This window comes from Biomphalaria glabrata, chromosome 4 (genome assembly GCF_947242115.1).
Source record: "Biomphalaria glabrata chromosome 4, xgBioGlab47.1, whole genome shotgun sequence".
In the NCBI taxonomy this organism is placed as follows: Eukaryota; Metazoa; Mollusca; class Gastropoda; family Planorbidae; genus Biomphalaria; species Biomphalaria glabrata.
This window is the reverse complement of record NC_074714.1, coordinates 54054548-54342905: the sequence shown is the minus strand read 5'-3', so window position 1 is coordinate 54342905 and position 288358 is coordinate 54054548. Positions and strand designations below refer to the sequence as shown.

Here is a 288358-nt window from a genome sequence, read left to right as displayed (position 1 = left end):
CGTCCTACGCGTCATGCATATTAACCAATGACTTAAATTCTGCCAAGTCACTGGTTTTCCTGGCTAGCTCAAGCAACCCATTCCATGCTCTAATAGCACTAGGGAAGAAGGAAAACGTAAACATAGAGTTGAAGCTAGGTGCTGAAACAAATGATACATACATATTTTAAACATAAATGAATAACAGCACCAGGGACCAAGTTTTTAAGAGAAAAAGTAGTGAATTAAAATGCTACGAAAATAAGGGCATTCGACCGAGGCTCGAACCTGTGACACTGGATTAGACACCACCGCCTAGCGATAACGCACCAAGCGAAACTAACCTCTAGACCATCGGAATGTCCAAAATTCTTCTGATCCAGAGTCGTTTCGCCCGTATGCAAATTACCACCCCAGTGGTCAAAGGTCACAAGCCCCAGATAGCCCCTCCCCCAACCTCGCAGCATCCGTTCACTAACAACTTCGATAGAGCCGACACAGACAGCCGTTAGGTATGTATTAGACAAACAATGGCTCTATCTAATTGTATATCTCTCACAAAGACAAGTGGACAACATAAACACATTACATATAGAAGCTTCAGTGGGTACGAGCAATAATGGTGTAAACGTAAACATAGAGTTGAAGCTAGGTGCTGAAACAAATGATACATACATATATTAAACATACATGAATGTGGTGGTGTCGAATCCAGTGTCACAGGTTCGAGCCTCGGTCGGCGCATGCCCTTATTTTCGTAGCATTTTAATTCACTACTTTCTCTCTTAAAAACTTGGTCCCTGGTGCTGTTATTCATTTATGTTTAATATATGTAGGGAAGAAGGAATATTTGTACAAATTTGTCCTAGCATATGGGACTAGGAATGTGCCTTTATCTTTGTTTCAGAGTATTTTATTAAATTTTGTTATTGTATTTGAAGATTATGGTTCAGTGTTTTATGTATAATTGCTACTTTACTTTTGAGTCTTCTGTCCGGAAGGCTTTCTAAATTTAGTGATTTTACTAAAGGTGTTACTCTAGTCAAATGTGAATATACGTTTGTTATGAATCTCACTGCTCTATTTTGTGTCTGTTCCAGTTTCTTAATGTTTTCTTGAGTTGAGGGGTCCCAAACGGAGGATGCATATTCTATTATTGGCCTAAGCAAGGTTAAATAACATTTTAGTTTTATGTTTTTATTTCATTTATAGAAATTTCTTTTAATAAACCCTAATGCTTTGTTTGATTTTTTTGAAAATAGTTTCATCAATATGTGGATTCCATGACAGTTTTTCATTTATTTCACCTAGGTATTTTTCGTTTTTAGTCTGTGTTACTGGTTTGCCATGAATAAGATAAGTGGAATTAATTTTATTTACCCCCCCCACCCCTCCCGAAATAAAATCCTGGATACGCCCATGAATTCTGTAGACGTATAGAATGCTATTTTGTTAGCTTTGTTTATAAATTACAGGCGGTCCTTCAGAGAGAAGGTAATTACGCGCCACCCACGCGTTTCCATGTGTTAATAAAGTCGTGCATACTAATTAGAGTCATTGGTTTTGCTGGCTGGTTTCAGGCAAACCTATTCCGTGCTGCAATAGCACTAGGGAAGCAGCAGCACTTGTACGAATTTGTCCTAGCATAGGTAACAAGAAATGTGCTTATGTATGGATACGCTTGAACATTCTAGGAAGTAACAGCAGCATCTGGAACACTCGCTCATTCAACTAAGTTGAAATTTGGAGAAGAGCTGGGAGAGTGAAAGTGTGTGTGTGTGTCTGTGTGTGTGTGTCTGTGTGTTTGAGAGAGAGAGAGAGAGAGAGAGAGAGAGAGAGTATGCCATTAGCAAGGTTTTACTTAATCCTAGAACCAAGCTCTGTCACCTGTTTCGAATGATATAAGCTCTCCAGGTAAATATCAATACATTCCAGCTTTGGAAAAGTAACAGCTGAGAAAATGAAGGAAAGGGTCAGACTAATCCACTTATGAAGTTTTCTTTTTGATTGTGACTCACCACTTCAGCATTTTGATCAATAATTTAACCTTAAAAACAAAACAACAACATATTTGTATTTGGTTCTGGATATTGCGAGCAATAATAATAATAATAATCTCTATTGTCCGTAAGGAAATTTGTCTTACAATTTGTGCTGTTAGATAGCTAGTTTAGTTAGTTGGGCTGCGCACTTTATTAGACTGACGCTGAACATACGTTTTACAGTGACGACATAGACTTTGGGTTAGAGATTAGAATTGACTTTTATTAAACAGTTTCTGCTAGACTCTTGAGGGGATAACATCGTTATTAGTGACAGACTAGACTGTGGCCCATTCTGTAATAAACGATATTGAATTTTCATCGTGGGTGAACTTGGTCATTGAGTCTGTGTTCATGTTAGTACCTTATCTATATTTGTGACAGTGTGCATGATTTCAAGAACTCGCGATTAAAATACATCATACAAGGTACGCACGCACTTAGTCTAATTAATCATCTTTAGAAATACTTCAGCTACATCTGACTACACATGCATCGGTTACAGTGCGTTACATGAAGCAAAACATTGTAACTAGAAAAAACAAACAAACCAAAGTGTACATTCACACCAGACTCACTCATAATTTACATGTGACCAAGTTTATATCAAATTGTTTCAATTTAATGATTTGATTGCCAGGGGAACAAAAGAGTTCTTTGTGTCTGTTTGTCTTTGCTACCGGTGAAGTACATTGTAGATAGAAAACACATTTTGGAGACTTTTAAGTTTTTTGTTTATTTTGCATGCATAAAATAGAAAAGATATCGTTATTGTATTCCAAATTTTTTCCTTAACGGAACACTTAGCACATTCTTGAGTATTTTGTAGCTCCAGGCAGCTAGCCCGACTAAACCGTCGTAGGCGTATTATTTTTATTAATGCTGAAATAAACTTGAACAAACTTCGTTTTAAACACACATGAAATAAAAAGTGTAAATAAACGCACATCATTCTGTCTCACTATGTCTTCAACTGTCACTGGCTTTCATCAGCCGATCAGTCTCATCCGCCATAGTCTTACTCCCTGTTGCATCAGAATCTGTTCAACCCAAATACAAACACCCACAAACATTAACACGGACTCGCGTGTAAACACATGTAAATAAACACACATCATTCTGTCTCTCAGTCTTCAACTGTCGCTGGCTTCCATCAGCCGATCACTCTCATCCGCCATAGTCTTACACCCTGTTGCATCAGAATCTGTTCAACCCAATACAAACACCCACAAACATTAACACGGACTCGCGTGTAAACATATGTAAATAAACACACATCATTCTGTCTCTCAGTCTTCAACTGTCGCTGGCTTCCATCAGCCGATCACTCTCATCCGCCATAGTCTTACACCCTGTTGCATAAGAATCTGTTCAAACCAATACAAACACCCACAAACATTAACACGGACTCGCGTGTAAACATATGTAAATAAACACACATCATTCTGTCTCTCAGTCTTCAACTGTCGCTGGCTTCCATCAGCCGATCACTCTCATCCGCCATAGTCTTACACCCTGTTGCATCAGAATCTGTTCAACCCAATACAAACACCCACAAACATTAACACGGACTCGCGTGTAAACATATGTAAATAAACACACATCATTCTGTCTCTCAGTCTTCAACTGTCGCTGGCTTTCATCAGCCGATCACTCTCATCCGCCATAGTGTTACTCCCTGTTGCATCAGAATCTGTTCAACCAACTCGGATAGGACGTAATTATCTTCTCTTTTGAAGGAACGTCTGTAATTTATAAGATAACAGAAAACCCTGAAAATATCTCAATACGCTGACAAATATATAGTCTACAACAGCGGTTCTCAACCTTTTATGTTCGGCGACCCCTTTTCTCAATCCCCCACTCTGCCGCGACCCCTCTGCCCGCACACACACATACAGCAATAGAAGACTACACAATAACAATCCATATTTTGGATCGTCTTAGGCGACCCCTGGCAAATCGTCAATCGACCCGCAAGGGGGTCGCGAACCACAGGTTGAGAACCCCTGGTCTACAACGAGCTGGGCTACAAATGAGGACGTGTCACAACTGATACAAGACCATCGATGATAACAAACATGTTATCTCTAAGTGGCTTCTAATAAACTTGTCTCTTACGATCGTTGGGGTGAACCATATGATCCAGTAAACAGGTCATAGTAGTGTTATTGTTTTACATAGACATTCAATAGGACCTTCTGATAATTAATGACACACTTGTTAAGTTTCTATTTTGTTGAATGTATCTTTGTTCCTTAAGGGTATCTTAGTTTCTTAAGTGTATCTTTGTTTCTCAAGTGTATCTTTGTTTCTCAAGTGTGTCTTTGTTTCTCAAGTGTATCTTTGTTTCTTAAGTGTATCTTTGTTTCTCAAGTGTATCTTTGTTTCTCAAGTGTATCTTTGTTTCTCAAGTGTATCTTTCTCTCTTAAATTATCTCCATTCTTATCAGCACCTCTGTTGTTCAATGTATATTTGTATTAAAAGATATTTGTTTAGATCTATGTAGAACAGCGGTTCTCAACCATTTTAGGCTAGGTGACCCCTTTTTACACCCCCCACACTCTGCCGCGACCCCCCTCCGCATACACACACAGCAATAGAAGAATGGACAAAAACAATTCATTTTTTTTCAATGGTTTTAGGCGACCCCTGGCAAATTGTCAATCGACCCCCAAAGGGGTCGCGACCCACAGGTTGAGAACCCCTGATGTAGAAGATTTGTCGTTCCTTATAGATTACAGAGCTTCATCCTAAGAAGATATTACGCCAGAGGTTCTCAACGTGTGGGTCGCCACCCCCTTGGGGATCGATTGAGGATTTGCCAGGGGTCGCCTAAGACCATCGAAATTATGGATTGTTATTGTCTACTCTTCTGTATGTGTGTTTGTGTTGGGGGGGGGGTCGCGGCAGATTGGGGGATTGTAAAAAGGGGTCGTCGAGCTCAAAAGGTTGAGAACCGCTGCCTTACAGCATAAAACACATTGCCTGAATCAGCCAGATACAAACAAAGGGCTGGCCACACGATACCCTCATTGAACGTCGGCCACAGAAGCATGATCTTGTCCTCGTCTGCCCTATAGATCGGCATGATCCGAAAGGGGAACTTTATTTTTTTTGATGTGGCTCTCAGACCAATAAAGGTTTGGGCAGGGCCGGTCCTACAGGTTGCGGGGCCCTATGCGAAACGTATTGCTCGGGGCCTAATTTGGGTTGTGATAAGGATAATAAGGGAAAATTAAGATTTTGTATTAGAAAAATTAATTCGTCTTTGCATTTTATTTATACTTTACTAAGTACAAAATCAGTGTCAAATCCTTATTGAATGACACCCCGAGATGACAATTTTGTGTTTTATGGAGATTCGCATCAGGTTTCAGAAGATTTTAATTATTTCAGGAGATTTTCATGACTTTTTCTTCTATTTTTTAATTTGAGGAGAATTCCTGGAACCTTTAAATAATACGTTAAAATGGTTTAATTTAACAATTTACACCTAGAATTCGCATCGCGCAGGGCCTATGAAAGTGCGGGGCCCACTGCGGCCGCATAGGTTGCAGTGGCCTAAGACCGGCCCTGGGTTTGGGTACCCCTGGTCTAGAGTATAAGTAACGGTAAGTGTCGGCTAACACCAGCACGGCACCTCAGACACTTTCAAGACCATTGTAGTCTGTAAGTGAACGGTACCTTACTATCGGCACCGCATCAATAGTCAATCAGCGCAAATCAATCACATTCGTTTCGTAACGTAGACATTTTTTCTTCTGTGTCTCAAAGCTTCTTACATTAGTTCCTGCTGAATGACTCCTCCATGGGTGGCTCAAGGTTAGAGACAGCGGTTCTAATGTTGTTACTTGCTGGCCATGAGTCTGTAAGCTTAATATCAGTAATTAGACATACACTAATGAACATAACGAAACAAAGATACTTTAAAAAAAAAAAAGTTTTTATCAACTCACTCTGTCTGTCTGTCTGTCTGTCTGGTACGAATAGTGAACACGTTATTTCTCCCACTTCCCATTCTCGGATCAAGTTGAAACTTTGCACAATTATTGATTGTTTATAACAAAACAGGAATAAAAACCAACAACAACAAAAAACAGCAACAACAACACACAATTAAATTGTGATAATTAATTATTTGATCTAAAAAGGAAAATAAATCTTTCAGTATTGAGACATATGGTTGTAAATATGGGGTTCTTCCCCTTTGATATATATATATATATATATATATATATATATATATATATATATATAAAGCATTTTAAATCATTTGCTGGTTAGATTGCAGAGTTTCAGAAATGTTTGGGACTTAAAAAGATAGATGCATTATTTCTAGTTCTCAGTCCTAGCCCTTTTCAAATGCTGAACTAACTTGTGGCACTATTTCTTTCTGACGTTACAAAATAGAAAGAATGGAAGATCAGTTAGAGATTTCCCTTCAAAGAAGAAGACAATCGCGTCCTCCATCTATTGTTTTTTTTTTTTTTGTTGTTTTTTTTGTAGAAATACGGTACATTAAAAACTGTGATTATTATAGTTCTTTAAAAAAAAGGCTTCGAGTAAGAGATCAAGTTGTCGCGGCTTGCCGTGTGTATGGGATACGTGTGTCTGAATCTGGATTGACTTTCGGAGTTTCCCCTTAGAATTGAAGATGATTCCATTCTTGCCCAAAACCTCCCCCAGGACGGCTGGGGATGGCGACGGATAGGGTTCGAGGACGTCAGGACGACAGTCCAGACCGCACACCTATCGTGAGGGTGGATTTCAAAGTGCTAGTGCCAATGAAAACTGTGTTTTACCATTAGGTCAACCTAAAATATACAGGAGAAGGAAAACTCCGAATCCAAACCTCCGCTGCCTTGCGGCTATACATAAACATTGGAAAGGTTTCGGGAGACAACCCTGAGGAAAAATCAGGGAGCTGGTGACCCTTAAGCAGATTGTGGCACACCGTGCTACAGCCTGGCAGAGCCTGAGGCGCTACTGATCCCAAACTGTATCGGATATTCCGTTCCTTTGGTCACATCAGCTGCGCGGAGAGGGGGGGGGACTGCTGTGTGGGCGACATCGTTCCGACCATAAACAATGCCCAGGCTTTCATCTCACTTAGCTCTGAGATGAACCATAGTCGTTCTACGACTGAAGGAGGCCAATATAAATATAGGTAAACCTAATATTGTAGGCCAGATATAAAATGAAGTGGCAACTAATGGAGAAACACGGGCCTGCTACATCGTCCACTTTTTTTCCTTTTATAATGACGTGTCTTAATATGTATTTTTACAAAGCTTATAATAATAATAATAATAATAATAATAATAATCTTTATTATCCGTATGGAAATTTGTCTTACAATTTGTGCATTACACCAAACAAAAAACATTATAACTATAAGAAACCAAAGTGTAGATTCACACCAGACTCACTCATAATTTACATGTGACAAAGTTTATATCAGATTGTTCTTATTTAATGATTTGATTGCCAGGGGAACAAAAGAGTGTTTGTGTCTGTTTGTCTTTGCTATCGGTGTCTTGTATCTCTTCTGTGATGGTAAAATCACAAAATCCTGACACAAAGGGTGATTCTTTATTTCGAGGATCTTGTTAGCTTTTTTTATAGATGTTTGTCTCAAACAACTGCCCAAATGGGGTTTGTTTTTTGCCAATGATTTTACCAGCAGCATTTAGGATTCTATAAAGTTTATTTTTATTTTATTTTTAATGCGCTACTTTCATGCTTATAGCATGATCAGAGGGCAATGGTCACATTTTATTTGTGGACCAATTTGGGGGGGGGGCATCTGAGAAAGGGTTTTCCGTGCTGCCTTTAGGCGCTCAGTAAACACAACTCTGCTCGAGTCGGGTGTTATCATCATCGAGCCCCCTTTCATAGCCAAGCCAAGCCAAGTTCAACTTTCAGTTCAAGCCTCTCGACCACATATCAACTCTTGTCTGTCTGTTACAAAATTTTGAGCACGTCTGTTCTCGGATCAAGTTGAAACTTTGCACAATAATCCATCGTTCTTTACTAAACACGAATCAATATAAAAAAAAAATTAACTAATAGTTAATTAGAGAGTGGAACTGAACGACACATACTTTTGATCATTTCGACTAGTAGTCTTTCGTCCAGTTTCAGAACCTTTGTAACGATTTTCGTTTCTCTCTCCCCCCCCCTTTCCCCCCGCAACCTAAGGTTGATTTATCCCATTAAAGAAAAGTGGCCAGATAGCAGTCAGTGTTTATTGTTAATGGTTTATAACCAACTCGGTGACTGGCAGCTCGCTGTTTAACTCTCTGCTTTTACCTTAATCATCGTCTGCACCCCGCAGGTGAGTTCTTCCTGTTTGATTTTATTTTGGTATCTTGTTAGTCCAGGCGTTCTTTGTCTTTCTTTTTGTTAGGGAAGCGGTTACAACGGTACCTATTAGTAAATTACTTGTTTTCGCACTAAGTATCTTTAGACATCGACATTGGGTCTTTATATTCTCTGGTTCACATCATTCATATATTCTCTGGTTCACACCATTCAAGCAAATAGCTTCAAATGTGCGAAATGTGGCTTTTTTTCTGTGTCTGTATTGTTATTGCTATTTAAATAACTGTAATGTATTTTGCTTTGTCTGCTAAAAGGTAACAGCTAAATTCTCTGTTAAAATGTGTGCATGTGTTTTGCCTTGTCTTTTAAATTGTGCATGTGTTTTCCTTTGTCTTTAATAGATTTGCATGTGTTTTACTTTGATTATAAAATCTTTTTTGTGGTTTGCTTTGATTTAAATGTGCATGTGTTTTGATTAAAATGTGCATGTGTTGTGATTTGTGTTTAATAAATGTGCATTTGTTTTACTTTGATTTTTAAAAAAAAAATCTGCATGTGTTTCGCTTAAAATGTGCGTGTGTTTTGCTTTGTCATGTGTGCATGTAATTTGTCAGTGGCTGCTTCATTAATGTCTTTCCTTGGTCCCAGGTTCATACCCTGCCCTTTGCCATTCCCCGTCGTCCCGTGGGAGGTTTGGACTTGGGAGTCTCGGGTACGCAATTCTGCCTCAACGTGGCACCCGGGTGGAAACGATTATTTGAGGAAGTAATTAGGCTAAATGAATAGCAAAACAAATCTCCTTTGGGAGTGTCCAAAAAAAAAATGCGAGAGCTTTCCCATTGCACGGTGCGGATTTGAAAGAGAGCTTCCACGTCCCTGTCGATAATCCATGCGCCGTTCTTCAAGGGACCGTTACACTAATGGCGAGTCCTGGTTAGCTTGGTACAACATAGGAAAATGGTGGTGGTTCCCGGTGTGCTCAGCCTTCGGCCATGCATTCTAGTCCATGCGCCCGGAGTGCCAGATATATCGGAAACAGCAATGCTTTACATAGACATTGACTTGGACCTCTTGAACGGTTTGTTCAAGCAGGCTTACACGCCTAGAATTCGAAGAGCCTTCAGCTCAGCTCTTTTGACAATCACACGGACTTGGAAGTAGATTATCCTCAGCTCTGAAGGAGGAACCGAAAAATGCACACCATTTGACAAACATTTACAAACTCTAATGGGTAGTTGTGCTGGCCACACACCACCCTGTTTAAGTGTGTGCCACAAAAAACAGATGAGCTATATATATTATCTCCACCATATATGTCAAGGTCTGACCCTTTTTTTAAACTACATAATGTAACATTCAAACCACACACACACACACACACTTTCTCTCTCTTACACACACACTAAGACTGTTTCTTCAATACCAAAAGTAACAAAATGTGGACTTTATGTCTCTTCATCTGCCTTGCCAAGCAAGTCTTTGTAACTGTAACAATATTTGCAATCGAAACCTTGGCATTAACCCTTTCAGTCCGAATTATTCTAATCGACAAAAAATTGTTTATCTTAAACTAACAACAAATCCGCAAGGTGGTTAGAGTCAGTCAAACTAACTTATTTTTTTAAATATTTTATTATATAATTAACATATCTGATTTTATTTTAAATGAAAAAAGGTCTTCACCAGCGCTAGCGAAGTTACTCCCCGAGATTAAGCCCGCACTAAAAGAGTTAAGTTTTTTGAAACTATTCCCCCCCCCCTTGCCCCTAAGAAAACATGCTTGTCTTTCCTGATGACCCAGCTCTTACGTGTGTCATGATCAGTGCGTGTGTGTGTGTGTGTGTGTGTGTGTCCACGTGCGTGTAAAGTAACCCTTTGTGTGATAACATTTCTTCGGATCTGTTATCACGAGCGCCATAAAGATAAAGTACAATAAAAGTAACATGTTGAATCAATAAAAAACCCCCCAGAAAACAGAAGACTGTACAGACACTATCGTTTACCTACTAAACTTTAGGCTGGTGTTCTAAGTTTGAACCCAACAGTGAGTCTAAACTTGTGGGGGACCCCAACAGACTTTAAACTGTGAGTCTAAACTTGTGGGGAGCCCCAACAGACGTTGTACAGTGAGTCTAAACTTGTGGGGAGCCCCAACAGACGTTGAACTGTGAGTCTAAACTTGTGGGGAACCCCAACAGACGTTGAACTATGAGTCTAAACTTGTGGGGGACCCGAATAGACGTTGAACTGTGAGTCTAAACTTGTGGGGAACCCCAACAGACGTTGTACAGTGAGTCTAAACGTGGGGATACGGAACCCTACAACTACATGTCAGAACAACAGGACTTCAAGCTGATCTGTCAGCTGGTCAACGCACCAACAAGACCATTAACTTTGAACAATTTTGGATCTTCGCTCTTTGTAATGAACATGAACAACTGATCTTGTTTTGACCACTCGCTTATGCTCCTATATCTGGAACCAGGACTTTATAACTGATGAACACCAGCGGGTATATTACAATGAACAGTGTATTTGATCATGATCTATATACAACTTCTCAATAACCTTGACTGCTCAACAGTATTGTAATAACTGAAGGGAGGCAACTCAACGAGACATAGATGTTTATTTACAGGACATCACAAATACATGTAGAACAACAAGTCTTGAGCACAGCATCTTTACATCCGCTGTCCACTTGGGCGGAAATCGTTCTCTCTCCCTAATAATGTCAACATCCTTCCTGTCTAGTCAATGATAGTGCGCACCTTCTTTCTGCACTATCTTGGATGGTGGTGCGCATGGCAGAGTTATAACAGTATTATATGGTCTGGACGTGGATGCGTGAACCGGTTTGTCTTGTGTGTTTAGTACCAAGGAGGACCCAGCCGGTGATAAAAACGTGACATGCAGGGCAAGGGCGGACTGGCTATATGGGCAAACGGGCAAATGCCCGGTGGGCCGCTACCAAATGGGCCGGTCTGGTCGCGACCAAGAAAAATTATATATATATATATATATTGCATGGGGGGGGGGTAAAAAAATCCCCTCCACCGAAAAAATCCTGGATACGCCCATGATGTGACATGCCATTTGTGGGCCGGTTTATATGGTGATGCCCGGGCCGATTTAGATACCCAGTCCGTCCCTGCATGCAGGGCCAAATTATGGAGAAAAAAAGTTTATGCTAACTTTCTAAAAAAAAAACCCAAGTAGACTATGAAAATACTTTTTAAAAAACAAATTTGTATTACGGTATAAGTCTCTCAATTATTTTGTAATAGATCTAGACTAACAATAAGAAATCTGTGCGATTGGAAACATTTTGACAAAGCTTATATCAGCTCATTCTGTCTGTGGGAGACATAACGTGTGCACAGACAGAAAGACGGCCTGAAAGATTTTATATATGCTTTTTAATCAAAATAATAGCCGATTTAGTGAAATCTTTTGGCCCCCTAAAAGTTGTAACAGACTAAGATGTTTAGTGTGACGCCAGCTTCAATTTTTAAGTAGTCTGACACCAGCTTCAATTGCTGTCTTTGAGTGTGACGCCAGCTTCAATTTTTAAGTAGTCTGACACCAGCTTCAATTGCTGTCTTTGAGTGTGACGCCAGCTTCCATTGTTGTCTCTGAGTGTGACGCCAGCTTCAATTTTTAAGTAGTCTGACACCAGCTTCCATTGCTGTCTCTGAGTGTGACGCCAGCTTCCATTGTTGTCTCTGAGTGTGACGCCAGCTTCCATTGTTGTCTCTGAGTGTGACGCCAGCTTCCATTGCTGTCTTTGAGTGTGACGCCAGCTTCCATTGTTGTCTCTGAGTGTGACGCCAGCTTCCATTGCTGTCTTTGAGTGTGACGCCAGCTTCCATTGCTGTCTCTGAGTGTGACGCCAGCTTCCATTGTTGTCTCTGAGTGTGACGCCAGCTTCCATTGTTGTCTCTGAGTGTGACGCCAGCTTCCATTGCTGTCTTTGAGTGTGACGCCAGCTTCCATTGTTGTCTCTGAGTGTGACGCCAGCTTCCATTGCTGTCTTTGAGTGTGACGCCAGCTTCCATTGTTGTCTCTGGGTGTGACGCCAGCTTCCACTGTTGTCTCTGAGTGTGACGCCAGCTTCCACTGTTGTCTCTGAGTGTGACGCCAGCTTCCATTGTTGTCTCTGAGTGTGACGCCAGCTTCCACTGTTGTCTCTGAGTGTGACGCCAGCTTCCACTGTTGTCTCTGAGTGTGACGCCAGCTTCCACTGTTGTCTCTGAGTGTGACGCCAGCTTCCATTGTTGTCTCTGAGTGTGACGACAGCTTCCATTGGTGTCTCTGAGTGTGACGCCAGCTTCCATTGTTGTCTCTGAGTGTGACGCCAGCTTCCGTCGCTGCCAGATTGCTTTCATTGTCGTTTTGTAGTTTGATGGCATCTCTATGCCAAGAGTTGACTGTGACATAGAATCGCCCAAATACCGAACGATTTCGATCCGGCCCTTTACCACCTCTACTCGTTATGTAACAATATCATTGACCACCCCCCTCTCACCGCTGCTTCAACCTTAACAATCCCATTTTGATGCCCCCCCCCCCTACACACCTCCACTTACACCCACTGGGAAGTGGATTAGGCTTGAAACTCATCTGTGCTGTGTGTTGTATGCGAGATGTGTTCTCCTCGGAATCTATGTGTAAGTAGTCATAAAGCTAAAATAGTGTATCGTAAGATAACATTAAGGGGTTGGCCGTGTCGACATTGTTTAAAGACTTCGTTGATTTAAGCCGTTAATAACACTTGACTACGACTAGGATCTAACTACACCTGTATAGATTAGTTCGTTCGCTACAGTAATTCTAGTTTGGAACATTGTAATACAAGATCCATTTTCAAACACGGCTATCAGCCGTTGTAATAACCCTCTTAAGTAGTGAAGCAATCCATAATTATCTCTCCGCACAGCTGAAGACTTTCGTATGGGCTACAATTACCAGAGTTTTACAATGTATTTGAAAGGCCCTAAATGATGGCATTAGTATTTGCTTGCGTGGGTGTCTAACGTATTGCTCCTGTCTTACAGGTGTATGATAGTGTCGGGGCTTGAATGTAGATCTGACAGCGTGGTTCTTACATTTCGGGAAAGCTGTATATAAAATGGCTGAGAGCCAGGAGCGGACGTTTAGTTGACATGACAGGCTTCTTGACTTGTTATGTATCCAGCTTCTTGACTTGTTAGGTATCCAGCTTCTTGACTTGTTAGGTATCCAGCTTCTTGACTTGTTATGTATCCAGCTTCTTGACTTGTTAGGTATCCAGCTTCTTGACTTGTTAGGTATCCAGCTTCTTGACTTGTTAGGTATCCAGCTTCTTGACTTGTTAGGTATCCAGCTTCTTGACTTGTTATGTATCCAGCTTCTTGACTTGTTATGTATCCAGCTTCTTGACTTGTTATGTATCCAGCTTCTTGACTTGTTATGTATCCAGCTTCTTGACTTGTTATATATCCAGCTTCTTGACTTGTTAGGTATCCAGCTTCTTGACTTGTTATATATCCAGCTTCTTGACTTGTTATATATCCAGCTTCTTGACTTGTTAGGTATCCAGCTTCTTGACTTGTTATGTATCCAGCTTCTTGACTTGTTAGGTATCCAGCTTCTTGACTTGTTATGTATCCAGCTTCTTGACTTGTTATATATCCAGCTTCTTGACTTGTTAGGTATCCAGCTTCTTGACTTGTTATATATCCAGCTTCTTGACTTGTTAGGTATCCAGCTTCTTGACTTGTTATGTATCCAGCTTCTTGACTTGTTAGGTATCCAGCTTCTTGACTCGTTATGTATCCAGCTTCTTGACTTGTTATGTATCCAGCTTCTTGACTTGTTAGGTATCCAGCTTCTTGACTTGTTATGTATCCAGCTTCTTGACTTGTTAGGTATCCAGCTTCTTGACTTGTTAGGTATCCAGCTTCTTGACTTGTTGGAAGAAATAACATTTTTTTTATATCGACAATAATCAGGTAGCCCAACAAGCCATTACACTTTTATAAGATACATTATTTATTTATTATTTCAACCATACAATGTTACACATTTATATTGCAGCTTGCAGGTTCTATTATGGATAGGGTTGAGGTAATCACGTGACCCTGGGTGGTGATGCAAGACCAATAATATTGACTTGAAAGCCCTTTTGTGTGTGTGTGTGTGTTGGGGGGGGGCGTGAGAGCAAGATTGTCAAAGTGGATGCTAGACTGGCACCTGATCGCTTCTAGGTGATAGGGGTCGTTTCGTGGTCCGCGGTTCGAGCCCTGTCTTCTTTTGCCTTCTTCTATTAGTAGCCTTAGTGCCGCCAAGATGACATGCAATATGTTACATGTCACTTTTATTCTTAATTTGTTTCAGTACCTAATGTGTCCTAAAGCATCAAACCTTATTCATCTCACATACACCATAGACATGTGTCGTGAATTTGTTAATTTGATTGTCGCCCCTAGTGTTTGTTTACATTAGCCAGACTGTATACTGACCTTAATTCGTGTTATAATCTCCACTATGTGTGTAGTTGTTTGTCATTCAGTGTAATACAGCTTTGAATGTAACATGAGTCTGGTGTAAATGTACACTTTGGTTTCTTATAGTTATAATGTTTTTTGTTTGATGTAATGCACAAATTGTAAGACAAATTTCCTTACGGATAATAAAGATTATTAGTATTATTATTATTATTATTATTACATGTAATCCAGTCAAACGAATAACAGATTCAAGGCAAACATTTAAATGAAAACATAATCTCTTCATCGCTATAGACTCACAGCTGACAACCATAAAAGAACAAAAAGATCATAACTTTTAGCCAAAACCTTCATTTAAGGCAATCAATAAATCCCATAGGCTAACAGTCCCCCCGCAACTCAAGTGAAATCGATGTAACTCTCTCGTGAGCACATTCGCGTTAAGTCACCCTTGGGACCCTGGCGTCCATCAATTAGTCATGCGCTAATTACGTTACGTGTGTCTGCGCTGGTCAGCTACTGGATCGAGATTGGATGACCCTCTTGACGTAATGGCCAGCTCACGCTTTGAATAGACTTGGCTGCGTAAAGGGAAAGAATTCTATTTAAAGGCCGGTTAATCTCGTAAACCACACCAATGTCTGTGGTCAATGTTGACAAGCTTACAAGGATTAGTATCACAGGATGACCATAATGTTGATTTTTTTTTCTATAGATGAGATTTTGATGAGAGTTGATTAGTCTACATCAGTGGTTCCCAACCTTTTTTGACCCACGCACCACTTTTATAGTCAAAACTTGACCACGGTCCCCTATACGAAAAATCTACATAGATGTATTGGAATTAGAGCTCTCGTTTAAATAAGATTAAAACAAAAACAAAAGAGTCGAATGAACGTGATGTGTGTATTTATATCTCTCACAACGTTTGTGAATAGCAACCGCAGGTCTCCACGAGCAATCATTTCTAGTCTGTTTCTTGTTGTTTTTTTTTATGAGGTTGATATTGGTCCCGGGTTCGAATCCTGGTGAAGACTGAGGCATGCATGTAGAACTGTAGATCTAGTTTGTACAAATAACTGACGCACATGTTGAAGGGTTCCATGGGTCGTGTCTTTTCCATACCATGTTCATCATTTTCTGTCATTATAAATGATATAGTATAATTATGCAAAATTTTACTATACAATCTTTGTAGGTTTTTATTTTATCTTATAAAATACAGACGTTACTTCAAAAAAAGAATATGATTACGTCCTTCGCGTGTCCCTAGGCCAATCTTGTCATGCATGTTAACCAATGACCTAAATTCTGCCAAGTCATTTGGGTTTTCCTGGCTGACTCAGGCAACCCGTTCCATGCTCTAATAGCACTGACAGAGATTTAGAATTTGTACGAATATGGCCTAGCACGTGGAACAAAAAATACTCATTGATATAGTCTGTACATTTTGGACTGCATGTGTGGCTGTTTCGTGCAACTGTCATTAACCAAACCTATCTGAGCCATATGTTTGGGAATTAGGAATTTGGTCGACGCTTTATTGTTGTTGACTCATGTATAAAAACGTGTAAACTACATTCTTTTTCACAAAAAAAGCACAAATAAAAAACACAAAAAAAACAAAACAAAAAAAAAAAAAAGAACACAAAAGAAAAACAAAACACAAAAGAAAAAAAAACACAAAAAAAACGTAATGCTTGCATTTTTTTCTCGTCCATTGTCTCCCCTTATTTTCCCTACCATTTGTTTTGAAGCTTTCGTGTACTAAAGAAGCGTAATGGTTATTTCCCCTGCTTAACATAACGCACCGAAAAGAAACATACAGACTCGTGCCAGACAGTTGTTGTGCGGAAATAATTGTGCAGTTACTTCCCTTACAGAAGGTTTCCACCGTGAAGGGCACTTAGAAGCGATGAAAAGACAAAAACATTTCGAGTTGAACCTTTTAACTTTACAAAAACAGACTTTTTTTTTTTTTCAGGGCCGGACTAAAGGTAGAGCAGGCGGAGCCCACTTCGACGGGTCAGAAACTTTCATTTCTTTTCTTTATATATTTTTTTCATACTTTTACCGTGAATACTTTAACTTACAGTTGGCAACATTGTCGTGGTTAACAAGTGTTATCTTGTAGCGTGCTCTACTAATCTATAAATGCAGCCACGGATTTACAACAGTGCGTTCAACCAGGGCCTCACCCTCCACAAATATATGCGATTTTTAAAAAGTAAAATATTCATATTAAATACTTTTTGAAATAAATGAAAATTTGATTAAACTTATAAGCTCCGAATTTCTCTATATTAAAAATATAACATGCTTTTAGATATAAGCATTATTATTAAAAAGTGGGTTTCTATTAAAGCTTTCAAAAAAAGTGCCCCGAGGCCTTAACCTACTTACATTCTCGTCCACTTTTTACCACTGTAAAAATCCATTTATCAGTTTTTTATTTTCTATTTGTAGCATAAAATAACTTGTATCATTTAGAGCTTTTTGCTATTTATTCTGAAATTGTCTTCCGATTTTCCTATTTTAATGTTCTCTTATTTCCTTATATCTTCCTCACATTTCTCAATAATCGTTTTCTTCTTTTTCTATAATTTTATGACTTCAAAGAATAAAAACCGGATTCTAAAAATAGAAACCAAACAAAGGGGGAGATTACTGCGTTTAAAATGTGTCGTGAAATAAAAACTAATACAATAAGTTGTAGAAGCTGAATACCACGAGGAAAACAAAATACATCAATCCCATCCATGTAGTGTACACAGGAATAGAGGGGGTCTGAACATGTAGTGTACACAGGAATAGAGGGTGTCTGAACATGTAGTGTACACAGGAATAGAGGGGGTCTGAACATGTAGTGTACACAGGAATAGAGGGGGTCTGAACATGTAGTGTACACAGGAATAGAGGGGGTCTGAACATGTAGTGTACACAGGAATAGAGGGGGTCTGAACATGTAGTGTACACAGGAATAGAGGGGGTCTGAACATGTGGTGTACACAGGAATAGAGGGGGTCTGAACATGTGTTGTTGTACACAGGAATAGAGTGGGTCTGAACATGTAGTGTACACAGGAATAGAGGGGGTCTGAACATGTAGTGTACACAGGAATAGAGGGGGTCTGAACATGTAGTGTACACAGGAATAGAGGGGGTCTGAACATGTAGTGTACACAGGAATAGAGGGGGTCTGAACATGTAGTGTACACAGGAATAGAGGGGGTCTGAACATGTAGTGTACACAGGAATAGAGGGGGTCTGAACATGTGGTGTACACAGGAATAGAGGGGGCCTGAACATGTGTTGTTGTACACAGGAATAGAGTGGGTCTGAACATGTAGTGTACACAGGAATAGAGGGGGTCTGAACATGTGTTGTTGTACACAGGAATAGAGTGGGTCTGAACATGTAGTGTACACAGGAATAGAGGGGGTCTGAACATGTAGTGTACACAGGAATAGAGGGGGTCTGAACATGTAGTGTACACAGGAATAGAGGGGTCTGAATATGTAGTGTACACAGGAATAGAGGGGGTCTGAACATGTGTTGTGTACACAGGAATAGAGGGGGTCTGAACATGTAGTGTACACAGGAATAGAGGGGGTCTGAACATGTAGTGTACACAGGAATAGAGGAGGTCTGAACATGTAGTGTACACAGGAATAGAGGGGGTCTGAACATGTGTTGTTGTACACAGGAATAGAGGGGGTCTGAACATGTAGTGTACACAGGAATAGAGGGGGTCTGAACATGTAGTGTACACAGGAATAGAGGGGTCTGAACATGTAGTGTACACAGGAGTAGAGTGGGTCTGAACATGTAGTGTACACAGGAATAGAGGGGGTCTGAACATGTGTTGTATACACAGGAATAGAGGGGGTCTGAACATGTAGTGTACACAGGAATAGAGGGGGTCTGAACATGTAGTGTACACAGGAATAGAGGGGGTCTGAACATGTAGTGTACACAGGAATAGAGGAGGTCTGAACATGTAGTGTACACAGGAATAGAGAGGGGTCTGAACATGTGTTGTTGTACACAGGAATAGAGGGGGTCTGAACATGTAGTGTACACAGAAATAGAGGGGGTCTGAACATGTAGTGTACACAGGAATAGAGGGGGTCTGAACATGTGTTGTGTACACAGGAATAGAGGGGGTCTGAACATGTAGTGTACACAGGAATAGAGGGGGTCTGAACATGTAGTGTACACAGGAATAGAGGAGGTCTGAACATGTAGTGTACACAGGAATAGAGAGGGGTCTGAACATGTGTTGTTGTACACAGGAATAGAGGGGGTCTGAACATGTAGTGTACACAGAAATAGAGGGGGTCTGAACATGTAGTGTACACAGGAATAGAGGGGTCTGAACATGTAGTGTACACAGGAGTAGAGTGGGTCTGAACATGTAGTGTACACAGGAATAGAGGGGGTCTGAACATGTGTTGTGTACACAGGAATAGAGGGGGTCTGAACATGTAGTGTACACAGGAATAGAGGGGGTCTGAACATGTAGTGTACACAGGAATAGAGGGGGTCTGAACATGTAGTGTACACAGGAATAGAGGGGGTCTGAACATGTAGTGTACACAGGAATAGAGGGGGTCTGAACATGTAGTGTACACAGGAATAGAGGGGGTCTGAACATGTAGTGTACACAGGAATAGAGGGGGTCTGAACATGTAGTGTACACAGGAATAGAGGGGGTCTGAACGTGTAGTGTACACAGGAATAGAAGGGGTCTGAACATGTGTTGTTGTACACAGGAATATATGGAGTGGGCCTGAACATGTGTTGTTGTACACAGGAATATATGGAGTGGGCCTGAACATGTGTTGTTGTACACAGGAATATATGGAGTGGGCCTGAACATGTGTTGTTGTACACAGGAATAGAGTGGGCCTGAACATGTGTTGTTGTACACAGGAATATATGGAGTGGGCCTGAACATGTGTTGTTGTACACAGGAATATATGGAGTGGGCCTGAACATGTGTTGTTGTACACAGGAATATATGGAGTGGGCCTGAACATGTGTTGTTGTACACAGGAATATATGGAGTGGGCCTGAACATGTGTTGTTGTACACAGGAATATATGGAGTGGGCCTGAACATGTGTTGTTGTACACAGGAATATATGGAGTGGGCCTGAACATGTGTTGTTGTACACAGGAATAGAGTGGGCCTGAACATGTGTTGTTGTATACAGGAATAGAATAGAGTAAATCTGAACACTCCTTGAGGGGACTGATTGTCTTGGTTGTAGGCGGAGGTTTATGTTCGGGTGTCATTAGGTACAAACACAGACCGAGGTACATGTAGATCGTGATTTGGAGGAACAGCCTCACAGTTGTGCTCAAGTAGGGTAGGAGCGAGGCCATCCGTTACAGAAGGCCTGAACACTGACCTGCAACGTCACAATCTGTGTGGGCAGTTTCGACCGATAGCTCGTTGCCACGTCAAATGGTCTGTAAATAAATGGAAGAGAGATTTGGAGTAAAAGGAAAGAGAAGATGGATAGAGAGAGAGAAGGGAGTGAGATATAGAGGAATGGTGATAGAGGAAGAGAGAGACACAGAGGTTTGGAGCGAGAGAGAGAGAGAGAGAGAGAGAGGTTGGGAGCGAGAGAGAAAGGAAGAGAGAGACAGAGGTTGGGAGCGAAAGACAGAGAGGTTGGGAGCGAGAGACAAAGAGGTTGGGAGCGAGAGAGAAAGGAAGAGAGAGACAGAGGTTGGGAGCGAAAGACAGAGAGGTTGGGAGCGAGAGACAAAGAGGTTGGGAGCGAGAGAGAAAGGAAGAGAGAGACAGAGGTTGGGAGCGAGAGAGAAAGGAAGAGAGAGACAGAGGTTGGGAGCAAGAGAGAAAGGAAGAGAGAGACAGAGGTTGGGAGCGAGAGAGAAAGGAAGAGAGAGACAGAGGTTGGGAGCGAGAGAGACAGAGGTTGGGAAAAAGAGAGAGAGGTTGGTAGAAAGAGAGAGAGAGGTTGGGAGTGAGGGAGAGACAGAAGTTGAGAGAGAGATAGAGGTTGTGAGAAAGAGAGAGAGAGGTTGGGAGTGAGAGAGAGAGAGAGACAGAGGTTGGGAGAGAGACAGAGATAGGGAGAGAGACAGAGATAGGGAGAAAGAGTGACAGAGGTTGGGAGCGAGAGAGAGAGAGAGAGACAAAGGTTGGGAGCAAGAGAGAGAGGTTTCGAGAGAGAGACAGAGGTTGGGAGCTAGAGAGAGAGAGAGAGGTTGGGAGAGAGAGAGAGACAGAAAACCTAGATGGTATATCCATTAGCACGTAACGTCAAGCAAAGAATCAGAGCTATATGAATAAAATGCATTGAGGCGGGGGTCAAGACCAGTGCCTGATAAAATGAGCGGGTGAGTTGACGCATTGTGACCACATCTACGCCTTGAGATACAGATAACGCTCCGGGCAACAACGCCGCCTGTGTCTTCTGCTCACGTCTTGTTTACGTCACCGACACACGTGACTAGCCCAGGGCCTGGGGGTTATCTCCCTGCACTCACGTCCTCCTAACTACAACCTTGCCCCGACAATGACGTGTCTTAACATGATGCAGTTTTTTTTGTTCCCAGTGATTCTCAAACAAGAGGCTCGCTAGGCACAGCCAGGAGTCCTGCTATTCACCTAGGAGAGATTCGCTTCCTCGTGGAGGACCCCTGTTCTTTGTTTACCCAAACCCTGAAATCTGGACTTCGATCTCTAAATGCCTCATTAAAAATGTAAACGATTAACTTCGCTAATTGCAAACGCTTCCCGGTAACGCTAATCCTTGCTTCCTAATGTGTATCTATAAAATTGACTCGATTTGTACTGACTGCCAGGCGGCGAGAAAGACTTGAGCGAGAAGGTGGAGGAACCATGGGCTGACGTTCAATCAAACCAATGGGCAACAGCTAACACCAACACAATTACACACACACTCTGCTCACACACGCATACTCTCATCTCCCTCTACTTAGATATTTCCACATACTCTCAATCAATTAGTCTTATAAAATTAACAAAAACTCCGACCACACAGTTTAACACACACTTTCTTTCTCTCATTTCTCTCAAACACTATCTCTCTCACACACACACTCATATACGTACACCCATTCGCAGATGAGCTCAAACTGACTAGTAACGCCTTTGCCATAGTTTTAATTAATCGAAGATTACACTAATGACGCCACGTATATTTTTTTTCCTATTTAAATCGACTATGCACATGTCAAACATCTACACCGGTACTAATTTCAAACAGAAATATATAACTACATACAATTCTGTACAACTATATACAACTATATACTTTCTAACTTTCTCTGTATGTACACAGGCGTATCTAACACGTGAAAAAGCCAAGTGAAGTTCCCCTTTCAGACCTTGCAATCTATGGGGCAGATGATTTAACGGCCATCTGTTTCTATGGCCAGCGGTTAACGAGGGTGTCATGTGGCCAGCGCAACGACCAACCGCCTATATTTTCCGCAGATAATGTCAGGTACCCATTAGAGCTGGGTGGGCTCAGAGGGGGGCCCTAAAATCCCGAGGTTCAAAATCCCAGTCTTCAACAGGATTTAAAACCGTGAGCGTCCAGTTTGGAAGCCAAGCGCTACTACTACTCAGCCACTGCGCCTCCATAGCACGCACGTAAGCCCAAACTAGTTCTATTTGTTTGCGTCTTCTGCACCCAACAATCTTCTCTACGATTTTCTATCAATTCCCATTTGATCACTGCCCTTTGCATTCGCTCTTCCATTTCTTTGATTGGAAACTTGTTGTTTTTTTTTGTAAAGCATATCTTCCTATCTCGAGTGCGTGGGTTTCAGAGGAACTCAGAATTTAACTAGACCAGTGTTTCCCAAACTGTGTTCCGCGGAACCTTAGAGTTCCGTGAGGCTTGAATAAGTGTTCCGCGAACAACTGGAATAATTAACTAGTAGGCCACCACTTCAATTAATCTCTCTAAAAAAAAAAGGTAAAGTGTTCCGCTAAATACTCAGAATGTATGAAGTGTTCCGTTAATGAAGAAGTTTGGGAACCACTGAACTAGAGTGTACAGAACTCAAATATATTGGGGATTTTCACGACAAGCTTGCCAACTAAATTAAAAAAAATTGAACTACAAAGGAACTTAGAAAATTTGATTCTGCGCATGTATATAGGTCTGTGATTCTGAAGTGCTTAAAGAGCGCACAAACTATATTTACACAAAAAAAAAAACAACCTAGCTTATCAACACGCCCCTTATTGACCGGATATACCAAAAAGCGAGTCGTTTAGAGATATTCAGCCATTTATGAAAATATCTAATAGAACTAGGTGCTACACTTGGAAACTTGCATTTGAACGTAAGGCGCCAGTGTAAATAAAGAAGGCCCCCTAGGTCCTAACCAGGAACTCCAGTCATAATAAGTGTCTTGAACTCACTTGATCTCTGGCTCTTTCCATCTCGTTCCCTTTTTATATTCTTTTTAAGCTCACTTGCTCGACGCTCTTTCTTTCTCTCTTTAACTCTTTTATCTTTCACTTTCTTAAGTTATTTTGATTGATGTCGAAATAAGGGGAACAAGTGCTACTTAGTGAGAGATGTGGATGTATATATGGATTTAATCCCCTTATTACGTTTTGACACGTTTTTTCTCCCACTTCCCATTATTGGATCAAGTAAAAATGTCGCAGAATTATTCATAGTGGATGACAATACACGAATCAATCCAAAAAATTAACCAATAAGCTAATCATTTAGTACTAATTAATTAAATTTTGTTTTATACAGCAAAAAGAGAGCTAAACTCTGCTATGTTCAGATAAATTGCAGTAATCAGCGGTTCTTTCCCTTAGATAAGCGTTGTTTTTAAAAACGTAATTTTTTTTTTTTTTAAATTGCTTGTTGGCTCTTTAACAAACTTGGTTGTGTTTCAATGTTCTCTTTTGCTCTCTTTCTCAATCTCTCTCTCTCTCTGTCCCTCTCTCTTCTTTCTTTTTCACTCTTTCTCTCTCGTCTCCTTAAGTAACAGCGACTCAGTTTACCGACCATTTCCTGGAAAGTTGATCCAGTAAGTAGACTCTAATGTCAAGTCCTATTGTAAATGACTTACTTTTTTTTTCTGTATCCAAGTATTATCTTATCTTATCTTATCTTATATAATACAGACGTTACTTCAAAAACGAAGATGATTACGTCCTACGCGTCATGCATTTAGTCATGCATATTAACCAATGACTTAAATTCTGCCAAGTCACTGGTTTTCCTAGCTAGCTTAGGCAACCCATTCCATGCTCTAATAGCACTAGGGAAGAAGGAGTATTTGTACAAATTTGTCCTAGCATATGGGACGAGGAATGTGCCTTTATCTTTGTGTCTTTCAGAGTATTTTATTACATTTTGTATTTGAAGATTATGTTTTTTTTTATATGAATAATTGCTACTTTACTTTTGAGTCTTGTGTCCTGAAGGCTTTCTAAATTTAGTGATTTTACTAAAGGTGTTACTCGAGTCAAATGTGAATATTCGTTTGTTATGAATCTCACTGCTCTATTTTGTGTCTGTTCCAGTTTATTAATGTTTTCTTGAGTTGAAGGTTCCCAAACGGAGGATGCATATTCTATTATTGGCCTAACCAATATGTTTCTTACTTTTTCTCTTTGTATTCTGTAAACCTTAAAACGTTTCTGACACTGACCTCTTGGAAATAAGCCTGACGCCATACGGTCACAGTGTCCTGGTGTCTAAATGCATGAAAGCGCAAGCGGATTCTGACATGTTGTGACATAATGGGGAGTTAACTATTTTTTTTAAGTAATTGGAAAGGCAGGAGTGATTCCCCTTCAGTAGTTCATATAAGGCCTTGCAAAGTGTGTTTAGTGGCCACTTGCTCCTGAGTTACCAGCGTGACCACTTCGGGGGCGGTGAAAAGTGGGGAAAAGGAGGGGGGGCACACAAAAAAAGCAGAACAGTAGCTTGTGTGAGACTAGATCTTTTAACTGACACCTCCACTGGTAGGTGACATTGAAGATAACAGGAAACCAGGAGTGGTCTCATTCACACACACACACGGATATAGATATATATATATATATATAAACAATCTATAGAGATAAAACAAAATTCTCTCTCTCTCTCTCTCTTTCTCTCCAAATCTCTCTCATATGCTCTCATACTTCTCCCTTCTATCTACAACTTAATTTTCATTCAATTCTTGTAACCTGATTCAAAACTATAAACTAAGCTTTAGCGAAGAGTGATTTTCCATTAATGCCTCTTTCACGCGGTGCAGACAAGACTCGAATCAATGTACACTTCAACAAGGATGATAGGTCTCTATTTCAAGAAATATCTATAGAGATATAGCAAAAGTTTGGTTCTATTTCATAAGTACACATGAGAATGTAGACTAGTTGACAGCGGATCTTTTGCATCAAATATATAGAAGACTTCTGTGTGCTGTTTCTTCTTTAGTCTTTTCTTTTTCTTCTTTCTTGTTTCTCTTTTTTTGTCTTACTTTCTAGTTGAGTTTTTTTCTTCTTTCGGCTTTTCTTTATTTTACTTTTTTTCCCCTTTACTTTCTCCCATAATTCAGTGGGTATTTGTCATTCTCGGATCGAGTTAAAATTTTGCATAAATTTTCATAGTTGATGACGATACGCGAATCAACCCAAAAAAATTAACCAATTACTTAATCATTTAGTACTAGATAATTAATTTTGCTTTATATAGTAGAAATGGAGATAAACCACGCAATTTTCAGATAAATAGCAGTAATTAGCGGTTCCTCCCCTTAGACAAGCTTTGTTTTTTAAAAAAAGTATTCTTTTTTTTTTATTGCTTTTTTTCTTTATTCCTTAAAATATTTCTATCAGTTTTTCTGTCTCTACATTCTTTCCATTCCATTTTTTAACCTTGTGTTTTGACGTATCAATTGTTCCAAATGAAATCTTTTAAGCTCGGGCGTAAGTTTCCCACTGAGTGTGAAGGAAGTCGGCGCCCCACTCCTACCTTTCTCGGCGCCCCACTTCTACCTTTCTCGGCGCCCCACTCCTACCTTTCTCGGCGCCCCACTTCTACCTTTCTCGGCGCCCCACTTCTACTTTTCTCGGCGCCCCACTCCTACCTTTCTCGGCGCCCCACTTCTACCTCTCGGCGCCCCACTTCTACCTTTATCGGCGCCCCACTTCTACCTCTCTCGGAGCCCCACTCCTACCTTTCTCGGCGCCCCACTCCTACCTTTCTCGGCGCCCCACTCCTACCTTTCTCGGCGCCCCACTTCTACCTTTCTCGGCGCCCCACTCCTACCTTTCTCGGCGCCCCACTCCTACCTTTCTCGGCGCCCCACTCCTACCTTTCTCGGCGCCCCACTCCTACCTTCCTCGGCGCCCCACTCCTACCTTTCTCGGCTCCCCACTCCTACCTTTCTCGGCGCCTCACTCCTACCTTTCTCGGCTCCCCACTCCTACCTTTCTCGACGCCCCACTCCTACCTTTCTCGGCGCCCCACTCCTACCTTTCTCGGCTCCCCACTCCTACCTTTCTCGGCACCCAACTCCCCCACCCTTCTCTCAACGCACACATCCCGTAGGGTGGAAGAAATTAATGTTGACGATAGCTAGGAGGATAACAAGAGATGAACTCCTCCTTCTGTTTGAGTCTTGCAGGAGAGAGAGAGAGAGAGAGAGAGAGAGAGGTGGAGAGGTACAGGGCCTACTGTGTGAATTACACAGAGGTCACTGTGCTGTCAGTTGCTCTGACATTTCGTAGACAAGACCTACCTACTTGATCTAGGGTTCAATTACGCCGACCTTCTCGTACTCAATAAAGCCTCATCAAAAGACTCGACTCGCGCAGCTGTGGTTTCCCGAGACCCATCATCCTTGTTTTAAGTGTAGATTGAGTCTTGCCTGCACCGCGTGAACGAGGCATTAATAACAAAAAAAAAAATTACTTTCGCTAAAGCTTAGTTTATAGTTTTTGATCAGGTTACAAGAATTGAATGAAAATTTATTTGTAGATAGAAGGGAGAAGCTAGAGAGGATATGAGAGAGATTTGGAGAGAGATTTAGAGAGAAAGATTTAGAGAGAGAGAGAGAAGGAGAGAGATTCAGAGAGAGAGAAAAATTTAGAAAGAGAGAGAAGGAGAGAGATTTAGAGAGATAGAGAAAATTTTAGAAAGAGAGAGAAAGAGAGAGAGAGAGAGAGAGAGAAAGATTTGGAGAGGGAGAACAATTTAAAAAGAGAGAGAAAGATTTAGAGAGAAAGAGAGTAAGAAAGAGAAATATTTAGAGAGAGGGAGAGAGAGTCGGAGAGAGAGAAAGATTTAGAGAGAAAGAGAAGAAGAAAGATTTAGAGAGAGAAAAATTTAGAAAGAGAGAGAGAGAGAGAGAGAGAGAGAGAGAGCTGTAGGGGAAAAGGACAAGAGTGTAGGAAAGAACGTGGAAAAGTGAAAAAAAGAGAAAGAGAAAGAGAGAGGATCCGAAATTCGATCAAAAAGAGAAATAAACTTAAAGATTCGTTGAATGTATACATATTTATCAAACACTTAGTTAGTCAGCTGATGCAATATGTTGAGGAATCAAATGTATTGTACTATCAAATTCTAAGGATTTATCAACAACCTTGAGGCTCTTAATGTCTCATCTCTGTGACAGCTTTCAAGTTTAAAACCTGAAGTCTTGTCAACTCGCAGCGTCACAGGCAGTCACAGCAGACGATGTTCTGTCCCAGTATCACAGCAGACGATGTTCTGTCTCAGTGTCACAGCAGACGATGTTCTGTCTCAGTGTCACAGCAGACGATGTTCTGTGTCAGTGTCATAGCAGACGATGTTCTGTGTCAGTGTCACAGCAGACGATGTTCTGTGTCAGTGTCACAGCAGACGATGTTCTGTGTCAGTGTCACAGCAGACGATGTTCTGTCTCAGTGTCACAACAGACGATGTTCTGTCTCAGAGTCACAGCAGACGATGTTCTGTCTCAGTGTCACAGCAGACGATGTTCTGTCTCAGTGTTACAGCAGACCATGTTCTGTCTCAGTGTTACAGCAGACCATGTTCTGTCTCAGTATCACAGCAGACGATGTTCTGTCTCAGTATCACAGCAGACGATGTTCTGTCTCAGTATCACAGCAGACGATGTTCTGTCTCAGTATCACAGCAGACGATGTTCTGTCTCAGTGTTACAGCAGACCATGTTCTGTCTCAGTATCACAGCAGACGATGTTCTGTCTCAGTGTCACAGCAGACGATGTTCTGTCTCAGTGTTACAGCAGACGATGTTCTGTCTCAGTGTCACAGCAGACGATGTTCTGTCTCAGTATCACAGCAGACGATGTTCTGTCTCAGTGTTACAGCAGACCATGTTCTGTCTCAGTATCACAGCAGACGATGTTCTGTCTCAGTATCACAGCAGACGATGTTCTGTCTCAGTGTCACAGCTGACGATGTTCTGTCTCAGTGTCACAGCAGACGATGTTCTGTCTCAGAGTCACAGCAGACGATGTTCTGTCTCAGTGTCACAGCAGACGATGTTCTGTCTCAGTGTTACAGCAGACCATGTTCTGTCTCAGTATCACAGCAGACGATGTTCTGTCTCAGTGTCACAGCAGACGATGTTCTGTCTCAGTGTTACAGCAGACGATGTTCTGTCTCAGTGTTACAGCAGACGATGTTCTGTCTCATTGTCACAGCAGACGATGTTCTGTCTCAGTATCACAGCAGACGATGTTCTGTCTCAGTGTTACAGCAGACGATGTTCTGTCTCAGTGTCACAGCAGACGATGTTCTGTCTCAGTATCACAGCAGACGATGTTCTGTCTCAGTGTTACAGCAGACCATGTTCTGTCTCAGTATCACAGCAGACGATGTTCTGTCTCAGTATCACAGCAGACGATGTTCTGTCTCAGTATCACAGCAGACGATGTTCTGTCTCAGTATCACAGCAGACGATGTTCTGTCTCAGTGTCACAGCAGACGATGTTCTGTCTCAGTCTCACAGCAGACGATGTTCTGTCTCAGTATCACAGCAGACGATGTTCTGTCTCAGTGTTACAGCAGACGATGTTCTGTCTCAGTGTCACAGCAGACGATGTTCTGTCTCAGTATCACAGCAGACGATGTTCTGTCTCAGTATTACAGCGACGATGTTCTGTCTCAGTGTCACAGCAGACGATGTTAATTTGGGTTAATTTGCTATTGGTAATTAATTATTTTTGTTTTGTATCTCGAACAAGGAAAATAAATAGTACTTGACTGAAGTGGTGGTATGAGCTGAATTAGTCCCCTTTCTAGTCGCCGCTCTAAATAGAAACAAACAAGATATAACTATATAATCTTTCTAGTCATAAGTATCTCTTTTTTTTTCCCTCACTTTTCAGCACAGTGCAATAAAAAAATTTTCTCTGGTAGTACAAAGTAATTTTTATTATTTAGTTGACATCTTCACCTTTTTTACTACATGAATATTTATTTCAAAATCTCTCTCATTAAACATCTTCTATTATCCAGAGATGGTTTCCAATGTCCATCGTTTCCGATGATGAATGTACAATAGAAAAATAATGGCCTTTAGGGTAGAGAATTATCTAGTTTGATTTTCATATACCTGTATATTGCTCATGTAGTTTTTCAGAAATAGGGTGTTGGTGGTCAGGGATATCTGATATTGTGTTGATTGTTCTGGAGTAGAGTATACTTGTATCATTTTTCTGTCTTTAGGGGGTTCATTGGTTAGGTAGTATGTCTTTGATATTAAATAATATTTCTATTACTGTTATTATATTTTTAGGTTAATCACTTTTCAATTGTTTATGATTTAATACTTGTGAATTATGATAACTTACAAATAAAAACATATTTAAAAAAAAAAAAAAAAAAAAAAAAAAAAGCCCACAAAAGAGGCAAGATGGCCCATAAAAGAGGCATATAAAGCCCAAAAAAGAGGCAAAGAAAAGATGCATAAAGCCCAAGGATTCCTATGATGATAAAGCTAAAACTGAATAGCGCAAATTCTGAGGTTTCCTTTTAGAAAAAAAAAAAAAAAAAAACAATAGATGAGCTGTGGCGGGTTTATATTACAACTAACAGTGTAAATGATAATGAATTTAAGAAAAAAAAAAAGGTAACGAACTGTCAACAATTGTCACTAAGTAACCTTGTCCCCGGTGAAGTGGAGATTATATCCATTCAGTTTGAAAGACAGCGACCTGGTAAGTCTTTATCCCTCTGTTCGTTGTCCTCAGTGTTACAATGTTAATCTAGCCAATCTTTCGGGGAAAAATTGCAGGTGGACTTTACAGTATCCGCTTTACAATATATGTCAAAAACGTTTGGCTCCGGTGAAGCACATATTGTGGAACATTTAGTTAGGACGACTGCGATCCCAGAAGTCCTCGTCACTTTGTTTGGTTGTTCTGAGTATTGTGTATAAGATATCAATGTAACTACAATAATACTGAATACATCGCCAACATCCTTCTTCATATTGCTTTCTCTTCTTATTTTCTCTCTTACTGAATTTTATTGCATAAAGAACGTATACCTTAATAATCTGCGTCTACAAAGAGTAGATTACCGTGGTTAACTTTGAAAATTCGTACAAGTTCCCCTTCTTCCGTAGTGTCATAGAGAATTGAATGGGTTGCCTGAAACAGCCAGGAAAACCAGCGACTTGGCAGAGTTTAAAACATGCATGATTAGATTGACACATTAAATGCGTAGGACGTAATTATTAAAAAGTGATTCACTTAATGAAAAAAAAAACCTGTAGCTGTCAGTATACATTGATTGCCATTAGAGAATTGAATGGGTTGCCTGAGCCAGCCAGGAAAACCAACGACTTGGCAGAATTCAAGTCATTGATTAACATGCATGACTAGATTGACACATGAAATGCGTAGGACGTAATTATCTTCTTTTTTTTTGAAGTAACGTCTGTAATATATAAGATAAGATAAACCCCCAACTAGTATGTAAAAGACAAAAGTTATTCACTAAATGAAAACAAAACTGTAGCTGTCATTATATATTAATTGCACTTTGAAAGTAAAATCTTATAATCTCGGTTCATAATGATAGTGTAACGAATCTAAGGGAGACAATTCAACTAGGGATCAAGGTGAAGATGCATGATGGTTACAACATCAGAGAAAAGATTTGATTTGATCACAATGAACATAAATGTCAGACTCTATGATCAGTCTTTCAGCCCTTGGGCCGCCTCTGTCTTCTAAGGTTCACCGGCTGTGTTGTTTTCAAATCTTCAGACCCGGCTGCCTTCACAAACCTGCAGGAATGTCTATCAGTCTTGCTGGAACGACCCTTCCACGATTCAAATGACATCCTCTTGACCAGACAGCCCATACAAGAGAACTTCCCCCCCCCCCTGCTGCTTATTCTGAACCGTCCACTGGCGATGCTCATTTCCGGGTTGATACCTTCCTGCGGGAGGTTTGGACTAGTAAGTAGATTATCTTGAGCTCTGAAGGAACACGCAATACATCTAAACATTTTACAAGTTCAATCCCAAGAGACTTAGGCGGAAAAATCCAGTCTCTCTTTTTTACCTTGTCAACATTTCGTCCACATTCAGTGATCAAACAGTGCGCTACCGCCTGTGCAATTACAATTACAACACTATTGAAAAAATAATTTTAAAATATTTTTTTAAAAAAGGGAAAGAACTCCGCTTTCTGAATAACGTAGAAGTTATTTTCCTTATTCTATATCAAAATAATTAATTCCCGGTAATCTATTGACGGTTGATTTTTTAAAAATTGCTTCATGTCAGGTACAATAAAAAATTTGTTTAAAGTTTCAACTTTGACCCTTGAATGGGTGTGGGAGAAATAACGTGCCAACCAATCGACGCGAATAATCCAATGTGCTGGACAATTTTTGAGCCGAAGCTAAAATGGAGGCGAGGAGGTGGTGGGGAATCTAAAAGTAATGTTCCTCCTTTCAGAGCTTGTTATCTATAGGGGGGGGGGGACGATGTTAAGATCATCTCTTTCTTAAATACCCACTGTTTTACGAGCAGGATGTCATGTGGCCAGCACAACGACCAACCGCCATTACTCCCCCCCCCCCAACTCAAGTCAGGTAATTTGAGTTGTGTGGACTGAGGGACGCCTGAAAAAATCCCGAAATTCAAAAATCCCAGTCTTCACCGAGATTCGAACCCAGGTTCGAAAGCCAAGCTTGACCACTCAGTCTCCGCGTCTGGGGTGGGGATAAAGCGGCATCAAAATTTCAATTTTTCATTAATCTTTTTTTTTTTTTCTAATGGGCTTAAAGGCGAAACAGCCTTTTTTTTTATTCATAGATAAAAAAAAAACTTACTGAAATAAAATTGGTTTTGAAATAAATATGTTCATTCTAGATATAGCATACAAATCAACCGAAGGGCACGCGTAATTTGGTTTGGGGTGGGAAGGCGATAAAACAAATTGGAGGGGTAGAGCTGCCACTTTCTCAAAATTTAGGCCAACATTGATTTTTTTCAAAGCTGTTTTTTTTTCCTTTCTCAAAATTATTTGAATTTGTAATTTTCTCTAGAAAGAGAAAAATTGATTTGCCACTTGTAAAAAACAAACAAACAAAAATAAATAAATAAAATAAAACTGACAAGAAGAAGATTTAAACGGAGTTTGTGTTATAGAGAAAACTTGCGGGTGTGTCAAGTGGCTTTATAAGTATGTGGCATCTAAAACAAAAAAAGTTGTGATTTTAAAATCCTCTCATGTCTTTCCTCTGTATTTACACATCTATTGTGTGTACGTCTAATCTTATATAATACAGACGTTACTTCAAAAAAGAAGATGATTACGTCCTACGCGTCATGCATTCAGCCATGCATATTAACCAATGACTTCAATTCAGCCAAGTCACTGGTTTTCCTGGCTAGCTCAGGCAACCCATTTCATGCTCTAATAGCGCTAGGGAAGAAGGAGTGTTTGTACAAATTTGTCCTAGCATATGGGACGAGGAATGTGCCTTTATCTTTGTGTCTTTCAGAGTATTTTATTAAATTTTGTTTTTGTATTTGAAGATTATGGTTCAGTGTTTTATGTATAATTGCTACTTTACTTTTGAGCCTTCTGTCCTGAAGGCTTTCTAAATTTAGTGATTTTACTAAAGGTGTTACTCTAGTCAAATGTGAATATTCGTTTGTTATGAATCTCACTGCTCTATTTTGTGTCTGTTCCAGTTTCTTAATGTTTTCTTGAGTTGAGGGGTCCCAAACAGAGGATGCATATTCTATTATTGGCCTAACCAAGGTTAAATAACATTTTAGTTTTATGTTCTTATTTGATTTATAGAAATTTCTTTTAATAAATCCTAATGCTTTGTTTGATTTTTTTGTAGTTTCCTCAATATGCCATGAATAAGATAAGTGGAATTAATTTGTTTTAGTTTTTTTGTTACTCTTAACAACTGACATTTTTCTGGGTGGAAAGACATGCTCCAATTTGATTCCCATTTCTGTAATTCATCTAATTCTCTTTGTAAAATATCTGTGTCTTGTGTTGTTTTTATTGTTCTATATATTATGCTATCGTCTGTAAATAATCTGACTTTTGTTCCTGAAGTAATGCAATTTGGTAAATCATTTATGTAAATTAAAAATAGTAGTTGACCCAAGACTGTTCCTTGAGGTACACCTGAGTTTACTGTTATCGGTGTTGATTTAGAGCCATTTATTTATATAATAGCCTCATCTAATGTATAAAGTAGAGTGTAAGGAGTATGTATGTATGTATGTTCCGCATAGAAATCAAACCCATTTGACCAATCTTGATAAAACTTGGCAAAAATTTTCTTTAGTGTGTGTTTAATGTCCCTCCCACAACCGGGCCGGGGGGGGGGCTTTTTTAAATAGTTAAATTTATATCTATTAAAGAATGTAACGTTTTTAATAAATCGGGTAAACCCGTTTTCCCGGTATTTTATATTTGAGATCAATATGTCGGCTGAACGGGTAAACCCGTTTTGACTCCCTACTTTTATTTCTCGTGACAAAATTTTAAAAAATGTGAAAGGAGCATTCTCCATGTTTGACGCATAGATCTATATCCAAGCAATATATTCGTAATACCCAAATTAAAGCCGCGGGTCGTATCTGCCTAGTTTAAAATAAAAAAGTCATTAAATACGGTTACAAAACTAATGATCATTCATCTAGTGATGTCGGTTTTAGCGAATAATCCATTCATCTTTCTTTCACCTATTTCTCATCACTCTGTCCATCTCGCTGGACAAGCTCATTTCCTGGTCGATATGTTTCAGCCATCCATTACCCTCCCTCTCCCAGTTCGTATTACTCATCCCCCTGATTTGTCCCCATCGGTTCATTCAGCAGAAGTGAATCCCATCACGTTAAAAACTGGGTCACGTCGACCACCGCTTGCATGTCCTGGAGCCGTGCCACAGGCATCGCCCTTTGGGTAACCTCCTTTCTTTCTTGCTCACCCAAGCACCGCCCCTGTCTTCCTGTTAGCCATTGCTGTCTTCATGACGACATGTCTTAAGTCTATTTAACAAGGGAGAACTCTTTCAATATATATAACATCTGCCAACATATTACTCTAATCCAGTGTTTCGCAAAGTGGGCTACGGTACCCCCAGGGGTACAGGAAGAGTTTGAAGGGGGTACGCGTTCCTCATAGTTAACTATGCTGATTTAAAAAAAAAATACTCATTCAGGTAATACATTTGAATAAAATAGCGTTAGTTTTAAATCTGTTTTGTTATTTAAGTTTTCATAAACTCAAATACGGAGCTATGCTTACATTTGAAACTAATTTCTACCAAGATTAGGAACTGGATAGGGATGTTACAACATGTTGTGATAGAGAAGTTATTATTTTGTGCGTGTAGGCCTACAAAAAAAATTGATTAATATAAAGATTAATCCTTTTTATTTGGGGGGGGGGGGGGGAGGGGCAAGGGGTACTTAGCGTTACGAAAATTCTAGTAGGGGTACATATAGGTCAAAAGTTTGGGAAACACTGCTCCGATCTATGGTCGATTCCATACATGGACGCAAATCTATAAATAGCTAGAATTTTGGATGTATCCAGGGCCGGCCTCAGGCCAATTTGACTGATTGCCGAAAATGGGCGCCGCGCCTGGCAGGGGCCCCGCAATTCTACAGTTAGCGTATCATTATCAGTCATGCCTCGTGTCACAGGCCAAGATGTGGGACTTTAAGGGTTAACATAGTTAGTGTATCGTACGATTGACATTGATATATTCTCCTAATTTACTTTTCTAACTTCTGTTAGGGAAACTTTGCGTCTAATTGATACACACTAATATTTTATACTTGCAGCGACATAGCCCGTTCTAAAAGTGTAATTGGTGTGATTCAAAGGTGTACTGAGTGCACTGATCTAAACAGCTGTGTAATGTAATATTATACCAAAAAATGTAGGTAAGTGCTTAAAACTTTTTTATCGAGCGTTTGAAATTCGTTCATCTCACTGAAAGTAACTTTCGTTTGACCAGCATTGATCAGGGACATTTGAATGGGGGGGTTGTTAAAACTTGACTTAAACCGACTTGCAAAGAATGTGACTAATAGATTGTGTATGTGTGTGTGTGCGTCAATGTGTGTAAGGGGGGTATAGTTTAATCGCTCCTACTGAGTCGATAACCAGATTTTTTTTTTGTTTACCTTTTATACTGACATGCATCATTAGCTACGGCTGAACACCTGGAGCAGGTTGCACGCGTATGTCTCGAGCCGACTTGTTCAAGGTCTTCGCAGAACTTGGTCAAAAGGCCAGGTGTAATTACTATTGTCTATTCGCAGGCACATCCACGCAACCGGACACGCCCACACAACGTACGTTCCGGAATTAAAACAATAAATCCAACATAATGAAGTGTCTAGAAAACAACAAGCAGCATAATACGCACATGCCGCCCCACACCCCCCTTTCTATGATCTACATAAGTGTTTCTCAAAGTGGGGTACGCGTACCCACAGGGGTACGGGAAGAGTTTGAAGGGAGTACGCGTTGCACATAGTTAACTATGCGGATTTCTTCTAAAAAAAAATACCTTCTGAGGTAATACATTAGAATAAAACATCATAAGTTTTAAATTCCGTTTTATTATTTATGTATTTACAAACTTAAGTACGGCGCTTTTTTTTTTTTTTTTTACATTTTAAGACAAAGTTCTACAAAGATCAGGAAATGGATAAGGAGGTTACAACTTGTGGTAATTAAGTAATTATTATTTTGTGTATGTAGACCTACAAAAAAAAATTTGATTGTTATTAAAATAAATCCTTTTTTTTGGGGGGGGGGGGCGAGGGGTACTCTGCAATACGAAAATTCTAGAAGGGGTACGCACAAGGTAAAACTTTGGGAAACACTGATCTACATTATAAAAACAACAAAATATGCACTCTGTTAACTTGAGCACACTCTGCCCCTCCCCTTCATTGCCAGCCCCCCTCCCCTTCATTGCCAGCCCCCCCCCCCCCCAATGTTTTTTTTGTTCCTGCTCTGTTCACGGACCTTAAGTTGTAGTTGTAGCTCTGTCCAGCGCCACTACCACCAGGCTTGATGATTCACACACACACTTGCCGTACTCCCCTTCCTCCCTCTTTTTTCTTTCCTCCTCCTCTTCACACACTCCCACGGAGGATATTTTCTTCTATCAATCATTCACTGTTCCTTTCATCGCACCACTGGCGAAACTTTTCTGTGTGTCTTCCTTTCATTTTCTGTGCGAGTCACACACACACACATAGAGTTATGTTTATATTTGTTAGTCTCTTTAAGTCCTATACAAATGTTCATACACTAGAGTTGACTAGAGCTGTGCTTCAGGTAAGACCATTGTTTTTTCTGTACCTCTATATATATCTTTAGTTCTGTTTACATCTAGGCGTAGGTGGGAGGAGTGGATCTCAAAACGTCGGTAGGGCCACATTCTGATTACGGACGTTCTATCAGAAATTTAGATTATGACGTCCTGGCCTAAACCTGTATGACGTCATTGGATGAAGGTTAGCCGGATCGGAACGAGGGACCAACGTGACGTCCGTTCGAACCGCGAACCACCTAGACTTATCGTTACAGAAGGCCTGAACACTGGCCTGCAACGTCACAACCTGTGGGCATTTTTAGACCAACAGCTCGTTGCCACGTCACAGGTCTGAACGACCTTTTGATATCGAATAAGGGAAATAAATGTCACATTATTGAGTGATATAGTTGTAAGTGCGGAGATATTTCCCTTAGTTGATTTTGTTAAATTCAAAAGATTTAACTTTTTTTTTTCTTTATTGATTCAAAATTAAAATATAACTATTCTAAATAGTGAAATATGCTCATGCATACACGTATTCTTCTATTTTTAGGCACTGTATGAAGCAAACAAATTCGTTGACGTGGTGAATATTTCAAGAACGAACGGCCTATTTTATTTCTCTAGGCCTATGAACAACCAGGACATTCGTTTTCTCAATTCGTACACAGGAGTGGATATAATGATGACAATACTTTCATTGGATGTGAGTCTCAACTAAATTTGACTCTGTGACCTCCGTGACCCTTGCTATTTATAGCTCTAATCGCTATATTTAGACTTGGAGACTTATGTTTTTAAGTGCATGAAAATGAGAACCTGTGGTTCGTTTGTGGTGCAGGCGATAAGTCCAGTGGTTTTCGCGTGCTGCATGGGGTAAAGCCAATGGTTCTTTTGTTGTGAGACCAGTGTTTCCGTCTGCAAACAACGCTTATGCTTCAACCTTTGCGCTTTCGGATTTCAAGGTCACTGGCCTTGTAAATTTCGTCAGGACCCGAGGAGCTCATAGCGCCTGGTCATGGGTGGCACTCTGTCCTGCACGAGTCGGAGACATAGAAGAGTTCTGGACTACACTGTGACGATAGAGCCGAGCGAGGAGTACGACAGGTCCAGCTTGGCGTCCACGGAGTACATCCAGGAGGTACCGCTGCCGGATACTGTGCCCGTGGAGACGTTCCAGCAGCCACCCGGCATCGTAGAGGATGTAACGCTGGGGAAGACCGGGGAAATCTGTCTGAGGAGAGATTCGAAGACTAGAAGTAAGTCCCTTGATGTTGTGTCTAAAGAGCTCTCTTGCTCCCTCTTTGCTATGGAAGATCTTGCGAAGTCTCATCCCCAGTACTTGTAGTCATTGTGTGTTTGTACTTTTTCTCTTCTGAATAAATCAGGTCGTTATTTAAACATAGAAAACCCAAGCTGTATGACGTCTTTTAGCACCAGTATCGTCTATCACCAAACCTCATTAATAAGTCACGTCGTGGTTAAATATAATTATTTACACCTAGAAAACCCAAGCTGTATGACGTCTTTTAGCACCAGTATCGTCTATCATCAAACCTCATTACTAAGTAAACACTTTCACAACGCAGACTGATTTGAGGCTTAGACATTGTGAACAGTCGGGCGTGCTACATTGACTTCATGTTCTTATAAATACTTGTCATCAAGGATTCCTAAGTCCTTTATCTCTTTCTCTCTGTAATTATTTACCACATTCTAGTGGAATCAACGTTGTTGTCATCGGTTAGGAGAGAAAGAGTTTAGCATTCCCAACTGTCATAGTTCAAGTTAATAATCGATTACCGTCCGAAATCATGAGGATGAGCAAAGGATTATCACCGTCATGTATCGTAGTTGATCATAGCATTAAGGAAACATTTTAGTTGTACATTCTTTGCTTTTTTTTTAAACAATCGGCTTCCAAAAACATATTACATATTTTAATTCAACCTCCTTCCGTGTTGTTACATCAAAAAACAAAGACCTCCACCTACAAATTTCTACATGAATTGGTCAACCTTGTGGTTTTCTGATTGTCTTAGGGAGTTGGGACACTCAACACTCCAATTAATGTTAACATTGTGTTCTGTAACTACACTTAACACATTAGGGAAGTGAAGCAATGACACTAAAAGTAATGACACTAAAAATAATGACACCAAAAGTAATGACACTAAAACTAATGACACTAAAAGTAATGACACTAAAACTAATGACACTAAAAATAATGACACTAAAATTATCACTAAAAATAATGACACTAAAAATAATGACACTAAAAAACAATGACTCTAAAAATAATGACACTAAAAATAATGACACTAAAAAACAATGACACTAAAAATAATGACACTAAAAATAATCACTAAAAATAATGACACTAAAAATAATCACTAAAATAATGACACTAAAAAACAATGACACTAAAAATAATGACACTAAAATAATGACACTAAAAATAATCACTAAAAATAATGACACTAAAAATGACTGTATTATACTCCCCCTTTCATTTGTTGACTATCAGAAGTTTAATACCGGTACTTGAGTTTTGCTGTGTTAACTCTTTCTCTCCTAACCGACGATACCAACGTTGATTCCACCGGAATGTGGTAAATAATTACGGAGAGAAAGAGTTAAAGAAAAATTCCGTAGTAAATAGAAGGTACCAAACTTAAACCAAGTCACTCCTTCTGTCTGTCTGGTACGAATCTTGTTCACGTTATGTCTCTTATTCCCATATTCTCGGATCAAGCTGAAACTTTGCACAATTATTCACTGTCGATGACAACTCTTGAATCAATACAAATTAACCAATTAGTTCATTAATTAGTCTTAATTATTTAATTTAGTTCTATATATGAAATGTACCGGACTAAGAGGAGGTAAGCCTTGTGTAGAGAATAAGGTCATTCGCTAATAATTGTAAATTTACTATAAAATCTATTTTTTTTATAAGCGCTTGGATAGCTCAGTAGCACACGTGTCGGCCTTTCTTAATGGAGGCTTAAAAATAGCAGCAAGGAAACCTTTCCCCCTCTCCAACTGGTCCACTGAAAGTTGCGCTAAACAAAAACAATCAAAAAACAAAGATTTACTGCTGCAGACTGTATAGAAAATACGAAAAACATGCATACATGTAACCCTGCCGGACCAAGTAAAACAAAGGACGTTTGGGCCACGAGGCCAAACGTCTTTTGTTTTACTTGGTCCGGCAGGGTTACATATAAACAAAAACAATTCATGCAATAATTTCTAATCGCACAAATTTATTCTTGTTTGTCTGGATTTATTAAAAAATTATTTATAAGATTGAGTTAAATTAATTGATGCAATTCTACTAAATATAAGCGAGGTTTTTAAAAAAAAGTATTTTTTAAAATATTTTTTGTTTGTTTACCGTGTGCCTGTAGTGACTAAATGAAGTACTACCCAGTTAGAAGTATTTGCCTTGAGGGCGTTAGTCATTGTCATCTTGATAAGTACTATCAACACAATCATACAGTGTGCCTTAATGTGACTGCCATCAGTATCTGTCAGCTATCTCTAGTACAGATGTGCAATGTATTTACTCTGGGACTGTTTGGAAAGAAATCGATAACCACCATCCCCAGGGGGGGGGGGGGGCTCCCTTAGTGTATGGCCCGTCCCTGCTGTTCTATCTAGTGTACTAACACAGGTGGGTACCACACCGTCCCTGCTGTTCTATCCTGTGTACAAACACAGGTGGGTACCATACCGTCACAGCGACAACAAAAGTGGTCCACTATCTTGACGATCAAGTTTGGTGCAGTGATGCTGCGGTAGCAATTGCTGTCTAAAGACACACACACACGCACGCACACAAACACACAGACTAAAAACGTAATGCTCCTTACAATTTATCTTTAAAAAAGTTTCATTGCAATTTATCTTTAACTCTTTCTCTCCTAAGTAACGATTCCAACGTTGATTTGATCCCATTAAATTAAATTAATTTTTGTTTTTATAAACTTTAATTTGTTTTATATAAAAAGAGCATGCATTTTGTATACCAAAAGTAACATTTTCTAGTTTCAAACAAAAATGTCATTGAAGTTTAATGATAACAAGGTAGAATATTCTAATGTGAAAAATGAACAATTCTGTTAGAACGTGGAAAATAATTACGGAGACAAAGAGTTAAAAAGCAATTAAAATGTTTTCATAATTGTACAGTTCTTGAATTATACTAGAGTTTTTGGACTTCAATAATAGCCTAAAACCAAAAACTCAGTCGTCTACTTTTAGCTAAGTTATAAATCTACTTTTAGCTAAGTTATAAATCTACTTTTAGCTAAGTTATAAATCTACTTTTAGCTAAGTTATAAATCTACTTTTAGCTAAGTTATAAATCTACTTTTAGCTAAGTTATAAATCTACTTTTAGCTAAGTTATAAATCTACTTTTCCGCGACGTGTGTCATACAGAATGGGTCATTTAATAATAATAATAATCTTTATTATCCGTAAGGAAATTTGTCTTACAATTTGTGCATTACACCAAACAAAAAACATTATAACTATAAGAAACCAAAGTGTACATTCACACCAGACTCACTCATAATTTACATGTGACAAAGTTTATATCAGATTGTTCTTATTTAATGATTTGATTGCCAGGGGAACAAAAGAGTGTTTGTGTCTGTTTGTCTTTGCTATCGGTGTCTTGTATCTCTTTTGTGATGGTAAAATTTATATATGTGTTTAAAAAAAAGGCCTTAGTGTTCGTTGCCATGGAGACGAAGCAAGGAGCACGAAACAAACGAAAGCAACCAGCAACAACAAACAACAATAAGCATCAACAAATAACAACCTACACCGTATATCTCAGTACTGTAATATTTTTTTCTCCTATTTAACGTGAAACAAAATGAACTAATTAACGCTATTTAATGAACTATTTGGTTCATCTTTTTAATTGATTTATTATTTGCTAGTAACAATGAACAGTTGTGCAAAGTTCCAACTTGATCCGAGAAACGGAAGTGGGAGCAATGACCTATACAAAACTTCCACCAGAAAGGGTGAGTTAAAGCTTTGTAAGCAAACTGTCAGCATTAGACTGCTTTAAGGCCTACACTTCCAGACTTGCCGCAATAATTCGCTATTGTATTCGCCTTTCACATTTCCCTAATGGAGTGGACATTCCGTGACTAGACACAGTCGACTGGTCAAGCTAGTTAGCAAGCATTGTGTGTCTGTAGAACAATTAATGACTGGGGGTTGCGTCAAATTGGCACTGCGGTAGTCATTGGTTGACTTACACAAGTTCTAGTCGCGTGTCAAGGAATCCATAGTGTCGTGCCCTTGACTTGACCGAGGTCGCCCCCCCCCCTTTTATTTCATACTGGTTAAAGCTTTAGTGTTTTGAGAGTGTTAAGACAATTAGAATAATTTTTTAAAAAAAATTAAAGAACGTGGGATTCCCCCATTAGTCCTCTGGTCTAATCTCTGACACGGCCTTTAGTCACGTGATAGTTTGTAGTTGCGTGTCGTCACTTCGTGTGTGTGTGTGTGTGTGTAAAGCCAGGAATGTTGCACATGCGTAGAGTGTAACAGTTGAATGTTTAATAAGCGTTCTATTCAGCCAGAAATTCCCCCCCGTTCGCTAATCCCCTGACCTTCAACCTCCTTTGACCCCCCCTCCCACCCTCAATCAGACGTGTACGTGTGTGTGTGTGTGTGCACTACTGTTTCCTCCTGGGATTCCCCAGTCATTTCTAGCCCCCCCCGCCCCCCTCCTCAAAAGTAGCATATTGTCTGCTGTTATTATTGTTGTTCTGGTTGAGGGGAGTTGCCGGACTTGGAATCACGTTTCACTGCGGGGGGGGGGGGGGGGGGGGAATCGTGGTTGAAAAAAAAAAAGAAAAAAAAAAGAGTTGAACTTATAGGCGACTCTTGTGAATCTTTTTCCTTTGCGGATAGACTTTGTATCAATGCTGTGATATTGGAAGGATTTATCTGTTGCTTTTGTGTTTGATACTTTGTGTTTTTCCATTGCGTTAGTGAGGATTAGTGCATTCATTGGATGTGTTCTTTCCATAGACATACTCTTGCATTATCAGCAGGTAAATACAATGCCCAATGCATGTTATAATTATAAAAATCTAGATGTTACTATATTCTAGATCCATTGTCTATTAGTATTAAATATAGAGAATGGAGTATTACTATTTAGAGCATTATTATTTGATATAGATCTATAGATTCCCGAGTTAGACTCTACATATAAGTCTAGATGTAAGTCTCTGTTTAGTTTACAATTATTTTTTTTATAGATCTCTTAGCTTATAAATTATAGACGTTGCTTCTTAACAGAAGCTAGATGGGTCTAGATGTGGGTCTAATTACCTCCTTATCTTATATAATACAGACGTTACTTCAAAAAAGAAGATGATTACGTCCTACGCGTCATGCATTCAGTCATGCATATTAAAAAATAACCAATGACTTAAATTCTGCCAGGTCACTGGTTTTCCTGGCTAGCTCAGGCAACCCATTCCATGCTCTAATAGCACTAGGGAAGAAGGAGTATTTGTACAAATTTGTCCTAGCATATGGGACGAGGAATGTGCCTTTATCTTTGTGTCTTTCAGAGTATTGTATTCTGAGTATTTTTTTCTGAGTATTGTATTCTGAGTATTCCTAATCCTACACATAGTGACATATCCATGTGTCAGTCTAGATATAGATCTAGATATAGTCATGTATAATAGAGTCATAGATTCTCGTGACCGAGGCAACCCATTCCTTGCCCCAATGACACTAGGGAAGTTTGTAAAAATATTTCTTGGAAAATGGAATAACATATAAGACCCATAGAACTAGTCGCTACATTACATATAACCGCCTTTGGTAATTTCCTGAAATAAATGTTAGGTATGTACGTAGTCAAAATCTAGTCCGAATAGAGGACCAGAAATCTAGATGAAAAATGCTAGTCTAAATCTAGTCCGAATAGAGGACCAGAGATCTAGATGAAAAATGCTAGTCTTAAATCTTACGTAAAATTGTTGAGTATAAAGATTTTCATCTATAACAGATAATTATAAAGTATGGTTCTAGGTACCCTTTGGAGTTGGGTGGACTCAGGGGGCGCCCTGAAAGTAATAATCTTAAAATCCCAGTGTTCAGCGAGATTCAAATCGAGACCGGAGGCCGAGCGCTTTATGAGCCAGCTAGCAGGCTCTCAGACCTAACTAGTCGCTCATTAGATAAGAAAACATGAGAACTCAATATAAGACTTACGTTCCATGAAGTTTTTAATGTATTTCTGTATTGTTTTTTACACAGCTTATATCAACTCTGTCTGTCTGGTAAAAAAAATGGAACATATTTTTCTCCGATTTCCAATTCGTGGATAAAGTTAAAACGTTGCGCAATTATTAATTGAACCTGTCAAGATATGAATCAATAAAAAAGGGGAATAAATGCTAGTTAATGAGAGATGTGGATATATGTATGAATTTAGTCCTCTTATTACGTTTTGACACGTTTTTTCTCCCACTTCCCAATGTTGTATCATGTTGAAATTTTGCATAAATATTCATAGTCGATGACAATATACGAATCAATCCAAAACTTAGCCAACCAGTTAATAATTTAGCATTAATTAATAAATTTTCTTTAATATCACTGAAAGGGAGCTAAAACCTGTCATTTTCAGATGAATGGGAGTAATTAGCGGTTATTTCCCCTTAGATAAGCTTTTGTTTTAAAAAAGTATTCTTTTTTCTATTACTTGTTTTAAAATTGTATTGTGCCTTTATATCTGGCTTTGTTTTGTAAAGCTTTCGGAAACCTTACCACGTGACCTTATCAAAGTTTTCTTGTTCAATTGAAACATATTTGCTTTCAGTAATTAGTGGGCTCTCTTTAAAAGACGTGGTCATAGAGCTCTTTCAAAAACAATAATTAAAAACAAAATGCCTTCCATGTCCGCCTGTATTTCTTCATTTTGCCTAGATAAGTTGCGCGCATAGAAACTTCTATCCTGGCCCATGTATTAAACTTAAACTTATCAATTTTGAGTCTGTCATGTATTAAAAAGAAATATATTTTATTAAAAAGTCATAAATAATTTTTTTTTCCTCTAAAAGTTTATGCAGATATAATTTTTTCCGGCGTAACAGAGAACGCGTACAGCGATTAAAATGAAATAAAAAACTCGGTTTCCCTTTTCCCCTAGAAACACGGCATTTCTTAATTCCTTATCTAATCCCTTCCAAAGTTTCTGCAACCCGCGGAGGCAAAAGAAGATTGAGTTTTTTTTTTTTGCAATTCTTATATCAACTTACTCTGTCTGTCTGTCTGTCTGTCTGTCTGTTTGGTAAAAAGTTTGTACATGTTATTTCTCCCACACGCAATCTCGGACCTAGTTGGAATTTTGCTGCACAATTATTTCTTTTAAATGGCAACACACGAATCAATACAAAAAAAAAAAAATAAATAAAAATAACCAATTAGTTAATGAAATTTTGGTGACTAATTGTTTTTTTTTTATTTGTTATCTCGAACAAGGGAAAGAAATTTTACTTGACTGAACTGGTGGTATAAACTGAGTCAGTCCCCTTTATAGGTCGTCGCTCTAAATTGTAATAAACGTTATATAACTATACAATCTTCTCTAGTCATAAGTACCTCGCTAGCTGAGTGGTTAGCATGTGTGTCCGAGGCGGCGTGAGCCACGAGTTCAAATTCAGGTCGTTCTCTTTTTTTTTAAGGCTTTTAAAAACCAATTACGGTATAATCCACCCAGATATTCATTTCTTTCTCCCTCTCCCCCCCCCCCCCCCCATTTTCCCAACAGGTCCAGATAAGTGATAGGGTCATAGCGCATTGAGAAAGCTAAAAGCATGAAATAATATATATATATTACATCTACAGCGTGTCTCGATTTCATGAAAAGTTACAACTTATTACTAAATTGCTAAAAAAAAAATACATTTTAAAATTGTTTTTGGGGTGTGGGAAAGAGGTTACTTCCGGTCTCTCTCTCGAGATTAATATCCTACCCGGTAAGCTATATAGAGATTGCAGCTAATTGGTCTTCCTTTTTTTTTTTTTAAACAGATATTTATTTGTAGTTAAAGAAAAGAAAAATTAATTAATATCATTCGCTGGAGATTCCCGGACTCTTGTAATAGTATCACGTGAGCAGAATTCAGTGCATATGTGTGACGTATACTTGCGTTTCACTTTTTATCAAGCTTGTATCAACTCTGTCTGTCTGTCTGTCTGTCTTTGTGGACTCTTGTAATAGTATCACGTGAGCAGAATTCAGTGCAAATGTGTGACGTATACTTGCGTTTCACTTTTTATCAAGCTTGTGTCAACTCTGTCTGTCTGTCTGTCTTTGTGGATTCTTATACACGTTTTTTTTTGCTCCCACTTCCCGTTCCCGGAACAAGTTGAAATTTCGCACAATTATTCATAGTCAAAGACAACACGGGAATCAGTTTTTCTGATAGTTACACCGGAAGTGCGTTTTTACACTGCGTAAAACTGAGCTTAAAGGAGATGAGTTTGACATTGATGAAACATCGCACATCATTTTACATTTACAATAATTACACAGTTTAACTCTCTCAAACATACTTTTTACAATACTATTAACTCTTTCTCTCCTAGCTGACGATACCAACGTTGGTTCCACTAGAATGTGGTAAATCATTACGGAGAGAAAGAGTTAAACTAATAGCATCAAGTTCCACTTGCAGTCCACAATGTAAAGCTTTACTGTTTCTATGACAATGCTGGATATACCTATAGGCAGCACAAAAAAAAAGTAAAGTCCCCCTTTCAGACCTTGCGATCTATAGGGCAGATGATGTTAAGATCATCTGTTTCTTTGGCCTAAGGTTCACTAGCAGGGTGTCACGTGGCAAGCATAACGACCAACCGCCTTTACTTTCCCCCAACTTAGTCAGGTACCCATTAGAATTGGGTTGACTCAGGGGCGCCCTAAAAATCCCGAGATTCGAAATCCCAGTCTTCACCGAGATTCGAACCCAGGACCCCAGGTTCGGAAGCCAAGTGCTTATCCACTCAGCCACCGCGCCCCCTATAGGCAACACAAGCTTAAGGTTAAAAAGGGGGGGGGGGGCCTCAAGAAGGTTCAGGGGATATTTTCAATAATTTTGAAGAAATAATACATGAAAAATACATGTAAACAGAAGGGGTGTATAGTCAGTGGGGGAGTTGGCTTTATGAGGGGCTCTATAGCTCAAAAGAGATATGGCTTTACTAAGTGTATGTCCGGTCCTCTTTAAGGAGAGCGGGGGGGGGGGGAGGGGGGGAGTGTGTTATGTCGGCATCACAACGACCAACCGCTAATGTCATGTCAATTGAGGTCATTGAAAATCCCACGCTGATTTGATCTCGAGATCCATCGTTTCTTACGCCAAACATTTTTTTTTTCACTCGGCCACCATGCCCATATATTTTTTTTTATATATTATAAAACCAATCGTTATTAGAAGCATATCACTGTAAACATTAACATGTGTGAACTGTGGCTCTGAATTCCTTCCGCTCCGACCATATGCCGTCACCCGTGACAGAGCCCAACGATAGGTACAAGCTAATTTAAATATTAATAATCGTTACATGAGACTTAATTTCACAGCGTGATTGCATTTTGTCGAAAATCTGGCTAGGTAGCTGTCAAGACTTGACAGTTTGGACTGTTAGTAGAGATGCCGGATTCTATACAATTTTGACATCAAAGAATTCTCGAGACTTAATAGCGGGGTGGAAAAAAAATTTGAGAACATTGCGGTCTTTGTGAAGATGTAATCCCCAAGTAACAGAGGAAGGAGTTCATCTCCTGACTAGGGGATCATGCGTTGTACAGTGTACCGGGATGTATGTGCGAGTTGTGGTAAATGTATTTCTAGAGTTCCTTGTGTAACGGATGCATGTGTAAGTCAGATGTAGCTGAAGTATTTCTAAAGATGATTATTTAGACTAAGTGCGTGCGTACCTTGTTTGATGTATTTCAATCGCGAGTTCTTGGAAAACATGCACACGTCGCAAATATAGAAAAGTACTAACAGGAACACAGACTCAATGACCAAGTTGACTCAAGGTGAACTTCAAACAAACGTTTATTACAGAATGGGCCACAGTCTAGTCTGTCACTGTAGAACGATGTTATCCCCTCAAGAGTCTAGCGGTAACTGATTTTCTACAAGTCAAACTTAATCTCTAACCCCAAAGTCTATGTCGCCATTCTAAAATATCCGTTCACTGTCAGTACATTAAAGTGCGTAACCCAACGAACTAAACTAGCTATCTAACAGTTCCTCTGTCAGTACATTAAAGTGCGCCACCCAACTAACTAAACTAGCTATCTAACAGTTCCTCTGTTAGTACATTAAAGTGCGCCACCCAACTATCTAAACTAGCTACCTAACAGTTCCTCTGTCAGTACATTAAAGTGCGCCACCCAACTAACTAAACTAGTTATCTAACAGTTCCTCTGTCAGTACATTAAAGTGCGCCACCCAACTAACTAAACTAGCTATCTAACAGTTCCTCTGTCAGTACATTAAAGTGCGCCACCCAACTAACTAAACTAGCTATCTAACAGTTCCTCTGTCAGTACATTAAAGTGCGCCACCCAACTAACTAAACTAGCTATCTAACAGTTCCTCTGTCAGTACATTAAAGTGCGCCACCCAACTAACTAAACTAGCTATCTAACAGTTCCTCTGTCAGTACATTAAAGTGCGCAACCCAACTAACTAAACTAGCTATCTAACAGTTCCTCTGTCAGTACATTAAAGTGCGCAACCCAACTAACTTAACTAGCTATCTAACAGTTCCTCTGTCAGTACATTAAAGTGCGCCACCCAACTAACTAAACTAGCTATCTAACAGTTCCTCTGTCAGTACATTAAAGTGCGCCACCCAACTAACTAAACTAGCTATCTAACAGTTCCTCTGTCAGTACATTAAAGTGCGCCACCCAACTAACTAAACTAGCTATCTAACAGTTCCTCTGTCAGTACATTAAAGTGCGCAACCCAACTAACTAAACTAGCTATCTAACAGTTCCTCTGTCAGTACATTAAAGTGCGCAACCCAACTAACTAAACTAGCTATCTAACAGTTCCTCTGTCAGTACATTAAAGTGCGCCACCCAACTAACTAAACTAGCTATCTAACAGTTCCTCTGTCAGTACATTAAAGTGCGTAACCCAACTAACTAAACTAGCTATCTAACAGTTCCTCTGTCAGTACATTAAAGTGCGCCACCCAACTAACTAAACTAGCTATCTAACAGTTCCTCTGTCAGTACATTAAAGTGCGCAACCCAACTAACTAAACTAGCTATCTAATAGTTCCTCTGTCAGTACATTAAAGTGCGCCACCCAACTAACTAAACTAGCTATCTAATAGTTCCTCTGTCAGTACATTAAAGTGCGTAACCCAACTAACTAAACTAGTTATCTAACAGTTCCTCTGTCAGTACATTAAAGTGCGCCACCCAACTAACTAAACTAGCTATCTAACAGTTCCTCTGTCAGTACATTAAAGTGCGCCACCCAACTAACTAAACTAGCTATCTAACAGTTCCTCTGTCAGTACATTAAAGTGCGTCACCCAACTAACTAAACTATCTATCTAACAGTTCCTCTGTCAGTACATTAAAGTGCGCCACCCAACTAACTAAACTAGCTATCTAACAGTTCCTCTGTCAGTACATTAAAGTGCGCCACCCAACTAACTAAACTAGCTAACTAACAGTTCCTCTGTCAGTACATTAAAGTGCGCCACCCAACTAACTAAACTAGCTATCTAACACTTGATAATAATCCTAGATGCTTGGGTATACTGTATGGTTTATAACATCCGATATATGCGAGTACGACCAAGAAACATACACCTTCACAAAAAGGATTAAATAGATAAACCAACTTTAATACAGAATGGGTCACAGTTGAGTCACTTAATATGATGTTGTCCCTTCTAGAGGCCTAGCGGTAACTGTTTCAAAAATCTATCTCGTCACCAAAAATTTCGCGTTCAACGTCTTGACTGCAGTGCGTCTCTAAACTAAACTGTCTAAACAACTGTTTGCAGTGGTAGTCCAATCGTTTTACTTTTATCCTTGCCAGTGTAAAACACAAATACTACAACGAACTGTTTACTTGGGACCACGAAAGTGTCTTATTTAATGAACACCTTAATGCTACACTTATAATTCATTAAAATTCATTTTATAGTAAAAAAAAAAAAAAAAAAAGGTTCTCCCTTTCAGACTTTGCGATCTACGGGGGAGACTTGCAACCTATGGGCCAGATGATGTAAAGGTCGTCTGTTTCTGTGGCCCACGGTTAACGAGGGTGGTCATGTGGCCAGCACAATACAGTACTTTTTCCAAAATAAAGTCAGGTACTCATTGGAGTTGTATAGACTCAGAGGCACACTACAATTCCGACATTCCCAGGATTCGAATCCGGAACCCTCGGGAAGCCGAGCGCTTTACCACGTAACAACCGCTGCTTGATATATGCTACTTCAATATATTATATTAATTATAATAATTTGTAAACAATGTGTAAATGCACTAAAAGATAAAATTATGTTTGCTTTTGTTTTATTCTTATTTCTTCCCTTAATATTACGGAATGTTGTCACCAGTTGAATTACATGAATTAATAGTATGATTAAACAGTGCAATGAAATCTGTTATTAATACAGCGAACTCACCGCATTAGAATAAATGTCTCTTACATAAGATATAATGATATATGTATGAAGTGTGTATATGTATGGTTATGCGTGTATTAATTAAGGTGGAGGTGGTCATGAATGTGTTAGTGATTGTGTGTATTTGCTTTTAATTTTGTTTAGTTATCCTTTGGTTGTTGATATCCTGGTTGTTAATCCTTGTATCATTTTTCTGTCTTAACTCTTTCTCTCCTAACTGACGATACCAACGTTCATTCTATATGTATATATATATATGCCTATATGTAAGCGAGGCAGTGGCGTGGCTAGATTGTGGTGGCGTCCAAATTCGAATTCGATTCGAATCCGGAACCCTCGGTTCGGAAGCCGAGAGCTTTACCACTTAACAACCGCTGCTTGATATATGCTACTTCAAAATTAATTCTTACCTGAGATTATCAAAGTGTAGAACTTGTAGAATCGTAGAACACGTATTAAAAAGTACTACATATACAGAACTAGAAAAACATTAAAAATACTTTTTTAAAAAAGAAAATACCTCTTTTACAAAACTCATAGAACGATTGATTTTCTCTTTAAAAAATGTAGGTTGCTTAAAAAAAATAGAACATTTTTACCCCAACCCTCTTCCCTTCCCCCGAGAGAGATCCCTTCCCCCGAAAGAGATCCCTTCCCCCGAGAGAGATCCCTTCCTCCGAGGGAGAGAATCCTGGTATAGCGAATGTATAGATCTAGTACACTTTATACTATTCCAATGTAAGACCTTTAGACCTATACTCAGATGACGATGCGCAAACATTTCCTGAACATTAATTTAGTCAACTCTTGAAGGATTACGGAAATACCCGAAGCCGTATAGTCCGTTCAGATTTAAATATTTTCTCATTCTCTAGCCAAAGTAAAATTTCTTTCTTTTTCTTGTACTTTGAAAAATTATAATGGTCAAACTAGAGTGTCCCCAAAGTGGCCAACGAGGTAGTAATTCTTTTCTTAAAGATATACATCAAATGTCAAATTTGTAGCAAAATCGCTAGAGCCGTTTTTGAGATCAGTGTCCACCTACCCACGATTTAGGTTTTAGGTTTTCGAAGTTTCCACGAAGAGTAGTAAAAAACAACAACAACAACAAAACAGCAACAAAACAACAACAACAAAACAACAACAACAAAACAACAGCAACAAAACAACAACAAAATAACAACAAAACAACAACAACAAAACAACAACAGCAACAAAACAACAACAACAAAACAACAACAACAAAACAACAACAACAAAACAACAACAGCAACAAAACAACAACAACAAAACAACAACAACAAAACAACAACAACAAAACAACAACAACAAAACAACAACAACAAAACAACAACAACAACAAAACAACAACAACAAAACAACAACAACAAAACAACAACAACAAAACAACAACAAAACAACAACAAAACAACAACAAAACAACAACAACAAAACAACAACAACAACAAAACAACAACAACAAAACAACAACAACAACAAAACAACAACAACAAAACAACAACAAAACAACAACAACAACAAAACAACAACAACAAAACAACAACAAAACAACAACAACAACAAAACAACAACAACAAAAATTCAATGTGTTACTAAATAGGATCTTGTTTCTACTTATTTGTAACAAACATTGAACGTGGAGATGTAGTCTCTTGTCAAGTCTTTGGTTACAGACAAATTATGGCGTCTTCCTTGAACTGCACCTGGTTACCTTTCACAGTAATGGCACGCGAGAACACAACGTCTAAAGGTGTACGTCTGGGAGGGTACTTGTCCAATGTAGACACGCAGTCAACTGTCAACTGTGCTACATTCGATACTATGTCCCCGGAAATGATGACATTTAGTCTCTGCGCTTGAATTAGCGTTGATAATCTCACTTTTGTTGTCAAAGTGCCGCTACCGCCTTAGCGCCACCTCTAGACTTTTGACACGTGACCGCCGAAGCGCTAAATGTCTCTGCCGTCAGTCAGAAGCGTGTTTGCCGACACCTTGTTGTGCCTTGTAGTTGTCAGTGCCGCAGTGACTCAGGAAATAGTTGACGACTGCATTGCCCCGAGGTGTCTTAAACTATTTAGTCACTCCTCCCAGGCCCTTACGACTGGTAAATAAAACGCGTGCACACGCTTCAAATCTTAAAATATAATCTTAAGTCTGTAGTTACTACCGGTGCAGATTTATAAGGGTTTCATGGTTTTTAGTTATTCACATGTGTTTTAGTAGTGTTGCGAAATAGCTAGATCTAGATCTGATTCCAGCCAATACGACTTGAGACATACTGTGGTAATCTATGATCTAGGTAATCTATGATCTAGGTAATCTGTGATCGAGGTAATCTATGATCTAGGTAATCTATGATATAGGCAATCTATGATCTAGGTAATCTATGATCTAGGTAATCTATGATCGAGGTAATCTGTGATCTAGGTAATCTGTGATCTAGGTAATCTATGATCTAGGTAATCTGTGATCGAGGTAATCTATGATCGAGGTAATCTATGATATAGGCAATCTATGATCTAGGTAATCTATGATCTAGGTAATCTATGATCTAGGTAATCTATGATCTAGGTAATCTATGATCTAGGTAATCTTGATCTAGGTAATCTATGATCGAGGTAATCTATGATCTAGGCAATCTATGATCGAGTTAATCTATGACCTAGGCAATCTATGATCGAGGTAATCTATGATCAAGGCAATCTATGATCTAGGTAATCTATGATCTAGGCAATCTATGATCAAGGCAATCTATGATCTAGGCAATCTATGATCGAGGTAATCTATGATCAAGGCAATCTATGATCAAGGCAATCTATGATCGAGGTAATCTATGATTTCGGCAATCTATGATCTCGGCAATCTATGATCTAGGCAATCTATGATCGAGGTAATCTATGATCTCGGCAATCTATGATATAGGCAATCTATGATCGAGGTAATCTATGATCTAGGTAATATATGATCTAGGCAATCTATGATCGAGGTAATCTATGATCTAGGTAATATATGATCTAGGCAATCTATGATCGAGGTAATCTATGATCTAGGCAATCTATGATCGAGGTAATCTATGATCTAGGTAATCTATGATCGAGGTAATCTATGATCTAGGTAATCTATGATCTAGGTAATCTATGATCTAGGCAATCTATGATCTAGGTAATCTATGATCTAGGCAATCTATGATCTAGGCAATCTATGATCTAGGTAATCTATGATCTAGTCACTCTATGATCTAGTCACTCTATGATCGAGGTAATCTATGATCGAGGCAATCTATGATCTAGGTAATCTATGACCTAAGTAATAATATATAATCTAGGTAATGTATGATCGAGTTAATCTCTGATCGAGCTAATCTAAGATCTAGGATATATAGTGATATGTTATTATATTTTCCATACGGACAATAAAGATATAATTATTATTATTATTATTTTAATATGTAATCAGAATACGTTGAATTGACGTGCATTATAATCATGTAAACAAAGCCAAAGTCTTAGACAACGAAATGTTAATGCGGGACATGTGGCAGAGGCCCAAACCGCTTAGCTACGGCTTGGCCACCTAACAAGGGGAATCGAGCTCGAATCCCTACTCGAGTAGAGTTGTGTTTGCTGAGCGCCTAACTGCAGCATTGAAACCCTCTCCCCACCCACAGGTCCACAAAAGAGATCGGACCACATCGCGCACTGAGCATCTATAAGCATGAAAAATCCGCTAGATTCTATGTAAAACCAATTTAAAAAAATAAAAAACGCGACTGGTTGTCGCAAATGATCAAATTTGTATGATTTTAAAACTGAAGCATACACAGTTGTGTTTGTTTTTTATTATGTAAACTAACGTGGAAAATACAAGCCTTTAATTTCAGAATACTTCAGGTACATTCAAATTTAATAAGCACATCTGGAAAGATATGGAAAAGTTGTTCTTCTTAATTGGAAAAACGCCGAAACTTGACGTAACATTTGAATATACTGTCCCGATAAAACAGAGACATGAAACTGTTTAAAAAAAAAAGAATGTTTCTGTGTGAATTTTGTTTGAAATTTGGGAAAAAAACTTTTTTCGTGAACTTTTGGTAGGGTTGTGAAAGTAAAGTTCTTCTTTCGGTCCTTCCGATCTCTGAGGCAGATAATGTAAAGGTCATCTGTTTCTCTGACCCACGGTTAACTAAGTATGCCATGTGGCCAGCACAACGACCAACTGCCTTTACCTTTTCCCCCCAACTAATGTCAGATGGAGTCAGAGGCGCCCTAAAAAATTCGGAAATTCAAATTCCTAGTTTTCACCAGGATTTTAACCCAAGACCACTTGGTTCAGAAGCCAAAGCACTTTGCCGCTCAGCCACCGCGTCCGCTTGGCAGTGTTGACATTACCTTTACAGGTCTTAAGAGACCGTTTGATTGTCAAAAGAGCTGAGCCGAGGCTCTTCGAGCTTAAGGCGTGTAAGCCTGATTGAACAACCGTTCTGTCTGGAAGAGGTCCAAGTCAATGCCTATGTAAAGCATTGCTATTTCCGATGCATCTGGTCCCCGGGCGCATGGACTAGAATACATGGCCGAAGACCGAGTGCACCGGGGAGCTCCGCCGTTTTCCTATGCTGTACCAAGCTAACCGCGGAGGATTTAGTGTAACGGTCCCTTGAAGAACGGTGCATGGATTCTCGACAGGATCGTGAGGGCTCTATTTCAACTTCGCTCCGTGCAATGGGTAAGCTCTCGCCAACCCGTGGACACCCCCCCCCCACGGGAGTTTTGTTTTTTGCTATTCATTTAGCCTAATCACTTCCTTAAATGATCGTTTCCACCCGAGTGCCACGTTGAGGCAGAATAGCGTACCCGGGGTCTTAAGAGACCTGCCGCCATTCTAGCTCTCTTACCCATATATGTCGTTCTTTATTGTGTGTGTGTGTCATTTTGTTTCAAATTGTAGTACGCCCCACGTCCGCTAGGGGGCCCCAGACTGGCTCATGTAAGGGGAAAATGTGTTGACTATAAGAAGTTTCAAAGTATAACAATATTTTGCTTAAAATCATAAATGACATGTTTGTTTTTCTAAAATTCCATTTCTGGTGTCCGAGCAAAATAAAAATTTAATCTATTAAAGGAAGGTAACTCCTAAATTGTCAGTACATCGTTTCATTTAATTCGAAAGTGTTGAGATTTTTAACAATAGTAATATTTATATTAATCATAATAATTTGTAAACAATGTGTAAGTACTCTAAAAGATAAAATTATGTTTGCTTTTGTTTCATTCTTATTTCTTCCCTTAATATTACGGAATATTGTCACCAGTTGAATTACATGAATTATTAGTATGATTAAACAGTGCAATGAATCTGACATTAATGGAAGACGTATTCCAAATTAAAATAAATATCTGCTATGTAAGATATAATTACACAAGTAAGCGAGGCAGTGGCGTGGCTAGATTGTGGTGGCGTCCAAATTCGAAAGTTTTCCCGGGGTCCCCTCTTAAAGGGAGGGGGGGGGGCAAATGAATGTCATAATATTTTTATTTATTAAATAGTACGCCACTGCCTTGTTGCCCTGCTATTCGCGTAAGTCAAAAACACTAGACAGCATTGATCTAGATCAGTGGTTCCCAAACTTTTTCCTTAACGGAACACTTCGGAACAATTTTGCTTTTTTTTTTTTAGAGAGATTACTTCAGGTGGTGGCCTACTAGTTCATTATTCCAGTAGTTCGTGGAACACCTATTCATTAGGGTTCCGCGGAACACAGTTTGGGAAACACTGATCTAGATGATGCTATAGATCAGGGGTTCTCAACCTGTGGGTCGCGATCCCTTTGGGGGTCGATTGACGATTTGCCAGGGGTCGCCTAAGACCATCGAAAATATGGATTGTATACTCTTGTATACTCTTCTATTGCTGTGTGTGTGTAAGGGGGAGGGGTCGCGGCAAAGTGAGGAATTGTAAAAAGGGGTCGCCGAGCTGAAAAGGTTGAGAACCGCTGCTATAGATGCCTTTGCTCTACAGAAAGCACAACATGGGGCGATATGAATTGAAATTTGTCACTTGTGCATTATCTCGCCAATAAACAACGGTATTTATCATTAAAAGAGTCTTAATGATTATTTTTTGTTAATCACTGTCACAGATTACATTATAGAATTGTTTGTACATTTCACTTTTAAAAGAAAATATAAGCCCTCGACATGAGCCTCGGGATTTACCCCTCAAATTTAGACACTTGACAACACGTCAGGATTTACCCAAGGGACGTGATTAGTATGTTTGAATTCTATTGGTTGATTTGAAATTAAACAAAGACATTTTTTAAAAGAGTTAGCGCCAGAGAATTGGCGGGGAGTAAGAAAGTAACGCCGGTCGATAAAATAATGTCCTTGTAGACAGTCACGTTTCTAAGAGCTCTGTTTGAAAAGCCTTTGTAATATGTTTCATGCTCATTGATTTGTAATTTGTACATAAACTGTACTTACGTTGTGTTTAAATAAAGTTCCAGAGTTTTGTCTTATCAAAGAATCGTCAATTGTGATTCTAGATCGTCATTTTTGTTAATTATTGAATTCAAGTAAAATCCCCGGCATAACAACACGTCATACCATCTGCATGTTGTTGTTACAATCACTTATATACTGTACCAATTGAAATTTAGACATATTTATGGAGTACATTATCTCTAGTCATGATGTCGAATGTCAAAATGCAGAGACCCCTAAAAAAGTCAAGCCTTCTCACTGAGCCCCAAAATTCCTTAGCTACGCCACTGATTCAAAAAGGGGGGGGGGTTGAACTTAAAGTCTACTGGCGATAGGATTATGGACAGAATCAAAACCTTTCGTAATGAAGGGAAGAGAAAACCTGACACCCCTACCCCTGATGTATACCATTTAAATACCATTGGATGATTGGTGTAATTGCACTTCATTCTCTCTGTGGCATTTTACGTCTCGAGAGACGATCTTTTCCCTTTGCAACAATCCTTGATACACAGTTTCGATCGCAGGTTGGGCATCTGTAATCACCAGGCGCCTTTGCATTTTCACCCTTCTTTCTGCTTCTGTTGTGTATGACATCTGCAATCTGTGACCCTTCCTTTGTGCTCTCTCTCCATGTGGATCTATCCAGTGCCACTTTTCCCCAGCTGCTAGTGTCGATTTTGAAGAGCTTCATGTCGCATTTGCATACATCCGTATAACGTATAAGTGGGCGACCAGCGGCTCTCCTGCCTTCTATTAGATTGCCATACAGGATGTCCTGTGGAAGTCGACCTACTGGCATTCTACGAACGTGGCCAAGCCAGCCAAGGCGTCTGCTGTTGATAACAGAGCGGATGTCACTTCATTCTACGAATTAGCGATCCATAAGCGTTATATTACACACACCTCATTGGTAATTAGGCAATGGCTAACTATTCAAAGTAATTTAACAATGTCAGTGAAAACTGATCTCCAGATCACTATCGACTTTCTAGTGAGGTTCTTATACCTGAGATAAAACAATGCGCATACAGACTATCCGAGGTCAGCGTGTGGCTCGGAATCCTTGCAAGTTACATGCTTGGCCAATGACATTGACTTTTCACATGACCCGAATTTCGAGGCCTCGTTCTCGTTGACCCCCATGAGGAACATGCGCACTTGGTGTGTCGTCTGCCGTATGTGTTGTTTTTGGGTTCGGTCATATTAAACTCACTGGAAGGGGCCTAGCGTCGTATTCCTGAACCTGGTCACCTTGCTTTGAGGATACCTCAGTTTTGCTTGCGACATCAGTTATCGAGTTGTTACATCTTTGGAATCCTTGGGGCTTTTGCCTCTATTTTTTGTCTCTTTTATGGGCTTTCTTACCTTCTTTTGGGCTTGCTGTTTTTTTTTTATTTTTAAAAAATACATTTACATAATCAATTTTAGAACATGAAGCTTATTAAACTAGACCGTTATAACATGCCAAAAATCAAAATGAAACATGCGTATCATTAATTGAATATCTATGCATATCATTAATTAAATGAACTGTGTTCTAGTAATATTAACATTATTAACGAAAATGGTAATTCTGTCTTTTGACTCTTTGTCACCCTTGGTCTTTGCAGTCATCTTTCTCTCATTAGGCAAATATTTTCTTTCTCTTTCTTTCTTTCCTTATGACCTTTGATCTTATTTTGTACGATGCTTTTTAAAAAATATTTACTATTTATACCAACATAGCTTTTTCTTTTCTTACGTGCAGACTTCTTTCTTAATGACAATTTTTATATCGTTATCTCCCTTGATTCAAAGGATATTACTGCACTGATACCAAGATGACTATTGGAGTCTTGTTCTTTTTCAAGGAGAATTTTTTGAGACGTCATTGTTACGATTTCTCTGCGACTATACTTTTTTTTTTTAATGACAGGGGTCTTGTAGAGTCGTGTCAATATAGCATACTTCCATTTTTAAAATAGTACACATTTTTTGTGATGTTTTAAAATGTTTGTGGTTTTGTTTCCTTGATATGCAGAATTATATTTTGTTTGTATTTTTATAGTTTTCTGACATTGGTTGGGTATCCCATATTACCCATTCACATAGGGTCATACGGAATACTTACCCGGTATTTTAATTTTATAACTGAAAAAGTAATGCTTCAATCCATCTGTTCGTTAGTAGAAAGTTTATTTCGTATATACTAAGCCCATTTGATAATAGCATTTGGTAAAAATGTATCAATTATGGGTTTTATTAACTCTTCTATAACTCTCATATTACCCCCCCCCCTCCTTTCCCCTATATATGCCAAATTATGAGCCTCTATTCAGATAATATATACACATTCATGCCTTTTAACTTTCTATTTTTAGCTTTAGGTATTTTATTTATAAAGATAGTTCATATTGCTGGCTTGCAATTTAGTGATTTTTGTAATACAAACAAATGATCTTTTTTTGGCAGATTTTACAAATGACTTGCTGACTGGAAGAAAATTATTTAACATATATACGCAATGCTTATAATTTTTTCACATTTATATATTAGATAATTAGATATTAAATGTGGTATCAATTTTTATGAATAGTTTTTGATGATCTTTTGAAGTAATGACGTATCAAGCGATGAGCAGGGCGTAAGCACTCACTTTATCTCTCACACAAACACACACACGCACGATAGAGAGAGAGAGAGAGAGAGAGAGATGAAGATTTAAAAAAAACCCAGATCGAGAGATTACCTTCTATCAATTAGAGATGTCGATGTTTTGTAAACTTAGGGGCTACCAGTTGGCTAAAGTAATGACCTAATCCTGGCGTGTATCTTGTCATCAGCAGACGTGGCATGTCGATTGTGTTCCTCTGGAGCAGGCCTCCTGCCGGCCTGTATAGACACAGCTGTCTTAAAACAACCCACACACTGATTTATCGGACCGTTAGTTTGAACGGTCTTAAGAGGGCTCAACATTTGCAATCAGATTGTAGCCGATGCAAAGCAATTTAAGACTTGGAATTTCTGCGTTCATTCTGCATTCGTTTTAGATGGGACTAGATCAAGGCGACATCGGTAATAATTAAAATGCGATTCTACGCTTACATTGAAACATACAAATTCATGATTGTTTCCGAACTATTTCCGAACAACTTTTTATTATCTGACCTAGTGATCGTATGAGCTAGCACATTTTCTATTTATTTCACAAAGCTTATCTATCAACTGTCTGGTTCAAGGTGGGATCACGTGATTTCTCCCACTTCCCATTCTCGGATCAAGGTGAAAGTTGTACACAATTATTCATTGACCTTAGCTAAATACGAATCAACACTAAAAATTAACCATTTGATTAATTAAATAGTGGTAATTAATAAATTTTGTTAAATATAGAAAAAGGGGGGTAATAAATCTTACAGTATTGATATATATGGCTGTAAATATGGAGGTTTTCCCCATTATATAGACTTTTTGTTTTGAATAGTGTGCACATAAGATGTGTGAAGTAGTGTGCACATAACACTTGTGAAGTAGTGTGCACATAAACTGTGTGGAATAGTGTGCACATAACATTTGTGAAGTAGTGTGCACATAACATTTGTGAAGTAGTGTGCACATAACATTTGTGAAGTAGTGTACACATATAACATTTAGAAAGTAGTGTACACATAATAAATATGAAGTAGTGTGCACATGACTAGAGTTGTGTAAACACAGCATGTGTGGAATAGTGTGCACATTGCATGCGTGGAGTAGTTTTTACACAGCACGTATCATGAGTTGAGTACAGGATAGTGTGCACATTGTATAATGTAAAAAAGAACTAAACAACACTATAAGACCGACAGTATCTTTATCTAACATTACAAAGTAGGTTGAAACATCTTCATTCTATGCATTTGCGCCAAAGTTTGTAAGAATTCCATTGAAGGGCGCAGAACCGAAGTGCCCTACTTCCATACAAACAGTCAACACAAACACTCATGCAAAACTTAGATATGAATAATTCTTTTAAAAGAAATAATACAATAAACGTACATAATGTATTTCGCGCCAAAACGACTCGCGCCAAAACGACCTTCGCGCTAAAAACGGCGGGGCCAAAACGGCGTCGCCAAAACGTCCTGCTTCGAACAGTCACAAGATCATGGAATGCCTTGGTATTGCGCCATTAGACTTAGATCTATTAACCCTCTCCGCCAAAGCTGGTAGCACTCACGCTGATGTTGTTTCGGTGACTGTTCACAGCCTTGACCAAATATTTGCTCATCTTTCTTCTCGCCCAAACAATGTCACCGATGCCGTGCCTGTCTAAAACATAGCAAAAGGGGGGGGGGGGTCATTCTCGTCTATAGTTTTAAACTTCTCCACTGCTCGCTCGAATAATAGCTGCATGTATGGGTGGCTGCCTGGTCGTGTTGTGAGCGCTTTGGACTGTCGTTTCGATTGTCTTGGGTTCTATCCCTGCCCTCTGCCCCCCCCCCCTTTTGGCATCCTACGAGGAGGAAATTGATAAAGTCTATTGTGACATTTGTAGGCATAAATTTTTTTTTATCCTTTTTTTTTCTTCTTCTTCTTCTTCCTTGTTCTCATTATAATGTTGGATGGTTCAGATGACTAGACCAGTACATGAGATGGACTGTTGGGACGTTAAGATGACTAGACCAGTACATGAGATGGACTGTTGGGACGTTAAGATGACTAGACCAGTACATGAGATGGACTGTTGGGACGTTAAGATGACTAGACCAGTACATGAGATGGACTGTTGGGACGTTAAGATGACTAGACCAGTACATGAGATGGACTGTTGGAACGTTAAGATGACTAGACCAGTATATGAGATGGACTGTTGGGACGTTAAGATGACTAGACCAATATATGAGATGGACTGTTGGGGCGTTCAGATGACTAGACCAATATATGAGATGGACAGTTGGGACGTTCAGATGACTAGACCAATATATGAGATAAACTGTTGGGGCGTTCAGATGACTAGACCAATATATGAGATGGACAGTTGGGACGTTCAGATGACTAGACCAATATATGAGATAAACTGTTGGGGCGTTCAGATGACTAGACCAATATATGAGATGGACAGTTGGGACGTTCAGATGACTAGACCAATATATGAGATGGACAGTTGGGACGTTCAGATGACTAGACCAATATATGAGATGAACTGTTGGGGTGTTCAGATGACTAGACCAATATATGAGATGGACAGTTGGGACGTTCAGATGACTAGACCAATATATGAGATAAACTGTTGGGGCGTTCAGATGACTAGACCAATATATGAGATGGACAGTTGGGACGTTCAGATGACTAGACCAATATATGAGATGAACTGTTGGGGTGTTCAGATGACTAGACCAGTACATGAGATGAACTGTTGGGGTGTTCAGATGACTAGACCAGTACATGAGATGAACTGTTGGGGTGTTCAGATGACTAGACCAGTACATGAGATGGACTGTTGGGGTGTTCAGATGACTAGACCAATACATGATATGAACTGTTGGGGTGTTCAGATGACTAGACCAGTACATGAGATGGACTGTTGGGGTGTTCAGATGACTAGACCAATACATGATATGAACTGTTGGGGTGTTCAGATGACTAGACCAGTACATGAGATGAACTGTTGGGGTGTTCAGATGACTAGACCAGTACATGAGATGAACTGTTGGGGTGTTCAGATGACTAGACCAGTACATGAGATGAACTGTTGGGGTGTTCAGATGACTAGACCAATACATGATATGAACTGCGCAGTTGTTTCCAAATCAGGGAGCTCTCCACGTAGTTTTCTTTCTATGGTTGCTTTGGGGCCAGTGTCTTGTTCGGGTCTCTTGATAAAGAGTGCTGTTTTGAAGGACATGGTCAGGATTCTCTAGGGACACTCCACATGAAACTCATGATGATCTTCTTTCTCTTACTTATACAAGTGGTAATGGAAAATACAACGAGAGTTTCCCTTTCAGAACTTGCGATCTATAGAGCGGAGGACGTGAAGTTATCAAGGGTTTCCTGTGGCCAGCACAACGACCACGCATTTGTACTTTACCCAACTAGTGTCAAGTACCCATTATCGGACGTCCTAAAATTCCGGAAATGAACATCCCTGTCATCGAGATTCGAACCCAAGACTCATCGGTTCGGAAGCCAAGCACTTAACCACTCAGCCACCACAACTGAAAATAGGCTATATCTTTATTTTGTAACTTGGATTTTTTAAAATATTGTTATTATCTTTTGTTAACTACTTGACTTACAAACAATCCAAATACTTTCCCATTCTAAAGAGAACAAAAAGTAAATAAGTTGGTACGAAGCATGTAAGAAAATAGTGACCTATTCTTACGTTAAGTCACCAACAAGTGGACATTGTCCACGAATGTTCACGTATTTTGATAGAATGACATATAGGCTACGACAGGGCAGAACTAAATAATAATAACACATTACAAATCTCACGTCCCTACTTATTGTGTTGGGGGGAATGACTTCGGCTTTTATGTTAATATGTTTCGATGTTTCTTTGATAGCCCGCGACATCAGTAACTGTAGCCAGGGCCGGTCCTACAGATTGCGGGGCCCTATGCGAAACGGCTAGCGCGGGGCCTTGTCTGGGTAGGGATAAGGATAATAAGTGAAAATTAAGAAATTCGTAATAAAATTAATTCGTCATTGCATTTGATTCATATTTTACTAAGTGTAAAATCACGGTCTACAAGAGAAGGTAGTTTTCCAACGAATAATTAATAAACATTCACATCTGCCTTGTAGATTGAGATCGGCGTTTCCCATATTTAATGACACCCTAAAATGACAATTTTGTTTATTTTTAAGGTCATTTTTTATGAGTTTTTAGGATAATGTAATAATTTCAGGAGATTTTCATGACTTTTTTTTCTCGTATACTTTGCAATTTCTTCTTCTTATATAATACAGACGTTACTTCAAAAAAGAAGATGTTTACGTCCTACGCGTCACTGGTTTTCCTGGCTAGCTCAGGCAACCCATTCCATGCTCTAATAGCACTAGGGAAGAAGGAGTATTTGTACAAATTTGTCCTAGCATATGGGATGAGGAGGCCATGGAAACACTGTTATAATTATAATGGTTTAATTTCATAATTTACAACTAGTGTTAGCGCGGGGCCTATGAAAGTGCGGGGCCCACTGCGGCCGCATAGGTTGCAGTGCCCTAAGACCGGCCCTGACTGTAGCCGTGCCATCAGTAACTGTAGCCGTGCCATCAGAAAGTGTAGCCGTACTATTAGTAACTGTAGCCGTGCCATCAGTAACTAGTCGGACCATCAGAAACTGTGATCGTCCTAAGGACATCATTAACAGACTCAAAAACATGTTAATACAAGTTTATACCAGTCTCTAACAAGCCTGTAGCATTGGGTGTGGTCTGCACTGGCCACTCTGCTCAATACTTCAAACAACCAATTAAGCCAGAGTCTTGCTTGACAGGAGGGGCGCTGGTGGGCTTTGTATTTGATTGTACACAAGAAGTTTTGTCTTGAGCAATGCAAAACTATTGTACAAGTGTATCGGTGTGTGTGTGTAATGTGCTTGTGTAGGAAGGGAAAGAGAAAAAAAAAACATGAATGAGCGAACGGTATTCTGGGACGTTTTTTTTTTTTTTTTAAGAAAAAGGGGAAGGGTTGCTTGTTGGTGGATTTGTTGAGTTTGTAAAATAACACGTTGTGTTTGTATTAATGTTTGGGATTTGTTCAGTTTGTAAAATAACACGTTGTGTTTGTATTAATGTTTGGGATTTGTTGAGTTTGTATTAATGTTTGGGATTTGTTGAGTTTGTATTAATGTTTGGGATTTGTTGAGTTTGTAAAATAACACGTTGTGTTTGTATTAATGTTTGGGATTTGTTGAGTTTGTAAAATAACACGTTGTGTTTGTATTAATGTTTGGGATTTGTTGAGTTTGTAAAATAACACGTTGTGTTTGTATTAATGTTTGGGATTTGTTGAGTTTGTATTAATGTTTGGGATTTGTTGAGTTTGTAAAATAACACGTTGTGTTTGTATTAATGTTTGGGATTTGTTGAGTTTGTAAAATAACACGTTGTGTTTGTATTAATGTTTGGGATTTGTTGAGTTTGTAAAATAACACGTTGTGTTTGTATTAATGTTTGGGATTTGTTGAGTTTGTAAAATAACACATTGTGTTTGTATTAATGTTTGGGATTTGTTCAATTTGTATTAATGTTTGGGATTTGTTGAGTTTATAAAATAACACGTTGTGTTTGTATTAATGTTTGGAATTTGTTCAGTGTGTAACATAACACGTTGTGTTTGTATTAATGTTTGGGATTTGTTGAATTTATAAAATAACACGTTGTGTTTGTATTAATGTTTGGAATTTGTTCAGTGTGTAACATAACACGTTGTGTTTGTATTAATGTTTGGGATTTGTTGAGTTTATAAAATAACACGTTGTGTTTGTATTAATGTTTGGGATTTGTTGAGTTTATAAAATAACACGTTGTGTTTGTATTAATGTTTGGGATTTGTTGAGTTTATAAAATAACACGTTGTGTTTGTATTAATGTTAGGGATTTGTTGAGTTTGTCACATATGTCTTAGGAACGTTGTCTTTGTATTAATGTTTGGGATTTGTTGAGTTTGTCACATATGTCTTAGGAACGTTGTCTTTGTATTAATGTTAGGGATTTGTTGAGTTTGTCACATATGTCTTAGGGACGTTGTGTTTGTATTAAAGTTTGGGATTTGTTGGGTTTGTAACATATGTCTTAGGGACGTTGTGTTTGTATTAATGTTTGGGATTTGTTGAGTTTGCAACATGTCTTAGGGACGTTGTGTTTGTATTAATGTTTGGGATTTGTTGAGTTTGTAACATATGTCTTAGGGACGTTGTGTTTGTATTAATGTTTGGGATTTGTTGAGTTTGTAACATGTCTTAGGGACGTTGTGTTTGTATTAATGTTTGGGATTTGTTGAGTTTGCAACATGTCTTAGGGACGTTGTGTTTGTATTAATGTTTGGGATTTGTTGAGTTTGCAACATGTCTTAGGGACGTTGTGTTTGTATTAATGTTTGGGATTTGTTGGATTAGCAATATGAATTAAGTGAAAAAAACAACAACAACAAAATAATGAAACTCTATTGACTTTATTTCTTTGATACATTAACTTACCTAGTGGCTAACTTGGACAGCTTTTGACCTTGTCAAACCTTTTATATATTATGTTTTTAATTTGTTCTTTATCCTCGCTTATAAGAATACATCCAGCCCCCAGTGAGACACAATAGATCTTAGTATGGCCAGCCAGTGATGAGCCGGATTCACAGGCCTGTGGCTCAACTGGGTCAGCTTACTACAGGCACTCCTTATCCTGACTTCCGGAACTGTTTAAAATTCAACCGCGCGATCTCACCCAAAACGAGGTTATTGAGACCGTGGAATTCGCTTTTTGCGGGTTTTCTTTCTCTTTGAGACACTCCATCCCACCTTTTCGTTCCATCAAATAACCTCCCCTCCCCCCACCCCAGCCCCATTCTTTGTGATGTTTATATAAAGTGTTGGATAACAATTTCCTTTCTTCCGTTCCCAGCATCCCTTTACTCCCTCACCTCTCTCCCACGGCCTTGACCCCTTAAAAAAAAAGAAAGAAGTAGAATATCATCACTGTTCCTGCCATTTAAAAAACAACTTTCGACCTGGTCACGTCTTCATTTCTGCGTTTGTGATCTATCATTTTAATTAGAATATCTGCCGGACATCACACACTTGATTCGTTTTGTTTTATTTCGTTCTTGTTCTGGTTCTGTTTTTTTAATTTCCCCTTTTTTTAAACTCTTTCTCTCCTAATCGACGATACCATCGTTGATTTGATCTCATTAAATTAAATGAATGTTTAATTTTAGAAATTGGACTTTGCGTTATATAAAAAGAGCATGCATTCCCCTTTAATTCTATACCCAAAATACAACATTGTCTGATAACAAACAACAAAGCTATTGAAGCTTAATTATAACAGGGGCAGTGAGATAGTAATGAACAAAATGGAGAATTCCTTCGAAACGTTGGAAAATAATTACGGAGAGAAAGAGTTAAGTCACTTGTATGTCGCTTGTGTGTGTGTGGAGGGCAGACGACTCTCAGTATGAACATTGATTATCATCTTTTGAAAAAAATAATAAAGGTGAAGATTTAATTTAAATTGATAGAAGGGAGTCAGAGTGGTCATTCAGTCTTGACCAAAACATTATTGGCCTAGGTCTTGTTTCTTTTTTTTATAAGTTGCGGACTGTCACTTGGTGTACGCGTCAATGTTGCCATGGAAATGAGAACAGGAAATTGTTACAATTTGTCTTCCAGCTTCGACGCCGAAAGGTGACTTCCGGTACCAAAACAAAAAATTAAGAGATCTTTCGATGTCTGATTTTTCATCTGTCCCTTGACTTTGGTCTTAGGGGTGTGCTGTGACGGTTCGCGTAACGAAATCCCTTCACTTTTGCCGGTCAGCGGCTGTTTTTAGCAGGATATCAAGAGAGGCGAGTGTCGCAACCCGTGGGCAGTGGAGACCAATACCTTGTTGCCATATCGTACAGACATGTGACGTGGCATCGATCTATGGGTCTAAAGTGCCCACAGGTTGTGATGTCGCAGGTCAGTGTTGAGGCCTTCTATTCCGACTGGTCTAGGTACAGCACCCAGTCGCTCTGTAAGATATTCTGTTACAACAGACGTTTGTAACGCGCTAAGCCTAAGTCTTTATGTTCACTCAAGAGGTCCGTATCATTCAGGCAACGCGTTGCAAGTCTGAGCAAAACAATTTGGCATTTTGTTGCAAAGCTTGTATTAACTCAGTCTCTATGTCTGGTACAGCATTCATTCTCCCACTTCCCATTCTCGGACCAAATTGAAAGTGCACAATTATTCGTTGTTCTTGACAAAGTATGAATTCATCAAAGCCTTAACCAGTTACTTCATTAATTAGTGATAATTTGTAGATATAGTTTGATATCTAGTATATAAAACAAATATTAACGTATTGATTTATAGCTAAAAAGTTGTTTTTTTATATTTTGCATGTTACTATTAAACAAATTTTTTTTAAAGATTCGAATAGCCCTCTTTACTGACTGACCTCTTGGGCTTAGGTGTGACCTGCTTCTTTGAAATACCTGGTACACTCCTCTTCCCCCCCCCCCCATGTTCTCCCCCTCCCCATTAACTATCTGTTAGAAGAACGTGACTACTGGACAGTTTGGACGTCCAAGATAAACACACTGGATGTCCAACTTGAAGGGGGTCGGACGTGTGCAAGGCTGGAGGGCATTTTTTTAACGAGACAACACAAAAAGTTGACAAGTTGGTCTTGGTAAAACTGGGTGAGATTTATAGCACAGAGGATGTCATGCGGCCAGCACAACGACCAACCGCGTTTACTTTCCCCAGCTAATGTTCATTTTTATCTGTCTCAATACTGCATCATTGATCAGTTTCTATGGAGCAGTGTTAATCAGTTACCTAAAAAGAACATGTTTCATCCCGAATATAGAATGATTGAGATACTACAAAATGGCACCCAGCGGGTACCAATGGTATATATATATATATATTGATGGTAGATTGATATTACCCGTGGTAGGCGCTCCTTAGTTTGGGTATCACTTATATACTGGATTGGATTTAAATGTATGTCAAACATCGATAATGTTTCCATCACTTTTTTAAAATATTTTATTTGTCACGAAAGTAAAAGTAGAGTGTGAAAATAGGTTTACCCGTTCAATCGACATATTCATATCCAACATAAAATACTGTGAAAACGGGTTTACCGGAATATTTGAAAAGTTTGGTTCTCATATAAAGGTACAATTAGCTATTTTTTAAATTTAATTTTTAGGGCTTCCGGGTTGTAGGAGGATCATTGAACATACACTACAGTCTCCGCCATGATCTAAGGAATCAGGATGGCTGCCTGGTCGTGCGGTTTGCGCGCTGGACTGTCGTTCGGATTTATCGACGGTCTATGGTTCAAACCCTGCCCGCTCCCATCCCCCGTCGTCCTGTGGGAGGTTTGGACCAGGAAGTAAACTATCTTCAACTCTGAAGGAACATCCGAAACATGTAAAACATTTTTTTTTTTACAATATTCATACCAAATTTAACAAGATTGATCAAACGGTTTGGATTCTTATACGGGACATACATACAATACATACATACTCCTTACAATTTGCTTTATATTTTACATACGTTGTGGCTGTAACAGCTTATAGTTCAAGTTCTCGTGATTATCTTCAAAATCAACATTGAACAGTATTTCAGCAGGTCAAAGTTCAACATACAAGTGGTGACCCATTAAGTTCAGAATGGAAGGGTTAAAAATAATTAAGGCATAGAAGACATGAAGCTTATAGACACATCAAACTGTGCTTATAGACCAGCGGTTCTCAACCTTTTAAGCTCGGCGACCCCTTATTACAACCCCCCCCCCCCCCACTCTGCCGCGACCCCCCCCCTCACACACATACAGCAACAGAAGAATAGACAAAAACAATCCATGTTTCCGATGGTCTTAGGCGACCCCTGGCAAATTCTCAATCGACCCCCAAGGGGGTCGCGACCCACAGGTTGAGAACCCCTGTTATAGACACCTCAAACTGTGCTTATAGACACATCAAACTGTGCTTATAGACACATCAATCTTTGATTGTAGGCACACTAGACAAAGCTTAGAAACACATCAGACGAAACCCACCGGCACACCAGACTTTGAAATGTTGTATCGCTTCAGTAATGGCCTTGAATCTTGTATTTTGAAAGATGCTTTCTCTCAGATGTCTGGCAGTCCTAGAAGAAAGAAAGGCACAAAGAAAAAACAAACATACAAACAAACGTACAGACTTGACAGACGATTTGCTATCAGACGAAATAATTATGTGTGCCTCTTTTCAGTTGGAGTTGTTCTGTACGTTTTTGAACCCATCTCCAAACATTTTACACTTGAAGTATATAGCTAACACTTGACAAAACCTGGATTATTACTACTGTCACTTAGGTGTCAATTTCTATGTTGTTTTCATTTTTATAAACTATGAATGTTTTCATTTCGTGAAACAACAGTATTTCCCCAATAGACCAAAAACAGCTCATGGAAGTTACAAATAAGCAGGAATATTTCCAATAGAAGATTCTGATTCTTTCTTGGGAAAGAGAAGAGAAGATAATAAGCAAGATCAGTCAATAAGTTTCAAGCTTCATATTAAATCAACATTTGCGAACATATTTTTGAAAATTAAGTTACACCGTGTGTTAAAATTGTGTGTCCAATCTTTTCGTGATTTCTACTTGAAGAGTTAAATTATTATTATTATTATTTAGAAAGAGGAACTCTTGTTATCTCTGCACCTAACAAAAGCTCCCCGGTATACACTGGACATTTATTGCTATTCCATTGTTCACCATGCTATTTCGTTGTCATAAGTACGAACCGAGGCTATTGCAACGCTCAAAGACAAAGTCCACATATGTTGTATGATTATGTCTATTTATTTGTTTGTAAAACTTGCCATCCGTTTCGATCCATCCATGTTAATCCAAAACAAATGTCAGTATGATTAGTTTGACTATAAGCAATGTCAAGTCTTTGATTTTTTACACCGAAACATAAAAAGAAATATGCTAGCAGTGTTTCCCAAACTTTGTTCCGCGGAACCCTAGTGTTGCGCGAGGCCTGAATATGGGTTCCGCGAACTACTGGAGTAATTAACTATTAGTCCACTAGGTGAATTAATCTCTCTCTAAAAAAAAAAAAATGTTCCGTTAAATACTCAGAATTCGCAATGAGTTCCGTTATGGAAAAACGGTTGGGAACCATTGTGCTCGTAGTCTGTCTTTAAGTCTGCTTAACGAGTGATTGCCCTTGCATAGACTAACGTTACAATGTACACTTATCTATATCAAAAGTTTGTGTTAAAAAAAAAAACAACCATCTAGGATCAGCATCTGCCCTGTGAAACAAAGCTTTGGGACCGTTCTTTTACCTAACGACTGTACCAAGACTTATTTTTTATTTATTATTATCAGGGAAATAATATTTGTAGCATAAATTATTCTAATGTGGTTAAAGTCAGGAAGGAACTAGGCAAAACAAATATATATAATAGTGACTTAATAGTCGATTCCTGTTGGGGTGTTGAGCAATCACTTATAGAACCAGTAAATTACTTCAGTTTTCTTAATTTGCTAGTAAATCTAAATTTCAAGGGAGAGGGAAAAACATAATAGATTCTTCTTCCACATGTGTAGATCTGGTAAAAAAATAAATAAAAAAGATTCTACTTATATGCGCGTGGGTCTGGTTAAAAAAAATAGATTTTATTTAAATTCATGTAAATCTGGTAAAAAAATTGAGGAGGCATACACCAGCGCAAAGCCCTCAGCCCCCCTGCATGACAAAGTGGTCATCATCGAACCACGATGGACGAACTATATAATCTGGTTTTAAAAAATAGATTCTTTTTAAATACATGTAAATCTGGTAAAATAAAAAAATGGAATCTAAAATGCTGAGAATAAAAGAATTTTAACACCTGGCATGGCAGGAATCTTCAAAACATTTGGCATTCGCTGTGTTGCCAGTCCCTGCCTTCAGGTTTGACATCCGCTACGTTACCTAACTCCAATCCTTCCCCGCGCATTGGCCAAGTCCTTCAGGATGTCATAACTTTCGAGCGCCTCTGCTGATTAGGCGGGAAGTGTTGAAGGCGAGTAAAGAGAGCAGACGTGGGGAGGCTAACTTTTGGTCTCGCTTGAACTTCCCACTCCACCGTGTCCCATTCACACCCCCCCCACCCCCATGCCCACGAATTTTTCGGCCACTTCGCCCCCTCCACTCCCCCCCCCCTTGCACAAGATGCGCAGACGTGAAGTGGTTGTAAAACTTTCCCCTTTACAACCTCTCCCAGTACGTCTGCACATCTCGACGTAGTGCAGGCGATAGTCCTTACGTCATCTTTCTATTCTTGTGATGCGCGCGCGAGTGTGTGTATTAACGGAGCGTAAAAATGTGCGAGGAAGTGCAAAGGAAACGCGGGATGACCACTAGGATCGTACTTGCGTAACAGTTGTCGTGTGAACAATATGTGCCTAATGCTGTGCTTCTGATGGAAGTCGTGAAACAAGGTAGTGCACTTGGTGGATTCTAGATCTAGATCTGTACACAGACGTTTCTTTATAGATAGGTCCAGTTATTTTTTGTGTACAAACTAAAGAAATTATGTAGATCAGTGTAGAATCTAATTTAGAGATGCCATTTTGTACAAAAAAAAAAAAAAAAAGTAAACTAACCTATTACAGAAACACAAGTGTATATTATAACTTTATACGTATGTCATATTTATAAAAATATTAATATTATATCTATATCATATGTATAACTATATTTATATCATATGTATGTCATATGTATAACTATATTTATACCATATGTATATAGATCTATAAGTAGGCACAGAATCTTATTAAATTAAAGCTTCCCAAAAAGAACGAATAATTTTAAAAAAATTTGTTACGCATCATAAATTGTGTAAGTTTAGGTGGTCGTATGTTAGACCAGTGGTTCCCAAACTTTTTCCTTAACGGAACACTTCGCACATTCTGAGTATTTAGCGGAACACCTTTGCTTATTTTTTGTTAGAGAGATTGTTTCCCAAGGTATTCCAGTAGTTCGTGGAATACCTATTCAGGCCTCGTGAAACACTGGGGCTCCGCAGAACACAGTTTGGGAAACACTGTGTTAGACAACGATTAGAAGACGAAGTGTATACAAGTTTGTCTGTCTTTCTTTCTCTCTGACCATTTCACCATTCACCATTCTCTCTCTTGAGTCTTTCTATCCCACGGACAGTATAAGCAGCATTATGCTGTAAATAGATAATTTAGTGTCAGTATGGTGCATACGTAGACAATGCCCTCACCGCTGACACCGATATAAGATGTAGAAACAATGTATCTAGAAACAATGCATAGATCTACTAGTGCAGGCTCTCTGGAACCATAGTCGTTCTTGGAACAAACGCTTTCAGGATTTCGTGACATAGATTTCTAGATTCTATCCAATGAGCTTCTCTGTATTTTATTTTTGGACTTCGGAATCTACAAAAAGAAGCATTTCTTAACACATGGGCGTGTAATGAAGTCTCTAAAGTGCAGGGTCTTATGATCGCGTTTGTCAGACACGCCCGTGGTGTTGTGTTCTACTCTAGATGTGTAGGCCTGTTTCATTTATTAGTGTTGTGTTCGTGTAACAAGGAGAAGGGTGTAATGAACTCGTCCTTAGCATGAACGACTTTATATACTGACTTCGGTACAGCACCACTATTGTTGTATACAGTGCTGTGCTATACAATGTTATAAATTTTAAAATATTTTCCTCTTCCGTTTAAGGAAAAATAAAAGGAAATTATACTAACTGTGTAGTGTAGGTATTTTTTATCTTCTCTTTAACCGAGGGTGGTGGCTGGTTGATAAAGCGCTTGGCTACCGAACCGAGGCGTTTCGAGTTTGAAGCCAGGTGAAGAGTGGGGTTTTTTAACCTCGGAATTTTATGGGGCGCCTTCGAGTCCACCCAACTCTGATGGGTACAAGACATACGCTGGGGGGAAAGTAAAGGCGGTTGGGCGTTGTGTTTGCCACATGACACCCTCGTTAACCGTGGACATAGATGACCATTGAAAGGTACGAAAAGGTGTACATTTACTAATGGACCTCATTCACCAATCGTAAACAAACAACATTTAGTCACGTGATCTTATTGATAAAGCTATGAAAAATACTGTCACGTGACAACAATCATGAATTAAACATGAGATCGTAAATTATATGGAAGAGATAGAGCACCACGTGGCTAAATGTTGTTTGTTTACGATTGGTGAATGAGGTCCATTATCCGAAACAGTGTTTTAATAGTTTTATGTGCTCTTTCTTTATTGGGGGATTAAACCGGGTGACAGTATCGTGTAGACTAGACTGGTATAAGAGCATCCTACCGCTTCATTCAAGAAGATAGTGTTTATTTTGGCGTTGAAGCTTTCATTGACGTGAAATTGTCTATTTTGGCGTTGAAGCTTTCATTGACGTGAAATTGTCTATTTTGGCGTTGAAGCTTTCATTGACGTGAAATTGTCTATTTTGGCGTTGAAGCTTTCATTGACGTGAAATTGTCTATTTTGGCGTTGAAGCTTTCATTGACGTGAAATTGTCTATTTTGGCGTTGAAGCTTTCATTGACGTGAAATTGTCTATTTTGGCGTTGAAGCTTTCATTGACGTGTAATTGTCTATTTTGGCGTTGAAGCTTTCATTGACGTGAAATTGTCTATTTTGGCGTTGAAGTTTTCATTGACGTGAAATTGTCTATTTTGGCGTTGAAGCTTTCATTGACGTGAAATTGTCTATTTTGGCGTTGAAGCTTTCATTGACGTGAAATTGTCTATTTTGGCGTTGAAGCTTTCATTGACGTGAAATTGTCTATTTTGGCGTTGAAGCTTTCATTGACGTGAAATTGTCTATTTTGGCGTTGAAGCTTTCATTGACGTGAAATTGTCTATTTTGGCGTTGAAGCTTTCATTGACGTGAAATTGTCTATTTTGGCGTTGAAGCTTTCATTGACGTGAAATTTTAAAGCAAGTTGTTCTGAAATGTAAGTTAATAAATACCAACGTTACGACCTCTTGCGTTCTGAGGCAAGTGCCAACGATTAGGGAAAAGCAATAAAGAAAAATCTATGTGTGTGTTATTCTTATGTCTCCTTTGAGTGCTCCCATAACCAGAGATCATGATACCTAAAGAAATTAACCAGATATCACAATAGCTAAAGAAATTAACCAGAAACCATAATACCTAAAGAAGTTAACCAGAAACCACAATACCTAAAGAAATTAACCAGAAACCATAATACCTAAAGAAATTAACCAGAAACCATAATACCTAAAAACATTATATTTGTCAGTTTTTTTTTAAATTGTATTTATTTATATTTCTCCCCCCAAATGGCTACGGGTTATTTAGATTATCTGGAACACATTTCGAATTAGCTCGATTTTGGGACGAAACCAAACTGTGGATTGTTGAGTTAATTCACTGCGTGGATGGAATACTGTTGCCATAGTGACGGACTTCACTTTTCTTGGATTACTACATAAAAGCACGAGGAATGGCGTCCACTTGATACGCCAGGGCAGCTGCTGGGACGTAGATCTACGCCGCAGTGAGGTCAAAGTTTTTTTTTTTGTTTTTTTTGTTAAAGACATTTCGTTGTTTCCCATCCCTCTGTGGGAGTAGGAGCAGAGATGGAGAAATACTCGAACAGGCTGTCCAGGAGTTTCTCTCTGATATCTAGGAAATCTTCACACAAAGGTAAGTCTTTAGCAACCATTTGTGTTTATAAAGGAAAAAAACTAGATGGATTTGTTTTTTAGTTCAAAGATAAGGAGTCAGAGGAGGAGGAGAGAGAGAGAGAGAAATAGGGAACGAGAGGGAGATAGCGATATGGAGAGAGAAAGAGAGGGAGGGAGTGAGAGACTGGTAGAGAGACAAGGGGATATATATATATATATATATATATATATATATATATATATATATATATATATATATATATAAAAGGAAAGAGATAGGGAGATATAGGCCTATAAGGAGAGAGAGAGAGTTAGAGAACTAGGGAGCAATAGAGTGAGAGAAATTGGGGGGGGGGGGGCAGGGGATCAATAAGGAGTAAAAGGGAGATGAAAATGGATTAAGAACTTAATAAATGACATTCTTGGTCTCCAACAAGAGACATTCTTGGTTTCAGATAAGAGACATTCTTGGTCTCCAACAAGAGACATTCTTGGTTTCAAATAAGAGACATTCTTGGTTTAAATAAGAGACATTCTTGGTTTAAATAAGAGACATTCTTGGTTTAAATAAGAGACATTCTTGGTCTCCAACAAGAGACATTCTTGGTTTCAAATAAGAGACTTTCTTGGTTTCAAATAATATACTTTCTTGGTTTCAAATAATATACTTTCTTGGTTTCAAATAATATACTTTCTTGGTTTCAAATAATATACTTTCTTGGTTTCAAATAAGAGACTTTCTTGGTCCCTCTCTTCTCTCAGCTCATTTCTCTCTCCTCACTTTAACCTGTCTTGACGTGTCTAAGTTTGCTGAAGTAGTGGATCCATTAGACCTGAATGTGATGAACTCCTCAGATGCAGAGTGGACTTTAAGATGGCCAAAGTGTTGGCAACATGTGGCGTCCTTTTGATACAGCAGTAAGGTCGCTCTACTGGGACAGTTCATTGTGTGTCTGCATCTGGAAGACAGGGCCTATAGAGTGAATGTGATCGACATGGCCTATAGAGTGAATCTGGAAGACAGGGCCTATAGAGTGAATCTGGAAGACAGGGCCAATAGAGTGAATCTGGAAGACAGGGCCTATAGAGTGAATCTGGAAGACAGGGCCTATAGAGTGAATGTGATCGACAGGGCCTATAGAGTGAATCTGGAAGACAGGGCCTATAGAGTGAATCTGGAAGACAGGGCCTATAGAGTGAATCTGGAAGACAGGTCCTATAGAGTGAATCTGGAAGACAGGGCCTATAGAGTGAATGTGGAAGACAGGGCCTATAGAGTGAATGTGGAAGACAGGGCCTATAAAGTGAATCTGGAAGACAGGTCCTATAGAGTGAATCTGGAAGACAGGGCCTATAGAGTGAATCTGGAAGACAGGGCCTATAGAGTGAATGTGGAAGACAGGTCCTATAAAGTGAATCTGGAAGACAGGGCCTATAGAGTGAATGTGGAAGACAGGGCCTATAGAGTGAATGTGGAAGACAGGGCCTATAGAGTGAATCTGGAAGACAGAGCCTATAGAGTGAATGTGATCGACAGGGCCTATAGAGTGAATCTGGAAGACAGGGTCTATAGAGTGAATCTGGAAGACATGGCCTATAGAGTGAATCTGGAAGACAGGGCCTATAGAGTGAATCTGGAAGACAGGGCCTATAGAGTGAATGTGGAATCGTGATAATGATCACAAATAAAAAAAAATTGCGTAGGCGTCGGTAACTTAGGGCAGCACTTATATATTAGGTTTAATGCAACTCATGAACTTGGGCAAGCAAGGGGCAGGTGTAAAGAGATACATTAGTCCGTTTTCTCTTTCTTCTCTCTCGTTCTCTTCTCTTTACTCTTCTCTCTTCTTTTCTCCTCTAACTCAGTCCAAAACTCTCTTTTCTTCCGGTCAACTTCACCAACTGTTGTGCTGTGATTTGCGAATTGGCGATGTGTCATACAAAGCGGAAGATAATAGAGCGCTACATTCAGTGGATGATGCCGGGCCCATGCCCTCAGTTTGAATTATTATTCTACTTTGACTTTGAAAATCGTTTTGCCAAATAGAACACAATACCCTCTCAGCTCTTGCAGGCAATGCAACTCTAGATTTGACGTCTGTCTTCAGCTACCAATCAACATCTAAACCAGTGGTTCCCAAACTTTTTTTTGTCTCGTAGACCCCTTGGAAGTTTTCGTAGACCCCCCCCCCCCCTGGGGGTCTATATAGACCACTCTGGGAATCACTGATCTAAACTGAAAGCACTTTTTTGTAGGTTAAAAGAACATTTCCTCGACAGAAAGCACACACACCCGTTTAGTAACTAGTGTTTAAACACACACACCAGTTTATTAATTAGTGTTTAAACACGCACACCAGTTCATTAATTAGTGTATAAACACACACGCACACACCAGTTTATTACGATTGCGAACATCACGAGACAGAACCATTAGGAGACAAAGGACTTCCTTAACTTGGAATTGTGGGAATTACTTCTTGGAGAAGTGAATGGCCAGTTGTTGGAGCTCCAGTTACCTGCCCCCCTGTAACCCCTTCCCTCCCCTGTCGATAAAAAAAAAAATGGCCCCTCCTTATTTTCTAGTGTTGATGTGAACGGTACACAGCCCGGGCGCCATGATGGCTTGGGGAGGGGGAGGAGTGGTGGGTAAAGGTGTCGGTTGGTGAGGCGCCTTCGACATACACGGAGGTCACGGTTGGTGAGGGCTTCCCCTCACCTTCGCCTCTTTATTTCTAATGTTTTAGTTCAGTAGTGTCGAAGGGACGTCTTGCGGACGTCTTCATATAACTGTGCTGTCCGTCAAGACGGCAGCACACTGCGTGAGTTGTGGAATGCGTGTGTTGATATGTGTGTGTGTGTGTTGGTTTGAAGTCTGTTCTAAATCTGATGAACTGGACTCGCCATAAGATTTGCTGTTTCACTTTCTCGCCCCCCCCCTCTCTCGCTCGCACACTCCTTGCGCCCCCCCTCCCCCCTCCTTGACGTACCCCCTTGCCTGATAAAGCAAAACGCCATATTTATTTATTTATTGCCCCAATGTTTACTAAACAAACAGGCCGAGGTCTACCACCAAGAAGAAGAAGAAAAAAACAACAACTAACACATCGGCCCTACAGTTTCTCCTAGAGTTTGTTGCTATCGATGTAACTCTATCCGCCTCGGCAGGGATTCTCAACTTCCTCGTTTTGCAGCTCTTAGCCTCTTGAGTTGCACGACCGTAAAGTATGAAGACCAAACTAATCTGTCCTTGACAAGACCACGCGGTCGAGTTGCTGCCGAGCGAGCAAATAATCCCCAACCTACCTCGCTTCCTGTTTAACTCTTTCTCTCCTAACCAACGATACAAACGTTGATTCTATCAATCAGAATGTGGTAAATAATTACGGAGAGAAAGAGTTAATAACCAATCAAAATATTGCCAGTCACGTGACACAATCTTTACATTCGCATTCTGTTGTACAATGAAAGAAACAAAATAAAAAAAAAATACTTAAAAAGAAAACAAAAAAACAAAGATTAACTAAGGGGAAGAACTCCATACAGTCATATTTCTCAATTCAATAAGATTTATGCCCTTTTTTGCTGTCAGACAAAATTAACTATTAAATACCACTATTTAATTAACTAATTGGTTAATTAAAAAAATGTTTCATGTTCTGTTAGGGACAATGAATAATCTTGCGAAGTTTCAATTTGATCCGAGAAAGTGGAAGAAATTACGTGTTCAAAATTTGAACCAGACAGACAGACAGACAGACCTAGTGAGTTGGTATAAGCTCTGTAATAAAAAAAATAATGCACGCATATACAACAGCTTAAAACGAGATGCAGAAAAACGTACACTTTTCTGACTTAATGCTGCGTGCAGTCGGCATCTAACATTTTGTCGCAGTCCTACGGGAAGAATGAATAAAAAAGAATCAAACATGGCGTAGCCTAATTTACGCTGCATTTTAGTAGCTTCTAGTTCTTTGCGTTTAACAAGCATGTCCTAGAGCCTTACTGGAAGTTGTGAGAAATATGCATATTTTTGTAACCAGTTTTGAGCTTAATGAAAAAGCTAAAAATATTCAAAAAAAGTGAATTACTTTGATCTAACATCCCGTTCCTGAGGTTTCCTTTAAAAACAAAAAATAAAAAATAAAAAGGCAGTATTCACTTAATTTTGCTCATACAGTATATCAATTTTGTTCTACTCTAATAGAGCATGGTGGCTCAAATCTCTGACAGATGATGTCTTGGATATTGCAATATATGTACATACTTTGCTTTCACCTATGCCGAAATGCTTAAAGTTGACAAAAAGGTTTTGTATTAGCAGTATATTTGCTGCTGTACAAGGCCTTAAAAAACATCTCGATCTACTTTATATAAACATAGAGTTGTGTTTCTAAGTCATTTTCACATCCATTTGTTTAGTCCAAAGTATATTTATATTGTTTTAAATATTATTTATTGCAAAAATAAAAATGCCTATGGTCATTCTAAAAAAAAAAAAAAAAGCAGTATGAGGGCGGCCGGGAAAAAAAATATCTAAATTAAGGCAAAAAAATTGAAAACAATGTGAGAACCACTGCCTTTAGTGTGTCGATTGCAGTGGCGAGAAATGTATCGCGTGCAATGAAGAATGCACTATTACCGTTTTTTTTTTTAACATGACCAGGTGTACAACACGAGGGCAACAGTAGGATGCATATCATTGCACAAAATGAATGACTAGGCCTAGCGTTATATGTAATGGAGTAACTGATATTGATTCATAAAGGGCTCCTTGAACGAATTTTAGAACCCTTGAAATTTGGTGCTTCCTTTAGTGGTCCGGCAGGTGCCCCCATATTTAAGATATTCTGAGTGCCCTCGTTCCCCCCCCCCCTCACAGCTTGGCGCCCATTAAAAATTTTTTTTACACCTTCCTGGGCAGTGCCATGTTGTTTTTTTTCTTCCCCCCCAGCCTTTCATTGTTCGACTCTGGAGCAGACCAAGGGCAGACAATCAACACGTTGTAAAATAACTACATTATCTTTCCCCCCGCAGACACGGGAGATAACACAGGCCAACACGTTCCTGCACAGCCCTCTCCGTGTTCCCCGGGTCAGAAAATGTTATTTTTGAGATGATTAACACCCTTGATTGTTTACCAATCAGACTTGTTTCCCCCTGAGATAAGTACCGAAAGGTGACTGAAGATGAAAGGAAATGACAGCCTACTGTTTTTTTGTGACATGTCACTGAACTGGTCATGTAGATTGGAAAGCGAGATGAGTCAGGGTCTTGGTTTAGAACTGAGACAAACTGTCGTGCTTCTGTATCCTAAGTTTATGATTTACATCCCCTCTCTCTACGCGTGTAGCTATAAAATAACAACGTCTGAAGGGGTTTATGTCCAAAAACCAGGTTCCAGCTTTAAGGCAAGGGGTGAACCACTGGCTATTAAGCTGAAACTCCGGTTCTCAAACTGAACCACTGGCTCTTAAACTGAAACTCCGGTTCTCAAACTGAACCACTGGATGTTATACGGATACTCCGGCTCTCCAACTGAACCACAATTCTCAAACTGAAATTCTGGTTCTCCAACTGAACCACTGGTTCTCAGACTGAAATTCTGGTTCTCCAACTGAACCACAATTCTCAAACTGAAATTCTGGCTCTCCAACTGAACCACTGGTTCTCAGACTGAAATTCTGGTTCTCCAACTGAACCACTGGTTCTCAGACTGAAATTCTGGTTCTCCAACTGAACCACTAATTCTCAAACTGAAATTCTGGTTCTCCGACTGAACCAATGGCTCTTTAAATGAAATTCCGATTCTCCATCGGAACAAATTGTTCTCAATCTCAACCACTGGGTCTCAAACTAAATCCAACATGGTTAAGCGTATTGAGAGATAGCATGTCGAACTGATAATAAATTTCACAACTCATAGATCTAGATATAACTTGTTATAACCGAGGCAAAACTCATGGGCAGTACTTTTGTATTTTTGATTTCTTGACTGACTTTAGAATGTAGGGAAGGGTCCTCAAACCGTTGATGTACGATCAAGAATACAGGAATGGCAACTTCCCTCTTTGATCTTCCCGCCTATGTTGTAAAACAAGTCTCAACAGATTTATTTTTTTAAGCTCCAGTCTGTGTACATTGCTCTAGGGCGTATCCTAGAGGTTTATATATTGGGTATTTATAACCTTGCTCTGGTTGTGGCCCAAGATATGTAGATCCCAGCTAAAACTTTGTGGCCACGTGATATCCTGCAAGACTTATTATTTTCTATTATAACACCCAAAGTACTTTTAGGTTGTAACAGCGTAGGACGTAATTATCTTTTTTTTTTAAATTAACGTCTGTAATAATATAAGAAGATAAGAGACAGGTGAAGACGATTTCATGGTTGGGATTAAAGAGAAGATGGCAAGTAAACAGACTAGACGACATCTAGACGACATTTTGTCCAGGTGTACATTAAAAACTTTGTTAGTTCGTAAAGGGACATTTGATTCGTGAACGGGACTCACTAGGAGTGTATAACTGAAGTTGTACCATAGCAACAGGAACAGCGGTTCACTTTGATCTCAATGCCAATGCTGTGAAACAGGTCTCAGTTGACCACTCTTGTCTTGTAAAACAACACTTCAGAAGACGGACTCTAATCCTACGGAAGGTCTCTTAGATCACGACAAATAAATCTCCTTACGACTTTTTTGGGGAAGGTTCCTACTGTTTCTGGACGTGACGGAACTTGTGCCTTTGTGTGTGTGTGTCTGCTGTGATGTGCGTGTGTGAATACATTCTTTTCTCGGGCCCGTGTGAGTGTTTGACACGGGTTATAATTGACACCAATGTCACGTCAGGTCGGTGTGAAACCAGGTCGTTGACACCAAGACTTGACGTTTGTGACCGGGTCCGTCTTGTAGCTTTAAAGATGTCATCATATTGAGTTAAGGAATCCTCCAGTTATCACGTCCTTTAAAAGTAATAGAAAACTAGTGAACATGCAAAGTACAATAAAAGGGAGGGAGTGAGATTGCCGATAACGAACTAACATTAAACTTCATCTTTGTCCTTCATCCTCACATCTTTGTTTTCCTCACATCTTTGTCCTTCATCCTCACATCTTTGTTTTCCTCACATCTTTGTCCTTCATCCTCACATCTTTGTTTTCCTCACTTCTTTGTTTTCCTCACATCTTTGTCCTTCATCCTCACATCTTTGTTTTCCTCACATCTTTGTCTTTCATCCTCACATCTTTGTTTTCCTCACATCTTTGTCCTTCATCCTCACATCTTTGTTTTCCTCACATCTTTGTCCTTCATCCTCACATCTTTGTTTTCCTCACATCTTTGTCCTTCATCCTCACATCTTTGTTTTCCTCACATCTTTGTCCTTCATCCTCACATCTTTGTTTTCCTCACTTCTTTGTTTTCCTCACATCTTTGTCCTTCATCCTCACATCTTTGTTTTCCTCACATCTTTGTCTTTCATCCTCACATCTTTGTTTTCCTCACATCTTTGTCCTTCATCCTCACATCTTTGTTTTCCTCACATCTTTGTCCTTCATCCTCACATCTTTGTTTTCCTCACATCTTTGTCCTTCATCCTCACATCTTTGTTTTCCTCACATCTTTGTCCTTCATCCTCACATCTTTGTTTTCATCAGCAGTCGTAGGGATAGACTCAACATCTCTAGTAGCTGTGTTAACTCTTTATCTCCGTAACTGTTTCCATGTTCGGACCGAATTGTTCGTTCTTCGCAGTAATACATTCTACCTTGTTCTGTTGAAACTTCAATAACATTTTGTTTTGTTTGTAATCAGAAGACGTTACTTTTGGCATAGAATTATAGGAGAATGCGTGCTCTTTTTATAGCACACAAATTAAAGTTTATAAAACCAAACATTAATTTTAATCTAGTAGTGTCAAATCAACGATGGTAGAGTTAATTAGGAAAGAGTTAATACAACGCCGATGTTTCTTTGTATTCTGTAAGAAGTTGAGCTCATAAATAGATGTAGGCCTACTATAAATGAAATATAATAAATGATAAACTGACATGGAATCCACATATTGATGAAACTAAAAAAAAAAATCAAACAAAGCATTAGGATTTATTAAAAGAAATTTCTATAAATCAAATAAGAACATAAAACTAAAATGTTATTTAACCTTGGTTAGGCCAATAATAGAATATGCATCCTCCGTTTGGGACCCCTCAACTCAAGAAAACATTAAGAAACTGGAACAGACACAAAATAGAGCGGTGAGATTCATAACAAACGAATATTCATATTTGACTAGAGTAACACCTTTAGTAAAATCACTAAATTTAGAAAGCCTTCAGGACAGAAGACTCAAATTAAAGTAGCAATCATACATAAAACACTGAACCATAATCTTGAAATACAAAAACAAAATCTAATAAAATACTCTGAAAGACACAAAGATAAAGGCACATTCCTCGTCCCATATGCTAGGACAAATTTGTACAAAAGCCCCTTCTTCCCTAGTGCTATTAGAGCATGGAATGGGTTGCCTGAGCTAGCCAGGAAAACCAGTGACTTGACAGAATTTAAGTCATTGGTTAACATGCATGACTGAATGCATGACGCGTAGGACGTAATCATCTTCTTTTTTGAAGTAACGTCTGTATTATATAAGATAAGATAAGATTTACACGCGCACCGTCTTGTATAGAAGTTCCAGTTCACAGACCTTTGTACAATCATTAGCTGGGCTGTTTAATAGAAGAATTTGATTGTGCAAAGCTCAATGGGAAGACGCCCTGTAATAACGAAGCATTGAAAGAGGTAAATACAATAATAAACATTGACTAGTATCAGCTCCATAAAGAAGGGGCTCATTTTAAAAAGAAAAACATTTTAAAATTACATTTTATAAAATGACAATACCTTATTTATACAACTTAAAAAAAAAAGTAATTAATTTCTTTTTAAGTTCAAACCAGGTATCGAACGCTTGATTCTGACATCGTCTGCTCCTTGTACGAACGATGCTACCTTTTAGGCCAGCGGGCATTGGATTATTGAGCATGTCATTTATAGATACTTTCATTGTATAGACATCTAGAGCTAGACTTCTGATTTAGAGCTCTTTAGTTCTAGTTTTATTTCTAGATCTACAATCTAGACTTTGTTTATTTTAGATTTACGTAAAAGTATAAAACAAAGCCTAGATAGTCCGTCGATAAACATTAAACAGCTTTTCGTTTAATAAATAACTCGATACACTACGGCTGAATACGCCTTTTAAAAATATTTTTCTCCAATTTGTAGCCAAATTTAAATTTATTTTAGCCAAATTTAATTTTTTTTTTTTTTTTTTTACTTGAAAAATGATAACGTTCAAACCAGAGCTCTCCCCGTGTGGCCAACGAGCTAGTAATTCTTTTCTCGGCGATATACACCCACTGTTAATTTTATAGGAAGATCGTTAGAGCCGTTTTAGAGATCAGCTGTCCAGGTTCCTCCATGAAGTTGCCAAAAAAAATGTTTTTTCTTAATCTCGATGCGTTTCATCTAACTTAACGTTTGGCCTAAACTGGTGTTGTTTTTTTCGCCTTCGTCTGTTCCTTAGTCGGTTGAACCGTTGGGGCACCACATAAGATCTGTGGACCGTCTTTCTCCATTCCCGTGTTTTGACTTGGATATAATTTTTTTTTTCAACGGCAGGCCCGTCCATTCTTTTATGTTGTCTTCCCCGCAATTTCTCTGTCTGCCTCTTCTTCTTTTTCCTGGTACTGTTCCACCTTATTAATTATAAAACATCTTACAAGTCCTACAGATTAAAAAGAAATACATATAATACCCCCCCAAGTTCATTACACTTGTAAATAATTGTTTAACAGTCTCCCCGCTTGGTGGCGTACGCCCATGACGATTCCCCGCCCACCCCAGGCTTACGCCATTGATTAGTGTGACCTAGTCGCGCGCCTCCAGTTATTACTCATACGTACCGTGTGTCACCGCTCAACCTTTGACCTCTGGCTCTTTCATTTCCTCGTCTCTCACTCCGGTTTTCAGGAACGGAACAATTTAGAACTTGAGGGGAAAACAAAAAAGATAATTGTTTGGTTTGTTTCGTTTCTTAGATAAAGTGACTCGATGTTTTTAAAAAGTGATCGTCTGTTTATTATGATAAGTAAGTGTTTTGGAAGGCAAATGGATTCCCGCTATTGATTATCGGACAAGTGAAATAGAAATCGATCACTTGTGGTATCTTGTTTGAAATGTAAAGGCATTCAGTTTGGTTTACATCTAGTCTGTGTGATCTCTAGTTCCATTGACAACAAGAACGCTTTTTTAAATTGTGTGTTACTGTTTTCTTGACATTGGGAGCATTTAGTCGCAAGCCTTGGTGATATTTCTGTTTAGGGAGTGTACTAGACATACTGTTGTATCAGGTTTACAGAACTGATTTTGCAAAGAACACTTATACTACTAAATCTTTACATGTTGATATTTGGTGTCCGTACATGGTTGCACTTACGTACAGTGTCTCCCCCAACGAGCGCATATTTTTACTTACGAAAACACCGCGTCCGGATGCCATGATTCCAACAGCATTTCTTCGAGTGCACGCGTCTGGCAATTAAAATAGTCTCTGCTTGTTAGTTTCTTATTAATGAGTGCCTGTCAAAATTTTGTCACGTGATTTCGTCTGTTTATTAGTAGCCAGCCGTGGAGTGACCTTTTTTTTTTTTTTTCAAAGCTGCCAAATGTTTTTGAAAAAAATCTGGGGAGAAATATGTGGAGAAGTTAGTTTATGACCAAATAGTTTCATGCCTCCTGGAGAGAGTCCTAGTGTGCAGAGTGAGTCCGGCTGTCAGGATGTTTTATTCAACGTGCCAGCGTACAGGCCGCAGACGTTCTGACAGTGAATTTGGTAAGTGAATTGTTTCACACTAGACCTCGTCTGAGTTGTTCTTACCTCTTTCTCTCCCCTGATTTGCGATTTGAATCTATTTAACTTAATGGATTTTTTTTTTTTTATAAACTTTAATTTGTGTTGTGTAAAAAATGAGCACGCATTCTCCTATAATTCGATACCAAATATAACATTTTCTGTTAACAAACAAAAATGTTATTGAAATTTCATCTGAGCAGGAGAGTGGAATACAAATGGGCAAAATAAATAATACTATTGGAACGAGGAAAGTAATTGCGGAGAGAAAGAGTTAATCTTGACCTCAACTTGTATTGTGTATTGTGTATCCATGCCTTCGTCCATCCCTTAGTCGGTTGAACCGTTGGGGCACCACTCAAGATCTGTTGACCGTCTTTCTCCATTCCTATCTGTCTTTTGCCTTGGATAGTGTTTCTTTCAATGACAGGCCCGTTCATTGATGCTGTGTTCCCGTGGCTTTATCTGCCCCTTCTTTTGACGAAACCTGTCCATTGAGTGACACAATAAGCTTGTGACACAAAATGAAATTATCGAGTTACTTATCATTTCTTAAAAGTTGATAAGACTCACTTCATTTACTTTCAAATTTACTTGAAAAATAATATTTTAGAAATGGATTTGTTTAGTTATCAACCTACTTAACTTTCATACATTATCTATCTATATGTATATTTGTATCTATAATCTACCCTATCCATCAATCTACCCATGTCTGTTGGACGTCTGTAATATATAACGAGATGTATATATCTCTCTCATTTAGTTTTTTTTTCATCTAAAATGACTGTGTTGGTCCCTCGAAATATATATTGGTCCCTCGAAATATATATTGGTCCCTCGAAAATATATATTGGTCCCACAAAATATATATTGGTCCCTCGAAATAAATATTGGTCCCTCGAAATATATATTGGTCCCACAAAATATATATTGGTCCCTCGAAATATATATTGGTCCCTCGAAATACATAATGGTCCCTTGAAATACATAATGGTCCCTCGAAATATATATTGGTCCCTCGAAATATATATTGGTCCCTCGAAATATATATTGGTCCCTCGAAATATATATTGGTCCCTCGAAATATAAACCTTATAGAGATTTGTTTTTGTGGTAACTTTTCGTGTTCTTGGCACGTTGAATAAAACATCCTGACAGCCGAACTCAATCTGCACACTAGGATGGCTGCCTGGTCGTGCGGTTTGCGCGCTGGACTGTCGTTCGGATTTATCGATGGTCGAGGGTTCACATCCTGCCCGCTCCCATCCCCCGTCGTCCTGCGGGCGGTTTGGACTAGGAAGTAAACTATCTTCAACTCTGAAGGAACATCCGAAACATGTAAAACATTTTACAAACATTTTACATATATTTTGTACTGTTGAAACAATGTTTGGTTTCCCGGCTGACCACAACTGTGCGATCCAACTTACCACTTTATTAATAGTTGTTTTACATTTAAGCCGGTCTCTCTCTCCTTGACGAAAATGGAGATTTTATTACAGATGTATGCAAGTTTTCAAAGAATCTGCTAACAGAGCTTTGTAATAGTAAATTGAACATTCTGAGTGAGAGAGAGAGAGAGGGGGAGAGAAATGGAGGGAGAGGGACAGAGAGAGAGGGGGGGCGAGGGAGGGGGAGAGAGAGAGGGAGGAAGAGGGGGAGAAAGAGAGAGAGGGGGGAGGGAGAGAGAGAGAGAGAAATGATATTTTTAATGATGGCCAGGCTAAATTATTGATGACTGTGAACCGATGGGGGGAGTAGTCTCTCCAGTTCCTTGCTTGAATCATTGTTCGTCTTGTGTTTCCCAAGCCACTTGTTGAATCACACACGCGGTTTTGTCACCGCGCGGTCGTTAGGTGAAGAGAACACATTCTTAAATGTTTCGGCACTTGGACGTTTATATAAAATCCTCTAGCGATGGACACGATAGCTGGAAATAGCAAGTACTGGAAGGATTGGGCTTTGTGAACAGTTTACATTCTATTTGTTCATTTATGAATTAATTAAAGACGCGACAGAGTCTATGTTTTGTGTGTGTTTGTACCTTATGGTACTGTTCCCCAAACTTTGTCCTTTGGGAAACACTGCCTTATAGCAAAGTAAAGAACACACCTTGGTTTCTTTCTAAACACTGCCTTATAGCAAAGTAAAGATCACACCTAGGTTTCTTTCTAAACACTGCCTTATAGCAAAGTAAAGAACACACCTTGGTTTCTTTCTAAACACTGCCTTATAGCAAAGTAAAGAACACACCTAGGTTTCTTTCTAAACACTGCCTTATAGCAAAGTAAAGAACACACCTAGGTTTCTTTCTAAACACTGCCTTATAGCAAAGTAAAGAACACACCTTGGTTTCTTTCTAAACACTGCCTTATAGCAAAGTAAAGAACACACCTAGGTTTCTTTCTAAACACTGCCTTATAGCAAAGTAAAGAACACACCTAGGTTTCTTTCTAAACACTGCCTTATAGCAAAGTAAAGAACACACCTTGGTTTCTTTCTAAACACTGCCTTATAGCAAAGTAAAGAACACACCTAGGTTTCTTTCTAAACACTGCCTTATAGCAAAGTAAAGAACACACCTTGGTTTCTCTCTAAACACTGCCTTATAGCAAAGTAAAGAACACACCTAGGTTTCTTTCTAAACACTGCCTTATAGCAAAGTAAAGAACACACCTAGGTTTCTTTCTAAACACTGCCTTATAGCAAAGTAAAGAACACACCTTGGTTTCTTTCTAAACACTGCCTTATGGCAAAGTAAAGAACACACCTTGGTTTCTTTCTAAACACTGCCTTATAGCAAAGTAAAGAACACACCTTGGTTTCTCTCTAAACACTGCCTTATGGCAAAGTAAAGAACACACCTAGGTTTCTTTCTAAACACTGCCTTATAGCAAAGTAAAGAACACACCTTGGTTTCTCTCTAAACACTGCCTTATAGCAAAGTAAAGAACACACCTTGGTTTCTTTCTAAACACTGCCTTATAGCAAAGTAAAGAACACACCTAGGTTTCTTTCTTTCTCTTTTGAGTTCTCTTCCTTGCTCTCTTTTTTTTTCTTGCTCTCTTTTTCCTCTCTTTTTATTTTTCTCTTTTTCTTTTCTTTTTCTGTCTTATATTCAATCTCTCTTTTCTTTCCTTTCTCTTTCTTGTTTTATTTTATTCACTCTTTCTTTTTCTTGCTAGCTCTCTTCCCCCCTCTCTCTGTCTCTCTCTGTCTCTCTTACCCGCCCCCCCCCCTCTCTCTCTCTCTCTCTCTCCCTGAATCATGAGTGAGGGAAGAATATACCCCAATTCTCTTTCAGTCGACTCTCTATTGTCACTGTAAACAACATGCTCACACTTATTGACCCCCCATCTATTGTTCCTCCCGTTTCATTAAATGTCAATCCAGACACAGAAAAGCGAAATGTCTGACCTTAAAGGTCAGTGTCTCAGCTTTTTAAAGGTTCCACGTTGACCAATTTCCTTCTTCCTGGCATTCCTCGCACAGGACATGATCTCGGAGGAAACGGGGGGGGGGTTGTTAGAGGCGGAGGAGGGCTGTACAGGAGTTACTTGTTCGTAGTGACGACACGCCAGGGGAGTTAATCGAGCTGATCGATAACAGCCCTGACGGTATGTTTGGAGAAACAAGGCTTCTTGTCTCCCCCCCCCCTCTAAACGTCCATCCGATGTCTGGGCTAACTCCACCAGGAGGAAAGCCGGGAGGGAGACCGAGCCACCTGCGGTAACACAAACTTGGTTGGAACATGATGATTAGAAGCTGGAAACACCTTTCACACTGATAACGGTACGGTCAACGGCTTGCATGAAAAAGAGCTAAAATTACCTTATGAGTTTGAGTAGTGGCGTTTGGAAAGATTTGATCACGACACCGTGCCCCAGATGACAGCGTAAAGTACAACTAGGTGGACAACAATTAAAAATACAACGAAACCTTGGCTAACGAACACACATCGTTCTGGAAAGTAAGTCCGGTATCCGAAATAATTTTCTCTATAGGAACTAAAGCCAATAGAGGAAACGTGTCCGTTTTGACTGCGATGTTGTGATGGCGTAGGGAGATGAAGGTGTTAGTAGGAAGGGCTACAATCTCCCTCCATGAAAACATGTGACATTATAAAAATCTGGGCTCGTACCTGTTCAGTAGCTGAATTTTGTTTTTCGGTAACCGGTGCAAATTGTTTTTTACGAAATTTTAGTGTGTTACTTTCGAAGGCGTTCACTCGCCGAGGTTCCACTGATATGCGTTCCATTTTGAGCTACAATTTTGAAACGTGGAGTACCGTGGTGCCCCGGGGGGTCAAACAAATTTCCGACACATACGTCATGGGCCGTAACCAGTGATAAAAGCTAGATCAGTGTTTCCCAAACTGTGTTACGCGGATCCCTAGTGTTCCGCAAGGCCTAAATAGGTGTTCCAACGAACTGCTGGAATAATTAACTAGTAGCTCACCACGCGAATTAATTTCACGAAAAAAATGAGCAAAGTGTTTCGCTTTGTGCGAAGTGTTCCGTTACGGAAAAAGTTTGGGAACCACTGGACTTGATTATTTCACGATGACATTAAACGTTGCAAGCTTATTAAAGCAACTTTTTGGCATGTAATTATGTGCAGTGGGGTGGGGGTGAGATTCTGCACGTGGGCTTGTTAAGTGGACAGGCTTCTCCTAGTGTTATGACAACCTGGGGGTGTGTTGACTTCCTAAAGCGAAGGGGGCCAGCGTGGTTCTCCTCCACCTGCTGGGCCTGTAACTCACGCGGACTTTTAACCCCCGTGATCTCTCTACCTGTGAATGAAGAGTTCAATGTCGACCAGGGAGATAGGTCGACCAGGGAGATGCGCAGTCGAGTTGCAATCAAACAAGAGAAGGTAGAAATAAAAGCAAGATCCGGATATAGACTTACACCAGGTAGATAGCTATCGTCTCTACGCTACGTATATTGATACTTTGTCTGGTACTGACGTGATAGAAACATTCACATTTTCTTGTTCAGACTTTGTGACTGTGTCAACTTCGAGCCGATGCTGCCCAGGGTGTTTTTTTTTATCTTATCTCTAGACTAAGACTAGTAAAAAAAAAAGTTAAGTTCCCCCTTTCAAACTATAGGGTCTGTAGTGGAGATGATGTTAAGGTCATCTAAGGCTTCCATATAGATCATGGTAAAAAATGTGTAATGATTACATTATGTAATAGAAAAAGCTCCTCCAAGGAGTCTGATATTGACATTCACGGCTAGGAAGCACCAGCTCTCGATCGCTCCTCATGGCGTGAAGCTGTGAGTCTCGGAGTCTCGAGATATGAAGCAAGAAGAGTGGCCATGGTGAAAGAGCGCCGAACCAACAAAAAAGCTGAGAGAAGGAGCAGGCCTATCTGCAACTGACCAAACCTACCCATGCCACATATGCGGCCTGGCTTTTTAGAGCGAGAATTGGACTTTACAGTCATCTTCGAGTTTATAGGAAATGAGAAATGTGCTCATCTTCGACCACGAAGGAGGAGCTATGAATTGATTTTATTGTAAAGCAGGGTAGAGAGTAAATCCATGCTCCACAATAAGGTTAAAGTCAGCGCCAGTGAAACTACGTTTGAAAAAGGTTTTAAATTCTATCATCCACTCTACCGTCTAGAACAGTGACTGTTTTTATACAGCCTACGCGTGTATCAACAGGATTGCAGTGTCACAGCGTGGGCACTGGAGTCATTCAGTTGTGGTGGAATGAGCCAGCAACGGTGACAGTCCCCCCCCCCACACACACACACGGTGTCCCCCGAGACAAGGCCCCGCTCACGTACGCTTCCAGTGTCTCCATCTCGGCAGCTACTCACGAGAGGGCGGTGCTGTCAGTGACAAGGATGAATGCAGACATTTTCTTGTATTTACTTTCTTGAAGTCATTGTATTTCCTAAGTCAGTGTCGGCTGTGTCCTTATATATTGTGCAAGTTGCAGTGTACAAGTTATGTTTTGTTGAACCATTCATTGAAGTGGGGGATTTATTCTGAAATATAGATACACACACACAATTACCTACACACACATCTACTCACATTCTGCACAGATAGATACATCTCTACACAAACTCACCTAGCGAACACTCTCACTGGCCGAGAGTCTACACAGTATTCTCGTTCTGTAGACGTTTTAATATTAGATTCTCTGTGAACATGTTATCAGCTCATTCCTTGGAATCTTAACGAAACTTGACGTGGCGTCCATGTGTTTCGACAGCAAAGGTGATTCCCAGAGAAGTGTTTACATTGTGCTGGTGCGCGTGTGTGTTAGCGTGGAAAGGTGGCTCGCTCGGCCTGTCTGATTCAAGTGTTGTTTATTGATTTTAATCTGTTGCCCATTTGGAGAACTCTTTATTTTTTCACTATTTTGTTAAGACCCTGACTTCAGTTTCGAAAAGTTAAAAGGAATTACCCCTTTTAGGCCTTAAGCGTAGATTATATTAAGCTCTCGGCGTGCGAGGTGGCTTAGTGGTTAAGCGCTTGGCTTCCGAACCTGGGGTCCTGGGTTCGAATATCAGTGAAGACTGGGATTTTGAATTTCGGGATTTTTTAGGGTCCACCCTTACTCTAATGGGTACCTGACTTTAGCTGGGGAAGTAAAGGCGGTCGCTCTTTGCGCTGGTCACATGACACCCTGCTCGTTAACCATTGGCCAAAGAAGCAGTGACCTTAACATCATCTGTCCTATAGATCGTAAGGTCTGAAAGGGGAAACTTTACTTTACTTTACTTGTATATAAGCTCATATGTTTCTATGGGCAACGGTTAACGAGGATTTCATTTAGTCTGTACAACGACTAACCACATTTATTACGGTACTTCCCCAATTCAAGTCAGGTACCCATGAGAGTGGGAGAAGGGGGGGGGGACTCAGGGTCGTCCTAAAATTCCCGAGTTTAAATCCCAGCCTTCATTGCAATTCGAACCCTAGACCCCCTTGGTTCTGAAAGCCAACCGCTTCACCACTCGGCCGTCACGTCACTTCGGAAATATTTGCCACCAATGATGTAATATGGAGGGCTGATTGCGTCAGTATTGGACATGCTTACAGTTGTGGGTGGTGTGTGTATCATTTTCTGTCCCCGCAAATCTCTGTATGAATTAATCAACTCGCAGTCCATCATTTTAACTGCTATATAGATGTTGTGCCATTGATTAAGTTCCCCTTTTCAGACCTTGTGGTCTACGGCTTACGAGGGTGTCGTGTGGCCAGCACAACGGCCAACCGCCTTTACTTTTCCCCAACTTATGGCAGGTACCCAGAGGCGCCCAATGATCCCGAAGTTAAAAATTCCAGTCTTCACCAGGATTCGAACACGGGACCCCCCCGGTTCGGAAGCCAAGCGCTTCACAGCTCAGCCACCGCGCCTCCGTGCCATTGACCGCGCTTGAGTGTGCGGTTTTATTTGATCTCACTTTGAGAAGAGTGTCTATAACAAGATCAGCGAGTTTTGTTTCGATACAACTTACTGTTCCAGTCTTATCATTTTCTTGTATTTCAAAGTCAGATGGAATCTTGTGAGTAGAAATGTTTGAGTGTTAATTGCTCTACTTTCTCATGCTTACAACTGATTTGATTCTAGTGGTAGGATCCGAGAGTTGAAGTGGGTCTTCTTTTTTTTTTTAAATAATAACTTTTAAAAAATGTAATTAACTACACAATGAATGAAGGAAACAGACTTTGACACGACACACCAATCTAAAGTCAGTCTCACTTCCCCCCCCCACCCCCCGCATTCCACACTCACACAGAGACCAACTGATAGACTCTATAACTTTATTGCTCTTATAGATTTCTCTTGTGTAAGTCCACTGGCGTGTAGAATTGATTTGGTTGAAATCAAACATATCGTAATTTTTCATTTTTTTCTTGTGCTTTGTTTCCACACAGATAGATCCTTTTGCAAGTCTCCTTAAGACTTCTCACCACAAACTTCATCGAAAGCTCAAATTTCTTTATCTACAAGTTAAGATAACATTATGATTGAACGGAGGCTCTCTTTCTTTTTCTCTTTCTCTCTCTCTTTCTTTCTCTCTCTCTCTTTTCCCCTCTCTTTTTCTATCACTTTCTCCTTCTTTCTCTCCTCCTCTCTCTCTCTCTTTCTTTTTTTCCCTCTCTTTCTCTCTCTATCACTTTCTCTCTCTCTCTCACTTTCTTTCTTTCTCCCTCTCTTTCTCTCCTTTCTCCCTTTCTCTCCCTCTCTCTCTCTCTCGCTCACTTTCTCTCTTTCTCTCTTTTTTTCTCTTTCTTTCTCTGGCTGTGTTCGTGAGTGTTTTGTAAAGACGTTAACAGAACGTAAGCTATAGCTGTACCACCCACACACACACACACACACACACACGCGCGCGCACACACACACACACACACACACACACGCGCGCGCGCGCGCGCACTCCAATTAGAATTGTGTGTTTTAGTTCAAGTGGAAGATCTCTAGAATAAAAACAAATTAACGATGTGAGAAAAAACAAAACACAAACCTTGTTCTCGAGTTGCCAGTTCATCTAAAGATCAAAACATTGATTCTAGACATCTTCCTTTCTTTATTGCTGACAAAAGCATTCTCCTCCCCCTCCCCCCAATCTCGTGATTTTCAGCGCGTGAATTTCCACCAGGCCATACTTTCACGCGAGTCACGCTTCCATCCTAAAGGTCTCTAACACTAGTTTCCCGTGTTCCTGCTACAGGCGTCGGTCATCGATCTAAACCCAGAACTTGCTCTCAAAACTACACAGATCTACTCACTCCTTTCACCATACATTTCTCGCCCCCACCCGCCCCTCATTTTTCCCCTGCCCTTTTCGTTTGATGACATCACTATTTTGTACTCCCGTGTCTGAGAAACCAATGACGCGTTTTACATTTCGATCTAACAACCCATTCACCCAGAAAATCTTTACCAACTGATAGGCTATATTCGCTTGTCATTTATCTCAACGTTAGAATAATGGGACAGCTTTGGAGATAATTTTATTAATCCGAACGAATGGGAAATATAGCGTTGAACACCTCACGTTCGTGTTTCTCTTGTTACCATCACCTTTCTAATGATAGACTCAAGTAGACTATATTACTGTTATGGAGTGTGTGTGTGTTTCTATGGTGACAGCGGGAAGAGGTTAGCGATTGGTTGCGGATGACGAAAGATAAACGGCATTGTTGTCAGAGGTCTTAGATAGGGAAGACGACTCCAGAACGCCAGACTAAATAGTAAAAAGACGTGTTATTGTAGTGAGTTAGTTTTTGTTCAGAATACCAGTTTATAATATTAACAAAGTCTAGATTTATTGCATTTCATCTCAAGTTGAAATTTGTTAATATTGTAATAAATATTATATTTAGTTTTGTTTACAAAGAAGTTTTTTGAGCTATTTTCAAGTTTGACAAGTTAAGACATAATACGCCTACAACGGTTTAGTTGTCTACCAGCAGTGTAGTGCCACAAGCCAAAGACCGTCCACAACACTTATATACATCACATAATTAAGCCTATTTCCTGTACTAGTAATGACAGTGCATACATTAATAACCTATTTCTTTTAGTAAGTAGGGACTGCCATTTTTAAAGAGACTTTGATTCTTTCACTTTATGATGGGTCATGTGAGATATGTGGCCGAGGAGTTCGAATCACGATTGTGGTTATATTTGCTAGCAAACACAGCACAGAAAACCAGACACTCCTTCCTCCCATAGGTCCTTAGAGGAGATTGGACTGGGCAGTCTATTGCATGAAAGATGCGCTTTATAAGAGCAATTGGAAAAAAAAAAATTAATACCCACCCTGTGTCAATGAACGTTGAATGGTGTAATACTGAGTTCTTGCTTCCTGAAGTACTCTAGACACGTGACAAGACAAACACTATACGACTGACTCAAGTCCGTTCAGCAGACAACATGAAGTTTATTTTACTATAATAATAACAATAATAATACACAGCACTCCTTGTTAGTGCTACAAGTCAAGAAATAATAACAATCCTATCCACATAACAGCGGTATCAAAAGTATCCAATATATGTCAGTTACTAATCAATCACGTCCGCATCTCAGCGGGTAACACTGTGCAGAAATATAGATCAACTAATACATGTCTCAAATGACCACTGGCAACAACTGCCCACAAGTTACTTTCTAACTGAAATTACTACAGACTTTTCTAAGTCGCTACTGTCCATCCCGGACTAAAATATTACTTGACCACTCGGTCCAAAGCATAACACTTGACTTCTAACTTGACTTCACTTGTCTGCTTGACTTGACTGACTGACCTCTAAGTCTAACTTTATTCATTCTACTTCCTGTTTTCTACATCAGGAATTCCACGTGTCTTTTAAACTCTTAACATGACGTGAACTTTAGATCATGCAATGTCAACTAAGACTGTGACAGCCTGCACCCCTCCCTTTTACGAGAATAAAATTGAGTGACGCCACTGCTTACAGGTCTTAATTAATACGTCTTCACTCTTAGCTAATTAGAGGCTTGTTGCTCAATGGTCTAACTACGCCACTTTGCCTAGCCGCGCATTTCGGGTCACTTTTGTTGGTCTCTTTCTGTGTCCAGGACTTTGTCCACTTAGCACCATTAGTGGTCAGTAGTGGACACATGGTGACCTACTTTAGTGCTAGCAACTCAACTCTCTAAGCTTTGATAGCTCCTTGGCTGGTATGGCTCGTCCATAGGCGTAGTGTTAGCGAGGCTCATATTTTTTTTTTCTGGAAACTTTCACTCTCACTATACTTTTGAGGTTGTTGATGCTGTCACAAAGTTTCAAGTCTGCGTGTTAAAAAACTTTGTCATTCTAAGTGTTCGTCCTCTTCGAGCTAGGTTTCATTTATTTGTATTTTTGGAATTTGCTTTATGCACCCATCGAGAATCAATCTGCATCTGTGTTTGTTGACGGTTATTGACTTGTAGCACCAAACTGCTGGTAAACAACTAAACCGTTAGGTGAACTTGTAAAACTTGAAATAACTTCTTTGTAAACAAAAACTATGTGCATACTATCTATCACTATAGGCCTATTCGACTTAAGATGAAATAAATGTAGTAGACTAGTAATACTAAAGAATGGTACCGGTATTTTGAATAAAATCTAACTCACTACAAAAGCACGTCTTTGTAGTCTGAGATACTGGACTCGTCTGGCGTACTTGACACAGCTTACGACAGCGACTCTTATTTTGCAGCATTCTACGAGACATTAAATTGATGCTCCCTCTCCACAAACCAACAATAAACACTCCCTTTTAGTTTCTATATAATCTAGGAAAAACACACACACTCCATATTTACGTATCATACGGACCAGTACATCTAGTCGTCTGCTATTTCTAGACAAATTAATCGTTTTTGTTTTGGTATGAATATGATCTAGCCAACATAAAGTGCGCCAGGATAAATAAAGAAACATATTTTAACCTTGACCTTCATACTCGCTTTAGCAGACGTCTCTTGGCATCCTACCCAGTACAAATTTGATGTCTAGTTTTTCTTCTCCCCCACCCCCTCCCTTTTTTTTTTCCTCTCACACACAAGAGACCCTCTATGCCCCCCTGCACTTACTAAATTAGATGTAAGAATCTTATCTATGTGTGTGTAGATAAAGCTAATACGGTCCAGGGCTAGTGCAATGGTTGTAAGTTGAAGTCGAGGTACTTTTTATTTTTTTTACTTGCTAATGTTGTAATATCGTTAGTTCATCAAATGTTGCGTTGTAAGAAATACACATTTTTATTTAAGCCAGTAGAGAGGCCCAAGCTGTTTAGAACTATTTCATTGCCTTCAGTTGTTGATTTATGCATAGATCTCTCCATTTATGTATCAAGTTTAACACGTGTACCGGAAGCTCAAAATTGGAACCAGTGAAATCTGCCCATGTGGAGTATCACCAGAGAATGCAGACCACGTCCTCCAAAACTGCTCTCTCTACCAAGAGGCCCGTATAAGACATTGGCCCCCAAATCACCCCAAATAGAAAGGAAACTATATGGAGAGCTCCCTGATTTGGAAACCACTGCGCAGTTCATCTCATGCATTGGTCTACTCATCTGAACACTCCAACATAACAATGAGAACGAAGAAGATGAAAATGTATCAAGTTTGAGAATGACTTAGATAGACTCCTAGCGCGTGCTAGTAGGGTCTAACCAACACGAGAAACTGAGCTCGTGTAACGGAAGTGGGTGTCACTTTATACAAGGCATTACGTTATGTTCAGAATCGAGGCTGATTTTTTTTTCTTTTTACACCAAGCAGACACGGATGCACACACGCGTCAGCGCGCCTGCAACGATCCTGATTAGATAAGTATGTAGACTATATATCAAGTAATCTAAATCTATCACTGGTGGCATGGACTGGTCATAGGTTGGCGCCCCTCCTCCCATTTTATTCATCTAGAAAGTACACAATGAAAGTATCTCACGTTCCCTACTCTTCAGTCTTTATTCTGTGCAGTGAAGAAAGAAATAAAATGCAGACAGCAGAGGCAGAGTTGTTTTAATGATTGATTTGGGGGGAAGAGAGAAAAAGATATGAGATAATAGACGCAACCGCAGCAACCGAAAGGTGGCATTAATTGGACCAAAGTGGAAGAGTTTCCAGAAGTACCACATCGGGGTGGTAGCACTGTTTCATGAGGTGGTAGCTCTGTTTCATGAGAAGGTAGCACTGTCTCATGAGGAGGTAGCACTGTTTCATGAGGTGGTAGCTATGTTTCATGAGAAGGTAGCACTGTCTCGCTAGAAGGTAGTACTTTTTTCAAGAGAAGGTAGCACTGTTTCATGAGAAGGTAGCACTGTTTCCCGAGAAGGTAGCACTGTTTCCCGAGAACGTAGCACTGTTTCATGTGAATGTAGCACTGTTTCACGAGAAGGTAGCACTGTTTCATGTGAATGTAGCACTGTTTCCCGAGAAGGTAGCACTGTTTCCCGAGAAGGTAGCACTGTTTCATGAGAAGGTAGCACTGTTGGGTCTTTTTACTTTGTGCTATTTTGATATCGTCCAAGGTGTTCGTGATCTTGGCACTAGATTGTTCACTTCTCTGACTAGATTGTTCACTTCTCTGACTAGATTGTTCTGTGACTAGATTGTTCACTTCTCTGACTAGATTGTTCACTTCTCTGACTAGATTGTTCTGTGACTAGATTGTTCACTTCTCTGACTAGATTGTTCACTTCTCTGACTAGATTGTTCACTTCTCTGACTAGATTGTTCTGTGACTAGATTGTTCACTTCTCGGCACTAGATCGTTCACTTCTCTGATAAATGTATTTGTGTGGTGTAATATTTATGCATCTTGTTAAGTGCTATGTGATATTAATATATCTGATCAATAAAGTTGTTGTGTAATTGTAATGTATCTTTGTAATGTAATATAAGCATGTATGAGTGTGAAATAGCTATCGTCTCCTAGCTTGGACTTTAAGAACTTGTCAGATTGTGTGTGGCTATGTCCGGGTAAAATATTCAGAATGTCTGGACCAAGCCTTCAATCAATAAATAACCCGATTGGTTAGTTTCCATTTTTTTTCCTTGAGTCATAAAACACAGAAGGCTGATGAGAATTGATCTGGTTCCGCCAGGTCCGAGAAAAACGCCCGGGTGTCTGTGAGTGAGGCAAGGTAGGGGGCGATGAAGGTGTGCCCGTATGTCAATCAATAGAGCATCCCTGGGCTGTTCCATCGGCACGTGGGTACCAGATCGAGATCTCTCCGGTAACTTGTTTTTTTTTTTCTTCCTGCAGTGAAGTGCAGGGTTGAGGAATACACATTTCAACATTTTCAGATTTATGATTTCTTTAGGACTGGAAGGCTTTTAACGAAACAACAAAGCGATGTGTTAGCAAAATGTTTTTATAGGGATCGATATTCAGCTGGCATTTCCATAAGGGCCGGGATATTACTGAATTCACGTCTAGATTTTTTTAGTGATGAAAGTTTAAGCATATTTGCTTACATGATTTTTTTCCCCCAAATAGACCCACTTGCTTGTAGTAGTGTGTCTAGTTTCACTCGCCAGATATTGTAGTATGTATGTGACCTTGTTTAATTTTGTTTACCTCTGGGCCAGTATTTTATTGTTCGCCGATAATATAAACTTTGAGTTTTACTAGTTCCCCCTTTCAGACCGTGTGGTCTATAGGGCAGACGATGTAAAGGTCATCTGTTTCTGTGGCCTACGGTTAACAAGGGTGTCTTGTGTCCAGCACAACGACCAACCGCCCTAACTAATGTCAGGTACCCATTAGAGCTGGGTGGACTCAGAGGCGCCCGAAGATCCCGAAATTAAAATTCCCAGTCTTCACCAGGATTCGAACCCCGGTCCCCGGTTTGGAAGCCAAGCGCTTTACCTCTCTCAGCCACCGCGCCTTTACTAGTAGATCTCTATTCCCACTCCCCCATTGGTCCAAACTTTTCCCCATTGGTCCAAACTTTTCCCCCATTGGTCCAAACTTTTCCCCATTGATAAACATCTGAGCCAACAGTGCGTCATTTCTCGAGGATTCGTCTTACATTATATAACAACTGATTGGATGGATGCCTGGTCATGTGGTAAGCCCTTAAGAATGTGCCTAGATGGCCACTCTCTTTCTGCAGGAGTTTTGAGTTGGCATGCATAATTATCATTTTTGAAGGATAGTTTATAGTGGGGAAATGTTTCTATGTTACCGCCAGCGGATAACGGCTTTGCCTGCATGAGTTGCGGGAAAATATGCAGGTCGCAACTGGGTTTGCATAGTCATGTGAAACACTGCACTCATCCTTAATCTTCCAAATCGAATACATTACCATCACATCTATATGTAGAGTAGAATGTTGTGGCATTTGTTATTTTGTGATGTTAAGTTTATGATGTGTGCGAAGTGTAATGTTTCATCCAATGCATTCAGTGAGTAATTTATATTGAACTAATATCTGCCTATATATTTCTAATGTAGACTTGAATCTGTGTTTCCTTATTTAAATACTAGACATATGTTACCCGCGACCCGCGGGTCTTTATTTGCGCATTACTTTCGATATAGTCACTGATAGTGTTTTGTAACAATTAAACGAAATAATAATGTAATAAGTAAAGCGAATGTGTCAATGTAAAAATGGTGTGAATGAAGCTATCAAATCAAAATAGCTAATAGGCTTAAATCCATTTTTTTTTCAAATTAAAACATTTGCTTGTAGGCCTACATATATTTGATTAAAATTTGAGATGAATAGACTAAATTTTGTATGTTCATGTGTATAAAGTATAAAGTAGATATTGAGGTAGACATAGATCTAAATCTACACTAATCTAGAGTTAGAGGCTTTTATAGAGTTCATTCTGTGATGCGCATGCGTGAACCTTTTTTCATGAATGAATATAGGCCTATCTCAACACGGCTACGCAGCTTTAGCGAACAGCGAACGAATGTATTAAAAATGCTTTAGAAAAACAAATTTGAATGTTCATTTGATTAAAATATGAAATGAATGGACAATAATTATTATGTTTTTGTGTTAAAGCATAAAACTATCTTTTCGAAAAGAAGTTTTATCATCTTAGTGTTGAATTAGAGTTTTAGATCTAGGGATGGGATTATAAAGTAACAATTAAACGAAATAATTTTTAGTACGCGATTCATGAATGAATATAGATCTAGGCCTTTAACTCGGCTTCGCAGCTTTCGTAAACGAATGTAGCTTTAGAAAACCAAATTTGAATGTTTATTTGATAAAAATATGAAATGAATGGACTTTAATTAATATGTTTATGTGTTAAAGTATAAAACTATCTGTGCGAAGAGAAGTTTTATCATCTTAGAGTTGAATTAGAGTTTTAGATCTAGGGATGGGATTATAAAGTAAACAATTAAACGAATTAATATTTAGTACGCGATTCATTTCGGTATTGTCTAATGAAAGAATGTTCGTCAGGAAATCTGTAGTCAAAGATATAAGGAACTAATTTATGTAAAAAATGCTTTTGAAACACAAAATTGAAGGTTAATTTTATTATATAATGAAATCGAGGGATCTTCTTTTGTATTTTCATGTGTCAAAGTAAAAAACTATCTGCGCAAAGTGTATTTCTTAAAATTAGATCTAGGTGTAAATCCTTTCTATCTTTTCTCATGTCAACATTGTAGACATGGCCTAGATCCATAAAATACTATAGCTGTAATAGAGTCGGACAACATTATTTTTTTTTTTTAGGGTCTTACGTTTGTTTTAGGGCTACAATACATACACTAAGGTCTAAGTTGGTACCCAAGAAACATTCCTGCCAAGTTTTATCAAGATTGGTCAAGCGGTTTTGATGTCTATAAGTAACATACATACATACACCACACATTCTACTTTATAATATAGATATTGTATCAGGTCCTGTAACTCAAAACAATAACCTTAAACCTGTTCATTGTTTTGATGTGTGTTTGTTTTTAAAGTAATCTCCCTTTATTTGACTTTGCCCTAGTCACTGCACCTTCCCCACCACAAGTGTAAGTAGTTTCTATTTTAAGTGAAGATCCGTGAGAAGTACTTGACTGCATCGACACCTACATGTCACAGTTGCATCGACGCTCGGCCCCGCCCACTGACACAAGTGCGCGTGGAACATGCCCCCCGTTTCCCGCTGGCCCCATGCACTCCGAGTGTGTGCATCTGTTTTGTCTAGTCTGGGTGTAGGCGCTTTAATGGGTGCATTCTAGGAGTAAGTAGGTCAACGGGTTCCCACGAACCCCAACACCAAATGTCATTCACTAGTCGCTGGCTTTGGTCTTTTTTTTCTTCTACATGTTCATGGGAAGGGACAGAGAAGGGGCCGGGTATTTGTATGAATGGGAGACCACCGCGTGAAAAAACGTGGCTCAGATGTTTGAAACAACCATTTAAAAAAAAAATAATCTAGAAAGACTAAAAGCCACTGACAAAAATTTCCCAAGTGTTTGTTTATGTAAACATTTCACGTGACTACAACTGTTTGGCAGTTAGGCGGGACACTAGAGCTTCGTTGCGGTACGTATTCCAAAAGAGTCATTTCCCTTGTTCTAGGACAGCGGTTCTCAACCTTTTATGCTTGGCGACCCCTTTTTACAATCCCCCACTCTGCCGCGATCCCCCCCCCCCCCCCGCAAATTCACACAGCAGTAGAAGAATAGACAAAAACAATCCATTTTTTCGATGGTCTTTGGCGACCCCTGGCAAATCGTCGATCGACGCACAAGGGGGTCGCGACCCACAGGTTAAGAACCCCTGTTCTAGGACGTAACAGAGCCTAACATTTCCCAATACAGCAGAAGTACAGAGATTCACATTGGTAGACTTCACACATTTCTACTCGTCCCATAGTGAATTGCTATCCAGCCCCTCTGAAACGCTTCCCACATTTTATAACGAAGGAGGCGCGGAGGTTCGATTCTATTGGGCTAGAATGATCACAGAGGCGACGTGACGCACACGTGATATGTCAAGGTAGGCTAAATGACCCGGGGGGGGGGGGGAGATAGTCCATCACTATCAAGTTCGTTCACATTTTTTATTTTTATTTCTACAGTGCGTGTCCATGTTTAGCCGGGAAAAGTTCTCAAACGGGTTTTTTTTTTTTTTTTTTTTAAATTATTATGAACTTTCTTGTTTGGCAGTTTTTATATGACGTCACGTGACATCGAAACGACCAAACTACGAAACAAGGTCAAGGACGTATCTATTAGGACATAACATTCTTCCATTTCTTATTCCGTATGCCAGGACAAAGTCGTACAAGTTCTCCTTCTTCTTCCCTAGTGCCGTTGAAGCAAGTCACGTGTTGGCTGAACGAAAAACTTTAGCAAGAGTTTATAATCAACATGCACGGCTAGACTTAGTAGCGTGTTTAGTGGCGCCCTGGTCCACCTTGCATATAACTGCATGTTTAGTGGCGCCCTGGCCAACCTTGCATATAACCGCATGTTCAGTGGCGCCCTGGTCCACCTTGCATATAACCACATGTTTAGTGGCGCCCTGGTCCACCTTGCATAAAACCGCATGTTTAGTGGCGCCCTGGTCCACCTTGCATATAACCGCATGTTTGGTGGCGCCCTAGTCCACCTTGCTTATAACCGCCCACAATTACTTTACGTGCCTTAAAAAAAACAAAAAAAAAACATACAAATACAGATACACGCATGCTCAAACATAAAGTCATAGACCAATATTGAAATTAAAAAGTTTAGTTTATTTTCAATCACATAGCCCTAATACAGTACTTTCGCCATAGTCCGATTCTAAAACAAGATACAAAACAAGAGGAACAACTGCAATTTGAGTTCACCCCTCGTTTGCCATTATTTGTCAGTTGTTAAAAACAATTTGACTCGCGGGGGGACCTCGGAGTGGACATTAACAGCTTTGACATTTCCCCGTGCTGTGATGGCCGGGTCACACTCCAGTCAAACACAGAGCAGGATTGTTAGTGTGGAGCAATGCCTCTGGTGTCAGTGTGTGGATGAATGCCACAGTGTGTATGTGTGTGTGTGAATGAATGCCACAGTGTGTGTGTGTGTGTGAATGAATGCCACAGTGTGTGCGTGTGTGTGTGAATGAATGCCACAGTGTGTGCCTGTGTGTGTTTGGGGAGGAAAGAGAAGGAAGCATGCAATAAAACGGGGAGGGGGAGGTTGACTCCAGTAAAGTGAAACATTAAATCGCTGCTTGGTCGTGTGGTATGCGCTCTGGACTGTCGTCTTGGTGTCCCAGCTTGAACCCTTCGGGTCCAGTCTAGGATGTAATGATGTTCAGCTCTGAAGGAATCTCTGAAATATGTACAACAATAGATTCAGTTTCTTTTTGTCTTATAGTGACATACAATTGAACATGTCTCTACATGTCTCTACAAAGCTTTGACCAACTCTGTCTATGACACATTTGAGCCCCGTTATTTCCTCCCACTTTCCATTGAAACCTTGCTCCCAAGTCTCTAACAAAACAACGACGACACGGTCTAAATTGTGCCAAAAACCCGAACAAGACATGAATCAATAAAAAAAAAAATAACCAATTAATTTATTAGTGGTTATTATTTTCTCTTTGTTTATAGGTAGAAAAAGGGATATAAATATTACAAAATTGAGATAACTGTAATTGTGCAGTTCTTTTCCTTACATAGGCATTTGTGTTTTTTTTTTAAGTATTTAAAAAAAATATTTTGCTTGCTCGAATAGAATCCTATTTTCAGTACTCGCCCGTGTGTATGTTTGGGGCTGAGAGCGGGATATAGCTTGTTACTTGCCAAGCGTTCCTATAGGGCAAGTCGTCTGCTCGATCTGCTTAGATCTTTTATTAATTATAACTGGGTGGAAATATTTCAATGTTATTGGCATGCAAGATTTAGCGTTTGTCTGTGTGACTGTTGGTATTGCAGCACTGCACTATATATTACGAGTTTTAAAGTGAGAGGTTAAATAACCTTAACCTCTGACCTTTGGAAATGCTGGAAGTAAATGCACTGAATTTTTGCTGTTGGAATCAGAAGTACCGTTTACTGTGCTTAGTGTTGGATAGGTGTTTTTTTTTTTTTTTTTATTTCAATAATGTACACTTCTAGTATCGTGTTGTACACTGTTTTTTGGTGGATAGGGTTAAAGACATCATTAACTGTTGTAAATAGCTCTGAATAGTTTTAGACACATCAGTTACTGTTAGACGCAGCTCAGGATAGACCAGTAAATGTGTACGTAGCTCTGGATGTTTGTATATTAAACAGTAGCAGTGCCAGTAATACATGTGATAGTAGCAAGTGTATTGTCAAGACCTGGAGGTGGTATTGTGTCCCTTGTTAATGCCTACTTGGTGTGTTGAGACTTCTTGATGTGTTGAGACTTCTTGATGTGTTGAGACTTCTTGAGATGTTAATACTGTTGATACTGAGTCTCAACAAACACGGACAATCACGCCTTTATAGTTTTGTGATTCCATTCATTGGTAAACTGGACATGTGGTACGCACCCGCGTGCAGGATCGTGTGACTCGCCAGGCATGATGACCCCAGTCCACTGAATCGCCTGTCCAGCGAGATGAGCATCTGCGCTCTGTTCCGAGGCGTGGAGCGCGCCTTCTGTGCACGATCGTCTTGGACTGCCGCTTCCCAGGAGACCTGCCCTTTGCGGGACGCCCACGCTCCAGGAATGCAGATCTTTGAGATCACGGGTGAGCTCTTGGGACAGGGGGGCCGGGGAGGAGGCCCAGATCTCTTTATTTCGTCTGGTACTCATCATTTTGTTTTTTGTCATTACATTTTTTTTTTTGAAGCCCTACTTCCTCTCGAGTTCTCTCCTCTTGACCCATGTATTAACATAACATTAGAAATTTAAAAAATTGAATATCATTAATTCCTTTATTGTTCATGAACCCCAAACTTTTTGAACCAAAAAAAAAAAAGTGATTTTTAAAAGTTAAACAACACAATTACAGGAAAAGAGAATGAAAGAATCTCAAACTGTTATTGAAAGCCCTGAAGGTGTTTCTACCAAGATTCTATCAACTCACCGTGTCTGTTTCGTACAAATCTTTTCATTTCACAAAACTTCCCATTCTCGGATCAAGTTGTAACTAGGCACATTTATTCACTGTCGAAGACCATACACGAATGAATAATAAAAAAAATAACCAATTAGCTAATTAATTAGTGGCAACTAGTATTTAATCTTGTTTGATAGCGAAAAGGGTACATCTTTCTTACAGTATTGAGATAAATGGCTGCATGACGTTGTTTTATGTAGAAAAAGGGAGACAAATCTTGGAGTGTTGAGCGCAACAGTTATCTTCCTTATATAAGCATTTTTTAAACAGTATTTTGTTGTATTTTCCTTGTAAATGTTCTAGTTTACTCTAGAAGCTCAGCCCATTAGTAGACAAGTATTTCGTTCTCTCTCTCTCCATTTTTCTCTCTCTCTCTCTTCATTTCTCTCTCTCTCTCTCTCTCTCTCTCTCTCTCTCTACATTTCTCTCTCTCTCCCTATCTTGTCACTTTTTGGTCTACAGTCCACAACGACTTGACAATATTTATTGACCCTATACTAAGCAACTGTCAGCGTCTTCTCTTTTAGTTTAGAGGCGAACTTATTGATTTCTTGGAGACTGCCAAATACTTTAACAAAATGTCAAGTTGTGTGTTGATCAGAGTATACATTTTAAAGCCAGGTTGTGTGTTGATCAGTGAATACAATTTAAAGTCAAGTTGTGTGTTGATCAAAGTATACATTTTAAAGTCAAGTTGTGTGTTGATCAGAGAATACATTTTAAAGTCAAGTTGTGTGTTGATCAGTGAATACATTTTAAAGTCAGGTTGTATGTTGATCAGAGTATACATTTTAAAGTCAAGTTGTGTGTTGATCAGAGTATACATTTTAAAGTCAAGTTGTGTGTTGATCAAAGAATACATTTTAAAGTCAGGTTGTGTGTTGATCAGAGTATACATTTTAAAGTCAAGTTGTGTGTTGATCAGAGTATACATTTTAATGTCAAGTTGTGTGTTGATCAGAGTATACATTTTAATGTCAGGTTGTGTGTTGATCAGAGAATACATTTTAAAGTCAGGTTGTGTGTTGATCAGTGAATACAATTTAAAGACAGGTTGTATGTTGATCAGAGTATACATTTTAAAGTCAAGTTGTGTGTTGATCAAAGAATCCATTTTAAAGTCAGGTATCAAGAAGTTGGATGAGACTGCGATGTGCCGCTGAGTACATTTCATTCCCACAACCCACTCACGTCCCTCACTCTCTGAAAGCTTTTATTTTGTATGTTCAGCATGGAAGGCGTGTTGGCTGAGTGGTAGAGCGCTTGGCTTCCGAACCGAGAGGTTCGAACCTTGGTGATGACTGGGATTGTTAATTTCGGGATCTTTAGGGCACCTCTGAGTACACCCAGTTTTTATGGGTACCTAACGTTAGTCGGGCAAAAGTAAAGGCGGTTGGTCGTTGCTCTGACCACACAACACCCTTGTTAACAGTAGGCCTTAGAAAAAGATGACCCATCTGCACTATAGATGTCCGCCGGGATGCACCAGCGCTCTTACTTCCGCCTCACTCTAGTCTATGACAGCATCAATTTATAACATCAGCCTCACTCTAGTCTATGACAGCATCAATTTATAACATCAGCCTCACTCTAGTCTATGACAGCATCAATTTATAACATCAGCCTCACTCTATGACAGCCTCAATCTATAACATCCGCCTCACTCTGTGTCCTGGATATGACTGATGTGTTAATGAATCTATTACAACATATTCTGTATTGTAAATAAAACCACAGTGTTGAGTCAGCTGTTTGTTGTTGCCTCCCCCGCCCCTCTTTTTGTTTCAGTCGTAGAACGCCTATATGGTTCATCTCGTAGAGCAAACGAGCTGAGAGCCCGGCCATTTTTTGGGTTGGAACGATGTTGCCCTTTCCCATCCTGCCCGAAGAGTTGGGGTGATGGACATTTGTCATTTTCTACTCCTTATATTCTTTTGTATGACACTACCAACGTGTCTCTATGTCACGAGACCATGTGCTGGCTTCCATACCATCACACCTGATCTTGTGTGTCCAAGAAATGTTACGACTGCACCATGGCAACATCATCTCCCACCCTTTTTTCTTAATTTCTCTGGAGAGTTTACACAATTTTCCTCTGTCAAGCTCCATTATAACCTTCGACCTTTGAATATTTTTTTTTTTTTTTTTTTTTATCATTTACACTATTTATTGTAATATGTTCAGAAACTACCAAGAAACATTAATGTTTTTGACAAATGTAAAAGCTTTGTTCAGAAAAAGAAATTGTTCATAGTTCTATATATTAAATCTTTTTTTTTTTTTTTAAAGGAAACCTCAGAATTTGCGCTATTCAGTTTTAGCTTTATCATCATAGGAATCCTTGGGCTTTATGCCTCTTTTCTTTGCCTCTTTTTTGGGCTTTATATGCCTCTTTTATGGGCCATCTTGCCTCTTTTGTGGGCTTTTTTTTTTTTTTTTTTTTTTTTTTTTAATATGTTTTTATTTGTAAGTTATCATAATTCACAAGTATTAAATCATAAACAATTGAAAAGTGATTAACCTAAAAATATAATAACAGTAATAGAAATATTATTTAATATCAAAGACATACTACCTAACCAATGAACCCCCTAAAGACAGAAAAATGATACAGGTATACTCTACTCCAGAACAATCAACACAATATCAGATATCCCTGACCCTCAACACCCTATTTCTGAAAAACTACATGACAATTATACAGGTATATGAAAATCAAACTAGATAATTCTCTACCCTAAAGTCCATTATTTTTCTAAATGTTAATTCCAAGTGATTAGGATCAAACACCTTATTATTATGTAGACATTTGAGCCAGGTAGCCCAAACAAGATTCCTGTATTCGGAAACAATAATCAAGTTAAAGTTATGTATCATTTTATTTTTTAGTTTTGGCAGCTTGTTTAAAATAATAGACAAGTTAACATTTACATAATTGCCACAGTTTGCTTCCAATAGGTCCATTACAGTACTTCTAACTTGAAGGAATAATGGACATTCCAAATACATGTGTTTTTCGTTATCAGCATTTTCAAGGTGGCATATTGAATATTAATGCTTGTCCTATTTCAAGTTTGCAATTCTTGCATTACGCCGTTTAACAAAAATGGATTATTTATGTGTCTGAAGTCATGTTTATTTTTCGCTCATTTCGATCTTGAATATTTTTCGGTGATGTACTCAATGTAACTTTGTTTGATGGTTTGATAAAACTCTCTATCCAAATTTGTTTATGAAACAAATACAAAAAAATGTATCCACGAGTTACCTTAAAAAAAAAGGAACTGAAAATATTAGGCCTGAATCATTTCACTGATTGATCTTAAAGAGTTTTGTTTGTTCATTGGAAATGTTAACAAATCGTCTTTAATAAGATGTTTTTGTGTTTGTTTCAGAGTCTTGCCATGGCGAATCTAGTTCTTCCCCTTGGAAGTTTTGGCGGCGTCTTTCCTCGCGGAGTCGCCAAGACCATAAGTCCTCCCATCGCAAAGAAAGGCCGACCATAGTGCTACTGGACAAGACTGACCCAACGCAAGTAAGTTGAAGGGCTTTAACTTGACCTGGTGCTTTAATTCACCTTTGTTTTGACATCTGAGGAATGGAGTGGTGTCATGGATGTGTCAGTGTGGAATGTTTCTTGGTGTGAAACATATATGTAGCTAGCTATATTAGTACCTAAATATTTCGCACATCGCCACAACTGCACATAGCCACAACTGCACATCGCCACAACTGCACATAGCCACAACTGCACATAGCCACAGCACATAGCCACAACTGCACATAGCCACAACTGCACATCGCCACAACTGCACATAGCCACAACTGCACATCGCCACAACTGCACATAGCCACAACTACACATAGCCACAACTGCACATAGCCACAACTACACACAACACATTGCTACAACTACACAGTGCCACAACTACACATATCACATCGCCACAACTACACATATCACATCGCCACAACTACACATCGCCACAACTGCACATCGCCACAACTGCACATAGCCACAACTGCACATCGCCACAACTGCACATAGCCACAACTACACATAGCCACAACTGCACATAGCCACAACTACACACAACACATTGCTACAACTACACAGTGCCACAACTACACATATCACATCGCCACAACTACACATATCACATCGCCACAACTACACATATCACATCGCCACAACTACACACAACACATCATCACAACTACACATACCGCTACATTTACACACAAAATATATATATATTTTTAAAATTGGTTTTAATGTCTTCAGTGTTGAGATGAAAACAAAAAGGGATTTTACTGACCAGTGTCCTTTCAAACTTTAATTAGTAACACTTGCATAGCCTGATACCGATGGACAGTTAATTTTTACTGGACCATTGAATAATTATCTCTTTGAGAACCTGCTGAAATTGAGACCACTGCGCAGTTAATCTATAGAGAAGTAACTGTAAGGTTGTTATTTAATGAATCCTAGCAGAACTACAGACTATTGATTAGTTATTTATGTATATATTGATAACATTATGTGTGTATTTTTTTTTACTAGACTGGAGGTGAACTGAACAATGACCTGAGGTCATCTTTAAATGGCCAGTCCACTGCCAGGTCCTTGCCAGATGTGGTGGAGAAAGCACAAGGCATTCCTCGGTTCAACACTAACGGGGTGCCTCCTCCCAAGCCTCCTCGTTTGTTTTTGTTCAGGTTAGTAGACTGACATGACAGACTGACATGATACTTTGACATGACAGACTGACATGATACATTGACATTACAGACTAACATGATACACTGACTTGACAGACATGATACTTTGACATGACAGACTGACATGATACCCTGATATGATACATTGACATTACAGACTAACATGATACACTGACTTGACAGACTGACATGATACTTTGACATGACACACTGACATGATACATTGACATTACAGACTAACATGATACACTGACTTGACAGACTGACATGATACTTTGACATGACAGACTGACATGATACCCTGACATGATACATTGACATTACAGACTAACATGATACACTGATTTGACAGACTGACATGATACTTTGACATGACAGACTGACATGATACCCTGACATGATACATTGACATTACAGACTAACATGATACACTGACTTGACAGACTGACATGATACTTTGACAGACTGACATGATACCCTGACATGATACTTTGACATGACACACTGACATGATACATTGACATTACAGACTAACATGATACACTGATATGACAGACTGACATGATACTTTGACATGACAGACTGACATGATACCCTGACATGATACATTGACATTACAGACTAACATGATACACTGACTTGACAGACTGACATGATACTTTGACATGACAGACTGACATGATACCCTGACATGATACATTGACATTACAGACTAACATGATACACTGACTTGACAGACTGACATGCTACTTTGACATGATACTTTGACATGACAGACTGACATAATACACTGACATGATACCCTGACATGACACACTGACATGATACAGTGACTTGACATATTGATATGATACACTGACATGATAAACTGACTTGAAAGACTGACATGATACCCTGACACAAACAAACCCATTGACCAAGAGATATATCAAGCCCACTACAAAAATAATTAATAAAGTAATATACTGACATTTTTTTTTACATATGATTGTCAGAAACATTACAAATGAATAAATAATAGAATTGACTTTCTTAAGTCAGTCATCTTAGTGCACTATAGAAAACAATCATTGTGCTCACCTTTAGTCAAATGGTTAACAAGGGTGTAATGTGGCCAGCACAATGACGAATCACTGTTACATTTCCTCAGCTAATGTCAGAGCTGGGTGGACTCAGAGGCACCCAAAGATCCCAAAATTAAAGATCCCAGTGTTCAGCAGTAATGAAACCTGCTACTCTGGTTTGGAAGCCAAGCACTTTACTGCTCAGCCACCGCGCCTCCTGAATAAAAATTACGTAGAGAAAAAGAAAAATTATTTGAAGAAAAATCTCAATGTTTTATTTAAATAGCTATTAAATTTTAAGTATCTGTTATATTTATTGTACAAAATGAGCGTAGGTTTAGTTTCCTTGCATATAAATATTCTCTTCCCTTAAATTTCTCCCACACCACTTCAGTTGATTAGACAGACACTTGTGGCCACTCACCTGCATGAAGCTTGCCATGTTGAATTTAAAATCTACGATAATAAAAACAGAGGATGTAAAGGCCATCTGTATCTATGGCCGACTGCTAATAAGGGTGTTATGTGGCCAGCATGTTGACTAACTACCTTCACTTTCACCGACTAATGTCAGGTTGGCACCCTAAAAATCCTACCAAAAAATATCCCAACTCTTCACTAAGGTTTGAACCTGAGACTCCCCAGTTAGAAAGCCAAGTTTTTTTCCTATCAACCACCACACCCCAGTTTAGTTAGTAGTTTCCTAATATTCATTTTCTTATTTATTAAATGGCTAAAATTTTATCTTATAAAATACAGATGTTATTTTAAAAAAGAAGTCTACGCGTCATGTATAATTGTTAGTTATTATTATTATTAGTGACTTCTGGCATTTCATAAGATTAGAAAAGCTTCTTATCTTATCTTATATGATACAGATGTTACTTCAAAAAAGAAGATGATTACCTGCTATTACAACATATGCTAAATGCGTCATGCATTTAGTCATGCATATTAACCAATGACCTAAACTCTGCCAAGTCACTGGTTTTCCTGGCTAGATCAGCTTGCCATGATGAGTTTGTTTTAAAACTATTTTACATAAAAAAATTAAAACAAAACAATAAAAAAAGCAATAACTTCTGCTAGGAGAGAGTTCATTCAGTGTAGACTCAATGATTGTTAAAATGTTCGTAGTAGAGACTTTTCATTGTTGTACATTTTTGTTTTCCAGGACACCATCAACAGCAACTAAACATTCCACAGACACAGAGAATGAGGGTGACCCAACCTACATGAACTGCAAGCAGGTCACTGACCTCCGACCTGACCAGTTCACATCCTCCCTGGACTCGACTCAGTCGGATCCACTCATCATGGCCAGCAGTTACATCAAGACTCTCAAAATGTCTGACAACAACAACTCTACGGGCCAGGTGTCCAAGAATGAGGTGGGGCCCCCCATGAGTGCCCCCGTCAGCTCAGTGTCTTTCAACTTACCGCCAGAGTCATCCCCAAATCTTTCCAACACCAGTATTCCTCAAGGTCATTACAACTCGGTCCGGAAGCCAAAAATAAAAACTCCCGAGATGAAAAGAAATGGCCGACCAAGAAGGAAATCCAGTGATAAAGGGGAAGTCACCAGGCAGAAGCTGATCATGAACAGTATTGCAGAGCTGATGAGACAGAGACTCGACCCATTCCCTTTGATAGACCAATTGAAAAAGGCAGGTGTGTTGAACAATATGGATGTTCAATTTTTTCTTGGCCACCATGATCGCAAGTCTGTATGTGAGAGTTTGGTGGCCTTGATAGGGGACAGCACTCCAGATGTTCTTCCTATTTTCTGTGATGTCATGGCTCAAACTGGCAACTGTACTGAAATTTTGGAGGCAAGTTGTTAAATAATTTTTATTTTTTTTATTTTGTAAATATTATCAAAGAAAAAAGCGAAATCTGACCAGTTATTAAATTTTTTCTTTAGTAAAAAGAGAAATGGTATAAGCTTATTCATATCAATAAAATTTAGTGTTTTTTTTTACAACCATTACATGTAATTATTTTTTCTTCTCTGAATTGAAGCTCGCAGCACTATTTTCTATCTTACAATTCGGAATAAATACTTTTAAATTTGCTGTCATCGAAATCTGTTTGGTGATTTTTTAATATAATAATGATAATTTAATTTGCTGTTAATTTTTTATTACACATAATGCTTAGTTGGTAATTTAAAAAAAAATAAAAAATGCCTCAGGGAAAAAGCATTACGTCAGCTTTTTTACTGTTTTTATTTAAGACTGAAAGACAATGGCAATGTACAATTCTGAAACTAAATTGTTTTCTACAGATCCTCCAGCTGATGAGAGAGATGGACAGAGTTATCCACGACGTACCGCACAATGTTTACAATGAGATTCCAGTTCTGGCAGACGAGAAAAACATCAACTATGACATCGGTTACCTGGCAACAGACCACACCCTCAAACCTCTCGTGGAGCTGGAGAGAGTCAGGGCCAGCAGCGACAAACGCCTGAGCAAAGCCTCCTCCAGGAACTCGGCCTACTCTCTGCTAGAAGGTGGCCCTGATACCGACTGGAAAAATGGTGAGGGGCCACTATTTCCTGGGCTCATAATGATGAGCTTGTGCGTCACTGGGCATAATTTGTCAGGGCAGAGGGCAGAGGCACTGGCCAACATCATCAGGAACCATAACTGTGTTTGTGAATTACGTATTGGTAAAACTCAACTGTGTGGAGAGGACATTAAAGTGATAGCAAAAGCTTTAGAGGACAACAGGACTATTCACTCTTTAGACCTGCGGCTAAACAATATGGACATCGTTGGGGCACAGGCTATTGCAGAGCTGCTTCAGAAATCTAAATCTTTACGTGTTTTAAACCTTTCATCTACTAGTATGGACTACACTAGTATCAGAACAGTCTGTTCAGCTATCTCTGGCAACAAGTCTCTGACAGAGCTGGACCTGAGCTTTCTGGACATTAGTGACGAGTGCTGCCAGTGTTTGCAGGACATGTTGAGAGTGAACACCACTCTCCAGAACATTCGTCTCCGCAGCAACAACTTGACCTGGTCTGGATGTGACATCATAGCGGAGGGATTGTCCCGTAATCTTAGCCTTACTGTTTTGGATATGAGCAGAAACAATATTGGGGACGAAGGCGTTCGGGTAACTATGATTCATCTATAAATAAATAAATATATTAATTTTATTGATTCCTCTTTGTACTTATATAAGTATATTTTGTGAGCCGACCATATATTTTTTTAAAATTAAAAGATTGAATTTATTTTGTGTATAAAAAATTCCAGTGTATTAAGCCTTGAGCTTAGTAATGACAAGTCTTAATAACATCATCTTCCAAGACACAAAGACATACCGGCCCCCACTTTGTGAGTACTGTGACTCTTGCCTCGCCATCGAACATATCCTCGTTGATTGCCCCAGATACCAGGATGTCAGGGAGAAATATTTTAGAGCCACTAACTTAAAAAAAACTATTCGACAATGTCGACCCTGGGAAGGTACTGGGCTTTATCCGGGAAGTGGGGTATTTATGAATTTGTGAACATGTACTATTTACATTAGATTTTTACCAAATTATTAAATTTTTACTACCTTTACTATTTTAACTGTGAATAGACCTTGATTTTAATGATTTAAGTGTATAGAATTTAGCCCTTGTTATGTAGAGAGAGAGAGTAGTCCTTAAGGGAATGCAGGCACGACATGGCCTAAATTGTGCCGATGTTCCCAAAACCAAACCAAACAAAGACATACCATCATCTTAGTTAATACCATTTCTTTGTTGTAACAAATCAGCATTATTCAGGCTTTATTTTCATTCCTAGGCCACATTGAAAGAATTCCTACTTCATCTAAATAGAATAGGATTGAATTACATTCACTTTTCTCTAGTTCAGTTAAAAAATGTTCCCATTAGCTGCGATAATCTGTGTAATGTCTAAATAGTAAGACAGGTAGGGGTTGGGTTTAATTGGGTATTTCCTTAGTGACGCCACAGTACATTTAAATGTTAGACTGAAAATAGGCTAGAGACGAATAACAGACGAAAGAGGAAGTGACTGCTTGTAGTGAATCTTGATGGCTGCCTGGTCGTGCGATTTGCGTGCTGGGCTGTCGTTTGGATTTATTGATGGTCCCGTGTTCAAACCCTGCCCGCTCCCATCCCCCGTCGTCCTGCGGGAGGTTTGGACTAGGAAGTAAATTATCTTCAACTCTGAAGGAACATCCGAAACATGTAAAACATTTTACAACATTTTGACAATATCGACTGTGCCTTTATTTCTGTAATAAAGCTTTGTATTGAAAAGGCTAGATTATCTTATTCATTTGGTCTGTGGATGTGTTGTAGAGAATATCTCATGATTGTAATGAACACCATCTCAAGTATACAGTTTCTTCAATACATTCATCACTCACCTAGATTATCAACCATCCAACATGCAACTTCAGCATAGTTCCTATGTTTTTGACCACAAAAACAGATCATTGTTTTTTTTACTGACCTGGATTTATTTGACTCTCACTACAATACATTTAAAATATTTGGTAACTAGGTGTTTTAGGTGTTAAAACTAGATTAGATTAAATGTCTTACTGATACAACTCGTTTCTCATTCACCAGGCATTAGCCAAATTCCTACCAGAGTCTAGTGTGTCAGAACTCTGTTTAGAGAACTGTGGTCTGACGTCTGCTGGCTGCGAGTCCCTGGCTGAGATTGTCTCCCATTGTAAGAAGCTCAGGCAACTAGACATCAGTACAAACCACCTGTTGGACCCTGGGATATTGAAACTGGCTCCAGCCCTAGAGAGGACTTCCACACTCAGGGTAATCATAACAATTACTTTCCTAAATAAAAGACCTTGAAAAACCAAAGTTGCTGTCAAGTTAGGCTTTCGTTATCTTTGTGCTTTCAATGTGCCAGTGATGGTGATACACATTATTACTACATAAACATAAAAAGAATTATAAATACATTTATAAATGAAAAAAAAAATTAGAAAACGTCTGCAATCTGTTGGCCTGGGTGGATGTGTTGTGGGGAGGATGGGGTGGCATCACTGCTTGGAGGAATCGCCCTCCATGAGAACATGTGACATTGTAAAATTGGGCCTCTTTGGTATCTATAATTAGTTTAATATTCTGTGCAAATTTTTAACAAAATTTTTGGCTGTTATTACAAATGACGTTTGCTAGCTGAGTATCCACTGTATCCATCTTTTTAATGGATTAAGATGTAATGGATATGAACCTCCTTCTTAATGTTTCTATAAAACAAAAAACCTACTTATCTGGATTTTTTTAAAGTGGTCTGTGGTTATCAACTTTGGCTGCCAGTAAAAAAAAAAAATCTAATTATTTTATGGTTCATCAAAGATCATTGTTAACATAGTCAGTATTAGCTACCCCTAATCAAACTTATCACAATTAAAAATTACAGTTGATCAGACACTTTGACAAAAAGAAAATTCTACTTTAGATTCTATTTAGCTTTCTTTTTCATCGGCATTTTGTACAGACAAAGCCGTTGTCCGCCGGCAGTTTTCCTCTGTGCCTGTCTTCAATAAGGGCTTTCCTTTGAGTCTCTAATGTGTGTCCCCAAGTCCGACCCAGAACAGCAGTCGAATGTTGATTAATGCCAAACATTGTTATTTGTAAAGTAGTCTTGCCAGCATATGCCCAGCATAGAGCCAAGGTACCTTTGGTGGAAGCGTTCAAGGAGCCTTAAATGCCTTCGATAGAGAACCCAGGTCTCAGAGCCATACAGAAGTGTTGTGAGAATCACTGTTTTATAAACATTTAATTTTGTTGTACATTGTTCTTTAAAAGAAAGACTACATCTTATGTTTAATCTGTTGACTGAAGAGTTCTACTAAGTTTTTGATTCATCCAGTTAATTTTTAAGTAACTTTTCAATTCTCCATTGGTGTTGGCTCTACCAGTTTAGTATTTGGAACATCATCTTCATCATTCTCTATTTCAGTGAAGACCTGAGTGGCTCAGATTTTCTCTTAAAAAGGCCCAGAACACATGGGCCGAATGCTATGTCACCATACAGTTCAATAATTTGTTTCTTTTAAAACGGTCCATCTAGTCTGGGGCAGTCGAAAAAAATAAATTTGAGACACGGTTTCCTCTTCCTCTCTGCGATTGGGACACAGTAAGTCAAAGTTTGGCTTGAGACTTGCAAAATATGAGCCAACGAAACAGTGGCCCCCTCCTGCAATGTGCTACAATAGCTTATTAAAGCCTCCATCATGAAGAGGCCTGGTCAGGGCACCTCAAGTTCTCACAGACTCTGTAGGTTTTTTGGGAGTTTTCCCAGTACTCAGTCATATGGATTGTTGCCAGACCATGACAAAACTGCTCATTAGGTAGTGGATTAAACCCAGCATATGCAAGAAGAAATGTGTTTTTATCTTCTAAGTCAGTGATGCCCAACCTAATTCAACCTGCGGGCCAAATTAATTTCCGACACTCGTGTTGTGGGCCACATGACCGAAATGGTACAAATATGAAATGAAATTGACCTTAAACAATTTTAATAGAAACCGGTTGATCTAGTAGTTAATACTTACTGTGATTACATTAATCAATGGGATATCTTTTTTTTTTCGTCGGAAACTAGTTTCATTTCTCTACTTAAAATGTGAGCAAAATTATTGCTAGCTAGCCAACGATTCATTTTTTTGTCTCTTTTTGGTAAATATTCCCATCGATCCTCCACTTTCTAGGAGTAATTTAAAAATCTTTTTATTCGCGCACAAACTAAGAATGATGTAATATTTGATATTTGTTTTATAATGCCAATTATCTGTTGTTTAAAAAAAAAACAATGGCTACACTTTCTATACAAATCAAATATGTTGGCTTATTATCGTTCCAAAAAAAAAATCCGTTCACTTTTCCTGGTAGATTCTAAATTCTACTTGAACTCTCCAATTTCATAAAGGTATAAATGATTAAGGTCATGGTGCCAATTTGCCAATCCATCAGAGGGCCCTAAAGTAGATAAATACATTTCTCAACATTTTTTTATTTTTTTTGGAAAAGAGGGGGATTTTCTACTCTGTGCAGACGTTTCGGCAGGCCGGATGGAACCTTGTCACGGGCCGGATCTGCGGGCTGTATTGTGGGCATCACTGTTCTAAGTATTTTCTTAATCCCTTGAAGTTGTCAACTTTCATGAAAATATTTTATTTCTTTGTATTGTGTCTAGAACTTGGCTCTCAACATGTGTGGCATCACCAATGATGGTTTCTCAAAGCTGTTAGATGTGCTTGAAAAAAACACTTCCATCGACCAAATGAAACTCTGCTACAATAGACTTGGGAAGGAGTACTTGAACCCTGCTGCCAACTCTGAAAACTTAAGGTTTGTTGGTTTGTTTAAAGATATGTTTAAACAATAGGATATCAGAACTATGATCATTTTCTTTTACTCATGTTTTCCAGACAGAAATGTTTAAAAATTGATTGCTGTGCTTTTTTTTTTGCAGGTACCGTCTTCGTATTGTCACTTCATCAAAACCAAAGTTAAAAATTTTGCTCTGGGGTAATGCCTTTGATGAGTCCTAGTTACCTGAGAACAAGAGAATGATTTTCAAACTGAATTCATTGTTGACCAAATGATTATATCACTTCATCATTAAGTATTCTACATCATGAAATTATTATACAAGACTCCGACAGACCATTTAAGACGTAAGTCTAGTCCTCAAAGGACACAAAGTGATGGAAATTTTTGCGTGATTTGAAGTACCAGATGTTAACACTATTTGGTATATGTACGCTTATATCTACATAGCACTGACCTATATAATTGTTTTCACTAGAGCAACCAAATTCTATTGTCTGAGAGCTGAAACAAATACATATATATTTATATAGGTACATATATTTAACATAAACATTTTTGCTGTGGTACATGTTGTGTATACTGAAACTGTATTTATCTGTCAAGACATGTACATTTCTATAACTTAAAACTTGACCAAACTGTAAATCCATGCAATGATTTTCTAGCAATGTATTCTGAGTGACTCCATGTTTGAATAGTATCTGTGGCCCATGAGTACAAGTGTATGCATACAATGCAATGATCTTGAAATTTATTTGCTTGAAACATTGATAGGGTGGTTCTCTTTATGAGTTTTTAACCTGCGCATTTACAGATTCTTATGTTTGAAGTCGCCACTAATGGGATGGAAACTATTGTTTTAGTGTGCAAGAAACTTTATGTTGTTTCTATTCTCTTGTGTACATACTAAAAGGCTCAAATTTTTTTTCTCTTGAGTGTGTCTCTTTTATTTAATTTCATTTGACTTGCGAGTCTTTACGTGCCTGGACTTGTAGCATGGGGGTTTTGGGTTGTTGCTACATGGTCTTGATGGTCCCAGGTTTGTCGTCCTGCAGGAGGTTTAGAATCTGAAGGCACGTCCAAAACATGGGAAACAATTAATGAACACTCCTTCCAAAACATGGGAAACAATTAATGAACACTCCTTCCAAAACATGGGAAACAATTAATGAACACTCCTTCCAAAACATGGGAAACAATTAATGAACACTCCTTCTAAAGAGCTAAATATTACATGCAAGGACACCGGGGGGTTCGCTATGGGTAGAATTTGAACCCGGGTCTATTTGCAACTTATTTATCTTCTTATCTTATAAAATACAGATGTTACTTTAAAAAAGAAGATGATTACATCCTACGTGTTATGCATCTAGTCATGGATGTTAACCAATGACTCAAATTCTGCCAAGTCACTGTTTTTTTCTGGCTGGCTCAGAGTGCATCATACCATTTGACCAGGTGTTGAGATGAGATACAGTAAGGAGTCATTAAAAACATGTCTTTTTGTCCTGATGTGGGATGAATTATTTTACAATTGCTGCAGCAATACTTACTGCTGGACTTTACTGTCTCTTGTTGAAATTGGTCCTACCTTCTACCTATTATGTTTGCAGGTGTATTGTAGACTTTTATGATTTATTAGTCAATACAATGAATTTTTTAAAGATAATTTTTCTGTGATAGATAACTGTGACCCAGAGAACAAATTAGAACTTAACCACTGCAATTTGTAAGAACTGGTTTTAATTGATGATTTTATTTATTCTTTTATACTTTGTGCATCATTTGTGTGAATGTTTGGTTCTGGAAATACAGTTGACTTTTGATAGTGTGTCAGTCGGTGAAATGACATGTCACCAAAGTAAATAAGTTCCCCTTTTTGACATTGCTATCTATAGGGCAGATGATGTTAAGGTCATCTGTTTCTATGGTTAACGGGCAGGGTGTCATGTGGCTGTCGCAACAACCAACCATCTTTACTTTCCCCAACTTAAGTCAGGTACCCATCAGAGTTGGATGGAATCAGGGGCACCCTAAAAATCCAGAAATTACCAAAGCTTAACTGAAATTGAGAAAAGGTAACAGTATTTGTCCAAAAAGAAAAAGTCAATTATGATGTATATTGAAAAATTCTCTTAGACTTTCAAGGGTATGAATTAAACTATAAAAGAAAATTTTTTAAAAATTTGATCTAAAAAAATGCAAAACTTTGAATTTCAGCTTTTGCATAATGTACTAAATTACAATTAAAGCCTGACCTACTTTCTAAAATAGAAATAAGTACATGTAATTAATGTATATAAAAAAAAATCTGTAATCTAGGCTGTCATGGCTTTTTCTTGAATTTCAACATTTGAACCTTGTCAAAATCCATTTCATGCTTTTTGCACCAGTGCATCAAAGTGATTGCAACCATAGTTTTGTTACTGCTGACTATTTTTTTTCTCATGGGGATTCTTAAGTGTATACTATCTGGTACCATCCAACTATCAAGAGTCAACTGTGACATAAAGTGTGTTTATTTATAGTTGAAAAAAAAAACAGCCAATTTAAATGTTCTTAATGTTAGCCAATCAAAACACTTCTGCTACTGTTACATTGCTATGTCTCCCATAATACCTCTGTAATACAATAAAAAAGAGTGAATTCAAGATTGTAATAATTAATTTCATTGGCTTTGAATAGATTTGTTTTATAGTATATTTATTTCTGTCTAAGAAATTCATGTATAAAAATATATGTTCATCTCATCTTGGTTTATAAAAAAATATTTTTTTGATAAGAGTGTGAATGTCTTAATTTTGATTAGTCAAGTCTGATTGTGGTAATGTGATCATTGTCTGATTACCTCCCCTTAATTGGAATCACAGAAACTATGCATAGGTCAGAGGTTGTAACATTGTCAGACTTACAAGACTGTTTATTCAATCAACTTTGATGCATATATGTTTTTATTTGTACCAGACTTTGCTGATTTTGTTAGTGAACTATTTTCTAGGAGATATGCCAATTCCACCCCCTCCCCCCATCTGGCCAATGACAAGCAATATGCTAGAAGCACAAAGAATGTCAGTGTCTAACTCTTCTGTTTATCATGGCAGTAATGTGAAAAAAAAAAAAAAGAGATTTATTTTCATTTCTCATTCAGTATCAAAGCCAATGTAAGTCAGTTCTATTTAACTGTATGTTTTCCAACCATTATGCTGCATAGTTCGCTGTGTCTTGTAATGTCACTTTGATTGCTGGCTGTTTGTATATGGAGTGAATGAAAATATTGTTTTTTTTAGAATACACTATTTTAGCCATGTAGACATTCTCCTCATGGCATGGAAGTGAAAAAATTCTAATATCGTGTAGGGAAAAAAAGTGAGATTTTTTAAATTACAAATTTAATCCAACTGTCCACATTTTGTAAATCCCATATTGAATTATAAAGGAAGTAAAGTTCCCCTTTCAGACCTTGCAATCAATGGGGCAGATGATGTAATGGTCATCTTTTTCTGTGGCAGATGGATAAAGAGTGTGTCATGTTTCCAGCACAAGGACCAACCACCTTCACAACTTGTGTCAGGTGCCCATTAGAGTTGGGTGGACTCAGGGGCGGCCTAAAAATCCTGAAATTCAAAATCCCATTCTTAACTAGGATTCGAACCTGGGACCCCTCAGTTCAGAAGCCAAGCGCTTTAAGATAGTATAAATCCTTGCTCTGTTTAAGCTTCTGTATATTTTATCTGACCATGTCAGGCGCAGATATTGACCTTCACTGTGTACAACTTTATGTATATACACATTATATGGCTGTGTACATTTTGTGTACAGTTTTGTTTCATTGTTTTAAGTTTTTCATGTTGGATTTTTCTTTTTAAAGACGAATTTGATCTTTGTGATTTCTGAGTGATTCAAAAGTTGACTTGATGACTCATGTTGACCTGCATTGTGGAAATATCAATAAAGTGATTTGAATCTTTGAGTCAAGTGTTGGTCCTTGTTCCTCACTTATTCACTTTTATTTATTTTAAAGTAGTGACAGAGCTTTATAGCTTTATACAACTTATAAAAATCCTTGTTTTCGTAAAATACTAGGCAGTGTTTCTAAGCATGAGAACAGAGGTCCAAGTGATCATATACAGTCGTAGATAGTTTCACATTATAATGAAAAACAAAATTAGAAGTTTAAATTTTAAGTGATACGGAGATTAGCGACTGTCAAAGTCCTAAAACCTTAAGCAGCACAACATAAATGTATAATGGAACTTGAAACAGGTGTTTGAGGCTTTGAATTAATCTGCAAACAAGAAAATAATTAATCTTTCAGTTACATTAAAGTAAAGTATCCCTTTGAGACCTTGTGATCCATGAGGCAGATGATGTTAAAGGTCATCTGTTTCTTTATCCAATGGTTAACAAGCAGAGTGTCATGTGGCCAGCACATTGACCACCCGACTTTACTTTCCCCAACTTAAGTCAGGTACCCATTAGAGTTGGGTGTAATCAAGGGTGCCTTAAAAATCTCGAAATTCAAAATCCCAATCTTCACCAAGATTTGAACCCAGGACCCCAGGTTCGGAAGTCAAGAGCTTAACCACCCAGCCACCATGCCCTAAGTTGCTTAACATTTACAGTATTTTAAGAAGAATTCTTCCTTTATTTTTTTAATATTTAATTTTTTTTCGTCATAATTAATTATGAATAATAATAAAGATTTTATTTTTATTAATCTCTCAATAGAATAGCTTCTTTATAAGTTCTGTGTAATTATTGCTCATTCAATAGGTGATGTATACAATATATTGAAAATAAAAAATTCAAACATCTAGCTTGTAAGGTAAGGGTGGGCGTGTTTAAACGCTCTAAGGGAGATAACCAGTTTTATTTTTTAATTAAAAGTAGTCTCCCTTTCACTTTACGGCTTGGTTTAAGCTCCTCACATTTATACAATAATTACGTTTACAAATTCTTTTATAAATATAAAAGTATCCTCACTCTAGTTTGACGCCGCTTACAAAGCCACGACTAGAGAAACTTTCAACTGCTAGGTACGGGAAGATAGACTTAATCTATATATCTGACTTTGGCTACTATTTTCCTAGAACTGATCTTCGTTACTACCTGCAAATGTTACACTTTAGCTACCAGATTGCTAGTGCTGACTTTCGCTACCAGTTTGCTACAGTTGTTATAGCATTATGCGGAGAATTTAGGTGACATTATGAAACAACTCGCGCTGACTGTCAGTGACATAGAGACAATTTTAGGGGCCTCTACAAAAATCCAGCCAAGGGCCTCCAATTAGGCTACTTCAATCCGGACCTGACGACAGTACTATTCACAATCCTATAAAGCACAGTCCCAGGTGTAATATAACATATAGTCTATTTTTTTTTTATTTAAGATTAGGGAGCTGTCACGGAGGCAGCCGTAGCAGTATACAGGGCTGCAGGGCATTGGGTGAATGTCAATACTCGGGGCCTAAGACTAGCACAAAATATCAAGCTAAGAACTGTCATGGTAAGACAAGTGACAAGTCGAGGTCTATGAAAACTTTTCCCAAAGAAATTCACCACATCGTATTTGATCTATACCGGATTAGTAGGTACGTTAGAACGCGTGGCAGTGGCCCCGCATGCATGCAGAATGGGTTTACAGTAGCAGATACTCTACCGCGTGATTCCCAGCAGGCGCTGGGCTTCGAGCGTTCGCCCTTGTTCGCCACCCTGTAAGGCCGCCAGTAGTCTGGAGTGTGCAACAATGGTCACCACTGATAATTTCTGTCTTGTTTGAAGTTTTTTTTTGGGGTGGGACTAGGGGGTGGGGGCTGTCATTGACATTCAACGGTAATAAACATTGTCCCTGCTGCCTGGGCGTGTATGTATGTATATAAAGGTGGTCGACGGGTGCCCCACGGAAACGCTTTAATCGACCACCGGCGGACAATGGTTATGATTGCCCTAGGTGTGGCAAAATATATAGGTCACAGCTGGAGCTGCGTAGCCACGGAAAATACTGCACTCATAATTAATCTTCGGATTCGAAGACAAGCTTTATTATTATATATATATTGTGATGGATGCTTAAACTGTACTGTAGTGAATTATAGATGGTTGTCAAATCTTATCTTATCTTATATAATACAGACGTTACTTCAAAAAAGATGATTACGTCCTACGCGTCATGCATTCAGTCATGCATATTAACCAATGACTTAAATTCTGCCAAGTCACTGGTTTTCCTGGCTAGCTCAGGCAACCCATTCCATGCTCTAATAGCACTAGGGAAGAAGGAGTATTTATATAAATTTGTCCTAGCATATGGGACGAGGAATGTGCCTTTATCTTTGTGTCTTTCAGAGTATTTTATTAAATTTTGTTTTTGTATTTGAAGATTATGGTTCAGTGTTTTATGTATGATTGCTACTTTACCTTTGAGTCTTCTGTCCTGAAGGCTTTCTAAATTTAGTGATTTTACTAAAGGTGTTACTCTGGTTAAGTGTGAATATTCGTTTGTTATGAATCTCATTGCTCTATTTTGTGTCTGTTCCAGTTTCTTAATGTTTTCTTGAGTTGAGGGGTCCCAAACGGAGAATGCATATTCTATTATTGGCCTAACCAAGGTTAAATAACATTTTAGTTTTATGTTCTTGATGACAATTACTCAGCAGTGTTTGGGTTTCTTGTTCGGGCGTATTCAATGTAGCTGATCAACAGTACAGAATAACAAACACCATTTAATTAATGAATGAAGAGATGTGGTCAACACTGATGAACTATTAACAATGAATTTAATCCAATAAAAGACTGCAGTCAGAGTCTCTGTCAAATAAAACACGTCTGTACCCAAGAGAAACCTATCGCTATCTGATTCTCTGTCTCTACGAAGCCTCAAACCCAACTAAGTCAAAGCATCACTAGTCCCGTTCAATATACGTCTACTATGGTGCGTCTCTACCTAACTAAAATATAAACTAAGTGCCTAACAATATATATTATTATATATCACTATATCTCTATGTGTACGACTCAAAGTGTTGCTCTGCCTGTTCTTGTATTATCTTAATGTTTTTGATACACAAAGGGGAGTGGGAGGGCGAAGAGACTGACTGCCCTAGCTTATGCATACATTAATTAGTCCATTAATTATTTTTCCCTACCTGCCCACGAAAGGTAAATGCATGTTTAAAATTTATTGAGCCTAAATAAAAAGGGGGTAGGTGAAAAAAAAGGTGCATGTGTGTAGTGTGTGCTGAGGAGAGGTCAACTTACACATGATGGGGGGGAAAAAAAGGGACATTATTCCTTTCTTGACGCTCTAAATTTTCTTTCTTTCTTTCTGACAAACAGGGCGATAACTCATTCCGTCAACATGTCGTCAGTCAAGTTACAAAGGGGCGGTAATGTTTCTTACGTTAAAAGTCTTTAACGCGCATTTCAGTGTTTGGACTGTTGCTATTTCGGTAACTTTTCAGTAAGTTTGATTCTTGAAGTAACTCTCTCAGTCTAGCTATTTTAGCGGCTCTTTTGGACACTTTCATTTTAAAATATATTTTATGAAATACTAACCTACACAATTGTTCAATTTGCCAGCAATATTTCCATACAGAGAGAATAGCCAGCCATGCTTTCACATAAAGAGAATAGCCAGCAATATTTCCATACAGAGAGAATTGCCAGCCATACTTTCACATAAAGAGAATAGCCAGCAATATTTCCATACAGAGAGAATTGTCAGCAATATTTCCATACAGAGAGAATAGCCAGCAATCTTTCCATACAGAGAGAATTGCCAGCAATATTTCCATACAGATAGAATTGCCAGCCATACTTTCACATAAAGAGAATAGCCAGCAATATTTCCATACAGAGAGAATTTTCAGCAATATTTCCATACAGAGAGAATTCTCAGCAATATTTCCATACAGAGAGAATTGCCAGCCATGTTCAATTTGCCAGCAATATTTCCATACAGAGAGAATAGCCAGCCATGCTTTCACATAAAGAGAATAGCCAGCAATATTTCCATACAGAGAGAATAGCCAGCCATACTTTCACATAAAGAGAATAGCCAGCAATATTTCCATACAGAGAGAATTGAAAGCAATATTTCCATACAGAGAGAATTGCCAGCAATATTTCCATACAGAGAGAATTGCCCGCAATATTTCCATACAGAGAGAATTGCCAGCATTACTTCCACACAGAGAGAATTGCCAGCAATATTTCCATACAGAGAGAATTGCCAGCAATATTTCCATACAGTGAGAATTGCCAGCAATATTTCCATTCAGAGAGAATTGCCAGCAATATTTCCATACAGTGAGAATTGCCAGCAATATTTCCATACAGAGAGAATTGCCAGCAATATTTCCATACAGAGAGAATTGCCAGCAATATTTCCATACAGAGAGAATTGCCAGCAATATTTCCATACAGAGAGAATTGCCAGCAATATTTCCATACAGAGAGAATTGCCAGCAATATTTCCATTCACAGAGAATTGCCAGCAATATTTCCATACAGTGAGAATTGCCAGCAATATTTCCATACAGAGAGAATTGCCAGCAATATTTCCATACAGAGAGAATTGCCAGCAATATTTCCATACAGAGAGAATTGCCAGCAATATTTCTATACAGAGAGATTAGCCAGCAAATACTTTCATACAGAGAGAATTGCCAGCAATATTTCCATACAGAGAGAATTGCCAGCAATATTTCCATACAGAGAGATTAGCTAGCAAATACTTTCATACAGAGAGAATTGCCAGCAATATTTCCATACAGAGAGAATTGCCAGCAATATTTCCATACAGAGAGATTAGCCAGCAAATATTTTCATACAGAGAGAATTGCCAGCAATATTTCCATACAGAGAGAATTGCCAGCTGGAACATTTAAAACATTTCCAGCAATTTGAGTTTTGTTTCTGTTCTGTCTCTGAGACTGTTGGACCGTTGGGCAGCACAAATTTCGACCGCCAATCTTCAAGCCTTTCCGTCTTTTATCTTCGCTGTTTTGAGGTCCCGTTTGAAGACATCCACGCAATGGATGTCAAGCGACCAGTTTTTCTTCAGTTGTATCCCATGTACAGCGCAGTATTCCCAGCATCTTAACACTCCTGAGAGAACGCCGCCTGCGCTGGGTTGACCTTGCCCACCAGATGGAGGAGGAATGTATCCCGAAATCTTTATGGACTATTCGATAATGGCTCAAGAAAAAAAAAATCGTTTTCCCCACCTCTTACATGTGGCTTTGATAAAACTTGACCTCATAGCAGTGGACATTGATGATGACTTCTGGGAAGACATTGATTTCATAGCAGTGGACATTGATGATGACTTCTGGGATAGGCCTAGACCACACTATGTAAAGAGAAAATGTGACAAAGAACGCTATGAACATCGAAGAAAGCATTAGCCTCTGCTTTTGAAAAAAAAAAAAAAAGCTTGCCAAACGAATTATATCTGGTTCCTCTTCCACCAAAGCTAATGTTACCTAATCTGCGTTGTATGTGGTCGGGAATGTCCCTAGAGAATACATTTTTATAGTCACATAAAAAAGTGCTCTACAAGATGAGCATAGTCGCGGAGCAGTGGCGTAGCTAGGGTGGGGGGAGTATTTGAAAATTCCCCCGGGCCCCCACTTGAGGGGGGACCCAAATGAGTGTTTTTCACATTAAATATTACTCAAAATGCGGGGGCCCCAAAAGAGGTCAAGCCCCCCCCCCGGGCCCCCAAATGATAGAAAATTCCTAGCTACGCCCCTGTCGCGGAGTCGTGAGTAAAAAGTGCGCCCGGGAAAAGGTAGTTTATTGGCGCATCCCGCCTCCCCCACCTCATGTCCATGACCAAAACATACCAACAAAAGGCTTTTAAATAGAAGTATTAATAATATTATAATACAAATAGCATTAGAATGTGTTACCTAACTAAAACATCTACAATAATTATATTTTTAGGCGCTTCTCTGCGTGTGACGCCCCCTTCCTTGAGGATGGTGCCCGGTCGTGCCCCCCCTTGCCCCTCCCCCTTACTACGCCTCTGTATAGTCGTTCTACGACTGAAGGAGACCATCTAACTAACAAACAGTATAAGTAGTTACAATAAAGCTATACGTGGAAATCTTATAGGCCTAACGGACACTATAATTTGGGTCAAGAATCTCACGAGTAGCAGTAGTGTCTCCGAGTCTCTATGTCAAATTAAAGGGGACACAGTTAAAGGACAAGGTAGGGGGAGGGGGTGGGGGAGAGAGAAACATTTGAGAATTTTTCTTATCCCCCCAAATGTCCCCCCAAACACAACGAAGTTCTTCGCCCAGGAGTGTGTGTATGTGAGTATGTGCGTGTGTGTTGTATTAGTCCTCTGTGCCTACGATGTATCTACTTTGATTTTACACAGCGAACTTTCGAATGATGCAAACCGTTACAGCTAAGTCAGACCTGGGGCCCCAAGGGGATAAAATGATGTCCATTCGTGCGAAGTGATTATTTTTTTTTAAAAACGTTAATATTTAGCTAGTTAGAGTGTCAAAGAGTTATTCCCCCTTCCTCTCCCCTTTCTAAGTCTCAATTTCATCAAATTTGACAGGAAACCTTTGGCTGAAATAATTCATCCTTTTATATTTTTAGCTGTGCTGGTCAGGATTTCCTTACATTTTTTTTTGTAAATTAAAAGTTTGTCTTAATGACGTGATTATTTTTTGTTTTAATTCTTTTTTACGTTTTGTTTCGTTTCGAGAGGACTTACGGTGTGTTCAAAGGATTACAGTTTTCACGTTTACTTTCTGAGTGATAAGTTTCTTGTGATAAGTTTGTTAGGATAAGTTTTTTTTCTGATAAGTTATTTCATGATCAAAATGTGTCGGATTATCAGAATTTTATAATAATTTGGACATCGTAGGTAAGTAATATAATAATTTGAAATTTTATTAGACCTAGATCTATATCAGTTGAATATGCATCCTCCGTTTGGGACCCCTCAACTCAAGAAAACATTAAGAAACTGGAACAGACACAAAATAGAGCAGTGAGATTCATAACAAACGAATATTTACATTTGACTAGAGTAACACCTTTAGTAAAATCACTAAATTTAGAAAGCCTTTAGGATAGAAGACTCAAAAAGTAAAGTAGCAGCTATACATAAAACACTGAACCATAATCTTCAAATATAAAAACAAAATTTAATAAAATACTCAGAAAGACACAAAGATAAAGGCACATTCCTCGTCCCAAATGCTAGGACAAATTTGTACAAACACTCCTTCTTCCCTAGTGCTATTAGAGCATGGAATGGGTTGCCTGAGCTAGCCAGGAAAACCAGTGACTTGGCAGAATTTAAGTCATTGGTTAATATGCATGACTAAATGCATGACGTGTAGGACGTAATCATCTTCTTTTTTATGAAGTAACGTCTGTATTATATAAGATAAGATAATAGCGTCATTGAAGTGGGTAATAGACTGTAATAGCTATTGAAATTATAACATAAAGCACTGTGCCTGAACAACTAAGTACTACGTAGAAGCCTAATTCACAAAGCGCTGGTCGTGTGGGTGTGTGTGTGTGTGTGTGCGTGCGCGTGTGACATGTGTGATTATTTGATTATTACGTGTTTGCATCTCTATTGTTATTGTTCTAGTGCTAACGCTGAGGTGGACAATTGTAGTCAAACTGAATTTCCGTTTGATTGAACGAATATTTTATCTTGTCTTGTCTTATCTTATCTTGTCTTGTCTTGTCTTATCTTATCTTATCTTGTCTTGTCTTGTCTTGTCTTATCTTGTTTTGTCTTATCTTGTCTTGTCTTGTCTTATCTTGTTTTGTCTTATCTTGTCTTGTCTTATCTTGTCTTGTCTTGTCTTGTCTTATCTTGTCTTGTCTTATCTTGTCTTGTCTTGTCTTATCTTATCTTATCTTATCTTATATTATCTTGTCTTATCTTATCTTATCTTATCTTAAAGAAACACAACCTAATAAAATAGAAAGACACAAAGACATTAACTCTTTCTCTCCTGATTAACGATGCCAACTTTGATATGGCCCCCCATTAAAATAAATTTATTTCTGGATTTATAAACTTTTTAATGTGTGTTGTGTAAAAAGAACATGCTTTCTTCTACAATTCAATGCCATGATAACAAAGATATAAAAAAAAAAAAAAAAACAGGATAGTGAAATACAAAAGAGCAAAACAAATAATATTATCGAAATAAGGAAAATAATTACGGAGAGAAAGAGTTAATAATCTCTCAGTCGGTATGCCGGAATACATTCACACAAGTGCTATTTATAGAGCAGTTTGAGCACGGAACAGGCGTAGGATTAATAATCTTTTAAGGGATGTTTGTAATTATGAAGATAAGATAAATTATCTTATCTTATGAAATACAGACGTTGCTTCAAAAAAGAATATGATTACGTCCTACGCGTGTTCCTAAGTTAATCCAGTCATGCATGTTAATCAATGTCTTAAACTCTGCCAAGTCATTGGTTTTCCTGGCTGACACAGGCAACCCATTCCAAGCTCTAATAGCACTAGGGAAATATTAGCATTTGTACACATTTGTCCTAGCATATGGGACGAGGAATGTGCCTTTATCTTTGTGTCTTTCAGAGTATTTTATTAAATTTTGTTTTTGTGTTTGAAGATTTTGGTTTAATTTTTTTATGTATAATTGCTACTTTACTCTGAAGTTTTCTCTGCCGAAGGCTTTCGCGAATATTTAGTGTTTTTACAGCTTATTTTCTCATCAAAATGTCGTCTGTTCTATTGCTTTTCCATTTTCGCAATGATGTGGCCCGCGACAAGAGTGTGTGTAATTTATTTGGCCCTCGGGCTGAAGAAGGTTGGGTAACACTCGAGTATATGAGCATGTTCGTGTTGTGATTGTCTTGTGAGGCCGCAAGGTGCGGAATGTTTGATTGTAATATTCATAAATATCATCATCCCAATGCATTATCAATTCATTTCCCCTCATTGTAATAATACATATCGTATTCAATATTTTAAAGATTGGCCTTATTCTTTAGCCTGTATTAATGAAAGATAATTTTACAGCGAAAAATTGAAAAGAAATGACAATGCCCAGATGTGATTGCTTTAATTCAGGGGTTCTCAACCTGTGGGTCGCGACCCCTTGAGGGGTCGATCGACGATTTGTCAGGGGTCGCCTAACACCATCGAAAATATGGATTGTATTTAGTGTATTCTTCTATTGCTGTGTTTGTTATGGGGGGGGGTCGCGGCAGAGTGGGGGATAGTAAAAGAGGGTCGCCGAGCTTAAAGGGTTGAGAACCGCTGCTTTAATTAGTAATATTTGCTACTTAACTTTGAAGTTTTCTCTCCCGAAGGCTTTGTAAATTTAGTGATTAGGCTAAAGGTGTTACTTTGAGAATTCCTTTGGCTTCTGTAGAAAATATATTGTAGATGTGTCCAAAAGTATAATATTGTTTCGTTTATTTGTTTTGAACGGATTTTTGGTCTTTCTAATCTTCTTAAGCGCCATTAGAGCATGAAATGGGCTGCCTGAATCAGCCATCAAAACCAATGACTTAACAGAGCTTAAGTCTTTAATTAACTTACTCAACTCAGACCCATGGGTACGCGTAGGATGTAATTATCTCGTTTTGAAGGAACGTCTTTAATTTATAAGATAAGAAGATAATGCGACTTAAGACTTCGATTGGTAGGCCTACTTAATCAAAGTACCCCACTGGTAGCCACCATACACAGCTAGTCACGACTATGGCTTTATATTTCACAACTATGGACGTTCTTCTTTGGGTTTTACTGGGTTTTTTTTCTCTGGTTAGTATTGAGATTTAGATGAGACTTAGAATCCAATGTTACCTCCACTGCTTATGTGTATTGGGGTTATTCTTCTGCTAGCTGTTTGGTGTATCCGGTATAAAAAAAAACAAACCACAACAAAACACAGTTTTGATTAGCTAATTAATTTAGATGGGTGCACTTTATAGTCATCCGTAATAAAATCTGATATCTTGCTAAGAACAGCTGCTCATCGTGATACGTAGATAGAGAATTTATATGCGTAATCGTTTTATAGCTGAGTTCTTCGATTACTAGATACACAAATACAACACAGGGCCTATTTATTCATCTAGTAATATAATAAGACTAGTTTTATTGCTAATAACAAACACAGAAACTTAGAAAGATAAAACCCAAAATTTAAAGCCTGACACTTTGAAATTGATGGTAGGCCTATATGTAAATAGGTTAAAACTATCACGGTTCTTGCCTCTCGAGACACGCCCACTTGCCATTTGAATAATAAGCCACGAAATAAATAGATCATGTCAAGTGACCGTCAAATGCCTTGAAGATAGGCCTATATACATGAAATAAGCATAGCCCTTTTCGGATAAAGGTTGACGAGGGTATTAGCTCCTTTGCACAATGGCCATTTTTACTTTCCCTGACAAATGTCAGGTGCCCACTAGGACTGGACAGTTTCAGGGACACTCTAAAATCTTGAAAATGCTAGACTTGAACCCCGAAACTATTTGTTCAGAAGTCAAGTGCTTTGCTACTCAACCTGTGCTCTATCGTGTCAGCCAATCTATATTCAATTTTCTCCTCGTCTGTTGATTAATCAGTCAGTCTATTAATTTTTTTCTCTTATCTGTGGATCTATAAGTCAATACAGGCGACCAATAAACACCAATACCTAAAAAAAATTACATATTCTTGTCTATAATGTAAAAGATTTTTAGAATAATTTGATAATATAGTAATAAATCGGTCTTGTATAGAAGACTTCTGTTTTATAAATTTAGTATGTCTCAGCAGTGGAATGATTAGTTCACACTGCGCATAGATTTCAAGTGTGACAGAAAAAAAAATAATATCGGGTTTGAATTCCAGTAAAGAATGGGATTTTTTAATTTTGGGCGCATTTGAGTCCTCCCACCTCTCATGGGTACCTGTCATTTTTTGTGGAAAAGAAAAGGCAGATTTCGTTGTGCTGCTGGCCACATGACACCCTCGCTGACCGAGGGCCACAGAAACAGGCCATTACATCCTCTGCCTCATGGATTGCAAGGTCTAACAAAACTTGGTCCCTGGTGCTGCTTTTCATTGATGTTCAATATGTTTCTATCGTAGAACGACTATGGTTCATCTCGCACAAAGTGAGATGAAAGCCTGGGCATTGTTTATGGTCGGAACGATGTCGCCCACACAGCAGTTCCCCCCTCTTCTCGCAGCTGATGCGACCAAAGGAACGGAATATCCGATACAGTTTGGGATCAGTAGCGCCGCAGGATCTGCCAGGCTGTAGCACGGTGTGCCACAATCTGCCTAAGGGTCACCAGCTACTGATTTTTCCTCAGGGTTGTCTCCCGAAGCCTTTCCCGCGTTTGGGTATAGCCGCAAGGCAGCGGAGGTTTGGATTCAGAGTTTTCCTTCTCCTATGTCCTCTTTCTCTAATGAGAGAAACGCAATGAGACAGAGCCATTGTTTGTCTCATACATGCCTAACATGCCTAACGGCCGTCTGTGTCGGCTTTGTTGAAATGGACCTCATTCACCAATCGTAAACAACATTTAGCCACGTGATTCTCTATCTCCTCTATACAAATTACGATCCAATTTTTATACACAGTGGCTATCCCTTGACAGTTTTTTTTTCGTTGTTTTATCAATATTATCACGTGGCTAAATGTTGTTTGTTTACTTTTGGTGAATGAGGTCCCTTGTTATTAAACGCGTGTGTGACGATGTAGGGGGGGGGGGTGGCGGGGATAGCTGGGGCATGTGACCATTGACCACTGGGGTGGTAATTTGCATTCGGCCGAATGATTCTGAACCAGAAGAATGTTGTTTTCTTGTACGTTGCTGTTAAACGGTTTTGTCGTGTCCAGGGGTCACTGGCTCTGTCCCGTAGTTTCGTCATATTTAAATTCACTACTTTCTCTCATTTAACAAAACATGGTCCTTGGTGGTTGCTGTTCAGTTATGTTTCATAGGTCGGGACTGGGAAGACACAGCTCACTTAGCACTATGTGGGGAGAGCTGGCGACAAAGTGACGGTAAAAAAGAATTGACCTCACTCAACTCTCCTAGAAAGTGTGTCCAACGAAATATGGACATCACCAAAGCTTTCCTAGAAAAGTGTGTCCAACGAAATATGGACATTACCAAAGCACTCCTAGAAAAGTGTGTCCAACGAAATATGGACATTACACAAGCACTGGTAGAAAAGTGTGTCCAACGAGATATGGACATCACCAAAGCTCTCAAAGAAAAGTGTGTCCAACGAAATATGGACATCACCAAGGCTCTCCTAGAAAAGTGTGTCCAACGAAATATGGACATTACCAAAGCACTCCTAGAAAAGTGTGTCCAACGAGATATGGACATCACCAAAGCTCTCAAAGAAAAATGTGTCCAACGAAATATGGACATCACCAAGGCTCCCCTAGAAAAGTGTGTCCAACGAAATATGGACATCACCAAGGCTCTCCTAGAAAAGTGTGTCCAACGAGATATGGACATCACCAAAGCTCTCAAAGAAAAATGTGTCCAACGAAATATGGACATCACCAAGGCTCCCCTAGAAAAGTGTGTCCAACGAAATATGGACATCACCAAGGCTCTCCTAGAAAAGTGTGTCCAACGAAATATGGACATCACCAAAGCTCTCTTAGAAAAGTGTGTCCAACGAAATATGGACACCAACTAAGCTCTTTTAGAAAAGTGTGTCCAACGAAATATGGACATCACCAAAGCTTTCCTAGAAAAGTGTGTCCAACGAAATATGGACATCACCAAAGCTCCCCTAGAAAAGTGTGTCCAACGAAATATGGACTTCACCAAAGCTCCCCTAGAAAAGTGTGTCCAACGAAATATGGACATCACCAAAGCTAATACCAACTTTACGGTACCTACCTTGTAAGTGGACTGGAAGGTCTCTCAGCTCTACAGTCACTTGAAAAAGTTCTCTACGAAATGAAACCGAATGAAAGAGGAGAACATTTCTATTCTAAATCTGAATATATATATAACTTCAATGTTGAATGTAGAACTAGATATTTTGTTGCAGGACTTTAGATTTACTTTACTGTTAATCTTGATTTTAAATTGTAATGCTGAATTTGGATTGAATTTTTGAAAGTTAGTAGTTGATTGTAAGTTGCTGTTGGCTGATAGTAAACAAATAATAAAATAAGAAAGATAATTCAACGCGTCATGATGATAAAGGGGAGATGATAAGAGATAACTACTAGCAGAAGTTTGATTATTATATGAACATTTATGTTATATGCAATGTTTAGGTTAATTGTCTTCAAATACATTTGCAGTTTGTGTCTGAAACAAAAAAGGTTTTCGAAAAATGAATTTTATCTATACGATCAAAACAATGAGATAAAATTGATAAACTATAAATCTACCAATTATAACAATAGTACTTCTTATTGAAACTACATTAATTAGCATATAATCATTATTATTAAAAAAAAATGTATTGATTAAATCTGTGAGTTAATATTTAGGCTACTCTTCTACTTCTTCTAGCCATCTTTTTGCTGCTGAGCTGTGAGCTCTTTTGCAGACTGTGCCAAGGAAAAAATAGTGTGCTGTTTTCTTCAGTTGTTCAGCACTGCCGTACAGGGTGTTGGTTATGTTGGGCTGTAGTGGAAGTAGGGTCTGCCTAAGGTGGATTAGGAAGGGGCATTCAAAGAGGATGTGGTTTACGGTTTCATAAGGGTGGGCGCAGTGTCTACAATATTTATCAAGAAATTCTTTAATTTTTATAGTCTAGCTTTCATGTAAAATTATTTAGTTTCAATGTACCAACAACCGCAGGGTTTTTATCCGGGGCGTTTAAAAAGAGATAAATTGAGAACCTCAATGTTTTTAATACAATGGTTTTCTGTTTCACGTGGTTCTGATGTTCCATCAGAATTAAAGAATAGTACATCCTAGCCATAACCTCCCACAGGACGTCAGGGGATGGCGGCGGGCAGAGTTCGAACCCGGGCCATCGAGACGACAGTCTGAATTGCACGCAGTACGACCGGGCAGCCATCTGGATAATGACCTTCACCATTTTAAGGTTAATAGTTCAACCTTCTTCGAACAGAACGGTTCTAGAATATTTAGGGTAAACGACTCGAGCCTTCTGACCACTGGGAGAAAGTATTTAGGATTTCCAATGTAAAGGTAGCTTTTATGATTTCCCGTTGATGAAAGTGTCTGAGAATCCCTGTAAGAAAATGTTCGGCTATCCTTGTGTAAGAAACTATTTGGGAATCCCTGTGTAAGAATGTGTGTGAGAATCATTGTGTAAGAAATACGTGTGAGAATCCCTGTGTAAGAAATACGTGTGAGAATCCCTGTGTAAGAAATACGTGTGAGAATCCCTGTGTAAGAAATACGTGTCAGAATCCCTGTGTAAGAAATACGTGTCAGAATCCCTGTGTAAGAAATACGTGCCAGAATCCCTGTGTAAGAAATACGTGCCAGAATCCCTGTGTAAGAAATACGTGTCAGAATCCCTGTGTAAGAAATACGTGTCAGAATCCCTGTGTAAGAAATACGTGTCAGAATCCCTGTGTAAGAAATACGTGTCAGAATCCCTGTGTAAGAAATACGTGCCAGAATCCCTGTGTAAGAAATACGTGTCAGAATCCCTGTGTAAGAAATACGTGTGAGAATCCCTGTGTAAGAAATACGTGTCAGAATCCCTGTGTAAGAAATACGTGTCAGAATCCCTGTGTAAGAAATACGTGCCAGAATCCCTGTGTAAGAAATACGTGTCAGAATCCCTGTGTAAGAAATACGTTTGAGAATCCCTGTGTAAGAAAATGTTTTAAGCCATCCTCGTGTAATACGTGAAGTGAGCGTAACAATTATCAATCACAAGAGAAACTGTTACTTTGTGTTACTTTGTTTTACTTTGTGTTACTCTGTTTTGGGGCGGGACAACAGAAAGGGATGGGGGTGGGGGGGGGGGGGAAGGTGAGAAACTGCCGTGTTTTGTTAAATCACTGTTATGACGTCAGTTTCACTTGAAGGTCATTTCTTTTGTTGGATCATTGCAAACCAAAACAACACGCTGTGTAGGTCATGTCAGCAGGCGTGAAAAGCGGTTCCACCAAACAAGTTTCTTGAGTAGTTTTATTCTAACATCCATTTTCAAAGCCATGTAAAAGAAACAAAATTTAAAAAAAAATACTTTAAAAACATCAACAAAGCTTATATAGGGAAAGAACCCCCCCCCCACACACACACACACACATTGTAAGATTTATTTCCCTTTTCTATAACATTTTTTTTTGTTATTAATTACTAAGAATTAATTAATTGTGTATTTTCTTGTATTGATTCATGTTTTTTTAGGGGCAATAAATAAAATGGCAAAAGTTTTAACTTGATCCCAAAACTTGATCCGGGACTGGGAAGTGGGAGAAAGGAGATGTAAACAATTGGTACCGGACAGAAAGACAGATGGAGTTGTAAAAATTGTCAAATTATGCACATATAGTCTACCAATTTTCAATCTTAAAATTGAGGAAAAAAAAAAGGGTAATTACCAATGATACAATGCTACCCAAACGGGATACATATTGAATTGTGCCATAATATCAGTCATACATCACAATGAAACGACACCTAAACGGTATAGCTTGGCAGTTGATGCATCTTAGGGAACGACAAGTGATACAGTTTGGGATCAGCGGCTTCGCAGGCCCTGCCAGGGTGTTGCACTGTGTACTGCGTACTGCATAAGGGTCACCGGCATCTCATTTTCCCTCGCGGTTGATTCCCGAAGCTTCTCCCATAATTGGGCATAGCAGCAGAAGTTTGAGTTCAGTTTTCCTTCTCCCAAGGGGCCATCCTACCAAGACTAACAATCCCCTCCCTGACCAAAGCTTATTGGCTGAGACATCTGTCAGTCATAACAGATCTGCAGGAGTTATCTTATATAATAAAGACGTTACTTTAAAAAAGAAGATGATTACGTCCTACGCTTCATGCCTTTAGTCATGCATGTTAACCAATGACTTAAATTCTGCCAAGTCACTGGTTTTCCTGGCTAGCTCAGGCAACCCATTCCATGCTCTAATAGCACTAGGGATGAAAGAGCATTTGTACACATTTGTCCTAGCATATGGGACAAGGAATGTGCAAGCTGGAGTGGTTGTTGAGGCTATTTGAGACGCATGTTGACCAGTGATGATTAATTAATACGAAACTCTAGAGCTATTTAGTTGGTTACGTTAGTTTCTCAATGGACCTTATTCACCAATCCTAAACAAACAACATTTAGCCACGTGATAATATTGATAAAACAACTAAAAAAAAACGTATCACGTGACAGCCTTAGTGTATTACGTAATTTGTATAGAAGAGATAGAGAATCACGTGGCTAAATGTTGTTTGTTAACGATTGGTGAAGGAGGCCCATTAGTGGTCCGCGTCCTTGATTACAGTATCACTTGTATCAAAATCTTTCCCAGTTCTAGCGTTTACCTTTCAGTTTACTTATATCGCTACCTTATTTCTCACTACCTCTTTCTCTTCTTTTTCAATGTGACCTTATTTTAATGCTCAAGTAGTGTACAGTGGATCTTACGAATAGAAAAACACAAATTTTGCCTGCGTTTTATATTTACAGTGACAATTCTCAATTTAAAAAAAAAAACTTTTAAATTTTCACTCCGGAAAATAAAATAAAAAAGGAAACAAAACACTATATTAAACCTGTAGACTTTGCTACTAGACCAGGGGTTCTTAACCTGTGGGTAGCGACCCCCTTTGGGGTCGATTGACGATTTGCCAGGGGGTCGCCTAAGACCATAGAAAAAATGGATTGTTTTGTCTTTTCTGCTATTGCTGTGTGCGTGTGTGTGCGGGGGTGTGTGTGTAAAAAGGGGTCGCCGAGCTTAAAAATTTGAGAACCACTGTACTAGACAGTTAGGGTGTCAAGCACATAAAAAACAAACTGACATCTACTTTAGTAGTGCTGTTATGTGGATACCATTAAGGTGTTGCATTTAAATGAACTAAGATAAGAAACAGTACTAATATATAATGCAAGTTATAAGGTAATAGACTTCAACTTGACTTCAATCACACATTGCCCCTACACTTCGTACAAAATAAAGAGCATATGCATAATGTATGATACCACAACAACAATAGTTTTCTTTTTCTTAAAGACGGCACCAGATGCAAATTTTTTAGTTATTGTAATGCTTGAATGTATCACATAGAATACAGGAATCTTGTTTGGGCTAGCTGGCTCAAATGTCTACATAATAATAAGGTGTTTGATCCTAATCACTTAGAATTGACATTTAGAAAAATAATGGATTTTAGGGTAGAGAATTATCTAGTTTGACTGTCTTTAGTGGGTTCAATGGTTAGGTAGTACGTCTTTGATATTAAATAGTATTTCTATTACTAGCATTATATTTTTAGGTTATGAGAAATTACAAATAAAAACATAAAATAAAAAAATAAAATTAAAAAAAAAAAAAGTCCACAAAAGAGGCGAGATGGCCCATAAAAGAGGCACTTAGAGCCCAAAAAAGAGGCAAAGAAAAGAGGCCTAAGGCCCAAGGATTCCTATGATGATAAAGCTAAAATTGAATAGCGCAAATTCTGAGGTTTCCTTTAAAAAAAAAAAAAAACATTTAGAAAAATAATGGACTTTAGGGTAGAGAATTATCTACTTTGATTTTCATATACCTGTACAATGCTCATGTAGTTTTCCAGAAATAGGGTGTTGGGGGTCAGGGATATCTGATATTGTGTTGATTGTTCTGGAGTAGAGGATACTTGTATCATTTTTCTGTCTCTAGTGGGTTCATTGGTTAGGTAGTATGTCTTTGATATTAAATAATATTTCTATTACTATTATTATATTTTTAGGTTAATCACTTTTCAATTGTTTATGACTTAATACTTGTGAATTATGAGAACTTACAAATAAAAACATATAAAAAAAAAAAAGCCCACAAAAGAGGCAAGATGGCCCATAAAAGAGGCACATAAAGCCCAAAAAAGAGGCAAAGAAAAGAGGCATAAGGCCCAAGGATTCATGTAGGTGACTAATGAAATAAGTAGGTGACTAACAAAACAAGTAGGTGACTAATGAAATAAGTAGGTGACTAACAAAACAAGTAGGTGACTAATGAAATAAGTAGGTGACTAACGAAATAGGTAGGTGACTAACGAAATCCGTCACGTGCTTGTTTCTATTTGATGTGTGTGTGTGTGTTTCCAAAATAACTTTTTATGTACAAATCTAATTTATGTTTCGTTGTTAATGAGAAATGGAATCAACAGAATCTATCTACGTGTTGACGAACGTATTTTGCCTGGGGCATGGTGCGCCACTTGAGGACGTGTGATGTGCCACTTTTTTGGTTTGTTAGAACCTCAGTACTGGACGGTTGGCTTTGGGTTATTTGTATTAGGACAAGACACGGAGGATTTGGAGTCAGGGGCGTTGTCAAACGGGAAATGTTATTTAATAAAATGTTTTTCTCCCCTGTGTAGACTCACCTCTCCCTTGTATCAGCTGTAATGGTTTGTTAATGACGCTCTGGCATCGCCTAATGTGGCAGTAGGATCTCCTTAAGTAGGGGTTCCCTGTCACATGAAAACGTTTTCTTTCTTTCGTAACCAGCAGTAGTAGGGTTCTCCCCATTTTAGAGATAGTAATGCAGATAACATTTTTTTTAAAAAAAAAAGCTCATTTGTAAGTGATACATTTTGTTCAATAGGCCTGTTCGTAACTTTGTTTTGTTACAGAACTATAATTCAAAGCTCTTAACAAACAATTTCGGAATTGGGAGGTGAAATTAAAGGGACTAATTATATTCTACTGTAAAGTTTTTTGCATTTTTAGGATTAAAACATAATTTGTGAGTTATAGTTCTAAATTTATTTACACAATAGAAACATATCAGATTAAGTAAAGGTTGGAAAAAAAAGGGACTAGGAAAAGAATATTTGGGTTCAGAACTCAATTATTTCTTTATACTGAAAAATTTTGTATGAATTCTAAATTTTCCAAAACAAAGTCTTTCTTTAAATAATTATGATAAATCATGTGTTATTACATAAGCTCTGTCGATCGCCTTTGCCCCCCCCCCCTTCCTGGATCCGCCAGTGGGACTTTGGGAATGCATTTCTGGGGACGGCATACAGCCGTGTTAAGAACCAGAAAGGGTCCGCGGGCCGTGAGAATGACGCACTGGCATCACCTATTGTGGCAGTAGGGTCTCCTTAAGTAAGGGATCTTTGCCACTTTAAAACGTTCTATTTCTTTCGTAATCAGTGGTAGTATGGTTCTCCCCAATTTTTTTTTTTTTTTTTTTTTTTTTTTTTTTTTGTAACAACGGAAATTATTATTTTTATTGTTATTCGAAGGTAGATGTAGCAGACAGCATAATCAGAATTAATTTCAAACATTTTAATTGTCGCAGCAGAATAAATTTCAACAGTTTAAGTAAATGCGCTTAATGCATAAGCCTGGTCGTGTTGTAAAGCTCTGGTATGTCGTACGTAAGGTCAAGAGTTATTATTAATCGTCAATAATTAATTAGATATAAGTGAAGTTTATGGTTCTTTTTTTTTTTTTTTTTTTTTTTTTTTTTTTTTTAAAGGAAACCTCAGAATTTGCGCTATTCAGGTTTAGCTTTATCATCATAATAATCCTTGGGCTTTATGCCTCTTTTCTTTGCCTCTTTTTTGGGCTTTATATGCCTCTTTTATGGGCCATCTTGCCTCTTTTGTGGGCTTTTTTTTTTTTTTTTAATATGTTTTTATTTGTAAGTTATCATAATTCACAAGTATTCTGATTCTCCCCAATTTAGAGAAAATATTACAGCCTTTTACATAATCAACAATATAAATTTTGATTTTTTAAGTAATATTTTTGTTAGCTTTATTTGTGGTAAGTATGTTTATGCATATAACATAAAGGAGAAAAAAAAAGGATAGGGCCATATGAAAAAAAAAAAAAGGAATGAGGGGGGTCTTCTGTATACAAATGTCCTACCCAATGGTTCTCAAATTTTTTCTTAAGATTGCATTGGAGCGGCAGCAGATTTAACCTCCATTTATCTAAGTCTAAGCCCCTGCATTTTCCTACGCATGCGTATTCGTAATGTGTTCATTGGTGGCCATGAATACCTAGATTTTGGTATTTTCATCTCAAAATAGGTGTTACAAAAAAAGTGTGAAGGCTCGCTGCGCATGTCAGTAAATTCTAACAAAGAAGGAGATAGCACTAAGAAAATCAAATATGCGAGAGAGACATTCGAGGTAAATATGGCGCGCTTACGTCTGTAATAGGCGTGATCGTCGTGAGTTCATCTTAAGGTTATATAAGACGTCTTAGCACAGATTTGTTTCCTTTGGCCAAGTGTCTAAATGACCCCTGACCCCTACACTGTCAAAAGTAGTACAGGGCTGGCATTAGGTAATTAGAGGCCCTAGGTTAGGCAAAGGAGGTCCTGGAAAACCAGGAGGCTTCGGAAACCCTGTTATTATATTAAAGTTATAATGCTATAATTTAATAATTTACACCTAGAATTAGCTCGGGGCCTATGAAAGTGCGAAGCCCACTGCGACCGCATAGGTTGCAGTGGCCTAAGTCCGGTCCTGGCTTTTCGTTTGCCTTTTGATACACCAGACTCGAAAGAATGTCTCGGCATTTTTACCGAAAGCTCTTCTAGCATTGGTAGTCTAACAAGTAATTCTAAGCTTTCGTTGATAAACCATGAGCTAGTCTAGCAGACGTAGAGCAATAGAGCTCTTCTTTGTTGGAGATTTGATCAAAGTTTCGCTGCTTTTTAATCTTTAAACAAATTTTGTGTACCCAACCAATGGAAAGCCCCAGGCCCAGCCCATGTAGGACTCTGGCCTGTTCAAACTTATTTTACCGTGGAGATATCCTCCGGGTTTTTTGTCTACACCAGGGGTTCTCAACCTGTGGGTCGCGACCCCCTTAGGGGGTCGAATGACGATTTGCCAGGGGTCGGCTAAGACCATCGAAAATATGGATTGTTTTTTGTCTATTCTTCTATTGCTGTATGTGTGTGTGGGGAGGGGGGTCGCGGAAGAGTGGGGGATTGTAAAAAGGGGTCGCCGGGCTTAAAAGGTTGAGAACCGCTGGTCTACACCCACGAAACCTGCACTGACATAGGTCTTTTCTACAACATCAAACCATCTCATTAATACTCTGCCTATTTCGCCGGCCTTTTGGTTGCTGCCTTCTATTTTTGCACCTTTTTTTTTTCTGACATTCAATGAGACCTCCCCAACATAATCGTATTCAATGAGACCTCCTAGACGTAATTTTTTTTCTGTTTGTCACTATAAATGGAGGAGAGGAATGGAGAAAGAGGATCAGTAGATCACCTGTGGTGCCGCAACGGTGTAACAGACTAAGGGATTATGTGAAGGTGAAGGGGAGATAAATGGGATTTCACACAAATGGTATATCCCTAAATTATTGCTAACCCTTCATTTAGTTTGGAGGCGCGGTGGCTGAGTGATAAAGAGCTTGGCTTCTGAACCTATTACTGTCTGGGTGAAGAGCCTTGTGCTCGTAAAGGACGTGTTTGGCCGTCTCAGTATGTCCCTGGCGGACTTAAGCTAGCTAATCTCCAATGGGCAGTGTTCCCTACTGTCTAGATCACTCATTAGGTTTAAACCTATTTGGGCGTTCGAGGTATTTCTACACCTCTTGACCCTTGCTGCACTGATCCCAGCTTTTGTACCAATTTTAATGTATCGCACTAATAAAACGTGCTATTTCGAGCGTATGTGGTTCTTCTAGTGGGTCAAAAATGTCCTAACTCGGCCAATTGGTCCGCTACGTCATTTCTTATGACCCAGCCATGAGACTGTAACCCCTGCAAAATAAAACTTACTTGATGTCTTCACTTGAGGCGCTCCATGCAAGCCATTACCTTTGCTACCGAATTAGGTCACGCTCTCTATGGCTTGTAGGCTCGATACTGAATCCATAAAGAGCACGACCATAGCTGGTGAAGCAGACTTCGTTTTGATACACTCTTCAATATTCTCTAGATCAGTGTATCCCAAACTGTGTTCTGAGGAACCGTAATGTTCCTCGAGGCCTGAATAAAATGTTCCACGAACTACTGGAATAATTAACTAGTAGGCCACCACGTGAATTAATCTCTATAAAATAATTTAGCAAAATTTTCCGCTGAATATTTAGAATGTACGAAGTGTTCCGTTCAGGAAAAAAGTTTGAGAAACACTGCTCTAGAGCAACATACTTGCTTTAGCCTGAACATGGACCCACGACCTCATCGTTTTTATATTTAGCCAAGGAATCGAACCCTGCATCATATCTCGAGATCGTTAAGCTTTTAGTTATTCTCCTAAGCCCCTAGTCCAGGGCTGGCGAACCTATGGCACGCGTGCCCAAGGTGGCCTAGTCGACTGCGCGGTGTTTTTCCTTTGTTTTATCAGCTATTTCTATATCACGAGTAGTCCATGGGCTAGCGCTGGTGAGGCATCAGTCAGAGTAAGAGCAGCTTACTCTCAGGGAAGTTCAGGTTCTTGGAATAGCTTCAACATGGTCTGAATAAAGGATACAACTATTTTTAAAGACAAAGAGATATCAGATATCGCCCAGAGACAAATTAGGTGCTTGTTAGAATGTTATTTAATAATCATTAGAAATACATTTTAAAAAATTTGCTTGCTATTAAATCAAGAATATATGTATACAAATATACATTTATTTACATATTGCATTAAATATATTTAAAAGCTATACATAAGTTACAGGATTTAAACAACCACTTCTCATTTACATTATATTCTGTATTGTCTTCGTCACAAGAAAGTAAAGCCAAGTACGAATTTTGTCCGGTATCTAATTGAGGTACCTTAAATCAAATACTCAATAACACACTTTGAAACATCGTCAACAAATTCTGTTTTACTATTACAATTATTAGAAACGTGAATTAGTAATAGCTCGAACAACATCTCTGTGGCAATTTTATGTCTCGAGAGACGCTCTTTTCCCTTGCAACTTCTTGTGTGACTAAAGAGGCCAATCGTTGATGCACATCTGCGGTCACAGGTTGGGCGTCTGTTATCATCAGGCGCCGTTGTACTTTCACCCTTCTGTTGTGTATGACATCTGCAATCCGAGACTCTTCCTTTATGCTCGCTCTCCATGTGGATCTCTCCAGTGCCACTTTTCCCCAGCTGCTAGAGTCAATTTTTAAGAGCTTCATGTCGCGTTTGTATAGGCCTACGTCTGTATATCGTAAAAGTGGGCGCCCAGCGGCTCTCCCGCCTTCTGTTAGATCGCCATACAGAATGTCTTGTGGAAGTCGACCTACTGGCATTCTATCAACGTGGCCAAGCCAGCTAAGGCGTCTGCTACTGATAAAACATCTTCTTTTCTTAGCACTTCTTCATTGGTTATTCTATCTCGCCAACTTTTTTGAAAGAATCGCCTTATCCTGCCAAATGACGAAACACTATGCATACTAATTATAGATTTAAAATAATTATGTACTCAGTTATATATAGATTCCACTGCTTTTTGACTATTATTAGTAAATCTAAATATATTATTAAATGTTATATATTTTTTGTATGAAAAAAAAAACGACTTCAATATTTGATTGAAAATGTTTTCTTACATAAAATAAGAAGTAGACACTGGGCATCACTTTGTAATATTCAAAATATATAATCGGCTTTTCAAACTCTTTTCTATTTGTTGTTTTTTTTTAGATCTAAACGTGACGGACAGACAGACAGACAGACCACGCATATCTAATACCTCCTTTCGGGGGGCCGCTAAAAACAAAACCGACTTTAAATGATTTTATGGAAATGAGATGAATGTCTTGGCATTGCATTAGCTATGGCCGGAACGATGTTGCCCACATAGCAGTTCCCCCCCCCTCTCCAATCAGTTAATGTGTTCAAAGAAATGGTTAGAGTCGATACAGTTTGGGATCAGCGGCGTCGCAGGCTCTACCAGTACCAGTGGGTAGCAATGTGTTCTGTAAGGGTCACCGACTCCTGGTTTTTCCTCAGGGTTGACTTCCGAAGCCTTTCCCATGTTGGGGTATAGCTGCAGGGCATTAGAGGCTTAAATTGAGTGTTTTCCTTCTCATACGTAGGTAGTCAACCAAGGTTAACGAGCCCACCCTCCCCTGCAATAAGCTTACTACTTTAGGTACCTTTTGCCCCTTCTGTCAGTGATAACAGTTCTGCAGGGCCAAAACTCTGAGCCATATATGATGGCTAGGAGCTGGAGTGGTTGTCAGACACATGCAAACTGGTTTTGTAGAGTTGCAAATGTTACTAAAGTCAACTGCTACTCTATATCTATTTAGTGATTTTTGTTTTTAAATTGGTCTCCGTATTGTTGCTTATTGTATCACTTATCTCAAAATATTTCCCAAAATCTTAACGTTTTTTAAGTTCATCTATATTATTCCCACATTTCTTCCAATCACTACCTCTTCTTTTTCTATGTAAGCCTGGTCTTAAAAATAAAATACACAAAGATGGCTATATTTACCTTGACAAAATTCAAAATTTAAAAGCAAAAATTCACTTAGGAAAATGAAACACGTAACAAGCCCCTAGACATGTTACTACTAGACTGTTGGTGTAATGTAAAAAGATTGAGTTCTGTAAATTAAGACTTAAGACACACAATGATTTAGAGTCAGAATGACGCTGTACGTTTTGATTGCGTTGTCAAACGATCAATGTTAATTAATAAATTCTCTCTTCGGCTTTCTAAAGTCTGCAGTAATAGTTTCTCTATGACAGTAGACACCTAATCCATGTAATTGCTCTTTATTCCTGAAACCAATTAGTCTCTTACTATTGCAGCACTACAAGTAGTTGGAAATAATTTTTTTCTAAGTTTATTCCTTTAAAGGAAACCTCAGAATTTGCGCTATTCAGTTTTAGCTTTATCATCATAGGAATCCTTGGGCCTTAGGCCTCTTTTCTTTGCCTCTTTTTTGGGCTTTATATATTTTTTTATTTTTTTTTTAAAGGAAACCTCAGAATTTGCGCTATTCAGTTTTAGCTTTATCATCATAGGAATCCTTGGGCCTTAGGCCTCTTTTCTTTGCCTCTTTTTGGGGCTTTATGTGCCTCTTTTATGGGCCATCTTGCCTCTTTTGTGGGCTTTTTTTTTTAAATATGTTTTTATTTGTAAGTTATCATAATTCACAAGTATTAAATCATAAACAATTGAAAAGTGATTAACCTAAAAATATAATGATAGTAATAGAAATATTATTTAATATCAAAGACATACTACCTAACCAATGAACACAATATCAGATATCCCTGACCCCCAACACCCTATTTCTGGAAAACTACATGAGCATTGTACAGGTATATGAAAATCAAACTAGATAATTCTCTACCCTAAAGTCCATTATTTTTCTAAATGTTAATTCCAAGTGATTAGGATCAAACACCTTATTATTATGTAGACATTTGAGCCAGGTAGCCCAAACAAGATTCCTGTATTCGGAAACAATAATCAAGTTAAAGTTATGTATCATTTTATTTTTTAGTTTTGGCAGCTTGTTTAAAATAATAGACAAGTTAACATTTACATAATTGCCACAGTTTGCTTCCAATAGGTCCATTACAGTACTTCTAACTTGAAGGAATAATGGACATTCCAAATACATGTGTTTTTCGTTATCAGCATTTTCAAGGTGGCATAATATACATTCACGGTCATTTGCCCGTCTTCTAACCATAGGGGTCATCCCAAAGATAAGTCTATAACTAATCTCTCTAGCTTTTGGTGGGATATGTTTACTGTGTAGGTTTATGAATGTGTCCTTGAATTCTGTCACCCCAAGAACTCTTCCCCACTTAATCCTATTCACTAGACTTTCCTGTAACAGCTTTTTAAGTGTTATGTATGATTCTTTGGTTTTGTTGTGTATTAAATGTTCATTACCAGGTAAAACTCTTGAAATAGATCTGTAAAATGGATGAGTGACTGTACCAAAATAGTGAGGAGTATCATTGTGTATTGGAAGAAGACTACTTAATCTTAAACCATAATAGTAAATTGTCAAGGGAAAGTTTGTTGGGTTTCTAACTACTTGACCTACAAATTTTAGCCTTAGCGACTGTATTTTTGTTTTAACATCTTGCAAGTTTATCCCCCCATCCTCTTTGTTTTGAATGAGTGTAGTGTGCTTAATGCTCCTAATAGTGTTTTTAAATATAAAGCTTCTAATTAACTTGTTCAGCTTGTTTATGAATTTAGGAGGTGGCTCTGTAATGTTAGCTAAATAGACAATCTTTGGAATGACCAAACTATTTATCAATACAGCTCTACCAAATATTGTAGAACCTGTGTGCTGATAACGTTTAATTAAGTTTGAGGCTTTGACAAAAATATTCTCCCACTGGTCTTTACAATAGAACAAAGGATTACAGGTATAGACAATACCACAAATCTTGATTTTATCAACAATTCTGAAAGCGCAATTCTCTTTGAATTTCCATTTCCCTAGTCCCATTACAGAGGATTTATTTATATTTATTTTTGAACCACTAGCTTCTCCGAAAAGTGTAAATTTCTTTAGTATATTCTCAATATCTTGCTCTGAAGATGGAAAAAAGGTTGTATCATCCGCATAGGCTTTGACTTTGATGGTTGAGAAGGAACGACCCGGTATATTTATCCCAATAATGGATGGGTCAGATCTTACAGATTCCAAGAAGGGTTTTAAGCAAAGGATATACAAGAAGGGGGACAAGGGACAGCCCTGTCTGACAGACCTTTGTATAAGGATACTCCTACTGAGAGAATGATTAATTATCAATCTACTTGTTGCATTGGTATAGACAAGCTTTATATATCTGATTAACAGGGAACTTATTTTACATTTCTCAAGCACCTTGAACAGGAAGCTATGGCTTACTCGGTCAAAGGCTTTTTTTTGATCTACAGATAAAAGAGACACATTGAGGTTTTTATCCTTACTGTACATGATAAAATCCCGTAAAAAATGCGTCATGCCGTCAATGTTTCTGTCCGGGATACAACAGTACTGGTCATGTCCGATAAGTTGGTTTATGAGTGGTTTCATTCTTAGGAAAATCATTTTTGTGAGAAGTTTATAGTCCGTGTTGAGAAGTGAAATGGGCCTATAGTCGCTAGGTGAAGTGTTATTTTCAGATTTCTTAGGTAAAAGTGTGATGTATGCTTCGTTAAAATTTGGAGGAAAATGTCCCAGTTTAATGGCGTCGCTATATAGTCGCAGTAAGAGAGGACCAAGCAGGGGGAAGAAGGTTTTATAGAGTTCAAATGTTAAGCCATCTGGACCGGGTGATTAATTGTTCTTAGTCGAGTCCAGGGCAGTCCTGAGTTCGTCTAGCGTAAATGCACTCCCTAAAAGATCTTCATCTGTCTTGTCCAGCTGGTTGCAAAATTTTAGAAAATTATCTTGAGCATCAGTATATACTGGCTCTTCACTGTATATAGTAGTGAAGTGTTTTGTAAAAATATTCTTAATATCTTCATAATCATCTACTTTATTCCCCTCACTATCTATGATGTTGCTTATTATTTTACTTGATTGTACATTCTGTTCAAACGATAGGAATAGTTTACTAGGACCTTCATTACTTAAGTAATTTTTACACCTAATCTCAGCACCCCTATAAGTATACTTGTTTAATTCCTCTAGTTTTAAAAGAGTTTCTGTTTTAACGATTTCATCATCCGTGTGTAATAATGTGTATTTGAGTTGTTCATATTCTTGCCTCCTACGTCCCTGAGCTAATGTAGATATTAACTGGCTTTGCTGCTTGATAGAACTTTTTAGGAGAGGCCATGTCTGTGTTAAATCGAAATGTGGATCTTGTATATCTTGTAAGTAAGAATTTAGATTAGTAGAAACTAACTCCACGAAAAGGGGAATTTCCAACAGAGAATTGTTAAATTTCCAGTGGGATGACTTTCTTTTAATTTCTTTGTTTTTTATGTCCAAAGTAACTAACACCGCTTTGTGGTCTGTGTATTCTAGTGTTTCTTCCAGATGTGACACCCGACTTATATAGAAATGATTAGGAGCATACACTCTATCTAAGCGCGTCGAGACGGGGTATGACCTATGCACCATGGTGGTGTCACGACCCATAGGTTCTAGTGTCCTGTAAGCATCAACTAAATTAAAATTCCTCTCTATCTCCTCTAAGAAATTAGGATTCGGAAAGGTTTTACGAGAGGGAGGACCCACTGCCAAAGTAGTCTGTTTATCTAATGCAGAAGTTATGTAATTGAAATCCCCCCCTATGATAAGCGTATCCTCTCTATAATTATTGTTTAGTATATCGATTAAATTTTCATAAAAATCCTGTTTTTCCGCGCTCTTTGCTGGTGCGTAGATGTTTGCAAGTGTAAATGTTTGATTTCCTGATTCTACTCTAATGATTACTATTCTTCCCCTGGTGTCATTAACTGCATGCACTACTTTAATTCTATCTGAGGTTTTATGTGGAATTAAATGAAGTAACAAGTACCTTGAAACAAACTGAGGTTATGCTTTTAAAAGTCATATTTTTGTTAGCTTTATTTGTGGTGCACCTGTTTATGCATAAAAGGGGAAAAAAAAAGCTAAGGATAGGCATATAAGGCAGCATGTATAAAGGAAGTGTCCAGAAGTAGGGCATGTCTCCGAAAACGCTGCAGCGTCCACACTCCGGAGATTTCAACTGTCGAACCCAGTGATGCCCAACCTTATACGGCCTACGGGCCATTTTAATTTCTAACACTCGTGTCGCGGGCCACATTAAGAAAAAAGATACCAAAAAAATGAAATAGAGAATAAACCATTTTAAATAGTTACATTACAATTTCGTGGCTTCAATAGGCCTACTTACACCATAATTCTATTACGTAACAAGGGTTTCAGGTGTCTTATACCTGAAACAGTTTTCTACTAAAATAAGTGCTTGTAAACATTGTGATCATAACCATCAATGTTTTTTTTCGGAAATGTAGACAACACGGCGTAGAAATAAATCTATTGTCTGTATTGTTCGGAATTTCTCAAGCTGGAAATCTGGATTTGTAAGTCAATCAGCTCCAGTTGGTGCCACTCCTCAGCAGCAAGAAATCTGCTGCTCTGTCATTTAGTTTTGAATGGATGATTTTCACCAACATCGTCTACTCGACTCGTTTTGCTATTGTCATGCCAGAAACGCTGACAGCTTCATTTTTTTTTTCAGGCCGATTTTTATTCCATCACAGCTAGCAAGCACCTTTTTTTGCTTCATTTCTCTTGCTAATGTGAGCAACTCTGTAGCCTTCATTACAGTCTACTCATTTCTTGACTTCTTGGTCAATATTTTCGTCAATCGCTTTAACTCTAGACGTAACTTTGCAATCTTTTCTTGGCGACTAAGCCATTAATGCCACCATATTTTTGTATTGGTTTGTTTTAGAATGCCGTTTATGCTATGTTCCTTAAAAACAGTCACATTTCACAGATCAAACATGTTGGCTAATTATGTTCCACCAACAAAAAAAAGATTTGTCCACTTTTCCTGGAAGTTTAAACATCCAATTTTCGTTTCTTCAGCTCTCCCATTTCATTTACGTGCAAATGTCAAACGAAACGTCACCAATCATGTTGGTGTCAGAAGTACACGAACCAAAATGATGCAGAAAAGATGTGAAGTGTTACACACATGAGATGTCAAGAACACGGCTAGCTCTATACAGCCGCGGTATTGTCCAAGATTCTAAAACAACTGTCAATTCTTGTCGCCGAAAAAAAAACAACCTTGTGTTCTTATAGAAAAAAAGTTAACATGAATATTACAAGAAAATAGATTAGAATGAAATCCATGGAAGAAAAAAAGCTAGAGTCCTAACAGAAAAAAATAAATTTTTCAACCTTTTTTTCCCCTACATTTTGTGCCGATGTTTTGGCGGGCCAGTCCAAACCGCGTCGAGGGCCGGATATGGCCCGCGGGCCGTAGTTTGGGCATCACTGGTCTAACCCGTGCTCGTGAACGCGAATCAAGGATTGGGCTCTTTCTATCGCAGATAAAGATATTCTCTCATGACGTAGAACGCCACAGATAACGGAAGTGACGCATTTTGGGTTAAATTTTTTGGAAACAAATAGAGTAGCCCGTTAACTTAGCTTCTCATATCACAAAGCAGTTTTAATGTAAATCTAAATCAGAACTGGACTTGAAGGAGTTCCACCCAAGACCTTTTATATCTCTACCTTGAAGCAGAAAGTAAAGTAAAGATTCTCCTTTTCAGACCTTGCAAATCTATAGGTCAGATGATGTTAAGTACATCAGCTTCTTTGGACATCGGTTAACGAGCAGGGTTTTCATGTGGCCAGCACAACGACAAATCACCTTTACTTTCCCCAACTAAAGTCAGGTACCCATTAGCGTTGGGAGGACCCAGGGCGCCCTGAAAATCCCGAAATTGGAAATCCCAGTCTTCACCGAGATTCAAACCCTGGACCCCCTGTTCGGAAGTAAAACGTTTTACTACTCAGCCACAGCGCCCCCTACCTTGAAATGGAAATATATATTTGTCACACCTATTTTAAGCGGCGTGACCGTTGGGTTCGTGCGTATTGCTCTGGGCGTGTTGCGATGTGATTGGGTCATTCGTACTAGGCTTTGATTATATACATTGGACACCACAGTGGTAATTAGGACACGCTAACTGAGTCGCACTTCCGCAGACAATAATAAATAACAGATAACATCTTGAATATCCGGCCATAAGCTGCTGGCCATACAATTAAATACTACACAATAAATGTCAATAATAATGATCCAAATGTGAATACAATTTTATCTCTTCAACAACTAAATTACACCAAAAGTCCAATAATTATCATAAAATACAGAAGTCTGCTCTCTAGAGACAAGTAACTACTATCAAATACTTGTTCACTTCCACTCTAGCTTTTTCCTGTGCTATAATAAAGGGAGTTTTTTTTTGTCACAAAACTCGCAGGGGGCTCCTTGTGGCTTAGTCGTTCTCTCACATTACATTACACCTAAATAATCCTCTATCCTGGTTGAAACTTTAGGACTAAGACCGAATGTATATCAAAGTGTTACATATATGTTACAGTTGCAAAGACTAAAAACTCAAAATGGCTATATCTTGTGTTGGCAAGAAAAAATTGTGCAATATTTTAGCTTCATCTAAGATTGGGTGTGGGAGAAACAACGACTACAAACTTTTTAACAGACAGACAGACAGACTGACAGACTGAATTATATAAGCTTTGTAATAAAATAGATATATTTAGGCTTGACCGAATTAGGGAATCCTCAAGCAATATTTCCGTGGAATGTTTTGTTTTTTCTTTTACCTTAAAAAAGTATGAATCCTAGAAGCATTGTTGAGGGATTCGGGGCTCCGTCTTTTTCAATACTATTGACGCCTTAAAAATTTTACACAGGTTGTTTTTTTTTTCAAATCAAACTAGACTGGACAGACTGAACGACAGACCAAAAATAAAGTCACATAAAAGTGTGTAAAAAATAGAAGGGATGTATCAGCTGCACGAACAGATAAATGAAGTTTGGTGATCTTATAAGATTAGTGTTCGATATAGTCGTAGGAATTGACAAATATTTCTGGTCAGTGTCTTAAATCGATTTAACAATTTTAGCAGTTGTATTTGTTTTGCCACAAAGCACAAGTGCTACCAAGGCAGCCAAAATGACAAATAATAAATATCTACGCATAATCGAAATGAAAACAAATGAAAAGTAATAATAATGTAGGTGGTAATATAAGTTATAATTTATAATTATAAAGTAAACTATCTTGAACTCTGAAGGAACATCCGAAACATGTAAAACATTTTACAAACAAACAATAATAATAGACAACGAAACCGAAACATTCAGATCACGGGATTCACAAACAGTGGATGCCTGGTCGTGCGGTTTGCGCGCTGGACTGTCGTTTGAATTTATCGATGGTCCAGGGTTCAAACCCTGCCCGCTCCCATCCCCCGTCGTCCTGCGGGAGGTTTAGACTAGGAAGTAAACTATCTTCAACTCTGAAGGAACATCCGAAACATGTCAAACATTTTACAAAACATTTTACAAACAGTGCAATGGTTATCTAGCACGTAACTTTGTCACATGTAAATTATGTAAATTATGAGTGAGCCTGGTGTGTATGTACACTTTGGTTTCTTATAGTTATAATGTTTTTTGTTTGGTGTAATGCACAAATTGTAAGACAAATTTCCTTACGGATAATAAAGATTATTATTATTAATTACATCAACAGGAGCTACACTCAAAATGAGAATAATTATAACAATAACGTAATAAAGTTGCATAATAAAATAACAATATACAATTCTAGAGCATGGTTTAACTTTTGGGAATACTTAGAATTAACCTTACGAATACACTGAGGTTTTTCAGTATTTTTATAGATCTAGAATTTAACAGTTCAGCTAATTTTTCAACTTTGGGCTTGGAATAATAATTTTTTTTTAGTAATCTTTTTCTATCTCAGCTTACATGTCTTGACAAACACGCACCATCTTTTCATCTACACATGCTGTCATGGAAACAGGTTCATCGAAAGGTCAAGGGCGAAGGAACTGTAAGATCAAGCAGCCGAAAATTGGAAGGGGGAAAAAAATGTTTCCAAAAATAGCAAATTAGGACGAAAATACACCTTTCTTAACATTAATTAACATTAATGATAGTATCTTTAAAGTTAGGAGGGCTTAAGATAGAGTTTGCATGTTTGTAATGACGTCAAACTGTTGTGACATATTTGTTAATAGAGAGCATTTAATACCTGTATAAATAAGTTTCATTTCAGATTGAAACATAGAACCTCTGGTAAGAAGACCTGTGCTTGGTAGGACTGTGAGATGGATGTAGTGTAGTCTGTACATTAGGATACGAACTTTAACGCTTTGACTTTCATTATTTATCCAGAACAATAGTTATGATAAGTTATTTTTTTTTTTACAATACCTCTATTCATGTAAGAACTTCGTGGAACCTTCAGAACTCTGGATTGAGGACAGCTGATCTCAAAAAAGCCTGTAACGATTTTCCAAGAAATTTAACAGTAGATGTACATCGCTGAAAATCGTTGGATGGCTGCCTGGTCGTGCGGTTTGCGCGCTGGACTGTCGTTCAGATTTATCAATGGTCCAGGGTTCAAACCCTGCCCGCTCCCATCCCCCGTCGTCCTGCGGGAGGTTCGGACTAGGAAGTACATCCGAAACATGTACAACAAAAAAAGCATTACTAGCTCGTTGGCCACACGGGTAAAACTCTGGTTTGACCGTTATGGATTTTCTAAGTAAAAAATCAATCAATGTAAATTTGGCTGGAGGCTTGCATCTAGGCCTCGTGCCAAATTGGCGTAGTCATCGTAATACCGTAAATATGCGATGCTGAGTAAATTTAAAGTTGCTTCAATTTGATTGAAGTTTATAAGCGTTGAATATAGTTTTATGTAAATCTATAATAGATTACATCTAGGTAGATCTAGACTAGATCTCAAGAGTTCTAAATCAGAACTTTAGGTCTAAGTGTTAGATCAGATGTCCATATAATAAACATACCAATACATAATCCCAATGGACCTCATTCACCAACCGTAAACAAACAACATTTAGCCACGTGTTGCTCTATCTCTTCTATATAATTTACAATCTCATGTTTAATTCATGATGGTTATCACGTGACAGTTTTTTTCGTTGTTTTATCAATAAGATCACGTGACTAAATGTTGTTTGTTTACGATTGGTGAATGAGGTCCATTGAATACCTTGCTCGCTGGCCGAAATAAAAAATGCGTAAGGTCTACCAGCAGACAGTATTACGGTTTCGATACCCGAGTTGATCCGAATGTTTTATTTTTATTTTTTTTTAATTATTTTATTATGCTTGAATTTTACAATGGAGGTATTGTCTTTTTTGCAAAACTATATTTTTTAGATGTTTTCTTGTTTACTACATGACAGATCATCATAAATGAATCGTACATGATAAATTACAGACTTGACTTAAAAAAAAACACACCAAAAAAACCCAAACAGAACATAGTTACGCCCTACGCGTGTCTTATGTGTTAATCTACTTGTAAATAGAGATTGGAGACTTACAACTCTATTAAAACTTTGGCTTTCCTGGCTGATTCAAGCAACCCGTTTCATGCTCTAATGGCAGGCTAATTAGTCATAAAATGAGAAATACTAAATGTGTCTTTATTGTGTCTAAGTACTTCATTACGCTGTGTTTTTGTATTTGCATGTTTTTTTTTTTGTTTTTTTTTTGTTTTGTTTTTTTTACAGTGTACATAGTACTCTGAAGGAGATATTCTGCTATCGGTGTCTGTTAGTAAATATGTTCATGACTGTATTTGTTGAAGTGATAATGGCCGACGGTAGAAATTAAACAATACTTAGACCAAATCGTTGTAAGAAGTATGATATTTTGTCATTCTTACTGATATAAATATGCGGTGACTGAGTGGTAAAGCGCTTTGCTTCCAAACCTATGGTCCGGGGTTCGAATCCCAGTCGAAGACTGGGATTATTAATTTCGTGATCTTCGGGCGCCCCTGAGTCCACCCAGCTCTAATGGTCGCCTCTGAGTCCACCCCAGCTCTAATGGTCGCCTCTGAGCCCACCCCAGCTCTAATGGTCGCCTCTGAGTCCACCCCAGCTCTAATGGTCGCCTCTGAGTCCACCCCAGCTCTAATGGTCGCCTCTGAGTCCACCCCAGCTCCAATGGGTACCTGAAATTAGTTGGGGAAAAGTAAAGGCGGTTGGTCGTTGTGCTGGCCACATGACACCCTCGTTAACCCTAAGCCAAAGAAACAGATGTTCTTTACATCATCTGCCTTATAGACCACGAGGTCTGAAAGGGGAACTTTACTTTAACTATAAATACAGGGCATTTTTTTCTCACTTTGCGAGTCGCTAAAATACTAAAATCTACTACTTATATAGATTTGAGTGGTTTTGGATTCGTTTTTTTCCTACAGGTTTGAAATTGTGGCAGTTAGTTACGACCGGTGTCTACACAATTTTTGTTTATTACAGGTTTGTGTGGTCGCATTGTACGTCATCACCTGGACATGTCACATGACACCTTTGACAGATTTAGATCTAATTCGTCACTAGTCATTACCACAGGAGGACCATAGCTGAAGACACGTGAATCAGCAATGACCTGGAGTCGAGACTTTTCTTTCCCATTGGTCATTTGTTTGGGTAAGTGCCTCCTTTCGATGTTACACTGTAAACCTACGCGCCATTCTCAATGGAACATCTCCGTACTATAACACGTTGATATATAGTCAGACGTCTCGCGTGTAACCAAAGGGACATAACTCTGTTTAAATTATTATTAAACGAATTAAAAACAGGAAGGACCTTTGCGCTATTTTGCAGACGATAGACACTACTTTGCAGACGATAGACACTGCTTTGCAGACGATAATTACTACTTTGCAGACGATAGACACTACTTTGCAGACGATAGACGCTACTTTGCAGACGATAGATACTACTTTGCAGACGATAGATACTACTTTGCAGACGATAGACACTACTTTGCAGACGATAGACACTGCTTTGCAGACGATAGACACTACTTTGCAGACGATAGACACTGCTTTGCAGACGATAGATACTACTTTGCAGACGATAGATACTACTTTGCAGACGATAGACACTGCTTTGCAGACGATAATTACTACTTTGCAGACGATAGACACTACTTTGCAGACGATAGACACTACTTTGCAGACGATAGACACTGCTTTGCAGACGATAGATACTACTTTGCAGACGATAGATACTACTTTGCAGACGATAGACACTGCTTTGCAGACGATAATTACTACTTTGCAGACGATAGACACTACTTTGCAGACGATAGACGCTACTTTGCAGACGATAGATACTACTTTGCAGACGATAGATACTACTTTGCAGACGATAGACACTACTTTGCAGACGATAGACACTGCTTTGCAGACGATAGACACTACTTTGCAGACGATAGACACTACTTTGCAGACGATAGACACTACTTTGCAGACGATAGAAACTGCTTTGCAGACGATAGAAGGGGACGGTTTGATTGAGTTTTAAAATGCCATCTTTGTGTGACATTATATACACATTATTTAAACCAATATGGAGGCGCGGTTGCCTGAGCGGTAAAGCGCTTGGCTTTCGAATCCTGGTGAAGACTGGGAATTTTTATTTCAGGATTTTCAGAGCGCTTCTGAGTTCACCCAGCTTTATTGGGTTACCTGACATTAGCTGGGGAAAAGTAAAGGCGGTTGGGCGTAGTGCTGGCCACATGGCACCCTCGTTAACCGTAAGCCACAGGAACAGATGAATACATCATCTGCCCTATAAACTAAAAGGTTAAAACAAAACATAAAATCTTATCTTATTTTCTGCTGTGCTTCCGTTTTTTTTTTTTTTCGTTTTTGTAGCCCCACACGTCAAGTATTTCAGAAGCAAAATATAGAAAGTACTTTAAAAAAAATTATAGCTTACATAAAGGAAAGAACTGCACATTTACAGCAACATATCTCAACACTATAAGTGTTACAACTTCTTTATTATGTTTATACTTATAACTCGCTAGAAACTACCATAAGTCTCTATACGTCTAGGTGTCCCAGGTTTAGCTGTAGTTATAAATAAACAAGTAGCACTCGATCAAACACAGAAACTTTAATAATTTTTACGGCATGTATCACACAAGCTGGACTATCTCTGACAACTAATACACTTCCGGTCATTCGCGCAATTGTTAAAATAGATTATACATTTATACACACATTCATCCGTGACAATAAGATTTATTTCCTTTTCCCATAATCAAATAAATTTAATTGATTACCACTAGTTAATTAACTAATTGGTTAATCTTTTGATTGATTTGTGTTTTGTTAGGGGCAATGAATTATTGTGCAAAGTTTCAACTTGATCCGAAAGTGGGAAATGGGAGAAATAATGTGTAAAAAAATTTTACCAGTCGGACAGACAAAGTGAGTTGATATAGGCTTTGTAAATAAACAGGCTGCTGTTTGGATTAATTAGAGCAAGCACAAAAAATCAGTCAACCTTAACGGTGGACCGCGTGACCTGTGTAGCGGGTCAGCCGTTCAAGCCAGTTGGACTAATTGATATGTTGTCAACAGCGCTAATAGGTGGACCTATCAATCAGTTAGCAACCAATTAAGACCTGTCTCGGTCATTAAGTCACAAGGATCTGACTGAGTGTACTAAGGATGGTCAAAACTACTTAACTCTTCATTGCCTGGTGAAGTGTACTAGTTTTGCACATTTATTTTAAGCCATGAGGAAGTTTAAGCATAAATGGGGTAAAGATAGACTGGTATGCACTAAAGTATTGAAAAATTTTGATTATATTGGAATCCGCTTAATCGGATTCGACTTTGTAATAGCTTTAGATTCGATCTTTTAGGATTCAAATAAGCGGCTGGCCCGATTAACCGGATACGACAGTACTATTATTTAGTCCTGCGCGGAAGGGGATAGAAATGTGAATACGAGTTGAGTTATGTCGGCAGCTTAAGGACAAGTTCAAAGTTCAACAGTAGTTTAACCCAGAGAAATTAACTCACCAGGTGGCCTAACAGTTAATTATTCCAGTAGTTCGAGGAACACCTATTCAGGCCTCGCGGAACACAATTTGGGAAGCACTGTTCTATTTTAAAATGGTATTAAAAACCAATAAAATCAAAACTCGTATACCAAGAATATAGCAAACAATTTTGTTGTAAATCAAGCTTTCCCATCCCTCTTTTATTTCGAAAGTAGCGCCGTATGTGTGTTTGACAATACAATTAATGTAAAAAAAAAATAATGTAATGGCATTGTATTTACTAAATCAGACTGGGTCATTTCTTGTTACAAAGGTTTTGATTCAGGTGTTTTATATAAAGTCATCTGCTGTAATTACCGGTAAACAAAACATGGTAAAAAAATCAAACTTAAGTAAATACATTAATATTTTCCATCAATCCTATAATAGCTATAAGTTCAGGACTAACAATAATACATTTCGGAGATTGGAAATATGTTATTAACTGTTTTTGTTTAGGGTAACCTTATTGCTTATAGCATGCTTAGAGCGTTAGGGTTAGGATTAAGTTTCTATCACATTTTATGGAACAGTTGGTGGGGCGGTGGGTGTACCCTTGAGAAAGTTGCCTATTCAAAAACCAAAAAAAAAAAAAAAGTCCGAATTCGAAAGATATCTCTGATGCCTCTACTATTTGTGTATAGTCAGCCAAATCACTTAGCTTATTTAGAACTTGTAACAAACATAGAAAGCCTTATAGTCATCTATTGTTATTATAGCCCAGTCCATTGATGACTTATTCTTAATACAAGTCATATCTCCTCCTAGGGTTAGTACATTTGCTATTTCTATTTTCTATATGCATGAAAACTGAAATAATATCGCCTAATTCGTTAGCTCATAGGTTAATTGTTTTGAAGGGGTTCATTGGTTCTCCTCGACAACGAATAACTGTGCAATGTATCAACTTGATCAGAGAATGGGAAGTGGGACAAAATGACGTGTACAAGATTCCACCCAGACAGACCGAGACCAATCCTTTTGGAAGGCCTAAACACTTAGACCAATAACCTGTTGCCACTTCACAGGTCTGTACAACGTGGCAATAAGATATTGGTCTCCACTGCCCACAGCTTGCGACGTCACAGGTCCGTACGAAGTGACAACAAGCTATTGGTCTCCACTGCCCACAGCTTGCGACGTCACAGTCCTGTAAGACGTGGCAACCAGCTATTGGTCTCCACTGCCCACAGGTTGCGACGGCACAGGTCTGTACAACGTGGCAACAAGCTATTGGTCTCCATTGCCCACATTATTAGTTAACTTTTGCCCATCACTAGCAAGGAGTAATAGTTTGTAGCATTGCCTCTTCTCTACCTTCAATAAGGGTCAAAGAAACAATTACAATTAAGAAAACAAAAATTGATATTTTCTTTTTATTGAGAGGGCGCAGTATCAAAATAAATGTAGTGGTGGGAACGGGAATGTGGTGCCAAAACTGAGGCCTTTTCAAAATGCACTTTTTTTTTTATAGGCCTGAAACTGATGGTCTAAAGCAGGGGCTCTCAACCTGTGGATCGCGACCTCTTGGGGGGTCGATTAACGATTTGCCAGGGGTCGCCTGAGACCATCGAAAATATGGACTGTTATTGTCTATTCTTCTATTGCTATATGTGTGTGTGTGTGTGTGGGGAAGGGGGTCGCGGAAGAGTGGGGGGTCGTAAAAAAGGGGTCGCCGAGCATAAAAGGTTGAGAACCACCGGTCTAAAGTCGAAAGTCTAAACACAGGGTTTGGCAGAAGAGGAGGAATTGTGGGGGAGGGAGGAGGGAGTGTGGAAGTTAAAGTGACACTAGAAATCAAAGGCCAAAAACATGTATACGTGTGTTTGTGTCGGTGGGGGGCCGGCGTATTAAAGCTGGTCTTTCCAAATCAAAGTAAAAGTCTATGTCGACGAAAGAGTAGGTTGAAAAAAATTGGAGCTACAGAGAGAGAGAGAGAGAGAGAGAGAGAGACAGAGAGAGAGAGAGAGAGAGAGACATATATATATATATATAGAGAGAGAGAGAGAAAGTGAGAAAGAGTAAGAGAGAGAGAGAGAGAGAGACAGAGACATATATATATATATATATATATATATATATATATATATATATATAGAGAGAGAGAGAGAGAGAGAGGGCCGTTAAATTTCATCTTATCAGATATAATTCAAGGACTTAAGAGGATCTTAGGGTTATCGTAAAAACATTGCCCGTTTACTGAAATTTGAAAAAAAAAAAAAAAAACTATTCGGGGATGTTCCGCCTTGCAAGCGAATCAACGGGCGCAGCCGGTGTGTTAACGCTAGTACCAACATATAAGTTATACGGTTCGGTTCTCGTTTCCTAATTGTTCACATCCGTCATAACAAAAAATGTTTCCAAATGAACTCAGAAACATATATTCTCATGCATCCTAACAGAGTTTTCAACCGAGATCGAGGCTTTTAACCAGTGGTACTATATTATATTTTTAACAGGATAATGTAGAAACAAAATTGTTGACAAAGCATAAGCTTTGAAAAATTTTTTAAATTTAATTTTAAATATTGTATGTAAATCTTAAAAACTAAATTAAAAATTAAATTCCTTTTATTATAAACATAATTGTTTCACATTTTTTTTCACTTATATCGATAGATTCTTCTCTAATTGCAGCTTTGATAATAACTACTATTTCAAATAGTCAAGTAATCACCGGTGTAAGACCCAGTACGCCAAACCAGGCCACTGCAAGTCGTATTAGCGCCTTATGCCCGACAGGATGGCTGCCGGCGTCAGTCCCCAAGCCTGGCTACGACCTTATCACGAACCAGTTATGCCTGAAGCTCAACCTACCAGAGAGAAGATGGGCCGATGCTGTAGATCAGTGCAGGATGTCCAAGGGCTTTATGGTCAAGCTGGATTCCATAGTAATGGTCAAGGAAACGCCGTTGTTTGATTACCTCCGCCAAAGAGGTCAGTTCACTTAACATAAATCTATATATTTTTGAATGTGCACGGCCATGTTTAGCATTCTTCTTCTTCTTAAACTGTCAGGTAGAGTTGAGCCTTCGGCTCTTGGAACTCTAGGCCAGCAAAAGTGAACAAGAGCTCCCTCTCACCGGCCTGTATGAAAACAGTGTCCACTGTTTTGTCTAGCGGGTGGGTCAGACCGTGACCTCCGTGTTGAAGGCGCCGGTCAGACTCGCGGCAAGAGGCCGCGTATAGATCTACTAAGACCCCCGCCATTTTTCTTTTATATACCAGGCTAACCGTGCGGGACACGCCATTTGTTACGTAACGGCCCCTTGAGGAACAGCGCCTGGATAGTGACAAGGTTGTGGGAGCTTTTTTACAACTCCGCGCAGAGCAATGAGGATGCTCTCGCACCCCCTTAGGCACCCCCAAGGGAGTCTTGTTTTGCTACTGTTTGATTCTCTAAATCTCTCCAAATAAGAAACATTCCACCATTCAAATTCGCGAGATCAGTAACGTAGCCATGGTTCCAAGTTCAATGATAGGATGCCTTGTCTCCCATTACCAATTGAAGGCAGGAGAATGTGATTTAAAAAAAAAAGTCAATTACATAAGTAAAAAAAAAATAATTAAATTTCCACAGTCAGACCTTGCGATCTATAGGGTCATTTTGGCTCTGTGGCCCAGGGTTAACGAGGGTGTCATGTGGCCAGCACAACGACTAACCGTTTTTACATAATAACTTTTACTAGTCATAGTGTCGTGCTGCTCTTGTTCAATGGCTACTTCTTACTTCAAGTAGCCACTGAACATCTTTTAAAAGTAATGAACAATTAACTTTCAATGACTTCTGTGGGATACTACAAGAATGAGCCCATGCACAATGACCCCCCAGCCCTTTTCCTGAGCCACTTAATCACTTCCACATGGACTATTTCTTCTATTTTTTCTCTTCGTTTCATGGTGTTGGCCTTAACCCTTTCGACGCGTGTGGTAGTTTAGCCTCTAAACATTAGAATTGTAATTCCGTATTGTATGCACTCTTGTAAAAAATCTCAGCACTTTAAGGGTTAATGAATGTTACGGCTATAAATAGACACGCCTTGTATTTGGATTTAAAACATTAAGCGTTCTACTTTTTAAAAAGCTTATATCAACTCACGCTTTCTGTCTGTCTGTCTGTCTGTCTGTCTGTGTGTACACTTTTTTTCCCCCACACCCATTCTCGGATCAAGTTCAAACTTAGCGCCAATTATTCATTGGCGTAGACATGAATCAATAATAATTTTAAAAAAGTAACCAATTAGTCAATTACTGGTAATTAATTATTTTGTTAGATACCAGCAAGGGAAGCTAATCCTACAGCATTCCAAGGTACGGCTAGATCATAGACATAGATAAATATAGACTGGAAAAAAGGAAATAACTTCATGTAACTTGAAAACATGTATATCTATTGTTGTCGGATTTCCGAATTCTGAAAAGTTGCATGATCTTAAGTCTAAGAGATTAAACAAAACTACACTGATAATAAAGTACACAAAATTGCAAGTCACACATTTTCATTTCATAAAACTCTTTTATCGCCCAGTCTATATTTATTTATGTCTATGGGCTAAATTTGTTGGGTATAGTCCCCTGAATAATTGTTAATGCCATTACCGCCTCACGCATTATCCGATCAAGTTGATACATTAAACAAATATTTCTCGTACCTAGCAAAATATGAACCAATAAACAAAAAATACTCAATTAGTCAATTAATTATTGCTAATTAATTATGTAGTTTGATATCGAATATGGGAAATAACTTGTACATTATTGATAGATATAGTTTTAAGGACGGTGTTCTTCCCCCTTAGATAAGCATTTAACAAAAATGGCGAATAGCCCGCCCTGTAAGTAGATTTATTACCGATAATTAAAAAGTCAATTTTAAAAACATTTTCACTTTCATTTGGAGGGGGGGGGCGCAATGTCCTGACTAATAGGGGTGTTATGGAGTGTGTTTTTCCTAAGCCACGGTGAGGAGAGGTTAAGCGATTCATGGGCGTAGCCAGAGGGGGTTTTGGGTTCAACTCCCTCCCCCAAAATGACCCCCCCCCCTTCCCGTAGAAGGGATCCGAATTTAGTGACTGATTTTTTGCTTTTATTCTATTTATTTTAGGTGAGATATTAATTCTAAACTATTTCTTCCCCCATCGCAGCCAAGGGGGTTTTGAGTTTAAAAACCCAAACCTGGGGGGTTTGCAGTCAAATTCCCCTCTTCTATAAAACAAAACCAAAAAAAAAGGAAAGAAAAGAATGCTATGAGCGTAGCCAAAGGAGTTTTAAGGTCAAACCCCTCTATACTGGGATTTGAAGCTAAAAAATACCTCTTCAATATAAAAAAAAGCAAATTGCACACTATAAAATCTATCAGCGTAGCCTAAGGGGTTTGGAGTTTAAACCCCTCTTCGGAGGGATTTGAAGCTAAAAAATATTTTTAAAAAAAAGAAAATTACACACTCAAAAAGCTCTGATCGTAGCCATAGAGGTTTTGAGTTTAAACCCCCCCCCCCTCCAGCGGGGTTTGAAGCTAAAAAATACTTCTTCGATATAAAAAAAAAGCAAATTACACACTCAAAATTCTATGAGCGTTGCCAAGCCAAAAGAGGTTTTGAGTTTAAACCCCCCTCCTCCAGAGGGATTTTTTTTAAAGTTTAAAACCCCTCCTGATGGTTTTGAGTTTCAATACCCCCATACAGAGAGTTTTGAGGTTGTTATTTTATTCTAAAGCAAACAGTCACCAAATTCTATGACCGTAGCTAATGGGGTTTTGAATTAAAAAAAAACAAAAAAATCCCCCTAAAAAGATTTTGACGATAAAACTTCCCTTTTTGATATAAAACAAACTACAGTCATCTAATTCCAAGAGCGTAGCCAAGAGAGGTAACACATTTCTGTCAGTGGAGGGGCTCCATTAATGTGGCTTAACAAAGATAGCCAAGACGGATTTTAGGAGTCAGTTATAGAGATCGGGTCTCAATCAAGGAAATCCTATGCCGAACTAATAGTCGACCCCTCAGTAAGGTTGTGACAGAGCGTCGCATGAGGTTTGCGGGACATGTTCTCCGAAAAAATGAATTACGCATAATAAGAGTTGCGATGACATAGAGGCCATTACGAGGAAAGCGCATACAGGGACGTCCTCGTATAACTTGGCGCTACACTTTCATAGAGGTCCTCAGAGCAGATGGGAAGAAATTGACAGATTTTTGTGGAAGCAACTTGCAGCCCAATGCGCTAAACGACGCGGGAGGACGCGGGCGTCATTTTTTAATTTTGCACGTAGGCGGTCACAACACTCACGGCGGCCCTGCTCGCACTCAAATAAAACACACAGACGCATTAAAAGATTTATGTTGCCGCTCGATCACAATTTGTGCTTTTTTTTTTGCCCTTGTATTGATTCAACTGTTGTCATATAATTATTCCTTTTGTTACAGAGCTTATATCAACCAACTCTGTCTGTCAGTCTGTCTGTTTAGTACAAATTTTGATCACGTTATTTCTCCCACTTCCCATTCGCGGATCAAGTTCAAACTTTTTACAATAATTAATATTCGATTACAACATATGAATGAATACAAAAATTAACCTTTTAATTAATTAATTAGTGCTAATTCATTAATTAAGTTTTTATATTTTAAAAAAGTGAGATAAGTCTTGCAGTTTTGAGCGATATGACAGTAATTGTGCTATTCCTTTTCTTATATAAGCTTTGTTTTTTTTTATATTTTTATATTTTGTTTTATTTTACTTGCAGACGTCAATTCTGTTTGGTCAGGCATGCATCATAAGTATGGCTCATTACTTTGGGATGACCTTCACCCCAAGATGGTCAAAGTTTACATAGGGTAGGTAAAAAAAAAAGTCAACACTCACTACGCACAAACACACACCTTATTGGTAGAATGGGTTGCAACCAAATGGACGGGGGGGGGGGGGTTGGGGGGAATCATTCGTCCTACGTGAAGCGAGAGGCTAGGCATTTTCATCATATTGTTACGTTCTTCTCTATCAGGCCTTCTGCAAAACACTGCTAAAACACAACACAGCACATCTAAAACATCAACTTGACAACAAGAGTTTCAATAAACAATGTGGCGGTTTATTTACAATTACATCAACAACAGCCAATAAACACAATTGGCTACACTAACTTCAAATGCTTCGTTACAGTCCGCTACACTACAAAACTGCCTAACTAATCACTACAAGTCTCTCTAGCTCGTACAGCTACATTTTCGAGGACTCACTTCGTAGCACACAGTCCTTACTGTTTGCTGTCCTGGACTCTACTGACTCTTTTCTAACACGCTCTGTCTCTGGTCCGTGAAGGCTTTAGCCACATGACCACAGCACGGGCCATATTTGCTTGTATAGCAGTACTGTTCCTTGTTCAACAGCCGTCGACCTGTGTGATTCGCCGTAGTCTTATCTTATCTTATATAATACAGACGTTACTTCAAAAAAGATGATTACGTCCTACGCGTCATGCATTTAGTCATGCATATTAACCAATGACTTAAATTCTGTCAAGTCAATGGTTTTCCTGGCTAGCTCAGTCAACCCATTCCATGCTCTAATAGCACTAGGGAAGAAGGAGTATTTGTACAAATTTGTCCTAGCATATGGGATGAAGAATGTGCCTTTATCTTTGTGTCTTTTTGAGTATTTTATTAAATTTTGTTTTTGTATTTGAAGATTATGGTTCAGTGTTTTATGTATAATTGCTATTTTACTTTTGAGTCTTCTGTACTGAAGGCTTTCTAAATTTAGTGATTTTACTAAAGGTGTTGCTCTAGTCAAATGTGAATATTCGTTTGTTATGAATCTCACTGCTCTATTTTGTGTCTGTTCCAGTTTCTTAATGTTTTCTTGAGTTAAGGGGTCCCAAACGGAGGATGCATATTCAAAATTTAATAAAATACTCAGAAAGACACAAAGATAAAAGGCACATTCCTCGTTCCATATGCTAGGACATGTCCGCTGGATGGAGGACAATCGCATCCCGCGATTAGCTCAAGAAAAACTGGTCGCCCCTACCTACGTTACACGGATGTAATAAAACGGGACCTCAAATCAGTGAACATCAATACTGACCATTGGGAAGACATAGCTCTAGACCGCACCAGATGGAGAGAGACAATGACCAAGAAAGCTATGGACAGCGAATAAACATGGGCCTCAGCTCAGGAAGAAAAATGTACAATGCGAAAAATGCCCATCTCCTCTACAACCGAAGTGAAAGCCACCTTAACCTGCGATATTTGTGGACGGGAGTGTCTCTCCAAAATAGGGCTCCACAGCCACGTGAAAAAGTGTTCGAGATGAACCATAGTCGTTCTACGACTAACTGAATACCTAATACTCTTAACATAACACGTGTAGTTAATGGCATTGTGTGTGCCTGCATGTATGTGTATGCAGGTATGTGTATGCAGGTGTATGTATGCAGGTGTGTGTATGCAGGTGTATGTATGCAGGTGTATGTATGCAGGTGTGTGTATGCAGGTATGTGTATGCAGGTATGTGTAAGCAGGTTTGTGTATGTAGGTATGTGTATACATGTGCAAGCGATTGTGCGTGTGTTCAGATTTGTTTCAGCTTATGCTTATGAACGTATGTTTCCTTATTCCATCAAAAGGGAAAATGAACCCTACGGTTGGAGAAAGAGAGGCTACGCCTTCGATCAAAGCTCTTATGTTCTCGGAGACAAGACCTGTGGCTATTTAACACTAGCCACAAACCAAACCAGCAAATCCAATAAACTGGACAGGAGGTTAAGGAGGTCACCAGGAGACCTGACCGTTCGGCCATCAGAAGTGCCCAAACCCAAAGATAAAGCCCAGCCCGATAAACCAGTGAACCTACACGTTGACCATGATGACAGCCCATCAAAAGCCCAGGTTGGTAACCATAATGATTAATCTGTAAACATATTAATTACTCACCAGCACACGCACTTTAACATCGTATCGGTAATGATAACTTAATGACTTATCAGTAAAGAAAACTGAATTATCTGAAAACATAACTGACTTATCAGTAAAGATAACTTAATGACTTAACCAAACATAACTGCTTATTTATCACTAAAAAAAAAGTTCCCCTTTCAGACCTTTTGGTCTATAGGGCAATTAATGTAAAGGTCATCTGTTTCTGTGGCCTACGGTTAACGAGTGTGTCATGTGGCCATCACGACGACCAAACGGACTTTACTTTGCCCCAACTAATGTCAGGTACCCATTAGAGATGGCTGGACTCGGAGGCACCCAAAGATACTAAAATTAAAAATCTCGGGATTTGAAGCCGGTACCCCCAGTTCAGAAGCCAAGCGCTTTATCTCTCAGCCACCGCGCCTTCTGATTTATCAGTAAACGTAACTTAATAATTTATCAGTAACTATAACTTAATGACATATCACTACACATAACTTAATGAATTATCAGTAGGTACAACCATCAGCAACAAACTGAAATGGAGTGAACACTGTCAAAACCTTTACACAAAAATTCACGTCTTTTCTATCTTAGAAAGCTAAGGAAGTTTAACATCGACAAAACAATAATTAAACATTTTTATACAGCAACCATCAGCAGTCTAATTAACTTTGCTATCACCTGTTGGTATGGTAATACTTCACTTGCACAAAGACTTAGACTAAATAGACTAATTAAAAAATTATCGTATATCACTCGAACACAGCTATCATCTCTTGAAGAGCTTTTCCAAGAAAGATGCCTTTCCAAAACACTCACGATTCTTAAAGATAACCTTCACCCATTAAACCACTGTTACATAAGATCTGAACGAAGTGGTCGTCTCCTTTTCATTAGGACTAAAACAGAAAGATTTAAAAACTCCTTCATTCCACTGTCGGTCAGAGTGTTACAAGGTCAGCTGTCGTCATCGAGAAGTTCATAGAAGTTTAATTCATAAAGAGCTGGTTGTGAGTGTGTATGTGTGTCGTGTGTGAATGTTGTTCGTATTTGCATCTATATTGTTATTGTTACAGTAGTTACGCTGAGGTGGTCAATTTTAGTCAAACTGAATTTCCATTTGATTGGATCAATAAAATGATTTTATCTTATCTTATCTTAGGAAGGATGAATTAATGACTAAACAGAACATAGATGATTAATTTATCAGTAAACATTTGAATTTTTAAAAATTGATTATTTTGTACATTTTCTGTTTCTTTTCAATGTTTTTATTTTCAGCCTACAGCTGGACAAAAGAAGACCGCTACACCACGTGTGCTGTCAAACACTACCACCCAGTCAACAACAACTGACCAGTCCGATCAAGAGGACAACGAACACCCTGGACCAACAACCCTGCATCCTCCCTTCCCAGGAGAGACCACTAGCAAGCCGACCACGCCCCAGAAGCAGTCCGCTAAAGGGACATCACTGCCATCGTCCACATTAGCACTGACGACAGCTGAGCCTTTCGGGTTTCCGAGTCTAATTGATACTTTGTATAACCCCTCGAGCGACATGTCCCTGGATAGCTCGCCTCTTTCAGACTTCGGGACTCAGGAGGAAGTACAGGTCGGTCGAAAGGATAAACGTCTAGAAGTTGCTTTCGACACCAAAATACCAAATGCAAGGCTACCAAAGGCAGCTAACTCCTCTGAGAGTATAGAGAGCAAAGAACAAGTGAGCCCTTCTTGGCTTAAGACAGTCACAAACTCTAAACAGAACTCAACTTCAGTGGCGTCACCTGTAACCACAGTCAACCCGACCCAAGCATCTACCACTCCATCTACAGCAAGTAAACCCATCACAATGGCTTCAACCCTGGACAAAGCAACAATAAAACTTTCTCAAAGCCTGGACATCACCACAGCAGCTATTTCAACATCTACGACGACTGCACCTTCAAACGCTGAAGTACAAACTACAAAGAGTACCAAAGCCTTAGAGACTACAACGACAGACTCCGAGAGCTCCAAAGAAAATTCGGATTCGTCTTCTAACGAATCTGGAACTACAATTAATTCAACAATGGCTTCATTGGCTAACATTCAGAATTCTACAGCTGATCAGACAACAGGACCGACTTCAGGGACAACAACGTATGCAGATACTTCAACGCCAGTAGAAACAACTAACTCGACAACAACCACAGCAACAACAACACAGTCAACCGATTCGATTACAACGACTACTCAGGCTACATCTACATTGACACAAACAACAGAATTAACAAAGCCACCTCAAGCACTAGAATCAACAACGACACCACCAACGCAGAATCAAGAAGCGACAACATCACAACAGGCCCAGGACTCAATAAATAAGCCAACACAAACCCAGGACTCATCGACAACGTCTACACAGAATCAAACATCAATTACAACTCCAGCCCAGGCATCTGAACATTTAACGCTAAATCAGACATCAAAAGCTTCAGAAGCTGTTGAGTCAACCACTAGAGCATCAACCACAACAGAATCAGTATTGCTCTCATCTTTTACAGGCACAGTACAGAATGATTCCTTATCTGCATCAATCAAGCAAAACTTCACAGCATCAACTGAAACAATTCCGAACCCTAAAAAAATATCAAACATGAGTAAAGGTGAGGTGTCCTCCAGTGCAGAGTCTCAAGACTCATCCCAAGAGCAGGTCGCAACTCTTGACGATGACATCTTCCCCATGCAGTCATACCTGAATCTACTTCTGCCTTCCACCAAACAGCAGCATCAAATTCCTTCCACAACAGGCAGCCCGTCATCCTCCGCAGACTCCCAAGAGTCTTCTGAAGAAAGAGATTTTTTCGCAGCCATGCGAGCCACAATGCCAGCACCTCCAGCAGATGTCATGAGCCTGGGAGACTGCAATGAGGAGAAGGCATCACTTTGTTTCACTGAGGCGATTGATCAACTGTCTTTAGGTGAGTTCAGGGGTGGGCAACATTTTTGTATCGAGGGCCGCATTAAACACCTCGGCGGGACGCATGTGGCCCGCGGGCGTAATTCGCCCACCCCTGGGTTAGCTCATTTTTCGACATAGAAAAAGAAGACACGATCACATCGGAGATTTTCATATATGGCGGATAAAACTATAAATAGCTAGTTTTTGGGTGTATCTGGTGTACAGACTAAAGTGTTGATAAGCTAGGTGTTTTTTTGTTTTCAAGTATAATTCATTTTTGTACACCGCAGAATCAAATTTTGTTCGTAGCTCAAAATGATTTTAATATAGTGGAACCATTAGACTTTTAATCTATTACTCTCAATTTATTTCACATCAAATGATCAACTAACTAGCGGGTAATATGGAGTCGTTTACAGGAAGGTCGGCTGCCACGGATTAGGAAATTGTTAACATTCTAGCTCAATCCTTTTTTATTTAGTTGGCAACTGTGAAGTTGATGCAAGCGTCCTTGACATTGTTAAGTTTATCGTGAAAATCTCCAACACACACAAATCTTTTATCGTCATAATCTTATATGAAAGTCATCAAATATAATGCATTCAGACTTCAGACATAAAGTGGTATGTACACTACCTTTGTTAAGCGATCACCTTAACCTTCACATTCCCTTTAGTCTGTTGGACCGTTGGGACACCACGTAAGATTTGTCGACCTTCTTTTTTTACTCCATTCCTCTCTGTCTTTTGCCTTGGATAGAACCTCTTTCAATGGCAGGCCCGCCCATTCTTTTATGTTGTCTTCCCATGACGTTTTCTGTCTGCCTCTTCTTCTTTTTCCTGGTACTGTTCTCTGAAGGAAGGTCTTTGCGAGCCCCGATGACCTTGTAATTTGGCCATAGAGTTTTAGTTTGCGTTTTTTATTTTTACAATAGTGAGTAGGTCATCGTGGGGTCCAATCGCTGCAGTAACCCTGTCTCTAATCTCTTCATTTGTGGTATGGTCTTCGTTAGGAGATATTAATTAAGCTTTCATTACGTGTCTATAAAATGTTCCTTTTTCTTTGGCGACAGTTAGCCACTGTGAGAGAAACTGGTATGGCCATCGTCTTCTGGACAGATGCTACAAGCCGCTGACCGTCAGCGTGACGGAAATGGAGGCCAAGCAGCAATGCTTACGTCAGAGCGGCAGCCTTGCTGCGGGAGACACTGATTTCTACGGGAACGTGACGGCCATATTGCAGGACATGTTAGTGGCCAATAAAATGGCGGGTGAGTGTTCTGATAGTATTTTGATTTCATTACGTAGTAATTTGAAAAAAACAACAACATACATCATCTTTTGTCTTGTACCATTCTTTAAACATAGAGATATTATGTCCTAGCCTAACAAGGGATGGAGGTTCGGTGGCTGAGTGGTAAAGCGCTTGGCTTCTGAACCGGAAGGTCTCTGTTTCGAATCCTGGTGAAGACTATGATTTTGTTTATTTATTTCTGGATATATGGGCGCCTTTAAGTCCACTCAGCTCTAATGGGTACCTGACATTAGATGGGGAAAAAGGTAAAGGCGGCTGATCATTGCGCTGGTCACACGACACCCTCGTTAACCGTAGGCCATAGAAACAGATGACATTTACATCATCTGCCCTATAGATCGCTTGGTCTGAAAGGGTAAAACTTTACAAGTGAAAGTGTTTAGAAATGTGATTGTACATTGTTGAAATGTACAGAAGAAGTACTCATGGGTTTATAAAAGTACTTCACCTATCAAAACTTCCGTATTTTGTACTGCAACTTATACTATACATTATTATACATTTGGCTCCACGTCTTATCTTATCTTATCTTATCTATTGCAGACGTTGCATCAAAAAAAAAAAAAAAGGATAATTACGTCCTACGTATTTCATGTGTCATGCATGTTAATCAATGACTTATAATCTGCTAAGTCGTTGGTTTTCCTGGCTGATTCAGGCAACCCATTCGATTCTCTAATCCCTTCCAGGCAATAAGGAGGACAGAAATTTCCAATAATAAGATTTAAAATAATTTAATCATATTTTTTTTTCAAAGTGTAATTGAATTATTCGGTTACAAATATATAATCTTATAAGTTACTTGAAAAGAGCTCGTTATGATTTTTAAAAAAATTAAATAAAAACAAATTAACATGTAATTTTATTTTATTTTTTAACAATTATTTTTAATGTTTAAATCAGGAAAAAGAATTTGGCTTGACACTTCACTAAATCTGGATATTCCTGGAGGTAATGGTTTGTGTTCAGCTTTGGAAAATGGCCAGATTTCGAGAGTAAGCTGCAGCTCCAGACTAGCTGTCATTTGCCAGAAAGACGCACAGTTTGGTAAATATGTCTATAACAAACTAAATGAGCTGATTATCTTATCTTATAAATGAAAGACGTTCCTCCCTAACAGAATATAATTATGTTCTACGGGTACCCATGTGCCAGTCTTGGTTGAGATTGTTAATTGGATACTTGAACTCTGCTAAATGTTAATAGCTTTCAAGGCTGACTCAGGCAACCCATCCCGTGCTCTAATGGCACTATGGAATAAATAGCACTTGTATGAATCAGGACTAGCATATGGAATAAGATATGTGCTTCATATAGATATTTGTATAAAACTTAATAAGCAATAATTTTCAATAATTCTTATATATATATATATAAAAAGAAACTGATCTGGGTTTTATTTTGTCCATGTTTCTAGTTAGGACGTTGGAAGATTTCCGAGACAAACTCGAGGCGATCACCTACATACAAAATATGACGTCTTTCCAACCCCAAACACTGCCTTGCCCGCTGGGAATGACAGCTTTTGATGACGTCATCGTCTGGTTTAAAGACGGCCGACCCATCGACGACCTCAAGGATGACGACAGCACATCTTTCGGACCAAAGAATGGACGTCAGTGACCCTATGAATAAATATATAAGATCCGTCAGGATCATTTTTTTTTAAACCAAGCTAAAGTTTCTTTTTCAGACGTTTTGTTTTATTTTGAACATTAGATATAGTGACGTCACATCCCTTTTTCTTTCTTCCCAGAACTCCCCAACAGCCTTGAACTTGACCTGAGCATACTGAAGAGAATAGGGGAGACTAGCCCGGTGTATCTCAAGCCTCCAATGCTCCAGGGAGAATACTGGTGTGAGATTTGGAGGAAAGCCCCTTTCCGTAGGATTCCCTCCAATAAAATCTACATCAAATTTACAGGTCAGAGGATGGAAAGCCAACATTTGTATTCATGTTTAATTAACAACTAAATGAATGTGTTGATATTACAGGGCATATGTGATGTTTTCTTTCTGGGGTGTTTACTTGCATGATTAAGACTAAAGGATAGTATATTATTAATAATAGTAATGGCAATGTCTTTAATGCCAAAGATTGATAATGAATACAGTGTCTCATATGACTATGCAAGCCCAGTTGGGACATGCATATGTTTCCACATTTCATGCAGTTGTTCACTAGGGATCTATTTAAGCTTTATGTTCGTCTTTTGAGCCTGTCTTCAACAGGTGTTTTTCTTTGGGTCTCAAACTGTCTCCAACTGTCTCTTTCAGAGTCCATCTGCTGCCAGTTACTTTTCTCCATACCAGTGAGGATGAAATGGCACCTCAGTTGATCTTAATGGAGCTTACAGGGGGAGGGATACATCTGTTAAGCTGTCCTCCTTTAATTTCCACCACAGAACATCGTCTTTGGCATGAGGTCGTCCCGCGTGCAGGATGAGGGTCCAGCCTATCGCATCTGTCCAATGATAATTGGTTCTTCTATACTGCCCACATTGGCCTCCAGCAGAGCATGGTTATTTGTAATGTAGTCTTGGCAACACCATCTCCTTACATTAGGATCGAAGATTGATATTACAGCTTTCAAGGGAGGTGGCAAAGGTAAAGGTGGACTCCTGTATCAATGCGATCTCTTCCATAATAAATACATGGACTTTGAGTTTGAAATTAAGGATGAGTGCAAGAGTGTCAGGAGGGTCGCGGGACACTGGTTTGGAACCCAAGGAGGACATGCACGGATGGAGAAAGGAGAATTTAAATTGAACCCTTGAATAGCAACGTTATTGGTTTTTTTTTTGGACCTGGGTCTGCTTAGTCATGCCAAATACTGCAGTCATCTTTATCTCCAAAGAAAAATTTAGCTTTATCATCATAGGAATCCTTAGGCCTTAGGCCTCTTTTCTTTGCCTCTTTTTTTTTTTGGCTTTATGTGCCTCTTTTATGGGCCGTCTTGCCTCTTTTGTGGGCTTTCGTTTTTCTTGTTTTTTTTTTTTTTATATAGGTTTTTATTTGTAAGTTCTAATAATTCACAAGTATTAAATCATAAACAATTGAAAAGTGATTTACCTAAAAATATAATAATAGTAATAGAAATATTATTTAATATCAAAGAAATACTACCTAACCATTGAAACCACTAGAGACAGAAAAATGATACAAGTATCCTCTACCCCAGAACAATGAACACAATATCAAATATTCCTGACCCCCAACACCCCATTTCTAGAATACTACCTGAGTATTTTGTACAAGTATATGAAAATCAAACTAAATAATTCTCTATCCTAGAATCCACTATTTTCCTAAATGTCAATTCTAAGTGATTAGAATCAATTAACTTAATATGTAGAGCATTGAGCAAGATAGCCCAAGTAAGATTCCAAATTAATGTTTTTTAATGATCATATGACATCCACAATTCAAGTTCTCAACAAATATATACAACTACAAAACTGTTTTAAATACGCTTTTAGGCATTAGCATACAGACACACAGAGAAATACGCAACGTCCAGTATTCATGTTTTAGCTGTCTTGAGTATAAAATTATGATCTCTTTTTATATTAAAATAGTTTAAATATCTATAACAATTCTATTTATATCAGTCATAGTTTAGAAAAAAAGAAATGCTCTTTCGCAGATGTGATCACTTTGAGAGGAGTTATCTTCACCGAGCCCATAAGCTATACGGACGCAGCCATCTTTAACCGGATGGGACAGAAAGTGGGCGTGCCCGCTGCCATGGAGATGCGTCTGTCAATCATGAACAAGAACATCACGAACTACTTGAGAGGTATCCTCCCCATCATCCGTGACGTCATCACCTCCATCAAGAGTGTCAGGTCAGTTTGGGTCGCCAGCCGACTTTTGCTTGGGCGAAATGTCTCAATTCTGTTGCCAGAATATGTTTCAATCTGTGTTGACGCAAGCCTGTGTACCTGTCATGAACTTCAAGCCTGTTTGGTTGACGCAGAATGCCTTGTCCTGATATGTGGTTTGCTGTGAAAATGTTAACTAGAGTGAGGTCTTCAACTTCTAGAATTGGTTACTTGTTTCAGAATAGCAAAGATTATCTCAGGGAATTCCCGAAATTGAGCTAGAGAGTATGTTTGTTTAACAGGTTTCGTAGGTTCCTTTAGAATGAAGATTATTCAATCTTTACCTCCTGTCCTAACCTCCTGTCTTAAACTCCTGTCTTAAACTCCTGTCCTAACCTCCAGTCCGACTGCGGGTGATAGAAATAGACAGGGTTCGACCTAGGATATAAGGTAACACATTTCACATGACCAGACATCTATCCAATGTACCTCATTCACCAATCGTAAACAAACATCACCTGATAATATTGATAAAACAACGGAAAAAACGTATCACGTGACAGCCTTAGTGTATTACGTAATTTGTATAGAAGCTATAGAGAATCAAGTGGCTTATTGGTGTTTGTTTACGATTGGTGAATGAGGTCCATTATGATCTAATTATTTCGAAAACAATGATTCGAAAAACTATTTAAATATGGAAGAGGATTGCTTAGTAATAAGTTCGTTAGTTTGGCCATATTTCTTGTAAATCTATAAATAACACGTCAAGAAAACGTCTGCTGAGTTTGCCAAATTGGCTAATGTCAAATACAAACATCTATACTAAATACAACACCACAATAATCAGATTGATTTTTTTTTTTTAATTTAGTGCCGATGAGGGCCAGTCTGAGTTTGTGACCTACATCTCGACCTCTACTGGTGACCTTCCGCCCCACATGCGGGGTAATGTGGCCGACCTCTACTTGTCAGCGTTCTTTGAAGCCCTGGTCTTGAATGAGGACGTCATCAGAACTGAGTGGAATCTGACTCTCCCTTTGATCAGGGCCGTGTCCGTATCCATGACAGGTGGGTTTCAAGAGCCTCCTGCTGAGGTTTGTAATATACGGCCCATACTCCCTAAAAACTCAAGAAAGTGTACTCACTAAAGCTCTTGAACACAACTCTATTAAAAAAAAGTATAATTAGGAGCTGTCACGTCATGTGCGCTTCATGGTCTCAAGAGAAGTGTAAACGGAACCGGAAATTGCGTTGCTAGTAGCATGAAAATAGTACGTAACGAAAAAAATATAATATAGTTCGAATAACTCTTCACTAATTGGTTGTTATCTCCGTGCATAAAAAGACACAAGGGAAATAACTATTATAATGACATAGAAAAACAATACAATGGTTTCCTCCCTTAGATGTATGTTTTTACTTAACACTTAGAAATATTTTTTTTTATTATCTCGGTAAAATATAATAAATATTTATTTTTAGACTTATGCCCAGAGAAGACCCTGGTAGACCCCAAGACCAACTTCAGTGCCACATTTCCAAGCACACCAGTCAACACGCAGACATACAGCAGGGATTACTGCAGTAAGTTTTAAAACTTAGATTTAGGTTTAATTTATATTTCTCCTGTTCTGTTACTTCTGTTACTAGTCATAGAAAAAGGCTAAACATCATCTTTCCTCATACATCTTTAGCTTCACCTTCTAAACATCATCTTTCCTCATACATCTTTAACATCACCTTCTAAACATCATCTTTCCTCATACATCTTTAACTTCACCTACTAACATCATCTTTCCTCATACATCTTTAACTTCACCTACCAAACATCATCTTTCCTCATACATCTTTAACTTCACCTACTAAACATCATCTTTCCTCATACATCTTTAACTTCACCTACTAAACATCATCTTCCCTCATACATCTTTAACTTCACCTACTAAACATCATCTTCCCTCATACATCTTCAACTTGACCTCATCTTCCCTCATACATCTTCAACTTGACCTCATCTTCCCTCATACATCTTCAACTTCACCTCATCTTCCCTCATACATCTTCAACTTGACTTCATCTTCCCTCATACATCTTCAACTTCACCTATCTGTCGAAGCGTTGGGGCACCATACAAGATCTGTTGAGCGTCTCTCTCTCTGTGTTATCATGATGGGCGCCTATGAAGTTTTTACATCCAGGTTCAAACATTATTTTTTCCCCAGATAATGCATATTCCGGTAATGCTTACTGCAAAGGTAACTTACAGACTGGTGCTTACTGGGATTCTTGGACCATCTCGCAGTCTTGTCTCTTGTTGAACGTGTCAGCGCCTGTGCCTGGCAGCGCCCTCAACGGTCCAACCAATGGAAGAGTTACGAACACGTCAGCTGATGGGGCCAGCACTAAGCTTCCCAATGTTATAACAGTGCCAGACTCGGCCATGTTAGACCCAGACAGCGTAAGTTGTATAAACAGATCCATCACTTGCTGAGTTCCATCTCCTGATGGGCCCCATCACATGTTGTATCTTATCACTTGTTGTATCTTATCATATGCTGTATCTTAGCACTTGTTGTATCTTTTCACTTTTTGTATATTATCACTTGTATATTATCACTTGTTGTATCTTATCACTTGCTGTATCTTATCACTTGTATCTTAACATTTGCTGAAAATTATCAGCTGTTGTGTCCCACCACTTTTATCTTATCACTTGTTGTATCTTATCACTTGTTGTATCTTATCACTTGTGCCCCATCACTAGTTGTATCTTATCACTTGTTTCTTAACATTTGTTGAAACTTATCAGCTGTTGTATCCCACCACTTTTATCTTATCACTTGTTGTATCTTATCACTTGTGCCCCATCACTAGTTGCATCTTATCACTTGTTGTATCTTATCACTAGTATCTTGTCATTTGTTGTATCTTATCCCTGGTATATTATCACTTGTTGTATCTTATCACTTGTTGTGCTCCATCACTTGTTGTATCTTATCACTTGTTGTATCATATCCCTGGTTGTATCCTATTGGTAGTTGTGTCTTATCACTTGTTGTATTTTATCACTTGTATCTTATCACTTGTTGTATCTTATCACTTGGTGTATCTTATCGACTGTTGTATCTTATCGACTGTTGTATCTTATCACTTGTAGTAAATTATCACATGTTATCACTTGTCGCAAGACATCAAGTGACCGCAACCAGGTCAAAGGTCAATCGTAGGATATATTGCTTTGATGTGAATAGTAGCAATAGTGCCCACTGAAGTAAATTTTAGCCCTAAACCTGAAAGTCTGGGTTTTGTTTTCTTTTGCATCTTTTTAAATCTACTCTCATATATTTTTTTGCGAGTTCAAAGTCCTTTTTTTAGTGTCATTAAATTTCTTGGGATTTCTAAGTTTTTCCTTTTACATGTGTTGCCTAAATACATAGCTGTCTGTCTATCAGTCTGTCCGTTTTTCTGTCTGGTACAAAATTTATGCACAGTTATTCAATAGAATAATAAAAAAAAAAAAAAAAAAACCCAATGATTTCATCAATCAGTCGAAATTAATAAATCTTGTGTTATATTATATATAGAGAAAAACTCAGCAGGCTAAGGGGGAGATTTGCTTTATGTAGAAATACAATATTTAAATGTTTGTGTAAAGTATATCTAAGACTGTAAGTATATTAGTTACTGTTAAAGGTCGTTTTGTAACAGTTATCGTATCTTATATAATGCAGACGTTACTTCAAAAAAAAAAAAGATGATTACGTCTTTAATCATGCATATTAACCAATGACCTAAATTCTGCCAAGTCAATGGTTTTCCTGACTGACTCAGGCAACCCATTCCATGATCTAATAGGACTAGGAAAGAAGGAGTGTTTGTACAAATTTGTCCTAGCATATGGAACAAGAAATGTGCCTTAATCTTTGTGTCTTTCTGAGTATTTTATTAAATTTTGTTTTTGTATTTGAAGATTATGGTTCAGTGTTTTATGTATAATTGCTACTTTACTTTTGAGTCTTCTATCCTTAAGGCTTTCTAAATTTAGTGATTTTACTAAAGGTGTTACTCTAGTCAAATGTGAATATTCGTTTGTTATGAATCTCACTGCTCTATTTTGTGTCTGTTCCAGTTTCTTAATGTTTTCTTGACTTCAGGGCTCCCAGAGTGAGTAGTGCATATACTATTATTGGCCTAACCAAGGCTAAATAACATTTTAGTTTTATGTTCTTATTTGATTTGTGTTATGTTCTTGAAACCATTAAAAACTTTGTATAGGATTTGCTTATTAACATTCTCTTATTCTCTTATTCTCCATTTTCACAATGAATTACCCGTCTACAAAAATGCACTGACTTGCATAAATTTAGTTAGTGTCACTGTCATTGAAAAGTATCATATAACAAAGTTTTAAAACAAGACAGTTTGTAGCAGTCTCCCTTCACTCAATATAATTTTTTTCAGCCTTTTTTTTTTCCCCGCTGAACTGATAATTCAAAGTGGTTGATCTGTCCCCAGGTAAAACCGCAAGTGGATGACGTGTCCACATCTGTTGACCTACTTACGCAAGTACTCAATCAGACCACCAATCTGACGGACCTGGACATCCACACGGTGGCACACTTGGTCAACAATATAGCCTCGGTCAACGTGCCCCCACGAGAGGTCAGTAGTCCTACTGTCCCTGGTGTAGACTTCTGCCTTGTTGTTCGTCTGCTTCTTGACGTCCATTATTCTTTTCTTCTTTTTCGCCTCTTCTTCTTCTTCTTCTTCTTCTTAGCAAGCTAAGTACTGCAGAGCTGAAAGTCCGGTAAATCTGTGCAATAATAATAAACAATAAAACTGTGTTTTCAGACAAACTCGTAGGTGGCACCATTTGGACTGCCTTAGTAGTAAGCAGTATAGGTCAAGGGGCAGACTTTTAAACCATTTTTGTTAATCAAAAAAACAAAAAACAAAAAAAACAAAACAAAAAAAAAACAAAAAAAAAAACGATTCACTTTCAAATGATATAAAGTGAAATCGGATTTTTATTAGTGCTTTTAGCTTTTGAGATCGAAACGTGACAGACTGACAGACTGACGGACAGACCACACATTAGTAAAAGCGATTTTCCTCTTTCTGGAGCCGTAAAAATGGCTGAACGTCAACATTAACTTTGCAGCATTTAAAGGGAGTTCCCTTGGTGTGGTCACGTGATCTACTTTCGAGATTTATAGAATCTGTCTTATGGGGCAATAAATGTGTCGTTTGAGGCAATAAATCAGTCTTATGAGGCAATAGAGTCTGACTGAGAGTTAGTTAAGGTTCTAAAGGGTTTGAGTCACTGACCAATACTCTACCTGGCAATGCAAGTAGAGTAAATACAGCATTTTACAGGGAATATTTTTATTTTCAAGGCAGTGGCGTAGCTAGGAATTTGCCATCATTTTGGGGGCCTGGGGTGGGGAGGGGGCTTGACCTCTTTTGGGGCCCCCTGCATTTTGCGTAATATTTAGTATTTAATGTTAAAAACACTCATTTAGGGGGTCCCTTCTCAAGTGGGGGGCCCCTTCTCAAGTGGAAGCCCAGGGCACCTTTCTCATTCTCCCCCACCTTAGCTACGCCTCTGTTTCAAGGTCTCTGTCTTCAGTCAGTTATAGAATGAAACCGAAACTTCTGCCTGTGGTGTTTACTTAGTAAAATATTTATTCCCTTGCAATTTTTACCCAAAGTCTTTTCTAAATGTATCAAGTTGGAGCACCACAACTACAAGCCCAGCAAAAACACCATAAACAACAATAACAATAGTAGCCTACCACAACAACAACATTAACAACAATAACATCGAAAGCAACAACAATAATAATAACAGTAACACAATAATAATAATAAGTATTATCTTTGATTCCTAAGATTAATGAGGAATTCAGTATTTACCTTGGCTACGCAGCCACCAACTGTAACCTGCATATTTTGCCTCAGCATCACATCAAACACACCAACAATAACAGCAGCACAATTACTACGTCAACAACAAGAATAACGACTACATCATAATAACAGTACCTCAAGGACTACATCTACCACAAATTTACCACAAGAACGACACCAACATTGCTACAACAACAGTGACAGCAAAAAACATAGAGTCCAAATTTCGTGAATTTTTATTATATAATTCTTCCAGAAAAACTTCTAACTACGTGTGAACACCGGACGTTCAAATAAAGAACACCATTTTGACATCATAATTTCACTAACAAACACTTCAATGAAAATGTTCCCTATATACAGTCTGCTATTGAGCTATTTTAAAACAAACAACATCTAAACAAATTCTCTAAAGATCACATCCTAGTCTCGCGATCAATTGTACCTTTAAAAAGTTAATTTACTTCTCACTGAGACATCAACTGCTATCATAATGAACTGTTTAGACATGCCTAGAACTAGTCACAGTTGCATCCTCTCAGCCAGTCCGTTGAAATAGTATCATCGAATCAACGTTATCAATACTTCAAGAATCCTGTTTGCAGAACAAGATACAAACACAGGTTGATAAATCGAGCCTATTTTCTTTTATGTCGCATGAAAAGGATTGGGGGCTAATTTTATCCATATCTTCCGCCAAAACATTCACTTAAAACACCAAACACATTTTTTTTTTAATTTAAAAAGTGTTTATGGCATACCTTAATTTGTTTGCACTTTTCATTATCCTGTTTGTTACAATGATGTTGTGAAGATGTTGTGAAGATGTTGTGATGATGTTGTGAAGGTGTTGTGATGATGTTGTGAAGGTGTTGTGATGATGTTGTGAAGGTGTTGTGATGATGTTGTAACGGTGTTGTGATGATGTTGTGATGATGTTGTGAGATTGTATGTGAGAGACGTTACCTGTACAAGCATATATATATATATATATATATATATTTGTTTTACCAGACAGACAAACAGACAGACAGAGTAAGCTTTGTAAGAAAAAAAAACACAGAACCAAGTTAATGCTTTTTACTGACTTTTTTTGTGGTAAAGATCCATGACTTGTATAATAGAGATCTATTATTTGTGTGGTAGAGATCCATCGCTTGTGTGGTAGAAATCCATGACTTGAATGGTAGAGATCAATGACGTGTGGTAGAGATCCATGACTTGTGTGGTAGAGATCCATGACTATCGTGATAGAGATCCGTGATTTGTGTGGTAGATATCCATAACTTGTGTGGTAGAACTCCACGTTTTGAGTGATATAGATCCATCGTTTGTGTGGTAGAGATCCATTGCTATTGTTGTAGAGATCCATGATTTGTATACTAGAGACCTGTTGCCTGTTTGGTAGAGTACAAAAGTCTACTACTTTTTCACTTACACTCAGACTTTAAATTATTTCATATCTTTACAAAGGACTATAAAGGCATATTTATATTTAAAAAAAAAAAAAGGCTTATCTTATCTTAACCCCCTTCTCGTATAAGTGAATACTTGAATTACGCCAAGTTGTTTAAACAGAACAGGTCAAGTGTGAAACTTCCTCTATGTTAATGTATTTCTTTAAACTTAAAGGTTTGAACTAAGTCCACTGGGTTATCTCTCTTGTCATTGACTACACAACTAAACTCTGGTGGTTTCATCCACTATGGGAGTTATGGGGCGTAACTCTGTATAGTTTAGTTTCTTACAGCAGTACTTCTTGACTCTTATCGGAGTTATCTCTCTTAGTGTGCTGAGACTCCCACTCGTACAAAGCATTATTAGACCAAAACCAATAACAATAAAGATACTGATCTTATTCATGGTAAACACGGTAAACCAGCTACAAAGACTAAATAACTTCGAAAAACCTAAGTCTAGGTGTTATAGAAATGAAATTTTATTATGAAATCCCCATATTGAGGAAACTATTTTAAAAATCGGGAGTGTCTCTCAAACTTTTGGGGTGGTGCCCCCCCCCCAGCCACATGTGAGCCTGGATGAGCTCTGTAGACTCCCAAAGTGTGGCCCCAGAAGTTTTTTTGTAATTGTAATGAAAATATAAAACAAAAAACTTACAGGCATTATAAAAAAAAAAGTCCACTGAACCATAATTTACACATGAAATAAAAACAGAAACAAAATAAACCTCATAAAATATCCAGAAAGACACAAACATAGAAGCACTTTACTTATTCCATATGCTAGGACCAATTCGTACAGGTGCTCCTTCTTCCCTAGTGCCACTAGAAAATGGAATGGGTTGCCTGAGTCAGACAGGAAAACCAACGAATTGGCAGAGTTTTGTCTCGAATCAAAATACACTCACAGGTTGTGACGTTAATACGTGTAGGACCTGATTTTCTCTTTTGAAGAAACGTCTGTAATTTATAAGATAAGAAGATAACAAAGGCCACTAACTCTTCTACACACCAAGGCACTACTCCAGCTCTAACTCTCCCACCCCCATTATCTATATCTCCCCTATTCTCCCAAATTGTCCAGGATTCTTCCCAATTCTGCCCTATTGTCCAGTATTCTCCCCTATTCTCCCCAATTGTCCAGGATTCTCCCCTATTCTCCCCAATTGTCCAGGATTCTTCCCAATTCTCCCCAATTGTCCAGGATTCCCCCCAATTTCCCCAATTGTCCAGGATTCTCCCCTATTCTGCCATATTGTCCAGGATTCTCCCCTATTCTCCCCAATTGTCCAGGATTCTCCCCTATTCTCCCCAATTGTCCAGGATTCTCCCCTATTCTCCCCAATTGTCCAGGATTCTTCCCAATTCTCCCCAATTGTCCAGGATTCCCCCCAATTTCCCCAATTGTCCAGGATTCTCCCCTATTCTGCCCTATTGTCCAGGATTCTTCCCACTTCTGCCCTATTGTCCAGGATTCTCCCCTATTCTCCCCAATAGTCCAGGATTCTTCCCAATTCTCCCCAATTATCCAGGATTCTCCCCTATTCTGCCCAATGGTCCAGGATTCTCCCCTATTCTGCCCAATTGTCCAGGATTCTCCCCTATTCTCCTCAATTGTCCTGGATTCTTGCCAATTCTGCCCTATTGTCCAGGATTCTTCCCAATTCTGCCTATTGTCCAGGATTCTCCCTTATTCTGCCCAATTGTCCAGAATTCTCCACAATCCTCAATACATGGCTGTTCGATAGTGATATTTGCGTTGATGATGAATATTTCACTAATTGAATCAATGTCTTAGTTCAACTATCACGATGTCTTAATGACTTGGCGTAATTGATAGGTTTTTACACCAAGCTCTAGGTTTGTTATCCCGTGTTCACCCTCTGTGAACGAGAAAGTGGCAAACTAAAACCCCCTAAGGACGCTAGAAGGAAATTAAAGCTCGAGATCTTTTTAAAGGAATTCGGTTCCTTCCCTTTATATTCAAATGGGCGAGTCATCCATCCAAGGGAGTTAACTCTTTTACAAGAGAGATAACTTTGTAAATGATTTTGAACATGTAACTGAAGGAAAGAAATAGAACTATGGGACAGTGAAATATTTAGGTATACACGTTGTCCAGCCTTCTGAATTATTTTGTGATGGATCACAGTTCAGCCAAGGTGCCTGCTGATCAGTAGATGTCGAGATGCAACTCTAGAAGTTAATCCTACCTTACTCTCGATGTGTTAACTCTCACATATAACTTCTCAAGCCATCACGGTAACCACTCTGCTAGTGAAGAGCTTATGAGAGTTTATGTTATCCCCAAAACTCAGATGCGGCTCCACCAGGCCCGCCCATGGACATAAAAATGCATGTCTTTTAGATATTTCTATTACCCATGATATTTAATTCCATTAATACAGCAACATACTAGCAATCTCCCAAAGACATCGATACCATGCCAAGAGGAGATCCATTAAAACCACAACACCGAAAACCCTAGCAACAACACACCAACAAACCGATTTACAAAACTCCAACATCACACAGACAAAACTAAGACACAACTAGAGTCCAGGTATTACAGCGGAGGATGGAGTGAACTTTTCTAGTGGCTTGTTTACTTTGAAGTGAAAACATTCAATCTTCTCTCCCCTGCGGCTTCTGTTAAGTCGCTGGGTCTACACACCCATCTACACACCAACCTATTGCAACATCAGCATGTCAAGACGTTCGTGTAGAGCTCTTGCTATTAATTTGTTTATTTTCTGACTAAAAGGCTAATATTTTTCTAACATAATTAAAATCAAACTATTTTTATTTTTGTATTTTTTTTTGGTAAACATTTTGGATTAAAACTCTTTCCCTCCGTAATTATTTCCACGTTTTGAAGTTCTTCATTTTGCTCATGACTAGTTCACTCCCCTTTTATGATTGGGCTTGTATAGTTTTGTTGTTCGTTATCAGAAAATGTTTTATTTGGTCTAGAATTTAAGGAGAGTTCATTCTCTTTTTATATAATTCAAAGTCAAGTTAAAAAAAAATTAAACATTAATTTATTTAATGAGGTCAAAATCAACGATGGTATCGTTGATTAGGAGAGAAAGAGTTCATGCTCCTTCAAAGCTGCCAGTGTATCATTTTAATTTTATATGTACCCTTTACAACTTATTTAAAAAGTGGTCCGCGTGTATGTGCATACTTAAGTAGAAAAACTTAAGGTTATGTTATTAAATGACCATAAGTGGCTCTTACATATCTAAGATTATTAAACACAGTGTACCCGATACCGAACATAAAGATCCATCCGCATTAGCGTGAGCTATGTCACTATCGAATGTAGTCGTATCGAGTAATTTTGTAATTTCTCATCTTCTTGTAAACGTGGTTTATATGTATGCGCATAAAATGTCAAGAAATACAAACGATACTTCTTCTGCTTGGCAGGCTGTAAAATCGGCTTTAATAGTTGTTCCCCCTTCCCCCCCCCCCTCTTAATTTTTTTTTTTTTTTTTTTTAGTTGCACAACCGCCTTGATATATTAAGTTACAACTACATCTCCAGGTTGGTCAAATGTTGATTCAGACGGTAAACAAGATTTTGGACGCCCCACCGGAAGTGCTCTTAAAAGCCGAGGAGGAGAGCCACGCCCCGTCAAGGTAGGTAACTCTAAATATTTAACTCTCCCCCACTGACAGTCTAGGTGGCGCTGTTTGTGTTACGTTGAGTGTCAGCCTTCGCAGTTTGCAAATGAGATTGGGAGCAGGACGCACGAGAGTGGTAGAACTTGCTTTTTGTTTTATAATTAGAACCTCAAGATAAGAGACAGAGAAGGACAACAACTGAGTAAACGAGAAAGAGAGAGAGAGAGAAAGGAGAGGTGGAACAAGGCCGGCCTTAGATAATTGGAGGCCCTATGCAAAGAGAATTTAGGGGCCTCGAATGGAAAAAAAAATGAAACTGCGAAAAAAAAAATTAAATTGCGAAATTTATTTAAAACGTGCCTTATGTAGTGTTTCCCTGCAACATCAATAATTAAGTTACTATCTTTACAAATGGACCAAAGCCCCTATGCTGGACTTCGACGATATATAGTTAGTTTATTGGCAAATCTGGGCAGGCAGGCACCATGATTTTTTATTCTTGATTTGAGGTCTTACAAGTAAAGTTCCCCTTTTAAAACTTGCGATGTGTGGGGCAGATGATGTAAAGGTCATCTGTATCTTTGGCCTATCTTGGATCGCATGGTCTGAAAGGGAAGCTATTTTACTTTGGCAAATATTTAGACTTAGATTTAGACAAACTTTAAACTTAAATTTTGACTTAAACTCTGTGTTGTTATGAATCTTCTTCTCAATAGCACCCCACGGGCAACAAGATTTACACTGTTTAGACAAAGACTTAGGCTCTCACTTAATTAAGAGAACTTAAATGAAATACTTGTAATGTATGCAGGACCTGTTGTTGAAGTCTTGATTTCTATTGGCTTTACCACAAAGTTCACGGTTCAAGGTCACAAAGCGGGAGATAGGAGCGATTTCCCCAAAAAAACAGTCTTACAATCTTAATAACAGAATGTACCATCGTGATTCTTTTTCATTAGACACAGGAAGTAGCATCTTGACGTAGGTCCCAGAAATAGATCCTATCAACAAAATATTTTGTTTATCGTTTGGTCTGTCTTCATGTCCTGATACCTGTTTTGAGTTCAAAATATGTAGGTCTATATGTCATCGCATGTAGGCCTAAATGTCTAAGTACATAGGCCTATATGTCAATGTGCATAGGCCTATATTTCAATGAGTGTAGGCCTATTTTGTGTCAGTGTGTTAAGGTCTATATGTCATTATGTGTACACCTAGGTGTCAGTGTTTTAAGGTTTAAATGTCATTGTGTGTACACCTAGATGTCAGTGTTTTTAGGTCTATATGTCATTGTGTGAACACCTAGGTGTCAGTGTTTTAAGATTTTAAATGTCATTGTGTGTACACATATATGTCAGTGTTTTAAGGTCTATATGTCATTGTGTGTACACCTAGATGTCAGTGTGTTAAGGTCTATATGTCATTGAGTGTACACCTAAATGTCAGTGTTTTAAGGTCTATATGTCATTGAGTGTACACCTAAATGTCAGTGTTTTAAGGTCTATATGTCATTGTGTGTACACCTATATGTCAGTGTTTTAAGGTTTATATGTCATTGTGTGTACACCTATATGTCAGTGTTTTAAGGTCTATACGTCATTGTGTAAACACCTATATGTCAGTGTTTTAAGGTCTAAATGTCATTGTGTGTACACCTATATGTCAATGTTTAAAGGTCTATATGTCATTGTGTGTACACCTATATGTCAGTGTTTTAAGGTCTATATGTCAGTGTGTGAACAACTATATGTCAGTGTTTTAATGTCTATATGTCATTGTGTGTACACCTATATGTCAGTGTTTTAAGGTCTATATGTCATTGTGTGTACACCTATATGTCAGTGTTTTAAGGTCTATATGTCATTGTGTGTACACGTATATGTCAATGTTTTAAGGTCTATATGTCATTTTGTGTACACCTATATGTCAGTGTTTTAAGGTCTATATGTCATTGTGTGTACAACTATATGTCAGTGTTTTAAGGTCTATATGCCATTGTGTGTACACCTATATGTCAATGTTTTAAGGTCTATACGTCATTGTGTAAACACCTATATGTCAGTGTTTTAAGGTCTATATGTCATTGTGTGTACACCTATATGTCAATGTTTAAAGGTCTATATGTCATTGTGTGTACACCTATATGTCAGTGTTTTAAGGTCTATATGTCATTGTGTGTACAACTATATGTCAGTGTTTTAAGGTCTATATGCCATTGTGTGTACACCTATATGTCAATGTTTTAAGGTCTATACGTCATTGTGTAAACACCTATATGTCAGTGTTTTAAGGTCTATATGTCATTGTGTGTACACCTATATGTCAATGTTTAAAGGTCTATATGTCATTGTGTGTACACCTATATGTCAGTGTTTTAAGGTCTATATGTCATTGTGTGTACAACTATATGTCAATGTTTTAAGGCCTATATGTCATTGTGTGTACACCTATATGTCAGTGTTTTAAGGTCTATATGTCAGTGTGTGAACAACTATATGTCAGTGTTTTAATGTCTATATGTCATTGTGTGTACACCTATATGTCAGTGTTTTAAGGTCTATATGTCATTGTGTGTACACCTATATGTCAGTGTTTTAAGGTCTATATGTCATTGTGTGTACACCTATATGTCAATGTTTTAAGGTCTATATGTCATTTTGTGTACACCTATATGTCAGTGTTTTAAGGTCTATATGTCATTGTGTGTACAACTATATGTCAGTGTTTTAAGGTCTATATGCCATTGTGTGTACACCTATATGTCAATGTTTTAAGGTCTATATGTCATTGTGTGAACAACTGTATGTCAGTGTTTTAAGGTCTATATGTCATTGTGTGTACACCTAATTGTCAGTGTTTTAAGGTCTATATGTCAGTGTGTGTACACTTATATGTCAGTGTTTTAAGGCCTATATGTCATTGTGTGAACACCTAATTGTCAGTGTTTTAAGGATGTCAGTGTGTGAACAACTATATGTCAGTGTTTTAAGGTCTATATGTTATTGTGTGAACACCTATTTGTCAGTGTTTTAAGGATATCAGTGTGTGTACACATATATGTCAGTGTTTTAAGGTCTAAATATCATTATGTGAAAACCTAAATGTCAGTGTTTTAAGGATGTCAGTGTGTGAACAACTATATGTCAGTGTTTTAAGGTCTATATGTCATTGTCTGAACAACTATATGACAGTGTTTTAAGGTCTATATGTCTTTGTGTGAACACCTATATGTCAGTGTTTAAATGGTGTCAGTGTGTGTACACATATATGTCAGTGTTTTAAGGTCTATATGTCATTGTGTGTACACCTATATGTCAATGTTTTAAGGTCTATATGTCATTGTGTGTACACCTATATGTCAGTGTTTTAAGGTCTATATGTCATTGTGTGTACACCTATATGTCAATGTTTTAAGGTCTATATGTCATTGTGTGTACACCTATATGTCAGTGTTTTAAGGTCTATATGTCATTGTGTGTACACCTATATGTCAATGTTTTAAGGTCTATATGTCATTGTGTGAACAACTATATGTCAGTGTTTAAAGGTCTATATGTCATTGTGTGAACACCTATTTGTCAGTGTTTTAAGGTCTGTATGTCATTGTGTGTACACCTAATTGTCAGTGTTTTAAGGTCTATATGTCAGTGTGTGTACACCTATATGTCAGTGTTTTAAGGCCTATATGTCATTGTGTGAACACCTATATGTCAGTGTTTTAAAGTCTATATGTCATTGTGTGAACACCTAATTGTCAGTGTTTTAAGGATGTCAGTGTGTGTACACATATATGTCAGTGTTTTAAGGTCTAAATATCATTATGTGAAAACCTATATGTCAGTGTTTTAAGGATGTCAGTGTGTGAACAACTATATGTCAGTGTTTTAAGGTCTATATGTCATTGTGTGTACACCTATATGTCAGTGTTTTAAGGATGTCAGTGTGTGTACACATATATGTCAGTGTTTTAAGGTCTATATGTCATTGTGTGAAAACCTATATGTCAGTGTTTTAAGGTCTATATGTCATTGTGTGAAAACCTATATGTCAGTGTTTTAAGGCCTATATGTCATTGTGTGAAAACCTATATGTCAGTGTTTTAGGGATGTCAGTGTGTGTACACATATATGTCAGTGTTTTAAGGTCTATATGTCATTGTGTGTACATATATATGTCAGTGTTTTAAGGTCTATATGTCATTGTGTGGACACATATATCAGTGTTTTAAGGTCTATATGTAATTGTGTGTAGTACACCTATATGTCAGTGTTTTAAGGTCTATATGTCATTATGTATACACATATATGTCAGTGTTTTAAGGTCTATATGTCATTGTGTGTACACATATATGTCAGTGTTTTAAAGTCTATATGTCATTGTGTGTAAACCTATATGTCAGTGTTTTAAGGTCTATATGTCATATGTACACATATATGTCAGTGTTTTTCTATATGTCATTGTGTGTACACCTAGATGTCAGTATTTTTAAGGTCTATATGTCATTGTGTGTACAACTATATGTCAGTGCAAATGTAGACACAGAACGTAAGTTGATGCTGGTTTCCCCGTCATTTCAAGTCAATACTTTCACTGATACTTTAGTGATACTTTCACTGATACTTTAGTGAAACTTTCACTGATACTTTAGTGATACTTTCACTGATACTTTAGTGATGCTTTCACTGATACTTTAGTGATACTTTCACTGATACTTTAGTGATACTTTCAATGATACTTTCACTGATACTTTCACTGATACTTTAGTGTTACTTTCACAGATACTTTAATGATACTTTCACTGATACTTTAGTGATACTTTCACTGATACTTTAGTGATACTTTTACTGATACTTTAGTGATACTTTCACTGATACTTTAGTGATACTTTCACTGATACTTTCACTGATACTTTAGTGATACTTTCACTGATACTTTAGTGGTACTTTCACTGATACTTAAGTGATACTTTCATTGATACTTTAGTGATACTTTCATTGATACTTTAGTGATACTTTCACTGATACTCTAGTGGTACTTTCACTGATTTTTTAGTGATACTTTCACTGATACTTTATTGATACTTTCACAGATACTTTAATGATACTTTCACTGATACTTTAGTGATACTTTCACTGATACTTTAATGATACATTTACTGATACTTTAGTGATACTTTCACTGATACTTTAGTGATACTTTCACTGATACTTTAGTGATACTTTCACTGATACTTTCACTGATACTTTAGTGATACTTTCACTGATACTTTAGAGGTACTTTCACTGATACTTAAGTGATACTTTCATTGATACTTTAGTGATACTTTCATTGATACTTTAGTGATACTTTCACTGATACTCTAGTTGTACTTTCACTGATACTTTAGTGATACTTTCACTGATACTTTAGTGAAACTTTCACTGATACTTTAGTGATACTTTCACTGATACTTTAGTGATACTTTCAATGATACTTTAGTGATACTTTCACTGATACTTTAGTGATACTTTCACTGATACTTTAGTGATACTTTCAATGATACCTGCACATCGAAATGTTGGTTGTTGCTAGAAATCTGGGATTGACATCTAGGTAGTTAACACGGTCTCACGTGTAGGCGTACGTTACCTGTAGAACTACAAGCACTTGTAAATTGCTTCTTTAGTGGAGCATACAGAAAATTTTGTATTAAACAAGCGTAAAAAATGCATATAGATTAGTATAACGGCATTAGTGTTATTAACTATATAGACGATATTTGAGCTTGATTTCTACAAAGCTTAAATCAACTCTCTTTCGGTCTTGAATTATTTTTGCACATTTTTTCTCCCATTCTCGGATCAAGCCAAAATAATTGTCCTTCACTGTCGATGTTACAAAAATCAATATAAAAATATTAACACATTAGGTAATCAGTTAGTGGTAATTAATTAATTTAATTTTGTTCTATTTCGAAAAAGAGGAGATACAGCTTGCCACGTTGAGAGATATGGAATCAATTCGACGGCCCTCTCCACTCTCTCAATATAAGCTTTGTTTTTAAAAAAGCATTTGTTTCAATATACTCAAATATCAGGGCCGTCCTGTGGGAGCTTTGAGCTAGGATGTAATGATCTTCTCAAGATTCTAAAAAAATATCCGGAAAAAAAAAACTACCTCCTACTGTAACCTGTCTCTTGGCTTACGTAGTAGAGGCAGTGGCGTAGCTAGGATGGGGGGGGGAGGAGGGGGGAGAATTTGAAAATCCCCCCGGGCCCTCACTTGAGAGGGTTTTTTACATTAAAAATTTAAATATTACGCAAAATGAAGGGGCCCAAAAAAGAGGTCAAGTCGCCCAGACGATGGAAAATTCCTAGCTACGCCCCTGAGTAGAGGTGCTGTGACAGTTCGCGTAACCAAATCCCTCCATTTTTCCCAGTCAGATGTTCTTAGCAGGATCTAAAGACAGCGGCCGGTCCATTCTTTTACGTAATCTAGCCAACTTTTCTTTGGGCGACTCTTTCTTCGTGTTTCCACCTCTGTATCTTGAATATAACCAAATCAGCTTAGATTTCATTTCTTCGCAAATACTTACTTAGTATTAGATCCTCCCGCGCCGTTCGGTGCATTAGGTGGCAAGCTGTCTCCATAAAGATCTGTCACTGGAAAAGTCTGAAGCCTCTTCCCACCTGGTGTCCACTGTTCTGAGGTCCTCCAGGAAAGTGTGGCGCCGAGTTGTGCGAGAACGTCCCTGTTGGCGCCTTCCTCGTATTGGCCTCTAAGTCATTCACATATACATGCATTAAGCAACTGAAAGAAAACTTGTACACTTCTAGACCGTGACCTCCTCTATGTCGAAGGTGCCGTCTAGACACGTTCAAGGGGAGATAAACTATCAGACACAACTCTCTTTGCTGCTGACTTACTTCCCTTTCTCCGAGTCCCTCGCTTACGTTCCTCCCCAGCAGTCATTTTCTTAACATCTCCCTCTGTGGCCCCCCCACTTCCTCTTGAGTTTTCCAGATTATCACGAACTCCAGTACCTAGAAATATTGATTCATTGTTGTCTTTTGATTAGCGCGGTGTCCATACGTCCTTGAACAGCTAAAAATAACTGAAACCAAACAGTCAGAATATTGAAATGATTGCTGCAGATAGTTGCTGCTGTATTGAGCACGGTCTGATAATAAGCGTTACTTTTTAAAATTTATTTATAGTTTAAAGTTGGTTACTTGTAACTTTCATTTGAATGTTTATAATAATATAAGTTAGATCTAGATATTGTTGTTTTCTTTGGTCGTTAGATACTGGCTTCAATAACTTTTGGCTTATTTTGAGATATTTCATGTATTCACTGCTGAAAATCTTGAGTCAATCATTCTTGACATTAAGATATATAAAAACAAATGCGTTAAAACACTTTATTTTGTATCACTATCATCGAATCATTCATGCTCTTTTTTTTTCTTTCTTTCTTTCTCTCACTTTCTATCTGTCTTTCATTCTCTCTCTCCCATTTTATGTCTTGGTTTCACTCTCTCTCTCTTTCTTTCTCTCTCTCTCTCTCTCTCTTTCTTTCTCTCTCTCTCTCTCTCTCTTTCTTTCTCTCTCTTTCTTTCTCTCTCTCTCCCTCTCTCTCTCTCTTTATTTCTCTCTCTCTCTCTCTCTCTCTTTCTTTCTCTCTCTCTCCCTCTCTCTCTCTCTTTCTTTCTCTCTCTCTCTCTCTCTCTTTCTTTCTCTCTCTCTCTCTCTCTCTTTCTTTCTCTCTCTCTCTCTCTCTCTTTCTTTCTCTCTCTTTCTTTCTCTCTCTCTCCCTCTCTCTCTCTCTTTATTTCTCTCTCTCTCTCTCTCTCTCTTTCTTTCTCTCTCTCTCCCTCTCTCTCTCTCTTTATTTCTCTCTCTCTCTCTCTCTCTCTTTATTTCTCTCTCTCTCTCTCTCTCTCTCTCTTTATTTCTCTCTCTCTTTATTTCTCTCTCTCTCTCTCTCTCTTTATTTCTCTCTCTCTTTATTTCTTTCTCTCACTCTCTCTCTCTCTCTCTCTCTTTATTTCTCTCTCTCTTTCTTTCTCTCTCTCTCTCTCTCTCTCTTTATTTCTCTCTCTCTCTTTCTTTCTCTCTCTCCCCCACTCTCTGTCCACCTCTCATTTTCTCTGTCTCCCATTTGCGCGTAAAATATCATATACCTTTAAAAAAAAACCCAGCTTATTAACACTTCATTATATTGTACATCGGATAGGCCTACACCTAAAAGCTAGTTATTGATAGTTTTTTTTTCCGCCATAAATGCCTCCACGTAAAAGTCGGCAATAATCGATTGACAAAAAGATTCATTTAGCATTCTGAAAGCCTACCAACTAGATATACTTTTATTCTTTTCTTTTTCTTTTCAATAACTTAGTAATCGATCTATTTTCTGATGTATTCTTTTTTTGCTCCCCAAAAAGGTCAGATTTTTACCGACTTTCTATGTGACGTCAGAACGTACTATATGTCTAGCCTACGTCTATCTGACCAGGTAGTTAACATCAGTCGGACTCCCAGCCCAATTACTTTTTTTTTTTTTTGGCAGGGAAGGGGTGTGGATGAAAATGTTTTGAGTAGATTTCATTGAATGTAGATGTAGACCTAGATCTCAGTAGAACTAACTGGTATTGATTAGTATCTATTATACGTTTCCACACCACGCATGTATGGAAGATTGACAAGATTGTGTGTTACTAACATTGTTACTAACAAAAAAAGGATGTAGTTATATCTTTGAATGCCCCTTCCTAATCCACCTTAGGCAGACTCTACTTCCACTACAGCCCAACATAACCAACACCCTGTACGGCAGTGCTGAACAACTGAAGAAAACAGCACACTATTTTTCATTGGCACAGTCTGCAAAAGAGCTCACAGCTCAGCAGCAATAAAGCTGGCTAGAAGAAGAAGAAGAAGAATGTAGTTATACATGATCCCTTCGATTAAAATCTTTAGAAAAACGTCTACCATCCTTTTTTTTTCTAAAACATTTACTGTCTTACTGTATAACCGGATACCATACAGTACAGTTAACAGTGTCGTAGAAGGAATAGATGTCCTACGGGCGTTTGTGTTAGCATCAGACGCCTCGACTGGCTTTGCCATGTTCGAAGAATGCCAGTAGGTCGACTTCCACAAGACATTCTGTATAGCGGTCTAGCAGAAGGCAGGAGAGCCGCTGGTCGCCCACTTTTACGGTATACGGATGTATGCAAACGCGACATGAAGCTCTTCAAAATCGACACTAGCAGCTGGGAAAAAGTGGCACTGGATAGATCCACATGGAGAGAGAGCATAAAGGAATTGTCTCGGATTGTAGATGTCATACACAACAGTAGTAAAAAGAAGGGTGAAAATGCAAAGGCGCCTGGTGATTACAGATGCCCAACCTGTGACTGCAGCGGTGTATTAAGGATTGGCCTCTTTAGCCACACAAGAAGTTGCAAAGGGAAAAGATAGTCTCTCGAGACGTAAAATGCCGCAAAAAAATGAATAGAAGTAGGTCTGTGCAGTGGGACCAAGATTTTGTAAGTAAAGAATAAATTGCGTGATAGGAGTAGATGTACAGGCTGGACTAGAGCACACTGGCAGTGTGTATTATCTCCCTTGACATCTCAACATACTGCTAAAAAAGTCACGTGGTCGTCACAACAATAAAGTTCTAGGCTAGCCTTACACTGACCAGTTTGTTAGACTCAGTCAGACACACTTTTTTTAGGGGGGGGGGGAGGAGGGGACAGGGAGGGTTGTGGATGAAAATGAAACATTTTTTTTCTCTCGAGCTGGTTATCCTAAAGCTTTTTACAAAGTTTATATCAACTCACTGTCTGTCTGGTCAAAAGTTTGTACACGTTATTTCTCCCACACCCAATCTCGGATCAAGCTGAAATTTTGCGCAATGGACCTCATTCACCAATCGTAAACAAACAACATTTAGCCACGTGGTGCTCTATCTCTTCTATATAATTTACGATCTCATGTTTAATTCATGATGGTTGTCACGTGACAGTTTATTTCGTTGTTTTATCAATGAGATCACGTGACTAAATGTTGTTTTCTTACGATTGGTGAATGAGGTCCATTATTTCCTGCACCCGAAGAGACAAGAATCAGTAAATATCAATATTGGTAATTAATTATTATGTTTGGTATCTCGAACAAGGGAAATAAATTGTACTTGACTGATGTGGGGGTAGACTGGAACGTTTGTATATTACGTAACAGTTGAAAGGGGGAGGGGGGTATACAAATTTGTTACGAATTTGTTACAAGGGGGGAGGGGGGCTCTGAAGATTTGTTACGTAACAAAAAAATATTTTAAAATGAAATAACAAAAACTTTTTATTTTTTAGATCGTTTTGTCGTTGTAACTCTCGTGTTTATGTTTGTTATGTTATTGCGAGAGGCAGGAAAATATGTAGGTCGCAACTGGGTCCGCATAGTCATGTGAATCACTGCACGCATCCTTAATCTTATGGAATCGAAGACATCGCTATTATTATTACCTCAGCGCCATGAGCCTACATTATGTTTGTTAACATATACAGTGGTCCCTCTAACGTAGGGTGATGGTATATTTTTCAACCATTTTTTTTTGGAGGGGAGATTTTCTACGCTTAATTCCCGACTTTTCGAAGGGCCGGATTGAACCACGTCGCGGTCCGGATATGCCCCGCAGGCCGTATTTTGGGCATCACTGATGTACAGTATTGAGGGAAAAAATGAACACTTCATCGTCATAGAAGTCGTAACGTTTCCCATCATGTCTATAGACGCCAGGAAGAAACATGTAATTTTGGGTAAATGATAATTAACAAATAAGTCTTTTTGTAAATTAGAGTTTTCTTGTTATGTTACTCAAGGGAAAAAAAGAGGGGGGGGGGTAAATATAAATAGTTTCTAAGCATTTAAATACAAAATGGTAAAATGCTTACTATTAAAACTTTTTATGCAGAAGTTAAAATATGTCTATAACTCAAATGTGAACAGCTATCGGGGTTTCCCTAAAAACTGTTACCTCCAGTTATAATCTCATCAGAGTCAATCCATAGCTAAAGTACAAGTTAAATAGGTCAATTTGTCAGCGTCAGTCCAGCCCTATCTTCTGCGCGCCCTTAAGATGTTCTTGACGTGACCATTTTCGGCCTCCTAATGATATCTTCACATCTAACAGGCTTAGAGGTGTGTAATGTCTGTCTGTGTAATTGCCGTGTGTTTGATTAATAGCCGTGTGCATAGCGTCGTTTACAAACATGGACTTATGTAGCTCTGTTAACTCCTTCTCTCCGTAATTATTTACCACATTCTGGAGGAATCAACGTTGGTATCGTCAGTTAGGAGAGAAAGAGTTAAAACCATCCCACATCCTTCTTTCCCCCACGTCATAGGAATAAAACATCGGACTAACAAACACTCCATCCAGGGCCGGCCTTAGATTATTGGTGGCCCTAGGTGAAGTGAATTCGGTGGCCCCAAAATAAAATCTTCTTATCTTATATAACACAGACGTTACTTCAAAAAAGAAGATGATTACGTCTTACGCGTCATGCATTTAGTCATGCATATTAATCAATGACTTAAATTCTGTTAAGTCACTAGTTTTCCTGGCTATCTCAGGCAGCCCATTCCATGCTCTAATAGCACTAGGGAAGAAGGAGTATTTGTACAAATTTGTCCTAGCATATGGGACGAGGAATGAGCCTTTATCTTTGTGTCTTTCAGAGTATTTTATTAAATTTTGTTTTTGCATTTGAAGATTATGGTTCAGTGTTTTATGTATAATTGCTACTTTACTTTTAAATCTTCTGTCCTGAAGGCTTTCTTAATTTAGTGATTTTACTAAAGGTGTTACTCTAGTCAAATGTGAATATTCGTTTGATTACCGCATTAATGAACGTATCGCTAAGATGGTGGAAGGGATGGGCCGGTTAAAATTAACGGTTGGTTGTGAAAGGTCACATGATTGATTCCATTTTCGACTAATGTTTTTTTTTTTTTACCATTAGATTTTACGACAGATATTTCCTTTGACCGTCTTGTAATGGCGCATGACCTATGACCTTTATCAAAGAGAGGCTCAGTGAACAGAATGTAATGACGTGCTTGTGTTTGCCTTTAGATGTGTATGTAGGCGAGTGGGTGAGAGAGAGAGAGAGACAGAGAGAGAGAGAGAGAGGAAATGGGACAAGGGGTGGGTAAAAAAACAAAGTATTGATGTTAACACTAAAAATGTACTATTCATGAGTCATCCCTAAAAAAAAAAAAGTCAAACGCCGAACTAGACTCAGCTATGGCCAAATTTCGATTCACGGTGCCCCCGCTGCGGGGGAAGAAGTGGAAACCGTGCCTCATATTCTGTTTGACTGCCCCAGACTTGCTGATCTCCGTCTCGACAGGTCTGGGAAACCCACAATTCTCGACCTGAATGGCGACATTTATGCACTACGCAAGACAGCAGGGTTTCTGTCCAGAGCTTTTGCAAGAGAGGATTTGAGCCTCTCAAGCCCTCACTCTAATGGAGTTTGATGATGATGATAATGATTGTTCAGTAATATTCCTTAAACATTGGAGTACGAAAGACGGATTCTATAACATCGACCCCCCAAGACATAATACGGTTTAGTTGAACCGAGACCAACCATTATAGAAGGCCTTAACACTGACCTACAACGTCAAAACATATGTGTGGGTAGTTTAGACCAATAGTTTTGTTGCCGCATGTCAGTACGACGTGGTAAGGGGCTATTCTACTAAAGTGCCCACAGGTTATGACGTTGCAGGTCAGTAATGAGGCCTTCTGTAACAATGGGTCTCGGTTGAACGTTTATTTACATTTGTTCTACATTTATATGTCTCGCACCGAAGGCTTTTCATTGTATCACAAACATAGTCATGGTACGTATATCTTATCTTATCTTATACGATACAGACGTTACTTCAAAAAAGAAAATGATTTCGTCCTACGCGTCACGCATTTATTCATGCATATTAACCAATGACCTAAATTCTGCCAAGTCACTGGTTTTCCTGACATGCTCTAATAGCGCTAGGGAAGAAGGAGCATTTGTACAAATTTGTCCTAGCATATGGAACGAGGAATGTGCCTTTATCTTTGTGTCTTTCTGAGTATTTTATTAAATTTTGTTTTTGTATTTGAAGATTATGGTTCAGTGTTTTATGTATGATTGCTACTTTACATTTGAGTCTTCTGTCCTGAAAGCTTTCTAAATTTAGTGATTTTACTAAAGGTGTTACTCTAGTCAAATGTCAATATTCGTTTGTTATGAATCTCACTGCTCTATTTTGTGTCTGTTCCAGTTTCTTAATGTTTTCTTGAGTTGGGGGGTCCCAAACAGAGGATGCATATTCTATTATTGGCCTAACCAAGGTTAAATAACATTTTAGTTTTATGTTCTTATTTGATTTAAATAAATTTCTTTTAATAAACCCTAATGCTTTGTTTGATTTTTTGATACTTTCATCAATATGGTGACTCCATGACAGTTTTTCATTTATTATAACATCTAGGTATTTTGCGTTCTTAGTCTGTGTTGCTAGTTTACCATGAATAAGACTAGTGGAATTAATTTGTTTCAGTTTTTTCTTACTCTTAATAACTGACATTTTTTCTGGGTGGAAAGACATGCTCCAATAATTTGATTCCCATTTATGAAATTCATCTATTTCTTTTTGCAGAACTTCTGAATCTTGCGTTGTTTTTATTGTTCTATATATTATGCAATCATCTGCAAATAATCTGACTTTAGTCAGATCTGAACTAATGCAATTTGGTAAATCGTTTATGTAAATTAAAAATAGTAGTGGACCCAAGTCTGTTCCTTACGTAATTTAACAACAAAGTCATTAAGAGAAGATAACTTAGCATTTTTATTAAGTATACAAATAGCAAGTAAAATAACAATAACATTATCTTTTTAATTTAACAAAACATGCTCATTGCCTCCCTTGGGGCAACAATACATGGGCTACATCAGGAATAGCAGCGGTTCTCAACCTTTTAAGCTCGGCGACCCCTTTTTACAATCCCCACTCTGCCGCGACCCCCCCCCCCCCATACACAAATAGAGAATTGTAGGGTTGACAATAACAATCTATATTTTCGATGGTCTTAGGCGACCCCTGGCAAATGGCCAATCGACCCCCCAAAGGGGTCGCGACCCACAGGTTGAGAACCCCTGCGGTATAGGCTAATTCATCAAGCGATCACTACAAACATAATTCACCTTGTAATCACATCAAAAATACAACTCAAAGCTCACTCATAAGAACAATGTAAAAAGATCAAATTATATTCAACCACTCTCAAACCAGTTGTACTTAAAACTTATAAGATCCAAAACAAGAAAAAGATTCAGTATATTTACCTTCGAATCAGCAAATCGTGTGAAATACAAACTTCAATTTAATAAATGAAGATGATTACGTCCTATGTGTGTCTCTATGTCAATCTAGTCGTGCGTGTTAACCTATGACCTAAACTCTTATGAAATCGTCATGGACCCCATTCACCAATCGTAAACAAACAACATTTAGCCACGTGATTCTCAATCTCTTCTATTCAAATTACGATCTAATTTGTAATACACAATGGCTATCACGTGACCGTTTTTTCTTTCTCGTTGTTTTATCAATATTATCACGTGACTAATTGTTGTTTCTTTACGATTGGTGAATGAGGTCCATTATAATTTAAATATCTGATGTACATGTTTCCTGTGGTCTAAGTCGACCCCTGACAAATCGTCTCTTGACCCCTCACCCCAGCCCAGTCGCTCGCCACGAGTTGAAAACAGCTGACATAGTGCACTGCAAAAAGAGTCAAAGCTGAACATCGCAAATATTTTGATCTAGCAATTACAGTGTAAATAAAGGAAAATGATAATATAATTGATGTTATGCATGAAAATGTATACCGTTTTAAAAACATGTTTAGAAATAGTGATCCATGCTAAATGTATATATGCACAGGACCAAACAGCAATATATTCTCACTTAAAGAAAACCTTATTTAGATCATAAATCTATCTTTAGCACGAGGGGCAGACAATCACCAAGAGCATTTTATCACAGAATGGTGAAAAAAGAATGCATTTGTCGTTTTGTGAGCTATTGGAGATTTTAGGACAAATTTTAAACATAGTAGTGCACTGTTTAGTTACGTTTTTCAAAGATCCATTTACAATAAAATACAGCAACACTGTGAAAGAAGAACAAGAGATACGGAGAAATGCTGGAGCGGTATAAGGTAGCATAAAAAAAAAATAAAAAATATAATAAGACGTGTGTTGCAACACCATAGGAATGCCACACCATAAGTGTGTTATAAGCTTAAGGTCTTAGAAATTTGTATTCATTTTACTAATAGACACATAGAAACATTGTGTTATGTATACATTTAAAGATACATATCTAATAACACTCCCTATACTCTGTTCAGTGGTTACACTCATAGCACAGTTGTCTTCCCCTCAGTAAGGAAGCAATCATTCTTTCATCTCCTGACAAGATAGATAACTCTATAGTTACCACTTTATTAAAAATAAAGAATTTTTATACGAATAGAGTTGTAGCCACGATCAAGTTATCGTTCCTGAGTGTTTTGTGTATTGATGTATAGTTACGCATAGGCATACCTAATTTCATTTGAACTTTCAGTGCATATATAAAAACAAATAGCTAGCACTAAGAGTGGAATAATCTCATGATACTCAAAATATATAGTCCTACAGGCTTATTTTTCTATAGCAAAACTATCTTAGATTATACCTTAGTTTATATTTCAACTGTTTTCTGCAAAGCTTCTATCAGCTCACTCTGTCTGTCTGTCTGGTACAAGTATTGTACACGCTATCTCTACCACTTCCCATTCTCGGATCAAGTTGAAACTCATTGTCGATGTCAACCGCGGACAACACACGAATCAATAAAAAAACACATTAACCAATTAGTTTATTAATTCGTTGATATTTCAATATTGATAGCCGTAGAAGCTATTGTGCGGTAGATGAAAGTTCAGAGCGCATACCAAAACGACCACCAGACAGCCGCCCCTTTGATACAGTCCTATAGCTGCACTTGATTTGGTTTTATTTGTGTGTGTGTGTGTGTAAGATAGTCTGAAACAAAGATAATTGACTTATAAGATAACTGACTAATAAGATAACTGACAAAATATCTAACAACAAATCCTCCTTATAATTATATTATCACAGTATTTTCACGGTTATGGCTTACTTGTGGATAGTCTGTTAGTTTGTTCATAAAGTAGGTCAAATCAGATACTCTCTAAATATTGGGCCCCCGGGGCACTATGACATAGACAACAATTCTTGGTTTAGAGAGTAAATTGATATATTTGCGCGCTATACACAATTTAATGTACTCTTGTCAACAAGGCGAACTCTTGACAGGAGGCGTGATGGTCCGAACGTGGATGGGGGGTCTAAAAGAAGTGTTTGTGGTGGGGTTCAGACTAGCGACTTATCCGGCGACCTGATTTTAAACTAACCCAAACACTTTCTGTTGTTACTATGTGTAATAATTGTGTGATTGATTAAATGGTTATAGTTCTAGTATAAGCAGTGGCGTAGCTAGGGTGGGGGGAGGAGAGGGAGCATTTGAAAATCCCCCCTGCCCCCCACTTGAGGGGGAGCCCTTAATAAGTGTTTTTTACATACAAATTTAAATATTAAGCAAAATTCAGGGGCCCCCAAAGAGGTCAAGCCCCAGGGCTTCCAAACGATGGAAAATTCCAAGCTACGCCCCTGAGTATAAGGGACTTCTTGTATATATTTATGTCACCTTCGTCATTGCATGGCCGGCCTTAGGTAATTGGAGGCCCTATGCGAAGTGAATAGGGTGGCCACAAATAAAATAGAAAAGCAAAAAATTAAGACCTAAAAATACGCAATCAATTATAAACTGTCCTGTATCTATATCTTAATCATAAACCAGTTAAATAAAATAGAAAAGCAAAAAATTAAGACCTAAAAATACGCAATCAATTATAAACTGTCCTGTATCTATATCTTAATCATAAACCAGTTAAATAAAATAGAAAAGCAAAAAATTAAGACCTAAAAATACGCAATCAATTATAAACTGTCCTGTATCTATATCTTAATCATAAACCAGTTAAATTGATTTAGTGCCGATAGGGCAAATATGCTTTATGGACGATTAGTGATCACCAGACTAGAAATAACGTTTCGACGTTTCAAAAGGAAGAAGCTATGGTCTTCTAGCATCTGTAGTCTAACAAGAAGATCTAAACATTCGCGAATAAATCTTCACTTATAGAATTATTATTATAGCTTTTATATAGCTCTACTTTCATGCTTATAGCATGCTCAGAGCGCTTTGGTCCAATCTCATTTGTGGACCAGTTGGGGGGGGGGGAGGGGGAGGTTTTCCGTGCTGCCTTTGAAAACTCTGCCCGAGTCGGGTGTCGAACCTCGAACCCCCTTCTAGGTAACCAAGCCATGCCAAGTTCAAGCGCACTTGGCCTCTCGACCACGCTTCCCACGCTTCAGTAGAGAGACCTAAGTTGACACGTTGTATGTTTAAGATTCGATCCCTGTTTCATAATATATTTCTTTAAAAAATATTTTCTTTGGGCCCTGTCATCGGCACAGCCTAGTTTGCCTATGCCTAAAGCCGGCTCTGGCTAAAGCGCCTTGTCTCCAACTGCAGTTCAAAATTATCATCAAGGGAGTGGCAGAAAGAGGAATGCTGGGGAGTTTGTGTGTGTGTGTCGGATGAAACATTTAGAAGGAATGAGTCAAGGAAGTGTAGGAAAGTGTAGAAAACGGAAGGGGACACAGGGACTGGGGAATTGTGGGATTTGTTTTGGTGAAAGTCGTACAAATATTTTTTCTTTATCCTTTAACATTTGGTAAAAATTAAAACCAGTCTTCTCTAGGATTCGAACCCGGGGCACCAGAAGTCGTGCGCTTTATCACTCAGCCACCGGGCCTCCGAAAGATGTATATATATCTATCAATAAAATTGTATGCACTACGCAAGACAGCAGGGTTTCTGTCCAGGGCTTTTGCAAGAGAGGATTTGAGCCTCTCAAGCCCTCACTCTAATGGAGTTTGATGATGATGATGATGATGATGATGATGATGATGATGATGATGATGATGATCAATAAAGTTGAAGTTGGTTTTGTATATGACGTTTTCAAGCTTAAATTTTGTTTAAAAGTTAATACGTTGACATTGTTAAGTTGGCATTACAGCCCAACACAAAAACCTCTATAACAAGAACCCCTGTAACAAGGACCGCTATAACAGGAACCCCTATAATAAGGACCCACTTAACAAGGACCCCTGTAACAAGGACCGCTATAACAGGAACCCCTATAATAAGGACCCACTTAACAAGGACCCCTATAACAAGGACCGCTATAACAGGAACCCCTATAATAAGGACCCACTTAACAAGGACCACTATAACAAGGACCGCTATAACAGGAACCCCTATAAATAAGGACCCACTTAACAAGGACCCCTATAACAAGAAAAATATCTGTTCAGTTTTTTCCCCCGAGAAACAGAACTACTGTGACAATTCTTTTCTTATAGGACACAAAGCTATTCATTGTTATGTCTACATGTCGTATGCCTGGAGTTGACAGATCGGCAAACTAATGACCTCATACCGCAAGCCTGCCACCAGTGTTTTAATGGTAGGGAGGTCTGGGACTAGTTTACCTGATGAACAGAGAATGGGGGGAGGGTTGTACAAGAAAAGCAGGTTAAAATCCTCTAATTCCCCATTCCAAACACATACACACATACCCACCCACACACACACCGTTAAATGCACTAAAAGATCTTTGAAATTGCGGATTTTGTATATATATTTCTTTTTCCATTTCAAAGGGAGATAACATTCTATATTTGCTCTATTATGGGAATACAGTCAACCGTGAAATCAAACCGTATTACATAAGACAATGTTGTTCGATGCCTTGATTACAACAGTATAACAATTATATAACAATTATATAACAATTGTAAAATAATAAATATAGCACAGTGTCCTGGAAAGTCACATTCTTAAAATAAATTAACATCTCATTATCTTTATTAGAAATAACAGGTTTGAATAGACACGGTAGAAAAGAAGAAATAAAAATATATGTAAGGGTATCCTCTCTTGGCAGAGTGTATTATTGTTCTTTGTAAGGGAGACAATCATTAAAATTTTATAAACTATCGATCTATCTTTATACAAGGCAAGCAGTAACACGTAAATGAATTTTTGAAGCATCTTATAGTAAATGGAATGATTATAGATCATAAAATGGTGTTCTAGTTTGATTAGTCGCTATAGCTTGAAAAAGACTTTATTAGGGCAGTGATCCTTAATCAATAGCCCTGGGCCATATCCGGCCCAAGCCCATGTGCTAACCGGCACCGCCTGACTTCACATAGTTCATAGTACTTCTGCCTCAGTACACAGTACCTTTACCCACAGTACACACAATTGATAAGACAATTGATAGGACGCAGACTGTTCGACTGTTCACAATGATTCGTTTGCGGTGATATGGTCTGTCAGACTTTTGTGGGAAATTTATATGGCGCCAAAAAAATAAAATAGTTAACTCTTTCTCTCCTTAATTGTTTACCACATTCTGGTGGAATCAACGCTGGTATCGTCAGTTAGGAGAGAAAGAGTTAAGGTTTTACGATTTACAGCTAATGATTGTTTAACAGTCGTATGCTCTGCTTTGTCCGTTCTATAAGTTTGGACTTATACCTCCACATAATCCAGTCCAGTTTTATATGAGCGCAGAAGTCCGCCACCGTCGACTGACCAGCGTTGACCTTAACTGCTCCGCCCTGGCCATGCCCGTTGTTGCCGGCGGTGATGTTTTGAGATGGGGCAGCAGCGTCGTTACTCTTGACCCGCGGGCAGTAGCTGTAGTGGTGAACGGACGCGTACCGGGTGCTGATAGTATACGACGACTTACGACGCTCTCCGGAACCTACCCTGAAAGCCGCGTCCGTGCGTATCATGCGTAGAGTATGCTGCTGGTTGTAGTACGAGCGGCGCACGCTTCGGAGACTGGCGAATTTCCCGAATTCCTTGCCGGCGCCTGAAACCTGAGACAAAGTCAGGTAATCCGATTTGGTTGGAGGCGGGAAATAGGAAGAACTGAAGACGATGTCTGTGATCTTGGTGGCGTTGAAGTTATGAACCTGGTGCAAGTATTTTAGAAAGGAAGGCATGTCCGGTGTGATACGGGGCACGAAGAACTCGTCCAGATCGAGAAACAGCGCGTAGTCGAAGAGAAACATAGTCCTGTATAGGCAGTCGTTCAAAGCTGCGTCACGACCTTTAGCCCAGATCGACGACGGATCTGGAATGTTCCACGGGAGGACGGTGATGAGCCCACGTGACTCGTACATCCTAAGCACAACTTTGATGTCGTCGAAGACTCTGAAGGTGTAGAAGACGATGTGCTGGGTGCCAAGAAGGAGAGTCAGCTCAATGTACTCCACGATCTGTATGACGCCCAAGTTGCCCTGGAGGGGCGCCACGCAAGCCACTATCTTATCCTTCTTAGAGAAATCTTCGTTGAGTTCCACTGTCTCTCTTGCATACGCTCCAAAATTTTGATAACTGGGTATATTGTTTGAATTATTGAGTATCACATTTACGCGGTTTTCCACACTAAGTCCAGTGTTATCACTTTTTTTAACTTCTCCGTTGGAAAGTTTCAGTAGCTCTTTTTCCATATTGCTAAGATATGCCCGCTTACTGAAAGTCTGGTTGTAAAACTCCGGCCTGTTATTTATCACACTTAGGGCTATACTCGGGTGTTCATGGTCAATGGTTAAAGGAGCTTCACTCGAGCCTATCTTGACTCTAATGTTTCCCTTATAAGGCTGCGAAAATGATTCCATGGCCTCCTCGGGAACATCGCAGGACATGATGTAGAACTGCGACTCGGCGCCGTGACCCGCGCTGGCTGCCCAGTACGACATTTGGGTCATAGTGCCCACTAGCTTAAGTTTTTTGGTCGCGTTTTGACTGCGGTCATAAGGCGAGGTCGAGACTGGTCTGTAGAAGACGCACCAGTAGACCGACTTTTTCCCGTCTCGTCCTTGGGGTCCCAGAGTGATGAAACGAATTACTTTGCTCGGTCCCCTGTGATCTAAGAAAGCTGAATATATACTGATGTCCCCAAGGCTTTTGAAAGGTAACGAATACCCGCTGGGCTCTGCATGATGCAAGCTGCCCTTCAAGACAAGCTCCCGCCTGCAAATGTTCGGAGAACCATCGAGAACATCAAAAACGCTATCACAGTGTTCCAATGAGTACGTCACTTCCGATGGCGGAAATCCAACTTTCTGTTCCACTTTCACTTTCGCTTTTCTCAGTTTGAGAACAGCGCTCTGAGCTCTGCGTGCCGCGCCTATGTAAGGAGGGGCATTTAAATCATGGAGCTTTCCGCTGCTGTTAGTATAGTTGGAATCCATTTGTTTCTCAGGGGCGTCCCAATCCTCCACTTCTACTTTAAATGTGGGTCTGTGTAGGCGAGGCTTCTCAAATGAATCTGGGGGAACATTTTTATGAAGGTTCGACGTTCCTTTATCATCGCTTCCGTTAGAAATTTGATGGCGAGGACCTATTAGCATACGACTCTGCTTTCGGTACAATGAGTTTGCACTGAAGTTTTTCCCGGAACTGCTTTCGACCTCCGACCTCCGTTGTTTTTGTTTTTCTGTGTGTATTCTATGAAGAGAAATAAAAAAAAATGCCTTGTAGAATGATTACAGATACTATACATTACTACGCTAACACGGTAAAAAAATGTAAAAAAAATTATAAAAAAAAACAAAAAACAACTAAAACACTATGCTTATCTAAGGTAAGGAACTCCGCAATTATAACAATATCTATTAATGATGTAGAAGTTATTTTCGTTCTTCGATATGAAGCAAAAATAATTAATTGACTTATTGTTTTGTTTTTAATCGATTTACGTTTTGCTAGGTGCAGTAAATAATCGTTTAACCTTTCAACTTGATACGAGGATGGGTCTGGGAGAAATAACGTGTTCAATTATTTAAGGGGACGGGACTCTAGATATTTAGCAGTATCTTTTAACACTGAAGGATTAATTTCCCTTATTGGTAGAAAACAAATGAATTAATTACCAGTAATTAATTGACTAATTGTTTGTTTTTTAATCGATTCATGTCTTGCCATGTCAATGAATAATAGTACAATAATAGTAAAAGGTTTCAACTTGATCCCAGAATGGGTGTGGGAGAAATAACGTGTACAAACTTTTACCATACAGAGTGAGTTGATATAAGCTTTATATAAACTAGATATAGATAGTTATAACACTGTGCTGAAAGAAGAAGAGTTTAGATTAGTTCCTGTATGTCCTCTTTTAGTCTCCATATGACTATGGACCGTCTCATAAAACTGAGATTAATGCCTGGGCATTAGCTATGGCCGGAAGTGTGGGATGCCAAAGTGTTACTGGCTTCTGACTTTCCCCTCATGGTGGCCCCCCCCCCTCCCAAAGCCTTTTTCGTGTTTGGGTATAGCTGCAGGCAGCAGAGGTTTTGGATTCTTTTTCCACGTTGAACAGCCAGTTTAGGCAAGCGAGCCCCTCCTGACCGAAGCCTACTGGTTTAGGTGCCAGTTGCTTGCCTCTACTTAAGACCCACACGTGAAGGCCTGTAGTTACAGTGGTAGTCAGAGGCTACTTGAGACGAAGGCCACTGGAAGCATTTTATAGCCAGTGAGTTGCTTATATCCATTACTTCTTTCGGCAATGACAACATTACGGATTTGGACCTCTAGCACTACTTAAGCCTGTAAACAATAGAAAGACCTACCCATTGATCTGTACGGATTTGGACCTCTAGCACTACTAAAAGCCTGTAAACAAAAGAGAGACCTACCCGTTGATCTGTACGGATTGGGACCTCTAGCACTACTAAAAGCCTGTAAACAAAAGAGAGACCTACCCGTTGATCTGTACGGATCGGGACCTCTAGCACTACTTAAAGCCTGTAAACAATAGAGAGACCTACCCATTGATCTGTACGGATTTGGACCTCTAGCACTACTTAAAGCCATAAACAAAAGAAAGACCTACCCATTGATTAGTACGGATTTGGACCTCTAGCACTACTTAAAGCCATAAACAAAAGAAAGACCTACCCATTGATCTGTACGGATTTGGACCTCTAGCACTACTTAAAGCCATAAACAAAAGAAAGACCTACCCATTGATTAGTACGGATTTGGACCTCTAGCACTACTTACCTGTAAACAATAGAGAGACCTACCCATTGATTAGTACGGATTTGGACCTCTAGCACTACTTACCTGTAAACAATAGAGAGACCTACCCATTGATTAGTACGGATTTGGACCTCTAGCACTACTTACCTGTAAACAATAGAGAGACCTACCCATTGATTAGTACGGATTTGGACATCTAGCACTACTAACCTGTAAACAATAGAGAGACCTACCCAATGATTAGTACGGATTTTGACCTCTAGCACTACTTAAAGCCTGTAAACAAAAGAAAGACCTACCCATTGATTAGTACGGATTTGGACCTCTAGCACTACTTAAAGCCTGTAAACAATAGAGAAACCTACCCATTGATCTGCACAATACTTTCAACACTCTTCAAGTGACGACGCTCCTCCTGTACCAAGACGTCCAGAAACTTGGCCTGGCCTTTCCTATGGGAGACGACACCCCCGAAAGTACCGTCATTCCAGGCGGTCTGGGCCAGAAAGAGGGTGACCAGAACCGTATACAGTATCAACAGGGGGCCCAGGTAGCCTTTAAGCCGTTTGATGTAGTTCGCCATGGCCCAAAGGCTGGTAACGTTACATCAACTCATGATGGACTGGTCAGTGCCAGGTTGTCCTTAATGGACATCTGAAAGCAAAATAAATAAAGAAAATGAAATACATAATATGCTCATTTATTATGTAGAGGAGGCGCGGGGGGGGGGGCATAGTGGTAATCGCTTGGCTTCCGGACCGGGGCCCTGGGTTCGAATCCTGGTGAAGCCTGGGATTTTTTTAATTTCGGGAGTCCAGCCAGCATTAATGGGTACCTGACATTAGTTGGCGAAAAGTAAAGGCGGTTGGTCGTTGTGCTGGCAACCTGACACCTTCGTTAACCGTGAGCCATAAAATCCAATGTCCTTTACAGGGTCTGAAAGGGTTCTCATTATGTAGACTCATTATTTACACTCGATTGGTAAAAATACAAAGTTAATAAAAAGTCTCAATGCATTTATTTAAAAAAGGAAAAAATACATTTCAATGTCAAAAAAAGATTATGTTCAGCAATATTTTTTTTATGGCTGTCTGGTCGATGAGTATTATGCACTCTGAATTCTCGCTCGGTGGTTTGTATGGTCCCGGGTTCAAACTCTGGTCGCTGCCACCCTACCGTCCTATGGGAAGTATTGGCCAGGATGTAATTATCTTTAAATCTTAAAGTCACATCCGACAAAATGTACAACATTTTTACAAAACATTTAGTTTAAGACGTTTAGTTCAGAATAGAAGAGGACATGTATTAAGTCCTAGCCAGGACATCCAGCAGGACATGACGACACACCGGGTTCTGCTTTTTAAATTTCTGTTATATGTGAACTGTTAACCCGCCACTAGCGGCCTTAAGTTGTGCTGTATCGTGTCCGTTAAAACTCTCACGCAAACAAAATCCACACACAAAAAAAATAATAAAAAAACAAACAAACAAACAAACTGAGTCTTCATCATATATAACATAATTCTGCATTAGAAACCCCACAATATAACAAACTCTTCAATCTGTTACACACTTACGGTCTTTCTTTCCTTCATTCCAACTGACCAAATCACACAATTTTGACCATACATTCATACAAACCTTCCTTAGTGCCAATGACAAAAATGGCCTTTTTAGGCCCCTTTCTAATAAATTATGGGGGGATTGCCAACTCAGGGCCCCTACTTGTAAACAAAGTGGACGACCATGATAGCCCTAAAACATGCTGGTCAAATGAAACACCATGGGCTTCCTGATTCGTTTAAACTGGACTCACTTCTGCTCCCGCCAAATTTCCAGCTATTAAAGTCAATAAAACACTTTCTTCTAGTCATCCGAGATGAACTGCGCAGTGGTTTCCAGGTCAGGCAGATTTGCGTACTGCTTTTCCACTGTAGGAATGTTTGGAGGCAGAGCTGTACACATGTTTGCGTACATTCACGTTGTATATTATGGATTACTGTGACGACCTCTGGTGGCGGGAAAATAGGCTCTATTGGCATATCTACATCTGGCACTCTGTTCACGCTAAGCGTGCTTATCTAGCACACAGCGGGGGAGATAAACTTACGTGTATGGTGTGTGAAGATGCTGCGGTAGATTAAGAAAAGACATATTTTGGTTGTTATGGATATCACCTTCACGCTGTGTTGCTGTTTAAGTATTGTTGATCAGGTACACGTGACCTTTCATGAATTCGTGTCTGTATGTATATATGTGTATGTATATATGTGTATGTACATGTGTGCGTATGTGTGTGCATGTGTGTGCATGTCTCATATGTTGTACTTTAAACATGACCATAGACTATGTTTATTTTTACGACCTGCGTCGCACCCCCGCAGTGTTGACCACCTTGTAGAAATCAATAAATTGAGAGTGTCCAGTTTTGTATTGCCCACCTAGTATAATGGTCAGCTGACTTAGAGAAGTGAAAAGATCACTAGGAGGTCAAAGGGCTTAGTGTCAAACGCTGGACAGAAAGACAGGTCTTATGAAATACAGACTCTACTTCAAAAAAGAAGATGATTACGCCCTACGCGTGTTCCTAAATCATTCCAGTCATGCATGTTGATAAATGACTTAAATTCTGGCAAGTCATTGGTTTTCCTGGCTGACTCAGGCAACCCATTAGATGCATTCTTTCACTCTCTTCATGTGGCTGTAATAGACACTAAACCAACATGAGCTTCAATAAACACAATGATTTTATTCGTCTCTATTTATGGTCTTTACTCCAGCCACTTGTTCTCTAAACTGACTTCCTTTTACACACAGTCCTGACACACTGCTGTCCACTCAACCATGTACACTCATGGTCCACTGGTCATTTCATACACAGGCACACACACACTGCACTACCAGCCACTCAAAACACATACACTTACTATCACAGTGGCAAAAGGAAATTTTGCTGTAAAATGTCTGCTTCTTAGTCCAAACCTCCGACAGAATGGTGAGGGATGGCACGAGACCTTCGTTACAGAAGGCGTCAACAAAGTACCTGCCACGTCACACTATCTGGGCATTGGCGACAAATAGCTCATTGCCATGCCTTACATACCAGTGACATGGCAACCCGCTATTGGTTTAAGCTGCCCACAGGTGGTGACGTAGCAGGTCAGTATTGAGACCTACTATGAGACCCTAACCGATTGGTCTCGGATGGCAGCGGGCATGGACCTTCCAGACGACTGAACGAAAGTCCAGCTCGCATACCACATGACCAGGCAGCCACATGACCAGGCAGCCACGTGACCAGGCAGCCACATGACCAGGCTGCCATTCCGTTAACTAATACGTCCAGCCTTTATAAATTTACAAAGATTTATACTTTAATAAGTCGTAGAAATTAACTAAGTATACAATAACAACCTTTAACAATCTTCTAGATCCATCTGATGCTGAGATGCTGATACCTGTTCTAAAACTTATATACGAAATGTATATGTTTACCTTAACAAGAGAATTCGGTAGTAGCACTAGATACCTTTAAGCATGTAAAAAATATTATATATTTATATATATATATATATATATATATATATATATATATATATATAAAATTAAAAGAAATAATATGAAAGTGCACCTTAATGAGAATTTGAGGTTTGAAAAATAAAGAATTCATCACAAGTCCGATTTATTTCTCCTTTTCGAACTTAAAAAAAAGGTGACAGCAAAAATATAAGAATGTGTTTTCAAGATGTTACCGGAAGTGACATCCTGACAGACATACACGAAGACACCTTATGTAAACACACTGGGGTTGCTACGGTAACGCGCAGACACTACAATCTTTAGTAGACCTCGGCTGAGACGCCCAGAGTGAGAACTTTGGTCGCCATCAGTTTTTTTTGTTTTTTTTTTTGTTGTTGAAAGTTTGAGGGAGTATGTTGGTCCCACCACAGTAAGGGAGGGGTGAGCTTCTGGTAGAAGGATCCTGGGATATGTGTGTGTGTGTGTGTGTGAATATGTATAAGATATGATTTCCGTTATGCTAAAGGTTAAACTACACAACGCGCCAGGTATTTCTCTCAGCGCGACTCTCGACACTTGGCCCGTAATGTGAAGCTTAGACTGCCAATGATAGGTCCTCGTGTATTTCTGAACATTTTTGGAATGAATTTGAAGTATTACCATCACACAGGAACATGTCTTAGTTATATAAAGCGCCCAAATACCAGACCGGTATGATACAACAGTATAAAGGTAAAGGCACATTCCTCGTCCCATATGCTAGGACAAATTTGTACAAATACTCCTTCTTCCCTAGTGCTATTAGAGCATGGAATGGGTTGCCTGAGCTAGCCAGGAAAACCAGTGACTTGGCAGAATTTAAGTCATTGGTTAATATGCACGACTAAATGCATGACGCGTAGGACGTAATCATCTTCTTTTTTGAAATAACGTCTGTATTATATAAGATAAGACAACAGTACCATGAAAAATATATTTTATTGTAAACAAGTTTAAAAAAATATGTTTGAATATCTCGACTTTCATACACTATGGGTAGGGAGGGGGTACTGGAGAAGGTATCCATCAGGGGCGGACTGGGTGTCAAAATCGGCCCGGGCATTTCTATAAAATTCGGCCCACATATTCTCTATCATGTGATGGGCATCCATGTCAAGGTGTATCGGTCCTTAAAAATCATTGTTAAGTTTGACAATGTATCGATATGCATGCATACAGTGAGCTCTATATCTTATTAAGCAATATAGCGCCTTTTTAAATCAGCAATTATGTAGGCCCTAAAAAGATGAAGCCTACTAGTAGCACTGCCTACATTCTACATTTTATTTTCGGAAAATGTGTTTGATTAAAAGAGTATTACACTGTAATGTCTGTGAAAGACCTTTTGTTTAAACCCGACGCTCAGAGGGCCTTTTATAAAAATAATAATAATAACATAATAAGGATATTATACAACCTTTTAACAACTTGATATGTGCCATAGTTACTTCGATCAGGCATTTCGGTGGCCCTACCGGCCCATTTGGGTACCGGCCCACACCGGGCATTTGCCCAAATGCCCATATAGCCAGTCCGCCCCTGGTGTCTATACAGCCTTTAAGTAGATCGGCAAACACAGCTCAGCTCTAGTCGTACGTCAGTTTAACCCTTAAAACGCGTGTGGTAGTTTTAGCCTCTAAACATCAGAATTGTCATTCCATTTTCTATGCACTCATTGTAAAACAGCTCAGCACCTTGAGGGTTAATATTCCTGATCATAATCGGGATTCGAACTCCGGTTATTCCCCGCCCCCCCCTAGTGATTTGCCGACCCTCATACAGTATTCATTGATCATCTAGCAACTCTGTATCAAAAAGCTACTTATCAAAAAGCTACTTATCAAAAAGCTGCATAACCAAAAGCCTGATTATATGAGACCCGACTACCGTGGCAGACCCTGCTACATCAATTAGAAGATAGGATTGCTCGCAATTGGTTATAACGTCATTTAGTAAGGGATCTGTAGTCATATTTTAACTCTTTCTCTCCGTAATTATTTTCTACGTTTCGATAGTATTCATTTTGCTCAGTAGTATTCCACTACGCTGTTATGCTTGAGCTTCAATAACTTTTTCGCTTGTTATCAGAAAATGTTTTATTTGGTATATAATTAAAGGGAAATGCATGCTCTTTATACATTAAAATAAAGTTTTAAAAATCAAACATTAATTTAATTTGATGTGGTCTAATCAACGATGGTATAGTCGATTAGGAGAGAAAGAGTTAAAGCTTTACCCTTGTGTTTTGGGGTCACGTGGGAGCAGTGGCCTAGCTGGAGATTTAGGGCCCGGGGTGGGTGTGGGGGGCTTGACCTCCTTAGGTGCCCCTTGCATCTTCACATTCGACATCATGGCATGAGATGATGTACTTCATAAATATATAACTTAATAATATGTAACTCAGGTCACTTCCTGAGGGTAACCTCGCCGGAAAGAGTTAATCTGTGTGGAATACATACAACAGGGTCACTAACGCATATAACATGAATTGCAGAGATCACATGAGATAGGCATAATATTTAATATTCGATGCAAAAAAAAAAAATTCCGACGCTCGTTTGGGGGCACATTCCAGGGGGGGGGGGTCGAAGACTTTCGAATTTGGACCCCTCCCCATTCCCCACTTTAGCTATGCCGCTGGGTGAGAATCAGTTTTATTGATTAAATATTATTAGAACCACTGACTAGAGACAACCCTTAGATTATTCTAGGATGAAGCATTTCAATGCAATTAAGAGCTGGTTTGTTTGGTGTCTGGCTACATGTGCATTAACAGGAAATGTCTGAGTGTTTCTCAATGGGAGCTGGCATGTCCTGGTGTGATAATGATAATCAACTTTTGGAGGACATTTGGTGAACTATTTTATAGTAATTATGTCTAGTGTGCTAACTAAGGCTTCTCAAAATGCACGCTTGGGGCGCCGCTGTAGCGATTCGAAGTAACACTGACAGTTTAAGGAGCGTAGACAGTGGGGTGTGTGGGATGTAAACAAACTCGTGTGAAATTATAAACTCAACTCTCTGAATCAGAGGCGGCCTTAGCAGTGCGCGGGGCCCCGGGCGAGTGTCATATGCGGGGCCTTGAGCCATAAGCAAAGACTAATAACACGTACCGTATCACGCTAACGGGCTCGTCCGATCTTACGCTTATTTTTTTGTTACAAGCATAGTACCTTGCATACGTACTGTACTATTGGTAGTTTAACTGCATTACATACTGTATTATAATTGTTCTGATCGAATGATTTGGCCTTTAACGTTAGTACTTATGATTCAGAAACTATTGTATGATGAGAAATTAACAAACTAGATACTAATAATTCCTTCCAAACCTGCTGGAGTCGTTAAGTAACTATCAATTAGAAAGAAGAACCCTAAGACTTGCAACAAAATTTTGACCAAGTTTAACAAATCCTAGTGTATGAGAACTGATTTGGTTTTCGAAGCTAACGGTAACAAGGAATCTCCAATTGCGGGGCCCCTCTCAGTCGAGGGGCTTGGGGACGATTGCCCCACTTGCCGGCCCCTAAGGCCGCTACTGCGCTTAATAGTTACAAGGGAATGGCGTGGTCAGTACTTCTTGATATACTTCTTGATATACTACTTGATATACTTCTTGATATACTTCTTGATATACTACTTGATATACTTCTTGATATACTTCTTGATATACTTCTTGATATACTTCTTGATATACTTCTTGATATACTTCTTGATATACTTTTTGATATACTTTTTGATATACTTCTTGATATACTTCTTGATATACTTCTTGATATACTTCTTGATATACTTCTTGATATACTTTTTGATATACTTTTTGATATACTTTTTGATATACTTTTTGATATACTTCTTGATATACTTCTTGATATACTTCTTGATATACTTCTTGATATACTTCTTGATATTTTCGGAAATTAAAAATCTGACGACCCGATATCAAATTGTATGCTCTTTGTTTACTCCTCTCATTTGTCCTTGCGTCACGGGGGTGGTGTGATGGTTCGCGTAACCAAATCCATGCACTCTTCCCGGTCATCTGATATCCCCGAGATAACGTCAAGAAGGACTGATCCATTCTTTCATGTTGTCTAACCATCTTGTTATTGTTTAGGTATAGTCACCACGGTATAGATATACTGTGCTCCTTTATAAAATAAAACAACGGAATCCTTCAAGTAGAAAACACCAAAAGATCGAACACACATTTTATATTAAGGAATAGTTACCATTTATAATTCAAATTCAATCATAAATTCGCAAAAAAATAGACTGAACATATAGCTTAAAACTTATGAACTGAATGTACCCAGATATAAGTTTATCTTCCCAATTAATAGTCCTTTAAACCGAAATTTCTAGTAAAGAGATGAATCAAAATTATTCCATTTTTAATTAGATCCATCTCCTTTCATTTATATACTTTTCTGTGTAGAAACCGGAAGATAATAGGAGCAGAAGTATGTATATAAAAAAAAAACAACACTTCCTGTTTACATTTCAGTGGCAACCTTGACACGTAACCATTTATCCTTTTTTTTTTAAATTATTATTTTGTACATTTTTACAAGGAACAGACATTTTCTTATGGCATTGCATGATGTTAACACCATTGATGTTAACAGGTAAATGATTAGTGTAATGTTCCCCTTTCAGACCGTGTGGTCAATAGGGCAGATGATGTAAAGGTCATCTGTTTCTGTGGACTACGGTTAACGAGGGTGTCATGTGGCCAGCACAACGACCAACCGCCTCTACTCTTCCCCAACTAATGCCAGGTACCCATTAGAGCTGGGTGGACTCAGAGGCGCCCAAATATCCTGAAATTAAAAATCCCAGTCTTCACCAGGATTCGAACCCGGGACCCCCGGTTCGGAAGCCTAGCGCTTTACCGTTCAGCGACCGGCCTCCCGTCTAGTTTAACGGTGATCTTAAAAGACCTGAATAAGTCTCGTATAAAAAAAAAAAGATACAAATACGAAAGATTCAACTAAGAGATATTTTATTTATGTATGTTTTTTTTGTTCGGGAAACGGGGAGATGGCTAATTTTAATGTAACAAAGAAGTAAGATAATATATATATATATATATAAACTATAATCCGCTTACTCAAGCTTTTACATTACTAAGCCTCGATCTACCAGACACAGTAAATACTCGATGAGGTCAGCGACCTTAAGCTCGATTAGGTCAAAGTCGAGAGTGTTCAAAGTCCCGAGATACTGTGTTTATTTGCTCACAAGGGGTTCTTAAACTTTGGACACTGTAAGGCAGGGGTTCTCAACCTGTGGGTCGCGATTGACGATTTGCCAGGGGTCGCCTAAGACCATCAAAAATAAGGATTGTTATTGTCTATTCTTCTATTGCTGTGTGTGTCTGGTGGGGGGGGGGGGGAGATCGCGGCAGAGTGGGAGATTGTAAAAAGGGGTCGCCGAGCTTAAGAGGTTGAGAACCGCTGCTGTAAGGGATAGAAATAGATGACCCTCCTCAGCAGAGAATAAATCTTTCAAGTATCATTCACGTTTCGATCTTGATCATTTAAAAGAAAGAAGCTTTGAAACTGTCCGGGGCGAGCTAGTAAACTCAACTGTAGGCCAGATTCTATTCAATTTCCAGATACCATGAGGCATGCATTTGATATTTTAGTACATTTTAGTAAGCTACTGTTTTTGAGGTTTTTTTTCGAGCCTGCTATGAACTCCGATTGGCAACAGAGCATGAAGGGACCTGGCAACAAACATTGCTGGTCGGCGTAATGTCTCGTGACTCCCATACCTATCTATATAAGTTATACGGCCAGTCTTCGAGTCCGAAGATTAGTGAGGAATGCAGTATTTCCCCTTGGCTGCGCAGCCCCAGCTGAGACCTACATATTTCGCCACATCCACGGCAAACATAACCATTGTCCGCAGGTGGTCGATTTAGATTTTCTTTTCGCCGCCTGCGTTTGTCTTCAGCAGCAGATTTTTAGTGACGTTCTAAATACCCAACGCCAACAGTTCACGTAGCTAAAGACAATTAAGCAAGATATGCAGCACCGTTTCCCCGGACTCCCTAAAATGACGGTACAGCGCACCGTCGTTTTAAACCCAGAAACAACAGAAATCTGATAATTGTGCGGCATTTTTTTTTCAAAACTTTATGGACTCCCACAATCTTAAAAAAAAATTGTTTCATCCCCGAACAATCAATGATTGTGACACCAACTTGTGATTGTCATCACAAACGGACACCAACTTGTGATTGTCATCACAAACGGACACCAACTTGTGATTGTCATCACAAGCGGACACCAACTTTTGATTGTGATCATAAACAGACACGAACTTGTGATTGTCATCATAAACAGACACCAACTTGTGATTGTCATCATAAACAGACATCAACTTGTGATTGTCATCATAAACAGACACCAACTTGTGATTGTCATCATAAACAGACATCAACTTGTGATTGTCATCATAAACAGACACCAACTTGTGATTGTCATCATAAACAGACATCAACTTGTGATTGTCATCATAAACAGACACCAACTTGTGATTGTCATCATAAACAGACATCAACTTGTGATTGTCATCATAAACAGACACCAACTTGTGATTGTCATCATAAACAGACACCAACTTGTGATTGTCATCATAAACAGACATCAACTTGTGATTGTCATCATAAACAGACACCAACTTGTGATTGTCATCATAAACGGACACCAACTTGTGATTGTCATCATAAACAGACACCAACTTGTGATTGTCATCATAAACAGACATCAACTTGTGATTGTGATCATAAACAGACACCAACTTGTGATTGTCATCATAAACGGAAACCAACTTGTGATTGTCATCATAAACGGACACCAAATTGTGATAGTCATCATAAACGGACACCAAATTGTGATAGTCATCATAAACGGACACCAAATTGTGATAGTCATCATAAACAGACACCAAATTGTGATAGTCATCATAAACGGACACCAAATTGTGATAGTCATCATAAACGGACACCAAATTGTGATAGTCATCATAAACAGACATCAACTTGTGATTGTCATCATAAACAGACACCAACTTGTGATTGTCATCATAAACGGACACCAACTTGTGATTGTCATCATAAACAGACACCAACTTGTGATTGTCATCATAAACAGACATCAACTTGTGATTGTGATCATAAACAGACATCAACTTGTGATTGTGATCATAAACAGACACCATCCAAAGAGTTGTGCTTCAGCGTACTTTACACGTGAATGCCTGGTACTTGCTCTGAGTGAAGTAGTTGACACTGACTCATACACATCATTAGAACAACGGCTGTTGGATAGAATGCATTTGGCTTTGGCATGACTGAAATTCGGATCTAAATTCTTAGCTTTGTAGCGCCCTCTCCCCAGGGCTTCCACCTGTTTTTCGGTAATGTAAGCAACAGAACGGGGCGCGGTGGTTGAGCGGTAAGGGTTAGGGTTAGGGGGCCGGGGTTCGAATCCTGGTGAAGACTGGGATTTTTAATTTCGGGATCGTCGGGCGCCTCTGAGTCCACCTAGCTCTAATGGGTACCTGACATTAGTTAGGGAAAAGCAAAGGCGGTTGGTCGTTGTGCTGGCCACATGACACCCTTGTTAACCGTAGGCCACAGAAACAGATGACCTTTACATCATCTGCCCTATAGACCTCAAGGTCTGAAAGGGAACTTTACTTAAGCAATAGAACACACAAGCGAACGCCTAATGATGCGACACCTGTCATCACATAGAATTTCAGTAAATCATATACATGTAACAATCAGGTCCTATTAGTAGTGACCAACAGCTGTGTTCAGGTGTGGAGATGACCCGAGATGACCACTAATGAGAAATGGGAAAAAGTTGGCGGTGTGAATGCCCCATCACGTTCTAAAAAAGACACGCGGGCCTGACAGACAAGAAGTGTGTCTACAACCCAGGCGTTAGTTACCAACGAGAAACATTGTAGTCGTCAGTTTTATTCTCTTGTTAACAATGCAACGACATAAAGAAGATAATTATATTTCCCCATTACAATCAGTTTAGATCTGAATCTCTTCAGTAACAAATGTCGGCGAAAAACATACACAGCATTTATAGGAATCAAACCATTTATATGAGTCAAACCAACCATTATATGAATCAAACCATTTATATGAGTCAAACCAACCATTATATGAATCAAACCATTATATGAATAAAACCACTATATGAATCCAACCATTATATGAATAAAACCATTATATATTCCCTTTGCTTCAAACCATCTTATGAATCAAACCAATAAATGAATCAAACCAATATATGAATCAAACCATTATATGAATCAATCTACTTGGTTTGGGGTCGTGGTGGCTGGGTGGTGAAGCGTTTGATCCGAAAGGGCCCCGGATTAGAACCTCGGTGATTCCCTGATTCCACCCAACTCTAAGGAGTACCTAAACAAGTTGGGAGAAGCAAAAGGAGGTTGGTCATTGTGCTGGCCACATGACATCCTCGTTAACCGTCAGCCATAAAACCAGAGGACCTGCAATATAGATCGCAGGGTCTGAAAGGGTTAGTTTTTTTTTTTTTTATATAAATTAAGGGAAGAAGTTTCGAATGGGCCGTAATTGAAGCATCACAGTGTGTGTGTGTTTGTGTGTGAATAGATTTGTTTCAATGAGCCATAATTGAAGCATCACAGTGTGTGTGTGTTTGTGTGTGAATAGATTTGTTTCAATGATTAAATAGTATCAACGTGGATGCTAATTATAGAGAATAATTGAATAATTATATTTAAACTGAAAGGGCTGGGATTAGAAAAAAATAACTAGCAGATCAGGGGCGTCGCTAGGAATGTTCCATCGTTTGGGGGGATCCGTGGGTTTGACCTTTTTGGGGGCCCCTGCATTTTGCGTAATATTTAATTTTTACGTAAAGAACACTCATTTGGGCTCCCCCCCCCCTCAAGTGGGGGCCCGGAGGGGATTTTCAAATTCTCTCCCCTCCTCCCCCCACCCTTGCTACGCCTTTGTAGCAGATGGAAGGGGAGACCCAAGAGACAAACGGAAGACTGCAACTAGAAATAAGTGCATGAAAAGTAGATTTGAAAATCTTTGAAATCTTGCATTTTAAAATTGTGTTTCAAGTTAGAATATATATATGGCTCCTTTTGTCTCGAAAGGCAATGGATGCGCCCAGATGAGTCACTGGTTTTGGTTTAATCTTGAGACGGGGCAGAATCACTATTGTCTCCCGCGTTGTTTTAGCCATTTCGCAGCAGCACCAGAGTTTCCTCTCCGGGGCGCATTCCTGGGCCTTGGATAAAGGGGTCATGGGTGGCCCATGATTCCTCTCTCGACCTTGCTGATGTGATCCAAAGATACGGTTCGCGTTACATTTGGCACCAAATCAGTTGCGGAAGTTGCCGGAGGGAATTTCATAGCTGATACTCCGAACGCCTAAGGGGCTTCACTCCTGATTTCTCCTTGAGGTTGTCTCCTGAAGCCTCGGTACCGCAAGGCAGCGGGGGTTTGAAGTCATACCCCTCTCCTAGATGAACTGCCTTACTAGGCTGACGAGCTCCATCTGCCCGAAGTTCCCGGTATTATGGCGCCAGGTATCCCCCTTCACCCCTAAGTTAGTATACTGATGTAAAAAGTCTATAGGTATTTGTAAAAAAAAATCAAATTTATTTCATTTCGTAAAGGATTTTTGAGCGTTAGTAGCAGGGCCGCACTTGCACTTGATAAGGCCCTAAGCTATTTGAGATATGGGGCCCCTTGTAACCAACATAAGGCAATTTTTCCTTTGCTTTTTTTTCTTAAAAATGATTGAAATATTCGTGGAACGAATTCCGTGGGCCCCTAGCCAATGTGGGCCCAAACCTATATCCTATACCACCTATAGGCAAACAGAGCACAGGTTAATGGTTTGACATTATGTATATGCCTTCATGCGAGATTGGATTAACTATATCTATATATATAAAGTTACAAAATACCCTTACTTCGACTACATTAATAGTATGAAAGTATTTAGTAGAGGTTTCTACTTACAAGTTTAATTCAAAGCTTAAAACATCTAGATTCTAGAATGTACTCTTGTCGGCTACTAAGAACTATAAGGGGTTAGGATACACAGATTGGCAATGCTATGAATGAACAGACTATGCAGGGGCGTAGCTAAAAAATTTTCATCGTTTGAGGGCCCGGGAGATTGACCTCTTTGGGGGCCCTTGCATTTTGCGTAATATTTAATTCTTACTGTAAAAAAATACTCATTTGGGGGGCCCCCCTCTAGTGGGGCCCGGGGGGATTTTCAAATTCTCCCCCCTCCTCCCCCCAACCTAGCTACGCCACTGAGACTATGTGCAAAATACAGTCCATATTGTATTCCCTGTCTCGGAACACACATATACAGTGGTATATACCCATTTAATATGCCGACACACCATACATGCTTCACACACTATGCTTTAGTCGAGCTATTTCGGCTCGTAAACACTATAAAAACCATAATTTATTCATAAGCACACCTCGCTCAACGTAAGATGACGTAAGCAGTTTTTGTGTATGGCTGTCGCTACTGTAAATATCAGGAGATCATAGTTGTCTCGCATATATAGAAGAGTTCTTTAAAAAGAAGTTTATTTTAAATCTTCCTGTATAGAAGAGCAGGGGGGTCCAAATGGATCGGTGAATTTAAAGCAACGCCATTAAATACTTGGGCAATTGCTATTTAAGTCGTTGATTGAGGCTAGGTGGGAAAAGTTCTGGACTTTCGAACCTTGGGTCTGGAATTCGAATTCCGTTAAAATTTCTTAAACTTTTTATTGAAGATTTTAGTGAATCCATTTAGCTATGTTAGGTGGTGTAGGCGGTCGTTGGCGTGTAGCTCCAAAACTGCTGGTGGACAACTAAACCACTACAGGCGTATTACATTTTAACTTGTAAAAATTAGATAACTTGAATAACTTCTTTTGTTGACAGAACTAAATATAACTTTTATTACAATATTAACGAATGCAACTTGAGATGAAATGAAATAAATATAGTAGACTTTAGTCATAATTTAAAACTGAAAGATTTAAAAACTCCTTTATCCCACTATCGGTCAGAGTGTTACAAGATCATCTGTCGTCATCGAGAAGTACATAGAAGTCTAATTCATGAAGCGCTGGTTGTGAGTGTGTATGTGTTTCGTGTGTGAATGTTGTTCGAATTTTTCATCCATATTGTTTTTGTAAAGTAGTTACGCTGAGGTTGTCAATTGAAGTCAAACTGAATTTCCATTTGATTCTATCTGTTGATTATTATGAACGAATAATAACAAGACTCTGGATATAACTTATATAAGACATGAAATCAGCTGTTTAATCTAACGCCATCTTGGTTGACAACAAACAGTTACAAGGGATGTTACTCCCAAACACCGAGTGGTGCAACCTATATAAAACACACATCAACAGGATCAATAAAATTATCTTATCTTATCTTATTTCGTTACTATCAATAAATATTTTTTTTTTTGAAATAAATGTTTTCATGGGACGTAATCTACTAATTTTATGAAGTTCAATGCGTCTATAGTGACTCTATAGTCTTTACTGTCTGACAATTCATACATAGTGAAAGTAATAGTTTCTTACTAATAATAATAGGTAAACATTTCGTTCACACGCTAGCCTTTATAAATAGTTTTGTTTGTTTTACATGTTTCGGATGTTCCTTCAGAGTTGAAGATAGTTTACTTCCTAGTCCAAACCTCCCGCAGGATGACGGGGGATGGGAGCGGGCAGGGTTTGAACCCTCGACCGTCGATAAATCCGAACGACAGTCCAGCGCGCAAACCGCACGACCAGGCGGTTTAGTAGCTCAAAAGAAGAATAATTTTCACCTGTTATAAATCAAGTATAATTACATTATATGTTTTGCAAATTTTAGTCACTTGTATTTATATTGTTCATTATCCTTCAAATTTGGATTAGATATACTAGTCTGTTGGTACTAGATATCATTTCTGTAACGATTATTGATTAAAGTATCTGTATTTATTTTAAAGTTGAGCTGATGTGTTTAAAAAATAGGTTTCTTTAGTCTATCACAGTGGTTCTCAACCTGTGGGTGGCGACCCACTTGGGGGTCGATTGACGATTTTGCCAGCGGTCGCCAGAGACCATCGGAAAAAATGAATAGTTTTGTATATTTTTCTATTGCTGTGTGTCTGAGCGGGGGGGGGGGGGGGTCGCGGCAGAGTGTGGGATTGTAAAAAGGGGTCGCCGAGCTTCAAAGGTTGAGAACCGCTGGTCTATAAGAATTGATTGATGTTTTAAAAGTGTACAAGATGAGAGTGTTTTATTTTGACTGTTCTGTATTCTTTGAAATTGGAATATTTTTTTGGCGACTAAAAAAAAATGTTTATTTATTAATTGTTAAACTACCTTATTGTGGGCGGCTGGTGGCTGAGTGAGCGCGCGCTAGGCTTCCGAACCGAGGGATCTCAAGTTCGAATCCCCGTGCTTCTGAATGGTATTTTTAAGGCACCCCCGAGTCCAGCCAACTTTAATGATCCACTGACTCAATTTGGGGTAACAATGTGGATGGTCGTTGTGCTGGCCACATGACACCCTCCTCAAGCGTCGGTGATAAAAACATGAGCTATGAATAATTGTCCCATAGATCGCAAGGTTTGAAAGGGTTGAAATTCCTTTTTAAAAAGATTATGTCAACTCTGTCTGTCTGTCTGTCTGGTACAAATCTCGAACACGTCATTTCTCCCACTTCCCATTCTCGGATCAAGTTGAGACTTTGTACAATAGACCTCATTCACCAATCGTAAACAAACAACATTTAGCCACGTGGTGCTCTATCTCTTCTATATAATTTACGATCTCATGTTTAATTCATGATGGTTGTCACATGACAGTTTTTTTCATTGTTTTATCAATAAGACCACGTGACTAAATTGTGTTTGTTTACGATTGGTGAATGAGGTCCATTATTCATTGTCCCTAACAAAACATGAATCATTCAAAAAATTAACCAATTAGTTAATTAAATAGTCGTAATCAATTAATTTTGTTTGATATTGAAAAGGAAAATATATCTTACAGTATTGAGATATATATGGCTGTATATGTGGAGTTCTTTCCCCCAGAAAAGCTTCTTTTTTTTTAACTAATGTTGAGCATTATTTTATTTTACATTTATCAATAAGTCGCCTTGTTTCAACGAGAAAGGGAGCATATTTTTAAAAACACCATCATCTACCCAAACCAGGCCAAGTCTGTGCATTAATAAGATGTTAAATAGCTCAGGACAGACACAAAAACACACACACACACAATAAATTCCGCAGGTTACAGTAGACTTGCTCAGTCATGCGTGGAATGTCACCCAGACGACTTTTATTCCCCTCCCCTTTGCAGACGTGTAGATGTTTTCTGCTACAATTAATGACATTTGTCTGGGGGCCGTGGAAGAGAAGTCGTCTTCATGGGGGAGTTGACAAATGGGGCAGCATTTTCTACTCTCGCAAGGACGCCTAAGTGTGAACACGCAGTGATCGGACTTCAGTTTGTTCATCTAAATCAGGGGTTCCTAAACTTTTTTTGTCTCGTAGACCCCTTTCCATATGACCCACTATTCGGTAGACCCCCCTGCTAGTTGATGTTGCAATTCTGAACTTTAGCGTCCAGTGTTTAAAATCTTTATCTCATCAGGGTGGCACCGTCTCAAAATGATGGTTTCCTAGCATCGTTACATAAACTTTGTTGCGTAAAACGCACATAGACAATTGCTTTGTTGACAAACTCTGAAGTCGAACGTCAAAGCAGCACTGCGGTGTCTAGACCTACGTGACTCGGCCAAGTTCAATATTAGTCACTCTTGACAAAAGCAATTTGACATGGTTGTCGCAAAAACAATTAACATTCGAAAGACAGTTGTGAAATTTAATGGACTATCCAAGTTTCCAATCATATACGTCTATATAGAATTATTCATTTAATGGGAAATCAATATTAAAGTCGCGACCTGCTTAAACGAGATCCACTATTGTAGACCCCCAATGTACATATTAAAGACCTCCAATTCCTTTCTAACTTTCATAGACCCCCTCGAAAGTCATCGTAGAGCCGTGGATGGTGGGGGTCTATATAGACCACTTTGGGAATCACTGTTCTGCATTGTGAACTTTGGGGCATTAAATGTTCAGAGACAACCCAGGCTTTCTGCTTCTGGTTTAACGCTGACCTGTACATGTATGAGTAGTTTCCCTTGAAATCATTACAAAGAGAAGTAACGTCCCTTAGGAGTGCTCAGTCGAAAGTTATAAAACAAACAACAAGCAAAATAGAAAAATATTTTTTAAAAAAAGGTCTTTAAAAAAAGCTTTAAAAAGGGTAAGAACTACACTTTTACATCAATATATCTCAATACTATTATTTTTCCCCCTTTTTATATCAAACAAAATTAATTAATTACGACTAATTAATTAATTAACTGGGTTATTATTATTGCTTCATGCAAAAATTACTATTTTCATGGAATTATCTCCCTTGTTATTCCGAAGTGTTAAAAATAGACTTTCGCAGAAAGAAAACACTTTTAAGTAAAGCATACGTGAATAGCTCGAGTTAGAAGACAAATAAAGTGTGCCATATTTCAAGAGGACACGCAGACCCACCTGTGACCTAAATATGCTGTCACGCTGTCATAAATTTTGGATACTGCACTAACCCTGCCTTTGAAGAAGCCAATCCCAGGCCCTAGTTCCAATCCCTTTTTAAAATTTGGCAACAAGTAATTGCTCATGTCTTGTAATCGCATGCAATATATACCCGCTAGTAAGACAACACGTCTGCGATGTTATCAGTAAATGTCATTCGGTTCATTTGGTCCCAATGGCTCGCACCCCAAGGCAACCAATCGACACGCAGTTCAGATTAACTTTAGTCAAAAAAAAGAAACAGAAAAGAAAAGACTCTTCGTTAAAGACTAAATAAAACCTCCGCCACCCCCGGCGCCGCCCTTTCCCCCCTCGCTCAAATGAAACCTGTGACATTTTCTGCAGAGGTCTCCCCCGCCTTCTCCCTCTTCTTACGGACCTCCCTCACCAGCCTCAGGTGTTGATTTTTTTTTTTTTTTTAAAGTTTGCAGGTAAGGAATATCGATGACTTCCACCGCTCAGGATTTCCTGTCGAGGGTGGGTGGGGGGGGGGAGACAGATTCGAACCTTGGACTAGAAGATATAAACCTTTTGAAACGCATTGAAGATTCACCCCCCCCCCCTTAGGGGGGGGGGGCGTCCGTTGAAATTAACCAGCTCCATAATATTATTAATGATAATCTTTTGAAAGATCGTCTATATATTACCACTTTTTTTTTTTTTACATAGACGCTACTTTCTCACTACCAAAAATCAAATTTTCTCTACAACTTAATACTTTTATTCTGTATTTTAAAAAGGTATATATGTTCAGCGTTAATTCTGAATTGCCACAGTATATTGCAGTGAGCGGAGGCAAGATATTGATACCATTCTAACAGTACTGATGACAGACATATGTGTATAATGTATGTATAATTTCGGATCTTAGTAACCCGCAGTTGGTACCATTTATTACACACTGACTGGCTAGACTAATTAGGTTTGTTAATAGCATTATTTATTAGAGAGTCTTATAATTGATATTTGAATGACGGAATGTGTTAAAGAAGATGTAGACCAATAATATAGAGAAGCTTTTAGTTTATTACTAAAGTTGCTGTTAGTTGCCTAGCAAAGAGTGTCTACATAGGAGTTGATGTGTAGCGAGTAGGTGTCCGACCACCGGCGGACAATGGTTATGTCTGGAAGGTGGCAAAATATGTAGTTCGCACCTGGGGCTACGTAGCCACGGGAAATTCCGCATTCCTCATTAATCTTCGCACTCGACGTCAAGCATTATTAATGTTGGAATTTAGGATCTTTGTAAAATGAAGTAAAAGAAATGAAGTCACATACTAAGTCATAGTCTAGGTTAAGTCATATTCTAGGTTGACTGACTTCTGTGGCCATGAAAGAGGGTGAAACGTTGACAACACAATGACCAACCAATACCATAGCAGCAGTGGCGTAGCTGGGGTGGGGTGAGGAGGGGCCCCCAAATGAGTGTTTTTTATATTAAATATTAAATATTACACGAAATGCAGGGGGCCCCGAAGAGGTCAAGCCCCGCGGGGCCCCCAAACGATGGAAAATTCATAGCTACGCCCCCGTCAGAGCAGTGACAAAGACTCAATAATATTAAGAAATTCAAGCATTCTCCGGCGTTGGAGTTTGGAAATATTGAATGAACTATTGGCCACAGTGTTTCCTATTTTACCGGCTCATTGTCAAACCAGCAATTTGAACCTCGTCAAACCAGCAATTTGAACCTCGTCAAACCAGCAATTTGAACCTCGTCAAACCAGCAATTTGAACCTCGTCAGACCAGGCATTTTACTTCTCGTGAGACATCCGTTTCCCTTTGCAACTTCTTGTGTGACTAAAGAGGCCAATCCTTGGTACACAGCTGCGGTCACAGGTTGGGCCTATGTAATCGGTTTATTTAATACATGTGAATATTACCAATGTAACTTTAATAAATCTCTGTATTGTTTTGGTATCATGTCGCTAGTTTGCATTACAATCAAATCGGCAGCACAATCGATAACACACGTCTGGTATTCATGCTGTAGTTATAGTGAACTGCCTTTTTTTTTTTTTTATCTCCCTGAATAAACCACTGGGCCGATTTTGAGTGTGTTTCGACACAAACTGTCTTTGCAATAGTTTTCAACTAAGAACAAGAATCTAGTTCATATCAACTGAAAATGTTACCATATGGTACAGATCAACTGGTAATGTTACCACCTACTTGAGATCAACTGGTAATGTTACCACCTAGTTGAGATCGACTGGTAATGTTATCATCTAGTTGAAATCAACTGGTAATGTTATTATTATTATTATAGCTGTTATATGGCGCTACTTTCATGCTTATAGCATGCTCAGAGCGCGTTGCTCCAATCTCATTTGTGGATCAGTGTGGGGGGGGGGGGGGTAGGGGGTATCTAGGAGTCGGTTTTCCGTGCTGCCTTTAGGCGCTCAGTAAACGTCGAACCTCGAGCCCCCTTCTAGGTAGCCAAGACAAGCCAAGTTCAAGCGCACTTAGCCTCTCGACCACGCTTCCCACCAATTCAGATCAACTACCATCTAGTTGAGATCAACTGGTAATGTTACCATCTAGTTGAGATCGACTGGTAATGTTAGCATCTAGTTGAGATCAACTGGTAATGTTACCATTTAGTTGAGATCAACTGTTAATGTTACCATCTAGCTCATATCAACTGGTAATGTTACCATCTAGCTCATATCAACTGGTTTAGATCAACTGGTAATGTTACCACCTAGCTGAGATCAACTGGTAATGTCTACCACTGATAGTCTTGTTGAAAGAGACCAGACTTTCCAAGCGTTATGTGTTTGTTGTACCTGTCAGTTGGTGTGATGGGACAGAGAAGGGGGGAGCAGAGAGTTGGACGACCTGTCACGTGATATAACATGTTATGAACAGTGACAGAAGTCAGGGCCCTGGCTTGTAGTATTAACACTCCACGTGTGAAAAAAAAAATGAAAAAAAAAGAAGAATTTTTGAAACTGAAGGGGGGCGTGGTGTCTACTGACTCTGGGCGAAAACAACAGGCCGTCGACTGCGTTAATATTTATATAGATGTAGCTGTTGAGTTTGTGATATAAAGTTAAAAAACAGCTTCTATTACTATGTAATTCTAGTTTTCATTCTCTGTTGTCACGTATCGCATAAAAGCATAGTAAGTATGTAACAGTAATAAAGTCTGCGTGTAATCAGTTCGTCCGACGTTTCTCCCCTGAATTATGTCTATTCCATATCAGCGGAGTTCTAAGATGTCAACTATTTCGAATCGAGTAGTTCTGGCGTGTTCTTCTTCTTCTTGTATTACTGTAGGTCAAGGCTAGCAACACTCGTATACAGCTGGACTTTCAAAAAAATTGCGTGCTCAGTTTTCCAACATCAGCCGTGAAAACTTAAGACATCTCAAAAAGAAATTCATAATTCTGTGTGGTCAATGATCTGCTAAAACTAAATCAGATATTGGGGTTAGAAACTTTATCAGCGAACAATTAATGCTTGAAAAACATCGTTATAAAAATGTTGTTGTTTTTTTTTAATATGTTGTAACTTTAGCGTTAAAACTAATCTTTAAAAATTGATTATGTAACTGAGCTTTGATTGAATTTTTTTCTATGAAATTTAAAATTAATAAAATAGTAATAATAATCTAGAAAAATTTAGTGTCGTGTATAAATTCAGATTTCACAGAGTTGAAGAGGTCATATAGTTGAAGAATCAAGTGACTCAACCTCGTGTTTATGACGTGTCATGTAGTGAAGTCATGCCTTTAGTCACTTGGCAGTAGACATGCCAGGCTAAGTAAATCAGATCCGCATTGACTACACATTTAACTGGCAAGCAGCTTAAAGTGGCAGTTGTCACATGTGTCAGAAAGGCAATGTGTGTGAAAGTGTGTGCAGTGCTGTGTTTAGACTTGAAAATTCCCAAAGATATTTAAGATACGGGACGAACGTGAGACTAGATATTATAAGTCAGTACTAAATATTTCTTTGGGGCCCCAAGGTATAGTTTGTGTTATTTATATTTAGATTCGGCCCAGTGCGTGCTTTACTAGATATTATAAGTCAGTACTAAATGTTTCTATGGGGCCCTAAGGTATAGTTTGTGTTGCTTATATTTAGATCCCGCAAAATGCGTGCTTTACTAGATATTCAGTACTAAATATTTCTTTGGGGCCCCAAGGTATAGTTTGTGTTGTTTACATTTAGATCCGGCCCAGTGCGTGCTTTACGTTTCAAGTACTGAAGATTAATACATGTGTCATTTATGAAAGGACATCAATTTTTAACACACACTTGTTAATTAACTATACCGAGAAAATTCGGTTCGAATGGGAGCGCGGTGGCTGAGTGGTTAAACTCTTGGCTTCCGAACCCGGAGTCCTAGGTTCGAATCCCGGTGAGGACTGGGATTTTGAATTTGCGGAATGGTCGTTGTGAAGCAAGTGCTGTCCACACGACATCCCGCTCGTTAACCGTTGGCCAACTGGTGACCTTAACATCATCTGCCCTATAGATCGCAAGGTCTGAAAGGGGAGCTTTACTTTAAGGCGGCGCTGTGGCTGAGTGGTATAATGCGCTTAGATTCCGAACCTGGGATCTTGGGTTCAAATCTATGTAAGTGAAAGGACAGAAACAGGAAATTAGACGAGCGCAAATTTAATTATGAGACTACAAACTAAGCACATAATCTAGATCTAGATACTTCTAGATATAACATGACAATTAGGAGATAGAAAAAATTCTCTTTGTTGTAATTAGACCTAGATCTAGATTCTAAGCGCTTACTTTCCAAACCAAATAGTTTAGCGTTCGAACCTCGATGAAAACGTACCCCTGAGTCCACTTAACTTGAATGGGTACCTGGAGTATGTTGGGGGGAAAAAACCCAGTTGGTCACTGTGCTGTCCACATGACACCATCGTTAACCGTCGGACATCGAATCAAGATGAAATCATTCATTTCCATAGACTAGATCGCAAATTAAGAAAAAAATCAGTCTATCTTAAATAATTGTGGAAATTGTTACTGCGAGACTTATTAATTAACTAAAACACCAAGCAGGTTAATCCTAATCCAGTCCCCCTTCCCCAGAGCAAAAAAAATCATAGTGTCTCACTCCCCATTGATCTCAGACAGACAACATGCTACACCACTTTTAAGACGAACATTAAGACCTATTTGTTTAAAGCTTTTTTAGATTAACAGTCGCGTAATATAGCACTGTAGTGTTTGTAATGTTATTACAGCGCCTTGAGCCTACATTTTTGTTTGTCAACAGCGTTTTATAAATAAAAATTATTATTATTATTATTCTAGCAGCAGTGCCCCACAGCCTAGTCCCCTTTTTACTTCTGAAGTCTACAATCGCTAAACAAAAATTTGACACAATCTACTTACAAGTCAGGTCCAATACGGACAGAAGTAAACGATAGTCCTGACGACAAGAGATAAAAATACAATCTGATCCGACTGAATGGCAGTTTAATTTTTTTCTGTTTAGTTTAAAAAAAAAAAAAAACCAACGTAGGCGAGACTTGGCCCTCACTTGAGGTCCCACAGGCCGACGAGTCACAAGCCAGACATTGACAGCGAGGGCTCACACAATACACGAGGGGGGACGAAACAACAAACCGGTACCTGGGAATGTAGGGTAAAGTCCCTGAAGTTTGGTGAGGCAACGGTTGGCCGGTGTGTCGTTCACGCTCGTAGTCTAGGCCAAAATAATTTGACAAAACAATAATTGCGCTAATAATTGGGATTATGATGTCACTTTTTTTTAAAAATGGGGGGGGGGGGGGGGGTGGCGAAGCAATTTTTTTTTTTAAAATGGCAAGATCATCTATTAGTGCGCATTTGAGAAACTCCACATTTAAAATGGTAATGAGATTATATACTGTGCTTCATAAAATATATTTTTTGAACCAAATCAATTAAATTAATGAAACCTATATAAGGATCATAGTTGTTTAATTTATTATTTTCATTTAACAACGCTTATATGATCTAACTCAAAGCAAATGTCCGTCTGTCTGTCTGTCTGGTTTAAAAAAAGTGTGTACACTTTATTTCTCCCACGCTCTCAATCATATTGAAACTTTGCACAATTCTTCATTGGCTTAGACAAGACTTGAATCAATACAAAACATTAATCAATTAGTCAATTAGTTACTATTAATTAATATTATTTTGTTTTTTTACCAACAAGGGAGATTAATCCTTCAGCATTCACATATATGGCTAAATAAGTAGGGTTTAGTCCCCTAAAATAACTGTTAACGCTATTTCTCCCTCACGCATTCTCCGGTCAGGTTGATACCTTAAACAATTATTTATTGTACCTAATAAAACATGAACCAATAAACAAAAATAACTCAAGTAGTCAATTAATTATCGGTAATTAATTATTTTGTTTGATATCGAATACAGGAAATAACTCATACATTATTGGTAGATATAGTTTTAAGTGCAGAGTACTTCCCCTTTAGACAAGCTTTGTTATTTTAAAGGATTTTTAAAAAAATATTTTGCTTGTTATTTGGTTGGAACTATCCATTGTAAAGGTTAATGACACATTTCTTTATGTTACTGTTTTTTATTGTGCTTTATTGCGTAAAAATGTCTTTAGAATGAAACTAGAATCTTAAAAATCACTAAGTTAATATAGAAGATGGATGCGCGGTGGCCGAGCAGTAAAGCGCTTGGCTTCAGAGCCGAGTGTCCTGGGTTCAAATCTTGGTGAAGGCTGGAATTTTTAATTTCGGAATTTTTGGGTGCCTCTGAGTCCACACAGCTCTAATGGGTACCTGACATTATTTAGGGAAAAGTAAAGGGGGTTGGTCGTTGTGCTGGCCACATGACAACCTCGTTAACCGTGGGCCACAGAAGCTAATGACCTTAACATCTTCTGCCCTATAGATCGCAAGGTCTGAAAGGGTAACTTTATTTATTTTTTTTAAATATAGAGAATATTGGTGTAGGTAACATTACTTGGCAAAATTTGGCTAAAGCAGTATTCTGTTATTGAGATTGAGGTGCGGGAAAGATGATGCCTCACCAGATTGTTCTTACATCTACTTGGCAAAGTGCTGCCTCACCGCCTTGACAGAGGCTCAACAACTTGAGTCTCATAACATTTCGGTACCCAGTGTTGGGACTAATAAACCCGTTACTAGTCTACGAGTGTGGCGTATGGTGAAGGGTAGCGAGAATGTGAGTGGGGGGGGGCGGTGGGAGTGAAGAACAGCTGCGAGGAAGACTTTGGGGGAGAAAAAAATGGAGCAAGAGGGGGGGGGACGAGCGTTATGTGTCAGCGAGGTTCCATAACCGCGCAGCGACATGGCGCCCTGGGAGCAGTCCCTCTACCTCCGTTTACAGTTGCTACTGTGCCGTCGTGGGATGCACAAGGGTGAGAGCCCCCGTGGCGTCGTACGACAAATGTGTTTGCTCTTGGGGGGAAACTCCGTGAACGAAGAGATCGGGCCTTAAGATATTTGGATGATGGTTTTGTGTGGGGGGGGGGGCGCTGTCTGGCTGTGAGGTGGCGGATTGCTGGAAGTTAACGGAGCCAACACAGTGACGATTAGTAGATCTAGTTCACCACCCACTCGTCTACCACACACACACAATCTAGTCGGTGGTTGAACCCCCCCCCCCCCCCCACCTATTCAATAACCATTGGCGTAGCAACCATGGCGCAAAGGGCCCATGACTATATAAAGTTATAAACCGATGTAGCCGTATTAAAATCTTAATGGAAAGTTATTCGAACAGACTTCTTTTAAAACAAACTTAAATAAAACTTTTATTTGGAAGTATACACAACTTCAACTTAAAAGTAAATATATGTAAAACACAAAAAGAAATTACTATTTAAACAAGATACTACTCACTAAAAATACGCATCTTTTCTATCGCATGTCTTTTGCTAATCTCTTCTCTGTATTCAACATTGATCCAAACTAATTTACTGAACTTCGAAATACAATCTCGTGATGTCATCAAATTCTATTCAACCTACACAACTAAAACCATTTACCCTTCATTCCTTGTGGTTACATCAGCAACACTTACAAATTTTAGATGACTAAGAAGACGAATCATTATGTAAGCCTGGATTAATAAAAAGTGTTTATGTAATTGTACTAATATAAGCAGTATCGAGGTTTTAGTTGAGGTGAAAGGTAATATACATATTCTTGAACCAAGTTCCACAGATCCCTTGCTAAGACACCTTCAATAATCACAAACACTGCCATGTTGAACCATGAACCGCTCCTGAGCTGACTAGAGCCAAGTTTTGTTGTAGTAAAATCAAGTCTGGAGCTGGTTAGTAGAATTGCTTCATGGCTCTAACAAAACTGAAAGTTTACAGTGCTGTCATCCTTACATCACTTTTGCATGCTTCAGAGTCCTAGACTAAATATTTTCTTGAAATCTTTCCATCTTCGCTGAGAAACATTCATCAAGTGAATTAATATGACCTCATAGAAGGACAGAAATGAAGACTCATCACAAATGTGCGGTATCCATGCTACAGCAGAGAGGTCACAACTTCGATGGTCTGGTTATGTAGTCCGTATGCCTAACGCGACATTTCTATGAAGAGCTGTGTTTTAACTCTTTCTCTCCGTAATTATTTTCCACGTTCCGATGGAATTATTCATTTTTCTCATCTGTGTTTCACTCCCATGATACAATTTAACTTCAATAACTTCATTGTATGTAATCAAGAAATGTTAAATAATGTATATAATTATAGACGAATGAGTGCTCTTTTTATTTAACACAAACTAAAGTTTATAAAACCAAAAATTAATTTAATTTAGTGGGGTCAAATTAACGTAGGTATCGTCAGTTAGTAGGGAAAGAGTTAAAGTTTTAAAGTATCTGTGGGATCAAAGCAACGATCGATACATTCCCTAGTTGCAATGCTTTGTCAGTTAAAATGGTTGTTATTTCATCTGAAGGTATTTGACAACTCAGCCAAGTCCGCAAAACCCCAGCCGACCCTGGCTAGTATACCGGTGACAAACAGCGGTTATCACCCCCCAGTGTGTAAGGCGCCTTAAGCCTTTAAGTGTATCGGTATGTCGCGGCCGTCAAGTGGAGAGGTTTATGATAGCATAACCGCTTAGCGCAGGAGCGCCCCGGGGGCAAACATGGCAATTGAAAGCAAGGAGACCAGTGATGATAACTTTCGCCCCTTTTACCCCGAGGCGCCATTTTAAGCAAAACTGAGTGATCAAACCGTACGCCACCCCCCTCCCTTCTTTACACAGCCAAACGCTCTTCCCTATATTATTTTCCCATAGAGAGCCCAATGCTGCCTCCATCCCCACCCCTGCAGCTAAATAGTCCCATTTTGTTATTGGCCCGATATAATTCTAGAGCTAATATATAATGGGGAAGTATAAACAGTCGGAGTACACACAGCTATTATCAGCATTTCCACATGCAGAGGCCGCTATAAAAAAAAAGCAATACTGCAATAGTGAATTCCTCCTAGCGAGTAACATTGTATGGAGAACTGTCTGATCTGGAAACCACTGCGCATTTCGTCTGAAATATGGGGCTAGTTTTCTGAGCCCCCCGACAGGATAATAAGATGCAGAAGAAGAATCTTACCAAATGATACTAGGAAGGGGCGAAGAGATCAGGGTCAGATCCAGGAGCGTAGCTAGGAATTTCCCATCGTTTGGGGGCCCGGGTTGAGGGGCTTCAACTTTTTGGGGGCCCCTGCATATTGCGTAATATTTAATTTTTAATGTTTGAACCCTCGACCGTCGATAAATCCGAACGACAATACAGCGCGAAAACCGCACGACCAGGTAGCCATATTTATTGCTGTTGGTCTAGAAATAGATCTATTAAAAATTTAATTTCGCGAGTGATCGGAACTAATTGATAAAATACACTTCGTATATTTTTTTTTCCTGTCTTGAATATGCGTTCTGACATATGAATTCAAGTTTAAAACATTCATTTTAAAAAATCTAACAATGTTTGTTTTGTTTGTTTTACATAATTCGGATGTTCCTTCAAAGTTGAAGATAGTTTACTTCCTAGTCCAAACCTCCCGCAGGACGACGGGGGATGGGAGCGGACAGGGTTTGAACCCTCGACCGTCGATAAATCCGAACGACAGTACAGCGCGAAAACCGCACGACCATGCAGCCATCCTATTATGTAATCCTTTGGTATTTTCAAGGCAATATAATGTATACAAATGTCTAATCTGTTTCCTAGTTTTAATAGCAGCGTGTAGAAATCTGAACACGTAAATTTATTTTAAAAGAAAGTGTATTCACAAACATAAAACCTTTTAAAAAACAAGATTTAAAAGGCTATCCGTGTTGATCCGCGAAAATTTTTTGGTTTGATACAAAAGTGACATAAGTGTGGACAACTGACACGTAGTTGCCCCAAATGATTTTTGATTGAAGCTTTAATTCCCTTCTGGATTATATTTTGCATACACAGAAGGCCGACTGGATGTTCACACAGTGCAGGACATCATAGACTGACACAAACACAACTTGTCTCTGCCACTAAGTGTCGGTGACTGAAATCGTTAGACCTTCTCACGCTATATCAATGTCGCTGACCCTGGAAAAGGTCAAAGTTCACATAACAGTTTGAAAAGTCTCTGTTCAGAGTCTTTATTTAAGCGGTACTTTTGCTAATTAAAAATGCCCCCACCCCCTTTCCACTATATCACAGTATGTTTATCTTTAGATAATATTGTCTTTGTTGCACCTTTCAATTTCTAGTCTATGTTGGTTTGACATTTCTGTTTTTACATTACCTCATTTCAAGTCACTCCTTCATGGAGAATGGACGCTGATCTTGAATACTGCTCTGACGGTTAGATATCGCTGAAAAATAATTTTTTACTAGCTCGTTGGCCACATTGGGAAAAATGTTTGTTTGTAAAATGTTTACATGTTTCGGATGTTCCTTCAGAGTTCAAGATAGTTTACTACCTAGTCCAAACCTCCCGCAGGACGACGGGAGATGGGAGCGGGCAGGGTTTGAACCCTCGACCGTCGATAAATCCGAACGACAGTCCAGCGCGCAAACCGCACGACCAGGCAGCCATCCTCAAACTCTAGTTTGACCGTTATAATTTAATTTTTTTTTTAACCTTGAGCCTTGAGCCTACATTTCATTTCTTAACAGCGCTTTATAAATAAAATTATTATTATTTAAAAGGAAAAAAAAAAATAGATGTAAATTTGGGGATAGACTTACAAATGTATTTAGCTCTAGAACCAACATGACGCAGTCAGCCGTATTACCGTAATTATGCAATAACAGCAAATTTAAAGTTGCTTCACTTTTATTCAAGTTTATAAGTGTTGCTTATATTTTGACGTCAATCTAATATAGATTACATCTACATTCTAGATCTCGAATTAGATGTATATAAGATCTAAAGATATTTAAGTCTACTGTAGACCTAGATGTCTATATAATAAACATACCAATAAAAAATCGCTTAAGAATACCTTCCCGGCTGGCCCTTCAGAAAATGCGGACGTTCAACTTCAAGGCATTTAAGCAGCTGACAGTGTCACTAGTTCCATGCATAAATATTTTTTTTTAATTATTTTTTTTTTTCGAAATTATTTTATTACATCTGAGGTTTAATAATGGTGGGAAGCGTGGTCGAGAACTCGGCTTGGCTACCTAGAAGGGGGATCGAGGTTCGACACCCGACTCGTGCAGAGTTGTGTTTACTGAGCAGATGTAATAAAAAAAATTTGATTATGTGATTATTTATTGGTATGTTTATCATATGGACATCAATTTCTAACAATAGACTTTTAGATCTCATATACATCTACTTCGAGATCTAGAGTGTAGATGTAATCTATATTAGATTGACTTGGCTTGGCTTGGCCCCATAGAAGTTCGACACCGACTTGGGCAGACGACTTGTGTTTACTGACCGCCTAAAGGCAGCACGGAAAACCAACTCCTAGATACCCCCCCCCCTACACCTACTCCACTGGTCCACAAATGAGATTAGACTAATAGCATTCTGAGCATGCTATAAGCATGAAAGTAGCGCTATATAAAAGCCATAATAAAAAAAATGGAAATATATTTTTTTTAATGTATACTTTAATTATTATTTTTTAATATTATTTTCATGCTTTTATTTTATTTCTTCTTGCTTTCATTAATTTCTATTCTCCTGATTTTGTATTTGTCTTTGTTTCATGTAGCTCTTATTAAAAAATAACTTCCCTTGTTTCCGAGCTCTTTTTATCACTGCGGAAGAAACATGAACTTCTCCGACTTATCTTCGCCTGACTAACACTCTTGTATCCACTGACACTGCTTTCTCTTTTTTTGTAGGCGTTTATCATGTTTCGGTGGTTCTCGCGAGAGCGTGTAATGCGTCTCTCATCTCAACCCGTGGCCCGGTCTGGAACATAGGTCTCCAATCAGCTTCCTCGAGGCGTCTCGGTTCTGGGCGAGTCACTCCAACTGTTTCCGCGTCTTGCCCATCTCCAAGCCAATATTTAACTCTAGATTAGTCTAGATCTAGATCTATGTCTAACTCAAGATCTACTTTATTCTTTATCACATGAACATACACAATTAAGTGTATTCATTTCATATTTTAATCTAATATATGTAGTCCTACAAGCAAATAATTTATTTGAATAAATGGATTTAAGTCCATTAGCTATTTTGATAGCTCCATTCATACTATTTTTAACTTCACGCATTCGCTTTACTTATAAATTATTATTTCGTTTAATTGTTTACAAAGCACTCTCAGTGACTGTATCGAAAGCGATACGCAAATTAAGACCCGCGGGCCGCGGGTAAATTATGTCTAGTAGTAGATAAATATAATTAGGATGGCTGCCTGGTCGTGCGGTTTGCGCGCTGGACTGTCGTTCGGATTTATCGACGGTCGAGGGTTCAAACCCTGCCCGCTCCCATCCCCCGTCGTCCTGCGGGAGGTTTGGACTAGGAAGTAAACTATCTTCAACTCTGAAGGAACATCCGAAACATGTAAAACATTTTACAAACAAACAATTAAATTGGAATGAATGTTCTAATGTTTTAATTTTTTTTTTGGCCTTTTTAAGGCGAATTAGAAATTTTGAGTTCGGACTTCATGAACTGTGGTTGTACTTTCAGCTTGTTATTGATAATAACATCAATATTACTGGAAACACGACTATGAACTAAGTGTGTCATGTTTCACTCTGTTTAGCAGAACTATCTGTGACCTATAAATTGGTCACGTTTAGCAGAGAAAGCCGTTGTCTGTCCGGGACTGAAGTGAAGTTTTGTTTTTGGAGCTTGGACATTCAGTAATGACAGCTCAGGTGTCGCCCAATCTGATAGACTTAACATTCCTTTTATTGTGTTCCTGTAAAAGTGGATATTTCGATCCAGATGAGAGTAGAATGGTGGAGGGGGGGGGGCGGTGTAGATGTAGAGATGACGAATTGTTGTGTTTATAGTCGAAAAAAGTATAAACACCAGATAACGATTCTAGGAGTGCTCCACATCTGCAGTCGTGTCTTGTTGTCTAACACCTAAACATACCGTCATTACTTATGTGTACGAGTTCCCCCGTCATGGAGTTATTCCCCGTCGGGAAATAAGAAAATATACAAACACAAGTCTTTTCGTTCTGTTTTACTTGCTCTCTCTCTCTCTCTCTCTCACTCACTCACTCTCTCTCTCTCTCACTCTCTCCCTCTCTCTCTCACTCTCTCTCTCTCTCTCTCACTCTCTCCCTCTCTCTCTCACTCTCTCTCTCTCTCTCACTCACTCTCTCTCTCTCACACACTTTCTCTCTCTCACTCTATCTCTCTTTCTCTATCATTCACTCTCTATCTCTCTCTCTCATTCACTCTCTCTCTCTCACTCTCTCTCTCTTTCTCTCTCATTCACTCTATCTCTCACTCTCTCTCTCTCTTTCTCTCTCATTCTCTCTCTCTCACTCTCTCTCTCTCTCTTTCTCTCTCATTCTCTCTCTCTCACTCTCTCTCTTTCTCTCTCATTCCCTCTCTCTCTCTCTCTCTCTCTCTTTTTCTCTCTCACTCTCTCTCTTTCTCTTTCTCATTCACTCTCGCTCTCTTTCTCTCTCACTCTCTCTCTCTCTCTTTCTCTCTCATTCACTCACTCTCTCTCTCTCTTTCTCTCTCATTCACTCTCTCTCTTTCTCTCTCTTTCTCTCTCATTCACTCTCTCTCTCTCTCACTGTCTCTCTCTCTCTTTCTCTCCCATTTACTCTCTTTCTCTCTCACTCTCTTTCTCTCTCTCTCTCTTGCTTCGTTTCCCTCTTCGAAACATTTTTTAATTATTTTTTTTTACAAAAGTAACATTTTGTACCTTTTTACTATTTGTTCTTATAAGGGCAATGTCTTCGATTCCGAAGATTAAGAATGAGTGCAGTGTTTCACATGACAATGCAGACCCAGTTGTGACCTGAATATTTTTCCGCATCTCGTGCAGACAAAGTCGTTGCCCACCGGCGGTCTATTTAAGTTTTCTGTCCGTCTTCTGAGCCATCTGTATGTTAAAGAAAAACTTCAGACATTACAGCTTTACAAACAAAATAAACTCTCAGAAATCACACTTACATCCTAAATACCTGTTTGTGAAATTAAATGTGTGTCACAAACTGCTATATAATGCAAATACACTATGTGCAATAAAAAAGTAATTTCCCCTTTCAGACCTTGTGGTCTATAGCAGGGGTCGGCAACCTTTTCGGTTGAAAGAGCCAAAAATTACAATTTACCAAATTTTAAAGAGCCACAAGATTTTTTTCTTGCCAACAATAAAGAGTAGGCCCTACTCACAAAATTAATTTTTTAATTAAAAAAAAAACGAATATATTAATTCATATGTACGTGTTTTTCACACCAAATTAGATAATATATATATGGTTTTATTTGATAATTTTTTTTCTTTCGGTAACAACAAAAGCAGTTAAACAATTACTTACTACACTAACTTCAATGGGAGGTTGGCTTTGCATGGTTTTAGAAAGTTTGAATACATTTGGCTCATAACCTGTTTTTAGTTTCAAACACGACTCTAAATTTTCATTTGTTAGTTGACTTCTTACTGTACTAATATTTATCTATGAATATAACACTTGCTGGCACGAATATGTCGATCCTAAGATAGTAAGTACTTCAAATGCCAACTTCACCTCAATCTAGCATTCTGGAAGACTATTCCATGCATTGAATATAGGCTAAGTGCCTCAACTCGAGACATTTCTTTGAAAGTTGTCACATTTGTTGCGTAATGTGCATACATTTCTGGACCTCCAACTTTTCAAACTTCACAAAGCTTTACTTTTTAAATCGATCCATTGAATTTTTAGGGATTCAGTTTCAATTTCAAATGGCTCAATGTGGATTTCGTTACGATTTGTTTTGAGAGGATTTATTAGGAATGATAGAATAGTTTTGTTGAACTGCTCAAATCTGTCAAGAAATTCATCTTTGATTTTTTTTATAACTGTGCTGAAGTAATTTGTGTAAACAGTTGCACTGATTTTTATCGCGATACTACTTTAGACATTTAAAATGAAGTGCATATCTTCTGCCAAAAGAATTAATTTTTCTTCAAAATAAACTAATTCTTCTACCTAAACATAGGCTGGGTTTTACTTTCCTTGCAGTTTTAGATTCAGCTCATTTACTTTCGCTGTTATAACCACCATAAAGTTTAATTTTTGCGACCATTTGTCGTTCTCTTATTCAGGGTGATTAATGCTTTATTATTCATTTAGGAATGTATTTATTTGATTCCAGCACAAAGCAAAACGTTTCAAGCCATCGCACTTTATTGTAAAGAAGGATGTCGGAATACTGTGTCTCCATCTCGTTTAAGATTTCTTTAAACTGACGATCGTAGAGTGCTTTTGATATGATGTTAACAATCTTGATTATCAATTTATAACCTCAACTATTCCGGCCATAAATGTTAGGGCACAAAGTGTTTCTTGGTGTATGTGAAATGTAAGAATTCGGTGGTTTATTTGGCACCAAAGAATCGTTGTTGCTCCTTAATTTTTCCTGTCATACTTCTGGCTCCATCAGTTGCTGTTTAAACGATTTTATTTAACTCGATCTTATTGTCTTCAAGGCATTTCTGCACCGCATTCGCTCTATCTTCCCCTCTAGTTTGTCATGAGAGTAGCAATCCTGGAAGATCTTCTTTTTGGATCTTGGGAAGACATATACCTGACAAAATGGGCAATTTATGCCGTGACTTTTATGTCACAAGACTAGCAAGTGATAAGGCAGAAGAAAGTTGAATATTTTCCACCTGCAAATATGTTATATTTGAAGATATTTTAGCTATTCTTGTACTGTTTTGGCGGATAGTGGAATATCTTTGACTTTTTTTGTCAAGGTTTCTGTTTTTTTTTTTTTAAATCACGAAACAGTTCTTCAGACGCACGTAGGAAGCAGTCTTTGACATACTCACCATCTGAAAATGGTTTGCCTTTCTGTGCAATTTCTATTGGTACCGCAAATCTTGCCAGATTAGCATTACTTATAGATTATTGGCTTCTAACTCATTTACTTGAAACAACAAACTATACGTCACAGCCAAAGCACGTAGTGAAGATGCCGTTTCGTCTTGCGTCGAAAGCGAATTAAAACCTACATAGAAAAACCCGACGACAGCGTCATTTGAGAGCTTCCAACGACTGACGACACTTACGACGCGTGTAATGGGGGTTAGCTGAGAGATAGAATCGATGCCTATTCTTCGTTAAACGATTCAGAACTATTCTGAAAAATGTTTCGATAAAATAAATAATATTTGCGTATGGAACTAAAGAGCCGCAGCTTCACGTCCAAAGAGCCGCATGTGGCTCGCGAGCCGCAGGTTGCCGACCCCGGGTCTATAGGGCAGATGATGTAAAGGTCATCTGTTTCTGTGGCCCACGGTTAACGAGGGTATCATGTGACCAGCACAACTAATGTCAGGTACCCATTAGAGCTGGGTGGACTCAGAGGCGCCCAAGGATCCCGAAATAAAAATCCCAGTCTTCACCAGGATTCGAGCCCGGAACCCCCGGTTCAGAAGCCAAGCTCTTTACCGCTCAGCCACCGCGCCTCCAACTATGTGCAATAAACTATGTGAAATAAAGTAACTATACGCAATAAACTAACAACATGCAATCAACTATGTGCAATAAACTATGTGAAATGAACGAACTATACGCAATAAACTAACAATATGCAATCAACTATGTGCAATAAACTATGTGAAATGAACGAACTATACGCAATAAACTAACAATATGCAATCAACTATGTGCAATAAACTATGTGAAATAAACGAACTATACGCAATAAACTAACAATATGCAATCAACTATGTGCAATAAACTATGTGAAATGAACGAACTATACGCAATAAACTAACAATATGCAATCAACTATGTGCAATAAACTATGTGAAATAAACGAACTATACGCAATAAACTAACAATATGCAATCAACTATGTGCAATAAACTATGTGAAATGAACGAACTATACGCAATAAACTAACAATATGCAATCAACTATGTGCAATAAACTATGTGAAATAAACGAACTATATGCATTAAACTTACTATATAATGAATAGAAAGAAATAACTGTAAGATGCTTGAAATATTGTACGAATCTTTAGTGCGGGTCGCCATAAGGCGCGCTATGAGGTTTTTGAAAAGTTTGTGGCCCTCCAAGTTATAAAGATTGCCGACCCAGCTGTAAAGCTTAGAACTAGCTATTTGTGTGTGTGTGTGTAATGTATGTCATGTTACTAGGTCATGTGACTATCGCGGCTAGACAATGAAAGACGATACGATATACTAAAGCCTCAGTCTCTATCCCGTAATTATGTAACATTTAAAGAAAAAAAAAAACCCAGATCGGAATGAGATCTCAAGCGTTGACCTTGACCCTCTGTGGAATTTGTCATATCGACACATACCTGAACCTAAACCTGTCAGTGTCCCCCCCCTCTCCCTCCCTTTGTCCCACTCCCCAGCACCCTCAATTCGTTGTCACGTGATCTTTCAGACTAAGAGAACGATCTATTGTAAACTGATGCACTGAACACATACACGTTAAAGTCAGTGCAACAATTAATGATATAGATTAGAAATGCTCTCGATTGCTAACGAAATTAATAGTAAAAAAAAAAAGTAAAGTTCCCCTTTGAGACCTTGTGGTCTATAGGGCAGATGATGTAATGATCACCTGTTTCTTTGGACTACGGTTAACGAGAGTGTCATGTGGCCAGCACAACGACCAACCGCCTTTACTTTTCCCCAACTATTGTCAGGTTCCCATTAGAGCATGGGTGGACTCAGAGGCGCGCCCAAAGATCCCGAAATAAAAATCCCAGTCTTCACCAGGATTTCGAACCCGGGACCCCCGGTACGGAAGTCAGCCACCGCGCCTCCAAAGAAATTAATAAGTAAAGAATATTGACATTGAACTAGAGTAACACATTAGTAAATTGAACAAGAAAAAAAAATATACTAAAACACACATACACACATATAAACAAGCTTATATTAAGTGTAGTTGTATCAATTAGTTTGGATCAATTTGTAATAGATTTAGACTAACCATAATAAGTCAGTGCGATTAGAAATATTTTTACAAATTGTTTTTGTTTAGCGCAATTTCATGCTCTTTGCTTTCTCATTACGCTATGACCCTATCACTTGTCTGGACCAGTTCAGAAAGGAGGGGGAAAAATGAAGGGGTATTTATGTGAATGTTACCGTGATCGCTCTTTAAATGCATTTAGAAAAACAAAAAAGTTGAAAGACCTGAATTCGAACTAGAGGACTCAAGCGTCCTTGAGCCAAAAAAACAATCCAAACTCAGTGCCAGCGAATAGCTAATGAAAATAGGTTTTATAGTTATTTATTGCTAGATTATAACTTTAACGCGGCGACCTACAAAGTATAAAGGATGCTAATTCAGCGTATACCCCCACATAACTCAAGTACAATTTCTTTCCCTTGTTTGATACTAAACAACATAATTAATTACCAATAGTTAATAAACTAATTTTTTTGTGTGAAAAGGTCTTTAAAATCCCGAATCAATTATCAGGATTCAAACTCAAGACCCCTTCCCCCCCCCCCCCGACTCCGAAGTGAAGCACTTTAGCACTCTGCCAGCACTTGTGTTTTAATCAAAATATGAAAAAAAAAAGCTTAACCCTCCCCTCATTACAAAAAAAAAAAAAAAATTGAATCATATTGTCTGGAAAGCAGAGATAGTTACATGACGTACATTTTTATTTGGAGTTTTTAATTTGTATTTAGAATGGTGAAACCTAAATAAGACTTTCCACTATCTTATCCACGTTTAAAAGTGAGACTCCACACTCAATGCATTGCATTCAAAAGATATGTAATTTTATTCAGCTTTCTTTCTTCTTGAGACCATCGTCACGTGACCCTTTAGAGTCCATCTTTTTTTGTTTTGTTTTTTTGATTAGTTGTTTTTGCCAAAAATTTTTTGTTTTTCAAACTGCAAAACTAAAATTAACAAGTTTTTTTATTTTTATTTTTGCTATGTTTTAGCTTGCTCGCTTTCACTTATGAATTACAGGTGTACAACAATACACACTCCCCTGTACACACACACACACTGACACACTCCCTTGTACACACACACTCACACAGTCCCCTGTACACACGCACACACTCACACACTCCCCTGTACACACACACTCCCACACTCCCCTGTACACACACACACTCACACAGTCCCATTTACACATACACACACACACACACACCTATTTTCCTGACTCTCTCACCAGAGCACCATCCGCTGCTTAACTTGGAGGTCAGGGGAGGGGGTGGTTGGGCATGGGGGGGGGGGAGGAGGGTCAGGACCGAGTAGTGGGAGGTTAATAAGGTCACGGTGTAGACGCATGTATAAGTCAACATGAGTGTACGTTAGTCAATGAACTCTCTGGTGTGCAGAAAATGTATGCGCAACTCTCATGTACACGTTGCTATAGAAACTGTTGCCTAGCACCCACACAAATAACTAAATGCAGAGGCGTGACTACACAGGGAAAAGGGGTGGGGGTGGGGGTGGTGAGTGGATCTATTTAGCTCATTTCCGTACATTTTGTTGTTGTTGTTCTGTTTTCCGTTGTCACGGTAACGCAACATTTAGTAAAGAAGCTGTGACCTCAGTGACCTCAGTGTGCATAAACTGCTGAGAAAAAAAAATACTAAATATTGCTCGACTGAATCAGCCAGGAGCACCAATGACTTGGCAGATTAACATGCATGACTAGATTGACCTGGGGATACCCGTAGGACGTACTTTTCTTTTTAAATGTTGAAGTGACGTCTGTATTTTATAAGATAGGATCTAGAAAGTTCATGAACAATTTTTCTGTTTTTACATGTTTTGGACGTTCTTACGGTAATGAACTTTATTCAGCCTCGATGTGGAGCTCTGGTGAACACGGTCGTCAGAGGAGACCATTAGGCCTATAGGGAAGGTAAAATGAGCTCTTGTTGGGGTGCCTAAGGACCGCTATGACGAGGGTACCCGAAGATGATGTCACGCTACAATGATGCTTCGCTTTATTGATGCTTCGCTTCATTGATGCTTCGCTTCAATGATGTTACGCTACAATGATGTTATGCTACAATGATGCTACGCTGCGATTATGCTACGCTACAATGATGCTACGCTGCGATTATGTTACGCTACAATGATGCTACGCTGCGATTATGCTACGCTACAATGATGCTACGCTGCGATTATGTTACGCTACAATGATGCTACGCTGCGATTATGCTACGCTACAATAATGCTACGCTGCGATTATGTCACGCTACAATGTTGCTACGCTGCGATTATGTCACGCTACAATGTTGCTACGCTGCGATGATGTCACGCTACAATGTTGCTACGCTGCGATTATGTCACGCTACAATGTTGCTACGCTGCGATGATGTCACGATACAATGTTGTTACGCTGCGATGATGTCACGCTACAATGACGCTACGCTGCGATTATGTCACGCTACAATGACGCTACGCTGCGATTATGTTACGCTACAATGATGCTACACTACAATGTTATTATGCTACATTAATATGCTAACCTACGATGTTGGAACGCTTTTATGCTACTCTATGTCATTGCGCTAATGAAGCCGTTAAAATCTGTTCCATTCGACTAGATGATTTTTTTTTAATTGCGATGTTGTGATCTGTGTTACTGTTTAAATCTAGAATCTATCCTTCAAATTGATTGATCTAAATATTCCCTTCTAATTCATTCAACGAAGATCAAATGCCCTTATGTTATTAACTTACATATATTGTATTTGGTTAACTCTATATCCTTTATTTATTTAAAGAAAAGAATTTAAATTTGGTTGAAGGAAAAAAACAAAAACACTGAAACGCTTACGTGGCAGAATCCAATGCCAGATTTTTGTTTCTTGTAGTTCCAAATTATTTCAAATTTACAGTAGCATAACACATACATCTATTTTCGTTTTAACCAGAGAAAATAACATTTAAAAGATTTATCTACGCCAATGAATGAGTGAATGAATAAAACACACATACGCACACACACACACGCCCACAGACACAAAAAGTAACAGCTTTATTAAATTCATTCACTGGTCACTTTTTTTAAAAATAATTATTATCCTCCTTAAGCCCTGCCTCCCCTTCCCTTTTCAATTTTTTTCAAACCTCCACCCAAATCTTTAAAAAAAAAGTCTTAAAAATTCCGAAACATTATTTTAAAAAAGAAAGTCTTGCTGGCTACTGCACCTGCTACTGAATTTCCGGGTAATTTACTTCGGCCCCAAAAAAAAAAAACGCTAACAGGAAGGAACATGAACAAACTTTCAGCAGAATGTAGCTTCGCAATCACCTGGACTCAATTTTTTGTTTTACTTTAGGAGGGAACTAATGACTGGGAAGAAAGTAAAAGAATTTTTTTTTTTTTAAAGTGAAAAACTTGAAAGTACTTTCTTAACTCTTTCTCTCCTAACTGACGATACCAACGTTGATTCCATCAGAATGTGGTAAATAAGTACGGAGAGAAAGAGTTAATAGTTGTATGACAGGTGGAGTTAATGGGCTACTTACATTATGTCAGTAACGGGTATACGAGGGTGTAGTGTGGCTTGCATAAAGCTTGGCCGAAGTTCGCATCATGTAACTAGAACAGAGGACGAGGTCTAGGACTCTAGATCAAGATCAAATCTGGCAGAGTCGAGTATACCTAAGCAAGCAAAGTACGCCGTAAGGGAAGTAACTGGTCATGATGTTGTGTGATAAGGTTGTAATTCTTCTTGTGGTACACCAAATTTAAAACAAGTAAAATATAATATTAAAAGACAAACAAAGCACAACTATAATTATTAAAACTCCGTGCACATTTACTGCCATGTATCGCAATATTACAAGAATTATGTAAATTATTTGTTGTCCTTATTGTAGAAAAATCATGCAAAGTTTCTACTTTATTCGAGAATGGGAAATGGGAGAAAAAACTTAAGACTAAGACTTAATTGATCCTTACGGAAATTTGTTGTGATTACAAGGACTCTTTACTTATATAAAGACAACACAACAGAAACTTGCCAGACTGACATGCAAACTCAATTAAAAGTGAGGTCCTATAAGCTTTGTAAAAAATGATCAGATAAATTTGTCGTACGCAGTACTGTCTCTATGCCTCATCCTTAGCGCTTACAACTTCTTATTAAATAAAAAAAAGTATTCGAAGATAAAAATATTCAGACATTATTTCGTTTCGTTTCCTGTAACATTTTTTGTTTCTCTTTTTTTCAACCAAAATGTAACACATGTGTTCGTAATTGTGTAAGAAGAACACGTCTGCGGATAGCTATTCGTAGTGTCGTTTTGATGGTCTCGAGTGTGTCCGCTTGGAAACGGTCGATAGAGTTGACGATAACGCCAATAAAGGAAGCGAAAACAGAACTACTTTTGGAAACGAGTTCAATGTACTTGGGGGGGGGGGGGGTGTGAAAGAGAGTCCAAACAACTATGTGAATCACTATCCACACCCCGTTTTTTCATTGGGCCATTGCATGGCGACATCGACACATCTGATGTGGTAAAGAGAAGGAATATAAAGGCGATTCCTAGGAGTGCTTGGCCTTCGTCCTCGCTTCTTGACATAAGAGTTAACAGATAAATAATGAACTTGACATCCTAACTATACCAAGGGGACATTACTCAAATTAAATTATTCATTATTAGATAACCATGCCTTGTACTATTTATAGATAAATATAAATTGTCTGTATGTAAAGAACATCTGTGTGTAAAGAGTATCTGTATGTAAAGAATATCTGTATGTAAGGAACATATGTATCTAAAGAACATCTGTATGTAAAGAACATCTGTATCTAAAGAACAACTGTGTGTAAAGAACAACTGTATGTAAAGAACAACTGTATGTAAAGAATATCTGTATGTAAGGAACATATGTATTTAAAGAACAACTGTGTGTAAAGAATATCTGTATGTAAAGAATATCTGTATGTAAAGAACATCTGTATGTAAAGAACATCTGTATCTAAAGAACAACTGTATGTAAAGAACATCTGTATGTAAAGAACATATGTATCTAAAGAACAACTGTGTGTAAAGAATATCTGTATGTAAAGAACATATGTATCTAAAGAACAACTGTATGTAAAGAACATCTGTATGTAAAGAACATATGTATGTAAAGAATATCTGTATGTAAAGAACATCTGTATGTAAAAAACAACTGTATCTAAAGAACATCTGTATGTAAAGAACAACTGTATCTAAAGAACATCTGTATGTAAAGAACAACTGTATCTAAAGAACATCTGTATGTAAAGAACATCTGTATGTAAAGAACATCTGTATGTAAAGAATATCTGTATGTAAAGAACATCTGTATGTAAAAAACAACTGTATCTAAAGAACATCTGTATGTAAAGAACAACTGTATCTAAAGAACATCTGTATGTAAAGAACAACTGTATCTAAAGAACATCTGTATGTAAAGAACATCTGTATGTAAAGAACATCTGTATGTAAAGAACACCTGTATCTAAAGAACATATGTATGTAAAGAACATCTGTATCTAAAGAACATCTGTATGTTAAGAACATATGTATGTAAAAAACATCTGTATCTAAAGAACATCTGTATGTAAACAACATCTGTATCTAAAGAACATCTGTATGTTAAGAACATATGTATGTAAAGAACATATGTATGTAAAGAACATCTGTATGTAAAGAACATCTGTATGTAAAGAACATCTGTATGTAAAGAAGACATCTAAGAAGCAGTAGCTTTATTGTGCAGTTGACATTTGGAGCGTAGCCTAGAGATGTGTGTGTGTGTGTGTATCAATGTGTTTGTGTTCGCTTCTGCGTTTGGTGACCTTTGACTTGAAAGGGGGAAAAAAGTCCACGAGACATCACGTCAACCATATTTTTACCACAGTGACCTAGTGACACACAGGCATGTGACCTTAGCCTTCACATCATCTGTTCTATCAACTTGGTCTTTGTGTCCTATGTCCTATCAACTTTGGTCTTTATGTCCTATGTTCTATCAACTTTGGTCTTTATGTCCTATGTTTTATCAACTTTGGTCTTTATGTCCTATGTTTTATCAACTTTGTCTTTATGTCCTATGTTCTATCAACTTTGGTCTTTATGTCCTATGTTTTATCAACTTTTGTCTTTATGTCCGATGTTTTATCAACTTTGGTCTCTCTGTCCTATGTTTTATCAACTTTGGTCTTTATGTCCTATGTTCTATCAACTTTGTCTTTATGTCCTATGTTCTACGAACTTTGGTCTCTCTGTCCTATGTTCTATCAACTTTGGTCTTTATGTCCTGTGTTCTATCAACTTTGGTCTTTATGTCCTATGTTTTATCAACTTTTGTCTTTATGTCCGATGTTTTATCAACTTTGGTCTCTCTGTCCTATGTTTTATCAACTTTGGTCTTTATGTCCTATGTTCTATCAACTTTGTCTTTATGTCCTATGTTTTATCAACTTTGGTCTTTATGTCCTATGTTTTATCAACTTTGTCTTTATGTCCTATGTTCTATCAACTTTGGTCTTTATGTCCTATGTTTTATCAACTTTTGTCTTTATGTCCGATGTTTTATCAACTTTGGTCTCTCTGTCCTATGTTTTATCAACTTTGGTCTTTATGTCCTATGTTCTATCAACTTTGTCTTTATGTCCTATGTTCTACGAACTTTGGTCTCTCTGTCCTATGTTCTATCAACTTTGGTCTTTATGTCCTGTGTTCTATCAACTTTGGTCTTTATGTCCTATGTTTTATCAACTTTGTCTTTATATCCTATGTTTTATCAACTTTGTCTTTATGTCCTATGTTCTATCAACTTTGTCTTTTATGTCCTATGTTCTATCAACTTTGGTCTTTATGTCCTATGTTATATCAACTTTGGTCTTTATGTCCTATGTTCTATCAACTTTGGTCTTTATGACCTATGTTCTATCAACTTTGGTCTTTAAGTCCTATGTTCTATCCCCTTTGTATGTTCTATGCTCTATTAACAATTAACTTTGTCTCTAATCAACATGGCCGACTGGATTAACAGACGGATACGCGCAGGACGTAATTGTCTTATTTTTTGAAGACACGTCTGTAATTTATAATAAGATAATAGACCTAAAATAGCAAATAATGACTCTTTTTCCTATCTCTAGCAGAAGTTTTAAGGGACCCTAAATCAATTCTTATCATATATATTCCAGACGTTACTTCAAAATAGAAGATAATTACGTCCTACGCAATTCATGTGTCAATCTATTCATGTATGTTAATCAATGACTTAAACTCTGCTAAGTCGTTGGTTTTCCTGGCTGATTCAAGCAACCCATTCCATTCTCTAATGACACTAGGGAAGAAAGAGCACTTGTACAAATTTGTCCTAGCGTATGGGATAAGAAATGTGCCTCTATCTTTGTGTCTTTCTGAGTATTTCATTAGGTTTTGTTTTTCTATTTATAAATTATGAGTTCTGTTTTTTTTTTAATGTATTAGAGCTACTTTACTTTTTAGTCTCCCCTTCTGAAGTGTCCCTGGGTCTCTAGTACACGTCGCCCTAACCAACTATTTGATGCTGGAAGGTAATGTCTTGAAAGAACACGCCTCTAAATGCTGCCCCCAGCCTCTCCTCTCTTATTTACCTCTCTTATTTGCCTCCTCCTCGTCTTAAATGTCAGGGCAGGAGGGGGAGGGGGACCCTCATCTGGTCAAAACGTTATTCAAACAGTTGAACAGCTTGAGTGAACGAAGTCAGCTTTTCCTTTCGTTCCTTCTACTTTCTCTTCCCCTAGACCAGCGGTTCTCAACCTTTTATGCTCGGCGACCCCCTTTTTACAATCCCCCACTCTGCCGCGACACCCCCCCCCACCCCACACATACATACAGCAAAAGAAGAATATTCAACAACAATTCATATTTACGATGGTCTTAGGCGACCCCTGGCAAATTGTCAATCGACCCCCCCCCCCAAAGGGGTCGCGAACTACATGTTGAGAACCCCTGCCCTAGACCTTCTCTGCTTTGCTTCTACTTTCTCCGTCTTTAGACCTACACTGCTTTAGTGTTACTAGCTTAATAAATGCTACACATTTTAGAAGATTGAAAGTTTGGTGGGTGTATGGCGGTAGGCTTTCACATGTAACGTAACGCATTATCTTTTCATCAGACATAACATCATTGCGTTTCAGAGGGCAATCATTAATAAAGGGTGGAAATAATGGGGCTGTATAATAGAGTCTGGGATGTCATTAAGGGCATTCCCATAAAAGTTTCCCTTTCAGACCTTGTGGTCTATAGGGCAGGGCAGATGATGTAAAGGTCATCTGTTTCTGTTAACAAGATTGTCGTGCGGCCAGCACAGCTACCAAACGCCTTTAACTTTTTCCTAATTAATATAAGGTACCCATTAGAGCTGGGTAGACTCGAGGCGCTCAAAGATCCAGAAATTGAAAATCCCAGTCTTCACAAGGATTCGAACCCGGGACCCCCCGGTTCCGAAGCCAAGCGCTTTTCGCTCAACCACATCGCCTCCAAGGGCATTCCCATTATTGGATTAATAGGATTTCTGAATTTCTTTTTCTACTTTTTAGCGTCGACTTAATTTTTTATTTAAAAAAAGTGATACGATGACCGTAATGTAATACTTGAGCAAAATTTTGTTTTTAGGTTGGCTGCATGGTCGAGTCATAGCGCTCTATATTGTCTTTACGCTTGTTCCGAGGTCTATCCCTTCCATCCTGCTTTCTCCTGCTTCCTGTAGGAAGTTTGGGCTAGTCTCTCTCCTCCTTCCGGAAGGAGCATCTAAAGTTACAAGACACTTGTGCATGAAAGCTGTCTGAGTAGTGAATATGTTTTTACCTAAACCTTGAACGTTAAGTCGACCTCATCTTATACATCTAATCAGAGGCGTAGCTATCAATGTGCGGGTGGTGCGGACCGCACGGGGGCATCCTATACCCTAGCTACGCCACTGCTTCTAACTTTTGAAAAAACTTCAACTTGGTAGAAAAATGTCAATGACTAAAAAGTTTTGTTTTTTCGATTATTTCAGAATGCTAGCCAACCTGGAGCAGTTTGGAGCTAAGGTGGACATGGAAGGTCAGACTCGGCTGCGCTACGTGACTCCAAATGTGGCCATGGAGCTGTGGAACCTGCAAAACTCGAACGACGTGGTCATTGGGTTCGGAGCCACAGAGACGAACAGTTGGTCCGAGCCACTGGAGGAGCCAAGAATAGTCACCATTAAGGTAATGGGAGATAACTCTATGGTTTTGATTCATAAAACACGTAACATAAATTCTGTGGTATTTTACGTCTCGAGAGACGATCTTTTCCCTTTGCCACTTCTTGTGTGACTATAGAGGCCAATCCTTGATACACAGCTGCGATCGCAGGTTGGGCATATATAATCACCAGGCGCCGTTGCATTTTCACCCTTCTTTCTGCTTCTGTTGTGTATGACATCTGCAATCCTTCCTTTATGCTCTCTCTCCATGTAGATCTGTCCAGTGCCACCTCTTCCCAGTTGCCAGTGTCAATTTTGAAGAGCTTCATGTCGCGTTTGCATACATCTGTATAACGTAAAAGTGGGCGACCAGCGGCTCTCCTGCCTTCTATTAGATCGCCATACAGGATGTCCTGTGGAATTCGACCTACTGGCATTCTACGAACGTGGCCAAGCCAGCCAAGGCGTCTGCTGCTGATAACAGAGCGGATGTCCTGGCATCCTGCTCTTTGTAGCACTTCCTCATTGGTTAGCTTATCTTGCCACCTTATTTTAAGGATCCACCTTAGGCATCGGAGGTGAAAGACATTCAGCTTTTAACATAAATTACATCTACAAAAACATTGGAACATAAATTACAAATACACAACCTAATAAAAATATTTTAATAAAAGACACAACAATACAGAAATATTTCTTATTCCAAGTGCTAAGACAGATTCTAAGACGGTTCTTGCTTCCCTAGCGTCATTAGCTCATAGAAGAGTTTAAGCTAGGAAAACCAATAGCTTTGCAGAATTGAAGTCTTTTATTCACATTTTATCATCCGCCCAAGACTACCATATAGAGATGTCTGCAAGCGAGACATGAGAGCCTCAGGCATCAACGAAAGTATGTGGGAAAACATAGCCAAAGACCGGAGTGCATGGAGAAAGACTGTGCGTGCTGGGACAACCCTTGCTGAGAACAAAAGAATTGAAGCGGCTTTTATCAAGAGGGATAAAAAGAAAGCTGCCCTGTCTGCTTGCCCTAAATCAGAGGCATACACATGTACGAATTGTGGCAAAGTCTGCCGTTCTAGAATTGGCTTGATTAGCCACACCAGATTCTGCCCCGTCTAAAGATTAAGCCAAAACCAGTGACTCATTTGGGCGCATCCATTGCCTTTCGAGACAAAAGGAGCCATATATATATATATCATCCTCCATATTTTTCTATATCGCTTATTGCTATTGTAATGAGCTATATGTCAAGAACATAAAGAGGATATTCAAAATCAAATTTTAAACAAAGAATTGGTTTCTGTAATTAACATAAATCAGAAAAAAAAACTTTCTAATGCTATGTATTAAACTTGATTCTAAATAAACATATGTCTTTGGTTCATTTTCAGAATCGAACCTGGTCAGAACAGAACTTGCCAGGTTTTGATGTGGCTATTGAGTTGCCTGAAAGTCTGGTCAGAAATACCGTCAAACGTAAGTAGGTCACCTATCATTTAGTTTGTTGAACCGTTGGGGCACCACACAAGATATGTAGTGATGGGCAAAAGATGGGGCAAAAGATGGACAAAAGATGGGGCAAAGGCCAAAGTTTAAATATAAAAAAAAAGTTTAGTTAAAATCGTAGTTTAATTAATTTTTTTTTAAATTACTAACTAAAAGGTGTAATTAACATTTCTACAATTTTTCAACATGTGGTCAGGGTTGACACGCACATACCTGTTTTCTGGTCATGTTATACCAATCTTCTTCTTGAAACTGTCAGGTAGAGTTGAGCCTTCGGCTCTTGGAACTCTAAGCCAGCAAAAGTGAACAAGAGCTCCATTTCACCGGCCTGAATGAGAACAGTGTACACTGTTCTGTCTGACGGGGTGTCAGACTCGCGGCCAGAGACCGCGTGCACCAGGACCCCTGCCATTTTCCTTTTCTATACTAGGCTAACCGTGCAGGACACGCCATTTATGTAACGGCCCCCTTGAGCAACGGCGCCTGGATTGTGACAAGGTTGTGGGAGCTTTTTTACAACTCCGCACAGTGCAATGAGGATGCTCTCGGACCCCCTTAGGCACCCCCAAGGGATTCTTGTTTTGCTACCCTTTAGCCTAATCGTTTCCTCCTACGATCGTTTCCACCCGGGCGCCACTATGAGGCAGGGTAGCATGCCCGGGGTGATATCAATAACTTTGATTATCAACAACAAAAAAATAAATAAATAAATGATGCAGTTAACAACTGTTTTGTCAGTCTGCATTTGATCCTGATAGAAGTTATGGGAGTAAATATTTGCACTTGAAAGTAGCAGTATTATAAAATGGTGTTAAACATTATTTGCCAAAAGCTTCTATTCAATATTATGAATGGGGTTGTTCAGAATTTTTTTGTGAATCACGCGGTGGTGTTTAATTTCTGTTTATATTGGGAATCTGATAAGCGTGATTAAGTCAATATTTAGTGGATTTAATCAATTCATTTGCGGCAAACAATAATTTATTAACTGCAAGAACATCAAGTAGCCTACACTCTTTTTATAGTCTTATGACTTATTATTGAGATCTAAGTCTCTAAATCGACAGCTAGACCTATATAGATCTATAAGCATTGGATAAGCAACTCTAGAAAAAAAAATTATCCACACCCTCTCTGACCAGAAAGTAAATAGACTTTGTCCAACTGATTTTAACAACCTGGTCAGCTAGACATACACATGACCACATGTAGGCCTAGTGTACTGTACGTGTGTAGTCGATGATACTACAAGACTGCCCTGCATTTTTTCTCATTGCGCATTATGCAATAGTGTTTGCTTAATGTGGAGTGGTCAGACAAGAAAATAACATACTGGCGTGGCTAGTCAAGCATGTTCGTAGATCTAAGTAAATAGACGGTGTGTCCGACTGAGATACACGTACATCTGTAGGCCTATATACTAGTATATAGTGTACTGAGTGAGCAGTCCATAATGACAAGAACACCCCGCTCCTTGCGCGTATAACGGTTATTCAATAGTGTTGGTTGTATTCCTAGTGGTCAGACAAGAAAAGAGCACATTGGCCCGGTTACACAAGCGTGTACTTTACACTAAAATAGTTATACAGGTGTACTTTACACTAAAATAGTTATACAGGTGTACTTTACACTAAAATAGTTATACAGGTGTACTTTACACTAAAATAGTTATACAGGTGTACTTTACACTAAAATAGTTATACAGGTGTACTTTACACTAAAATAGTTATACAGGTGTACTTTACACTAAAATAGTTATACAGGTGTACTTTACACTAAAATAGTTATACAGGTGTACTTTACACTAAAATAGTTATATAGGTGTACTTTACACTAAAATATTATACAGGTGTACTTTACACTAAAATAGTTATACAGGTGTACTTTACACTAAAATAGTTATACAGGTGTACTTTACACTAAAATAGTTATACAGGTGTACTTTACACTAAAATAGTTATACAGGTGTACTTTACACTAAAATATTATACAGGTGTACTTTACACTAAAATAGTTATACAGGTGTACTTTACACTAAAATAGTTATACAGGTGTACTTTACACTAAAATAGTTATACAGGTGTACTTTACACTAAAATATTATACAGGTGTACTTTACACTAAAATAGTTATACAGGTGTACTTTACACTAAAATAGTTATACAGGTGTACTTTACACTAAAATAGTTATACAGGTGTACTTTACACTAAAATATTATACAGGTGTACTTTACACTAAAATAGTTATACAGGTGTACTTTACACTAAAATAGTTATACAGGTGTACTTTACACTAAAATATTATACAGGTGTACTTTACACTAAAATAGTTATACAGGTGTACTTTACACTAAAATAGTTATACAGGTGTACTTTACACTAAAATATTATACAGGTGTACTTTACACTAAAATAGTTATACAGGTGTACTTTACACTAAAATAGTTATACAGGTGTACTTTACACTAAAATAGTTATACAGGTGTACTTTACACTAAAATAGTTATACAGGTGTACTTTACACTAAAATAGTTATACAGGTGTACTTTACACTAAAATAGTTATACAGGTGTACTTTACACTAAAATAGTTATACAGGTGTACTTTACACTAAAATAGTTATACAGGTGTACTTTACACTAAAATAGTTATACAGGTGTACTTTACACTAAAATATTATACAGGTGTACTTTACACTAAAATATTAAACAGGTGTACTTTACACTAAAATAGTTATACAGGTGTACTTTACACTAAAATAGTTATACAGGTGTACTTTGCACTAAAATAGTTATACAGGTGTACTTTACACTAAAATAGTTATACAGGTGTACTTTACACTAAAATAGTTATACAGGTGTACTTTACACTAAAATAGTTATACAGGTGTACTTTACACTAAAATAGTTATACAGGTGTACTTTACACTAAAATAGTTATACAGGTGTACTTTACACTAAAATAGTTATACAGGTGTACTTTACACTAAAATAGTTATACAGGTGTACTTTGCACTAAAATAGTTATACAGGTGTACTTTACACTAAAATAGTTATACAGGTGTACTTTACACTAAAATAGTTATACAGGTCAAATGTTTCTTAAAACTCCAACAGTTTCGTTTTTATTTCTTTGGTTACTAGATCTAAATTTGAAATTCTAAATCTGTTCTATAATATGATTTTAAACTTTACCGGTAGGCCTATAAGTAAGATTTTTCGTTATATAATAAGTTAATGTATTTTTTTTTTAAAAAAAAAAGAGTACCATTTTTTTTTCTAAAGGTTTTAATTCAAGACAAAAATACAAGCACACATATTTATTTAGACATATTTTACATTTTATTGTGCATTAACGTTTATGTAAGAAACATATTCCTTATTACTGATTTCATTATGGGTAAATACTGATACAATGTTAAAGAATTAGATCGAACCGTAGACATACGGTTGGATGATTATAGCTATGTAAATATATAGGTCTAGTTCAACCCCACCTCCCCTCCCCCCCAAAAAGGTATGAAAAGTTTGTATAGTTTAATTAATTTTTTTCAGTTTAGTTTAATTACCCTTTAAAATTCATGATAACATTTAATTGAACTACTTTATTTTAGTTGAAACTTAGTTTTAGTTTCACTTTTTAACTCTTTCTCTCCGTAATTATTTTTTCACATTTGAAGAATTCTTCATTTTGCGCATTACTATTTCACTACCTTGTTATGATTGGGCTTCAATAGCTTTGTTGTTTGTAATCAGAAAATGTTGTATTTGGTGTAGAATTAAAGAGAAATGCATGCTTTTTTCATATAATTCAAAGTCAAGTTAAAAAAAAATTAAATAATAATTTAATTTGATTAGGTCAAATCAACGATGGTATCGTCGATTAGGAGTGAAAGAGTTATATTTAGTTCCCATCACTAATGATCTGTTGATCATCTTTCTCTATTCCTCTTGTCTTTTGCCTTGGATTGAACCTCTTCCATTGACAGGCCGCCCATTCTTGTGTCTTCCCATCGCTTTTGTATTCCTCTTCTTTTTTTTCTGGTACTGTTCCCTGAAGGAAGGTCTTCGAGACCTCTGCGATAATCCACTTCGACTGAGCATTATTAAAAAATAATTTTAAAATGTACCACAAAAGTAAATGATTTAACGAAAAATATTGATTCTCAAATTTTCTTTTTTTTTTTAATTTAACGGCTAGGTCTAATTAGTAAAAAAAAAACGGATTTAAGATCAGAATAAACAAAAACATTTCTAGAACATTTTTAAGCTGAAAAATTTACATTTAGACTAGTTAATCATAGTTTACAAAACTATAACAATACCTACACTTCTATTTTAATCCTATATTAAAAGCGGATTGAGTCTTCTGGTCATAAAATAAATCAAATACTTGAGATTGACCGAAACAAGGACATGTGACGTGATAACCTGATGTTCGTGGAGACCACTAGCTCGTTACCGCGACATAGGTCTGCGCTTTGGGCTACTCTAACTATTGGTCTCGATTAAACAACATTATGTTTATGTTTTCTTCACAAGCTTGGAACTCCCAATTAATGTCAGTGGGAAGGAGGTAAACAGAAGGGCAAGGTCGAGTAATGGCTAACTAGACACAGATGTGAATATTACTTAAGGTTTACCTTCATGATCAAAAAATAAAATTGTAGCAGCAGAAGTATTGCAAATATCTTGGGCTTTAGTTTTAAGTTATTAAAATCAAAGGGAAGTCACTTAATTTATACAAACAATTTTTAAAAAGGGACGCCCTTTGATGAACAGAAAAATATTCCTCATTATCTCCCTTTAAAAGAAGCTCATTATTGTTAAAAAAAAGTTCAAACACTGCATTACGTTTGATTATTAACTTTGATTTAAAATTGTTGTGTATTTAAAGGAAGGCTTAAAATTCCAATACTATATAAACGCAACGGAAGCGGCAATCTTTGATACACACACACACACCCGTATTTATCCAATACGCGCAATCTGGGCACTCTTAGTGTATATAAGGGTGCGGCGTGTACCATATAGCCTTTACTCAATTAGCAATTTTTGTGCGGGGTATACTCGTATGTGGGTATATGGGAGAAATATCGGTACTATTATTATTCTTAGGAAAATCTATGGTGCCATACAGGATGAAACAGGGTGGAGGACACGCACTAACCATGAGTTATATCAATTATACGAAGACCCACCAATAGTGAACGAAATAAAAAAAGAACAGACTGCGTTGGGCAGGTCACCTTGAAAGAATGTCAGAGGGGCGAAAATCGTATACAGGCAAAAACCAAAAGGCAGGCGACCCAAAGGCAGACCCCCGAATACGATGGATTGATGACGTGGAAGCAGATCTGAAGCAGCTTGGGGTTAGGGCGTGGAGACGAAAGGCCCAGGAGAGATCTGAATGGAAGGATGTGTTAAAGCAGGCCAGAGCCCTCCATGGGCTGTAGCTACACTGGGAAGGATGGATGGATCGGTACTATTATACAAAGAAATGGCCATTTTGTAGATGCATACATCCATAATTACATGCTATTATGTAAGCTAAAAAAAGGCGCGTAAACTTTCAGAGGAAGTAATCATTACATAATCGAAAAATAGAAAGTCAACTTTTTGAATTCTGCGGCACGCTTAAAAGATCGAAACTAGCCTTTTTTTTTTTGTGAGGGGGGGGGGAAAGGGGTATTTTATGACCAGTAAGTCATGACATTGTTTCCATTACGACATAAGCGTGAAAGGTCCGTCTGTCAATTAGAACTCGTTTCATAATTTATAGACTTTGTAATTTCAGAAGCTGAACACTGGACACAAAGATAAAGGCACATTCCTGGTCCCATATGCTAGGACAAATTTGTACAAATACTCCTTCTTCCCTAGTGCTATTAGAGCATGGAATGGGTTGCCTGAGCTAGCCAGGAAAACCAGTGACTTGGCAGAATTTAGGTCATATGGTTAATATGCATGGCTGAATGCATGACGCGTAGGACGTAATAATCTTCTTTTTTGAAGTAACGTCTGTATTATATAAGATAAGATAAGATAATTGTTTCTTTTTACATGTTTCGAATGTCCCTTCCTATTCTGAAGGTGATTACGTCCTAGTTCAAACCTCCCGCAGGACGACGGTGCATGGCAGTGGGAAGTGTTCGAACCCGCGGACCATCGTGACCACCGTACGACAGTCCATAGCGCACGCTCCACAACCAGGAAATTTAGAATATGTTGTTTCTCCCATTTTTCTATTGCTCAAATTGATACTGTGCACAATTATTCATGGTCTCTAACGATACATGAATCAATACAAAAAAATTAACCAATTAAGTTAGTTAATTAGTTAAGTTTAATTAAATATTAATAATTATTTTTATATTGAAAAAGGAAATACATCTTACAGTATTGAGAGATATGGCTATAAATTTGAAGTTATTCCCCATACATAAGGTTTTTTTTTCCTTAAACATTTTTATACTTTCTTTATTTTTTTCATCTATTTCTTACTGTGAGGTTATTACATTGTTACGTTGACAGATTCACAACGAGACCTGGACAAGGCGTTACGTCTCACCATGTTCCTCTACCGGAAGACGTCTGCCTTCCTGTCCTTGAGCCCAGGGGAGACCCCTAGCGGTGACATTAACAGCGCCATTATCTCGGCCAGCCTCGGAGAGCGCAGGATAGAAGGTCTAGACGAGAAAGTCAGACTGGTCTTCAAACCTTTCAAGGTAGTGTATCAAACTGCTTCCTTGCGTACACCCCCCCCCCACCCCCACCTCCTGGCTTTCTCTGCCAACGCCAATTTTCTTAAAGGTTACCTCAAAGTAAATATACAAAAAAAAGCTGTGCGGTAAAGGCGATGTAAATGGATGTATGAAACCAAACCACGTGTAAATAGCATTGAACTCTGGGTATGTTCCAGCTTGGTGTAAATCTTTACCAGATTTGAAAGAAATCCCCTTGCTTGCAATTTTATTTTCAGTCATGTTTCTATGATGCTATTGGGAACTGACATTGAGACTGTGAGAGAGAGATGGTGGTTGGGGAGGGGGAGGAGTAACATTTGAAAGGGATAGAGAGGTAGAAAAAGAGAAGGAGGGGGAAAGAAAGAAAGAGTAGAGAAAGAGAGTGATAGAGAAATGGAGGAATAGAGAGAAAGAAAGAAAGAGATAGGATAGGAAAAGAGAGCTAGTGAGAGAGAAAGAGATAAGGACAGTAAGCGGAAGAGAAGAGGTGGAGAGAGAGAGAGAGAGAGAAGGAAAGGATGAAAAAAAAGAGAGAGGAAGAGAGTGGGAAAAGGAAAAAAGAATGTAGAGAAAGAGAGCGTGAGGCATGGAGGGAGAGGAAAAGAGAAACAGAGAGGGAGGTAAGAAATATATTTAGAGAAAATGAGTTTGAGAGGGGGCAATAGAGGGAAAGAAGGTCGCGGTGGCTGAGTGGTTCAACGCTTGGCTTCGAACCTGGAGTCCTGGGTTTGAATCTCAGTGAAGACCGGGATTTTGAATTTCGGGATTCTTTTGGCGCCCCTGAGTCCACCAAACTCTTATGGGTACCTGACTTTAGTTGGGGAAAGTAAAGGCGGTTGGTCGTTGTGCTGGCCACATGACACTCTGCTGGTCAACCGTTGGCCAAAGAAACACATGACCTTTACCTCATCTGCCCTCTGAATCGCAAATACAAAGAGGAGGAGACAAAGAGAGAAAGAGAGAAAGAGAGGGAGAAAGAAAAATCTAGAGAGAGAGATAAGGTGTAGGGAGGGAAAGCGAGAGACAGAAAATGAGACAGACTTTTTCTTGTTTAGACAGACTTTTTCTTGTTTAGACAGACTTTTTCTTGTTTAGACAGACTTTTTCTTGTTTAGACAGACTTTTTCTTGTTTAGACAGACTTTTTCTTGTTTAGACAGACTTTTTCTTGTTTAGACAAACTTTTTCTTGTTTAGACAGACTTATTCTTGTTTAGACAGACTTTTTCTTGTTAAACAACCTTACCTGTGTCCCCCCCTTTTTCAACTTTAAGACATTCGCTTGTTCTCACTCTTTGATTTACTACGTCATTGCTCTGTCTTCGCCTATCCCCTATCTCCACCCACTCGCTCCTTCTGCTAAATCGACGTCACGTGACTCCAATGTCCAATCCTTAACCTTTGGTCACTTTCCCCCACTCACGTCTGCTGCTTACAGGAGACCAAAAACAGGGAGCAGGAAACGAAATGTGTCTTCTGGGATACCGAGACGAGTGAGAGTCCTGTATGGTCCACTAAAGGCTGCACCTACAATGGCACCCTGAACGGACGAGATGTCTGCCTGTGTGACCACCTGACCAATTTCGCAATCCTTTTGGTAAGCCCACATGAAAGGATCTTTTTTTTTAAAAAAATAATCTTAAGACTAGCTTTAGCCACGGTGTCTTCAGTCCATTGGCATTAACGACAAATGACTTAGGGCCCCAAATGATAAAATATGATACTATGACAAACACAATGACCTAAACTTTTCAACCAAAGGTATGATGATACGCTATGATGATACGCTATGATGATACGCTATGATGATACGCTATGATGATACGCTATGATGATACGCTATGACGATGATTACCTATGATAACACTACGACGATGATTACCTACGATAACGCTACACTTTGCGATAACCTACGATTATGGAACGCTATGATGCTGCGCTATGGTGTTACGCTGTTATGCTACGCTATGGTGTTACGCTATTATGCTACGCTATGGTGTTACGCTATTATGCTACGCTATGGTGTTACGCTATTATGCTACGCTATGATGTTTTGCTCTAATGCTATATCAAGATGCTACGCTACACTGTGATTTTACATAGTGATACGCTTTGATGCTACGCTACGGTGTGACTTTACTTAGTGATACGCTTTAATGCTACGCTACGCTGTGGTTTTACATATTGAAACACTTTATTGCTAGCTGTGATTTTACTTAGTGATACGCTTTAATGCTACGATACGCTGTTTTTTTACATATTGATACGCTTTAATGCTATTCTCTCAGGCTATGCCAAATGCTACGATACTCTGCGATGCTACGTAGTGATACGCTATAATGCTACGCTATGACGATGCTACTTTATGATGTTACCCCACTGTTATGCATTACATAGGTATTATACACATTAAGAATAATCAAACTATTTTGTTTGTTATTGAAGTTTGCTAGAAGGGGAGTTGTTAGCCACAATAGAGTTGAACTCATTGGGGATGGTGAAGATTCAGAGTTGGGTATTTCCAACTAAGTCTAGGTATTTAAACCATCTGGTTTCCTATCTTAGTAAAAATTGTCTATATTCTGACGCTTTAAGCGCTCTGTAACCTTTCCATATAGCATTGATACAGTTGTGTACTTTATCGACCGGCAATGCCTATTATATGTTTAAATAAATCTGATTTGTTTTATAAACATTTAAAAAAAAAACTTTTAATTTTTAATTCTCAGGATTTCTACGGAGATGAGAAATCCCAAGGTGTGTCTGCTGCCAATGAGACATCCCTGAATGTGCTGACTCTGATAGGCGTCAGTTTGTCCATATTTGGTCTTGCAATTACTATCATAACATTCTTGGCATTTAAGTAAGTTGTCGAAAAAACGTATGCATTGATCTAGCCACCTTTCTAAAGATGAATAGTAAATTCAACGCTAAGTCTATTAGGTAACCCTTATTTTATTCCAGTCATACCTACATTTATTAAACTCATACATACTGTCCTTAAAAAAAAAGAGAAAAAAAAAATAAAAAAAAAACAAACTTTCTGTGATACTATAAACAATTCTGATCAAAGTTTTTACATTTGTTTTTTTTTTAAGCAATGTATCTTTTGGAAAGTGAATTTAAAAAAAAACGTGAAACTTAAAAACATTTTAAAGTTGTCAGCTGGTAAACCGCACCATTAAAAAAATTTAGCATTATGTTTCTCGGGATTTTGGACTTCCATGGAAACTAAAGACAGTTCCTTTCAATGACTTCGTTCGTTTGACATGTATGACACATTTGTACGAACAAGTGTCTACAACAGAGAACAACAGACAACCTTATGATCGTCAAATTTGAACAATTTCTGAACAATGTTCACCTTAATTGTTGTGAAAACATGGAACTTAACGGTTTTGTCTTGTGTGTTTTTGGCAATGTAATCTTCTACTGAAAAAAAAAAAGTCCTTTACGCAACATATACATTTTAGCGGTGGTTATCGTAGTTTTAAGTATACCTTGTTGGACATAAAAATGTTTAAAATAGGAATTCATGCTTGTCAACTGGTAAAGGCACCAACAAAAACATTTAGCATTATGTTTCTCAGAATTTTCGGGCTTCCATAGAAAACAAAGACAGTTTGGTGCGAAAGAATCCAAATTTCAAGGACTTCGTTCGTTGGCATGTTTGACACATGTGTACGTAGATGTGTCTACAACAGAGAATAAGTGACAACCTAATGATAGTCTGACCTAATGATGGCTGCCTGGTCGTGCGGTTTGCGCGCTGGACTGTCGTTCAGATTTATCGATGGTCCAGGGTTCAAACCCTGCCCGCTCCCATCCCCCGTCGTCCTGTGGGAGGTTTGGACTAGGAAGTAATTATCTTCAACTCGTAAGGAACATCCGAAACATGTAAAACAAACATACATAGTCAAGTTTAAACAATTTCTGAACAATGTTAAACCTTAATTGTTGTGTAAACATGGAATTTACGGTTTTGTCTTGTGTGTATTTGGCAATTGAATCTTGTACTGACTAAAAAAAAAAAAATTAACTCTTCAATAAAGAAAAGGAGGTTTTTTTTTTTTGTTTTTTTTTTTTTAAAATAACATATTTCTATTTTCCCGCCATTTTTAGAAAACTTCGACAAGGTCGAGCTCAGCAGACGTTATTCAACATGGCCATCGCCTTGCTCTGTTTCCAGACGACATTCCTAGTGGGCGTGAAGCAGACGTCGATCAAGTCCGTCTGCCTGACCGTCTCGGTCCTGCTCCATTACTTCATCCTCGTCTCCTTCGCCTGGATGTTGATTGAGGCCGTGCTGCAGTACCTGACATTCGTCAAAGTCCTGGGAACCTACATCTCAAAGTACACACTGAAGACTGTCCTGTCTGCCTGGGGTGAGTTACCGCCCTTATTTTTTTAAAAAAGCAATATGGAGAGAAGTGGCCCTTTCAGACTTTGTGAAATATATAGGGAAAATCATCTGTAATTATGACTTCCCCAACTAATGTCTGGTACTCATTAGAGCTGGGTGGACTCAGGGTCGTCCTAAAATTTCCGAAAGTTGAAATCCCAGCTTTCAGCGAGATAAGTGGCCCTTTCAGACCTTGTAAAATTTATAGGGAAAATCATCTGCTGACAGTTAACAAGAGTGTCCTATGGCCAACACGATGACCAACTGCTGTAACTTTCCCCAACTAATGTCTGGTACTCATTAGAACTGGATTGACTCAGGGTCTTCCTAAAAATTTTCGAAAGTTAAAATCCTAGCTTTCAGCGAGATAAGTGGCCCTTTCAGACCTTGTAAAATATATAGGGAAAATCATCTGCTGACAGTTAACAAGAGTGTCCTATGGCCAACACGATGACCAACTGCTGTAACTTTCCCCAACTAATGTCTGGTACTCATTAGAACTGGATTGACTCAGGGTCTTCCTAAAAATTTTCGAAAGTTAAAATCCTAGCTTTCAGCGAGATAAGTGGCCCTTTCAGACCTTGTAAAATATATAGGGAAAATCATCTGCTGACAGTTAACAAGAGTGTCCTATGGCCAACACGATGACCAACTGCTGTAATTTTCCCCAACTAATGTCTGGTACTCATTAGAACTGGATTGACTCAGGGTCTTCCTAAAAATTTTCGAAAGTTAAAATCCTAGCTTTCAGCGAGATAAGTGGCCCTTTCAGACCTTGTAAAATATATAGGGAAAATCATCTGCTGACAGTTAACAAGAGTGTCCTATGGCCAACACGATGACCAACTGCTGTAATTTTCCCCAACTAATGTCTGGTACTCATTAGAACTGGATTGACTCAGGGTCTTCCTAAAAATTTTCGAAAGTTAAAATCCTAGCTTTCAGCGAGATTTGAACCCAACTAAATAGTTTTCTGTATGAAACAATAAGAGGTGTACATAACATCAGATTGTGTAGCTGGTGATGGATAATTTTTTTTTCTCATAGTTCAATAGTTTTAATAAATATTTTATCATTTACATAAACTGGATATGTTTTTTTAAAAATAATTTTGCAGAATTTGAAAAAAATTGTATTCCACCTTAGAGTATCTTCTAGCATGGGGTTCGACACCCGACTCGCGCAGAGTTGTGTTTACTGAGCGCCTAATGGCAGTACCGAAAAGCCATAGCTTTCTGAGCATGATATAAGCACGATATTAGCGCTATATAAAAGCTATAATTATTATTACAAGTATCTCCCATAGAAGCATTGACAAACATAACATATAGACTGATAGACTACATCTTATCTTATAAATTGCAGACATCATTTGATCATTACGTTCAAATGCTTTGGTCTGTTGCAATAGTGGTACCATTGAAGAGAGCGAGAGGGTGTACACTCTATTGGTTTCTCTACCTATTTTCTTTACCTATTTTTTTCTACCAATTTATCTACCTATTTTTTCTACCTATTTTCTTTACCTTTTTTTTTCTACCAGTTTATCTACCTATTTTTTCTACCTATTTTCTTTACCTGTTTTTTTTCTACCAATTTATCTACCTATTTTTTCTACCTATTTTCTTTACCTGTTTTTTTTTCTACCAATTTATCTACCTATTTTCTCTACCTATTTTCTTTACCTATTTTCTTTACCTGTTTTTTTTTCTACCAATTTATCTACCTATTTTCTCTAACTATTTTCTTTACATATTTTCTTTACCTATTTTTTTCTACCAATTTATCTACCTATTTTTTCTACCTATTTTCTTTACCTTTTTTTTTCTACAAATTTATCTACCTATTTTTTCTACCTATTTTCTTTACCTTTTTTTTTTTTTACAAATTTATCTACCTTTTTTTTCTACCTATTTTCTTTACCTGTTTTTTTCTACCAATTTATCTACCTATTTTTTCTACCTATTTTCTTTACCTGTTTTTTTCTACCAATTTATCTACCTATTTTTTCTACCTATTTTCTTTACCTGTTTTTATCTACCAATTTATCTACCTATTTTTTCTACCTATTTTCTTTACCTGTTTTTATCTACCAATTTATCTACATATTTTCTCTACCTATTTTTTTCTACCAATTTATCTACCGATTTTCTCTACCTATCTTTTTCTACCAATTTATCTACCTATTTTCTCTACCTATTTTTTCTCTACCAATTTATCTACCTATTTTCTCTACCTATTTTTTCTACCTATTTTCTCTACCTATTTCTTGGGCACGTATCCCATTAGTCCTTCACGTGACCACTCGGGTTCGACCTCCGGGCAGACTATGAGATGATAAACATGCGCAATAACGAGAATCCATGTCATTGGCTTGTCATGACCTTCGATAAGTATTTTTCCGTGCTTGCCGACTGATGACTTGACTCGAGGTTTATAAGAAGTGTTATACATGAAGTGCAACAAAAGTTAGGATACGCCCCTGACTTCAGACCAAAAAAAGCAGGCTGAGATCAAACGATCTTCTACCTAATCGAGTCTAGCAATTCCTCCTAACAGATGACCCTTTCAGTCCAAGAGTTTCTGATTTTCGTGGGATACACTTCAAACGTTACGTAATCAAAAGATGTCTTCACTCAGAGGAATCTGAACATGTGCATAGACGTATCGAAGATAGTAAATGTAATGGAATTGAAGTGGTTCTACTCTGCACTGACTTCTGAGTTGAGTTGTTGTCTTTTTAACTCTGCAGCCAAGTTTTTATTTAAAGGCTTTCAATAAAAAGTTTACAAGGAAATGGCAGAGACGGAGAGAGACGTAGAGAGACATAGAGAGACTGAAAGAGAAAGACAGAGACACAGAGTGGGAGAAAGAGAAACAGTGAGAGAAAAGAAAGAACAGAGAGAGACAAAGGAGAAAGAGAACAGAAAGAAACAGCGAGAGATGGAGAGAACAGAAAGAAACAGATAGAGACAAAGGGAGAAAGCGAACAGAAAGAAACAGCGAGAGACAAAGGGAGAAAGCGAACAGAAAGAAACAGCGAGAGACAAAGGGAGAAAGTGAACAGAAAGAAACAGCGAGAGACAAAGGGAGAAAGCGAACAGAAAGAAACAGCGAGAGACAAAGGGAGAAAGCGAACAGAAAGAAACAGCGAGAGACAAAGGGAGAAAGCGAACAGAAAGAAACAGCAAGAGACAAAGGGAGAAAGCGAACAGAAAGAAACAGCGAGAGACAAAGGGAGAAAGCGAACAGAAAGAAACAGAGAGAGACAAAGGGAGAAAGCGAACAGAAAGAAACAGAGAGAGACAAAGGGAGAAAGCGAACAGAAAGAAACAGAGAGAGAGACAAAGGGAGAAAGCGAACAGAAAGAAACAGAGAGAGACAAAGGGAGAAAGCGAACAGAAAGAAACAGAGAGAGACAAAGGGAGAAAGCGAACAGAAAGAAACAGCGAGAGAGTCAACGCAAAAGAGACAGAGAGACAGACATAGGGAGAGAGAGAGAGAGAGAGCCGCTTTATAGAATTAACTAAGTCGTTCGGTTTGCACACACACACACACACACACAGACACAGACCTTTTTAACTTTACCTTTTACCTATCCCCTAGTCTGTTGGACGTTGGGGCACCACGCAAGATTCGTCGACCGTCTTTCTCCATTCCTCTCTGTCTTTGCCTTAGGTAGAACCTCTTTCAATGGCAGACCCGTCCATTCATTGTTGTTGTCTTCCTATCGCTTTTTCCTGGACTGTTCCCTGAAGGAAGGTCATTGCTGGCACACACACACACACACACAGAGATAGTCAGACACACACACACCTTTTGTTTTCATCCAAATATTAAACGTGTTTTTCTGTGTCCTCAGGCTTCCCTTTAATCCCAGTGGTAGCAGTGTTGGCCACGGACTATAATCTCTATTACGGCCGAGCTAATTAGTGAGTACCTATCTTATTGTGCACGTGCAACGAGTCTGTTGGTATCTTTGTGAGTATATATAGAAGTATTAACACCCCCCCCCTCTTTCTCCAAACCCCCCCAACCCTCCTTTTTGGTATCTTTTGACTCTTATCACAGCGAAACTTAAAAATCTCTTTTGCTATTTGTTGTAAAGTGAACTGGACAATATCTAACTAGAGCATTGTGCGGTCTTCACAACCACCTTTTTTTTCACCAACTTAATCAAAGAATTCATAACAAAAGTGAAGACAGAGTCTTAAATCCATTCCAAGTAGAATTCGCGTTGAGCCAGAAGAGGACCCGAACCCACGACTGTAGGATTGACACCGCCTTGGTGTTAAGTTAGGGTTAGACTGATTAGTATAATGATAACTATAACACATTTAACATCAAGAGAGAGAGAGAAAGAGAGAGAGAGACAGTGAAAAAGAGAGTGAGAGAGGGAGTGAGAGAGAGTGAGAGAGAGTGAGAGAGAGAGAGAGAGAGACAGTGAGAGAGAGTGAGAAAGAGAGAGAGAGAAAGAGAGAGAGACAGTGAGAGAGAGAGTGAGAGAGAGAGAGTGAGAGAGGGAATGAGAGAGAGAGTGAGAGAGACAGAGGGGAAGAAAGAGAGAGAGACAGTGAGAGAGAGAGAGAAAGAGAGAGAGACAGTGAGAGAGAGAGAGTGAGAGAGAGAGAAAGAGAGAGAGAAAGAGAGAGACAGTGAGAGAGAGTGAGAAAGAGAGAGAGAGAAAGAGAGACAGTGAGAGAGAGAGTGAGAGAGAGTGAGAGAGGGAGTGAGAGAAAGAGTGACAGAGAGAGTGAGAGGGAGAGAGAGTGAGAGAGAGAGGAAAAAGAGAGAGAGAGTCAGAGAGAGAGAGAGTCAGAGAGAGAGGAAAAAGAGAGAGAGAGTCAGAGAGAGAGAGAGTCAGAGAGAGAGTGAGAGAAAGAAAAAGAGAGAGAGTGAGTGAGAGAGTGAAATAGAGAGTGAGAGAGAGAAAAAGAGAGAGAGTGAGTGAGAGAGAAAAAGAGAGAGTGAGAGATAGTGAGAGAGAGAGAAAGAGAGAGAAAGAGAGAGTGAGAGAGAGAGAAAAAGAGGGTGGAGAGAAGAGGGTAAGGTTAAAGGAAATAAGTGACCTCTCAGTATTTCCGCCTTTTGTTTCAAGACATTCGCCTCTGCCTCCCATATTTTAAAATTAAGTTCCCCTTTCAGACCTTGCAATCTATAAGTCAGATGATGTAAAGGTCATCTGTTTCTATGTCCGACGGTTAACGTTGGTGTCATGTGGCCAGTACAACCATTAGGGGCGTGCTAAAAATCCCGAAATTCAAAATCCAAGTCTTCACCGAGATTAGAACCCGGGACCTCACTGGTCGAAAGCAAAGTGCTTTACCACTTAGCCAATATTCCCCCCCCCCCTCCCACGTTTACACTACTTATACGCCCTGCGCTGTATTAACACAAAATAATTGTTGATTTACTCTAATCCAGTGATGCCCAACCTTATTCGGTCTGCGGGCCATTTTAATTTCCAACAATAAAAAGAAGAAAATATGAAACTGAGAATAAACCAGTTTAAATAGTTTATTACAAACACGTTGCTCTGCTTACACCCTTAAAGCGATTACGTAACCCTAACCCTAACTTTTTATATCATTGAAAAAGTTTGTGTACGCCAGGGATTCTCAACCTGTGGGTCGAAACCCCTTGGGGGTCGATTGACGATTTGCCAGGGGTCACCTATGACCATCGAAAATATGGACTGTTATTGTCTATTCTTCTATTGCTGTATGTGTGTGTGTGGGGGGGTCGCGGCGGAGTGGGGGATTGTAAAAAGGGTCGCCGAGCATAAAAGGTTGAGAACCGCTGGTGTACTCAAAAGTGCTTTAAATTTTTTTTTTATTATCCTTAAACCCATGTTTGCTCCCATTTCATTAACGCACAAATTATTAAATGGTATGATACCACTCGCATTGATACCAAAAAGAACACGAAACAAAAAGGATGCAGTAATGATGCCCTGTGTTGCCCACACAAGGTGTCATTGATGCGGCCAAGTCAAGACAGCAGCGACATTGTCGAAGAACCAAAAATCACTGCCAACTTTTGTCGAAAAAACAAAACTAAACGTTGTGATCTTTAGAAAACAAAATCATATATGAATATTAGACTCTACATTAGATTGGAATGAAATCAAAGTTCCAATCCTAACTTTGGGAACAAAATTGTCAACCTTACCTTTTTTCTACACTTTGTTCCGATTTTTCGGCGGGCCGGATGGAAACATGTCGCGGGCCGGATATGGCCCGCGGGCCGTAGTTTGGGCATCACTGCTCTAATCAATATGATTCATAACTGAAAATTTGTATTTTTTCCTTGATCTCAAATCAGTTGCTGGATGAACCTGTACGCTTTCTACTACGCCTTCGCACTTCCGGTCGGCATCATCATAGTCTTCAACAGCATCATGTTCTTCATCATCATCATCAGCCTCATCACACGGCCCAAAGGCCTCCGTAGCAACCAGAGTAACAACAAGACAAGGGAGACTAATCTCAAAGCAGCTTTCACTATCTTCGTTTTGCTCGGTGAGTGACTGTCCTTTTTTTGTCCACATTTTTTATAGTTGCAATTTTAACAGAAGGATGCAGACTTCTTATTGCTATGTGAATTTAATATAATAAAGAATTATTATTGAATATACATTTAGATAACAATTGTATGGGTGATGATGTTTGTGAATAAAATTCTAAATTTCTAAACATTACTTTTATGATCTATAATTTCTTAAAGAATTAAAAGAATACCTATTTAAATACCCAAATCGAAATCATATAGTGATACACACACACATAATGCACAGCTATACCTGCACAGAGTCGATACAAAAATTAAAACTCATGAAAAGACCCTCAATGTCTCACGTATTTTCTAGAAAGTAGAAGAAATATCAAGCGATTGAAATCAAATAATTTTTTTTATATTTTGGATTACCTCCCCTTTTTTCATAATAATGCTAGACTAGCTTGGAATCAAACATGCAACCAAAACATTTTCATTCTGCAACCTTGACCTTTGACATAGGTGAATTGTTATGTGCCTTTCCTCTGTATCAGGGTTAACGTGGCTGTTTGGTTACTTCGCCATTGAAGATGCCCGGGCAGTGTTTCAATATGCCTTCACCATCCTCAGCTCCATGCAAGGTTTTCTCATCTTTATTCTGATGGTGGTGCGTAGAAAGCAGGTAAGCCCTCTTCTTGTATATATCAATCTTTACAGGAAAGCATTTATTCTTGTATGTATCAAGCTTTACAGGTAAGCATTCTTCTTTTATGTATTAATATTTACAGGTAAGCATTCTTCTTGTATGTATTAATATTTACAAGTAAGCATTCTTCTTGTATGTATCAAGCTTTACAGGTAAGCATTCTTCTTGTATGTTTCAAACTTTACAGGTAAGCATTCTTCTTGTATGTACCCATTTTGACAGGTAAGCCTTATTCTTGTATGTATCAAACTTTACAGGTAAGCCTTCTTCTTGTATGTATCAAACTTTACAGTTAAGCCTTCTTCTTGTATGTATCAAACTTTACAGGTAAGCATTCTTCTTGTATGCATCCATTTTTACAGGTAAGCATTCTTCTTGTATCCATCAATCTTTAAAAGTTAACACTCGTCTTGTATCCATCTACCTTTAAAGGTAAGCACATCTTGTATCCATCTATCTTTAAAGGTAAGCAGTCTTGTATCCATCTATCTTTAAAGGTAAGCAGTCTTGTATCCATCTATCTTTAAAGGTAAGCACGTCTTGTATCCATCTACCTTTAAAGGTAAGCACTTGTCTTGTATCCATCTATCTTTAAAGGTAAGCACTCATCTTGTATCCATCTACCTTTAAAAGTAAGCACTCATCTTGTATCCATCTATCTTTAAAGGTAAGCACTTGTCTTGTATCCATCTACCTTTAAAGGTAAGCACTCGCCTTGTATCCATCTATCTTTAAAGGTAAGCACGTCTTGTATACCTCTATCTTTAAAGGTAAGCACGTCTTGTATCCATCTATCTTTAAAGGTAAGCACGTCTTGTATCTGTCTATCTTTAAGGGTAAGCACTCGTCTTGTAAACATCTATCTTTAAAGGTAAGCACGTCTTATATACCTCTATCTTTAAAGGTAAGCACGTTTTGTATACATCTATCTTTAAAGATAAGCACGTCTTGTATACATCTACCTTTAAAGGTAAGCACGTCTTGTTTCCATCTATCTTTAAAGGTAAGCACTCGTCATGTAAACATCTATCTTTAAAGGTAAGCACGTCTTGTATACTTCTATCTTTAAAGGTAAGCATGTCTTGTATACATCTATCTTTAAAGGTAAGAACCCATCTTTTATCCATCAATCTTTAAAGGTAAGCACGTCTAGTATACCTCTATCTTTAAAGGTAAGCACGTCTTGTATACATCTATCTTTAAAGGTAAACACTCGTATGCATCAATCTTTAAAAGTTGGGACCTTTTGATTTAGGACTGTGATGCCCAAATCTTTCACCTATTGTTTTACAATACGCATTTATAACGTAAAGATCTATCTTTTTGAGAGTCCAATGGCAGATACCCAGTTTAATTTTATAAGTGTAATCAACTGAAACAAATCGCCATAGAAGGGCTGAACAGACCCTGCAAAATCACAACCTGTAGGCTGTGGAGACAAACAGCACTGCACACAGGTTACGACGCCGCAGGTCAATGTTGAGGCCTCTTGGATCAACAATGGCTATTTCTATAATCACTTTGATATGATTACCTCTTATGGTTAACTCTTAAGATTACCTCTTATGGTTACCTCTTAAGATTACCTCGTACGATTACATCGTATAATTACCTCTTATAGTTACCTCTTAAGATTACCTCTTATGGTTACCTCTTAAGGTTACCTCGTATGGTTACCTCTTATGGTTACCTATTAAGGTTACCTCGTATGATTACATCTTATGATTACCTCTTATGATTACCTTTTACCGTTTCGATTACTATTGATCAGCTGATTGACAAATATAGTGTTTCCTTTTTTAGGTACGTGACCTCTGGAGGGCGGCCTGTTGTGAGCGGCGCCAGACCCAGAAGAGCAAGCAAAAGAAGCAGCTGTCCCCAACATCGTCCAGCTCCATGTCCTCCAGCAACAGCCTCAGCAACAGCAACCGAACCCTTCCCAGCTTCATCAACCACGCCTATGATGTGGGCGCGCTGGTCCTCAGGCCAGAGCTTAGGCGAGAAAATTCCGTGTCCATCTGATGTGTTAACTTTCCTTATATGTATTTGTCTTTTTTGTCCTTTTCAATGTCTGTCTATGCATATGTATATATCTAGTATATCCTGCCAATGGTTCTTGCCGATTACCAACCATGCTCCCTTAAAAACATTTTTTTTTCAACCTTTATTTTTATGTTAGTCCATTAGTCAGATACATAGATGCACAGTGGTAAGAATCTCAATAAAGAACTTCTTCTATGCAGTTGTATCACTGTAACTGGAAAAAATGAACATGGAAATTCTTAGGAAGATTGTTAATAAAACTAATTGTATAGAGCCATACCTCCCAGTTCCTGATTGACAGATGTAAAAAGCAGAGATACTCTCTCCTCCAGTGCCTCACTCTCAGAGGGGTGGGGGGTCTCCTTTAAAATATATATATAAGCTTTAAAAAGATAAGATAAGATAAGATAGATAACATAATTTTTATTGGTCCAATCAAATGGAAATTCAGTTTGACTACAATTGACCACCTCAGCGTAACTACTGTAACAATAACAATATAGATGCAAATACGAACAACATTCACACACGAAACACATACACACTCACAACCAAGGCTTTATGAATTAGACTTTTATGTACTTCTCGATGACGACAGCTGATCTGACCGAAATTGGGATAAAGGAATTTTTAAATCTTTCTGTTTAAGTCTAAACTGCGTTCAGTATCCTTTTTTTTTTTATTATATATATAGTTCGTCCATCGTGGTTCGATGATGACCATTTTTTATTATAAAAATAGACCTAAATCTAAATCTATTTCAATTTTTAATTGTTTTAAGTGTTTAGACTATAATGGCTATCGAATAGGATATTCTCAAACACATTGACTTCAATAGCTTGATCGAATAATTTTTTAAGGCCTAGTCTAAAATAAGGGCTCTGTTGAAATACAGGCTGTCAACACTAAATCAATATGTATGCTGCCTTGATAATAATCTGATCCACTAGATCACATAATTGAGTATTTTACTCAGCATTATTTTCTCAATGCTCGTTTAAATGTTGAATATTATTTTAAAACAAAATGGATAGTTCTTTACAAATATGATATCCTTATACTTAGATATAGCAGTATTGCAATTTTAAAAATTAAAGTCTTCGAAATATGTTAGGGTATAATTCTACAGAATCATGCCTAGGGCGGCCCTAGGGCTTCCACACAGTTAACTCCGGCATTGTGTAAGCTCACTATAGATATAGTCAGACGGGATGTAGTGTTGTTTGATAGAAGTGTTTTCTTTGTACACAAAAACAAAACTGGAAATTGTTATTCGAAACGAAACCATGTGTCATATTTGTTTACAGATGTCGTCTGCACATGCGCCATTGTCTGCTTTGAGTTCTGTAATTTCAGTCAGCTATCTGTAATTGTGTCAGCTATGATGTATTACAGAATATGTGCTTGTTTTTTTTTTTTTAAATCTTGTGCTAGTTATTCAGTTTACGATAAACTATGGCAGGGACGCAGGGGAATTAAAACACACAGAGGGGAGGTGACTAGCTAAAAAAATGATGCTACGAAAAATGTTTGAGTTATCTTTCTTTTTTTATTTTATTTTCGTATTTGTTATGGATTATTTTAAATTTTTGTTTTTATATTTAAATAAAATATTTTCTAAATAGATACTTGGTTTTTTAAGACCTAAATATGCTTCAATATAAATAACAATGACATTTTTTTTTTCAAATGTAACTACGGATATCTGTGAAACAAATAGGATATGGCCAGCCTAAGCGATTACAACGTCTCAACTTTTAAAAACTTTCACCTACTTCTGAAATCGTTTGTAATATATACTGTAACAATTTCACTCTTTTAGTTTTTAATCAGGTCTAAGAGTTCAGCTATATATGCTATATATACCTAGCATACAGCCATTCAGTATCTAGGTCCCAATTTTAATAACCTAGATAAGTGTTTATTCTGATCAAACAATGTTTCTATGTAATGTCTGCACTGAAGCTTTAAAATTCCAATTCAAAATGATACTTGTAAAAACAAAATATCCTTTTCAAACCTTGCGCTCCAACGTTTTAACGAGCGTGCTATCAAGCCAGCACAACGACCAAACCGCCTTACTTTCCCAAACCAATTTCAAGTACCCCCCAACCATGTGTCCTAAACACCCTGAAGTTGAACAATCCTGCCTTCACACACCGAGATTTGAATCCGGCACGCCTCGGTTTGAAAGTCAAGCGCTTAACCACTGTGCCACCACGCCCCATATGCGTGTGCTGCGTAAAAATGTTACTTTTACTTTAAACAGTTACATTTACAGAATTTAATTTTTTTTTGAGGGGGGGGGGGGAGATAATACTGAAAAGCACATATACTGACCAAAACAACAAAAATGCAGGCTAATCCCACAAAGGTCTGTTTAGATTTCCGGCCCTCTTCCTGCATTAATAGAATGACTCGCCTAGTATATGATTTGTTGTTGTTGTTGTTTTTTTTAGATTAGACAAAATCTTTGTGAGGAAGACAGAAGTTCTTTAATTGAATATTATATTTCATTTCGTGAACGTCTTAATTCAAGTTCTAGTTATTTGCATGTAATATCTTGCTCTTTATAGATTTTTCTTAGTTTAACAACTTTTTTAATTACTATGTTACAGTAAAGTTGTTGTTTTTTTTTATTCGAGATTTTTATGATGAACTAAACAAGAAACGCTAAAATGAGCTTCAGAATTGCCAACAAAATATAAGCTACAGTGCGGAGGGTATGGGCAACTTCTGCAATTCCCAAATGAGGTTACAAATCTATCCGAAATCTTTAAAAAAAAAAAAAAAAGTAGCGTATCAAAAAATTTGCACTGGTTACACCAGAAAGCTTAGTATGCACAATTTTTTTCTGCCACATATAAGGATCTCTAATAACTGAAGTAAAACAAACATTGAATATCGGCGTGCTGAAATGGACAGACTTTGCCATAATCATTTGTCTTCAGTCTACTAAGTGTTATACTTTGGGCTCGCTTCTAATTCTTATCTTATCTTATATAATACAGACGTTACTTCAAAAAAAAAAAAAAAAAAAAAAAAAAAAAAAAAAAGAAGAAGATGATTACGTCCTACGCATAATGCATCTAGTCATGCATGACTTAAATTCTGCCAAGTCACTGGTTTTCCTGGCTAGCTTAGGCAACCCATTCTATGCTCTAACAGTGGGGAAGAAGGAGTATTTGTAAAAATTTGTCCTAGCATGAAATACGCCACTTGCGTCTGTATATTTGTGTCTTTCTGAGTATTTCATTAAATTTTGTATGTTTAGATTATGGTTCAGAGTTTTATGCATAATTGCTACTTTAATTCTGAGTAGAGTGTCATGGGATATGTCCTGGGATACGAGCTTACATCTTTTCCGTAAGTTTGTTCAGACAGGCAGATGGGGGGCAAGCTTCCATTGGCCAAAAGTTCCAAGAGTCATAGACCTAACTCTTAAGACAATTACAAGAAGAATGTCATGAGCCCTGTCAATTTTTTCCGGTTTTAAAGACACTCACGCCTGTAATACCCAGCGACACTTTTCGGTAACATAGTTATAGTTTCTACAACTCTTTTTTTCTGACACAAAACATATATAACCTATGTTATGTTTTTGTTACTTGACGTTGACCTATGCACCACACAATGACATATGCATCACTAGGCATAGGCAGACGATATGTAAATGAAGCAGATCTGCATCAGTTGGCAAAGGCTAGAGTTCTAAGATCAAAAACAGGTTTTCACTTTTTTCCTGTACTTTTAGCTGTTCTAGTTAATTATACCTTTAACTTGAAGTGACAACATGTACACATTGAGTGCATAATATTTGGTAAACAAAATTTTCTGTTATGGCAATTACAATATCAAAAAGTAATTTGTACCTGTAGTTTGGGTTATGTTTCTTGTTTTAAGCGGTGACGCCAAAACTACGGCCCGTGGGGACGTACTTGGTCTTTAAAGCGGTGATATGATTTTTTTTTTTCGCATTTCTATATTGTTTTCTTTTTTTTTTTTTCCTGTGAAAAGTTGATGATGATTTTATTAAAAGATTAAAAATAAAACTTAGGAACGAGAAGGAAATGGTGTTCATTGTGCTGTTTTGATTGTGCTGTTTTGATTGTGCTGTTTTGAGTGTGCTTTTTGATTGTCCTGTTTTGATTGTACTCTTTTGATTGTGCTGTTTGCATTTTGGTGATTTTGTTATGTTTATATGAGGAATATATATGTATGACCAAGAAAGCTATGGACAGTGAAAGTACACGGGTCTCAGCTCAGGAAGAAAAACGTACAATCCGAAAAACGGCCAGCACCTCTACCACCAAAGCAAAAGCCACCTTAACCTGCGCTATGTGTGGACGGGAGTGTCTCTCCAAAATAGGGCTCCACAGAAACATGAGGAAGTGTGCTCTGAGATGAACCATAGTCGTTTTACGACTGAAGGAGGCCAATGATGATGAATATATGTCTATATAGCTCCTCCTTCGTGATCGAAGATGAGCACATTTTTAATATCCTATGGAGTCGAAGATGACTGTAAAAGTCCAATCCTCGCTTTAAAAAGCCGACCGTATACGTATAATGGGTAGGTTTGGTCAGTTGCGGATAGGCGCTCTTTCGCGCTGGCCACTCTTCTTGCTTGGTTTGAGATAGACGGCTGATGAAGTGTAACAATAAAGAATATTCATGTCTTTTTCAAATAGAAATTGAAGCTAACAAGTTTAACTCTTTCTCTCCGTAATTATTTACCGCATTCTGATGGAATCAACGTTAGTATCGTCAGATAGGAGAGAAAGAGTTAAGAAAAAAACAAACAAAAAAAACCCACATAGTCTTGAGACAAAAAAATTTGTATATATATAGTGATCGTGATGTCGTCCAGTTCAATGGATATATTTAAATATCGAATAGCCATCATTTAGAGATGACCTGCCATCAACTATAAGGGACCTGCCATCAATCAAAGCCGACCTGCTTTCAACTATAGGGGACCTCTCATCAACTAGACAAGGCCTGCCATCTTCTAGAGAAGACCTGGTGAGGACTGGGATTTTTAAGTTCGGGATCTTTGGTGGCCTCTGAGTCCAACCAGCTCTAAATGGGTACCTGGCATTAGTTAGAGGAAGGTAAGGGTGGTTTGTCGTTGTGCTGGCCACATGACACCCTCGCTAACCGTGGACCATAGAAACAGATGACCTTTACACTATCTGCTCTATAGATCGCAAGGTCTGAAAGGGGAACTTACTTATTCGTATTGTTTCATTGTACCAATTGGTATTGGTGTTTTATTAGCTGTTCGAATTTCCGCTTTAAAATATACTTCGTATTGTTTGCATATAGATTACAATTTACGGTGTAGATGTGGTGTTTAACGTTCTGACTGGATAAATATATGTTATAGTGCACCTCGTGCTATGTGGATATAGTGTATAACCTATTGTCTAATTGTGTCGGGCAAACTAGGGCACTGCTAAAGACAGGCCCTTAATCATTCATGATCATCTAGTGGGCAGAACTCTGGTCACCGCAGGTCCACACAACTTTCAGGCGTCAATTACTACACAAACACTCCATCGGGGTGACCGGTCCATCTACCTGACGCTCGGCACGGGTCAAGCAACCTGAAGTTCAAGGTGATGATGACCACACTACAGAACAGAGGCTATCGCACCGAGTATGAGATTATTTGAGATTATCTCATTAATGAGTTTAAATCTTAGCGATAGGGAAGATGTCTTTATATCTCATAGGCGTATCTTACAATGGTCCTTTTTTATGGTGACTAAGGTAATTAAGATCAGCGACACACAATGATGTAAGTAAATGGATGTTGTTTCTATTTCTTGGTGTCCAATTTACCGTTGTCAACCTCAGTTATAGTCGACCCGCGGCGTAGCATACGCCGCATCGTAATGGCCATAACCCAAAGGAACGCTAAATAGCAGGGATATGGAGAGACGTTGACCCGGATTGTAAACTCGAGGAGGGTCATGGGGGCGTTATCGGAAGGGAATAGTGATAGTAGCGGGAAGTATTTGAGACATCGCCACAGTTTCAGCCTCGCCACCATAAACGCCGGAAGTATTCATGTAAGCAGCGTCTTGTCGAGCAGAGTGTATGACTGCTTCCGTAAGTAAAAAACAAAGCTTACAGCCATCTTGCGAAGTTCGAGAGCAACAGTTTCGTCGATGACATTTTTTCCAGAAATATGCGACTGATAGAAATAAACAGTTACCTGATGTGTGAATTTCGACTACATTAAAAGACCTGTTGACTCCACGAAATATACGTGAAGCGGTTGCTATGGTTAGGAAACGAAGGTTAATACGAAGGGTTAGAGTCGGCTTGCGTGCGTGGCGTCCCGCATGGTTGGGCGACGTAGAGACTTTTTCCCCCCTCTTTTCTTTTTTTCGCCGCGAATGTTACGTGGGGTAACTCTAGTCCGACTTGCAAAAACAAAAGAGTTATCTTTCCATGATTTTTTCATCGAGGGTTAGAGAGTCGGCGTGCGTGCGTGTTCCTCATGGTTGGGCGACGAAGAGAATTATATATATAGATTCCGAAGTAGACTCTAGAGAAATACTAAGTAAGAGATAGAGAAAAGAGGGGAACAGAATTTATTAACTCTTTCTCTCCGTAATTATTTTCCACGTTCCAATGGAATTACTCATTTTGTTCATTTATATGTCACTATCATGTTTTAATTAAACTTCATTAACTTTTTTGTTTGTGTTGAGAAAATGTTATAGTTGGTAAAGAATTAAAGAGAATTGCATGCTCTTTGTACACAATGCCGATTAATATTAAAAAAAAAAAAAACATTAATTTATTATAATGAGGTCAACTCGACGTTGGTATCGTCAATTAGGAGAGAAAGAGTTAAAACCAAGAGTGATAGGTAAGATGGCTGCCTGGCAGTGCGGTATGCGCACTAGACCGAGACAAATCGTCGTAGAAGACCTGACCAATGACATGCCTGGGGCAGGGGAGACCAGCTCGTTGCCTCGTCACAGGTCTGTTCGACGCAGGTCAGTGTTGCGGTCTTTATGACGAATGGTCTTGGCTGGACTGTCGTTCAGTCGTCTCGATGGTCCGGGGCTCAAACCCTGCCCGCTGCCATCCCCCGTCGTCCTGCGGGAGGTTTGGACTAGGATCTAGATTATCTTCAACTCTGACGGAACATCCAGAATATGTAAAACAAACATTTTACAAGATAGAAAGAAAGCGACAATGGAAATGGATGAAAACTATAATAAACACAATGACCGAGGAGGGATGTGACAACCTACCCCCCCCCCCCCCGTTATCTACAGGACCACATACATAAGCCTACTTAAATTCTGGTTACCTGTCAGAAGACAATGATGACGCAGGCCTGCCACATCACTGGAAAATTTATCAGTGGCTGCTGTTAAGCGGACTACA

At 38.6% G+C, this 288358-nt stretch overlaps 4 protein-coding genes across 15 annotated transcripts in view; 2 read left to right on the top strand and 2 right to left on the bottom strand.

The window, feature by feature from the left end:
• Positions 1 to 123870, top strand: part of LOC106074422 (uncharacterized) — a 126257-nt gene extending 2387 nt beyond the window's left edge. The window contains exons 1-11 of one of the 11 annotated variants that reach the window (XM_056025557.1): positions 8291 to 8362; positions 16825 to 16865; positions 35167 to 35268; positions 37213 to 37918; positions 110167 to 110306; positions 111336 to 111490; positions 113732 to 114389; positions 114845 to 115684; positions 117165 to 117368; positions 119761 to 119915; positions 120040 to 123870. In XM_056025557.1, coding sequence (XP_055881532.1) covers positions 37678 to 37918; positions 110167 to 110306; positions 111336 to 111490; positions 113732 to 114389; positions 114845 to 115684; positions 117165 to 117368; positions 119761 to 119915; positions 120040 to 120118 — 2472 coding nt within the window. In that variant the 5' untranslated portion in view covers positions 8291 to 8362; positions 16825 to 16865; positions 35167 to 35268; positions 37213 to 37677 and the 3' untranslated portion in view covers positions 120119 to 123870. Of the gene's footprint in view, positions 1 to 8273; positions 8363 to 16824; positions 16866 to 35166; positions 35269 to 37212; positions 37919 to 42539; positions 42748 to 71838; positions 72078 to 74961; positions 75310 to 85404; positions 86190 to 92053; positions 92450 to 105826; positions 106397 to 110166; positions 110307 to 111335; positions 111491 to 113731; positions 114390 to 114844; positions 115685 to 117164; positions 117369 to 119760; positions 119916 to 120039 lie in introns of those variants that run through there. The other 10 variants (XM_056025556.1, XM_056025558.1, XM_056025555.1 and 7 more) reach the window with 10 other exon arrangements.
• A 6348-nt stretch (positions 123871 to 130218) lies between these two features.
• Positions 130219 to 284007, top strand: LOC106076242 (uncharacterized). Its single transcript, XM_056025552.1, has 27 exons — positions 130219 to 130374; positions 130634 to 130793; positions 159034 to 159204; positions 164261 to 164560; positions 168369 to 168459; positions 170253 to 170514; positions 171829 to 173509; positions 174563 to 174760; positions 175708 to 175851; positions 176222 to 176419; positions 176561 to 176728; positions 178451 to 178652; positions 179503 to 179699; positions 180114 to 180215; positions 180854 to 181089; positions 183147 to 183293; positions 189551 to 189645; positions 258875 to 259070; positions 260442 to 260526; positions 267090 to 267283; positions 268738 to 268896; positions 270029 to 270162; positions 271422 to 271684; positions 275564 to 275633; positions 278026 to 278222; positions 278751 to 278878; positions 280706 to 284007. Exons 3-27 carry the CDS (start codon positions 159159 to 159161, stop codon positions 280922 to 280924), a joined length of 5712 nt encoding a protein of 1903 aa, XP_055881527.1. The 5' UTR covers positions 130219 to 130374; positions 130634 to 130793; positions 159034 to 159158; the 3' UTR covers positions 280925 to 284007.
• Positions 138162 to 139664, bottom strand: LOC129925988 (uncharacterized). Its single transcript, XM_056027603.1, has 2 exons — positions 139645 to 139664; positions 138162 to 138687 (listed from the first exon to the last, which is right to left on the bottom strand). Exons 1-2 carry the CDS (start codon positions 139662 to 139664, stop codon positions 138162 to 138164), a joined length of 546 nt encoding a protein of 181 aa, XP_055883578.1.
• Positions 203503 to 236753, bottom strand: LOC106056692 (uncharacterized). 2 transcript variants are annotated; one of them, XM_056025566.1, is made up of 3 exons: positions 236598 to 236753; positions 213306 to 213594; positions 203503 to 211407 (listed from the first exon to the last, which is right to left on the bottom strand). In XM_056025566.1, exons 2-3 carry the CDS (start codon positions 213521 to 213523, stop codon positions 209364 to 209366), a joined length of 2262 nt encoding a protein of 753 aa, XP_055881541.1. In that variant the 5' UTR covers positions 213524 to 213594; positions 236598 to 236753; the 3' UTR covers positions 203503 to 209363. The 2 variants fall into 2 exon arrangements, with proteins under 2 accessions (XP_055881541.1, XP_055881542.1); XM_056025567.1 differs by lacking the exon at positions 236598 to 236753 and adding an exon at positions 226556 to 226671.
• Positions 284008 to 288358: the final 4351 nt, after the last annotated feature.

Bases quoted from the DNA above. Each gene is read 5' to 3' on its own strand.
- LOC129925988 (XM_056027603.1), bottom strand. From the start codon at position 139,664: ATGCCGGTGACCCTTATGCA. The intron at 138,688-139,644 runs GTACGCAGTACA...TTTCTTACACAG, and splicing joins ATGCCGGTGACCCTTATGCA to GGATTCTGACACGTATTTCT.
- LOC106076242 (XM_056025552.1), top strand. From the start codon at position 159,159: ATGACCTGGAGTCGAGACTTTTCTTTCCCATTGGTCATTTGTTTGG. The intron at 268,897-270,028 runs GTAAGCCCACAT...TTTAATTCTCAG, and splicing joins CCAATTTCGCAATCCTTTTG to GATTTCTACGGAGATGAGAA. The intron at 275,634-278,025 runs GTGAGTACCTAT...ATCTCAAATCAG, and splicing joins TATTACGGCCGAGCTAATTA to TTGCTGGATGAACCTGTACG.
- LOC106056692 (XM_056025566.1), bottom strand. From the start codon at position 213,523: ATGGCGAACTACATCAAACGGCTTAAAGGCTACCTGGGCCCCCTGTTG. The intron at 211,408-213,305 runs GTAGGTTTCTCT...TTCTCTTCATAG, and splicing joins AGTATTGTGCAGATCAATGG to AATACACACAGAAAAACAAA.